The sequence below is a fragment of the Stylophora pistillata genome, chromosome 1 (assembly GCF_964205215.1).
Source record: "Stylophora pistillata chromosome 1, jaStyPist1.2, whole genome shotgun sequence".
NCBI lineage: Eukaryota > Metazoa > Cnidaria > Anthozoa > Scleractinia > Pocilloporidae > Stylophora > Stylophora pistillata.
In genome coordinates this window covers 14,971,662-15,223,358 of record NC_142519.1, presented here as the reverse complement: position 1 = coordinate 15,223,358, position 251,697 = coordinate 14,971,662, and the positions used below count along the sequence as shown (strand labels likewise).

Sequence of the window (251,697 nt, the reverse complement as noted above, 5' to 3'; positions counted from 1 at the left end):
TTTGACGTCACCCCACTGACACAAGGGATTGTCTGTGCTAAGATATGGAAAACCTTACAGTTATCTATGTATCGTACTCTTGCTTATGAATATCTAAACATATGCAAAATAAGATCAAGCAGTTCAGGGTTGGTTTACCTCCTATATAATTAAATATTCACCAGAAGCCGTAACCCCTCCCCTTCCTGCGAGTTAATTTAGAAAGTGACAATTCGTCAATCGAAAGTGAAAATTAAATCTCCGCATACAAGGCTGCTGTGGACAATATGATAGAAAGGCTTGACCTCTCTTGCCTCTATTGATTCATTTTTTTCGTTAACCATGTCTGGCATAAAAGATTTATTATGAATAAATAGATGGCACCGAACTATGAACGGTTAGACCCGGAAACTGAATTAAAATTTCTTTTTCCTTGAAACGATCATCTGTTTGCTTGTTCTTGTCTATTCCTGTTTTTCTTTTTCTGATTTAAGGTTTTCCTTGTTTTTCCAATTGATCGAGATGAAACTACAAAGTTAACTTGAGGCTTTCAACTGATTGAAACGTATTCATGTAGATGGTAGAAGCCACAAAAGGGAAGTCATTCCAGTTCGCCTTCGGATTGCCGCACAGGCTCAACATGAGTTTTTCCTTGAACTTATCCATCAGTTGGCGTGATCAGTGACATAAATGTTATACTTACAAATAAAGAATTGTGATTCCTGTCGAAGAAAGGAAATGGAATCGATATCGGTATCGTTCCAGAGCTCCCATTGTCATTTGTAGGAACCAGCTGGTCGCTCTCACCCTGACCGAAGGGATAAAAATTCGGAAGCACCAGGGCGTCAATGATGAAAAAATGACCGAAAAAAAAAACAGCAAAATTAGTCCGAACTTGATCCGATCCTCCACATATCTGCTGCGGAGACTAAAAGATGCTGAAAGTGTTATGAATAAGTCAGTTTGACGACACGAGTTATATTTAGACGTGATCTTCTTTGGCCAGAAATGGTGCTGATTGGTTGGTAATTACCACATAGAAAGCATTGAGACTCAAAGCCCTCCTACTCAATCGCTTCGAGTTGTTTTAAAACAAATAGGAATTCGTTAGATAACCGGATGGGTTTCAAAGGTAATCCAACCGTTCGTAAATTGTCTTCTAATTAAGGCGCGAAATGGTCGACCACGGTTCTGTCAAGCCATGTTAACTAGCTTCCTGAATTATGATTCGATCATGGTAGAGGGTCCCCAATAGGTTTTTGGGATCCGGGATTTGGCTTATTTGAAGGCCGGGATGGAGATTTTGAAGGGAAAGGGGACGAGATTCGGGATTGTTTTTATAACCGGAACACGGGATTTGGCGATTTTAACAAGCGGGAATCGGGAAATGTCGCTTTAAAGAAACCGAGATTGGGGAATTCCAGATGCTGAAATATGCAAAGAAAATCAAGCTGTCATCTTATCTAGCTCATCTTATTAACGTCGGAAATAGTCGAACAATGACCTAGGCGACATCCACGTTTTCCACAACCCTGTCACGCTGCTATGTGACCCTATAGTGATTTGTGGTTTATTTTGTGAACCTTGGACACCTTAGTCTCCCTCGCAGCCGTTTTTTTTTGGATGTCACGCAACGCTCCCCCAAAAGAACGGCTGCTGACAACCGAACTACATTCCTTTCTCCGAATTGGCCAATCACAGCTCGGGTTCCATTTTCAGGAACCTTTTCGCGCCAGACTCACCTTTTGAGACTCGTCCAATCAGATATCGTTTTCTATCGCGATCCTCATGTGGAAAACACAAGACAAATGGCGGTGCTTGAAGGAGCTTGCAAAGCGTCTTCAAAGTTCAAAATTTTCGAGCTTAATGCTCACCAGAAGCTTGCAATTAGAAAAGTTTTAGTCAAGAAAGAAGATGTTTTTATCAAGTTCATATATTTTGAACTGCGGTATTAAATACGTATGATGCACGATCCTTCGCAGTAGATAGCGCTATTTATGCAATAGCGAAAATCAGACCTGATAAAAATCAGGTCTGTACGTAGATGTTTTTGTTAAGCTGCCTACAGGATCCGGAAAATCGTTAATATATCAAGCACTCCCGCTCGTGTTCGACCATGTTACCGATGAAAGTGGTCATATTATTGTTATTGTTGTTGTGTTGTACCAACGTGCGGAAACACTCGATAATTCGGGCCGATTTCCTGTACCGGTGATAAGAAGCCACGAACATAACTAATCGGGTTCGCTACAGCTAGCAGCGGACTGGCAAATGAAGAAGTACAAATAGTGTAGGAGACGTTGGCCGACCTAAATTGCATTGTTCTCGAAGCCTTCGCCCGGTTTGTTGACGGCAAGCACGCGCCCCAAAAACACCTTCAAAAACCACTTTCTAGCACAGAATTTTATCATATCCTGTGCGAAAATACTTGCGGGTGTTTTGTTGTTCACACTCAAACTAATAACGTGACATGTACTGACAAGGTCTAGTATAAAATAAGTTCCTCTAATGTATTAAGTTGTTTATTTTGTAGTTTATTTTGTAGTTTAATTGACTCAATTAATCACATAGTACAACAACAAACATATGAAACATATGAGTGAACTGCGGTTATGAGACGTATATAAGAACGATCCTTCGCAGTAAAGCACTATTTGAGCAATAGTGGAAATCAGACCTGAAAAAAATCCCGTACAGGCCTGAAATTTTTTTCAGGTCTGATTTCCACTATTGCTCAAATAGTGCTTTACTGCGAAGGATCGTTCTTATATACGTCTCATAACCGCAGTTCACTCATATGTTTCATATGTTTGTTGTTGTTCGATTTATCATCTACGGGTTTATATCGAATTAATTTGATGGCCTGCTCCCAGTTGGCTTGTTAGCTCAATTGGTAGAGCGCTGCACTAGTATCGCAGAGGTCAGTGGTTCGAGTCCCGTACAGGCCTGAAATTTTTTTCAGGTCTGATTTCCACTATTGCTCAAATAGTGCTTTACTGCGAAGGATCGTTCTTATATACGTAATCACATAGTGATGCGCATATTTGTTCGTAATTTTGTCGATACTTATTACAGTAAAAGTAAAATTAGAGTCCAGAGTCCAAGGTCCAGAGTCCAGAGTCCAGAGTACAGAGTACAGTGTCCAGAGACCAGAGTACAGAGTCCAGAGTCCAGAGTCCAGAGTCCAGAGTCCAGAGTCCAGTCCAGTCCAGAGTCCAGTCCAGGTGTTATCCCATGCCCAGTTAATACGCCGCTTATCATGCGAAATAGAACAAAACAAGCAAAATCCTAATAATGGGTGTAAACGTTCTATAACAGTATTTTCAGAGTTTGAGTAGCCAATGAGAGAGCGCCTTCAACGCTTTCCACTGTTTTATTAGGCCCTGTTCGCACTTCATCGAAAAATTTGGTTTAGTATTTGCAAAAAATTTGAAAATTTTGTAATAACGAATTTTCTGTTTTTGTGATAGCGTTCGCACTTGAGACGTGCGAATTATTTGGGTAACCACAAATGTCAATCAATCGAAAAAGATACCGAGATTTCGTGACAGTACGATTTCTTTTACGTCGTTTCTGGTCAAGGACTGATCGCAAAGCAAAATGCCCCCGCGAAATGTTTCAATCGTCCTTCTTTGCTGTTTGCTTGCCACGCAAAACCTAATTGTGGCTAGTCAACAATTACTTTTGGTTTTGATAGGAAGGATTCGGCTTTTACGGATCATGGAGACCTTAACTCAGTTGCTTGACCGGATAAATTCATGAGAAAATTCCAATCAGGAGGAGAATCGAGAGGGTGTAACTGAACAGTTGAGGCAATATTGGCAAAGTGAGAATTGAACAAGTTGGCAATATCAATGCTCTTGTTGTAAGTTATACCACTGTCAATGGCAGTTTAAAGATGACGGCTCCGTCCATTGCTCCTTCTCTCACTGCCATTTTCAATCTCAGCATTTCGCTGAACAGATTTCCAGATATCTGGAAAATGGCCAAAGTTTCTCCTCTTTTTAAAAACGGTTCACTCGTTGATTGTTCAAACTATCGTCCGATCTGAATTCTTCCCATTCTTTCTAAACTTCTTGAGCGCCATGTTCACACTTCTCTTTACGAATTTCTCTTTTCGCATGATCTGCCCTCTGATTCTCAGTTTGGTTTCAGGAAGTCACGCTCTTGTGAATTGGCTCTTACCAACTTAATTGATCGCATCCTCACTAATATGGACCACCGTCTTTTGAGTGGCCTCTTACTTGTTGACCTAAAAAAGGCCTTCGACCTAGTTGATCATTCTGTGCTTCTTTTTAAACTCAACTCCTATGGTTGTTCTCCATCCTCTGTGGAGTGGTTCACCTCGTACCTGTCAAATCGCTCACAACGTACAACCTTCAAGGGAGTCCTATCTGAGTCTTGTCCTATGTCTCTTGGTGTCCCGCAAGGTAGCATCTTGGGTCCTTTGTTCTTTTTGCTCTTCATAAGTGATCTACCTCTCTATGTGTCTTCGGATGTTGAACTTACCATGTTCGCTGATGATACCTCTGCTCTAGGGAAATGTCCTTTTTTCCTTTGCTTAAATAACTGTCTTACCTCCGTTACTACTCAAATTTTTGCTTGGGCTGTCTTTAATAGGATGGCACTTAATTTTATCAAAACTAAAGCTCTTCTCTTGACTACATCTCAGAAATATGCCCATTTATCTGAGCCTCTTTTTGATATTGTTGTTAATGGTAACCTTATTGAGCAAGTCTCGCATGCTAAATTGCTTGGCATAACAATTGATTCCTTTCTTTCCTGGGAAAGCCACATCAGCAATATGTGCTCTCTCATTAGGAGCAGACTTTCGCTTCTGAAACGTATCAAACTATTTCTTACTCATAACTGCTCTTTGAATTACTATAACTCTTGTCTCCACTCTTCTTTGTTGTACTGTTCCGCTGTTTGGGCTACTTGCTCTAAAACTCTTCTTCTCCGTCTACTTCGTCTTCAAAAACAATTAGCTTGCCTTATCCTTGACGCCGACTTGCATCAGTCCTCAGTCAGTCTCTTTGCCAAACTCAAATGGCTACCCATTTTTTTCTTAGTTAACCTTAGAAAGTTTGTCCTCCTCTTTAACATTCTTAATAATCCTGAAGCCCCAAGCTGTCTCAAACAATCTCTCCATTTCTTGTCTTCTAGACGAATAACTGGTGCTATTACTAGAGCTTGTAACCTTGACCCTCAACTTCCTTATACCCGCGCAAACTGCGGTAAACGCACTTTCGCTTTCAGTGTAGCCTCGCTCTTCAGTTGTCTTGACTCCGACCTTAAAGAACTTCTACGCTTCCCAAACTCCTGTACCTCTTTTTCGACTAATCTGTCTGCCTTCAAAGGTAAAGTTCTCTCTCTTTTTCTAACCTTTACCTCTAGTGCTTCTCACCTAGAAACGTTGCTTTGTCCCAATTGTCGCTACAAACTTCGTTGCAGTTGTACATCATAGTCTTTTGTTTTTAGTTTTTTCCAATAGTTAATCTTAATCAACAATGCTCCATGATACTCTGTAAGTTTTTTTTCTATTTTCACTCATATGTATATACATGTTCATTTATTATTTATACTTTGTCCTTATGTATTTTTTCATATTTTATGTCAATCATTTCAGTAGTGTGAGGGCCTCATGTTAGATAACTCCTTGGGTTAATGAGCGTCCCTCCTTAAATAAAGTTTATTGTTGTTGTTGTTGTTGTTATTGTTGTTGTTGTTGTTGTTGCTCAACAAGCGTCGACGCCGCCGTCGACCTGTAGAATCATGGTTTGAAATCGTAACTTCCCTGAAGCCTTCTTCCATTGACATTTGAGAATGGGGAGAGAGTCATTCGACAACTTACTAACGCACCGTTCAATTACGAAATTTGATGACCAGTTGAAGGGTATCTGTCAAGGGACAATAGATTTTCTCGTCCGACAAAAAATTGTAGGCCTCAAAAAAACCAAGTTGACGGCATCGTTCGCACTGAAAATAGTTTCGCGTTGACAGATTTTGTTGCAAAACAAACAAAATTTCGCGTAGTGCGAACAGGCCCTTATATATTATTATTATTTAGATTATCTTTTGAAAAAAAAATTGACCATTTTTAGCTCATTTACTCTAGACCACAGCGTAGTGTGGTGAAGCAGATGTTGACGGAAGTTGTAGACCGCAGACGGAAGTTGTATTCCGTAGACGGAAGTGAACCGAACCGGAAGTGATTTGTACTGTCCTAAACACCCCTCCCCGCTTCGCCGTGCAGATAAACTTCTGTGTTGCTATTAGCAAGTGCAAAGAATGAAATAATGTTTGTATGGTGCAATAAATGAAATAACATCAAGCCATAATTCCGCAACTTCTTAAAATTGTGAAATGGATTGAGAAGCCAAAGATTTCGCAACTAGGAGGACCTTGATCGGATTTTTTGCACACGCCACCACGTTCACCAGACAGATCAAGGAAGCCATATTAGAAGGTGGCTGAGATTTCTTCAGTTCGTGTTGGTAAGTACGTGAATCATCGGTTTATTGTTGTGCTTTTTCTTTGGAGCCCTTCAACACACAACGCACACATTAAGTGGCCAAGATCGTCACATTTTTTGGCTCCTGTTTCGATCAAGACTCGAGGCTCGCTCGTACAGATCGATACGAACCTGTTCTACAATCTGCTTTACAATTTTCTTTACAATGTGCTTTATTAAAACAAACCACGTAACAATCTTTTCGAGATTTCAATATAACGTAAGGCGAAGAAGGAGTAGAGCGGTGTCAAGAATTCTAACAACCCAAATAAAGCGTGTTCTCAAAAAGAGCGGAAAATATCTTATTAAAGTGCAAAATCGTATACGTAACCTTGTTCTACGTTCATCAAAGCTTCATGCAGCAAAGCTTCATGCATACTAAAACAGGAAAAGCAGTGCGAACTATAGGTTAAATAATGAACTCTTTGCAATTTCTGATCATAATGTCAAGTCTTCATAAGCTCTAAGTGTGGATCGGCGATGGATTCTTTGACGGAACTTAAAATTGTCACGCAGTCGCGTTCATGTAACATAAGTCTTTCTTTCACGTTTATAGGTTACTAAATTCACAATTGTCCCCTGAGAGCCCGAGCCGAAGAATGTGAAGTTAAGTTTTCCTTTTTCCCTTGCTTTTTTTGCCAACTGCTCACTTTTTCTTTGGATTTTGTTTAACCCATCGTAAATTAGATTTTCCCGTTTCGCGAAATAACTTTCTCGCGAATTGCAAAGGAGTTCTCTGTCACGAGACTTGCCAAGAGGTTCCTTACATAGACACGCGCTTGAGTTGCGAAAACTACGAATTTCATTGGAGACTGAAGGCTCCAGGTTTGTTTTTACGCGAGTTACCTCTACTTCAACGGTTAATAGGGTATGTAAAATTTTTTGATTTTGATGAAAATTGGCGTGAATGTTCGTCAGATTTTAACGCACTAAAGAGTGTGAGGCTTTTTCGAAATTGGAAGTATTTATCTCATGACGTCCCTAAGCGTGACAACAACCGAAATATTTTATATTGTCCAACTTTAAAATAGAATTTCTCAGGAACCAGGAAGCGTGCGTAGGATTTTCCACAAGGCACTCTATTTTGTTGAGAGTAACCTTAAGCGGTCACCCACAGGGAATGGCGACTGTTCTAAAAAAAGAAAGATATGTGTGACATGCATTTACCAGATTGCATCACAGTTTGAATTTGGTGACATAACGCCGCGTGAATGAAAGATTTATGACGTTACGCGATTGTGTGACAGTTTTGACGTCTATCGTCTATCGTCTATGGTCTCGTGTCTCGCGTCAATAATCTATGGTATATCGTCTACTGTCTATGGTCTCGTTTTCAGTACATGTCATGGTGAACTGCTTGTTCAAAAAGATGAGATGAAACAATAGAGTACTTCTTTATTAGTTTTAACATACACAGATGAGTCGAGTAAACATATTTGCACCGGAGACTACCGCGGTTTGCAACTACAGTCCGACCTCTATTAAGCGGCCACCTATTAAGCTGCCACCCTCCATTGTGCGGCCACTTTTCTAAAGTCCCGCCTCATTTGTCAGTTAACTGCTGTCTTTGATACCTCTTTTCAATGGCCACCTCTATTAAGCGGCCGTGGCCACCTTTTTGCTGTTGCAAGTGTACTATTTACATGGTTTTTTACCTCCATTAAGCGGCCAGCAAATTATCTTTCCAAGCGAAATGGGGACAGATGATATAAGGCGATAACTGATAACAACAAGAAAACAAGAACTGCAAGTTAACCTCCACCATAACAAGTCACAAGCCACATGCACGTGCAAACTTTTCACATCCGGCGCCATACAAACATAACAATAGTTAACAATAGATAGAGCTGAACCACTGTTTTGTTACAACCAAAATCTGTACAGGAAAACTTTATCACAACTGTACTGGAAATCTACAAAAATCCATGCTCCTCAAGTTTTGATTTTAACTATTGAATTGAAAACTCGTCCCCTGTGAAGCAGTACTCGCATGGAATTTCTAAACCATAGCCGGCCCCTCTGTTTACGTGTTTGCCTTTCGCAACAGCTCTTTCTTTCTTTGTTGGCCTCTTGAGAAAGTTTGTAAGCTATAGGGCCATAAGCCCTACGTGCCCTCTGTTTTAGAGCTAGAACTATGCCTGGGCTGGAAATGCACTTGATGTTTTGTTACAAAGAATTTTGGATTTATCTTCATATATGTTCACTTTTTAAAAGCATTTTGCTATAAAGAGTCAATAAAATCATGTTTTATGCCATTCCTATCCAATTTAAATTGTACCTCTATAAAGCGGCCAACCCCTATCAAGCGTCCACTTTTCAAAGTCCCGGGGGTGGCCGCTTAATAGAGGTTGGACTGTAAAAAAATGTCAATTCTCTTGCACTAGGGAATTTAATCTCATTTTTCAGAACTAGGTTATAACAATTCGACAAGAGAACATCAGGTAGCTATCTTGATTTTGGCGACTCGGAGAACAATTTTTGCAAATCGCATTATTGTTTTTAGCTCCAAGTCATATTAAGCCCCATCTCACTCTTCGGTTGATCGAGATCTATAACGTCGTACTACAGACTTTGTTTGGAACAAAATTTATTTCCTCTGGTAAATATTTTGAGTTTATCAACGATAGCAAGTAGTGTAGCGAGTATTTCCCTAAAATTAGACCGAATAACGACGGTTATGTTAAAGAGGATGATTGCAAGAGTTTACTTGGAGTTCTTTTTTTTTTCCTTTTTTTTTTTTACCCTGTCATGTCAAAAAACAGTTTATTTCTTCGTATTCGACTTGTGCTGTTCTTCAATTTCTTTCCACTGTTCGTCAGGTAGATCTGTTGAAAAAGTTTAGTGAAATTATTAGTCATTGTTTACCAGAGTCAGATTATTTCCGTGGTATTTTATTTAGCAAAGTAATGTATATTTTCAACTGGAATCGGAAAGACAAAAACAAACAAATAATTAAATTTTTGAAAGAAAAAATTTGCGGTTGCTTAAAGAGGATTAATTACTTTTTCAGGCAAAGGAACAATGGGATTTCGCATTTTCTGGGAACAAAATGATTACTATCGACTGCAATGAAAAAAAAAACCGTTTAGAGGCAATCTGTTCAAGGAAACTTTTCCAGTCGTTAAAAGAAGAATTAACTACTTTCTCAGGCTGGGCGAACCATGTGATGGCAGAGGATATTTTGAACTGGCCTCCTTTTCCTATGGCCGCATAAAGCATTTCATGTTGCATCTCTAAGATTCATGAGTCATTAAGCAAGGTAAGGAAAGTTTATTTGCAGTGTGACTTTTTGGGAAATTTCCGTCTCCGGCGGCTCGATCATATTTGGTCCAATATGACCTATTCTCAAGCAACCAGTGACTTTATTTAGGACTGGAAATCACATTATTAACTCTCTTGGCTATAATCTGCTGCTTTTTTCTTTAATATCATTTAGTTCAACAAATGTGTGGTCAAAATTTTTAATATAATATTTCATTTTCTTATCTTTCTGTTAGGTATTCTGGTTACATTATGAGGAGAAATGACTGATGAGCCATTCATGGGGGCGAAATTTTGAAATACATAAAAACGGTTGAAGAGAGAGCCGTTAAAAACTTAGGCAATAATATATATGAAGTTTATTAGCAGGTACAAGCCTAGAAAAGTAGGGATGCGTTTTTACCGTGCAGAACTTTAAAGATAATCCCATATCCATGGACTTGTTTCTTTTCGAGAACTGTCAGGTCCAGTATGGTTGATCCCTCACTATATGGTAGGGAGACAACACCTGAGAGGAAAACAGAGTCACCTGAGGTGATTGGCTCCTTGATCTGGATTATTTTCTCCTCTGTTGTCAATGCTGTTTCAAACTGTCAAAAGAGACAAAATGTAGACGTTAGAAAAGACTGATTTATAATTAAGAGGAAATACACTTTAGATGCGTATCTATTGCTATTTGCTGATTTCCTTTTAAGTCTGTTCAACATAGCACAACTCAGTTACAGCGAAAATGAACCATGTGTGGGGTGTATATGGTGTTAATAAACTTGACATATCAAGATCTTCAACTTTATTAAATTAATGATTTGGATATATCAACAAAGTTGAAATGGTAAATTGGCCACCGTAACGATTGCAAAAGCTGACGTTTCGCGCGTTAGCTCTTCGTCGGAGCGAATAGAGGAATTGTAGGTTGTGTGTGCTTTTAAAGCAGAAAATGGAGCTACGTTATTGGTGGGAACATGGCAACGAGAAAAACACGAATAAATTAGTGAAACGAAAAAGCGTTCGTTGATCCCTGTGGGATTTAGACTGCCGGTTTGAAAGATGAGCTTTTGTTAAGAGTTTTACGGCTTTCCGTGCTACCTAAGAGTAAGGAAAGACCGCAGATTGCCATATGTTGCTTAGAATGATTAGGTAAATTAAAATGTCTAGCGACTGGTTTCGATGTGTCCTTGTCATTCCTTTCCACGTCTCGAAGGTGTTCTCGGAATCGGTCACCTATTCTTCTGCCTGTTTTGCCGATGTATATCTTTTTGCAATAAGTGCAAGTTATGCAATAGATTACATTGGCGGAGGTGCACGTGAAGTGATCGGTGATCCTAATGGATCGTTTAGGTCCCGATATTTTATCGGTGTTCTGAATGAAAGGACCTGTTTTGCATCGTGCACGAGCGCATTTAAAAGTGCCTGGTTGGTCATTAGTCTGAAAAGAACTTCTGACTAAAACATTGCCTATGTTTTTGTCCCGTTTGAATGAAATGAGCGGAGGCTGCGAAAAGATAGTGCTTGTCTCTGGATCGTTTTGAAGTAATTGAAAGTTTTTAAGAATGATGGATTTAACTGAGTGGTTGTGAGGGTGAAACGTGAGAGTGAATGGAATGCGGTCGGAATCTTCCTTATGCGACGTTTGTAGTGCTGAATGTCGATCAATAAGTTGGGCGCGGTGGTAACCCGTTTGAACGACAGAAACTGGGTAACCACGTTTATCGAAAAAATGGCACATTGACTCTGATTTGTGGTGGAAATAAGAGTCATCACTACATAAACGACGAAGTCTTAGAAACTGAGAAAAAGGAATGGAATTCGACCAGGACCTCAGAAGCACCGAAGCATTATTAAATTAGAAGCATTATTAAATTAGAAGCATTATTAAATTAATGCAAGCAAGGGGAAATAGAGAGAAACAGATGAAACCACACTAGGATTCAGCAAACATATAGAAAATTATTTCAATGAACAGGATGGACAAGACTAACCAACTAACATGTATGTTTTATTTCGACATGCATATCTTACCCACGAGAGATACTTTTCGACGAGTGCCTTACGCTGTTTTCTACTCTTGCAGGGTAAAAGGACATCCTGGAGTATTTTGTCCAAATTCTGGAAGTCTTCTTTTGTGAAATAATCTGCGTAGGGGGAATAAAATTAAAAAAAAATGATAATAGGAAGAGCGTCGCTTTTACAGCATAGAATTCTGGAGGAAAATATTTTTATCAAAGGGAAAAAAAGAAGGAAAGGAAAAGAGTTTTATGGAAGTGAAGCTGGTTACTTTTTAATTCAGACACAAGAGCTGCATTATTGGAGATATTGACTTAAAGAACGAGAAGCATGAGGTTAGAATTCTGAATAAGGTCCCTTTTTTCAACTTGTTTTAAAAGTCTTGAAGAAACTGTGGTTCTAACCAATCAAATCAGCCTCGTCCGTTTGCCCATAGAGATCCACGAATGAATGGTCACCCTTATCTTCCTCTTCATCAGAGTCCACCTGATTGTAATCTTCTTTTAACTCGTCCTTGACTACAATTTTTTTGATAAACTCTCCTTCGCGGATCTCCAGTCGATTAGTTTCTTTGTTAAATTCGACGTGACAGCACTTGAAGAGAAACGGTGCTTCTGAGGTCCTGGTCGCCAGCTCTGGAGGACGATAGGTCTCGTCTAATTGCGTTAGTTGATTTTGAGGCAAAAAAAACTTTATAAGTGGACACAGATGTTCAATTTCAGCCAGTTCAACTTGACGTTCAGTCTAAAATAAAGCGGGTAGAATCACAATTACCATAAGTTATCGATGTTGATTAAAAAATCTGTAACCAACAAAGAGGCACCATACTAGTCAACTTACAGCCTGAGAATATATGAACGAATACGTGATGAAATGAAGTTAAAGAGTAAATGAGTGGATGAAACAAGAGAAATAAATTAATGATTTGATAAATATATCCACGTAATCCAGGTTGACTCTGAGTTTGAGAGATTTCGCTCAACAGTTCACTGGCGTCCCAGGTTGATTCGACGACGTTTTGCTAACTTGTTACAAGACAAATATTGATTCTATTGGCAGAACTTAATCGACTTCTAATCGACTGAAAGTAGTAAAAAAGTTAGATCGTCTCACTACAAAACGAAATCAGTTCCATACAAGTTGATTCAAGACAAATTGAAATCGATTCTAAAGATCTGAGAAAGATACTCAATTATGGCAAATGATGCCTAACTATACTGAAAGGTGGTTATTAACACTGAATGCTGCTTTATGACAATCAATAGATGCCTTTACACGTATGTTTAAGGTGCAGCAATTTATTTGTCGGTACTTTAAAGAAAACAAAACTTAAAAGAGACAAACGACTACAATTCGGAACGTGGAGACCCTCGTAACGAACACATTCTGTAAAAAAACTAGATATAGACCTGCATGCAAAGCCTGGTCCTGAAATTATTGTTCACAATGGTGGAAGGCGATCGCTGTCTCCACTGGATCATCCCTGTGATTTGTTTACTTCAGCAATGAATGAGCCTTTTTAGGGTCTAATTTTGCACTTTAATCAATTGAAATTGTGTTTATTTGGCATATGCTTCTACAGAACCCGTCATAAGTCTTGATAGGATGAAATTTCAATTACGACATGCGTTTAAGTTAATACCTTCACCAATCTTCTCCCTTTCAGTTCAAATTTCTCGCTGTAAATCACGGAGGTTATGAGAAGCAATACATGCTTGTCAAAATTCATCATCTTGCTAGGGTCAAGGTTAGTCTCTCCCAGTATTTTGCGGAGGTCTACATCTTCAATATAGCGCTGGCGAAGTTTTCCAAGTTTCAAATCTCCCTGTCCATCGCCTAACTCAATGGTTCCCTCCAAGCATCCCTCGACACCTTCATGGAACTCTTCAGCTCTGGATAAAGAGAAAACAAAAAGAATGCAAAAACAGGATTTAGACTCATTTTGAAGACAGGAGCACCAACTGCTGAAGGAAACGGAGACGGTTTTGAGAGTTTTTTCTTATTTTCATTAGATACATTGTAGTTCTTTTTTTTTTTTTTTCACTTTAAGTCGACTTTAATCAGGCATTAATACATGCAGCCCAAATAATGTTTTTCTTTCATATTACACTGTTAAAGGAATTGATGATAGAAATGACCATTCAGTTCATTAAAGTGCCCCTAACCCCTCATTTTCTAAATTTATTTTCCAAAAGAATACTTAATTTAGTGAAGATTGAAAAAGCGAACAGACTTATCCATTACATCCTCGCGGATCTATGAAGGTTTACAGTTACTGTGCATCTGGGACCTAGTGTGCATATGACGTCGGCGGGGGAATCCAATTTCTCAGCATTCGAGACGATCGTGCGATCAGCTACGTTTCATCTGACATTTCTGAACCTAAAGCTGCTTATCTTGAACCTCAGACACCGATTTCATTTCAAATCATCCAAAAAATGGCAGGAGACCACATGGATTCCAATTAATCGATCGAGTCTGAGGACTCTGGTGTCTGTTCTTTCCCAGAGTATTACGTTTAAGTTGAAGTTGGCGATTTGGAAGTTACGACGCCGATTTTTCATCAGTGTGATCAGAAACAGAAGAACTTTCCATACGGCTAAGAAGAGAATTAAGAGTTAGGTGAACTTTAATTTGAACCGAGATTCATACCTGGCCGCCATGACAACCTTGTCCTTGTCGATTTCTTGTTTCAATACAAATACCTCTTCTTTTATCTTAGATTCGAAAGATTCGCCAAAGGCGTTCATTTCTTCTACACGTTTGACATATTTTCCTAGTTCTGCAAGGATTACCATCTCAAGTTTTGCATAGGGTCGCTTCCATACTGATCGATGTTTTTTTACAGCTAGTGTCCCAGGCTGTATTTTCGCCGTTTCGCCGTGAAGCACTGGAAACGTTTTTTCGCTAAAAGTTTGCTTAGAAAACTTACGTAGAGCGTCTGCTATCATCTGGAAAAAAAAATTGGCAACAATTTCACAAAGTGTTAGCCTTCTTTACACAAAGCAGCATTTCATTATACAGATGATTATGGACTGAAAGCATTTTCTATGGGTCTGGAAGCAATCCCTATCGGCAAAGTCGTTTACATTAGGTAGCAGACTAAACTACAGCAAACAGCTCTGAATAACTTTAACGGTGTGACAAAATAAATACAACACAACAGAGCAGCGTTTTTTCAATCAGTGAGGAAAACTCTTTCTGAAAAAAATGGGATTTAAGACTCTTACGCCTCAAGAACTCTGCTATTTCCAAGCAGAAGCAACCAGCTAAATTTTATTTCCATTTTTCGAGAGCGATCGAAGGCAAAAAATACCTTCAAGAATAAACGTGTTGACGGGCGCTTCCACGCTCGACAAAGCACTTTCCAACATCTGAATGTTTCGATTGAGAGGATGGAAATGAAATAAATAAAGCTATGTTTTGTTAGAAGAATCGGTGTTCAAGCAGACTTTAAAAAACGTGAATAAACTATCACAAGATATAGGGTTCAAGACTCACAAAAATAACTGCAATTTGCGCCTTCACTGTAACCGAAACAATCACAAGACATTTGCAATAACTCACTTCTAGCCTTAAGGTGGCTCGTACCAGTTTCCTCGCGCGGGGAACAGGTCACTCTTGCGTGACGCGCGCGAGAGAAACGTGCGAAAGAAGCGCGAGATCAAAAGATGAAAATTCAAAACAAAGATGGCGGCGCGTGGAATTTTTTTTACTTTTGTGAGAAGTTTACCTAAGAGCTTGTATTTGATGTGTTGAGCGGCTACTGTGAATGCAGGAGATAGAAACTAAGATAAAGAAGACGATTTTTGGAGGAGTAAAGGTTGCTTCACTTCACGTTTAAAAGAAATATTCAACCGATATGAATCTTGCGACGACGAAAAAAGAACTCAAGTGAAGGATAATCTATCTGAAGTGGAAGAGGACTTTGAAACTTAAAGGAAAATAATATGATATAGCCAGAAGTCGTGTGTAGGATTTTTAAGATAAGCCCGGGAGGCTATCTTTGACAGCTGTTTAATGATTTTCTTAATTAGCAGTAAACGTCTGTAAACATCAGATCGTAGGCGCGCGCGCGAGCACACGCAATTGTCAGCGGTAGCTATGACAGATCATGAGCAAATGTCGATCTTATAGAATCCAGATTTTTAAATGCGCGAGAACGCGCGCGGAAATTGCTAAACTCACGAAAGCTATTGCATGAAAACAAGTCCGGTGACCCCTTCTTTTATTGTTCCAATATGATAATAACGTCGAAAGGAATCATCAGAAAAAAAAAATAGAAAATTCTACGGAAGGAAATTTGCGATGTTTGAAAATTGCCTTTTTTCTAGATTCTCTGAAATTCCGCTCCGTAGAATTTTTTAAAAATCTTTGTGCATTTTCCTTTTCAAGTGCCAAAACCAATCACTGAAAAAATCATGGGGTCACCGGGTTAGTTTTCGAATTATTTAAGCTACAAGCTAAAAAATGCGTCTGAATAAGCCTATGAAAGCGTTGCCATGGAAACTGCTAGTGACGAAATGACATCTATTTTTGGATAACCAATGATTATATAATTCAACCCCGTAAAAGTGTTTAACTGGCCTTGGTCAGTCTTTCTGTTGTATTCTTTCAAAGTTACAAACCATCAAAAAGACGAACACCGGTACGAGCCACCTTAATCTTCGAAAAAGAGCTCGAGCATATCTAAAACGTGCTCCAAACTAGTGTGCTAATGCTTTTTGGATAATGTGAGACTTGATTATCCGTACTTTTAGTAATAAATATGCGAAAAGTATTTGCATAGGAAAGCATTTTTCTTCTTTCAATTTTGTTTCTTAGGATAATGCACAATGGCTTTTCATCGACGTAAAGACTTCCTTTGAAAACTGAAACATCCCTTCCCTTTTCAGTTGTTTTTCTCCGCATGTAATAATCACCCGGTGATTCGTCTAGAAATATTCTCAGAGTTTCATCATCTCAGCGTCGGTGTACAATTAATTATCATGTCAAGATTCTAATGGCCAACCAACTTAACTTTCTATCGAATGCAGGTGTGCAAACATCTAGAATCTTGGTAAGAGCATGAGTTTGTTGTGAAACGTTTGCAACAGTCTGCTTCTATTTTAGATATTCGTGCGTCATGACTTTTAACACCGCAAAACTAACTGCAGAATCCTGATATTGAACAATAAATAGGAGTAAAAACATAGGAACGATCATCGGTACAGCCCAAGGTTGATCGAAGCCATTTCTTAAGTTAAAGAACTATGTTGTCAATTTGAATCTTTTTTAACCGTAGCTTAAAAAGTTAAGCTCAGAGTTGAGCCATACCCTTGGTCATCTGTCGATTCTTAGCAACACATCCTAAGAGCTATGATAAATCGCCGCACGGAGTAATCACAACAAGGGACCTTTCTTTAGAATACAGTGAGGCGCTGATAATCGGTGAGACTTCATCTCAAATTCCTATTAAATCGCAAATCAAGAGTGCTAATATGTGTGTATTTTAAGAAACGGGGTTATCTTTGAGAATTTGGAGACTATTTTACTGAGTCTCCGCTTGTTTCTCAAATTTATAAGTTCATATTGTCAGGTCACTGCTTATGTTCCCTTAGTTTCAACTGTAGACGTAGTTGAAGATGGATGGGTTAACAACAATAAAGTGTAAAAACACAGCTTATCATACCTTAGAATCGAAGGTCACAGGAATTGTGAAATTTCCTTGCAGAGAACTAAAGTTAAGTTAGATCAGCTCAGTCCAATGCAGATTTTACCTTGCGAAACAGCCAACCGTATATAAATGCAAACAGAATAAAAAAAACTAGGGCGAATAACTCTCTTTCAGTTTCTATGAATTTCATCTGTTGCTAGTTTGGGCCGATTACATAGTTAGAATCACGCTATTCACGGTGGAATAACGAAATAGTATTTTTGTTCACTAAGACGTCATTTTCATGCTGGATATGACATGCGCTTATCTTTATTAATATCCCATGACATTCCCGCCCGTCCGACGTGAGTGCACCAAGGTTCGAAACCAAATCCTATGTTTCGGTATTTTACTCAGATGTTTTTATTACCTAAATAAATTTTTCTCAGGCATCTGGAAAATGCGCGAGCAAATTATTTCTTTTAAGATTTTTTCTTTTATGACTTTAGGGCTATTTCTGTCATTATTAAGATTCTTCCGTTCGAAATTAAGATAACTTTCATAGTGTATATTGGAGGATTATTATAAGGGAAAACCTTTTGTTTTGAAATTCTCGTCGCTGTAGAAGGAAAACAGATGTTGACAAAGTATATTTTTTTTCCGAGAGAGGTTGCTGCATTTTCCAGTTAAAGATCTACACCTGATAATTAGTTTTGCATTTAATGTTTCTTCAAAGGTGCACACTTCGACCTCAAACAAATATTTCATTAGAATTCTCATCATGCGAAGGCGAGTTTTTCCTCCAGAAACACTCTTCATGTTGGAGCCACTATCACTGACTGAGAGCACGAAAATAAGATGCTGGTTCATAACTGTTAGCCTCCTTCCCCTTCCTCCCCAACCCCCCCCCCCCCCCGCCTCCGGCTTGCGCAAACTTGCAACGTGTTCGTAACAGTTGAAAGGTTAAGCACACTCAAGCACTTACCCCCACACACACAGCCATACTTCCAAGTCTTGCTCAGTTGCTGCTTAAATTTCTTCTTCGTCCTCCACTACCACAAGATCTCAACATCCCCCATTACCCCTACTTTGTTATCCTGATTGCACTGGCTAGGTAATGAAATTACAAAAGCCAATCTGTGAAGCATTTGGCGCTACCACCCACTGAAATTATGATAAGTGCATTCCCCTCCAGCTTTGATCATTGCCACTTGTCCGAATCTGTCATAGGAAAAGATTGGAATCCAAAAATGCCAATACTTCACGCATGTCTCTCCATCACAGTGAGATTTAAATCAATTCGAGAAGGAATAGCCAAATAGTCTACCAGTACTAAAGACTATGAGGGATATTTTCTTCATGGTTTCTCTCGTACTCATGGCAAATTGTGTGAGCTACTTTCACTATGGTTATTTCATATCACTATTTCGATTGGTTATTTAACTGAACCAGCTATTCAGAAATGCTACTTTGAACTGCATCTAGAGCCTTCTCAAGTTCTTTAGGCTTCAATGCCTATGGAATGAACACAAATCTTGTTGTCGATGTGGTGTGCTAGCTGGCTTCTCCCTTTTTAGATCGATTATTCAAGGGGCAGACTAGACTAAGAACAGCACCTGCCCCTCTACAAGATGCGAAGGTTGGGACTAAAAAGTTCGTAATTCAACCAAATAGCGATTGTATGGGTTGATCAACCAAAAATTCAGCGAAGTGACAATGCAGGGCCGAGGATAACGCGGAGTGACGCTCGGCAAGGTTTACATTTTAATGCCGGAAAGGTTCGTCTTTCAGGAATGTGGAGATTTTATTTATCTTGTAGCGAAAACAGAATGGTTTGTGAGTCTATGAAAGATAGCATAAAGAAGTGAAAATACTCTTTTATTAAGTTGAAATAACAATATTTTTACTCCTGACAATAAATCCGATAGAATTGATGAAGTAAAGGTTAAAGATTTATAATTAAAAATATAATCACCTTATCAGGTCTCAATCTCTAACTTACTGGCACCTGATACATTCCTACATTCACCAATGTAAAATTTACCTAGCATTTGTTATTTGGTTATTTTGGTTTTATCAACTTAGTTGATATTGTAAATGGCCACCATAAAGAGTCTTTAAGCTGATGCTTTGAGCGTTAGCTCTTCGACTGACGAAGGGCATACACTCAAAACTCGGTGGTGAACTTATCATCACAGTTTCTTCAGAAACTCACCCCCTTTATTCATCAACATTTGGCCAATTTATTTTTATAGTAAGATGATTCTGAGTGTCTGGGTTGTAAAGTTAGGGTGTTTTAACAATTTTGGGGATTAAAGGGAACGACTTTCAGATTTGAATCTAAACAAGTTTTTCCTCAACTATTATTAGTCATGTAGTGATTTCCAGATAATGTCCTGCAAATTTCATTGCAAAATTTTCCTGTAGAGCCTGTGAGTGAAAAACAATTCTTCTAGACCCAACTCTACAGACTAAATGAGATACGTTTTACTCATGAGCAATTATCTTAGTTAACTTTGGAGAATATCCGATTATTATATCTTACCACATTTCCTCCTTAGCAGTGTTCAAACCTATTGATGTCTTCCTTTAAAAGTTGATTTGAGTTTAGAGTGCGTTTGCCAGTAATACAAAGGAAAATACAAACTGTTTTGTTCACAAAGTCCCTCTGAAAAGTTGTCAACGGTGAACTGTTTACAATCGTGATGTTCCGCGCACTTCAGAATAGCTGCTAGGAGATTATATGCAAAGTTACATCCATTTGGCTTCAACATATGTCAACAATAGACTCTTTTCGGCACGAAAATGAATAGAAAATAACTTTTATTTGGTGCAAAAATGTGTTCGAACATTAATTGTTCAGAGTGCGAACCACGAGGAAAACAGCGAGCTTAGAAGATCGAAGTCATGGTTTGCATCGACTCACCCATCCACAAAGCTATTCATTTCACTTAATGTGGATATAAAACTGAATATCTGCAGGTGAAAACGTCTAAAGCTTTTGATGATTAGCAATTCATTTAACCTTATTCAGCATTTAACTCAAAACCGAAAATTATCACAATGGTTCGATTGGCAAGCCTGAAGTTTCTGGTCTTAAATCCTCGCCGCCCTTAACCATTCTCGTTGTTTTCTAGTTTATTCTTAAATATCTGGTGCCTGTTTATATAAGCAAACTACTCTCTTATTCTATTTAAAGTTGATCTCCTCTAGACTTAGTGAGTTAAAACATTGTTAAATATCTCCTTTTACAAGCTTGTCATTCCGTGTGAACGCAACATTTCTCAGTTTTAATTTAATCATGATATAAGGTTCGCGCCATCTTTCTCAATTGCTTCCCACTCTTCGTCAGATAAATCTGTGGAAAAAGTTTGTGTACATGATCATTTTTGAAAAACTTTTTTTTAATTTTTTAATTTTTTAATCATAGACTAGTGAGCAGCACTTCCGCGAACAGTAGTTGTAAAACTTCTTGTATTTTCCTACGCGTTTCGTCTAACTGTCGTAGACTTCTTCAGGGAGTTTTACAAGTGTGAGTAAACGCCTGTATTTATAAGCCAAAGTTACAAGGGCCGATGACCGTAAAGGCTTGGCCGGACTTACGAACAGGAACAGGCGAAGTTGTGAAAAATTTGTGAAAAATTTAACACGTGTAAGGCAAGGTGAGAAAACTATTTTGGGGGCCACGGTTTTAAAACTGGACTCTCAACCAGAATTCTCGTTTGGTTAGTTGTCAACGCTTTTTCGAACTATTGACCAAAAAGTCAAAATGTTAGCAAAGATCAGGCCCCGTTTGTTAGAAGGGTACAGGTATAACACTATCCCCAAAGTAAATATCTATCCGATCGATTACGCTTATCCATTGGATAGCAATTTTTTCTCACCTTGCCTTACGCATGTTAAATTTTCCACAAATTTTTCACAACTTCGCCTGTTCCTGTTCGTAAGTCTGGCCAAGCCTTTACGGTCATCGGCCCTTGTAACTTTGGCTTATAAATACAGGCGTTTACTCACACTTGTAAAACTCCTTGAAGAAGTCTACGACAGTTAGACGAAACGCGTAGGAAAATACAAGAAGTTTTACAACTACTGTTCGCAGAAGTGCTGCTCACTAGTCTATAATTAAAAAATTATTAAAAAATAATTAAAAAATTAATTAAAAAAATACAAAATTTAAAAATTTAAAAATTGCTCGAGACATGATTGAGCATCTGTATAATACAGGGCACGATGAGTTTGCATTATTGCTGGTGATTCATATACAACTGTTATCTTACCGGAAAGATTCCTGAAGACGACAGCATATCCATGAATGTCATCTTTAGTGAGAGCGCTGAGATCCAACCTACTCGATCCCACAGAGCAGGAAATGTAGGCAGTAATTCTGAGAAACTCACAGTCAGCTGGTGTTATTGGACTCTCAACCAGAATTCTCGTCTGGTTAGATGTCAAAGCTTTTTCGAACTATTGACCAAAAAGTCAAAATGTTAGCAAAGATCAGGCTCCGTTTGTTAGAAGGGTACAGGTATAACGCTATCCCCAAAGTAAATATCTATCCGATTAATTACGCTTATCCGTTGGATAGCAATTAATCCGTTGGATAGTGTTGTCCGCTCTTTGAACAACTGGGCCCAGATCAATAATTAGCTTAGGAGAGTGACTGAAATAATAAATCGAAACTTTTCATCGACTTAATGCATAAAAGCTCATTTAGAGCATCGTCTTTACAAAACCACCACCAGAAAACCATGAAACCTACTCGGTAAACTGCTATGTAGCTACAACATAGCGTAGTCTATGTGGTGATGCCAGCATCGATCGGGTACCAAAGAGCAGTTACCAAAGATCAACAGACAGACGAAAGTAGCCAGCTAGGCTGGTTTGCAGACAGAGAATTCTGGGCATCAAAAACGCGGAAAAAAGAATCATAAGCATATTGCAAACAGACAGACCGACATAAGGACAAACCATTTCTTCGAAGTGACATTCAATGTAATGGGTATTCGTAAGGCAATTCATGATCAGAACATTGAACTGAATGTCTAATGTCAGCTTACCCAGGACAGATACTTCTGAACAAGCGCCTTACACTCTCCTCTATTCTTTGTTGGTAGAAGTACTTTGGTGAGGATAGGGTCAAGTTTCTTGAGATCGTCTGGAATAAGGGCAGCATCTGGTTGAAGAAAAAACAATTCTTGAAAATCGGTTACACTCTGTGCTCTGTTAGGATTATCTCGCTCAATAATAAAAATATGGCAGAAAAAAGCGGAGACCTGTAGTTTCCCAGACAAGTACGATTTATGGGTAATTTGGTTTTAGTAACTAAGCTGATAGTGTAAACTGGCTACCATAAAGGGTTTCAAAGCTGACGTTTCGAGCGTTAGCCCTTCGCCAGAACGATATTGGTGGGAACATGGTTACGAGAAAAACAAGAATAAGTTAGTAGAATGAAAAGCGTTCGTTGATGCCTTTAGGATCAAGAGTGCCGATTTGAAAGATTGATTAGGTAGATTAAAGTATCTAGCGATTGGTCTTGATGCGTCCTTGTCATTCCTTTCTACGTCGCGAAGGAGGCGGAGGAAATTTCCGACCGCATTCCATTCACTCTCACACTTCACCCTGACAACCCCGTAGTTAAATCCATTATTCCTAAACACTTAAAATTACTTCAAAACGATCCAAGGGCTGGCGCTAGTTTTTGGAAATTTCCACTTATTCATTGAAACGTGACCAAAAAATAGGTAACATTTTGGTAAGAAGTTCACTTCAAACTAATGACCAACCCGGAACTTCCAAATGCGTTCGCACACGATGCAAAACTTGTCCTTTCATTCACAACGTTGAGAAAATATCGGGACCGAAGCGATCCAATGAGATTACTGATCCATTCACGTGCACCTCCGCCAATGTCATCTATTGCATAACTTGCACTTATTGTAAAAAAGATATATATTGGCGAAACAGGAAGACGACTAAGTGTCCGATTTCAAGAATACCTCGAAACGTCAGCTTTGAAACCCTTAACAGTGGTTAATTTACATCATCAGATCAGTTGATGATGACAATTGGCCATAACCCCCATTATTCATTTGAGTAGGAATTATAGTTCCGAATCTTCCAATGAAGCAGTGAGGGCACGCAAACTTAAGTTATTTTTTTCGAAAAAATGCATTATTCTTTAGCATCATAGATCAAGCCGCTTTTGCAACACAAGGCCTTTTGGCGAAAAAAAAAAACCAGTTAAGCTGAATGAGGGCTCACTTTCGTCCGAGTACAAAAATGCTTTTCTAATACACTTATCCATGGCATTTCGCTAAATACTTAAACTCAACTGTCGCTCTCGATTTTGAACTCGCCTTATACTTATAAGGTCCCTGAACTACTTGTGAAAAGGGCAGAGGTCCTTGTGTCAACCACACTTACCAGGCAGGTCAGTCTCATCTGAATATGTTTCTACGTAGGTGCTATCATAATCCGGGTCCTCTTCGGCAGGATTGCCGCCAAACACGTCCCTGTTAACTGTTTTACCAACATACTCTCCCCTCCGGATTTCCAGTCTATTGTCATGGTAATTAACATGGCAACACTTGAAGAGGATCGGCGCAGTGGAGTTTCTGGATGCCACCTCTGGAAGAGACCACGAACTGCAGTAGCGAGCATGCACTTTTCCAGGTTGAAAAAAATGTTTGAAGAAGGGATTCACTTTTGGCGGCACTTCGCCACTGAATTCGGCCTCGGTCTGAAATAAGATCAATACAAATGTATCTTTCCATGAGTTGGCAAATTTTCTAAACACTCCGTCGGAAATTCAGTAGTTTGGGGTGTGAAGAAAGGGGACATTTCTCCAAAACTGATAACTCTCGATTCTATACCTCTTGCTTTCTCTCTCCTTCAAGTTGAAACTGCTCGCTTGAAATCACGGACGTTATCAGAAACAGTTCATCCCCCTTAAAGCCTTTCATTTTGTTGTCATCTAAAGTAGTTTTTGCAAGTATTCCACGGAGATCTGGATCGTCAATGTATTTTTGGCTGAGTTTACCAAGTTTTAGAACTCCTTGATCACCGCTGATCTTAATGGTTCCCTCCAGATATCCTGAGAAACCCATGCTGTACTCCTTAGCACTGAGGGGATAAACAAAAAGCAAGATCGTGAACTAGTAGATACTTCAGTATTCAATCAATAATCAACATCGGCCTTTGGAGGTTATAGCGTGCGAATGTTGGGGAACGTATAGCTTTATTTGTGTGCTTTTCAAGTATTTCGAACAAAACACCAACAAATGACTAGTAGCTATAGCGGAGGAGCGAAGAGAAAAACAAGTGTTAGGCTCACAAAATGTCTCAATGGAGAAATGACTTTTACGGCTAACGGTTTAAATCTTCGCGTTTTTGCGTCTAACGGCCGATAAATTTTTGGGCTGCTTTACGGCAAACGGGTAACTCCATTGAGACACTCAAAATGGTATGGATTAAAATTGACTTTTGAGTAATGACCTTCAAACTTCTTTGTCAAGTAAATACCTGTTACCCATATCAATGGTCGGTTTGGACTGAAACATTTCCTCTTTGACCTGAGATTTCAAGAATTCACGGAAAATCGTAGCTTCTTTGTCACCTTGAACATATTTCGCCAGTTCTGCAAGGACTATGATTTCATGTGTTCCTCGTGGTCGTTTCCATATTGACCGAGCTCTTCTTACAGCAAGCGCCAGAGGTTGTATTTTCTCAGATTCTCCATGAAGAATGGGATAGTATCTATGGCTGAAGTTCTCCTGAGCAAACTTTCGAAGTCCTTCTTCTAACATCTGGAAACAAATCAAATGAAATCATGTCTCACTTGCGACTTCTCTTTCTACGAACCGACTCTCTTCTTACTTGTCTAGTATTATAATTATATAACTGCATAAAGAACAAACAAACTAGTCTTGTGAATGACAAAGTCCTATATACCTCAACATTAGTTAAGTTTTCTGTGCAGAGTTATCCTTCAAAAAGAAATGAGCGAAATTTATTAATTTTGTTTCTTGTTGAGAGAGCCGAATCTCTAAAAAGCCAGAGTCATTACATTATTAATAGGTTTGCAACTTGAAGGTATAGAAAACAAAAGATCGTCATCTCCTATTCCACTTCCAGGTGACGAATCGGCTGCCAGACTTGCCAACGTCCATAAAACTGTCACAGGCCAAATTTTCTAAAATGACATAAAAGTGGAGAAACCATCACAATAACTGCGTGACTATCTGAAACTGAGAGTGCTATTAATAGTTTTCATAGCATTATTGTTCCGTTTTTGCGAATAGTGTATTTTATGTGATATATTAACTCTACGAAAGCAAATTTAGATAATTACCAATGAGGTACCAATTAATGTTGGTGGTCAATAATGCAGCGCATGCGCTTTAGAAGTAAATGATGTTTATGTAGTCAGAGTCTTATTACATTCGTCGAAACCAAAATGTATAGCCTCTTTTATCGTTTTATGTAGTTTAGACATGTTTACGTGTAGCGGAGGCATTCCAGAAATATCCCAGATGCACAGCAATTTAACGCCGGTGCTGATATTCATACTTCCGTAACAGGGACCATAGGGCAGTCAGGGCGGCAACGCCAAGGAAGACATTGATGAAAAAAATTCATTTCTACCTTTGATTAAAATTTCAAAAATGGCTGCATGTGTTTACCGTCCCTGATGGCGCCACACCCGGCAACTTCAGCATGAAGTATATAAGCAGTGTTGAGTTCCAAATGGAAATTTATGACAAGTAGTCGTTGCATTGTTGTTTTCCAGAGGACATAAAGGAAATCTACAAATTTTTAAAACGTACGTGTTGGCTATTGTTTATTAGTTCTTTTCCTTTGCCACGTCGTCGTTGCCGTCGTGGTTTGCTTAAGTTCTCTGATAATACAATCCCGGCAAAGAAAAAAACATCCGTATTGCTCATTCCTCATTTTGATGATCTACCGTCTGGATAAATGCAAATACATCTTAATCTCCATTTACTTTAAGCACATACCAAGAACGGCACGTTGAATTAAATGGAAATCAAAACACAACTTTATCATTTTCATCCTATAGCTTCGTAGCTCAGTTGGCAGTGGCGCACCACTGGTGTCTAGGGGGCACGGGTTTGAATTAATCGAACCCCTTCCAAAAAAATGACGACAAACACAAATACAATAAAAGGTTAACAGCTTCACTGAAGGAAAAAAGACTACTTTGGTACTTCAGGAACGAAAGCAAAGTTTTGCCAAGAGTCAGCGTAAATGGAGTCCTTGTGGTCTCAATTCCAGCGCGCTTACCAGAAATTCAGCGCCGTTAAATTCCTCACTACTTCCCTACTTTTTGTAAGCACTATAGCTATGACTTTACTAGATCAACCAAGAACTTTAACACATCAGTTTCGTTGTTGAAAATTTTGCGCATGATATAATAAATGGAAATTATAAGAATTTCACATAAGAAAAATAGTTGCATGGTAAAATCAATGTTTGATAAAAAAATGGAAAAGGAGGAAAAACGACCTACCGTTTGGAACAAAAAATAACAGTGTTGAATGTAGTTTTGATAACAATTACACCAACTCAGGTTATGAAGCGTTGATTCATTCTTAAATGGGCTCCCGATTCGCGTATGTATTTTCGATAAGCTGTTTTGATCTTGCAGTATGATTAATTTCGGTTTCTTCGATGACGTTTGCTATGACAGGCCTCCCGATCGTAGTATTTGAAGGGCATTTTTCTTATTTTCTTTCTGGTTATGCTGACATTGTTTGGCTTTGTTTTGTTTTGTTTTGTTTTTTTTTTTTATTCGAGATCTAACATATTTGAAGTTGGGGAATTCATCAGCTTTTCCGTCTGCTCAAGGATCTCTTTTGAGAGGTTTTTGATAGAGAATCGATTTTCTCCCAACCAATTGAGGAAACTCCGCTTTTTCGGTGCGACCGGGTAACTTCATTCGTACACGGACTCAAAATACTTTCAAGCTTAGCGACTGCGACTTCTCGGGCAAGACAACACTTGCAAGGGTGTGGGAGTCCGGTGCGTGGTGTTTTGCATAGAAGCCACTGAAGTGTTCTAGGTTCAATAAACTTGTGACAACTGCGAAAACTAGTCGCATGTATTGATATGGATTATATTCGCTGGAACAATGATCTTTGTCTTTTCTTTCAAATCAAACGATCAATCTAGGTCGGTATTTTTCTCCAGATTTCAGTCATTGTGAGGTTGAAAAGTTCTTCACACAACTATCCGCACAAGAGATCTTTCCAGAATAAGGATTAGTTCGCTTTTAGTAAATTTATCAGCCTTTTCGTCAAAAAACTGAATTTGAAGTTACCAGCCTTTCGCTTAGTTTTCGAGCATGAGGTGTCTGGAAAGAAAAACTCGACGAACTGAAGTCATATGCAAATCCTCTGGAACGAAGGGGAAAGGTGGGAGGGGTGGGTGTTTTAACTTCAACTGCTTATATATAGGATGAGTATCTTGGAGAGGAACCCACCTGGAAGGGGGAGAACTTATTTACTTACGGAACTGCTCAGTGGAAAGGTTTTTATTTCTAAGAGAGTTCATTTCAATGGAGTGTCCTAAAGCCAGAACCAAAGTTATCACAGCAGCCAATCAGAGAAGGAGAAAAAATCCTAAGGAGCTAATCAGGACTCAGAGCTGATAATAGTGATTGAACCGATGGCATTTGGTAATACATTTGGAGTAATCATTAAGTAAAGAGAAAAAAACATTCAGTTGAACTCTAAATGTGAGTCTAAGTAAAGCGAATAGCTGGCTTAAACTTAATGAAATGCAACCTAAAACTAAGTACTTACTCATTGGTACTGCGAAAAAACTTTATCACAGTGAAATAACTACGTTGGAGCTTTTCTTAGACAACGTAAGACTTGAGGAATCAGCTGGAGAAAAAATTCTCGGGGTTGTGATTGATCCCTATCTTTCCTGGGACCTACACATTGATTATCTTATAAAAAAGTTGAACTCTAGGATATTTCTTCTCAAGAGGGCAAAAGTGTATTTAGCTATTGAATATAGAAAAATGTTATATAATGTTCTCATTAAGCCAATTCTTGGGTACTGTTGTACTGTTTGGGGCAATTGTTCGGTTGAAAACCTTTAAAGGTTGTTACAAGTACATAAACGATGCGGGAGATTAATTTTGGACGCCACCATCAACGATAGTTCCGTTGAACTTTTTAATAAATTAGGCTGGTTACCTATTGATGACATTGTACGCGTTAGAAAACTTTGTATGCTACATAAAGTTAGCCAAGGTCATTTTCCTGAATATTTTAGTTCATATGTCAAATATGTCAGATCTACACATAGTTATTGTACTAAATCTGCTATCTGCAATGACGTTCTAACACCATCTTGTAAAAGAAAATCAGGGCTTAGAACTTTCCACTCAAGTGCATATAGGCTATGGAATAAACTAAGTAACTCTTTTGGAAACATAACTTCCCACTCAAATTTTAAGATAACGTTATTGAAAAATTTTATTAAAGAAAATACCTCAATAGAGCATTTTAAGATCAGTAGGACGTTTTAAGTACAATTTTTAGTATTATGAATTTTTTATTAGGTATTTTTGTATTTAGTACGATTTTTTGGGGGTCATTATGTAAACTACCGGGTAACCGGTAATAATGTATTTTACCCTCGGTAAATAAAGTGTTTGTTTGTTTGTTTGTTTGTTGAAAATCAGTGTTAGGTTTATATCATAATTTGCCAATCATTGAAGAAACTGGCCGGCTCTTAAATCATCGCCACCTTTAACCATGTTCGTTCTTTTCCGGTTTATTCATAATTACCTGGCGTGTTTATACTACCAAGCTACTTTCTTAATCTGTTTAAAGCTTATCCTTAACTGAATAATATTTTGCGAAGTAACTCATTAAAGGACCTTCCGATTTAATGTAAAACCAACATTGCTCAATTTCAAGTTAGTCATGGGCTAAGGTTTGCGCCATCCTTCTCAATTCATTCCCACTTTTCATCAGATAAACCTATGGAAAAAAAAAAAGCATACTTGATTATTTTTAAGAAACCTGCATTTGTGATTATGTGGTTGTTACACTATGCTGTACATTGATAGTAATGTTTTAAGCAACGAGCGCAGTTAATACGGGTGCCTGCGTCTGCTGAGTAGAGGTGTCCCGTAAATATGGGAGAAATGTTTGGAGTCTCATAATAACGGGCATGGTAAGATTGCATTCATGCTTGTGGTTCAAATAAAATTGTTTTCTTACTCAGAAGGTTCCTGAAGACAACAGCATATCCATGAATTAATGTCGTCTTTGGTCAGAGCCCCCAGATCCAAAAGGCTGTTCGGTTCCTCCTTACAGGAAATATTGGCAATTCTGAAAAGCTCCCTGTCACCTGGAGTTATTGTCTCTGGAACCACAAATCTGCTTTGGCCTTTTGTTAACGCTTTTTCAAACTAATGACTAAAAAGTCTCAATGTTAACAAAAATCAGACTAACAGTCAACCTAAAAGTGTAAATAACATAGTAACTCGAAACTCTTGATCGACTTGATATATACACGAACCATATACAGCGAATCGACTTTCCAGAGCGATTGCCAGTAAACCATGAATTCAACCTTATTCGATAACGAACAATTATGTGGCTACAACATATGTGGTCGATATGGAAATGCAAGCATCGATCAGGAATCAAATAGCAGTTACTAAAGATTGATAGATAGACGCAAGTAGCGAGCCAGGCTGGTTGGCAGACAGAGAATTCAAGGCATCAGAAATGCAGAAAAATAGAATCACAAGCAAAATGTAGACAGGTTACAGACAGAAAAGCAGTAAGACACAGAACAGACGATCCATTTCAAAGGATCCTTCTTTAATTTAGCGGCTATTCGCAAAGTTATTCGGTGTAATGACATCTAGTGCTAAAGTTAACTCACCCAGCACAGATACTTCCGAACTAGAACCTTACGTTGTTCTCTATCCTTTGTTGGTAGAAGCACTTTGAAAAGTATAGGGTCAAGCTTCTCGTAATCTTCTGCACTGAGAGGATCTGTTTGAGGAAAAATAGCATGCCTGAAATTTTATAATACTCTACCATGCTATGTTAGGTTTTTTCGCTCGATAAGAAAAAAAAGGATGACAGCGAAGACCTTAAGTTTCTCAGACGAGTGCGACTTATAGCTCGAATTCTTCCCGTAAAACAGTGAAACAGGGGCGGAGAGGCACGCAAACTTGCCTAATATTTTACAGGTAAATGAAACATTCTTTAAGACATAGAGCGAAACCTTTGGCAAAGAAAAGGATACAGAGACGTTAGCAGTTCAACATTTCACTTTGGTAAGACCCGAATTTTGTCCGATGACAGTTGAGCAAAGTCTGTAGCTCTCAGAGTACAAAGATACTTCACGGAGAATATATACTTACCTTACGACTTAAACTCAAATCTCGTTCTTGTTGTCGAACTCGTACGTCAGAACGTCCCTGACCTACTTGTAAGAATTATAGAAGTCTGCGTATCAAACACACCTACCTGGATGGTCAGTCTCGTCTGGGCATATTTCTACATAGGTGCTATAATAATCCGGTTCCTCTTCCCCAGGATTGCCGCCAAACACGTCAATGGTAACTGCTTTACCAACAAATTCTCCTTTCCAGATTTCCACTCTGTTTTCTTCCTTCAGGTAAATAACACGGCAACACTTGAAGAGAATCGGCGCAGTGGAGAATCTGGATGCCACCCCTGGAGGACAAAATGAGCTGCAGTACCCAGAATGCACTTTTCCAGGTTGAAAAAAATGTTTGAAGAAGGGACTCACTTTTGGCGGCTCTTCACTATTGACTTTAAGCTCGACCTGCAATAAAATGTCTCTTTCGATGAGTTAGGTTCCGTCCGTAAATCAGTAATTTGGCATGTAGGGTAAAGGAGATCAATTCTCAAAAATTAAATAGTAACTCTATCGAATTAAAACTCTCATAAACCTCTCAGTCACCATGAGGAACCGACTACTGTCTGTACTCGGTCCAATAAATATTGAGGCTCCGGTATTTATTTGGGAGTAGAGAAATTTTGCTTTGTAACGAATCATTTTTCTTTTAGATACATCAACAAAGTTGAAGTGGTAAACTGGCCACCGTAAGGATTACAAAAGCTGACGTTTCGAGCGTTAGCCCTTCGCCCTTTCGCTCCGACGAAGGGCTAACGCTCGAAACGTCAGCTTTTGTACTCCTTACGGTGGCCAATTTACCACTTCAACTTTGTTGATATATCCAAATTATTTCGTTACTCCCACCGACGCAGCCCCAAACAGTATCTTTCGAAACTATCAGCCTTTATTCATTTGTATTTTTCTTTTAGCCTGCTTCCTGCCTAGTCCAATCTGGAAAATTTACAAACGGGGACGGAGGTGCCGGGGCGGGAATTTCCACTGCGACAAATTTCCGCCTGAGATTGAGTCAAGGGAAAAATATTTGTTGCAATACCATGCATGCTTTGCTCGAACATAGATTGACTTCATTTTGGAAGTAAAATAATATATAATGAAAAGTTTACAATCCTTTTTTTAGCGTCCCTTTTTCTTATCAAATATTGATACATACCTCTTGCTTTCTTTCTCCTTCAAGTTGAAATTTCTCGCTTGAAATCACGGACGTTATCAGAAGCAATTCATCCCCCTTAATGCCTTTAATTTTGTTGTAATCTAAAGGAGTATTTGCAAGTATCCCACGGAGATCTAGATCGTCAATGTATTTCTAGCTTAGTGTACCTAATTTTAGTACTTCTTGATCGCCACTGAACCTGATGGTTGCCCCCGAATATCCTAAAACAGTTAAACTGTACTCCTCAGCCCTACTGGAATCAACGAAAAAGTCAGATTCAATCTACAATAAACATCGTCCTCTGAACGTTTGACCAGAATACCAATGTCGGAGAGTATAGTGCTTCATAGCAAGTTTTTCAAGTATTTCGAAACAACACCTACGAAAAAAACTTAAAACCAGCAGAGAAACTTAGAGCCAGGTAAGTTTTTAACATGGTATGGATTTTAGTAATTACCTTCGAACTTCTTCATCAATGAACTATTACCTGTTACCAATATCAATGGTCGGTTTGAACTGAAACATTTCCTCTTTGACATGATTAATTTCGGTTTCTTCAATGTTGTACCACATGAGGTATGGGCTGGGCATGTGTTGGGGAGGAGAGGCCACCAGGGAGGGGATGGGGAGGGGAATTCATTCACAACTAGCTGAGGGACAAGGAAGAACTCATTGGTTTTCTTTCCTCTTTTGACCCAAACTGAATTTAAGTCTTGAATGTATTAGGTTGAAAACCCTCGACATTTAAAACGAATAACAATACAGGTTTTTATTTTGTACTGTAAAGGAGGGTGCAGGGAAGAGCAAAGAGGGAACCACGATAAGAAGGCCACTCGGGTTCGGGATAAAGCGTAGAAATGAGTACGTTTGTTGTCAAATTGCATGTTTAATTTTTTCGAAATTCTAGGCTTACACTTTTCGTTGCGCCCTAGTTTCCAGTTGCATCGCATCTTTTTGGAAGTATTGCATACGAATTTGGTAGGCCATGTTCATTATGTTTGAACGCGAATTACGAAAACTGTGTCGAGTGCATCAAGTTGAGGCCTTTTTGGCAAACTTCCCGCGAAATATGAATAGAAAGGCAGAGAGTTTCATATGGACTTTGAATCAATTCAAGTTAAGCTTTTTTTGTCTTCTAATACGTTTTGATTGGAAATGTTAGAGTTTTAGGGCGAGACTCTGTACAGTAGTTCAAAGAGGCGAGATTTTTTCTCTAACGAAACGTTTCTCGGAATTAAAAAAAACTCCATTTTAGGCACTACACAAAGTTTTTGTGTTCTAAGACACATGTCGCAGTTAACTGTTTTATTGCGCACAGTGAGCACAATGAGTAAGCACAATGAGCGCCAAGCGTTTCCCAGTTAGAAAATTTAAATAATGCGAATTTATTAGTTCTAAGCGGTGGCAGTCGTCCCGCAATTAAGTCTAAGAAAGCTCTCCTGAAAAGAGGCCTTAGAATTAAAAGCACGAGCAAGAATTTGACATTTCAATTTGCCCGATAAGAATTTCTTAATCGACCCAACTCTGTATGAGAAAAGAAATGCGCAGGAGGGTTTCAATAACGCTCATAACAAGAAGGAAATTTTGGTGAGGGATGAGGCATAAGCAAAATGATTGTTTACTCAGTGAATGAAGCTGTTAAATTTTCCAGTTGGGAAGCAAAGGAAGCTTTTAAACATTTCCTTTTATTTTATTTATTTAAAATACTGTTAACACCTACAATATGCCTATTAGCTCCCAAATCTTAAGTTGCTCCATCTATTGATTTGCATTAAGAAATAAAAGATTCATTGACTGCGACACCAAAGAAAACGATTGCTTAAAGAATCAACTCATTTATCTCGAAGATTTTGCTGATGGCTTAATTATTTCTCATTCTTTATCAGAGGCAGATCTCTCTTCAGCTTAATCTGTGAATAAAAAATGTAACTCGGATGCCAAACTGGAGCATGAAAAATTTCCACCTGGGTTTCACTTCACAGAAGGTCTAATACTTAAGCTATTCAGAATTTAAGACGCACTACTTCTGCGCTGTTTATTTTGTTTGCCCTCGTTCTCGTAGCTGTCGCTGTCGCTTTTTGCCTAAAGTAACTTTTTTTCAGTACAACGGCGAGGTAAATGAAAAAATAGTCAAAATGAAAACATAGTCAATATGAAGTTTAGAATTACGCATTGCAATCAATTTTCTTAACTCCTTTTTCGTCTACTACTTATTAACAATCTTAGTTTCCAAAGCCTCTTTTAGGGCAAAAATACAAAATGACTCACTTAAGTCAAGGAGAGGCCAATACAGATACAATTTACTTAATTTTTTTGAACTTATAGCTTATGGAAAACAAACTCTACCGTTTAACTTTGGTTAATTGTCAGGATTCCAATTACTTGGAAAAATTCAAGGGAAAAGAAGAGCTGTCCACATAAAGATCATTTTGCAACGAGACCAGTCATGGTCAGTAAATCGCTTATGCGTTTAAGATCTCGTCAGAAGGCTTTGCAGACGGTAAATAGGCAGGTTAGAATAACGCTTCGTTGTGTATAACTGTCGTATTTAAATTAGATACGAACAGTAAGTGAGGCGTATACTTTCAACGTTCAAAACATTATCTCATGAAAGATTAGACTTTCCATAATCTCTCTTGTAGGTGTCATATCATGAAATTAAATTTAAGCATCAGACGTCTTTCATCTGCAGTTGAAACCCTGGAATAATTCTTCGTTAGACAATAACTAGATGGTAAGATGAAAGGGAATCTCTCACGGGGGTACATGTTAGATGGACACGATTCTGCAACATGGAACCATGGGGGTGGGAGAGGCGTGTTGCTGGCACGAGTTACGGACAGAAATGCGTAGTTTACACACATGCATTGCTATTCACACGAAAATGTAGTATGGTCATTTCTTTTGTAAATGTTGAAGGAACACGTCCTCCCGAGTAAACGGCAAAGTTTTCGCGATACTTTCAGACGGGATGACTTCATTGCTCTGGTCGCTTCCGAGGAGACGGAAGATGGCGAGTCTTGGTTTTGAATCAGTTGGAAAGAAAACCAGGTGGCTGATCTCTCTGAAGATACTGGTCATACATCGTGGAAATTTAGCCAGAATCTTATGCTTATCTCGTTTATCTCTTCTAAGCTTTGACTGATGGATATTTCAAACAGTGGCATTAGAAACAAGAAGCTCCCATTCTGAAAGATGGCTTACATCATTCTTTAAAACATAATTGCACTTTGCATAATGACTCATGATGGATTTAGTCTCTGAGGGAGGTAAAAGAAGATCATCGAGTCTTTTAGCCTTCGATGGGGACCTTACGAAAAGTTGGACAGCGACGAATTGGAGAAATTCTTGAGATAGAGTGGTACAACACTGAGCAGAACATCAAACGTACAAGGGAATTTAGATTTTTTCCAGTTCGTTGCTATCCACTGAAAATAGCAAAGTGATCAAACGACCGATTTCGTCGTCCTCTGAAAAAGGCTGCGGATGACAGGAAATTCCCCATTCCCCCAGTTGGAAATAAAAATATTCTTTGCGCAGAAAGTGAAAAGGTAGCTCTGCCGTCATGCAAAGAAGTATGGATCTTGGTTTTTTCAGAGTTCTCAAGAAAAACAAAGGTAGTAGACGTAGTTCTCAGCACAGCCGTCGTTATTTCGTAAGCTCCCATGTTATCGATAATCATTTTCGAATTTTTTGACAGATCTCTTGCATACTCATTAATTACTCATTGTAACGGGGAAGAGAGGAGGGGGGAGCAAGGAGTATTAGAGAGATCATTAATACTATGCTTACTGGCAAGACTTTTAGATTGGGTGTGGAACGTGCGCCCTGCGATTAGTCATTACTTGGGGAATCCTTGCTCAGTGATTTGAAAGCCAAACTTTCATCCAATCGATTCCAATTACTGCCGTTAAAGAAGATTCGTCGTCTTACTGTAGTTCTCATTGGCTCGCTGCAGAATTTTCTATTATTCTGATTGGTCTATTTTTTGAGGGGTTTGGTTTTGGTTTTGGTCTTGCAACACTCAATCGCAAAGCGATCTTCAGTGGACAGCTTTTCACAAAATGAAATTACTTCAAAAATAAGTGATAAGAGATAAAAGGCGATTAACTACTTCTACCAAACGTGCTTAGCTCAAACCTTAATCGTTTTACATTAGAAAACTTCTATCCCAGTTTCAAAAGTGTATCGGCCATTGTTAACACAGTCGTGGTTAATCATCTTCTGCATTTCTCTGCTCCAATTTTCTCCACTTTTCATCGGTCAAATCTGTTGGAAAAAGGAACACGATTACTTTCAGAAAAAAATAGGCATTGACATTTTATTGTTGAGAAGATTCAGAGTGGCCGCAAGTCCCCTTGCCTATAAGAGTGTGTGGCGTGAACATTTTGCGGATTTTAAAATCGGCAGATCGCCTGTGATCTGCACTTTTAAATAAAATTTAATGTAAAAATGCGCATGCAAATCAAGAGTATCAATTTAAATTCATCTTATTTCCAGTCACTCGAAAGATCGATAAGTCATAATCTATATCGTGAAAAAAATTTTAAAACCCAATTTGAGCACGCCGAATGCGGTATTCACCAAAACTTACCCCTCGGTCACACTCGCGCTTAAAATCACTCTGAAACATGCTTGCTGTCGACGTCAGACAAGTAAACCCAAGCACGTGCTAGAGATTGGAGCAAGTGGGATCTGGTCACATTGAAAGAACAACAGCCTGCTTATTTTTTTCGCGGTTCGATATGGACCAATTCTCAATGCTCTTGTTTTTGTTTACCTTTCTTCGCACTTTCCGCAAACGCGAGAGAAGAAAAAAGGCTTTAAGACGAAGAAGACGCCAACACTTTTTCTTCCAAAACACCAGGTTGGCACATGGTACTTTTTCAAACAGTTTTTTGTTAATGATGACCATTTTCAACGTTCTTCTTGAACGCTATCAAGAGCGACCTTGGGCTCTCCCTCGACCACAATTTGGCATATTCTTGGCCCAATTCTTGACATATTTAACGACGCTCAACACAGAACTTGCTTATGCGCCAAAAAATGCTCGAAAGATCGAGATGTCAAACAATGCTTCACCTGATTGGTCAATTGTTTCTAGCTCAGCTCAAGAGCACTCCGTAGAGCTCTTGGGTTAAGCTGCGGTTCTTTTGAAGTTTAAGCAGCTCCGCCTTCTTTCTTAAGCAAGTAAGCATTGCCAAGTTTGGTCGGTCATATTTATAACAATCTAGGAATTTACTAGATAAACAAAAACTGACCAAGCAAGCTTGATCCTAGCGCAGGTGTGACCGTGGGGTTATAATACTCAGCTCTTGTTTATGTTATTTCAACCTCTGATTTATAGATAAAGCAAGTTATTTTTACACTATTGTTTTTCCTTTCAAACAGGTTTAGTTTTGGTAAGTAACAAAGCCCTTAATAAAAGCAATAACGAAATATCGGATCTCGCAGTCATCATAATGGCATTATAAACTTTACCTAAGAACAATGTAAAAAGTATGATCACCGCGAGTTGTGTGAATTCTATGAAAAAAGCAGATGTTCTGTTATTGGCGTACGTGTAATGAATTGTCATTTACCTAAAAGATGTTTGAAGACAACAGCGTATCCCTGAATATCGTGTTTTGTAAGAGATGACATGTCCAGCAGAGTTGAGCCCTCTGAGGCGGAAAGAAAGGCAAATCTGAGAAGTTCACAGTCATCCTGTGTTACTGAATCGTGAATTAGGAACTTTTCCTGGTCTGATGCCATTGTTGCTTCAAACTATTGAAAAAATATTAGGATGTAACAGCACGACAGAAAAACTCTACTAAACTTTTCTATTGACCTGTTAAAAAGGTTGACCTTGTCGGAGAGTCTAATTTCTCACACAATGGAAGTTCAGAGTAGCCGTGCAGTCACAATATACTAACTAACTTGAGCTTTGGTTTGTTAGATATGACAGCAGAAACTGAAAAAAACGTACAAATTTGGGACCAAAGGGAAACAGGCGCGGAAACAAACTGAACGGACTACATGGCAGAAAGACAGACAGACTGATCCATCGATAGACTCACAGATCGACCGACCTACTGACCGGAAGTTAGACAGACAGACAGACTGTGAGACAGAGCGCATCAGGAAAGAGGGATGGAAGATTCAGTTTTACTTGCAGGCACAAAGGTGAGTTATGTCTTGGATTGACTTACCCAACGAAGATACTTTCCAACATTTTCCTTGCGTTTGTTTAGGCTCTTTACGGGTAGAAAAACATTTTTAAGCATCCAGTCCAGTTTCTTAACATCTTCTGGAGTGAGAGGGACTAACAAAAAAAAAAAAGAGGCAATCTTAGCTGGCGGTTAAATCCAACCAAAGCCTATCAACAATATTTCCCTTTTAAGTGTTAAAAAATGCCCATATTTAAATTTGAAAGGGCTTATAATTAGTTTAATGCAGAGATTTGGAAATTTTAGGAAACGTCATTTCCATTGCTCTTTGTTGTTTTTGTTGTGATCATTAGATACACTGCGCATGCCCAAGAATGCTGAGTGTTCCTGCTGCCTGTGATTACTGCGTTTTTCAATTTATCTAGGTAGTAGATTGGGGGCAGAAAACATTTGATTCGTTTCCCATTGTACATCGAAAATGATTGTTTCGTTTTCAGAGTGTAAACGCTGTTTTCAAATTAGGTAGCATAGTGCGGATGAGTTTCAAAAGTATCCGTTGGTCTCACCTGGTGCATCGGTCTCGTCTGAGAAAATTTCCACCAAAGTATTTTCATAATCTTCGTCATCTCCCTTGACGGGATTCTCGGCTGTTGTGTCCCTGGTAACGACCTTACCAACATATTCACCTTTTTTGATTTCCAGTCGATTTTCCTCCTTAATGTAATCAACATTGCAACACTTGAAGAGGAGTGGTGCACTTGCAGTCCTTGATGCCAGCTCTGCAGGATGGGTTGTCTTGTTGAAGCGAACTTTGGCCATCGTTGACTTAAAATATTGGGAAAACAGACTCATCACAGACGGCCCATCTACCGTGACTTCAGCCGCGGTCTGGAGCAAAGTATATAAAAGTGAGTTTTACAATAAAGTGGCGAACCTATGTTACTTACTTACTTACAGATTAACAAATGGTAAACACTACAGCGTACTCTATTGAGTTAGGGATGCACGCGGGAAGTTGCTAAGCGCGAAAGAAGCATAAGAGTCGCGCGAGCCAGTAGCTGAGTGCGAATCTGGCTTCTTGAGTGCTTAGTAAACCTCCAAAGTGATATCACTGATACGTTGTAATGAAAGAGTTTCCTTTTATTTAACACTGAAAGCATACGTGACCAGAAAAACAAGCGCGCGGAAGCTAGTCTTTGCATTTGCTTACTTGAGCAGCGTACACTCGTGGGAAAATGGTGGATACTGAATTGACCAATCAGAGCACGCGCTTTACCTTGGTTATGTTCTAAAATTAGATAGAAGTGAGGCAGAGAAAATCAACAAAGCATTTGCAAAAATGGGAGAAGCCCTGTGTGACTTCAGTTTTTTGTTCGTAATTCAAATTGGTCTTCAATGTTGTAACAGTGTCATAACTGGACCCTCGTTTCTCTATTGCCGAGTGGAGTTCATAAACTAAAAATTAATCTTTGTAACACTATAATTTTGAAGTAGAGTAATTCGTAGGTTAGCATTATGTACTAATTTCTAAAGTCAAAGAATACAACAATTACTGAATCACAGAAACGCAAAAAAGTTCTTCTAGGTAGATCATATCTCGGATTTCAAATATTGTTACATTCGCTTGATTGTCTAATCAGTTCTGAATAGTCAATAAAGTCAATTTATCCATTCAATGAACGTTCCGTTACTAATCCAAAGGTACAATTAAAGTAAAGAAGAATTTTGAAAAAGCTTTGTTCGCTAATGTTAAATGTGTCTTTTAGACCAGCTTCTAAAAGTTTTCTAGATCTTGGTAAGGAACCCACTCAAATAAGCTCGAACTTAGTAGAAAGCAATGTATATCGAGTGGAAAGGAAGGTGAGGGTAAACTAAATTACAAATGAACTCCGTTATTAATTTTCGTTTTCTTTTTTTTTTTTTTTTTTGAGCTAAAGAAAAGTAGCATGCATATTTAGCAATATAGACATTACCTCTTTTTTTCTCTCCCCAATTAATTCAAACTTCTCACTGTAAACCACAGAAGTGATGAGAAGCAGTTTATCCCCTTCAGCGAAAGTCCTCATCATTTTATGATCCATTTCAATCCCTGCTAAAAGGCCACGGAGATCTGGATCATCAATGTATTTCTGGCTTAGTTTTCCCAGTTTTAGAACGCCTTGATCATCACTTAATCGGATGGTTCCCTCCAAAATTCCTCCAACACCCACACCAAGGTTTCGTTCACTAAAAATTAAAAAAAAAACACATTTTATGTAACTCAAAATGATATAACAACAAACATATGAAACATATGTGTGAACTGCGGTTATGAGACGTATATGAGAACGATCCTTCGCAGTAAAGCACTATTTGAGCAATAGTGGAAATCAGACCTGAAAAAAATTTCAGGCCTGTACGGGATTCGAACCACTGACCTCTGCGATACTAGTGCAGCGCTCTACCAATTGAGCTAACAAGCCAACTGGGAGCAGGCCATCAAATTAATTCGATATAAACCCGTAGATGATCTACGGGTTTATATCGAATTAATTTGATGGCCTGCTCCCAGTTGGCTTGTTAGCTCAATTGGTAGAGCGCTGCACTAGTATCGCAGAGGTCAGTGGTTCGAATCCCGTACAGGCCTGAAATTTTTTTCAGGTCTGATTTCCACTATTGCTCAAATAGTGCTTTACTGCGAAGGATCGTTCTCATATACGTCAAAATGATATGTTATATTAATTTTTTTTCACAAAACTTTAGCTATATGGCTAGCTATGTCGACGGGCAATACAGAAACAGCATGTTTGAGTGGAGGCTCTATAAGCCCATTCCACTCGCTAAGGATTGCCCGTCTTAATTTCACGAGGAAACAGTCTAGTGGGCGGCTTAAATACCTAGTTACCACTGGGTACCAGTTTTTTAAAAAGACGAAAATCCTATAAAGTTTAATTAAGCAACAGATGAGTCACCAAAACGTTTCAAGAAAGTCACGAAAATGATAATCGCAAGTTTCGGGAATTGTAAAGTGGTTTTGGGAATGGCATCAAATCAATGGAAATGACAACGACAACGACAATAACAATAACAACGACATTGATGACGACAGTGACAATGATGGTGACAAATACAATGGCATTGACCTAATCATGGGTAATGACAACGACAACGACAACGACAATAACAGTGCCGATGACAATGATGACGACAGTGACAATGATGGTGACAAATACATTGACATTGACCAAATCATTGGTAATGACAACGACAACGACAATAACAATGAGAACGACAATGAGGATGATAATGACAATGATGATGACAAATATAATGACATTGACCTAATCAGTGGCAATGACAACGACATCGAAAATAACAATAACAACGACAGTGAGGATGATAATGACAACGATGCTGAAAAATACAATGACATTGACCAAATCATTGCTAATGACAACGACATCGAAAATAATAATAACAACGACAGTGAGGATGATAATGACAATGATGGTGACATATACAATGACATTGACCAAATCAATGGCAATGACAACGACAACGAAAATAATGAGAACGACAATAAGGATGATGATGTCGATGACGATGACAAAGACCTTGACAATGATAATGACGACGATAATAGTAACGGCAATGAGGATGGTAATGACAAACATAATGGCATTGACCAAAACAATGGCCATGACAATGACGACGCACTGACAAGGATAATGACGACGATAACAACAATGAAAACGACAGTGATAATGACAGTGACGACAACACTGACAATGAAAATGAGATGACAATTTGCTACAATTTTACCCGCAGTAACTCGAACCTACAGCTTACTTCGTTTCCCTTCAGTTCATTCTCAATATATATTTTTGCCCTCGACAACTCAAGCCACGTTGAACCACGTCTGACAGTACGCGACAAATCAAAACAAAAAGTGCACTACTGTTCAAAAAATTTCAATTATTTTAAATTTTTTGTAGTCTTTGTCTTTTATTTCAACGTGCCAATCCAGTTCAGGTTTCGTTGGTTTCGGGTAGTACATTAAAAATTTAATTCTCCTTACTTTCTGATATCGAAAATAATTTGGTGTTCCATTTTCACTCGACCTGTCTATGATCAAATTTGATTAAAATATATACTTATATGAGAACGATCCTTCGCAGTAAAGCACTATTTGAGCAATAGTGAAAATCAGACCTGAAAACATTTTCAGGCCTGTACGGGACTCGAACCACTGACCTCTGCGATACTAGTGCAGCGCTCTACCAATTGAGCTAACAAGCCAACTGGGAGCAGGCCATCAAATAAATTCGATATAAACCCGTAGATGATAAATCAAACAACAACAAACATATGAAACATATGTGTGAACTGCGGTTATGAGACGTATATGAGAACGATCCTTCGCAGTAAAGCACTATTTGAGCAATAGTGAAAATCAGACCTGAAAACATTTTCAGGCCTGTACGGGACTCGAACCACTGACCTCTGCGATACTAGTGCAGCGCTCTACCAATTGAGCTAACAAGCCAACTGGGAGCAGGCCATCAAATAAATTCGATATAAACCCGTAGATGATAAATCAAACAACAACAAACATATGAAACATATGTGTGAACTGCGGTTATGAGACGTATATGAGAACGATCCTTCGCAGTAAAGCACTATTTGAGCAATAGTGAAAATCAGACCTGAAAAAATTTTCAGGCCTGTACGGGACTCGAACGACTGACCTCTGCGATACTAGTGCAGCGCTCTACCAATTGAGCTAACAATTGGTAGAGCGCTGATTTTCAGGTCTGATTTTCAGGTCTGATTTTCAGGTCTGATTTTCAGGTCTGATTTTCAGGTCTGATTTTCACTATTGCTCAAATAGTGCTTTACTGCGAAGGATCGTTCTCATATACGTCTCATAACCGCAGTTCACACATATGTTTCATATGTTTGTTGTTGTTTGATTTATCATCTACGGGTTTATATCGAATTTATTTGATGGCCTGCTCCCAGTTGGCTTGTTAGCTCAATTGGTAGAGCGCTGCACTAGTATCGCAGAGGTCAGTGGTTCGAGTCCCGTACAGGCCTGAAAATGTTTTCAGGTCTGATTTTCACTATTGCTCAAATAGTGCTTTACTGCGAAGGATCGTTCTCATATACGTCTCATAACCGCAGTTCACACATATGTTTCATATGTTTGTTGTTGTTTAAAATATATACTGTATGAATAGAAAAAACAGTAAACACCTTTTTTTCCTTTGTTCCTGTCTTCCGATAACTCTAACTCTAGATAACCCCAACCTTTTTCAGTTTCTGTTGAATGTTCGAGTTATAGGGAGCCGACTGTATTATCGTTATCATTATTGAAAGAGTGACTGAAAGGCGTTTAAAGAATACACCTTCAGGAACCCCTTTAGAATGTTGAATGGCAGAACACTAGCTGAGGCTTTCCATTACTTGCTTCAACTCTTCTTCCAGTGAAAAAATATTTGAAGGCAGTAACTATGCCAGGCTAAATTGCACATTTGGCTGTTTACTTTCACGATAACCTCGCCATTACATTAGTTTGTTTTATCATTAAACAAACGTTGTTAAAGATGCAACACAATGATATACCAGGCAGCAAAAATTTGGTCAAAGCGTTATCATACCTGGCTTCCAATGTAATGGTTTCGTGCTGATTTGAAAAAAGCATTTCCTCTTTGATCTTAGATGCCAAGCATTTGCGAAACTCCTCAGACTCTTCGTTTTTAACGTATTTCGCCAGTTCTGCAAGGACTATGACTTCCAATTTTGCGAAAGGTCGCTTCCATAGTGGCCGATTCTTTTTAACCACCAGTGTCAGGGGCTGTACTTGTTTGATTTCACCGTGAAGGGCGGGGAAGCATCTCTGGCTGAAATTTTCTGCGGCAAACTTTCTTAGTGACCCTTCCATGATCTGAAAACAAATCGGAAGTAAATCCATAGTCAGCTCACTCTGTATTAACCATTATCTCGATCAGACCCACAGTGGATACTTTCATATCAAAATCATCGGGATCTGTGGAACTCGTTCAGTAAAATCTTTAAGGGAGACTAGTTGGCCATTTTCGATGTATCAATATTCTAACATGGCTTCTAGCTTATGGGAATAAAACAACAGAAATTAATTATTCATCCCTCGACCTGGATGTGATTTCTTTTGTTGTATTCCCCCAAACCTCGGAGCCAAGTGTGAATTTGAATATATCGAAAATGGCCTATTGGGCGTTATCCCGAGCTCCACCTGACAACCAAAGGACATTATTTCGAAACAACAACCGTCAGAGATAGTTCACTGAACCAAAGTGACTCTAATTTCTTAATTTTTACTTTCGCACAGCCTTAAACATACCTAATTTACAATAAAATATTGCCACTGATATTGCCAATGAAAACGCTGAAAGGAACCGTAGTACGTGATATGCACCTGAGACGAGTCCAGGCCCGTAAATGTTATTTGTTAGACCGCAGCCCTTCCTCGATGCTCATGATCTCGGGATAAAAGAAATGATGGGATGTATGTCGATAGAGGGCCTAGTTGCCGAGAGGGGGTTGGGGAGGGGAGAGAAAAAGCTTCAGAAGCCAAGTAGTCCGTGCATGAATGCCGCTGTTCCGAGGTTTCTGCATGAAGAACCTAAGTAGTAAGAAGTACTTTTACTCTTCCTGAATGAGATGTGAATCCATGCAAGGTTACTTCTTCACCATTCTGTCGGACTTACTTGTAACTTTGTTTGTACCATTCACACTTTGTGAGTATTGAGGGGTAGCTGTTACGAGTATTGAGGGGGGATATCCTACACAAGGCAGGAACATAATGACTTGGCAAATGTTTGGATCTACAGCTTATGAATCGGATTCCAGGGCTTGATTGGATCGAGGGGATAATAGGGAAGTAAATCTGCAAATGTCGGTGGTCAATAAAATTCTTTCAACATTATTCATTTAGACTTTGGAACGTTTGACAGTGGCCAGTTAGTTCTAGCAGACCCTCTGACTGATTACCCAACCATGGTTTCAATTCTTCTACAGCAATTAAGCTTTTCCAAACAAAGAAAACTATAGTACCAATAAGTTGCCATTGTTTTTTTTTTTATATCAGTTTTAGATTAGCCGACAAGGTAATTTGACGTTCGTTTAATTATGTCATCTCTTACATTGGCTAAGAATCCCTTACGATACTAGGGGATAATTTTGTATATAGTGCTTCACAGATCGTGACATTTTACGATAATTATGATGCTTTTTTCGATGTTTCTTTAAGTGTCATCATCGCCAGATTTTTCAAAATGCTCATCAAAAATTTTAAAATAAAGGAGAAAAAAGAAAGGAGGGAAGGTATGTTTCGCTTCACAACGGGGGAAACCGTATGCTCACAGCTATTGATGCAGTGCTTCAGATATCATTATCTCAAAATAGATCCCCACAGTCCCACGAGATAAATATCACACGATACAGCTGCAGTTTGAGTAACAGTACGTAGTTCACAACACGGCGGGCTAACACAGGCTAGACATTCTAAAATAAAAAGCTGTTAAAATTTCACACTCCTCCTGAAGGGCGACCATTTAAATTTAATGCACAACGAGAATATCTAATTGGAAGAGAACGAAATGGAACGTCACCTTTTTCATTTTCTTTGATAAAGGAAACAAAATATTGAAAACAAAACAAAACATAAAAATAAAAACAGAAGATAGGGCCAACAGAGAGCGATTGATCTGGAATCAGATGAAGTTCGAACCCTCACACCGAAAAAAAGGGTTCCCCTTTAATTCAAATTAAGACACTTCTCAAAAAACAAATTCTTAGTCTTTCGTAACGTACAACGACTTCCTCTTACTGATTAGAACGTAATATGGAACAGCAATCAAATAAGAACCTACACTGTGTGATATGAGGTAACTCAACAATTAGTTCTCTGTTGCTCATTTGGTAGACTTTTCGACCCGGAAACCGGCATTGACTAGAGCTCTGATCCTCGTGGAGCACTCGCATTTTACTTCGTCCCTATCTCGTGACACGTGTCTTTTTATAACCCCAAAATTCTTCGTGGTCTGACCCTCTATAAGCGACCAAAATCAGAGAAATATCAAACGAAAGTGACTTCTCACTGGCTTTTAGAAATGTAGCCAAACCTAAGGTTAATTTCATCAGTCGGAATTGGAATGCCAAACTGGTCTAGTTGATATTGTATAGGAAATTGTTTCGCCACTTTTCCTGTAAACGTTCCAAACAAAAATGGTAAATTAAGAAAATTTACAAAAATTCTCAGTAGTATGAACATAACTGATTATTGGCGGAATTTTGTGTATGAATAGACGAGTCCGGTAAATCGCTGCTTTTATTATAGTGTGCTGATATATGAGAATGCCGAAAAACTGTCACAAAAGAGAAAATTTTTCTATGCCATGGAATGTTTTGTACCGCCTCGTTACAGTCATAGCTGAAGGTGGAAATGAGGCAGGGAAACGGTTTAACTCTCCTTCAAAAACTTTGTTACATATTACGACAATCAATGATGATTATGTTCAAATTCAACACCTACCTTTTAAAAGTAGGAAAGTTCAACCTTTTTTTTTCTGGATCGCTCCAGCTCTGGTTATCGTGGGTAAACTCATTACTCAATGATGATATCAGCTCAGAACATGCAAAAAAAAACAAGACGAGCTATAAACGGGATATATACACATGATCATCTGACGATCTTTATTTCGGATTCCTTCGAATCACGTCGACTACTGATTTAAGATTCTGATAATATAATGAAGACGATTTTGAAATACCAAAATAAAGTTTTCATCGCTCCTTTGATATCATTTTCGTGGCGATTGCGTTATTGCAGATCGACTTTTATTATTCGCACATCAGCATTTTAGCTCGTAACCGCGCTTTCATTTCACCAATGGACCGGTTTTGTTATGCTTTGTTTTAACTGTTTCAAGCTAAGTATCTGATATTATAACGCCGGCAAAAACAAACGCTAATACAATTGAACCAAGAATAGAACTGAAACAGAAAAAAATCATTATCCAATGATGGTGGGTGTTATTCTCAATGCGCGGGGGTGTGTGAAATATATATTCTTAGACATATGTTTACGACGGTTCGCGGCAAAACCTTCCAAAACTTTTTACAACTTTCGAAAGGATTACAACCGCCGGAAATATTAGAACTACTTCCGAAAGAGTAGCAACGTCAAGATCACCATAGCAATGAAACGAAATATAGATGTCTGACCTTAGAGACAGAATCATGAACCTTTTTTATGAGAATAACTTGATTATGTTGAAAGGAAAATAACTAAGCCAGGAAGTAGTACCTCCAAGAGTAGTGCAGCTATTTCAATCTGATAATTGCACTGATCTATCAAAACTGATCACTTCAGGAGGATAAGGGAAAGCTATTCTTTTCCCAAGCTGGAATAAAATTGAATAAAGATATTGTAACATCTTTTAAGGAGTACGTAGTTCCCTTCTTAGAGGGTTAAAGAAATCACAACATAAATGTCAGTTGAAGAATTAAATGACGACCTGTTCTGAGGCATCCTCGGAGACCCAGGGGCTGTGAGTCGATTTCAAGTTAAGGGCAGAAGAGCCCCTGGGGACATTGTCTTACAAGACTAGTTCCAAACGGTCGCAGTCGTTCTGGCATCTGATTGGTGCCAGAAAATCTTTGTGTTTTTCTGCCCAATCAAAGTGAAGTGTCCTTTGGAGTCCTTTCGTGTGTTTTAACACGCACATAAACAACAAGCTCTGTTGCTCGCTAAGTTTGTTTGGGCCGTGCGACGAAGCTTTGCCCGAGGTGAAAAGTTTCAGTCTCAGCACACAATGTAAGAGAAATCGATCAGATTGTCCGCGAAATCTTACCGGAAATTATACTGAATACTTTCGCAGGTATAACAAGAGAACGTGTTTAAAAGTTTGCGAGGTTCGCGTAAAACATAATGGCTGCAGGCATTGATATGTCGCTTTAAACGTTAGATGACATGTACGCCTAAATATTTCAAGATTGTTTGTACAATTTGTTGTGACTGAAACTTTTCCAATCCCGTGAAGTTATTTCGTCGCACGGGCGACGAAAGCACGCAGGTATGTCAAGCAACTGGATTTTACGCTTACGTAGTTTTCTGTGCGCGCCAAATTCTAATCGTTGCTTTGTAGTAAAGTCTTTCGCAATATGGCCAAGTTGCAGAGAACGTTAAGTACGTGGACGACCTCCAGCAAGCGCTTAAAGAAAGCTTAGCTGTGTTTTCGGTTAGCTAATTAAAATCTGAACAAAACCTAATCATCGAGAACATCGTGGAAAGGAGATATGTTTTCGGACAGTTACCGAAGGGGTTTGGAAAAAGTTTAATCTTTCAACTGCTGTGTAGAGTGTTCAAATTCTTGAGCTCGAAAGGCCACGGATTCTCTTCTAGTCCCTTGGTCATTGTCATTTCACCTCTTTTGTCGATTGTTGAAGACCAAGTTAAATACCTTTGATCATTGGGAATCGATGCTGCTTTCATTGGGGAAAAAAAACCAAAGACCAAGAAATATTGGATGGAAAGGGCGAGCTTCCTTTATTGTAAATGTCAGCTTAGTACAGGGTTATCTGTTACCCACATCTAATAAACAAAAGTTTCCACGTTTATCATTTTTTTTTTTGTCAAGCGAAGATTACAGTAGATTTTGGCCGGGTGTGCACAAAAAGTTGCGTAAGCGCCAGCTGCTCGACATTCCTGCGTGGCCCGTGCGACGAAATAGCTTCACGGGATTGGAAAAGTTTCACTTACAGCAAATTATACAAAAATCTTGAGAGATTTAGGCTTACATCTCATCTAACGTTTAAAGCGACATATCAATGCTTGCAACCATTATGTTTTATACGAACCTCGCAAACTTTTAAACGCGTTCTCTTGTGATATCTGCGAAAGTATTCATAATAATTTCCGGTAAGATTTCGTGGACAATCTGATCGATGTCTCTTACATTGTGTGCTGAGACTGAAACTTTTCACTTCGGGCAAAGCTTCGTCGCACGGCCCAAACAAACTTAGCGAGCAACAGAGCTTGCTGTATATGTGCGTGTTAAAACACGCGAAAGGACACTTCACTCTGATTGGGCAGAAAAACACAAAGATTTTCTGGCACCAATCAGATGCCAGAACGACTGCGACCGTTTGGAACTAGTCTTGTAAGACAATGTCCCCAGGGGCTCTTCTGCCCTTAACTTGAAATCGACTCACAGCCCCTGGGTCTCCGAGGATGGTTCTGAGGTAGAAATCCAAACAGATAAAATCAGCTTATGCAGCCTTCAAATTGTTCCGTTTCTTAATTTCTAAAGCGCAAGGCATGTGGGAATGTAATTAAAATCCTTTCACAGGATATTAGTCCATCATTCTACCTTCGGGTTTCCTAAAAGTTCTCCAGCACCTATTCATACTTATTGGTGAAGAAAGTCAAATCACTGAGAGTGACATGGTGTACTGTTCTACAACGTGAGTGGTCCAGCGGTCAGTGTGCTGGACTCTGGGTCGGATGGCTCGGGTTCAAGTTCTACCTGGGGTACTGAATTGTGTCCATAAACAAGTCGCTTCACTCACATTGCTTCGTCTTCTCGGATAAGACGTAAAGCCGTAGGTCCCGTCTCCTGCAGCGTTAGGGGTAGGAGACGTTAATTTACCACGCACGAGATTTTAACTCTGATTTTTTCATATGACAACCATACTCAGATTCTTTAAAAGCTTTAAAAACATAAAACAAATGACAGTAACAGTAGGAACAAACGCTCGGGGCCAAATCCATATTTTCAAGGTCTGTGTTACCACTATGCGGTTCAACATGCTGAACGCTATAAAAGGGAATAATTTACTGACCAAACTTTGAAAGTAAGAGTAGCTTGCCTTTTCAGATGTTTTAATTTTAAACAACAATCTTTGATGCCCATGTTAACTTTTCCAACTTGTTTTATACTTGTTTTTGTACGCTGCTTTCCTCCAAAAATAGAGGAAAAACACTACTATTGGTGAGAGCAAGTAGCCAATAAGATATTGATGAGTTCCACAAGATATTAAAACATAACTAAAGCGCGCGCTCTGATTGGTTAATTCAGCATCTACTTACTGCCCATGGGTGTATGCTGCTGACGTGTGTGCTAATGTTTCCAAAACAAATATTTCGACAGACATTGTTTCCAAAGTAATGGAACGTCCCTTCTGCCAGCAATGCGAAACTGTCTTCACAGTGATCTGAAGATGAAACAGAGAGTCCATCCTTTGACCTATTTGGGAGCATCCTTCCAGAGCCACCTGCAAAGAGATTCGAAAGTTTAAGCGAAAGCGCACTTGAAGAGCTTGTAAGTGAGCGACACTCAAAAAAGACGAAAGAAGTCACAAACTCGTCTGTGTCACCATTTAGAAGTAAACAAAAAGTTATCAAAGCTTAGTTGAAATTCATTAATTGGCTTTACGAGAAAGAGGAAACGAAATAAATATATATCTCAAGACCTATTAAATATTTAGAGGTTATTCCTGAGTAAACCCAATTAAATGCTAACGCGTAGACAAAGTCGACGAAATTACATTTTCAATTTGCTGTTTCGCGATTTTAAAAAGCGCTTATACTCTGATAACAGATGAAAATAAAAGTTAAGTTCCATTTCAAACCAAATTTTGATAGTCCGTTTCTTTTTGTTATTTTCAGCTTGGTGTGCAGAAAAAAATTCAAACCCCGCTTGATGCGATGAAAATAGGTCAGCTTGATCAAAACCTACGTAGATTTTATGCAGAAGCGAGAACTAAAAAGGGCGAAGATTACAGTAGATCGAACTTGTTGTAATTTCGTCAGTCGATAGAAAGATACCTCAAAGCCCCGCCATTTAGCAGAGGCCTACAAATTTCAACTGACCCAAGATTTGCGAGATTCGGGATTGTTTTTATAACCGGGACACGGAGATTTGGCGATTTTAACAAGCGGGAATCGGAAAATGTCGCTTTAAAGAAACCGAGATTGGGGAATTCCAGAGGCTGAAATATGCAAAGAAAATCAAGCTGTCACCTTAGCTAGCTCATCTTATTAACGTCGGAAATAGTCGATCAATGACCTAGGTGACATCCACGTTTTCCACAACCCTGTCACGCTGCTCTGTGACCCCTATGGCGATCTGTGGTTTATTTTCGTGAACCTTGGACACCTTGGCCGTAATAAGAATCCAATTTTACAATGTCTTTGTGACCTTTTTTATTTGTTGACCGTGATATTTCTAGTATCAAGCTTATACATATCCTGATCGGTGCGCGTGGGATATTCGACGCGGGGGAGACAAGCTAAGTTATCGTTTGCGTAGTTTAACGCGCCCTAGCGATGTCGGTTAACATCGACAATGATGTTGTCGATGATATTAGCTGCGTAGCTTTTATGAGAAGGGGAAGAGCGAAAATTCGTTTCTTGTTTTGTTGCCTCTACTAATTTAGACTTTTGGAACTATTACATTGCGAATGAAGACAATGAATTGCGAGAAGTTCGACAGTGAAAAATGACATGGCGAGTCATAACTAGTAACGACGAGGCCGACGATGATGTTGGTGGAATTCCGTCGTTGGATCGCGAGGCAACTTTTTTGCGTGGAACGGTTTCACGTTTCGGAAGAACTGTTCGCTTCAAGAGCAGAATTATAGTTTAATTGCAGCGAATTGCTAAAGGAGCTCCTAGATGATAGCAATCATAAAATAAACATTTCGCATTAAATTTAGCCGTAGGTGACCAAAGCGTAATATAAGAGTTTTTATGGATTTAAAATTCAAACCATCTCTGTTTTTTCCTTTGAAAGCTACAATACAGTGACGCGTACTCTTTAATTCGCGTCAAAATCGGTCAAATGGCTAACAGAAGCATTTCGGCGACATAAAGAGGACACCACTGAGAGAGGTTCGAACTTTATCGTAGCTTTTCAAAGGAAAACAGAAATAGTTGTCGTTCGAAATTAAAATCCATACAGGCTCTTATTTCAACCTCTTCTAGTACGCTTTGGTTACCGGTGATTACGGCATTTTGGGCCGGAACATGTAGCACTGTTAAACTGGGGTCGAAAAGAATATGTTTCAGTATTTTTTGAGCACAATTGTACTCGATTTTATGGAATTTCCAGATGACCGTTGCCATGGCTGAAAATTGTGAATGAGCAAACTGTCTTCTGAGTTGCGATTGACGGTGACTTATCATATGTGTAGTGAACAGTGAAGATGCCGCGATAAGTCGTGATATGTACCCTTAAAGGGGAACGGAAGCCTAAAATTGGTATATTGTTTGCATTAATTTCTAGTTAGCTTTAGAGGAGTAAGATAAAGTGTCGATATTCATTTTCGTTCACTTCTTGTTTTTTACGAGAAAATTCGATTTGAAGTTGCTTTTTTCCCGCTTTTGGGGGTGTAAGACCGTCGGCTCAAAATAGGTCAGCAGCGGTCGTTTATGATGACAGTGGTGGGGAACCAACTTAAGAAAAACAACTGTTACTATTTCATTTTCGTAGTTAATCCTCATTACAAGTCACGCAACTTCGATAACTCCATAACCAAACCAAATTTCTGTAGGAAGAGTACGGGTTTATTATCTTTCTTCCCCACCAGTGACGTAAGAGCGAGCTAAAATGACCGTTGAAATCGATTTTCTGAGCCGCCGGACTACGAGGCCAGAATACCACTTTAAGCTGCAATTTAAAAATGGTTCACCGTTAGGCTTCCGTTCCTCTTTAATGCTCTTCACTGATCGCTATCATCTCCGAGAGACATTTTTTTCAGGGATCGAAGTGATCCGGAAGGCAGGTGTTATCGAAAAAAAGAGGCAAAACAGAAAAAAAGAAAAACAGAAAAACAAAAAAGAACCAGCTATAAAAACCATGAAAATAAGTCATTGACTGACGAAACTCATTTTAAAACCAGTCATAAAAAACAAGTGAACTAGATCATCGTTTTAGTGCAGAGGGATACAGCTAATTCAATGTAATAGTCAGTGCTTGAGTCTGCTGTGAGAGAATCTGAAACGGAACTTCAAGGATCATTTTTGCTGAAGTAAGGAAATAAGAAAATATGACCGGGATCGGGATTAGCCGGTAGAAACCGTCGAGATTTCGGGATTGAGGGAAAATTCCGGTCGGGAAGGCGGGATTGAAGAACCCTATTGGGGAACCTCACGGTAATGTTTTTTAGAAAATTTATTGGCATTTCGTGCTTTGTTGTATGCGGGGGAATCCCCTCGATATGCTACTGGAGCATTAGACGACCCTTCTCATTAAATACGATCTGCTAAGGATCCCAGTAGATCAAAGAAGAAATGAATGTATCTCTTTGATTACCACAAACTGATGATTTTAACTCATTACAATTTTTCAGGCGCAAATTCCACACACTTTGTTCGGAGGTGAATAGTGAAGTATTTTTCGCGGAAGTGCACTCCGCACACGCTGGTTCAACAAACGAGGACTGTCTTTTTAAGGGCCAACTATTTAACTCTTCAGGGGCGGGGTGGGTGATTTTGAAAAAAAAATTCCTGCAAGCGCTTGTTGGAAGAAAAAAATTGCATGCAGCCCAAATGTAACAGAAAAAAAGAGCATTTAGAACAAAAAAAGTTAAAAGTTCGGCCCCTTAGTTGGCTTTTATTCTTCAGCTCCACTATCTAACTAACTTAGGATTACAAGTGCCACTTTTATTGGCTACAGATATCCACACCCAGATACGTAGGTCCGGTGTGGTCGGATAGGGCTTAGTTGTTTATCAGCTCGTTTCGCTTTCGCAAAAAGTAGTTTTCTATAAGGTTTTGAATTGAAGGTTAAAACCGTGAGCCCCAAAAACACATTCAAAAACCACTTTCTAGCACAGAATTTTATCATATCTTGTGCGAAAATACTTGCGGGTGTTTTGTTGTTCACACCCAAACTAATAACGTGACATGTACTGACAAGGTCTAGTATAAAATAAGTTCCTGTAATGTATTAAGTAGTTTTATTTGTAGTTTATTTTGTAGTTTAATTGACTCAATTAATCGCATAGTGATGCGCATAGTTGTTCGTAATTTTGTCGATACTTATTACAGTAAAAGTAAAATTAGAGTCCAGAGTCCAGGGTCCAGAGTCCAGAGTCCAGAGTACAGAGTACAGTGTCCAGAGTCCAGAGTACAGAGTCCAGAGTCCAGAGTCCAGTCCAGTCCAGTCCAGACTCCAGTCCAGGTGTTATCCTATGCCCAGTTAATACGCCGCTTATCATGCGAAATAGAACAAAACAAGCAAAATCTTAATAATGGGTGTAAACGTTCTATAACAGTATTTTCAGAGTATGAGTACCCAATGAGAGAGCGCCTTCAACGCTTTCCACTATTTTATTAGGCCCTGTTCGCACTTCATCGAAAAATTTGGTTTAGTATTTGCAAAAAATTTGAAAATTTTGTAACAACGAATTTTCTGTTTTTGTAATAGCGTTCGCACTTGAGACGTGCGAATTATTTGGGTAACCACAAATGTCAATCAATCGAAAAAGATACCGAGATTTCGTGACAGTACGATTTCTTTTACGTCGTTTCTGGTCAAGGACTGATCGCAAAGCAAAATGCCCCCGCGAAATGTTTTAATCGTCCTTCTTTGCTGTTTGCTTGCCACGCAAAACCTGATTGTGGCTAGTCAACAATCACTTTTGGTTTTGTTGAGAAGGATTCGGCTTTTACGGATCATGGAGACCTTAACTCAGTTGCTTGACAGGATAAATTCATGAGAAAATTCCAATCAGGAGGAGAATCGAGAGGGTGTAACTGAACAGTTGAGGCAATATTGGCAAAGTGAGAATTGAACAAGTAGGCAATATCAATGCTCTTGTTGTAAGTTATACCACTGTCAATGGCAGTTTAAAGATGACGGCTCCGTCCATTGCTCCTTCTCTCACTACCATTTTCAATCTCAGCATTTCGCTAAACACATTTCCAGATATCTAGAAAATGGCCAAAGTTTCTCCTCTTTTTAAAAACGGTTCACTCGTTGATTGTTCAAACTATCGTCCGATCTCAATTCTTCCCATTCTTTCTAAAATTCTTGAGCGCCATGTGCACACTTCTCTTTACGAATTTCTCTCTTCGCATGATCTGCTCTCTGATTCTCAGTTTGGTTTCAGGAAGTCACGCTCTTGTGAATTGGCTCTTACCAACTTAATTGATCGCATCCTCACTAATATGGACCACCGTCTTTTGAGTGGCCTCTTACTTGTTGACCTAAAAAAGGTCTTTGATCTAGTTGATCATTCTTTGTTTCTTTTTAAACTCAACTCCTATGATTGTTCTCCATCCTCTGTTGAGTGGTTCACCTCGTACCTGTCAAATCGCTCACAACGTACAACCTTCAAGGGAGTCCTATCTGAGTCTTGTCCTATGTCTCTTGGTGTCCCGCAAGGTAGCATCTTGGGTCTTTTGTTCTTTTTGCTCTTCATAAATGATCTATCTCTCTATGTGTCTTCGGATGTTGATCTTACCATGTTCGCTGATGATACCTCTGCTCTAGTGAAAGGTCCTTCTTTCCCTTGCTTAAATAACTTTCTTACCTCCGTTACTACTCAAATTTTTGCTTGGGCTGTCTTTAATAGGATGGCACTTAATTTTACCAAAACTAAGGCTCTTCTCTTGACTACATTTCAGAAATATGCCCATTTATCTGAACCTCTTTTTGATTTTGTTGTTAATGGTAACCTTATTGAGCAATTCTCGCATGCTAAATTGCTTGGCATAACAACTGATTCCTTTTTTTCCTGGGAAAGCCACATCAGCAATATGTGCTCTCTCATTAGGAGCAGACTTTCGCTTCTGAAACGTATCAAACTATTTCTTACTCATACCTGCTCTTTGAATTACTATAACTCTTGTATCCACTCTTCTTTGTTGTACTGTTCCGCTGTTTGGGGTACTTGCTCTAAAACTCTTCTTCTCCGTCTACTTCGTCTTCAAAAACAATCAGCTTGCCTTATCCTTGACGCCGACTGGCATCAGTCCTCAGTCAGTCTCTTTGCCAAACTCAAATGGCTCCCCATTTTTCTCTTAGTTAACCTTAGAAAGTTTGTTCTCCCCTTTAATATTCTTAATAATCCTGAAGCCCCAAACGTTGCTTTGTCCCAATTGTCGCTACAAACTTCGTTGCAGTTGTACATCATAGTCTTTTGTTTTTAGTTTTTTCCAATAGTTAATCTTAATCAACAATGCTCCATGATACTCTGTAAGTTTTTTTTCTATTTTCACTCATATGTATATACATGTTCATTTATTATTTATACTTTGTCATTATGTATTTTTTCATATTTTATGTCAATGTTTCAGTAGTGTGAGGGTCTCATGTTGGATAACTCCTTGGGTTAATGAGCGTCCCTCCTTAAATAAAGTTTATTGTTGTTGTTGTTGTTGTTATTGTTGTTGTTGTTGTTGTTGTTGTTGCTCAACAAGCGTCGACGCTGCCGTCGACCTGTAGAATCATGGTTTGAAATCGTAACTTCCCTGAAGCCTTCTTCCATTGACATTTGAGAATGGGGAGAGAGTCATTCGACAACTTACTAACGCAACGTTCAATTACGAAATTTGATGACCAGTTGAAGGGTATCTGTCAAGGGAAAATAGATTTTCTCGCCCGACAAAAATTGTAGGCCTCAAAAAACCAAGTTGACGGCAGCTTTGAAGTTTGGTGGCTCTTGCAAAAATTTTGGTGGGTCAAAAAACTCGTTCGCACTGAAAATAGTTTCGCGTTGACAGATTTTGTTGCAAAACAAACAAAATTTCGCGTAGTGCGAACAGGCCCTTATATATTAATATTATTTAGATTATCTTTTGAAAAAAAATTGACCATTTTTAGCTCATTTATTCGAGACCACAGTGTATTGTGGTGAAGCAGATGTTGACGGAAGTTGTAGACCGCAGACGGAGGTTGTATTCCGTAGACGGAAGTGAACCGAACCGGAAGTGATTTGTACTGTCCCCAACCACCCCTCCCCGCTTCGCCGTGCAGATAAACTTCTGTGTTGCTATTAGCAAGTGCACAGAATGGATAAATGTTTGTATGATGCAATAAATGAAATAATATCAAGTCATAATTCCGCAACTTCTTAAAATCGTCAAATGGATCGAGAAGCCAAAGATTTCGCAACTAGGAGGACCTCGATCGGATTTTTTGCACACGCCACCACGTTCACCAGACACACCAAGGAAGCCATATTGGAAAGTGGCTGAGCTTTCTTCAGTTCGTGTTGGTAAGTACGTGAATCATCGGTTTATTGTTGTGCTTTTTCTTTGGAGCCCTTCAACACACAACGCACACATCAAGTGGCCAAGATCGTCACATTTTTTGGCTCCTGTTTCGATGAAGACTCGAGGCTCGCTCGTACAGATCGATACAAACCTGTTCTACAATCTGCTTTACAATTTTCTTTACAATGTGCTTTATTAAAACAAACCACGTAACAATCTTTTCGAGATTTCAACATAACGTAAGGCGAAGAAGGAGTAGAGCGGTGTCAAGAATTCAAACAACCGAAACAAAGCGTGTTCTCAAAAAGAGCGGAAAATATCCTTTTAAGGTGGCTCGTTCCAGTTTCCTCGCGCGAGGAACAGGTCACTCTTGCGTGACGCGCGGGAGAGAAACGTGCGAAAGAAGCGCGAGATCAAAAGATGAAAATTCAAAACAAAGATGACGGCACGTGGAATTTTTTCTACTTTTGTGAGAAGTTTACCTAAGAGCTTGTATCTGATGTGTTGAGCGGCCACTATGAATGCAGGAGATAGAAACTAAGATAACGAAGACGATTTTCGGAGAAGTAAAGGTTGCTTCACTTCACATTTAAAAGAAATATTCAACCGATATGAAATCTTGCGACGGCGAAAAAAGAAGAACTCAAATGAAGGATAATCTACCTGAAGTGGAAGAAGACTTTGAAACTTAAAGGAAAATAATATGATATAGCTAGAAGTCATGTGTAGGATTTTTAAGATGAGCTCGGGAGGCTGTTTTTGACGGCTGTTTAATGATTTTCTTAGCAGTAAACGTCTGTAAACATCAGATCGTAGGTGCTCGTGCGAGCACACGCAATCGTCAGCGGTAGCTAAAACAGATCATGAGCAAATGTCGACCTTATAGAATCCAGATTTTTAAAACGCGCGTGGAAATTGCTAAACTCACGAAAGCTATTGGATGAAAACAAGTCCGGTGACCCCTTCTTTTTATTGTTCCAATATGATAATAACGTCGAAAGGAATCATCAGAAAAAAAACTAGAAAATTCTACGGAAGGAAATTTGTGATGTGAAAAAATAGTCCTTTTTGTAGATTTTCTGAAACTCCGCTCCGTAGAATTTTTTAAAAATCTTTGTGCATTTTCCTTTTCAAGTGCCAAAAGCAATCACTGAAAAAAATCAGGGGGTCACCGGGTTAGTTTTCGAATTATTTAAGCCACAAGCTAAAAAATGCGACTTAATAAATAAGCCTATGAAAGCGTTGTCATGGAAACTGCTAGTGACGAAATGACACTTATTTTTGGATAACCAATGATTATGTAATTCAACCCCGTAAAAGTGTTCAACTGGCCTTGCTCAGTCTTTCTGTTGTATTCTTTCAAAGCTACAAACCATCAAAAATATGAAAACCGGTACGAGCCACCTTAAAGTGCAAAATCGTATACATAAAGTTGTTCTACGTTCATCAAAGCTTCATGCAGCAAAGCTTCATGCATACTAAAACAGGAAAAGCAGTGCGAACTATCGGTTTAATAATGAACTCTTTGCAATTTCTGATCATAATATCAAGTCTTAAAGCTCTAAGTGTGGATCGGCGATGGATTCTTTGACGGAACTCAAAATTGTCACGCAGTCGCGTTTATGTAACATAAGTCTTTCTTTCACGTTTATAGGTTACGAAATTCACAACTGTCCAGTGAGAGCCCCAGCCGAAGAATGTGAAGTTAAGTTTTTCTTTTTCCCTTGCCTTTTTTGCCAATTGCTCACTTTTTCTCTGGATTTTGTCTTAATCCATCGTAAATTAGATTTTCCCGTTTCGCGAAATAACTTTCTCGCGAATTGCAAAGGAGTTCTCTGTCACGAGACTTGCCAAGAGGTTCCTAACATAGACACGCGCTTGAGTTGCGAAAACTATGAATTTCATTGGAGACTGAAGGCTCCAGGTTTGTTTTTACGCGAGTTACCTCTACTTCAACGGTTAATAGGGTATGTAGAATATTTTGATTTTGATGAAAATTGGCGTGAATGTTCGTCAGATTTTAACGCACTAAAGAGTGTGAGGCTTTTTCGAAATTCGAAGTATTTATCTCATGACGTCCCTAAGCGTGACAACAACCGAAATATTTTATATTGTCCAACTTTAACATAGAATTTCTCAGGAACCAGGAAGCGTGCGTAGGATTTTCCACAAGGCACTCTATTTTGTTGAGAGTAACCTTAAGCGGTCACCCACAGGGAATGGCGACTGTTCTAAAAAAAGAAAGATATGTGTGACATGCATTTACGAGATTGCATCACAGTTTGAATTTGGTGACATAACGCCGCGTGAATGAAAGATTTATGTGACGTTACGCGATTGTGTGACAGTTTTGACGTCTGTCGTCTATCGTCTCCCGTCTCGCGTCTCGCGTCAATAATCTATGGTATATCGTCTATTGTCTATTGTCTCGTTTTTAGGACATGCCATGGTGAAGTGCTTGTTCAAAAAGATGAGATGAAACAATAGAGTACTTCTTTATTAGTTTTAACATACACAAATGACTCGAGTAAACATATTTGCACCGGAAACTACTGCGGTTTGCAACTACAGTCCGACCTCTATTAAGCGGCCACCTATTAAGCTGCCACCCTCCATTGTGCGGCCACTTTCTAAAGTCCCGCCTTATTTGTCAGTTAACTGCTGTATTTGATACCTCTTTTCAATGGCCACCTCTAATAAGCGGCCGTGGCCACCTTTTTGCCGTCGCAAGTGTACTATTTACATGGTTTTTTACCTCCATTAAGCGGCCAGCAAATTATCTTTCCAAGCGAAATGGGGACAGATGATATAAGGCGATAACTGATAACAACAAGAAAACAAGAACTGCAAGTTAACCTCCACCATAACAAGTCACAAGCCACATGCACGTGCAAACTTTTCACATCCGGCGCTATACAAACATAACAACAGCTAACAATAGATAGAGCTGAACCAATGTTTTGTTACAACCAAAATCTGTACAGGAAAACTTTATCACTACTGTACTGGAAATCTACAAAAATCCATGCTTCTCAAGTTTTGATTTTAACCATTGAATTGAAAACTCGTCCCCTGTGAAGCCGTCCTCGCATGGAATTTCTAAACCATAGCCGGCCCCTGTGTTTACTTGTTTGCCCTTCGCAACAGCTCTTTCTTTCTTTCTTGGCCTCTTGAGAAAGTTTGTAAGCTATAGGGCCATAAGCCCTACGTGCCCTCTGTTTTAGAGCTAGAACTATGCATGGGCTGGAAATGTACTTGATGTTTTGTTACAAAGAATTTTGGATTTATCTTCATATATGTTCACTTTTTAAAAGCATTTTGCTATATAGAGTCAATAAAATCATGTTTTATGCCATTCCTATCCAATTTAAATTGTACCTCTATTAAGCGGCCAACCCCTATCAAGCGTCCACTTTTCAAAGTCCCGAGGGTGGCCGCTTAATAGAGGTTAGACTGTAAAAAAATGTCAATTCTCTTGCACTAGGGAATTTAATCTCATTTTTCATAACCAGCTTATAACAATTGGACAAGAGAACATTAGGTAGCTATCTTGATTTTAGCGACTCGGAGAACAATTTTTGCAAATCGCATTATTGTTTTTAGCTCCAAGTCATAATAAGCCCCATCTCACTCTTCGGTTGATCGAGATCTATAACGTCGTACTACAGACTTTGTTTGGAACAAAATTTATTTCCTCTGGTAAATATTTTGAGTTTATCAACGATAGCAAGTAGTGTAAGGAGTATTTCCCTAAAATTAGACCGAATAACCATGGTTATGTTAAAGACGATGATTGCAAGAGTTTACTTGGAGTTCCTTTTTTTCCTTTCTTTTTTTTTTTTTTTCCACCCTGTCATGTCAAAAAACAGTTTATTTCTTCGTATTCGACTTGTGCTGTTCTTCAATTTCTTTCCACTGTTCGTTAGGTAGATCTGTTGAAAAAGTTTAGTGAAATTATTAGTCAATGTTGACCAGAGTCAGATTATTTCCATGGTATTTTATTTAGCAAAGTAATGTATATTTTCAACTGGAATCGGAAAGACAAAAACAAACAAATAATTAAATTTTTGAAAGAAAAATTTGCAGTTGCTTAAAGAGGATTAATTACTTTTTCAGGCAAGGGGAACAATGGGATTTCGCATTTTTCGGGAACAAAAATGATTACGATCGACTGCAATGAAAAAAAAAAAACGGTTAAGAGGCAATCTGTTCAAGGAAACTTTTCCAGTAGTTAAAAGAAGAATTAACTACTTTTTCAGGCTGGGCGAACCATGTGATGGCAGAGGATATTTTGAACTGGCCTCCTTTTCCTATGGCCGCATAAAGCATTTCATGTTGCATCTCTAAGATTCATGAGTCATTAAACAAGGTAAGGAAAGTTTATTTGCAGTGTGACTTTTTGGGAAATTTCCGTCTCCGGCGGCTCGATCATATTTGGTCCAATATGACCTATTCTCAAGCAACCAGTGACTTTATCTAGGACTGGAAATCACATTATTAACTCTCTTGGCTATAATCTGCTGCTTTTTTCTTTAATTTCAGTTAGTTCAACAAATGTGTGGTCAAAATTTTTAATATAATATTTCATTTTCTTATCTTTCTGTTAGGTATTCTGGTTACATTATAAGGAGAAATGACTGATGAGCCATTCATGGGGCGAAATTTTGAAATACATAAAAACGGTTGAAGCGAGAGCCGTTAAAAACTTAGACAATAATATATATGAGGTTTATTAGCAGGTACAAGCCTAGAAAAGTGGGGATGCGTTTTTACCGTGCAGAACTTTAAAGATAATCCCATATCCATGGACTTGCTTCTTTTCGAGAACTGTCAGGTCCAGTATGGTTGATCCCTCACTATATGGTAGGGAGACAACACCTGAGAGGAAAACAGTCATCTGAGGTGATTGGCTCCTTGATCTGGATTATTTTCTCCTCTGTTGTCAATGCTGTTTCAAACTGTCAAAAGAGACAAAATGTAGACGTTAGAAAAGACTGATTTATAATTAAGAGGAAATACACTTTAGATGCGTATCTATTGGTATTTGCTGATTTCCTTTTAAGTCTATTCAACATAGTACAACTCAGTTACAGCGAAAATGAACCACGTGTGGGGGTGTATATGGTGTTAATAAACTTGACATATCAAGATCTTCAACTTTATTAGATTAATAATTTGGATATATCAACAAAGTTGAAATGGTAAATTGGCCACCGTAACGATTACAAAAGCTGACGTTTCGAGCGTTAGCTCTTCGTCGGAGCGAATAGAGGAATTGTGGGTTGTGTGTGCTTTTAAAGCAGCAAATGGAGCTACGTTATTGGTGGGAACATGGCAACGAGAAAAACATGAATAAATTAGTGAAACGGAAAAGCGTTCGTTGATCCCTGTGGGATTTAGACTGCCGGTTTGAAAGATGAGCTTTTGTTCAAGAGTTTTACGGCTCTCCGTGCTACCTAAGTGTAAGGAAAGACCGCAGATTGCCATATGTTGCTTAGAATGATTAGGTAAATTAAAATGTCTAGCGACTAGTTTCGATGTGTCCTTGTCATTCCTTTCCACGTCTCGAAGGTGTTCTCGGAATCGGTCACCTATTCTTCTGCCTGTTTTGCCGATGTATATCTTTTTGCAATAAGTGCAAGTTATGCAATAGTTTACATTGGCGGAGGTGCACGTGAAGTGATCGGTGATCCGAATGGATCGTTTAGATCCCGATATTTTATCAGTGTTGTGAATGAAAGGACATGTTTTGCGTCGTGCACGAGCGCATTTAAAAGTGCCTGGTTGGTCATTAGTCTGAACAGAACTTCTGACCAAAAAATTGCCTATGTTTTTGTCGCGTTTGAATGAAATGAGCGGAGGCTGCGAAAAGATAGTGCTTGTCTCTGGATCGTTTTGAAGTAATTGAAAGTTTTTAAGAATGATGGATTTAACTGAGTGGTTGTGAGGGTGAAACGTGAGAGTGAATGGAATGCGGTCGGAATCTTCCTTATGCGACGTTTGTAGTGCTGAATGTCGATCAATAAGTTGGGCGCGGTGGTAACCCGTTTGAACGACAGAAACAGGGTAACCACGTTTATCGAAAAACTGGCACATTGACTCTGATTTGTGGTGGAAATAAGAGTTATCACAACATAAACGACGAAGTCTTAGAAACTGAGAAAAAGGAATGGAATTCGACCAGGACCTCAGAAGCACCGAGGCATTATTAAATTAGAAGCATTATTAAATCATAAGCATTATTAAATTAATGCAACCAAGGGGAAATAGAGAGAAACAGATGAAACCACACTAGGATTCAAGCAAACATAAAGAAAATTATTTCAATGAACAGGATGGACAAGACTAACCAACTAACACGTATGTTTTATTTCGACATGCATATCTTACCCAGGAGAGATACTTTTCGACGAGTGCCTTACGCTGTTTTCTACTCTTGCAGGGTAAAAGGACATCCTGGAGTATTTCAAGTGTCCAAATTCTGGAAGTCTTCTTTTGTGAAATAATCTGCGTAGGGGGAATAAAATTTTAAAAAAAATGATAATAGTAAGAGCGTCGCTTTTACCGCATAGAATTCTGGAGGAAAATATTTTTATCAAAGGGAAAAAAAGAGGGAAAGGAAAAGAGTTTTATGGACCTGAAGCTGGTTACTTTTTAATTCAGACACAAGAGCTGCATTATTGGAGATATTGACTTAAAGAACGAGAAGCATGAGGTTAGAATTCTAAATAAGCTCCCTTTTTTTCCACTTGTTTTAAAAGTCTTGAAGAAACTGTGGTTCTAACCAATCAAATCAGCCTCGTCCGTTTGCCCATAGAGATCCACGAATGAATGGTCACCCTTATCTTCCTCTTCATCAGAGTCCACCTGATTGTAATCTTCTTTTAACTCGTCCTTGACTACAATTTTTTTGATAAACTCTCCTTCGCGGATCTCCAGTCGATTAGTTTCTCTGTCAAATTCGACGTGACAGCACTTGAAGAGAAACGGTGCTTCTGAGGTCCTGGTCGCCAGCCCTGGAGGACGATAGGTCTCGTCTAATTGCGTTAGTTGATTTTGAGGCAAAATAAACTTTATAAGTGGACACAGATGTTCAATTTCAGCCAGTTCAACTTGCCGTTCAGTCTAAAATAAAGCGAGTAGAATCACAATTACCATAAGTTATCGATGTTAATTAAAAAATTTGTAACCAACAAAGAGGAACCATACCAGTCAACTTTACAGCCTGAGAATATATAAACAAATACCTGATGAGATGAAGTTAAAGAGTAAATGAATGGATGAAACAAGAGAAATAAATTCATGATTTGATAAATATATCCACGTAATCCAGGTTGACTATGAGTTTGAGAGATTTCGGTCAACAGTTCACTGGCGTCCCAGGTTGATTCGACGACGTTTTGCTCACTTGTTACAAGACAAATATTGATTCTATTGGCAGAACTTAATCGACTTCTAATCGACTGAGAGTACTTTAAAAAGTTAGATCGTCTCACTACAAAACGAAATCAGTTCCATACAAGTTGATTCAAGACAAATTGAAATCGATTCTAAAGATCTGAGAAAGATACTCAATTATGGCAAATGATGCCTAACTATACTGAAAGGTGGTTATTAACAATGAATTCTGCTTTATGACAATCAATAGATGCCTTTACACGTATGTTTAAGGTGCAGGAATTCATTTGTCGGTACTTTAAAGAAAACAAAACTTAAAAAAGACGAACGACTACAATTCGGAACGTGGAGACCCTCGTAACGAACATATTCTGTAAAAAAAAACTAGATCTACACCTGCATGCAAAGCCTGGTCCTGAAATTAATGTTCACAATGGTGGAAGGCGATCGCTGTCTCCACTGGATCATCCCTGTGATTTGTTTACTTCAGCAATGAATGAGCCTTTTTAGGGTCTAATTTTGCACTTTAATCAATTGAAAGTGTGTTTATTTGGCATATGCTTCTACAGAACCCGTCATAAGTCTTGATAGGATGAAATTTCAATTACGACATGCGTTTAAGTTAATACCTTCACCAATCTTCTCCCTTTCAGTTCAAATTTCTCGCTGTAAATCACGGAGGTTATGAGAAGCAATACATGCTTGTCAAAATTCTTCAACTTGCTAGGGTCAAGGTTAGTCTCTCCCAGTATTTTGCGGAGGTCTACATCTTCAATATAGCGCTGGCGAAGTTTTCTAAGTTTCAGATCTCCCTGTCCATCGCCTAACTCAATGGTTCCTTCCAAGCATCCCTCGACACCTTCATGGAACTCTTCAGCTCTCGATAAAGAGAAAAAAAAAGGAATGCAAAAACAGGATTTAGACTCATTTTGAAGACAGGAGCACCAACTGCTCAAGGAAACGGAGACGGTTTTGAGAGTTTTTTCTTATTTTCATTAGATACATTGTAGTTCTTTTTTTTTCACTTTAAGTCGACTTTAATCAGGCATTAATACATGCAAAGACTAGCAAAAACTAACGATAAAAACCGACGTTTCGGTGTCATCATGACGCCGTTGTCAAGGAGAAATAAAAAATGAAGTTTGTGGCAAGGTGTAACACTAAATTAGCATAAATATGTTACGAGCTAATTAAACAAATACTTTTGCGCGAATTGAATCGCTTTGCACGTTCAGAGTGCTAAAACGTTTCAGTAGGTCTTTCGGGACTTCGCTGTGCCGTTCGTGGTAGTGTTTATGTATTGAAGATGCCTTTCGTTTATGTCCATCCACGCGTGTGTGTAAGTGTCCGCGTGTATAGCCCACATAACCCGCATCACACAGGTCACATTGAAATTGATAAACGACGCGTTGTTGGTTGACAATCTGTGGCTTGATTTCTCGTACTTTAAGATCTTTGCCAACTTTGCGGCTAACAAATACTGGCTGGACAGTTGTCTGCACCTTCATGCTAAGATTCTTGAGCTCTTTCTTAACATAATTTGCTGATTCCTGATCTTTGAAAGGTATGACCACACGAACAATGGTCACACGAACGTTTTAGCATTCTGAAAAAGTGTAGTAACAAGTTCGATTGTTTTTGCTTTTCATCAGAGACTTAAAACCCACTCTGAACGTGCAAAGCGATTCAATTCGCGCAAAAGTATTTGTTTAATTAGCTCGTAACATATTTATGCTAATTTAGTGTTACACCTTGCCATAAACTTCATTTTTTATTTCTCCTTGACAATGGCGTCATGATGACACCGAAACGTCGGTTTTTATCGTTAGTTTTTGCTAGTCTTTGCATTTCTAAATCTTTATTGATATTAATACATGCAGCCCAAATAATGTTTTTCTTTCATATTACACTGTTAAAGGAATTGATGATAGAAATGACCATTCAGTTCATTAAAGTGCCCCTAACCCCTCATTTTCTAAATTTATTTTCCAAAAGAATTCTTAATTTAGTGAAGATTAAAAAACCGAATAGACTTATCCATTACATCCTCGCGGATCTATGAAGGTTTACAGTTACGGTGCATCTGGGACCTAGTGTGCATATGACGTCGGCGGGGGAATCCAATTTCTCAGCATTCGAGACGATCGTGCGATCAGCTACGTTTCATCTGACATTTCTGAACCTAAAGCTGCTTATCTTGAACCTCAGACACCGATTTCATTTCAAATCATCAAAACAATAGCAGGAGACCACATGGATTCCAATTACTCGATCGAGTCAGAGGACTCTGGTGTCTGTTCTCCCCCAAAGCATTACATTTAGGTTGAAGTTGGCGATTTGGAAGTTACGACGCCGATTTTTCATCAGTGTGATCAGAAACAGAAGAACTTTCCATACGGCTTAGAAGAGAATTAGGAGTTAGGGGCACTTTAATTTGAACCGAGATTCATACCTGGCCGCCATGACAAGCTTGTCCTTGTCGATTTCTTGTTTCAATACAAATACCTCTTCTTTTATCTTAGATTCGAAAGATTCGCCAAAGGCGTTCATTTCTTCTACACGTTTGACATATTTTCCTAGTTCTGCAAGGATTACCATTTCAAGTTTTGTATAGGGTCGCTTCCATACTGACCGATGTTTTTTTACAGCTAATGTCCCAGGCTGTATTTTCGCCGTTTCGCCGTGAAGCACTGGAAACGTTTTTTCGCTAAAAGTTTGCTTAGAAAACTTCCGTAGAGCGTCTGCTATCATCTAGAAAAAAAAATTGACAACAATTTCACAAAGTGTTAGCCTTCTTTACACAAAGCAGTATTTCATTATACAGATGATTATGGACTGAAAGCATTTTCTATAGGTCTAGAAGCAATCACTATCGGCAAAGTCGTTTGCATTAGACTAAACTACAGCAAACAGCTCTGAACAACTTTAACGGTGTGACAAAATAAATACAACACAACAAAGCAGCGTTTTTTCAATCAGTGAGGAACTCTCTTTCTGAAAAAAAATGGGATTTAAGACTCTTTCGCCTCAAGAACTCTGCTATTTCCAAGCAGAAGCAACCAGCTAACTTTTATTTCCATTTTTCTCGAGCGATCGAAGGCAAAAAATACCTTCAAGGATAAACGTGTTGACGGGCGCTTCCACGCTCGACAAAGCACTTTCCAACATCTGAATGTTTCGATTGAGAGGATGGAAATGAAATAAATAAAGCTATGTTTTGTTAGAAGAATCGGTGTTCAAGCAGACTTTAAAAAACGTGAATAAACTATCACGAGATATAGGGTTCAAGACTCACAAAAATAACTGCAATTTGCGCCTTCACTGTAACCGAAACAAACACAAGACATTTGCAATAACTACTTCTAGCCTTAATCTTCGAAAAAGAGCTGGATCATATCTAAAACGTGCTCCAAACTAGTGTGCTAATGCTTTCTGGATAATGTGAAACTTGATTATTCGTACTTTTAGTAATAAATATGCGAAAAGTATTTGCATAGGAAAGCATTTTTCTTCTTTCAATTTTGTTTCTAAGGATAATGCACAATGGCTTTTCATCGAGGTAAAGACTTCCTTTGAAAACTGAAACATCCCTTCCCTTTTCAGCTGTTTTTCTCCGCATGTAATAATCACTCGGTGATTCGTCTAGAAATATTCTCAGAGTTTCATCATCTCAGCGTCGGTGTACAATAAATTATCATCTCAAGATTCTAATGGCCAACCAACTTAACTTTCTATCGAATGCAGGTGTGCAAACATCTAGAATCTTGATAAGAGCATGAGTTTGTTGTGAAACGTTTGCAACAGTCTGCTTCTATTCTAGATATTCGTGCGTCATGACTTTTACCACCGCAAAACTAACTGGAGAATCCTGATATTGAACAATAAATAAGAGTAAAAACATGGGAACGATCACCGGTACAGCCCAAGGGTGATCGAAGCTATTTCTTAAGTTAAAGAACTATGTTGTCAATTTGAATCTTTTTTAACCGTAGATTAAAAGTTAAGCTCAGAGTTGAGCCATACCCTTGGTCATCTGTCGATTCTTAGCAACACATCCTAAGAGCTATGATAAATCGCTGCACGGAGTAATCACAACAAGGGACCTTTCTTTAGAATACAGTGAGGCGCTGATAATCAGTGAGACTTCATCTCAAATTCCTATTAAATCGCAAACCAAAAGTGCTAATATGTGTGTATTTTAAGAAACGGGGTTATCTTTGAGAATTTGGAGACTATTTTACTGAGTCTCCGCTTGTTTCTCAAATTTATAAGTTCATATGGTCAGGTCGCTGCTTATGTTCCCTTAGTTTCAACTGTAGACGTAGTTGGAGATGGATGGGTTAACAACAATAAAGTGTAAAAACACAGCTTATCATACCTTAGAATCGAAGGTCACAGGAATTGTGAAAATTTACTTGGCAGAGATCTAAAGTTAAGTTAGATCAGCTCGGTCCAATGCAGATTTTACCTTGCGAAACAGCCAACCGTAGATAAATGCAAACAGAATAAAAAAAACTAGGGCAAATAACTTTCTTTCAGTTTCTATGAATTACGTCTGTTGCTAGTTTGGGCCGATTACATAGTTAGAATCACGCTATTCACGGTGGAATAACGAAATAACATTTTTGTTGACTAAGACGTCATTTTCATGCTGGATATGACATGTGCGCTTATCTTTATTAATATCCCATGACATTCCCGCCCGTCTGACGTGAGTGCACCAAGGTTCGAAACCAAATCCTATGTTTCGGTATTTTACTCAGATGTTTTCATTACCTAAACAAATTTTTCTCCGGCATCTGGAAAATGCGCGAGCAGATTATTTCTTTTAAGATTTTTTCTTTTATGACTTTAGGGTTATTTCTGTCATTATTAAGATTCTTCCGTTCGAAATTAAGATAACTTTCATAGTGTATATTGGAGGATTATTATAAGGGAAAACCTTTTGTTTTGAAATTCTCGTCGCTTTAGAAGGAAAACAGATGTTGACAAAGTATATTTTTTTTCCGAGAGAGGTTGCTGCATTTTCCAGTTAAAAATCTACACCTGATAATTAGTTTTGCATTGAATGCTACTTCAAAGGTGCACGCTTCGACGTCAAATAAATATTTCATTAAAATTCTCATCATACGAAGGTGTGTTTTTCCTCCAGAAACACTCTTCATGTTGTAGCCACTATCACTGAGAACACGAGAATAAGATGCTGGTTCATAACTGTCAGCCTCCTTCCCCTCCCCCCCCCCCCGCCTCCGGCTTGCGCAAACTTGCAACGTTTTCGTAACAGTTGAAAGGTTAAGCACACTCATGCACTTACCCCCACACACACACACAGCCATACTTCCAGGTCTTGCTCAGTTGCTGCTTAAATTTCTTCTTCGTCCTCCACTAGCAGAAGATCTCAACATCCCCCGTTACCCCTACTTTGTTTTCCTGATTGCACCGGCTAGGTAATGAAATTACAAAAGCCAATCTGTGAGGCATTTGGCGCTACCACCCACTGAAATCATGATAAGTGCATTCCCCTCCAGCTTTGATCATTGCCACTCATCCGAATCTGTCATAGGAAAAGATTGGACTCCGAAAATGTCAATACGTCACGCATGTCTCTCTATCACAGTGAGATGTAAATCAATTCGAGAAGGAATAGGCAAATAGTCTACCGGTACTAAAAACTATGAGTGATATTTTCTTCATGGTTTCTCTCGTATTCATTGCAAATTGTGTGAGCTACTTTCATTATGCTTATTTCATATCACTATTTCGACTGGTTATTTAACTGAACCAGCTATTCAGAAATGCTACTTTAACCTGCATTTAGAGCCTTCTCAAGTTCTTTTGGCTTCAATGCCTATCGAATGAACACTAATCTTGTGGTCGATGTGGTGTGCTAGCTGGCTTCTCCCTTTTTAGATCGATTATTCAAGGGGAAGACTAGACTAAGAACGGCACCTGCCCACTACAAGATGTGAGGGTTGGGAAAAAAAGTTCGTAATTCAACCAAATAACGATTGTATGAGTTGATCAACCAGAAATTCAGCGAAGTGACAATGCAGGGCCGAGGATAACGCGGAGAACATGACGCCCGGCGAGGTCTATATTTTAATGCCGGAATGGTTCGTCTTTCAGGAATGTGGAGGTTTTATCTATCTTGTAGCGAAAACAGAATGGTTTGTGAGTCTATGAAAGATAGCATAAATACGTGAAAATACTCTTTTATTAAGTTGAAATAACAATATTTTTTACTCCTGAGAATAAATCCGATAGAATTGATGAAGTAAAGGTTAAAGATTTATAATTAAAAACATAATCACCTTATCAGATCTCAATCTCTAACTTACTAGCACCTGATACATTCCTACATTCACTTGTGTAAAATTTACCTAGCATTAATATTTGGTTCTTTTGGTTTTATCAACTTAGTTTATATTGTAAATGGCCACCATAAAGAGTCTTTAAGCTGATGCTTTGAGTGTTAGCCCTTCGACTGAAGAAGGGCATACACTCAAAACTCGGTGGTGAACTTATCATCACAGTTTCTTCAGAAACTCACCCCCTTTATTCATCAACATTTGGCCAATTTCTTTTAAAGTAAGATGATCCTGAGTGCCTGGGCTGCAAAGTTAGGGTTTTAACAATTTAGGGGATTCAAGGGAACGATTTTCAGATTTAGTAATCTAAACAAGTTTGTCCTCGACTATTGTTAGTCATGTAGTGATTTCCAGATAATGTCCTGCAAATTTCATTGCAAAATTTTCCTGTGGAACCTGTGAGTGAAAAGCAATTCTTTTAGACCAAGCTCCACAGACTAAATGAGATACGTTTTACTCGTGAGCAATTATCTTAGTTAACTTTGAAGAATATCCGATTATTATATCATACCACATTTCCTCCTTAGAAGTGTTCAAACCTATAGATGTCTTCCTGTAAAAGTTGATTTGAGTTTAGACCGTTTGCCAGTAATACAGAGGAAAATACAAACTGTTTTGTTCGCAAAGTCCCCCTGAAAAGTTGTCAACGGTGAACTGTTTACAAACGTGATGTTCCGCGCGCTTCAGAATAGCTGCTAGGGGGATTACATGCAAAGTTACCTCCATTTGGCTTGAACATATGTCAATAATACACTCTTTTCGGCACGAAAATGAATAGAAAATACCTTTCATTTGGTGCAAAAATGTGTTCGAAATTTGTTCGCGAACATCAATCGACCAGAGGGCGAAACACGAGGAAAACAGCGAGCTTAGAAGATCGAAGCCATAGTTCGGATCGACTCACCCATCCACAAACCTATTCACTTTCCTCAATGTGGATATAAAACTGAATATCTGCGGGTGAAAACGTCTAAAGCTTTTGATGATTAGCAATTCATTTAACCTTATTCAGCATTTCATTCAAAACCGAAAGTTATCACAACGGAAATTCAGAACGCAGCAAAGGAAAAGATCACAAGCAGTTAGTGAGTACTCAATACAAATGCAAGGAAACTACCCAGACGTGAAAAAGCGCGACTGACCAGGTCGTTAGTGGTTTTAATTTTAAATCTGAGTTACGCGAGTTTTCTGCTCCAATCACAAAGCGAAGTAGAACAAAACCAAAGCAAGCCCGGATCAGTTACTTTCGACATTAAATTGAGAACTGCTCTTCAAGAGTTTATTCCACAGTTCGATTGGCCAGCCTGAAGGTTCTGGTCTTAAATCCTCGCCACTCTCAACCATACTCGCTGTTTTCTAGTTTATTTTTAAATATCTGGTGCCTGTTTATATAAGCAAACTACTCTCTATTCTATTTAAAGTTGATCTCCTTTAAACTTAATGAGTTAAAACATTGTAAATTATCTCCTTTTACAAGCTTGTGATTCCGTGTGAACGCAACATTTCTTAATTTTAATTTAATCATGATATAAGGTTCGCGCCATCTTTCTCAATTGCTTCCCACTCTTCGTCAGATAAATCTGTGGAAAAAGTTTGTGTACATGATCATTTTTGAAAACCCTACATTTGTTGATTACATGGCGCACCGTGCTTGTCAAGTAACAAGCGCAGTGAATTATGGTGTCCACTTCCGCTCAATAAAGGCATCCTTTAAAGACAGACTCTTTTCACCGTAAACATGGGAGAAATTTCTGGAGACATGATTGAGCATCTGTATAATACAGGGCACGATGATTTTGCATTATTGCTGATGATTCATATACAACTGTTATCTTACCGGAAAGATTCCTGAAGACGACAGCATATCCATGAATGTCATCTTTAGTGAGGGCGCTGAGATCCAACGTACTCGATCCCACAGAGCAGGAAAGGTAGGCAGTAATTCTGAGAAACTCACAGTCAGCTGATGTTATTGGACTCTCAACCAAAATTCTCGTCTCGTCTGTTTTCAACGCTTTTTCGAACTATTGACAAAAAGTCAAAATGTTAGCAAAGATGAGGCCGTTTGTTACAAGGGTACAGGTATAACGCTAACGCCAAAGTAAATATCTATCCGATTGATTACGCTCATCAGTTGGATAGCAATTTATCCGTTGGATAGTGTTATCCGCTCTTTGAACAACTGGGCCCAGATCAATAATCAACTTAGGAGAGTGACCGAAAGAACAACTAGCTTTTGAGCGACTTAATGTATAAAAGCTCATTTAGAGCATCGTCTTAACAAAACCAACAACAGAAAACCATGATGCCTACTCGGTAGTCTGCTATGTAGCTACAACATAATGCAGTCTATGTGATGATGCCAGCATCGATCGGGTACCAAAGAGCAGTTACCAATGATCGATAAACAGACGAAAGCAGCCAGCTAAGCTGGTTTGCAGACAGAGAATTCTAGGCATCAGAAACGCGGAAAAAAAAGAATCATACGCATAGTGCAAACAAACAGACCGACATAAGGACAAACCATTTCATAGGATCCCACATTCAGTGTGATGGGTATTCGTAAGGCAATTCAGTACATTGAACTGAATATCTAATATCAACTTACCCAGGACAGATACTTCTGTACAAGCGCCTTACACTCTCCTCTATTCTTTGTTGGTAGAAGGACTTTGGTGAGAATGGGGTCAAGTATCTTGAGATCATCTGGAATAAGGGCAGCATCTGGTTGAAGAAAAAACAATTCATGAAATTCGGTTACACTCCACCGTGCTCTGCTAGGATTATCTCGCTCAATGATAAAAATGATGGTAGAAAGAAAGCGGAGACCTATAGTTTCTCAGACGGGTACGATTTATGGGTAATTTGGTTTTATCAACTAAGTTGATAATGTAAACTGGCCACAGTAAAGAGTTTCAAAGCTGACCTTTCCAGCGTTAGCCCTTCGCCAGAGCAATATTGGTGGGAACATGGTTACGAGAAAAACAAGAATAACTTGCACTTATTTCAAAAAATATATATATGGGTGAAACAGGAAGACGACTAAGTGATCGATTTCAAGAATATCTCGAAACGTCAGCTTTGAAAGCCTTGACGGTGATTAATTTACATCATCAGATCAGTTGATGATGTCAATTGGTCATAACCCCCTTTATTCATTTGAGCAGCAATTATAGTTCCGAATCTTCCAATGAAGCAGTGGGGGTACGGAAACTTAACTTATTTTTTTCGGAAAAATGCATTATTCCTTAGCATCATAGATCAAGCCGTTTTGCAAAGAGAGGCCTTTTGGCGAAAAAAAAAAAAGAAAGAAAACAGTTGGACTGAGTAAGGGCTCACTTTCGTCTGAGTACAAAAATGCTTTTCTAATATACATGTCCATGGTACTTCGCTAAATAATTAACCTCAAATCTCGCTCTCGATTTCGAACTCGCCTAATAGTCATAAGGTCCCTGATCTACTTGTAAAAAGGGCAGAGGTCCTTGTGTCAACCACACTTACCAGGCAGGTCAGTCTCATCTGAATATGTTTCTACGTAGGTGCTATCATAATACGGATCCTCTTCGGCAGGATTGCCGCCAAACACGTCCCTGTTAACTGTTTTACTAACATACTCTCCCTTCCGGATTTCCAATTTTTTGTCATCCTTTAGGTAATTAACATGGCAACACTTGAAGAGGATCGGCGCAGTGGAGTTTCTGGATGCCACCTCTGGAGGAGAACACGAACTGCTGTAGCGAGCATGCCATTTTTCAGGTTGAAAAAAATGTTTGAAGAAGGGATTCACTTTTGACGGTACTTTGCCACTGAATTCTGCCTCGGTCTGAAATAAGATCAATACAAATGTAGTTTTCAATGAGTTGACAAATTTGCTAAACACTCCGTTGGAAATTCAGTAGCTGGGGTGTGAAGAAAGGGGACATTTCTTCAAAACTGATACCTCTCGATACTATACCTCTTGCTTTCTCTCTCCTTCAAGTTGAAATTGCTCGCTTGAAATCACGGACGTTATCAGAAACAGCTCATCCCCCTTAAAGCCTTTCATTTTGTTGTCATCTAAAGGAGTATTTGCAAGTATTCCACGGAGATCTGGATCGTCAATGTATTTTTGGCTGAGTTTACCCAGTTTTAGAACTCCTTCATCACCGCTGATCTTGATAGTTCCCTCCAGATATCCTGAGACACCTATGCTGTACTCCTTAGCACTGACGGGATAAACAAAAAGCAAGATCGTGAACTAGTAGATACTTCAATATTCAATCAGTAATCAACATCTGCCTTTGGAGGTTATACCGTGCGAATGTTCGGGAACGCTTAGCTTTATTTGTATGCTTTTCAATTATTTCGAACAAACACCAACAAATGACTAAGTAGCTATATCGGAGGAACGAAGAGAAAAACAAGTGTTAGGCTCACAAAATGTCTCAATGGAGAAATGACTTTTACGGCTAACGGTTTAAATCTTGGCGTTTTTGCGTCTAACGGCCGATAAATTTTTGGGCCGCTTTACGGCAAACGGGTAACTCCATTGAGACACTCAAACTGGTACGGATTAAAATTGACTTTTGAGTTATGACCTTTAAACTTCTTTATCAAGGAAATACCTGTTACCCATATCAATGGTCGGTTTGGACTGAAACATTTCCTCTTTGACTTGAGATTTCAAGAAATCACGGAAAATCGTAGCTTCTTCGTCACCTTGAACATATTTCGCCATTTCTGCAAGGACTATGATTTCATATTTTCCTCGTGGTCGTTTCCATATTGACCGAGGCCTTCTCACAGCAAGCGCCAGTGGCTGTATTTTCTCAGATTCTCCATGAAGAATGGGATAGTATCTATGGCTAAAGTTCTCCTGAGCAAATTTGCGAAGTCCTTCTTCTAACATCTGGAAACAAATCAAATGAAATCATGTCTCACTTGCGAGTTCTCTTTCTACGAACCGTCTCTTCTTACTTGTCTAGTATTATAATTATATTACTGCATCAGCAACAAACAGACTAGTCTTACGAATGACAAAGTCCTATATACCTCGACATTAGTTAAGTTTTCTGTGCAGAGTTATCCTTCAAAAAGAAAAGAGCGAAATTTATTTCTTTTGTTTCTTGTTTCGGGCGCCGAATCTCTAAAAACCCAGAGTCATTACATTATTAATAGATTTGCAACTTGAAGGTATAGAAAACAAAAGATCGTCATCTCCTACTCCACTTCCAGGTGACGAATCAGCTGCCAGATTTGCCAACGACCATAAACTTGTCAGAGGCCAAATTTTCTAAAATGACATAAAAGTGGAGAAACCATCACAATAACTGCGTTACTATCTGAGACTGAGAGTGCTATTAAAAGTTTTCATAGCATTATTGTTCCGTTTTTGCGAATAGTGTATTTTATGTGATATATTAACTCTACGAAAGCAAATTTAGATAATTACCAATGAGGTACCAATTAATGTTGGTGGTCAATAATGCAGCGCATGCGCTTTAGAAGTAAATGATGTTTATGTAGTCAGAGTCTTATTACATCCGTCGAAACCAAAATGTATTGCCTCTTTTTATCGTTTTATGTAGTTTAGACATGTTTACGCGTAGCGGAGGCATTCCAGAAATATCCCAGGTGCACTGCAACGCCGGTGCTGATATTCATACCTCCGTAACAGGGACCGTAGGGCAGTCAGGGCGGCAACGCTAAGGAAGACATCGATGAAAAAAATTCATTTCTACTTTTGATTAAAATTTCAAAAATGGCTGCATGTGTTTACCGTCCCTTATGGCGCCACACCCGGCAACTTCAGCATGACGTATATAAGCAGTGTTGAATTCCAAATGGAAATTATGACAAGTAGTCATTGCATTGTTGTTTTTCAAAGGACATATAGGAAATGTATAAATTTTTAAAACGCACGTGCTGGCTATTGTTTATTAGATCTTTTGCTTTGCCAATTCGTCGTTGCCGTCGTGGTTTGCTTGAGTTCTCTGATAACATAATCCCGGCAACGAAAAAAACATCCGTATTGCTCATTCCTCATTTTGATGATCTACCATCTGGATAAATGCAAATACATCTTAATCTCCATTTACTTTAAGCACATACCAAGAACGGCACGTTGTATTGAATTAAATTGAAATCAAAACACAACTTTATCATTTTCATCCTGTAGCTTCGTAGCTCAGTTGGTAGTGGCGCACCACTGGTGTCTAGGGGGCACGGGTTTGAATTAATCGAACCCCTTCCAAAAAAATGAAGACAAACACAAAATAAAATAAAAGGTTAACAGCTTCACTGAAGGGAAAAAGACTACTTTGGTATTTCAGGAACGAAAGGAAAGTTTTGCCAAGAGTCAGCGTAAATGGAGTCCTTGTGGTCACAATTCCAGCGCGCTTACCAGAATTTCAGCGCCGTTAGATTCCTCGCTACTTCCCTACTTTTGTAAGCACTAAAGCTATGACTTCACTAGATCAACCAAGAACTTTAACACATCAGTTTCGTTGTTGAAAATATTGCGCATGATATAATAAATGGAAATTATAAAAATTTCACGTAAGAAAAATAGTTGCATGGCTAAATCAATGTTTAATAAAAAATGGAAAAAGGAGGAAAAACGACCTACCGTTTGGAACAAAATAACAGTGTTGAATGTAGTTTTGATAACAATTACACCAACTCAGGTTATGAAGCGTTGATTCATTCTTAAATGGGCTCCCGATTCGCGTATGTATTTTCGATAAGCTGTTTTGATCTTGCAGTATGATTAATTTCGGTTTCTTCGATGACGTTTGGTATGACAGGCCTCCCGATCGTAGTATTTGAAGGGCATTTTTCTTATTTTCTTTCTGGTTATGCTGACATTGTTTGGCTTTGTTTTGTTTTGTTTTGTTTTGTTTTTTTTTATTCGAGATCTAACATATTTGACGTTGGGGAATTCATCAACTTTTCCGTCTGATCAAGGCTCTCTTTTGAGAGGTTTTTGATAGAGAATCGATTTTCTCCCAACCAATTGAGGCAACTCCGCTTTTTCGGTGCGAGCGGGTAACTTCATTCGTACACGGACTCAAAATACTTTCAAGCTTAGCGACTGCGACTTCTCGAGCAAGACAACACTTGTAAGGGTGTGGGAGTCCGGTGCGTGGTGTTTTGCATAGAAGCCGCTGAAGTGTTCTAGGTTCAATAAACTTGTGACACCTGCGAAAACTAGTCGCATGTATTGATATGAATTATATTCGCTGGAACAATGATCTTTGTCTTTTCTTTCAAATCAAACGATCAATCTAGGTCGGTATTTTTCTCCAGATTTCAGTCATTTTGAGGTTGAAGTTCTTCACACAACTATCCGCACAAGAGATCTTTCCAGAATAAGGATTAGTTCGCTTTTAGTAAATTTATCAGCCTTTTCGTCAAAAAACTGAATTCGAAGTTACCAGCCTTTCGCTTAGTTTTCGAGCATGAGGTGTCTGGAAAGAAAAAGTCGACGAACTGAAGTCACATGCAAATCCTCTGGAACGAAGGGGAAAGGTGGGAGGGGTGGGTGTTTTAACTTCAACTGCTTATATATAGGATGAGTATCTTGGAGAGGAACCCACCTGGAAGGGGGAGAACTTATTTACTTACGGAACTGCTCAGTGGAAAGGTTTTTATTTCTAATAGAGCTCATTTCAATGGAGTGTCCTAAAGCCAGAACCAAAGTTATCACAGCAGCCAATCAGAGAAGGAGACAAAATCCTAAGGAGCTAATCAGGACTCAGAGCTGATAATAGTGATTGAACCGATGGCATTTGGTAATACATTTGGAGTAATCATTAAGTAAAGAGAAAAAAACATTCAGTTGAACTTTAAATGTGAGTCTAAGTAAAGCGAATAGCTGGCTTAAACTTAATGAAATGCAACCTAAAACTAAGTACTTACTTATTGGTACTGCGAAAAAACTTTATCACAGTGAAATAACTACTTTGGAGCTTTTCTTAGACAACGTAAGACTTGAGGAATCAGCTGGAGAAAAAATTCAGTTCTCGGTGTTGTGATTGATCCCTATCTTTCCTAGGACCTACACATTGATTATCTTATAAAAAATTTGAACTCTAGGATATTTCTCCTCAAGAGGGCAAAAGTGTATTTAGCTATTAAATATAGAAAAATGTTATATAATGCTCTCATTAAGCCAATTCTTGGATACTGTTGTACTGTTTGGGGCAATTGTTCGGTTGAAAACCTTTAAAGGTTGTTACAAGTACAAAAACGATGCGAGAGATTAATTTTGGACGCCACCATCAACGATAGTTCCGTTGAACTTTTTAATAAATTAGGCTGTTTACCTATTGATGACATTGTACGCGTTAGAAAACTTTGTATGCTACATAAAGTTAGCCAAGGTCATTGTCCTGAATATTTTAGTTCATATTTTAAATATGTCAGATCTACACATGGTTATTGTACTAAATCTGCTATCTGCAATGACGTTCTAACACCATCTTGTAAAAGAAAATCGGGGCTTAGAACTTTCCACTCAAGTGTATATAGGCTATGGAATAAACTAAGTAACTCTTTTAGAAACATAACTTCCCACTCAAATTTTAAGATAGCGTTATTGAAAAATTTTATTAAAGAAAATACCTCGATAGAGCATTTTAAGATCAGTAGGACGTTTTAAGTACAATTTTTAGTATTATGAATTTTTTATTAGGTATTTTTATATTTAGTACGATTTTTTGGGGGCCATTATGTAAACTACCGGGTAACCGGTAATAATGTATTTTACCCTCGGTAAATAAAGTGTTTGTTTGTTTGTTTGTTGAAAATCAGTGTTAGGTTTATATCATAATTTGCCAATCATTGAAGAAACTGGCCGGCTCTTAAATCATCGCCACCTTTAACCATGTTCGTTCTTTTCCGGTTTATTCATAATTACCTGGCGTGTTTATACTACCAAGCTACTTTCTTAATCTGTTTAAAGCTTATCCTTAACTGAATAATATTTTGCGAAGTAACTCATTAAAGGACCTTCCGATTTAATGTAAAACCAACATTGCTCAATTTCAAGTTAGTCATGGGCTAAGGTTTGCGCCATCCTTCTCAATTCATTCCCACTTTTCATCAGATAAACCTGTGGGAAAAAAAAAGCATACTTGATTATTTTTAAGAAACCTGCATTTGTGATTATGTGGTTGTTACACTATGCTGTACATTGATAGTAACGTTTTAAGCAACGAGCGCAGTTAATACGGGTGCCTGCGTCTGCTGAGTAGAGGTGTCCCGTAAATATGGGAGAAATGTTTGGAGTCTCATAATAACGGGCATGGTGAGATTGCATTCATGCTTGTGGTTCAAATAAAATTGTTTTCTTACTCAGAAGGTTCCTGAAGACAACAGCATAACCATGAATTAATGTCGTCTTTGGTCAGAGCCCCCAGATCCAAAAGGCTGTTCGGTTCCTCCTCATACGAAATATTGGCAATTCTGAAAAGCTCCCTGTCACCTGGAGTTATTGTCTCTGGAACCACAAATCTGCTTTGGCCTTTTGTTAACGCTTTTACAAAGTAATGACTAAAAAGTCTCAATGTTAACAAAAATCAGACTAACAGTCAACCTAAAAGTGTAAATAACATAGTAACTCGAAACTTTTGATCGACTTGATATATACACGAACCATATACAGCGAATCGACTTTCCAGAGCGATTGCCAGTAAACCATGAATTCAACCTTATTCGATAACGAACAATTATGTGGCTACAACATATGTGGTCGATATGGAAATGCAAGCATCGATCAGGAATCAAAGAGCAGTTACCAAAGATTGATAGATAGACGCAAGCAGCGAGCCAGGCTGGTTGGCAGACAGAGAATTCAAGGTATCAGAAACGCAGAAAAATAGAATCACAGGCAAAATGTAGACAGATTACAGACAGAGAGGCAGTAAGACACAGGACAGACGATCCATTTCAAAGGATCCTTCTTTAATTTAACGGCTATTCGCAAAGCTATTCGGTGTAATGACATCTAGTGCTAAAGTTAACTTACCCAGCACAGATACTTCCGAACTAGAACCTTACGTTGTTCTCTATTCTTTGTTGGTAGAAGCACTTTGAAAAGTATAGGGTCAAGCTTCTCGTAATCTTCTGCACTAAGAGGATCTGTTTGAGGAAAAATAGCATCCCTGAAATTTGATAATACTCTACCATGCTATGTTAGGTTTTTTCGCTGAATAAGAAAAAAAAGGATGACAGCGAAGACCTTAAGTTTCTCAGACGAGTACGACTCATAGCTCGAAATCTTCCCGTAAAACAGTGAAACAGGGGCGGAGAGGCACGCAAACTTGCCTAATATTTTACAGGTAAATGAAACATTCTTTAAGACATAGAGCGAAACCTTTGGCAAAGAAAAGGATACAGAGACGTTAGCAGTTCAACATTTCACTTTGGTAAGACCCGAATTTTGTCCGATGACAGTTGAGCAAAGTCTGTAGCTCTCAGAGTACAAAGATACTTCACGGAGAATATATACTTACCTTACGACTTAAACTCAAATCTCGTTCTTGTTGTCGAACTCGTACGTCAGAACGTCCCTGATCTACTTGTAAGAATTATAGAAGTCTGCGTATCAAACACACCTACCTGGATGGTCAGTCTCGTCTGGGCATATTTCTACATAGGTGCTATCATAATCCGGGTCCTTTTCCCCAGGATTGCCGCCAAACACGTCAATGGTAACTGTTTTACCAACAAATTCTCCTTTCCAGATTTCCACTCTGTTTTCTTCCTTCAGGTAAATAACACGGCAACACTTGAAGAGAATCGGCGCAGTGGTGTATCTGGATGCCACCCCTGGAGGACAAAATGAGCTGCAGTACCGAGAATGCACTTTTCAGGTTGAAAAAAATGTTTGAAGAAGGGACTCACTTTTGGCGGCTCTTCACTATTGACTTTAAGCTCGACCTGCAATAAAATGTCTCTTTCGATGAGTTAGGTTATCACTCCGTCCTTAAATCAGTAATTTGGCATGTAGGGTAAAGGAGATCAATTCTTAAAAATTAAATAGTAACTCTATCGAATAAAAACTCTCATAAACCTCTCAGTCACCATGAGGAACCGACCACTGTCTGTACTCGGTCCAATAAATATTGAGGCTCCGGTATTTATTTGGGAGTAGAGAAATTTGCTTTGTAACGAAATATTTTTCTATTAGATATATCAAAAAAGTTGAAGTGGTAAATTGGCCACCGTAACGATTACAAAAGCTGACGTTTCGAGCGTTAGCCCTTCGCCCTTTCGCTCCGACGAAGGGCTAACAATCGAAACTTCAGCTTTTGTAATCGTTACGGTGGCCAATTTACCACTTCAACTTTGTTGATATAACCAAATTATTTCGTTACTTCCACCGACGCAGCCCCAAACAGTTTCTTTCGAAACTATCAGCCTTTATTCATTTGTATTTTTCTTTTAGCCTGCTTCCTGCCTTGTCCAATCTAGAAAATTTACAAACGGGGACGGAGGTGCTGGGGCGGGAATTTCCAGTGCGACAAATTTCCGTCTGAGATTGAGTCAAGGGAAAAATATTTGATACAATGAATATATGAAGTTCATATATTTTGAACTGCGGTATTAAATACGTATGATGCACGATCCTTCGCAGTAGCGAAAATCAGACCTGAAAAAAAAAAAAAAAAAAAAAAAAAAAAGAAAGAAAATTGAGTTTGTTAGCTCAATTGATAGAGCGCTGCACTAGTATCGCAGAGGTCAGTGGTTCGAATCCCGTACAGGCCTGATTTTTTTCAGGTCTGATTTTCGCTATTGCATAAATAGCGCTATCTACTGCGAAGGATCGTGCATCATACGGAAAAATATTTGTTGCAATACCATGCATGGTTTGCTCGAACATAGATTGACTTCATTTTCGAAGTAAAATAATATATAATGAAAAGGTTACAATCCTTTTTTTAGCGTCCCTTTTTCTTATCAAATATTGATACATACCTCTTGCTTTTTCTCTCCTTCCAGTTGAAATTTCTCGCTTGAAATCACGGACGTTATCAGAAGCAATTCATCCCCTTTAATGCCTTTCATTTTGTTGTAATCTAAAGAAGTATTTGCAAGTATCCCACGGAGATCTGGAGCGTCAATTTATTTCTGGCTTAGTCTACCTAATTTTAGTACTTCTTGATCGCCACTGAACCTGATGGTTGCCCCCGGATATCCTAAAACAGTTAAACTGTACTCCTCAGCCCTACTGGAATCAGCGGAAAAGTCAGATTCAATCTACAATAAACATCGTCCTCTGAACGTTTGACCAGAATACCAATGTCGGAGAGTATAGTGCTTTATAGCAAGTTTTTCAAGTATTTCGAAACAACACCAACGAAAAAAACTTAAAACCAGCCGAGAAACTTAGAGCCGGGTAAGTTTCTAACATGGTATGGATTTTAGTAATTACCTTCGAACTTCTTTATCAATGAATTATTACCTGTTATCAATGGTCGGTTTGAACTGAAACATTTCCTCTTTGACATGATTAATTTCGGTTTCTTCAATGTTGTACCACATGAGGTATGGGCTGGGCATGTGTTGGGGAGGAGAGTCCACCAGGGAGGGGATGGGGAGGGGAATTTATTCACAAGGAAGAAGGGACAAGGAAGAACTCATTGGTTTTCTTTCCTCTTTTGACCCAAACTGAATTTAAGTCTTGAATGTATTTGGTTGAAAGCCTTCGATATTTAAAACGAATAATAATACAGGTTTTTATTTTCTACTGTAAAGGAGGGTGCAGGGGAGCTTACCAAAGAGGGAACCACGATAAGAAGGCCACTCGGGTTCGGGATAAAGCGTAGAAATGAGTACGTTTATTGTCAAATTGCATGTTTAATTTTTTCGAAATTCTAGGCGTACACTTTTCGTTACGCCCTTGTTTCCAGTTGCATCGCATCTTTTTGGAGGTATTGCATACCAATTTGGTAGGCCATGTTCATTATGTTTGAACGCGAATTACGAAAACTGGGTCGAGTGCATCAAGTTGAGGCCTTTTTGGCAAACTTCCCGCGAAATATAAATAGAAAGGCAGAGAGTTTCATATGGAGTTTGAATCAATTCAAGTTAAGCTTTTTTTGTCTTTTAATACGTTTTGATTGGAAATGTTAGAGTTTTAGGGCGAGACTCTGTACAGTAGTTCAAAGAGGCGAGATTTTTTCTCTAACGAAACGTTTCTCGGAATTATAAAAAATCTCCATTTTAGGCACTACACACAGTTTTTGTGTTCTAAGACACATGTCGCAGTTAACTGTTTTATTGCGCACAGTGAGCACAATGAGTAAGCACAACGAGCGCCAAGCGTTCCCCAGTTAGAAAATTCAAATAATGCGAATTTATTAGTTCTAAGCGGCGGCGGTTGTCCCGCAATTAAGTCTAAGAAAGCTCTCTTGAAAAGAGGCCCTAGAATTAAAAGTACGAGCAAGAAGTTGACATTTCAATTTGCCCGATGAGAATTTTTTAATCGACCCAACTCTGTATGAAAAAAGAAATGCGCTGGAGGGTTTCAATAATGCTCATAACAAGAAAGAAATTTTGGTGAGGGATGAGGGATGAGCAAAATGATTGTTTACTCAGTGAATGAAGCTGTTAATTTTTCCAGTTGGGAAGCAAAGGAAGCTTTTAAACATTTCCTTTTATTTTATTTATTTAAAATACTGTTAACACCTAAAATATGCCTATTAGCTCCCAAATCTTAAGTTGCTCCATCTATTGATTTGCATTAAGAAATAAAAGATTCATTGACTGCGACACCAAAGAAAACGATTGCTTAAAGAATCAACTCATTTATCTCGAAGATTTTGCTGATGGCTTAATTATTTCTCATTCTTTATCGGCGGCAGATCTCTCTTCAGCTTAATCTGTGAATAAAAAATGTAACTCGGATGCCAAACTGGAGCATGAAAAATTTCCACCTGGGTTTCACTTCATGATCACAGAGGGTCTAACTTAAGCTATTCAGAATTTAAGACGCTCTACTTTTTCGCTGTTTATTTTCTTTTCCCCCGTTCTCGTAGCTGTCGCTGTCGCTTTTTGCCTAAAGTAACTTTTTTTAAGTACAACGGCGAGGTAAATGAAAAAATAGTCAATATGAAAACATAGTCAATATGAAGTTTAGAATTACGCATTGTATTCATATTTCTTAACTTATTTTTCGTCCACTACTTATTAACAATCTTAGTTTCCAAAGCCTCTTTTAGGGAAAAAATACAAAATGACACACTTAAGTCAAGGAGAGGCCAATACAGATACAATTTACTTAATTTTTTTGAACTTATAGCTTATGGAAAACAAACTCTACCGTTTAACTTTGGTTCATAGTCAGGATTACAATTACTTGGAAAAATTCAAGGGAAAAGAAGAGCTGTCCACATAAAGATCATTTTGCAACGAGACCAGTCATGGTCAGTAAATCGCTTATGCGTTTAAGATCTCGTCAGAAGGCTTTGCAGACGGTAAATAGGCAGGTTAGAATAACGCTTCGTTGTGTATAACTGTCGTATTTAAATTAGATACGAACAGTAAGTGAGGCGTATACTTTCAACTTTCAAAACATTATCTCATGAAAGATTAGACGTTCCATAATCACTCTTGTAGGTGTCATATCATGAAATTAAATTTAAGCATCAGACGTCTTTCATCTGCAGTTGAAACCCTGGAATAATTCTTCGTTAGACAATAACTAGATGGATACGATTCTGCAACATGGAACCATGTGGGTGGGAGAGGCGTGTTGCTGGCACGATTTACGGACAGAAATGCGTAGTTTACACACATGCATTGCTATTCACACGAAAATGTAGTATAGTCATTTCTTTTGTAAATGTTGAAGGAACACGTCCTCCCGAGTAAACGGCAAAGTTTTCGCGATACTTTCAGAAGGGATGACTTCATTGCTCTGGTCGCTTCCGAGGAGACGGAAGATGGCGAGTCTTGGTTTTGAATCAGTTGGAAAGAAAACCAGGTGCCTGATCTCTCTGAAGATACTGGTCATACATCGTGGAAATTTAGCCAGAATCTTATGCTTATCTCGTTTATCTCTCCTAAGCTTTGACTGATGGATATTTCAAACAGTGGCATTAGAAACAAGAAGATCCCATTCTGAAAGATGGCTTACATCATTCTTTAAAACAAAATTGCACTTTGTATAATGACTCATAAGGGATCTAGTCTCTGAGGGAGGTAAAAGGAGATCATCGAGTCTTTGAGCCTTCGATGGAGACCTTACGAAAAGTTGGACGGCGACGAATTGGAGAAATTCTTGAGATAGAGTGGCACAACACTGAGCAGAACATCAAACGTACAAGGGAATTTAGATTTTTTCCAGTTCATTGCCATCCACTGAAAATAGCAAAGTGATCAAACGACCGATATCGTCGTCCTCTGAAAAAGGCTGCGGATGACAGGAAATTCCACATTTCCCCAGTTGGAAATAAAAATATTCTTTGCGCAGAAACTGGAAATGTAGTTCTGCCGTCATGCAAAGAAGTATGGATCTTGGTTTTTTCAGAGTTCTCAAGGAAAACAAAGGTAGACGTAGTTTTCAGCACAGCCGTCGTTATTTCGTAAGCTCCCATAATATCGATAATCATTTTCGAATTTTTTGACAGATCTCTTGCATACTCATTAATTACTCATTGTAACGGGGGGGGGGGAGAGGAGGGGGGAGCAAGGAGTATTAGAGAGATCATTAATATTATGCTTACTGGCAAGACTTTTAGATTGGGTGTGGAACGTGCGCCCTGCGACTAGCCATTACTTGCGGAATCCTTGCTCAGTGATTTGAAAGCCAAACTTTCATCCAATCCATTCCAATTACTGCCGTTAAAGAAGATTCGTCGTCTTACTGAAGTTCTCATTGACTCGCTGCGGAATTTTCTATTATTCTGATTGGTCTATTTTTTGAGGGGTTTGGTTTTGGTTTTGCAACACTCAATCGCAAAGCGATCTTCAGTGGACAGCTTTTCACAAAAGGAAATTACTTCAAATAATAAGTGGTAAGAGATAAAAGGCGATTAACTACTTCTACCAAACGTGCTTAGCTCAAACCTTAATCGTTTTACATTAGAAAAGTTCTATCCCAGTTTCAAAAGTGTATCGGCCATTGTTAACACAGCCGTGGTTAATCATCTTCTGCATTTTTCAGCTCCAATTTTCTCCACTTTTCATCGGTCAAATCTGTTGGAAAAAGGAACACGATTACTTTCAGAAAAAATAGGCATTGACATTTTATTGTTGAGAAGATTCAGAGTGGCCGCAAGACTCCTTGCCTTTAAGAGCGTGTGGCGTAAAAATTTTGCGGATTTTAAAATCGGCAGATCGCCTATGATCTGCACTTTTAAATAAAATGTAATGTAAAAATGCGCATGCAAATCAAGAGTATCAATTTAAGGTGGCTCGTACCAGTTTTCATCTTTTTGATGGTTTGTAACTTTGAAAGAATACAACAAAAAGACTGACAAATGACAGTTGAACACTTTTACGGGGTTGAATTACATAATCATTGGTTATCCAAAAATAGATGTCATTTCGTCACTAGCAGTTTCCATGGCAACGCTTCCATAGGCTCATTCAGACGCATTTTTTAGCTTGTGGCTTAAATAATTCGAAAACTAATCCGGTTACCCCCTGATTTTTTTCAGTGATTGCTTTTGGCACTTGAAAAGGAAAATGCACAAAGATTTTTAAAAAATTCTACGGAGCGGAATTTCAGAAAATCTACAAAAAGGGCAATTTTCACACATTGCAAATTCCTTCCGTAGAATTTTCTAGTTTTTTTCCTGATGATTCCTTTCGACGTTATTATCATATTGGAACAATAAAAAGAAGGGGTCACCGGACTTGTTTTCATGCAATAGCTTTCGTGAGTTTAGCAATTTCCACGCGCGTTCTCGCGCATTTAAAAATCTGGATTCTATAAGATCGACATTTGCTCATGATCTGTTTTAGCTACCGCTGACAATTGCGTGTGCTCGTGCGAACACCTACGATCTGATGTTCACAGACGTTTACTGCTAAGAAAATCATTAAACAGCCGTCAAAGATAGCCTCCCGAGCTCATCTTAAAGATCCTACACATGACTTCTGGCTACATCATATTATTTTCCTTGAAGTTTCAAAGTGTTCTTCCACTTCAGGTAGATTATCCTTCACTTGAGTTCTTCTTTTTTCGCCGTCGCAAGATTTCATACCGGTTGAATATTTCTTTTAAATGTGAAGTGAAGCAACCTTTACTTCTCCGAAAATCGTCCTCGTCATCTTAATTTCTATCTCCTGCATTCACTGTAGCCGCTCAACACATCAAATACAAGCTCTTAGGTAAACGTCTCACAAAAGTAGAAAAAATTCCACCCGCCGCCATCTTTGTTTTGAATTTTCATCTTTTGATCTCGCGCTTCTTTCGCACGTTTCTCTCGCGCGCGTCACGCAAGAGTGACCTGTTCCCCGCGCGAGGAAACTGGTACGAGCCACCTTAAATTCATCTTATTTCCAGTCACTTGAAAGATCGATAAGTCATAATCTATATCGTGAAAAAAATTTTAAAACTCAATTAGAGCACGCCGAATGCGGTATTCACCAAAACTTACCCCTCGGTCACACTCGCGCTTGAAATCACTATGAAGCATGCTTGCTGTCGACGTCAGACAAGCAAACCCAAGCACATGCTAGAGATTGGAGCAAGGGGGATCTGGTCACATTGAAAGACCAACAGCCTGCTTATTTTTGTCGCGGTTCGATATGGACCAATTCTCAATGAACTTGTTTTTGTTTACCTTTCTTCGCACTTTCCGCAAACGCGAGAGAAGAGGAAAGGCTTTAAGACGAAGAAGACGCCAAGACTTGTTCTTCCAAAACACCAGGTTGGCACATGGTATTTTTTCAAACAATTTTTTGCTAATGATGACCATTTTCAACGTTCTTCTTGAACGCTATCAAGAGCGACCTTGGGCTCTCCCTCGACCACAATTTGGCATATTCTTGGCCCAATTCTTGACATATTTAACGACGCACAACACAGAACTTGCTTATGCGCCAAAAAATCTGCGAAAGATCGAGATGTCAAACAATGCTTCACCTGATTGGTCAATTGTTTATCTAACTCAGCTCAAGAGCACTCCGTAGTGCTCTTGGTTAAGCTGCGGTTCTTTTGAAGTTTAAGCAGCTCCGCCTTCTTTCTTAAGCAAGTAAGCATTGCCAAGTTTGGTCGGTCATATTTATAACAAGCTAGGAATTTGCTAGAGAAACAAAAATTGACCAAGCAAACTTGATCCTAGCGCAAGTGTGACCGAGGGGTTATAATACTCAGCTCTTGTTTATGTTATTTCAACTTCTGATTTATAGATAAAGCAAGTTATTTTTACACTATTGTTTTTCCTTTCAAACAGGTTTAGTTTTGGTAAGTAACAAAGCCCTTCATAAAAGCAATAACGAAATATCGGATCTCGCAGTCATCATAATGGCATTATAAACTTTACCTGTGAACAATGTAAAAAGTATGATCACCGCGAGCTGTGTGAATTCTATGAAAAAAGCAGATGTTCTGTTATTGGCGTACGTGTAATGAATTGTCATTTACCTAAAAGATGTTTGAAGACAACAGCGTATCCCTGAATATCGTGTTTTGTAAGAGATGACATGTCCAGCAGAGATGAACCCTCTGAGGCGGAAAGAAAGGCAAATCTGAGAAGTTCACAGTCATCCTGTGTTACTGAGTCGTGAATTAGGAACTTTTCCTGGTCTGATGCCATTGCTGCTTCAAACTATTGAAAAAATATTAGGATGTAAGAGCACGACAGAAAAACTCTACTAAACTTTACTATTGACCTGTTAAAAAGGTTGACCTTGTCGGAGAGTCTAATTTCTCTCACAATGGAAGTTCAGAGTAGCCGTGCATTCACAATATATATTAACTAACTTGAGCTTTGGTTTGTTAGATATGATAGCCGAAACTGAAAAAAACGAACAAATTTGGGACCAAAGGGAAACAGGCGCGGAAACAAACTGAACGGACTACATGAGAGAAAGACAGATAGACTGATCCATCGATAGACTCAAAGATCGACCGACCTACTGACCGGAAGTCAGACAGACAGACTGTGAGACAGAGCGCATCAGGAAAGAGGGATGGAAGATTCAGTTTTACTTGCAAGCACAAAGGTGAGTTATGTCTTGGATTAACTTACCCAACGAAGATACTTTCCGACATTTTCCTTGCGTTTGTTTAGGCTCTTTACGGGTAGAAGAACATTTTTAAGCATCGAGTCCAGTTTCTTAACATCTTCTGGAGTGAGAGGGGCTAACAAAAAAAAAAGAGGCAATCTTAGCTGGCGGTTAAATCCAACCAAAGCCTATCAACAATATTTCCCTTTTAAATGTTAAAAAATGCCCATATTTAAATTTGAAAGGGCTTATAATTAGCTCAATGCAGAGATTCGGAAATTTTAGGAAACTTCGTTTCCATTGCTCTTTGTTGTTTTTGTTGTGATCATTAGATACACTGCGCATGCCCAAGAATGCTGAGTGTTCCTGCTGCCTGTGATTACTGCGTTTTTCAATTTATCTAGGTAGTAGATCGGGGGCAGAAAACATTTCATTCGTTTCCCATTGTACATCGAAAATGATTTTTGCGTTTTCAGAGTGTAAACGCTGTTTTCAAATTATGTAGCATAGTGCGGATGAGTTTCAAAAGTATCCGTTGGTCTCACCTGGTGCATCGGTCTCGTCTGAGAAAATTTCCACCAAAGTATTTTCATAATCTTCGTCATCTCCCTTGACGGGATTCTCGGCTGTTGTGTCCCTGGTAACGACCTTACCAACATATTCACCTTTTTTGATTTCCAGTCGATTTTCCTCCTTAATGTAATCAACATTGCAACACTTGAAGAGGAGTGGTGCACTTGCAGTCCTTGATGCCAGCTCTGCAGGATGGGTTGTCTTGTTGAAGCGAACTTTGGCCATCGTTGACTTAAAATATTGGGAAAACGGACTCATCACAGACGGCCCATCTACCGTGACTTCAGCCGCGGTCTGGAGCAAAGTATATAAAAGTGAGTTTTACAATAAAGTGGCGAACCTATGTTACTTACTTACTAACAGATTAACAAATGGTAAACACCACAGCGTACTCTATTGAGTTAGGGATGCACGCGCGAAGTTGCTAAGCGCGAAAGAAGCATAAGAGTCGCGCGAGCCAGTAGCTGAGAGCGAATCTGGCTTCTTGAGTGCTTAGTAAACCTCCAAAGTGATATCACTGATACGTTGTAATGAAAGAGTTTCCTTTTATTTAACACTGAAAGCTTACGTGACCAGAAAAACAAGCGCGCGGAAGCTAGTCTTTGCATTTGCTTACTTCAGCAGCGTACACTCGTGGGAAAATGGTGGATACTGAATTGACCAATCAGAGCACGCGCTTTACCTTGGTTATGTTCTAAAATTAGATAGATGTGAGGCAGAGAAAATCAACAAAGCATTTGCAAAAATGGGAGAAGCCCTGTGTGACTTCAGTTTTTTGTTCGTAATTCAAATTGGTCTTCAATGTTGTAACAGTGTCATAACTGGACCCTCGTTTCTCTATTGCCGAGTGGAGTTAATAAACTAAAAATTAATCTTTGTAACACTATAATTTTGAAGTAGAGTAATTCGTAGGTTAGCATTATGTACTAATTTCTAAAGTCAAAGAATACAACAATTACTGAATCACAGAAACGCAAAAAAGTTCTTCTAGGTAGGTCATATCTCGGATTTCAAATATTGTTACATTCGCTTGATTGTCTAATCAGTTCTGAATCGTCAATAAAGTCAATTTATCCATTCAATGAACGTTTCGTTACTAATCCAAAGGTACAATTGAAGTAAAGAAGAATTTTGAAAAAGCTTTGTTCGCTAATGTTAAATGTGTCTTTTAGACCAGCATCTAAAAGTTTTCTAGATCTTGGTAAGGAACCCACTCAAATAAGCTCGAACTTAGTAGAAAGCAATGTATATCGAGTGGAAAGGAAGGTGAGGGTAAACTAAATTACAAATGAACTCCGTTATTAATTTTCGTTTTCTTTTTTTTTTTTTTTTTTGAGCTAAAGAAAAGTAGCATGCATATTTAGCAATATAGACATTACCTCTTTTTTTCTCTCCCCAATTAATTCAAACTTCTCACTGTAAACCACAGAAGTGATGAGAAGCAGTTTATCCCCTTCAGCGAAATTCCTCATCATTTTATGATCCATTTCAATCCCTGCTAAAAGGCCACGGAGATCTGGATCATCAATGTATTTCTGGCTTAGTTTTCCCAGTTTTAGAACGCCTTGATCATCACTTAATCGGATGGTTCCCTCCAAAATTCCTCCAACACCCACACCAAGGTTTCGTTCACTAAAAATGAAAAAAAAAACACATTTTATGTAACTCAAAATGATATGTTATATTAATTTTTTTTCACAAAACTTTAGCTATATGGCTAGCTATGTCGACGGGCAATACAGAAACAGCATGTTTGAGTGGAGGCTCCATAAGCCCATTCCACTCGCTAAGGATTGCCCGTCTTAATTTCACGAGGAAACAGTCTAGTGGGCGGCTTAAATACCTAGTTACCACTGGGTACCAGTTTTTTAAAAAGACGAAAATCCTATAAAGTTTAATTAAGCAACGGATGAGTCACCAAAACGTTTCAAGAAAGTCACGAAAATGATAATCGCAAGTTTCGGGAATTGTAAAATGGTTTTGGGAAAGGCACCAAATCAATGAAAATGACAACGACAACGACAATAACAATAACAACGACATTGATGACGACAGTGACAATGATGGTGACAAATACAATGGCATTGACCTAATCATGGGTAATGACAACGACAACGACAATAACAGTGCCGATGACAATGATGACGACAGTGACAATGATGGTGACAAATACATTGACATTGACCAAATCATTGGTAATGACAACGACAACGACAATAACGATGAGAACGACAATGAGGATGATAATGACAATGATGATGACAAATATAAGGACATCGACCAAATCAATGGCAATGACAACGACAACGAAAATAACAATAACAACGAAAATGAGGATGATAATGACAACAATGCTGAAAAATACAATGACATTGACCAAATCAATGGCAATGACAACGACAACGAAATTAATGAGAACGACAATAAGGATGATGATGTCGATGACGATGACAAAGACCTTGACAATGATAATGACGACGAAAATAGTAGCGGCAATGAGGATGGTAATGACAAACATAATGGCATTGACCAAAACAATGGCCATGACAATGACGACGCATTGACAAGGATAATGACGACGATAACAACAATGAAAACGACAGTGATAATGACAGTGACGACAACACTGACAATGAAAATGATGATGACAATTTGCTACAATTTTACCCGCAGTAACTCGAGCCTACAGCTTACTTCGTTTCCCTTCAGTTCATTCTCAATATATATTTTTGCCCTCGACAACTCAAGCCACGTTGAACCACGTCTGACAGTACGCGACAAATCAAAACAAAAAGTGCACTACTGTTCAAAAAATTTCAATTATTTTAAATTTTTTGTAGTCTTTGTCTTTTATTTCAACGTGCCAATCCAGTTCAGGTTTCGTTGGTTTCGGGTAGTACATGAAAAATTTAATTCTCCTTACTTTCTGATATCGAAAATAATTTGGTGTTCCATTTTCACTCGACCTGTCTATGATCAAATTTGATTAAAATATATACTGTATGAATAGAAAAAACAGTAAACACCTTTTTTTCCTTTGTTCCTGTCTTCCGATAACTCTAGCTCTAGATAACCCCAACCTTTTTCAGTTTCTGTTGAATGTTCGAGTTATAGGGAGCCGACTGTATTATCGTTATCATTATTGAAAGAGTGACTGAAAGGCGTTTAAAGAATGCACCTTCAGGAACCCCTTTAGAATGTTGAATGGCAGAACACTAGCTGAGGCTTTCCATTACTTACTTCAACTCTTCTTCCAGTGAAAAAATATTTGAAGGCAGTAACTATGCAAGTTTCGGGAATTGTATAATGGTTTTGGGAATAAAGTAGTTTTGCCATAAAATATTTTGTTCAGCAAATGGTACAACTGCACCTTTAGCGACAAAAACTGTGAGAGTAACTAAGACACGACAGTTACATTGAAAACAAAAACAACAATGATAGTGACAGCGACATCGAGGATGGCAACGAAAATAATAATGACAAATACAATGATATTAAACAAAACAATGGCACTGACACCGACAACGACTATAGCAATGACAAAGACAATGATGATGACAATGACAATGATGACGACAAATACAATCACATTGACCAAACAAATGGTAATGAGAACGACAATGACAACGATAACGACGATAAGAATGAGAACGACACTGAGGATGATAATGACAATGATGACGACAAATACAATGACATTGACCAAATCAATGGTAATGAGAACGACAATGACAACGATAACGACGATAATAATGAGAACGACACTGAGGATGATAATGACAATGATGACGACAAATACAATGACATTGACCAAATCAATGATAATGACAACGACAACGACAAAAACAATGAGAACGACAATGAGGATAATAATGACAGTGATGATGACAAATACAATGACATTGACCAAATCAATGATAATGACAACGACAACGATAACGACGATAATAATGAGAACGACACTGAGGATTATAATGACAATGATGACGACAAATACAATGACATTGACCAAATCAATGATAATGACAACGACAACGACAAAAACAATGAGAACGACAATGAGGATAATAATGACAGTGATGATGACAAATACAATGACATTGACCAAATCAATGATAATGACAACGACAACGACAACGATAACGACGATAATAATGAGAACGACACTGAGGATGATAACGACAATGATGACGACAAATACAATGACATTGACCAAATCAATGGCACTGACAACGACAACGACAACGATAACGACGATAAGAATGAGAACGACAACGAGGATGATAATGACAATGATGACGACAAATACAATGACACTGACCAAATCAATGGTAATGAGAACGACAATGACAACGATAACGACGATAATAATGAGAACGACACTGAGGATGATAATGACAATGATGACGACAAATACAATGACATTGACCAAATCAATGATAATGACAACGACAACGACAAAAACAATGAGAACGACAATGAGGATAATAATGACAGTGATGATGACAAATAAAATGACAATGACCAAATCAATGGCAATGACAACGAAAACGACAGTAACAGTGACAACGACATGATAATGACGATAATGATAATAACGGTGATGACAAATACAATGACAATAAACAAAATAATGGCAATGACAACGACAACGACAACAACAATAACAGCGACGATGACAATGATGATGACAAATGCATTGACATTGACCTAATAAATGACAACGAAAACGACAACGACAATAACAGTGACAACTACATTGATGACGACAATGACAATGATGATGACAAATACAACGACATTAACCAAATCAGTGGCAATGACAACGACAACGACAGTAACAGTGACAACGACACGATAATGACGATAATGATAATAACGGTGATGACAAATACAATGACAATGAACAAAATAATGGCAATGATAACGACAAAGACAATAACAGCGACGATGACAATGATGATGACAAATACATTGACATTGACCTAATAAATGACAACGAAAACGACAACGACAATAACAGTGACAACGACATTGATGACGACAATGACAATGATGATGACAAATACAACGACATTAATCAAATCAGTGGCAATGACAACGACAACGACAGTAACAGTGACAACGACATGATAATGACGATAATGACGATAATGATAATAACGGTGATGACAAATACAATGACAATGAACAAAATAATGGCAATGACAACGACAACGACAATAACAGCGACAATGACAATGATGAAGACAAATACATTGACATTGACCTAATAAATGACAACGAAAACGACAACGACAATAACAGTGACAACGACATTGATGACGACAATGACAATGATGATGACAAATACAACGACATTAACCAAATCAGTGGCAATGACAACGACAACGACAGTAACAGTGACAACGACATGATAATGACGATAATGATAATAACGGTGATGACAAATACAACGACAATGAACAAAATAATGGCAATGACAACGACAAAGACAATAACAGCGACGATGACAATAATGATGACAAATACATTGACATTGACCTAATAAATGGCAACGAAAACGACAACGACAATAACAGTGACAACGACATTGATGACGACAATGACAATGATGATGACAAATACAACGACATTAATCAAATCAGTGGCAATGACAACGACAACGACAGTAACAGTGACAACGACATGATAATGACGATAATGATAATAACGGTGATGACAAATACAATGACAATGAACAAAATACTGGCAATGACAACGACAACGACAATAACAGCGACGATGATAATGATGATGACAAATACATTGACATTGACCTAATAAATGGCAACGACAACGACAATAACTGTGACAACGATATTGATTAGGACAATGACAATCATGATGACAAATACAATGACAGTGACCAAATCATTGGTAATGACAACGACATCGAAAATAACAATAACAAGGACAATGAGGATGATAATGACAATGATGGTGACAAATACAATGACATTGACCAAATCAATGGAAATGACAACGACAACGACAATAACAATGACAACGACATTGATGACGACAGTGACTATGATGGTGACAAATACATTGACATTGACCTAATCATTGGTAATGACAACGACAATAACATTGAGAACGACAATGAGGATGATAATGACAGTAATGATGACAAATATATTGACATCGACCAAATCAATGGCAATGACAACGACAACGAAATTAATGAGAACGACAATAAGGATGATGATGTCGATGACGATGACAAAGACCTTGACAATGATAATGACGACGAAAGTAGTAGCGACAAGGTGGATGTTAATGACAAACATAATGGCATTGACCAAAACAATGGCCATGACAATGACGACGCATTGACAAGGATAATGACGACGATAATAACAATGAAAACGACAGTGATAATGACAGTGACGACAACACTGACAATGAAAATGATGATGACAATTTGCTACAATTTTACCCGCAGTAAATCGAACCTACTGTTTACTTCGTATCCCTTCAGTTCATTCTCAATATATATTTTTACCCTCGACAACTCAAGCCACGTCGAACCACGTCTGACAGTACGCGACAAATCAAAACAAAAAGTGCACTGCTGTTCAAAAGAATTTCAATTGTTTTAAATTTTTTTGTAGTCTTTGTCTTTTATTTCAACGTGCCAATCCAGTTCAGGTTTCGTCGGTTTCGGGTAGTACATTAAAAATTTAATTCTCATTACTTTCTGATATCGAAAATTATTTGGTGTTCCATTTTCACTCGACCTCTCTATGATCAAATTTGATTCAAATATATACTGTATGAATAGAAGAAACAGTAACACCTTTTTTCTTTTGTTCCTGTCTTCCAATAACTCTAACTCTAGATAACCCCAGCCTTTTTCAGTTTCTCTTAAATGTTCGAGTTATAGGGAGCCGACTGTATTATCGTTATCATTCTTGAAAGAATGACTGAAAGGCGTTTAAAGAATGCACCTTCAGGAACCCCTTAAGAATGTTTAAATGACAGAACACTAGCTGAGACTTTCCATTACTTACTTCAACTCTTCTTCCGGTGATATAATATTTGAAGGCAGTAACTATGCCAAGCTAAATTGCAAATTTGGCTGTTTACTTTCACGATAACCTCGCCAATACATTAGTTTGTTTTATCATTAAACAAAAGTTGTTAAAGATGCAACACACTGATATACCAGGCAGCAAAAATTTGGTCAAAGCCTCATCATACCTGACTTCCAATGCAATGGTTTCGTGCTGATTTGAAATAAACATTTCCTCTTTGATCTTAGATGCCAAGCATTTGCGAAACTCCTCAGACTCTTCGTTTTTAACGTATTTCGCCAGTTCTGCAAGGACTATGACTTCCAATTTTGCGAAAGGTCGCTTCCATAGTGGCCGATTCTTTTTAACCACCAGTGTCAGGGGCTGTACTTGTTTGATTTCACCGTGAAGGGCGGGGAAGTATCTCTGGCTGAAATTTTCTGCGGCAAACTTTCTTAGTGACCCTTCCATGATCTGAAAACAAATCGGAAGTAAATCCATAGTCAGCTCACTCTGTATTAACCATTATCTCGATCAGACCCACAGTGGATACTTTCATATCAAAATCATCGGGATCTGTGGAACTCGTTCAGTAAAATCTTTAAGGGAGACTAGTTGGCCATTTTCGATGTATCAATATTCTAACATGGCTTCTAGCTTATGGGAATAAAACAACAGAAATTTATTATTCATCCCTCGACCTGGATGGGATTTCTTTTGTTGTATTCCCCCAAGCCTCGGAGCCAAGTGTGAATTTGAATATATCGAAAATGGCCTATTGGGCGTTATCCCGAGCTCCACCTGACAACCAAAGGACGTTATTTCGAAACAACAACCGTCAGAGATAGTTCAATGAACCAAAGTGACTCTAATTTCTTAATTTTTACTTTCGCACAGCCTTAAACATACCTAATTTACAATAAAATATTGCCACTGATATTGCCAAATAAAACGCTGAAAGGAACCGTAGTACGTGATATGCACCTGAGACGAGTCCAGGCCCCGTAAATGTTATTTGTTAGACCGCAGCCCTTCCTCGATGCTCATGATCTCGGGATAAAAGAAATGATGGGATGTATGTCGATAGAGGGCCTAGTTGCCGAGAGGGGGTTGGGGAGGGGAGAGAAAAAGCTTCAGAAGCCAAGTAGTCCGTGCATGAATGCCACTGTTCCGAGGTTTCTGCATGAAGAACCTAAGTAGTAAGAAGTACTTTTACTCTTCCTGAATGAGATGTGAATCCATGCAAGGTTACTTCTTCACCATTCTGTCGGACTTACTTGTAACTTTGTTTGTACCATTCACACTTTGTGAGTATTGAGGGGTAGCTGTTACGAGTATTGAGGGGGGATGTCCTACAGAAGGCAGGAACATAATGACTTGGCAAATGTTTGGATCTACAGCTTATGAATCGGATTCCAGGGCTTGATTGGATCGAGGAGATAATAGGGAAGTAAATCTGCAAATGTCGGTGGTCAATAAAATTCTTTCAACATTATTCATTTAGACTTTGGAACGTTTGACAGTGGCCAGTTAGTTCTAGCAGACCCTCTGACTGATTACCCAACCATGGTTTCAATTCTTCTACAGAAATTAAGCTTTTCCAAACAAAGAAAACTATAGTACCAATAAGTTGCCATTGTTTTTTTTTTTCATATCAGTTTTAGATTAGCCGACAAGGTAATTTGACGTTCGTTTAATTATGTCATCTCTTAAATTGGCTAAGAATCCCTTACGATACTAGGGGATAATTTTGTATATAGTGCTTCACAGATCGTGACATTTTGCGATAATTATGATGCTTTTTTCGATGTTTCTTTAAGTGTCATCATCGCCAGATTTTTCAAAATGCTCATCAAAAATTTTAAAATAAAGGAGAAAAAAAACAAAGGAGAGAAGGTATGTTTCGCTTCACAACGGGGGAAACCGTATGCTCACAGCTATTGATGCAGTGCTTCAGATATCATTATCTCAAAATGGATCCCCACAGTCCCACGAGATAAATATCACACGATACAGCTGCAGTTTGAGTAACAGTACGTAGTTCACAACACGGCGGGCTAACACAGGCTAGACATTCTAAAATAAAAAGCTGTTAAAATTTCACACTCCTCCTGAAGGGCGACCATTTAAATTTAATGCACAACGAGAATATCTAATTGGAAAAGAACGAAATAGAACGTCACCTTTTTCATTTTCTTTGATAAAGGAAACAAAATATTGAAAACAAAACAAAACATAAAAATAAAAACAGAAGATAGGGCCAACAGAGAGCGATTGATCTGGAATCAGATGAAGTTCGAACCCTCACACCGAAAAAAAGGGTTCCCCTTTAATTCAAATTAAGATACTTCTTAAAAAACAAATTCTTAGTCTTTCGTAACGTACAACGACTTCCTCTTACTGATTAGAACGGAATATGGAACAGTAATCACATAAGAACCTAGACTGTGTGATATGAGGTATCTCAACAATTAGTTCTCTGTTGTTCATTTGGTAGACTTTTCGACCCGGAAACCGGCATTGACTAGAGCTCTGATCCTCGTGGAGCACTCGCATTTTACTTCGTCCCTATCTCGTGACACGTGTCTTTTTATAACCCCAAAATTCTTCGTGGTCTGACCCTCTGTAAGCGACCAAAATCAGAGAAACATCAAACGAAAGTGACTTCTCACTGGCTTTTAGAAATGTAGCCAAACCTAAGGTTAATTTCATCAGTCGGAATTGGAATGTCAAACTGGTCTAGTTGATATTGTATAGGAAATTGTTTCGCCACTTTTCCTGTAAACTTTCCAAACAAAAATGGTAAATTAAGAAAATATACAAAAATTATCAGTAGTATGAACATAACTGATTATTGGCGGAATTTTGTGTATGAATAGACGAGTCCGGTAAATCGCTGCTTTTATTATAGTGTGCTGATATATGAGAATGCCGAAAAACTGTCACAAAAGAGAAAATTTTTCTATGCCATGGAATGTTTTGTACTGCCTCGTTACAGTCATAGCTGAAGGTGGAAATGAGGCAGGGAAACGGTTTAACTCTCCTTCAAAAACTTTGTTACATATTACGACAATCAATGATGATTATGTTCAAATTCAACACCTACCTTTTAAAGTAGGAAAGTTCAATCTTTTTTTTTCTGGATCGCTCCAGCTCTGGTTATCGTGGGTAAACTCATTACTCAATGATGATATCAGCTCAGAACATGCAAAAAAAAACAAGACGAGCTATAAACGGGATATATACACATGATCATCTGACGATCTTTATTTCGGTTTCCTTCGAATCACGTCGACTACTGATTTAAGATTCTGATAATATAATGAAGACGATTTTGAAATACCAAAACAAAGTTTTCATCACTCCTTTGATATCATTTTCGTGGCGATTGCGTTATTGCAGATCGACTTTTATTATTCGCATATCAGCATTTTAGCTCGTAACCGCGCTTTCATTTCACCAATGGCCCGGTTTTGTTATGCTTTGTTTTAACTGTTTCAAGCTAAGTATCTGATATTATAACGCCGGCAAAAACAAACGCTAATACAATTGAACCAAGAATAGAACTGAAACAGAAAAAAATCATTATCCAATGATGGTGGGTGTTATTCTCAATGCGCGGGGGTGTGTGAAATATATATTCTTAGACATATGTTTACGACAGTTCGCGGCAAAACCTTCCAAAACTTTTTACAACTTCCGAAAGGATTACAACCGCCGGAAATATTAGAACTACTTCCGAAAGAGTAGCAACGTCAAGATCACCATAGCAATGAAACGAAATATAGATGTCTGACCTTAGAGACAGAATCATGAACCTTTTTTATGAGAATAACTTGATTATGTTGAAAGGAAAATAACTAAGCCAGGAAGTAGTACCTCCAAGCGTAGTGCAGCTATTTCAATCTGATAATTACACTGATCTATCAAAACTGATCACTTCAGGAGGATAAGGGAAAGCTATTCTTTTCCCAAGCTGGAATAAAATTGAATAAAGATATTGTCACATCTTTTAAGGAGTACGTAGTTCCCTTCTTAGAGGGTTAAAGAAATCACAACATAAATGTCAGTTGAAGAATTAAATGACGACCTGTTCTGAGGCATCCTCGGAGACCCAGGGGCAGTGAGTCGATTTCATGTTAAGGGCAGAAGATCCCCTGGGGACATTGTCTTACAAGACCAGTTCCAAACGGTCGCAGTCGTTCTGGCATCTGATTGGTGCCAGAAAATCTTTGTGTTTTTCTGCCCAATCAGAGTGAAGTGTCCTTTGGAGTCCTTTCGTGTGTTTTAACACGCACATAAACAACAAGCTCTGTTGCTCGCTAAGTTTGTTTGGGCCGTGCGACGAAGCTTTGCCCGAGGTGAAAAGTTTCAGTCTCAGCACACAATGTAAGAGAAATCGATCAGATTGTCGGCGAAATCTTACCGGAAATTATACTGAATACTTTCGCAGGTATCACAAGAGAACGTGTTTAAAAGTTTGCGAGGTTCGCGTAAAACATAATGGCTGCAGGCATTGATATGTCGCTTTAAACGTTAGATGAGATGTACGCCTAAATATTTCAAGATTGTTTGTACAATTTGTTGTGACTGAAACTTTTCCAATCCCGTGAAGTTATTTCGTCGCACGGGCGACGAAAGCACGCAGGTATGTCAAGCAACTGGCTTTTACGCTTACGTAGCTTTCTGTGCGCGCCAAATTCTAATCGTTGCTTTGTAGTAAAGTCTTTCGCAATATGGCCAAGTTGCAGAGAACGTTAAGTACCTGGACGACCTCCAGCAAGCGCTTAAAGAAAGCTTAGCTGTGTTTTCGGTTAGCTAATTAAAATCTGAACAAAAACTAATCATCGAGAACATCGTGGAAAGGAGATATGTTTTCGGACAGTTACCGAAGGGGTTTGGAAAAAGTTTAATCTTTCAACTGCTGTGTAGAGTGTTCAAATTCTTGAGCTCGAAAGGCCACGGATTCTCTTCTAGTCCCTTGGTCATTGTCATTTCACCTCTTTTGTCGATTGTTGAAGACCAAGTTAAATACCTTTGATCATTGGGAATCGATGCTGCTTTCATTGGGGAAAAAAAGCCAAAGACCAAGAAATATTGGATGGAAAAGGCGAGCTTCCTTTATTGTAAATGTCAGCTTACTACAGGGTTATCTGTTACCCACATCTAATAAACAAAAGTTTCCACGTTTATCAATTTTTTTTTTTCAAGCGAAGATTACAGTAGATTTTGGCCGGGCGTGCACAAAAAGTTGCGTAAGCGCCGGCTGCTCGACATTCCTGCGTGGCCCGTGCGACGAAATAGCTTCACGGGATTGAAAAAGTTTCACTTACAGCAAATTACACAAAAATCTTGAGAGATTTAGGCTTACATCTCATCTAACGTTTAAAGCGACATATCAATGCTTGCAACCATTATGTTTTATACGAACCTCGCAAACTTTTAAACGCGTTCTCTTGTGATATCTGCGAAAGTATTCATAATAATTTCTGGTAAGATTTCGCGGACAATCTGATCGATGTCTCTTACATTGTGTGCTGAGACTGAAACTTTTCACTTCGGGCAAAGCTTCGTCGCACGGCCCAAACAAACTTAGCGAGCAACAGAGCTTGCTGTATATGTGCGTGTTAAAACACGCGAAAGGACACTTCACTCTGATTGGGCAGAAAAACACAAAGATTTTCTGGCACCAATCAGATGCCAGAACGACTGCGACCGTTTGGAACTGGTCTTGTAAGACAATGTCCCCAGGGGCTCTTCTGCCCTTAACTTGAAATCGACTCACAGCCCCTGGGTCTCCGAGGATGGTTCTGAGGTAGAAATCCAAACAGATAAAATCAGCTTATGCAGCCTTCAAATTGTTCCGTTTCTTAATTTCTAAAGCGCAAGGCATGTGGGAATGTAATTAAAATCCTTTCACAGGATATTAGTCCATCATTCTTCCTTCGGGTTTCCTAAAAGTTCTCCAGCACCTATTCATACTTATTAGTAAAGAAAGTCAAATCACTGAGAGTGACATGGTGTACTGTTCTACAACGTGAGTGGTCCAGCGGTCAGTGTGCTGGACTCTGGGTCGGATGGCTCGGGTTCAAGTTCTGGCTGGGGTACTGAGTTGTGTCCTTAAACAAGTCGCTTCACTCACATTGCTTAGTCTTCTCGGATAAGACGTAAAGCCGTAGGTCCCGTCTCCTGCAGCGTTAGGGGTGGGAGACGTTAATTTACCACGCACGAGATTACTGTGTGATAGATATCCTCTCCTGGGGTGGGATGGGTGGGAAGGTGAGATTATTACATGGACTGAAGCGGCTGCCAAAGGCGCCTGATAAAATGCTGACGTCCGATCTCAACAACATGTAAAGCGCTTTAGATCAGCACATGTAAATAAGCGCTATAAAAATTGGTAAATTATTAAATTTTTAAAACTTCGGCTGGAAGATCCGGACCGAAAAAATTCTTTCTAGCAGAGTTTTTCGCACTCCATCATTCTTACTTCTTCAAAAGCCCTTTCTGAAAAGTCTATCATATTAGCTGCGATGTTCAGTTCTACTACAGAAAAACTCTGATTTTTTTCGTTTGACAACCATACTCAGATTCTTTAAAAGCTTTAAAAACATAAAACAAATGATAGTAACAGTAGGAACAAACGCTCGGGGCCAAATCCATATTTTCAAGGTCTGTGTTACCACTATGCGGTTCAACATGCTGAACGCTATAAAAGGGAATAATTTACTGACCGAACTTTGAAAGTAAGAGTAGCTCGCCTTTTTAGATGTTTTGATTTTAAACAACAATCTTTGATGCCCATATTAACTTTTCCAACTTGTTTTATTCTTGTTTTTGTAAGCTGCTTACCTCCAAAAATAGAGGAAAAACACTACTATTGGTGAGAGCAAGTAGCCAATAAGATATTGATGAGTTCCACAAGATATTATAACATAACTAAAGCGCGCGCTCTGATTGGTTAATTCAGCATCTACTTATTGCCTATGGGTGTATGCTGCTGACGTGTGTGCTAATGTTTCCAAAACAAATATTTCGACAGACATTGTTTCCAAAGTAATGGAACGTCCCTTCTGCCAGCAATGCGAAACTGTCTTCACAGTGATCTGAAGATAAAACAGAGAGTCCATCCTTTGACCTATTTGGGAGCATCCTTCCAGAGCCACCTGCAAAGAGATTCGAAAGTTTAAGCGAAAGCGCACTTGAAGAGCTTGTAAGTGAGTGACACTCAAAAAAGACGAAAGAAGTCACAAACTCGTCTGTGTCAACATTTAGAAGTAAACAAAAAGTTATTAAAGCTTAGTTGAAATTCATTAATTGGCTTTACGAGAAAGAGGAAACGAAATGAATATATATCTCAAGACCTATTAAATATTTAGAAGTTATTCCTGTGTAAACCCAATTAAATGCTAACGCGTAGACAAAGTCGACGAAATTACATTTTCAATTTGCTGTTTCGCGATTTTAAAAAGCGCTTATACTCTGATAACAGATGAAAATAAAAGTTAAGTTCCATTTCAAACCAAATTTTGATAGTCCGTTTCTTTTTGTTATTTTCAGCTTGGTGTGCAGAAAAAAAAATTCAAACCCCGCTTGATGCAATGAAAATAGGTCAGCTTGATCAAAACCTACGTAGATTTTATGCAGAAGCGAGAACTAAAAAGGGCGAAGATTACAGTAGATTGACCTTGCTGGGATTTCGTCATTCGATAGAAAGATACCTCAAAGGCCCGCCATTTAGCAGAGGCCTACAAATTTCAACTGACCCAAGATTTGCAAGATCAAACCTCATGCTAGATGCGCAAATAAAAAATCTGAAACGATGCGGTAAAGAAAATGTCTCGCACAAACCTGCTATCGAGGAAGAAGACCTCCAGAAGCTGAAATCAAGCGAAGTGTTTTCCTTGTCGTCAACGCTTTCTTTCCTGAGAAATCGGTTTCATGTCGTCCTGTTTTTCTGTAGACGGGGACTTGAAGGGCAAAGAAGCTTGACAACGAACAGCTTCAAGTTTGAAACCGACGCGGCTGGAAGAAATTACGCAACCATGAGTCACGATGAATTATCAAAGAATCATCCTGGAGGACTAAAGGAAGTTGAAAGCACAGAAAAAGAAGCCAGAATGTATGAGACCGAAGACCAAGGCGACGGCTACAAGGCCCTCAAATTGTATCTCTAGAAAGTACATCTAAAGTGTACTGCGCTTTTCCAGTATCCGAAGAAAAATAACATGGCTCTAGATGCCGTTTGGTACGAAGCACGACCGCTTGGAATAAACAGCCTCGCAAAAATGATGAAGACGATCAGCGAAGAAGCACGATTATCCAAAATCTACACAAACCATTGTGTAAGAGCCACTGCCATCTCTCTCTGCTCCAACGCAGGGATTTCAAACCGCCACTTCTGGACAACGCATTGAGCAGTCTCTTGTAAGCTACCGAATTCGCGGCCTTCGACCTCACAGCTCCATCACTGCAGCAAGTCTTATGGAGAGCCTTTTCTCCTTCTGCTATCAATCACAACCAGCCATCAGAAACTTGTCAGCAATCCACGTCGTTACAGACCAAACAAGTGGCAATGAAATCACTCTTCGACGAATGCACTATTCAAAACGTGCAAATTGTTTTCAACGGTTCATCCTCTGAAATTCAGTCCATTTTTTAAATGATTTTGGATGGTTGTCAAATTTCTCCAGTTTGTTCATAATTCTGCTGAACTCTTTCCCCGGTTGTTGGATACAGACCTTACACTGAAAGACGAATTTGATGGATATTTCAGGAAACATGATTAAACTTTATCGAGTTGCTGGTGTGCAGTCGTATGAAGGTAGATCCTGGACAAAATGTTCGATTCGTCGTTACGTTATGGCGTTTCGTCGTTTCCGCACTCTGTTACTTCTAGTCGAGTGTTGCGGTATTCAGAACCCCAGATGCCCCACCCCCATCCCCTACAAACATTTATTAACCTAAACGCCCGTGATAATAGCAAATAGCGACCCAAATGTTCCCCTTTGGATACAAGTTGATTAAGAGCATTCGAGTACAAAGTATTAAAAATAATTAAGATAAGATTAGAGTAGGCTCAAAATAGATCTCATCCTTAATGGGTTTTTTTTTCCGGTGTACAGGGATTCACTTCATTACTATTTTCCATCCTTTGACGTCACCCCACTGACACAAGGGATTGTCTGTGCTATGATATGGAAAACCTTACAGTTATCTATGTATCGTACTCTTGCTTATGAATATCTAAACATATGCAAAATAAGATCAAGCAGTTCTGGGTTGGTTTACCTCCCATATAATTAAATATTCACCAGAAGCCGTAACCCCTCCCCTTCCTGCGAGTTAATTTAGAAAGTGACAATTCGTCAATCGAAAGTGAAAATTAAATTCCCGCATACAGGGCTGCTGTGGACAATATGATAGAAAGGCTTGACCTCTCTAACCTCTGTTGATTCATTTTTTCGTTCACCATGTCTGGCATAAAAATTTATTATGAATAAATAGATGGCACCGAACTATGAACGGTTAGACCCGGAAACTGAATTCAAATTTCTTTTTCCTTGAAACGATCATCTGTTTGCTTGTTTTTGTGTATTCCTGTTTTTCTTTTTCTGATTTAAGGTTTCCAATTGATCGAGATGAAACTACAAAGTTAACTTGAGGCTTTCAACTGATTGAAACGTATTCATGTAGATGGCAGAAGCCACAAAAGGGAAGTCATTCCAGTTCGCCTTCGGATTGCCGCACAGGCTCAACATGAGTTTTTCCTTGAACTTATCCATCAGTTGGCGTGATCAGTGACAAAAATGTTATACTTACAAATAAAGAATTGTGATTCCTGTCGAAGAAAGGAAATGGAATCGATATCGGTATCGTTCCAGAGCTCCCATTGTCATTTGTAGGAACCAGCTGGTCGCTCTCACCCTGACCAAAGGGATAAAATTCGGAAGCACAAGGGCGTCAATGATGAAAAAATGACCGAAAAAAAAACAGCTAAATTAGTCCGAACTTGATCCGATCCTCCACATATCTGCTGCGGAGACTAAAAGATGCTGAAAGTGTTATGAATAAGTCAGTTTGACGACACGAGTTATATTTAGACGTGATCTTCTTTGGCCAGAAATGGTGCTGATTGGTTGGTAATTACCACATAGAAAGCATTGAGACTCAAAGCCCTCCTACTCAATCGCTTCGAGTTGTTTTAAAACAAATAAGAATTCGTTAGATAACCGGATGGGTTTCAAAGGTAATCCAACCGTTCGTAAATTGTCTTCTAATTAAGGCGCGAAATGGTCGACCACGGTTCTTTCAAGCCATGTTAACTAGCTTCCTGAATTCGATCATGGTAGAGGGTCCCCAATAGGTTTTTGGGATCCGGGATTTGGCTTATTTGAAGGCCGGGATGGAGATTTTGAAGGGAAAGGGGACGAGATTCGGGATTGTTTTTATAACCGGAACACGGGATTTGGCGATTTTAACAAGCGGGAATCGGGAAATGTCGCTTTAAAGAAACCGAGATTGGGGAATTCCAGATGCTGAAATATGCAAAGAAAATCAAGCTGTCATCTTAGCTAGCTCATCTTATTAACGTCGGAAATAGTCGAACAATGACCTAGGTGACATCCACGTTTTCCACAACCCTGTCACGCTGCTATGTGACCCTATGGTGATTTGTGGTTTATTTTCGTGAACCTTAGACACCTTAGTCTCCCTCGCAGCCGTTTTTTTTTTTGGATGTCACGCAACGCTCCCCCAAAAGAACGGCTGCTGACAACCGAACTACATTCCTTTCTCCGAATTGGCCAATCACAGCTCGGGTTCCATTCTCAGGAACCTTTTCGCGCCAGACTCACCTTTTGAGACTCGTCCAATCAGATATCGTTTTCTATCGCGATCCTCATGTGGAAAACACAAGACAAATGGTGGTGCTTGAAGGAGCTTGCAAAGCGTCTTCAAAGTTCAAAATTTTCGAGCTTAATGCTCACCAGAAGCTTGCAATTAGAAAAGTTTTAGTCAAGAAAGAAGATGTTTTTATCAAGTTCATATATTTTGAACTGCGGTATTAAATACGTATGATGCACGATCCTTCGCAGTAGATAGCGCTATTTATGCAATAGCGAAAATCAGACCTAATAAAAATCAGGTCTGTACGTAGATGTTTTTGTTAAGCTGCCTACAGGATCCGGAAAATCGTTAATATATCAAGCACTCCCGCTCGTGTTCGACCATGTTACCGATGAAAGTGGTCATATTATTGTTATTGTTGTTGTGTTGTACCAACGTGCGGAAACACTCGATAATTCGGGCCGATTTCCTGTACCGGTGATAAGAAGCCACGAACATAACTAATCGGGTTCGCTACAGCTAGCAGCGGACTGGCAAATGAAGAAGTACAAATAGTGTAGGAGACGTTGGCCGACCTAAATTGCATTGTTCTCGAAGCCTTCGCCCGGTTTGTTGACGGCAAGCACGCGCTTTTTTCCTCCTGATCTCCATGTGTAGGTCGAAGCAAGCGTTTAGCCCTTGGCCTCGATAGAAAGGCGTCGTGTATTTCGTTTTGATTATTGATGTAATTTAATGTTTCTTATATATTCTGACTTTTATAATCTGTAGTAAACTCTTGAAGTAGTGCGAATAAAGAGTTTCAGTTCAGTTTTTAGCTTCTTCTACTTTCTCAGTTGCTCGCTGAAACTTTAACAACCGCTCAAACAATCTAGCGTTCGTGTCGTTGGCGTAGCTGTTGACGTCTATGTTAAGCGTAGATTCTATAATTTCAACGAAATTGTGAGAATTTTTCCCAAAAATATATACTCTATCTTTACCAGGGTACAACGATGAACATGTGAAACATTTTGAGCTCTCATTGACAAAGTCATTTCAGTGTTTCTCCCGACATGATAGCTAGATCATCTGCCACATCCACATTTTCGCGTGAAACCTTACGTCATTCAGATTTTCTGGTATGTGATTGGTCTGTTCAATAGACCGCGAACAAACCACAAGGACAATGAGAAAGGAATGTAGTTCGGATGTCAGCAGCCGTTCTTTTGGGGGAGCGTTGCGTGACATCCAAAAAAACGGATGCGAGGGAGACTATGGACACCTTGGCCGTAATAAGAATCCAATTTGACAATGTCTTTGTGACCTTTGTTATTTGTTGACCGTGATATTTCTAGTATCAAGCTTATACATATCCTGATCGGTGCGCGTGGGATATTCGACGCGGGGGAGACAAGCTAAGTTATCGTTTGCGTCGTTTAACGCGCCCTAGCGATGTCGGTTAACATCGACATTGATGTTGTCGATGATATTAGCTGCGTAGCTTTTATGAGAAGGGGAAGAGCGAAAACTCGTTTCTTGTTTTGTTGCCTCTACTAATTTAGACTTTTGGAACTATTACATTGCGAATGAAGACAATGAATTGCGAGAAGTTCGACAGTGAAAAATGACATGGCGAGTCATAACTAATAACGACGAGGCCGACGATGATGTTGGTGGAATTCCGTCGTTGGATCGCGAGGCAACTTTTTTGCGTGGAACGGTTTCACGTTTCGGAAGAACTGTTCGCTTCAATAGCAGAATTATAGTTTAATTGCAGCGAATTGCTAAAGGAGCTCCTAGATGATAGCAATCATAAAATAAACATTTCGCATTAAATTTAGCCGTAGGTGACCAAAGCGTAATATAAGAGTTTGTATGGATTTAAAATTCAAACCATCTGTTTTTATCTTTGAAAGCTACAATACAGTGACGCGTACTCTTTAATTCGCGTCAAAATCGGTCAAATGGCTAACAGAAGCATTTCGGCGACATGAAGAGGACACCACTGAGAGAGGTTCGAACTTTATCGTAGCTTTTCAAAGGAAAACAGAAATAGTTTTCGTTCGAAATTGAAATCCATACAGGCTCTTATTTCAACCTCTTATAGTACGCTTTGGTTACCGGTGATTACGGCATTTTGGGCCGGAACATGTAGCACTGTTAAACTGGGGTCGAAAAGAATATGTTTCAGTATTTGTTGAGCACAATTGTACTCGATTTTATGGAATTTCTAGATGATCGTTGCCATGGCTGAAAATTGTGAATGAGCAAACTGTCTTCTGAGTTGCGATTGACGGTGACTTATCATATGTGTAGTGAACAGTGAAGATGCCTTGGTAAGTCGTGATATGTACCCTTAAAGGGGAACGGAAGCCTAAAATTGGTATATTGTTTGCATTAATTTCTAGTTAGCTTTAGAGGAGTAAGATAAAGTGTCGATATTCATTTTCGTTCACTTCTTGTTTTTTACGAGAAAATTCGATTTGAAGTTGCTTTTTTCCCGCTTTTGGGGGTGTAAGACCGTCGGCTCAAAATAGGTCAGCAGCGGTCGTTTATGACGACAGTGGTGGGGAACCAACTTAAGAAAAACAACTGTTACTATTTCATTTTCGTAGTTAATCCTCATTACAAGTCACGCAACTTCGATAACTCCATAACCAAACCAAATTTCTGTAGGAAGAGTGCGGGTTTATTATCTTTCTTCCCCACCAGTGACGTAAGAGCGAGCTAAAATGACCGTTGAAATCGATTTTCTGAGCCGCCGCACTACGAGGCCAAAATACCACTTTAAGCTGCAATTTAAAAATCGTTCAACGTTAGGCTGCAGTTCCTCTTTAATGCTCCTCACTGATCGCTATCATCTCCGAGAGACATTTTTTTCAGGGATCGAGGTGATCCGGAAGGCAGGTGTTATCGAAAAAAAGAGGCAAAACAGAAAAAAAGAAAAACAAAAAAACAAAAAAAAAACAGCTATAAAAACCATGAAAATAACTCATTGACTCACGAAACTCATTTAAAACCAGTCATGAAAAACAAGTGAACTAGATCATCGTTTTAGTGCAGAGGGATACAGCTAATTCAACGTAATAGTCAGTGCTTGAGTCTGCTGTGAGAGAATCTGAAACGGAACTTCAAGGATCATTTTTGCTGAAGTAAGGAATTAAGAAAATATGACCGGGATCGGGATTAGCCGGTAGAAACCGTCGAGATTTCGGGATTGAGGGAAAATTCCGGTCGGGGTGGCGGGATTGAAGAACCCTATTGGGGAACCTCATGGTAATGTTTTTTAGAAAATTTATTGGCATTTCGTGCTCTATGTATATGTGCACGATCCTTCGCAGTAAAGCACTATTTAAGCAATAGTGAAAATCAGACCTGAAAAAAATTCAGGCCTGTACGGGATTCGAACCACTGACCTCTGCGATACTAGTGCAGCGCTCTAGCAATTGAGCTAACAAGCCAACTGGGAGCAGGCCATCAAATTAATTCGACATAAACCCGTAGATGATAAATCAAACAACAAACATATGAAATACATATATATGAACTGCGGTTATGAAACGTATATGTGCACGATCCTTCGCAGTAAAGCACTATTTAAGCAATAGTGAAAATCAGACCTGAAAAAAATTTTTTTTCAGGTCTGATTTTCACTATTGCTTAAATAGTGCTTTACTGCGAAGGATCGTGCACATATACGTTTCATAACCGCAGTTCATATATATGTATTTCATATGTTTGTTGTTTGATTTCGTGCTTTGTTGTATACGGGGGAATCCCCTCGATATGCTATTGGAGCATTAGACGACCCTTCTCATTAAATACGATCTGCTCAGGATCCCAGCAGATCAAAGAAGAAATGAATGTATCTCTTTGATTACCACAAACTGATGATTTTAACTCATTACAATTTTTCGGGCGCAAATTCCACACACTTTGTTCGGAGGTGAATAGTGAAGTATTTTTCGCGGAAGTGCTCTCCGCACACGCTGGTTCAACAAACGAGGACTGTCTTTTTAGGGACCGACCTGATTTAACTCTTTGGGGGCGGGGTGGGTGATTTTGAAAAAAAATTTCCTGCAAGCGCTTGTTGGAAGAAAAAAATTACATGCAGCCCAAATGTAACAGAAAAAAAGAGCATTTAGAACGGAAAAAGTTAAAAGTTCGGCCCCTTAGTTGGCTTTTATTCTTCAGCTCTACTATCTAACTAACTTAGGATTACAAGTGCCACTTTTATTGGCTACAGATATCCACACCCAGATACGTAGGTCCGGTGCAGTCGGATAGGGCTTAGTTGTTTATCAGCTAGTTTCGCTTTCGCAAAAAGTAGTTTTCTACAAGGTTTTGAATTGAAGGTTAAAACCGTGAGCCCCAAAAACACCTTCAAAAACCACTTTCTAGCACAGAATTTTATCATATCCTGTGCGAAAATACTTGCGGGTGTTTTGTTGTTCACACCCAAACTAATAACGTGACATGTACTGACAAGGTCTAGTATAAAATAAGTTCCTCTAATGTATTAAGTTGTTTATTTTGTAGTTTATTTTGTATTTTAATTGACTCAATTAATCGCATAGTGATGCGCATATTTGTTCGTAATTTTGTCGATACTTATTACAGTAAAAGTAAAATTAGAGTCCAGAGTCCAGGGTCCAGAGTCCAGAGTCCAGAGTACAGAGTACAGTGTCCAGAGTCCAGAGTCCAGAGTCCAGAGTCCAGAGTACAGAGTCCAGAGTCCAGAGTCCAGAGTCCAGAGTCCAGTCCAGTCCAGAGTCCAGTCCAGGTGTTATCCTATGCCCAGTTAATACGCCGCTTATCATGCGAAATAGAACAAAACAAGCAAAATCCTAATAATGGGTGTAAACTTTCTATAACAGTATTTTCAGAGTTTGAGTAGCCAATGAGAGAGCGCCTTCAACGCTTTCCACTGTTTTATTAGGCCCTGTTCGCACTTCATCGAAAAATTTGGTTTAGTATTTGCAAAAAATTTGAAAATTTTGTAACAACGAATTTTCTGTTTTTGTGATAGCGTTCGCACTTGAGACGTGCGAATTATTTGGGTAACCACAAATGTCAATCAATCGAAAAAGATACCGAGATTTCGTGACAGTACGATTTCTTTTACGTCGTTTCTGGTCAAGGACTGATCGCAAAGCAAAATGCCCCCGCGAAATGTTTCAATCGTCCTTCTTTGCTGTTTGCTTGCCACGCAAAACCTAATTGTGGCTAGTCAACAATTACTTTTGGTTTTGTTAGGAAGGATTCGGCTTTTACGGATCATGGAGACCTTAACTCAGTTGCTTGACCGGATAAATTCATGAGAAAATTCCAATCAGGAGGAGAATCGAGAGGGTGTAAATGAACAGTTGAGGCAATATTGGCAAAGTGAGAATTGAACAAGTTGGCAATATCAATGCTCTTGTTGTAAGTTATACCACTGTCAATGGCAGTTTAAAGATGACGGCTCCGTCCATTGCTCCTTCTCTCACTGCCATTTTCAATCTCAGCATTTCGCTGAACACATTTCCAGATATCTGGAAAATGGCCAAAGTTTCTCCTCTTTTTAAAAACGGTTCACTCGTTGATTGTTCAAACTATCGTCCGATCTCAATTCTTCCCATTCTTTCTAAAATTCTTGAGTGCCATGTTCACACTTCTCTTTACGAATTTCTCTCTTCGCATGATCTGCCCTCTGATTCTCAGTTTGGTTTCAGGAAGTCACGCTCTTGTGAATTGGCTCTTACCAACTTAATTGATCGCATCCTCACTAATATGGACCACCGTCTTTTGAGTGGCCTCTTACTTGTTGACCTAAAAAAGGCCTTCGACCTAGTTGATCATTCTGTGCTTCTTTTTAAACTCAACTCCTATGGTTGTTCTCCATCCTCTGTTGAGTGGTTCACCTCGTACCTGTCAAATCGCTCACAACGTACAACCTTCAAGGGAGTCCTATCTGAGTCTTGTCCTATGTCTCTTGGTGTCCCGCAAGGTAGCATCTTGGGTCCTTTGTTCTTTTTGCTCTTCATAAGTGATCTACCTCTCTATGTGTCTTCGGATGTTGAACTTACCATGTTCGCTGATGATACCTCTGCTCTAGGGAAATGTCCTTTTTTCCTTTGCTTAAATAACTGTCTTACCTCCGTTACTACTCAAATTTTTGCTTGGGCTGTCTTTAATAGGATGGCACTTAGTTTTATCAAAACTAAGGCTCTTCTCTTGACTACATTTCAGAAATATGCCCATTTATCTGAACCTCTTTTTGATATTGTTGTTAATGGTAACCTTATTGAGCAAGTCTCGCATGCTAAATTGCTTGGCATAACAATTGATTCCTTTCTTTCCTGGGAAAGCCACATCAGCAATATGTGCTCTCTCATTAGGAGCAGACTTTCGCTTCTGAAACGTATCAAACTATTTCTTACTCATAACTGCTCTTTGAATTACTATAACTCTTGTCTCCACTCTTCTTTGTTGTACAGTTCCGCTGTTTGGGCTACTTGCTCTAAAACTCTTCTTCTCCGTCTACTTCGTCTTCAAAAACAATCAGCTTGCCTTATCCTTGACGCCGACTTGCATCAGTCCTCAGTCAGTCTCTTTGCCAAACTCAAATGGCTCCCCATTTTTCTCTTAGTTAACCTTAGAAAGTTTGTCCTCCTCTTTAACATTCTTAATAATCCTGAAGCCCCAAGCTGTCTCAAACAATCTCTCCATTTCTTGTCTTCTAGACGAATAACTGGTGCTATTACTAGAGCTTGTAACCTTGACCCTCAACTTCCTTATACCCGCGCAAACTGCGGTAAACGCACTTTCGCTTTCAGTGTAGCCTCGCTCTTCAGTTGTCTTGACTCCGACCTTAAAGAACTTCTACGCTTCCCAAACCCCTGTACCTCTTTTTCGACTAATCTGTCTGCCTTCAAAGGTAAAGTTCTCTCTCTTTTTCTAACCTTTACCTCTAGTGCTTCTCACCTAGAAACGTTGCTTTGTCCCAATTGTCGCTACAAACTTCGTTGCAGTTGTACATCATAGTCTTTTGTTTTTAGTTTTTTCCAATAGTTAATCTTAATCAACAATGCTCCATGATACTCTGTAAGTTTTTTTTCTATTTTCACTCATATGTATATACATGTTCATTTATTATTTATACTTTGTCCTTATGTATTTTTTCATATTTTATGTCAATCATTTCAGTAGTGTGAGGGCCTCATGTTAGATAACTCCTTGGGTTAATGAGCGTCCCTCCTTAAATAAAGTTTATTGTTGTTGTTGTTGTTGTTGTTATTGTTGTTGTTGTTGTTGTTGTTGTTGCTCAACAAGCGTCGACGCCGCCGTCGACCTGTAGAATCATGGTTTGAAATCGTAACTTCCCTGAAGCCTTCTTCCATTGACATTTGAGAATGGGGAGAGAGTCATTCGACAACTTACTAACGCACCGTTCAATTACGAAATTTGATGACCAGTTGAAGGGTATCTGTCAAGGGACAATAGATTTTCTCGTCCGACAAAAAATTGTAGGCCTCAAAAAAACCAAGTTGACGGCATCGTTCGCACTGAAAATAGTTTCGCGTTGACAGATTTTGTTGCAAAACAAACACAATTTCGCGTAGTGCGAACAGGCCCTTATATATTATTATTATTATTTAGATTATCTTTTGAAAAAGAAATTGACCATTTTTAGCTCATTTACTCTAGACCACAGCGTAGTGTGGTGAAGCAGATGTTGACGGAAGTTGTAGACCGCAGACGGAAGTTGTATTCCGTAGACGGAAGTGAACCGAACCGGAAGTGATTTGTACTGTCCCTAAACACCCCTCCCCGCTTCGCCGTGCAGATAAACTTCTGTGTTGCTATTAGCAAGTGCAAAGAATGAAATAATGTTTGTATGGTGCAATAAATGAAATAACATCAAGCCATAATTCCGCAACTTCTTAAAATTGTGAAATGGATTGAGAAGCCAAAGATTTCGCAACTAGGAGGACCTTGATCGGATTTTTTGCATACGCCACCACGTTCACCAGACAGATCAAGGAAGCCATATTAGAAGGTGGCTGAGATTTCTTCAGTTCGTGTTGGTAAGTACGTGAATCATCGGTTTATTGTTGTGCTTTTTCTTTGGAGCCCTTCAACACACAACGCACACATTAAGTGGCCAAGATCGTCACATTTTTTGGCTCCTGTTTCGATCAAGACTCGAGGCTCGCTCGTACAGATCGATACAAACCTGTTCTACAATCTGCTTTACAATTTTCTTTACAATGTGCTTTATTAAAACAAACCACGTAACAATCTTTTCGAGATTTCAATATAACGTAAGGCGAAGAAGGAGTAGAGCGGTGTCAAGAATTCTAACAACCCAAATAAAGCGTGTTCTCAAAAAGAGCGGAAAATATCTTATTAAAGTGCAAAATCGTATACGTAACCTTGTTCTACGTTCATCAAAGCTTCATGCAGCAAAGCTTCATGCATACTAAAACAGGAAAAGCAGTGCGAACTATAGGTTAAATAATGAACTCTTTGCAATTTCTGATCATAATGTCAAGTCTTCATAAGCTCTAAGTGTGGATCGGCGATGGATTCTTTGACGGAACTTAAAATTGTCACGCAGTCGCGTTCATGTAACATAAGTCTTTCTTTCACGTTTATAGCTTACTAAATTCACAATTGTCCCGTGAGAGCCCGAGCCGAAGAATGTGAAGTTAAGTTTTCCTTTTTCCCTTGCTTTTTTTGCCAACTGCTCACTTTTTCTTTGGATTTTGTTTAATCCATCGTAAATTAGATTTTCCCGTTTCGCGAAATAACTTTCTCGCGAATTGCAAAGGAGTTCACAAAAGACGACAACTCACCAAAAGAAACCAATCCACTAAAAAATCTACAATCTACTACCGCAGCAAATACAACAAACATGCACGAACAGACAAAATAGTACGCCACATCCTATACAAATACCACAACATGCATATCCCCAAACTCACCAAAGCATACAGCAACACCACCAAACTGCACACCATGCTACTCACCAATAAGCTATTACACTCGAAAATTACCAAATAATAATAAATTTTAATGCCATCAAAAATATACTTATATATGTATATATATATATATATTTTTTTCTGTATTTCAATTTTTACAGTTTATGGATTCCAAAACGATCATTACATTCTTATACATTTGTGTACCTTGAGCTATTTTTAAACTACATCGCAATAATTCTCATAAATATAGAGAAGACATCCCTGATGTTCTTTCCTTAACACTTTAATTCCATTTCGAGACTGTAGTTAACCATTAAAGCAACTATGTATATAATTCTTAGGTAGTTTATTAAAGAATCTACCTTATTCTTCCCTCATTATAATCTTTCGACATTTTTCTTTGATAGTCTCAAAGAATTTTGTAATATATCTTAGCTCATTATTGCATTTTAACTCATAATTGTATTTTAACCTTGCTCATTACACTTATTTTTACACATAATTCTTGTCAAAACTCGAATTTGTTATAATCGTTCTATACTTATAGCCTTTCCTTTTTTGCGGGGCTTTCTCCGCACTATCTCCATCAAAAACTGGCTATTTGTTACTAACCTCTATTTTATATTGTAAAAGTATGCAGAACAATTTAATCCACTTAACTCTTGGTATGCTCTATGCTTTATTTATTGTGTCACATCTACTCTAGCTATTGTCTACATTGATAGATTGGATACATCTACTCTAGCTATTCTCTACTTAAATAAATCAATACAATAATTGTTCTCTTTCCGATCTTTAATTTATTTCACTCACCGTTCGACATCATACTTTTCGGCGAACCATTCACAGCAAAGATGGATCGATGCATTCCAACAGTTAATCACTTTCCACAGCCAGATTAGAACGAAAGATCTCAACAATAGGTCCTCGCCCTCTTCCAACAACGTCCGATAACCTTACATCGACGTCTCCATTCAATTCCTTCTGCTAACGCACGCAATTATCTCCTTTATCTCTATAAATAATTCGTTTTCTAGACATCTCGAGGGTCAAAATCCCTTTTACGACGAAGATCGATTGAACACTCTTCATCAATTTCCCAAGAGCAATCGCGCGTTACCCGTACGTCATAAGACTCACGCAATTCGATCACGCCATTCTGACGTGACCGTCCCAGATTAAGATCTCTCAACTCCGCTATTTCGCGACACGGAGCCAGTAGCGAAAATCTTTTTTCGTTATAAATATATTTTTTCCTTTGGATATTAAGGATAAGGCAGCTCCCTCTCATATTTCTCAAGGTATCTATCTTTATTTTCTTCATATAAATAATAATAACACACCTCCCCTCTTAATTCTAATTCCCGTTTCGTGACACTTCCGTTCAGTGTACACACACTTGAAATTATTATTTTTGTTTTTTGTTTTTATTCATTTAATTATTTTCCTTTTAATATACATTGGTATTCTCTTCTGTATTAGCACCGCATTCTGTTTCTCTACATGAGCATTGCATTCTCTTCCGTAATATATCAAAAAAAATTTTTTTCTTTTAATTTGTTTACATAAGTTTTCTCTCCTATCATATCTGAAATTTTTCTTTATTTAGTATACATATTTACCTCCCTCTATATTATAAAAACTGTACTTATATATAAATTTTTTTTTTTTCCCCTTTGGAATGGGTTCCAATCACTTTCTAATTTCTTACTATATTTGTGTAGTTTTTCTTGCTTTCTTCAACAAGGACTCGGCACGAGGATGTCGGGCATTGACCTGGTACCAGGTTAGAAACATCCTCGCTCGGTTGTGCTTTGCCCCTGACGACTCACAACCATAAGGAGTCTTGGTGCCGATGCATCCTTCTCTCCTCACCCGGCCGGTTTGATTTCCATTTCTCTCCATCTTTGGGCAGCTTTTGTAGACACTTCGCATCTTCTTTCACCACTCCTCGATCAACACTGCTCCTCCTCTACCTATATCCTTCCAATTCCTACAGTCTCCTGTCCATAAAAATAATTGTAAAAGGAGAATACTTTATTTCATCAATAATATAAATTTTTTTTTCCTATTTTATAAACCCCCTTTCCCTTCCTACAGCCAAAAACAGACACCCCATTCCACAAACCCTTAGCAAACCCTTACCTATGACTAACCTTTCCCCACTACAACCCTAAACTAGCACTAACCCCAACCCTAACCTAATCTAACACTAACCCTAACACTAACCCTAACCCTAATATAATTCTAATTCAACAAACCCTAAGCAAACCCTTCCCTATTACTAACCTTTACTCCACCCAAACCCTAACCCTAACCCTAACCCAACCCTAATATAACCCTAACCCTAACCCTAACCCTTACTAACACTAACCCTAACCCTAATAAATCTCTAACCCTAACTATAATCAAAACTCTAATAAAAAATAAGCAATTTAACCCTAACCCTAAATACTTCGCCCCCTCTTTCTAATAGTTACTCTTAGATAATATTTTAACTTCATTTTATTTTATTTTATTTTGATTTTATTTACTTATTTATTTATTTATTTATTTTTTTTTTATATTTTAATAATAATATATAACATATATTTTTTACAATTTTAAATTGAGTTTAGGAGCGTGCTGTTGTTACAGAAGTCGCTCCCTCAATTTTAACACCTAACTTTTATGTTCATTTTACACACTCATTCCCACCCTTGCATACGCTTTGTTCCTTTTTTACCCACTGATCACGAGTTTGCTCGTCAGTGGAGTGGGAACCCATTTTCATGGGATCCCATACATCAACACCAAGGGAAGCCACAAAGGTTGCTAGTGAAACTACTGGTTAATATATTTAATACTATACAAACGTAACATAAGTCTTTCTTTCACGTTTATAGCTTACTAAATTCACAATTGTCCCGTGAGAGCCCGAGCCGAAGAATGTGAAGTTAAGTTTTCCTTTTTCCCTTGCTTTTTTTGCCAACTGCTCACTTTTTCTTTGGATTTTGTTTAATCCATCGTAAATTAGATTTTCCCGTTTCGCGAAATAACTTTCTCGCGAATTGCAAAGGAGTTCTCTGTCACGAGACTTGCCAAGAGGTTCGTTACATAGACACGCGCTTGAGTTGCGAAAACTACGAATTTCATTGGAGACTGAAGGCTCCAGGTTTGTTTTTACGCGAGTTACCTCTACTTCAACGGTTAATAGGGTATGTAAAATTTTTTGATTTTGATGAAAATTGGCGTGAATGTTCGTCAGATTTTAACGCACTAAAGAGTGTGAGGCTTTTTCGAAATTCGAAGTATTTATCTCATGACGTCCCTAAGCGTGACAACAACCGAAATATTTTATATTGTCCAACTTTAAAATAGAATTTCTCAGGAACCAGGAAGCGTGCGTAGGATTTTCCACAAGGCACTCTATTTTGTTGAGAGTAACCTTAAGCGGTCACCCACAGGGAATGGCGACTGTTCTAAAAAAAGAAAGATATGTGTGACATGCATTTACCAGATTGCATCACAGTTTGAATTTGGTGACATAACGCCGCGTGAATGAAAGATTTATGTGACGTTACGCGATTGTGTGACAGTTTTGACGTCTATCGTCTATCGTCTATGGTCTCGTGTCTCGCGTCAATAATCTATGGTATGTATATGAGCACGATCCTTCGCAGTAAAGCACTATTTGAGCAATAGTGAAAATCAGACCTGAAAAAAATTTCAGGCCTGCACGGGATTCGAACCACTGACCTCTGCGATACTAGTGCAGCGCTCTACCAATTGAGCTAACAAGCCAACTGGGAGCAGGCCATCAAATTAATTCGATATAAACCCGTAGATGATAAATCAAACAACAACAAACATATGAAACATATGTGTGAACTGCGGTTATGAGACGTATATGAGCACGATCCTTCGCAGTAAAGCACTATTTGAGCAATAGTGAAAATCAGAAAATCAGGTTTATATCGAATTAATTTGATGGCCTGCTCCCAGTTGGCTTGTTAGCTCAATTGGTAGAGCGCTGCACTAGTATCGCAGAGGTCAGTGGTTCGAATCCCGTACAGGCCTGAAATTTTTTTCAGGTCTGATTTTCACTATTGCTCAAATAGTGCTTTACTGCGAAGGATCGTGCTCATATACGTCTCATAACCGCAGTTCACACATATGTTTCATATGTTTGTTGTTGTTTAATCTATGGTATATCGTCTACTGTCTATGGTCTCGTTTTCAGTACATGTCATGGTGAACTGCTTGTTCAAAAAGATGAGATGAAACAATAGAGTACTTCTTTATTAGTTTTAACATACACAGATGAGTCGAGTAAACATATTTGCACCGGAGACTACCGCGGTTTGCAACTACAGTCCGACCTCTATTAAGCGGCCACCTATTAAGCTGCCACCCTCCATTGTGCGGCCACTTTTCTAAAGTCCCGCCTTATTTGTCAGTTAACTGCTGTCTTTGATACCTCTTTTCAATGGCCACCTCTATTAAGCGGCCGTGGCCACCTTTTTGCTGTTGCAAGTGTACTATTTACATGGTTTTTTACCTCCATTAAGCGGCCAGCAAATTATCTTTCCAAGCGAAATGGGGACAGATGATATAAGGCGATAACTGATAACAACAAGAAAACAAGAACTGCAAGTTAACCTCCACCATAACAAGTCACAAGCCACATGCACGTGCAAACTTTTCACATCCGGCGCCATACAAACATAACAATAGCTAACAATAGATAGAGCTGAACCACTGTTTTGTTACAACCAAAATCTGTACAGGAAAACTTTATCACAACTGTACTGGAAATCTACAAAAATCCATGCTCCTCAAGTTTTGATTTTAACTATTGAATTGAAAACTCGTCCCCTGTGAAGCAGTACTCGCATGGAATTTCTAAACCATAGCCGGCCCCTCTGTTTACGTGTTTGCCTTTCGCAACAGCTCTTTCTTTCTTTGTTGGCCTCTTGAGAAAGTTTGTAAGCTATAGGGCCATAAGCCCTACGTGCCCTCTGTTTTAGAGCTAGAACTATGCCTGGGCTGGAAATGCACTTGATGTTTTGTTACAAAGAATTTTGGATTTATCTTCATATATGTTCACTTTTTAAAAGCATTTTGCTATATAGAGTCAATAAAATCATGTTTTATGCCATTCCTATCCAATTTAAATTGTACCTCTATAAAGCGGCCAACCCCTATCAAGCGTCCACTTTTCAAAGTCCCGGGGGTGGCCGCTTAATAGAGGTTGGACTGTAAAAAAATGTCAATTCTCTTGCACTAGGGAATTTAATCTCATTTTTCATAACCAGGTTATAACAATTCGACAAGAGAACATCAGGTAGCTATCTTGATTTTGGCGACTCGGAGAACAATTTTTGCAAATCGCATTATTGTTTTTAGCTCCAAGTCATATTAAGCCCCATCTCACTCTTCGGTTGATCGAGATCTATAACGTCGTACTACAGACTTTGTTTGGAACAAAATTTATTTCCTCTGGTAAATATTTTGAGTTTATCAACGATAGCAAGTAGTGTAGCGAGTATTTCCCTAAAATTAGACCGAATAACCACGGTTATGTTAAAGAGGATGATTGCAAGAGTTTACTTGGAGTTCTTTTTTTTTTCCTTTTTTTTTTTTACCCTGTCATGTCAAAAAACAGTTTATTTCTTCGTATTCGACTTGTGCTGTTCTTCAATTTCTTTCCACTGTTCGTCAGGTAGATCTGTTGAAAAAGTTTAGTGAAATTATTAGTCATTGTTTACCAGAGTCAGATTATTTCCATGGTATTTTATTTAGCAAAGTAATGTATATTTTCAACTGGAATCGGAAAGACAAAAACAAACAAATAAGTAAATTTTTGAAAAAAAAATTTGCGGTTGCTTAAAGAGGATTAATTACTTTTTCAGGCAAAGGAACAATGGGATTTCGCATTTTCTGGGAACAAAATGATTACTATCGACTGCAATGAAAAGAAAAACCGTTTAGAGGCAATCTGTTCAAGGAAACTTTTCCAGTCGTTAAAAGAAGAATTAACTACTTTCTCAGGCTGGGCGAACCATGTGATGGCAGATGATATTTTGAACTGGCCTCCTTTTCCTATGGCCGCAGAAAGCATATAATGTTGCATCTCTAAGATTCATGAGTCATTAAACAAGGTAAGGAAAGTTTATTTGCAGTGTGACTTTTTGGGAAATTTCCGTCTCCGGCGGCTCGATCATATTTGGTCCAATATGACCTATTCTCAAGCAACCAGTGACTTTATTTAGGACTGAAAATCACATTATTAACTCTCTTGGCTATAATCTGCTGCTTTTTTCTTTAATATCATTTAGTTCAACAAATGTGTGGTCAAAATTTTTTATATAATATTTCATTTTCTTATCTTTCTGTTAGGTATTCTGGTTACATTATGAGGAGAAATGACTGATTAGCCATTCATGGGGGCGAAATTTTGAAATACATAAAAACGGTTGAAGAGAGAGCCGTTAAAAACTTAGACAATAATATATATGAAGTTTATTAGCAGGTACAAGCCTAGAAAAGTAGGGATGCGTTTTTACCGTGCAGAACTTTAAAGATAATCCCATATCCATGGACTTGCTTCTTTTCGAGAACTGTCAGGTCCAGTATGGTTGATCCCTCACTATATGGTAGAGAGACAACACCTGAGAGGAAAACAGAGTCACCTGAGGTGATTGGCTCCTTGATCTGGATTATTTTCTCCTCTGTTGTCAATGCTGTTTCAAACTGTCAAAAGAGACAAAATGTAGACGTTAGAAAAGACTGATTTATAATTAAGAGGAAATACACTTTAGATGCGTATCTATTGCTATTTGCTGATTTCCTTTTAAGTCTGTTCAACATAGCACAACTCAGTTACAGCGAAAATGAACCATGTGTGGGGTGTATATGGTGTTAATAAACTTGACATATCAAGATCTTCAACTTTATTAAATTAATGATTTGGATATATCAACAAAGTTGAAATGGTAAATTGGCCACCGTAACGATTACAAAAGCTGACGTTTCGCGCGTTAGCTCTTCGTCGGAGCGAATAGAGGAATTGTAGGTTGTGTGTGCTTTTAAAGCAGAAAATGGAGCTACGTTATTGGTGGGAACATGGCAACGAGAAAAACACGAATAAATTAGTGAAACTGAAAAGCGTTCGTTGATCCCTGTGGGATTTAGACTGCCGGTTTGAAAGATGAGCTTTTGTTAAGAGTTTTACGGCTTTCCGTGCTACCTAAGAGTAAGGAAAGACCGCAGATTGCCATATGTTGCTTAGAATGATTAGGTAAATTAAAATGTCTAGCGACTGGTTTCGATGTGTCCTTGTCATTCCTTTCCACGTCTTGAAGGTGTTCTCGGAATCGGTCACCTATTCTTCTGCCTGTTTTGCCGATGTATATCTTTTTGCAATAAGTGCAAGTTATGCAATAGATTACATTGGCGGAGGTGCACGTGAAGTGATCGGTGATCCGAATGGATCGTTTAGGTCCCGATATTTTATCGGTGTTCTGATTGAAAGGACCTGTTTTGCATCGTGCACGAGCGCATTTAAAAGTGCCTGGTTGGTCATTAGTCTGAAAAGAACTTCTGACCAAAAAATTGCCTATGTTTTTGTCGCGTTTGAATGAAATGAGCGGAGGCTGCGAAAAGATAGTGCTTGTCTCTGGATCGTTTTGAAGTAATTGAAAGTTTTTAAGAATGATGAATTTAACTGAGTGGTGGTGAGGGTGAAACGTGAGAGTGAATGGAATGCGGTCGGAATCTTCCTTATGCGACGTTTGTAGTGCTGAATGTCGATCAATAAGTTGGGCGCGGTGGTAACCCGTTTGAACGACAGAAACTGGGTAACTACGTTTATCGAAAAAATGGCACATTGACTCTGATTTGTGGTGGAAATAAGAGTCATCACTACATAAACGACGAAGTCTTAGAAACTGAGAAAAAGGAATGGAATTCGACCAGGACCTCAGAAGCACCGAAGCATTATTAAATTAGAAGCATTATTAAATTAGAAGTATTATTAAATTAATGCAAGCAAGGGAAACAGAGAGAAACAGATGAAACCACACTAGGATTCAGCAAACATATAGAAAATTATTTCAATGAACAGGATGGACAAGACTAACCAACTAACATGTATGTTTTATTTCGACATGCATATCTTACCCACGAGAGATACTTTTCGACGAGTGCCTTACGCTGTTTTCTACTCTTGCAGGGTAAAAGGACATCCTGGAGTATTTTGTCCAAATTCTGGAAGTCTTCTTTTGTGAAATAATCTGCGTAGGGGGAATAAAATTAAAAAAAAATGATAATAGGAAGAGCGTCGCTTTTACCGCATAGAATTCTGGAGGAAAATATTTTTATCAAAGGAAAAAAAGAAGGAAAGGAAAAGAGTTTTATGGAACTGAAGCTGGTTACTTTTTAATTTAGACACAAGAGCTGCATTATTGGAGATATTGACTTAAAGAACGAGAAGCATGAGGTTAGAATTTTGAATAAGGTCCCTTTTTTCAACATGTTTTAAAAGTCTTGAAGAAACTGTGGTTCTAACCAATCAAATCAGCCTCGTCCGTTTGCCCATAGAGATCCACGAATGAATGGTCACCCTTATCTTCCTCTTCATCAGAGTCCACCTGATTGTAATCTTCTTTTAACTCGTCCTTGACTACAATTTTTTTGATAAACTCTCCTTCGCGGATCTTCAGTCGATTAGTTTCTTTGTCAAATTCGACGTGACAGCACTTGAAGAGAAACGGTGCTTCTGAGGTCCTGGTCGCCAGCTCTGGAGGACGATAGGTCTCGTCTAATTGCGTTAGTTGATTTTGAGGCAAAAAAAACTTTATAAGTGGACACAGATGTTCAATTTCAGCCAGTTCAACTTGACGTTCAGTCTAAAATAAAGCGGGTAGAATCACAATTACCATAAGTTATCGATGTTGATTAAAAAATCTGTAACCAACAAAGAGGCACCATACTAGTCAACTTACAGCCTGATGAACAAATACGTGATGAAATGAAGTTAAAGAGTAAATGAGTGGATGAAACAAGAGAAATAAATTCATGATTTGATAAATATATCCACGTAATCCAGGTTGACTATGAGTTTGAGAGATTTCGCTCAACAGTTCACTGGCGTCCCAGGTTGATTCGACGACGTTTTGCTAACTTTTTACAAGACAAATATTGATTCTATTGGCAGAACTTAATCGACTTCTAATCGACTGAAAGTAGTAAAAACGTTAGATCGTCTCACTACAAAACGAAATCAGTTCCATACAAGTTGATTCAAGACAAATTGAAATCGATTCTAAAGATCTGAGAAAGATACTCAATTATGGCAAATGATGCCTAACTATACTGAAAGGTGGTTATTAACAATGAATGCTGCTTTATGACAATCAATAGATGCCTTTACAGGTATGTTTAAGGTGCAGCAATTTATTTGTCGGTACTTTAAAGAAAACAAAACTTAAAAGAGACGAACGACTACAATTCGGAACGTGGAGACCCTCGTAACGAACACATTCTGTAAAAAAACTAGATCTAGACCTGGATGCAAAGCCTGGTCCTGAAATTATTGTTCACAATGGTAAGAGGCGATCGCTGTCTCCACTGGATCATCCCTGTGATTTGTTTACTTCAGCAATGAATGAGCCTTTTTAGGGTCTAATCTTGCACTTTAATCAATTGAAAGTGTGTTTATTTGGCATATGCTTCTACAGAACCCGTCATAACTCTTGATAGGATGAAATTTCAATTACGACATGCGTTTAAGTTAATACCTTCACCAATCTTCTCCCTTTCAGTTCAAATTTCTCGCTGTAAATCACGGAGGTTATGAGAAGCAATACATGCTTGTCAAAATTCTTCATCTTGCTAGGGTCAAGGTTAGTCTCTCCCAGTATTTTGCGGAGGTCTACATCTTCAATATAGCGCTGGCGAAGTTTTCCAAGTTTCAGATCTCCCTGTCCATCGCCTAACTCAATGGTTCCCTCCAAGCATCCCTCGACACCTTCATGGAACTCTTCAGCTCTGGATAAAGAGAAAACAAAAAGAATGCAAAAACAGGATTTAGACTCATTTTGAAGACAGGAGCACCAACTGCTGAAGGAAACGGAGACGATTTTGAGAGTTTTTTCTTATTTTCATTAGATACAGTGTAGTTCTTTTTTTTTTCTTTTTTTTTTTTCACTTTAAGTTGACTTTAATCAGGCATTAATACATGCAGCCCAAATAATGTTTTTCTTTCATATTACACTGTTAAAGGAATTGATGATAGAAATGACCATTCAGTTCATTAAAGTGCCCCTAGCCCCTCATTTTCTAAATTTATTTTCCAAAAGAATTCTTAATTTAGTTAAGATTGAAAAAGCGAATAGACTTATCCATTACATCCTCGCGGATCTATGAAGGTTTACAGTTACGGTGCATCTGGGACCTAGTGTGCATATGACGTCGGCGGGGGAATCCAATTTCTCAGCATTCGAGACGATCGTGCGATCAGCTACGTTTCATCTGACATTTCTGAACCTAAAGTTGCTTATCTTGAACCTCAGACACCGATTTCATTTCAAATCATCCAAAAAATGGCAGGAGATCACATGGATTCCAATTAATCGATCGAGTCTGAGGACTCTGGTGTCTGTTCTTTCCCAGAGTATTACATTTAAGTTGAAGTTGGCGATTTGGAAGTTACGACGCCGATTTTTTATCAGTGTGATCAGAAACAGAAGAACTTTCCATACGGCTAAGAAGAGAATTAAGAGTTAGGTGCACTTTAATTTGAACCGAGATTCATACCTGGCCGTCATGACAACCTTGTCCTTGTCGATTTCTTGTTTCAATACAAATACCTCTTCTTTTATCTCAGATTCGAAAGATTCGCCAAAGGCGTTCATTTCTTCTACACGTTTGACATATTTTCCTAGTTCTGCAAGGATTACCATTTCAAGTTTTGCATAGGGTCGCTTCCATACTGACCGATGTTTTTTTACAGCTAGTGTCCCAGGCTGTATTTTCGCCGTTTCGCCGTGAAGCACTGGAAACGTTTTTTCGCTAAAAGTTTGCTTAGAAAACTTACGTAGAGCGTCTGCTATCATCTGGAAAAAAAAATTGGCAACAATTTCACAAAGTGTTAGCCTTCTTTACACAAAGCAGCATTTCATTATACAGATGATTATGGACTGAAAGCATTTTCTATAGGTCTGGAAGCAATCCCTATCGGCAAAGTCGTTTGCATTAGGTAGCAGACTAAACTACAGCAAACAGCTCTGAACAACTTTAACGGTGTGACAAAATAAATACAGCACAACAGAGCAGCGTTTTTTCAATCAGTGAGGAAAACTCTTTATGAAAAAAATGGGATTTAAGACTCTTTCGCCTCAAGAACTCTGCTATTTCCAAGCAGAAGCAACCAGCTAACTTTTATTTCCATTTTTCGAGAGCGATCGAAGGCAAAAAATACCTTCAAGAATAAACGTGTTGACGGGCGCTTCCACGCTCGACAAAGCACTTTCCAACATCTGAATGTTTCGATTGAGAGGATGGAAATGAAATAAATAAAGCTATGTTTTGTTAGAAGAATCGGTGTTCAAGCAGACTTTAAAAAACGTGAATAAACTATCACGAGATATAGGGTTCAAGACTCACAAAAATAACTGCAATTTGCGCCTTCACTGTAACCGAAACAAACACAAGACATTTGCAATAACTCACTTCTAGCCTTAAGGTGGCTCGTACCAGTTTCCCCGCGTGGGGAACAGGTCACTCTTGCAAGACGCGCGCGAGAGAAACGTGCGAAAGAAGCGCGAGATCAAAAGATGAAAATTCAAAACAATGATGGCGGCGCGTGGAATTTTTTTTACTTTTGTGAGAAGTTTACCTAAGAGCTTGTATTTGATGTGTTGAACGGCTACTGTGAATGCAGGAGATAGAAACTAAGATAAAGAAGACGATTTTTGGAGGAGTAAAGGTTGCTTCACTTCACGTTTAAAAGAAATATTCAACCGATATGAAATCTTGCGACGACGAAAAAAGAACTCAAGTGAAGGATAATCTACCTGAAGTGGAAGAGAACTTGGAAACTTAAAGGAAAATAATATGATATAGCCAGAAGTCGTGTGTAGGATTTTTAAGATAAGCCCGGGACGCTATCTTTGACAGCTGTTTAATGATTTTCTTAATTAGCAGTAAACGTCTGTAAACATCAGATCGTAGGCGCGCGCGCGAGCACACGCAATTGTCAGCGGTAGCTATAACAGATCATGAGCAAATGTCGATCTTATAGAATCCAGATGTTTAAATGCGCGAGAACGCGCGCGGAAATTGCTAAACTCACGAAAGCTATTGCATGAAAAAAAGTTCGGTGACCCCTTCTTTTATTGTTCCAATATGATAATAACGTCGGAAGGAATCATCAGAAAAAAAAATAGAAAATTCTACGGAAGGAAATTTGCGATGTTTGAAAATTGCCTTTTTTCTAGATTTTCTGAAATTCCGCTCCGTAGAATTTTTTAAAAATCTTTGTGCATTTTCCTTTTCAAGTGCCAAAACCAATCACTGAAAAAAATCATGGGGTCACCGGGTTAGTTTTCGAATTATTTAAGCCACAAGCTAAAATATGCGTCTGAATAAGCCAAGGAAAGCGTTGCCATGGAAACTGCTAGTGACGAAATGACATCTATTTTTGGATAACCAATGATTATATAATTCAACCCCGTAAAAGTGTTTAACTGGCCTTGGTCAGTCTTTCTGTTGTATTCTTTCAAAGTTACAAACCATCAAAAAGACGAAAACCGGTACGAGCCACCTTAATCTTCGAAAAAGAGCTCGAGCATATCTAAAACGTGCTCCAAACTAGTGTGCTAATGCTTTTTGGATAATGTGAGACTTGATTATCCGTACTTTTAGTAATAAATATGCGAAAAGTATTTGCATAGGAAAGCATTTTTCTTCTTTCAATTTTGTTTCTTAGGATAATGCACAATGGCTTTTCATCGACGTAAAGACTTCCTTTGAAAACTGAAACATCCCTTCCCTTTTCAATTGTTTTTCTCCGCATGTAATAATCACCCGGTGATTCGTCTAGAAATATTCTCAGAGTTTCATCATCTCAGCGTCGGTGTACAATTAATTATCATGTCAAGAATCTAATGGCCAACCAACTTAACTTTCTATCGAATGCAGGTGTGCAAACATCTAGAATCTTGGTAAGAGCATGAGTTTGTTGGGAAACGTTTGCAACAGTCTGCTTCTATTTTAGATATTCGTGCGTCATGACTTTTACCACCGCAAAACTAACTGCAGAATCCTGATATTGAACAATAAATAAGAGTAAAAACATAGGAACGATCACCGGTACAGCCCAAGCGTGATCGAAGCCATTTCTTAAGTTAAAGAACTATGTTGTCAATTTGAATCTTTTTTAACCGTAGCTTAAAAGTTAAGCTCAGAGTTGAGCCATACCCTTGGTCATCTGTCGATTCTTAGCAACACATCCTAAGAGCTATGATAAATCGCTGCACGGAGTAATCACAACAAGGGACCTTTCTTTAGAATACAGTGAGGCGCTGATAATCGGTGAGACTTCATCTCAAATTCCTATTAAATCGCAAACCAAAAGTGCTAATATGTGTGTATTTTAAGAAACGGGGTTATCTTTGAGAATTTGGAGACTATTTTACTGAGTCTCCGCTTGTTTCTCAAATTTATAAGTTCATATGGTCAGGTCGCTGCTTATGTTCCCTTAGTTTCACCTGTAGACGTAGTTGGAGATGGATGGGTTAACAGCAATAAAGTGTAAAAACACAGCTTATCATACCTTAGAATCGAAGGTCACCGGAATTGTGAAAATTTACTTGGCAGAGAACTAAAGTTAAGTTAGATCAGCTCGGTCCAATGCAGATTTTACCTTGCGAAACAGCCAACCGTATATAAATGCAAACAGAATAAAAAAAACTAGGGCAAATAACTTTCTTTCAGTTTCTATGAATTACGTCTGTTGCTAGTTTGGGCTGATTACATAGTTAGAATCACGCTATTCAAGGTGGAATAACGAAATAATATTTTTGTTGACTAAGACGTCATTTTCATGCTGGATATGACATGTGCGCTTATCTTTATTAATATCCCATGACATTCCCGCCCGTCTGACGTGAGTGCACCAAGGTTCGAAACCAAATCCTATGTTTCGGTATTTTACTCAGATGTTTTTATTACCTAAACAAATTTTTCTCAGGCATCTGGAAAAGGCGCGAGCAGATTATTTCTTTTAAAATTTTTTCTTTTATGACTTTAGGATTATTTCTGTCATTATTAAGATTCTTCCGTTCGAAATTAAGATAACTTTCATAGTGTATATTGGAGGATTATTATAAGGGAAAACCTTTTGTTTTGAAATTCTCGTCGCTTTAGAAGGAAAACAGATGTTGACAAAGTATATTTTTTTTCCGAGAGAGGTTGCTGCATTTTCCAGTTAAAAATCTACACCTGATAATTAGTTTTGCATTGAATGCTACTTCAAAGGTGCACGCTTCGACGTCAAACAAATATTTCATTAAAATTCTCATCATACGAAGGCGAGTTTTTCCTCCAGAAACACTCTTCATGTTGTAGCCACTATCACTGAGAACACGAGAATAAGATGCTGGTTCATAACTGTCAGCCTCCTTCCCCTCCCCCCCCCCCCCCCGCCTCCGGCTTGCGCAAACTTGCAACGTTTTCGTAACAGTTGAAAGGTTAAGCACACTCAAGCACTTACCCCCACACACACAGCCATACTTCCAGGTCTTGCTCAGTTGCTGCTTAAATTTCTTCTTCGTCCTCCACTAGCACAAGATCTCAACATCCCCCGTTACCCCTACTTTGTTTTCCTGATTGCACTGGCTAGGTAATGAAATTACAAAAGCCAATCTGTGAAGCATTTGGCGCTACCACCCACTGAAATCATGATAAGTGCATTCTCCTCCAGCTTTGATCATTGCCACTCATCCGAATCTGTCATAGGAAAAGGTTGGACTCCGAAAATGTCAATACTTCACGCATGTCTCTCTATCACAGTGAGATGTAAATCAATTCGAGAAGGAATAGGCAAATAGTCTACCGGTACTAAAAACTATGAGTGATATTTTCTTCATGGTTTCTCTCGTACTCATGGCAAATTGTGTGAGCTACTTTCATTATGGTTATTTCATATCACTATTTCGATTGGTTATTTAACTGAACCAGCTATTCAGAAATGCTACTTTAAACTGCAGTTAGAGCCTTCTCAAGTTCTTTAGGCTTCAATGCCTATCGAATGAACACTAATCTTGTGAGCTGACTTCTCCCTTTTTAGATCGATTATTCAAGGGGAAGACTAGACTAAGAACAGCACCTGCCCCTCTACAAGATGTGAGGGTTGGGAAAAAAAAGTTCGTAATTCAACCAAATAACGATTGTATGAGTTGATCAACCAGAAATTCAGCGAAGTGACAATGCAGGGCCGAGGATAACGCGGAGAACATGACGCCCGGCGAGGTCTATATTTTAATGCCGGAATGGTTCGTCTTTCAGGAATGTGGAGATTTTATGTATCTTGTAGCGAAAACAGAATGGTTTGTGAGTCTATAAAAGATAGCATAAATACGTGAAAATACTCTTTTATTAAGTTGAAATAACAATATTTTTTACTCCTGAGAATAAATCCGATAGAATTGATGAAGTAAAGGTTAAAGATTTATAATTAAAAACATAGTCACCTTATCAGATCTCAATCTCTAACTTACTAGCACCTGATACATTCCCACATTCACTTGTGTAAAATTTACCTAGCAATAATATTTGGTTATTTTGGTTTTATCAACTTAGTTGATATTGTAAATGGCCACCATAAAGAGTCTTTAAGCTGATGCTTTGAGTGTTAGCCCTTCGACTGAAGAAGGGCATACACTCAAAACTCGGTGGTGAACTTATCATCACAGTTTCTTCAGAAACTCACCCCCTTTATTCATCAACATTTGGCCAATTTCTTTTAAAGTAAGATGATCCTGAGTGCCTGGGCTGCAAAGTTAGGGTTTTAACAATTTAGGGGATTCAAGGGAACGATTTTCAGATTTAGTGATCTAAACAAGTTTGTCCTCGACTATTGTTAGTCATGTAGTGATTTCCAGATAATGTCCTGCAAATTTCGTTGCAAAATTTTCCTGTAGAGCCTGTGAGTGAAAAGCAATTCTTTTAGACCTAGCTCTACAGACTCAATGAGATACGTTTTACTCGTGAGCAATTATCTTAGTTAACTTTGAAGAATATCCGATTATTATATCATACCACATTTCCTCCTTAGAAGTGTTCAAACCTATAGATGTCTTCCTGTAAAAGTTGATTTGAGTTTAGACTGCGTTTGCCAGTAATACAGAGGAAAATACAAACTGTTTTGTTCGCAAAGTCCCTCTGAAAAGTTGTCAACGGTGAACTGTTTACAAACGTGATGTTCCGCGCGCTTCAGAATAGCTGCTAGGGGGATTATATGCAAAGTTACCTCCATTTGGCTTGAACATATGTCAATAATACACTCTTTTCGGCACGAACATGAATAGAAAATACCTTTCATTTGGTGCAAAAATGTGTTCGAAATTTGTTCGCGAACATCAATCGTTCAGAGGGCGAAACACGAGGAAAACAGCGAGCTTAGAAGATCGAAGCCATAGTTCGGATCGACTCATCCATCCACAAATCTATTCACTTTCCTCAATGTGGATATAAAACTGAATATCTGCAGGTGAAAACGTCTAAAGCTTTTGATGATTAGCAATTCATTTAACCTTATTCAGCATTTCATTCAAAACCGAAAGTTATCACAACGGAAATTCAGAACGCAGCAAAGGAAAACATCACAAGCAGTTAGTGAGTACTCAATACAAATGCAAGGAAACTACCGGACGTGAAAAAACGCGACTGACCCGGTCGTTAGTGGTTTTAATTTTAAATCTGAGTTACGCGAGTTTTCTGCTCCAATCACTAAGCGAAGTAGAACAAAACCAAAGCAATCCTGGATCAGTTACTTTCGACATTAAATTGAGAACTGCTCTTCTAGAGTTTATGCCACAGTTCGACTGGCCAGCCTGAAGGTTCTGGTCTTAAATCCTCGCCACTCTCAACCATACTCGTTGTTTTCTAGTTTATTCTTAAATATCTGGTGCTTGTTTATATAGGCAAACTACTCTCTTATTCTATTTAAAGTTGATCTCCTTTAGACTTAATGAGTTAAAACATTGTAAATTATCTCCTTTTACAAGCTTGTGATTCCGTGTGAACGCAACATTTCTCAATTTTAATTTAATCATGATATAAGGTTCGCGCCATCTTCCTCAATTGCTTCCCACTCTTCGTCAGATAAATCTGTGGAAAAAGTTTGTGTACATGATCATTTTTGAAAAACCTGCATTTGTTGATTACATGGCGCACCTTGCTTGTCAAGTAACAAGCGCAGTGAATTATGGTGTCCAATTCCGCTCAATAAAGGCATCCTTTAAAGACAGACTCCTTTCACCGTAAACATGGGAGAAATTTCTGGAGACATGATTGAGCTTCTGTATAATACAGGGCACGATGAGTTTGCATTATTGCTGATGATTCATATACAACTGTTATCTTACCGGAAAGATTCCTGAAGACGACAGCATATCCATGAATGTCATCTTTAGTGAGGGCGCTGAGATTCAACGTACTCGATCCCACAGAGCAGGAAACGTAGGCAGTAATTCTGAGAAACTCACAGTCAGCTGATGTTATTGGACTCTCAACCACAATTTTCGTTTGGTTTGTTCTCAACGCCTTTTCGAACTATTGACAAAAAGTCAAAATGTTAGCAAAGATGAGGCCGTTTGTTACAAGGGTACAGGTATAACGCTATCCCCATAGTAAATATCTATCCGATTGATTACGCTTATCACTTGGATAGCAATTTATCCGTTGGATAGTGTTATCCGCTCTTTGAAGAACTGGGCCCAGATCAATAATCAACTTAGGAGAGTGACTGAAAGAACAACTCGCTTTTGAGCGACTTAATGTATAAAAGCTCATTTAGAGCATCGTCTTAACAAAACCAACAACAGAAAACGATGATGCCTACTCGGTAGTCTGCTATGTAGCTACAACATAATGCAGTCTATGTGATGATGCCAGCATCGATCGGGTACCAAAGAGCAGTTACCAATGATCGATAAACAGACGAAAGCAGCCACCTAGGCTGGTTTGCAGACAGAGAATTCTGGGCATCAGAAACGCGGAAAAAAAGAATCATAAGCATAGTGCAATAAACAGACCGAGATAAGGACAAACCATTTCATAGAATCCCACATTCAGTGTGATGGGTATTCGTAAGGCAATTCAGTACATTGAACTGAATGTCTAATGTCAACTTACCCAGGACAGATACTTCTGTACAAGCGCCTTACACTCTCCTCTATTCTTTGTTGGTAGAAGCACTTTGGTGAGAATGGGGTCAAGTATCTTGAGATCTTCTGGAATAAGGGCAGCATCTGGTTGAAGAAAAAACAATTCCTGAAATTCGGTTACACTCCACCGTGCTCTGCTAGGATTATCTCGCTCAATGATAAAAATGATGGCAGAAAGAAAGCGGAGAACTATAGTTTCTCAGACGGGTACGATTTATGGGTAATTTGGTTTTATCAACTAAGTTGATAATGTAAATTGGCCACCGTAATGAGTTTCAAAGCTGACCTTTCGAGCGTTAGCCCTTCGCCAGAGCGATATTGGTGGGAACATGGTTACGAGAAAAAACAAGAATAACTTGCACTTATTTCAAAAAATATATATATGGGTGAAACAGGAAGACGACTAAGTGATCGATTTCAAGAATATCTCGAAACGTCAGCTTTGAAACCCTTGACGGTGATTAATTTACATCATCAGATCAGTTGATGATGACAATTGGTCATAACCCCCTTTATTTATTTGAGTAGGAATTATAGTTCCGAATCTTCCAATGAAGCAGTGGGGGCACGCAAACTTAACTTATTTTTTTCGGAAAAATGCATTATTCTTTAGCATCATAGATCAAGCCGTTTTGCAAAACAAGGCCTTTTCGCGAAAAAAAAAAAAAAAAAAAAAAAAAGGAAACAGTTGGGCTGAGTAAGGGCTCACTTTCGTCCGAGTACAAAAATGCTTTTCTTATATACATGTCCATGGTAATTCGCTAAATAATTAACCTCAAATCTCGCTTTCGATTTGGAACTCGCCTTATAGTCATAAGGTCCCTGATCTACTTGTGAAAAGGACAGAGGTCCTTGTGTCAACCACACTTACCGGGCAGGTCAGTCTCATCTGAATATGTCTCTACGTAGGTGCTATCATAATCCGGATCCTCTTCGGCAGGATTGCCGCCAAACACGTCCCTGGTAACTGTTTTACCAACATATTCTCCTTTCCGGATTTCCAGTCTATTGTCATCCTTTAGGTAATTAACATGGCAACACTTGAAGAGGATCGGCGCAGTGGAGTTTCTGGATGCCACCTCTGGAGGAGAACACGAACTGCGGTAGCGAGCATGCCATTTTTCAAGTTGAAAAAAATGTTTGAAGAAGGGACTCACTTTTGGCGGTATTTTGCTACTGAATTCTGCCTCGGTCTGAAATAAGATCAATACAAATGTAGCTTTCGATGAGTTGACAAATTTGCTAAACACTCCGTCAGAAGTTCAGTAGCTGGGGTGTGAAGAAAGGGGACATCTCTCTAAAACTGATAACTCTCGATACTATACCTCTTGCTTTCTCTCTCCTTCAAGTTGAAATTGCTCGCTTGAAATCACGGACGTTATCAGAAACAGCTCATCCCCCTTAAAGCTTTTCATTTTGTTGTAATCTAAAGGAGTATTTGCAAGTATTCCACGGAGATCTGGATCGTCAATGTATTTTTGGCTGAGTTTACCCAGTTTTAGAACTCCTTCATCATCGCTGATCTTTATAGTTCCCTCCAGATATCCTGAGACACCTATGCTGTACTCCTTAGCACTGACGGGATAAACAAAAAGCAGGATCGTGAACTAGTAGATACTTCAATATTCAATCAGTAATCAACATCTGCCTTTGGAGGTTATACCATGCGAATGTTCGGGAACGCTTAGCTTTATTTGTGTGTTTTTTAATTATTTCGATCAAAACACCAACAAATGACTAAGTAGCTATAGCGGAGGAACGAAGAGAAAAACAAGTGTTAGGCTCACAAAATGTCTCAATGGAGAAATGACTTTTACGGCTAACGGTTTAAATCTTGGCGTTTTTGCGTCTAACGGCCGATAAATTTTTGGGCCGCTTTACGGCAAACGGGTAACTCCATTGAGACACTCAGAATGGTATGGATTAAAATTGACTTTTGAGTAATGACCTTCAAACTTCTTTATCAAGTAAATACCTGTTACCCATATCAATGGTCGGTTTGGACTGAAACATTTCCTTTTTGACTTGAGATTTCAAGGAATCACGGAAAATCGTAGCTTCTTCGTCACCTTGAACATATTTCGCCATTTCTGCAAGGACTATGATTTCATATTTTCCTCGTGGTCGTTTCCATATTGACCGAGGCCTTCTCACAGCAAGCGCCAGTGGCTGTATTTTCTCAGATTCTCCATGAAGAATGGGATAGTATCTATGGCTAAAGTTCTCCTGAGCAAATTTGCGAAGTCCTTCTTCTAACATCTGGAAACAAATCAAATGAAATCATGTCTCACTTGCAAGTTCTCTTCTTTCTTGTCTAGTATTATAATTATATTACTGCATCAGCAACAAACAGACTAGTCTTGCGAATGACAAAGTCGTATGTACCTCGACATTAGTTAAGTTTTCTGTGCAGAGTTATCCTTCAAAAAGATAAGAGCGAAATTTATTTCTTTTGTTTCTTGTTGCGAGAGCCGAATCTCTAAAAAGCCGGAGTCATTACATTATTAATAGATTTGCAACTTGAAGGTATAGAAAACAAAAGATCGTCATCTCCTACTCCACTTCCAGGTGACGAATCGGCTGCCAGATTTGCAAACGACCATAAACTTGTCAGAGGCCAAATTTTCCAAAATGACATAAAAGTGCAATAATTGCGTGACTATCTGAAACTGAGAGTGCTATTAATAGTTTTCATACCATTATTGTTCCGTTTTTGCGAATAGCGTATTTTATGTGATATATTAACTCTACGAAAGCAAATTTAGATAATTACCAATGAGGTACCAATTAATGTTAGTGGTCAATAATGCAGCGCATGCGCTTTTGAAGTAAATGATGTTTATGTAGTCAGAGTCTTATTACATCCGTCGAAACCAAAATGTATTGCCTCTTTTTATCGTTTTATGTAGTTTAGACATGTTTACGTGTAGCAGAGGCATTCCAGAAATATCCCAGATGCACAGCAATTTAACGCCGGTGCTGATATTCATACTTCCGTAACAGGGACCTCAGGGCAGTCAGGGCGGCAACGCCAAGGAAGACATCTATGAAAAAAATTCGTCTCTACTTTTGATTAAAATTTCAAAAATGGCTGCAGGTGTTTACCGTCCCTTATGGCGCCACACCCGGCAACTTCAGCATGACGTATATAAGCAGTGTTGAGTTCCAAATGGAAATTATGACAAGTAGTCATTGCATTGTTGTTTTTCAAAGGAAATATAGGAAATGTACAAATTTTTAAAACGCACGTGCTGGCTATTGTTTATTAGATCTTTTGCTTTGCCACGTCGTCGTTGCCGTCGTGGTTTGCTTAAGTTCTCTGATAATATAATCCTGGCAACGACAAAAACATCAGTATTGCTCATTCCTCATTTTGATGATCTACCATCTGGATAAATGCAAATACATCTTAATCTCCATTTACTTTAAGCACATACCAAGAACGGCACGTTGTATTGAATTAAATTGAAATCAAAACACAACTTTATCATTTTCATCCTGTAGCTTCGTAGCTCAGTTGGCAGTGGCGCACCGCTGGTGTCTAGGGGGCACGGGTTTGAATTAATTGAACCCCTTCCAAAAAAATTCACACAAACACAAATAAAATAAAAGGTTAACAGCTTCACTGAAGAGAAAAAGACCACTTTGGTATTTCAGGAACGAAAGGAAAGTTTTGCCAAGAGTCAGCGTAAATGGAGTCCTTGTGGTCACAATTACAGCGCGCTTACCAGAAATTCAGCGCCGTTAAATTCCTCGCTACTTCCCTACTTTTGTAAGCACTATAGCTATGACTTTACTAGATCAACCAAGAACTTTAACACATCAGTTTCGTTGTTGAAAATTTTGCGCATGATATAATAAATGGAAATTATAAAAATTTCACATAAGAAAATTAGTTGCATGGCAAAATCAATGTTTGATAAAAAATGGAAAAAGGAGGAAAAACGACCTACCGTTTGGAACAAAATAACAGTGTTGAATGTAGTTTTGATAACAATTACACCAACTCAGGGTATGAAGCGTTGATTCATTCTTAAATATGCTCCCGATTCGCGTATGTATTTTCGATAAGCTGTTTTGATCTTGCAGTATGATTAATTTCGGTTTCGTCGATGACGTTTGCTATCACAGGCCTCGCGATCGTAGTATTTGAATGGCATTTTTCTTATTTTCTTTCTTGTTATGCTGACATTGTTTGGCTTTGTTTTTGTTTTTTTTGGTTTTTTTTTGCTTCGAGATCTAACAGATTTGAAGTTGGGGAATTCATCAACTTTTCCGTCTGCTCAAGGATCACTTTTGAGAGGGTTTGATAGAGAATCGATTTTCTCCCAACCAATTGAGGCAACTCCGCTTTTTCGGTGCGAGCGGGTAACTTCATTCGTACACGGACTCCAAATACTTTCAAGCTTAGCGACTGCGACTTCTCGAGCAAAACAACACTTGCAAGGGTGTGGGAGTCCGGTAAGTGGCGTTTCGCATAGAAGTCATTGAAGTGTTCTAGGTTCAATAAACTTGCGACGCTTGCGAAAACTAATCGCATGTATTAATATGAATTATATTCGCTAGAACAGTAATCTTTGTAATAATGGTCAGATTGCATTAAGGCTTGTGGTTCAAATAAAATTGTTTTCTTACTCAGAAGGTTTCTGAAGACAACAGCATATCCATGAATGTCGTCTTTGGTCAGAGCCCCCACAGCTTTAACCATGCTCGTTCTTTTCCGGTTTATTCATAATCACCTGGCGTGTTTATACTACCAAGCCACTTTCTTAATCTGTTTAAAGCTCATCCTTAACTGAATAATATTTTGCAAAGTGACTCTTTCACGAACTTTCTGATTTAATATAGAAGCAACATTGCTCAGTTTCAAGTTAGTCATGGGCTAAGGTTTGCGCCATCATTCTCAATTCCTTCCCACTTTTCGTCAGATAAACCTGTGGAAAAGAAAGCGTACTTGATTACTGTAGAAAACCTACATTTGATGATTATGTGGTTGGTACACTATGCTGTTCATTGATAGTAACGTTTCAAGTAACGAGTGCAGTTAACACAGGTGCCTGCGCCTGCTCAGCAGAGGTGTTCCGGTAAATATAGGAGAAGTGTTTCGAGTCTGCATAATAATGGTCAGATTGCATTAAGGCTTGTGGTTCAAATAAAATTGTTTTCTTACTCAGAAGGTTTCTGAAGACAACAGCATATCCATGAATGTCGTCTTTGGTCAGAGCCCCCATATCCAGCCTGTTCGATTCCCCCTTACAGGAAATATTGGCAATTCTGAAAAGTTCCCTGTCACCTGGAGTTATTGTCTCTGGAACCAGAAATATGTTCTGGTCTGTTTCTGACGCTTTTTCAAACTAATGACCAAAAAGTCTCAATGTTAGCAACAATCAGACGAACAATCAATCTAAGGGTGTAAATAACATAATAACTCGGAACTTTTGATCGACTTGATATATACACGAACCATACAGAGAATCGTCAATCTAGAGCGATTCCCAGTAAACCATGAATTCAACCTTTTTCGATAACTAATATGTAGCTACCACATATCTGGTCGATAGAGAAATGCAAGCATCGATCAGGAACCAAAGAGCAGTTACCAAAGATTGATGGATAGACGCAAGCAGTGCACCAGGCTGGTGTGTAGACAGAGAATTCAAGGCATCAGAAATGCAGAAAAATAGAATCACAAGCAAAATGTAGACAGGTTACAGACAGAAAGGCAGTTAGACACAAGACAGACGATCCATTTCAAAGCTAGGCCGGTTTGCAGACAGAGAATTCTGGGCACCAGAAACGCAGAAAAAAAGAATCATAAGCATAGAGCAAACAGACAGACCAACATAAGGACCAACCATTTCAAAAGATCATACACTCAATGTGATCGGTATTCGTAAGGCAATTCAGTACATTAAACTGAATTTCTAATGTCTACTTACCCAGGACAGATACTTCTGTACAAGCGCCTTACACTCTCCTCTATTCTTTGTTGGTAGAAGCACTTTGGTGAGAATAGGGTCAAGTTTCTGGAGATCTTCTGGATTAAGAGCAGCATCTGGTTGGAGGAAAAAACAATTCTTGGAATTCGGTTACACGCCACCGTGCTCTGTTAGGATTATTCCGCTCAATGATAAAAATGATGGCAGAGAAAAAGGGGGGACCTGTAGTTTCTCAGACGAGTACGATTTATGGGTAATTTGACTTTATCAACTGAGTTGATAGTGTAAAATGGCCACCGTAAAGGGTTTTAAAGCTGACGTTTCGAGCGTTAGCCCTTCGTCAGAGCGATATTGGAGGGAACATGGTAACAAGAAAAGTAAATCAAAACAATGAAAGCGTGCGTTGATACCTTTGAGATTAAGGGCCGATTTGAAAGAATGATTACGTACATTATAGTATCTAGCGACTGGTTTCGATGCGTCCTTGTCTTTCCTTTCTACGTCGCGAAGGAGGAGTAGGAAAATTCCAACCGCATTCCTGATTCACTCTCACATTTCACCCTCACAACCACGCAGTTAAATCCATTATTCTTCAGTACTTAAAATTACTTCAAAACGACCAGGGACTGGCACTATCTTTTCGCAATCTCCACTTATTCATTCAAACGTGACAAAAACATAGGCAACTTTTTGGCCAGAAGTTCACTTCAAACTAACGACCAACTCAGAACTTTCAAATGCGCTCGCACAAGATGTAGAACTTGTCCTTTCATTCACAACGTTGAGAAAATATCGGGACCCTGAAATGATCTAATAAGAATACTGATCAGAAAATGTGAGCTTTGAAACCCTTAATGGTGGCCAATTTACATCATCAGATCAGTTGATGAGGTGAATTGGTCCTAACCCCCTTTATTCATTTGAGTACGATTTATAGTTCGGAATCCTCCAATGAAGCAGTGGGGGCATGCAAACTTAAGTTTTTCATTTTTGGAAAAAATGCGTTATTCCTTGGCATCATAGATCAAGCCGTTTTCCAAAAAAAACCTTTTAGCGAAAAAAAAGAAACCAAGTAAGGCAGAGTAAGGGCTCACTTTCGTCCGAGTACAAAGATGCTTTCCTAATATACATGTCCATGGCATTTCGCTAAATAATTAACCTCAAATCTCGCTCTCGATTTCGTACTCGCCTTATAGTCATAGGGTCCCCGATCTACTTGTGAAAAGGGCAGACGTCCTTGTGTCAACCACACTTACCTGGCATGTCAGTCTCATCTGAATATGTTTCTACGTGAGTGCTATCATAATCCGGGTCCTCTTCGGCAGGATTGCCGCCAAACACGTCCCTGTTAACTGTTTTACCGACATATTCCCCTTTCCGAATTTCCAGTCTGTTGTCATCCTTTAGGTAATTAACATGGCAACACTTGAAGAGGATCGGCGCAGTGGAGTTTCTGGATGCCACCTCTGGAGGAGAACACGAACTGCGGTAGCGAGCAAGCCATTTTTCAGGTTGAAAAAAATGTTTGAAGAAGGGACTCACTTTTGGCGGTACTTTGCCGCTGAATTCGGCCTGGGTCTGAAATAAGATCAATACAAATGTATCTTTCGATGAGTTGTCAAATTTGCTAAACACTCCGTCAGAAATTCAGTAGTTTGGGATGTGAAGAAAGGGGACATTTCTCCAAAACTGATACCTATCGATACTATACCTCTTGCTTTCTCTCTCCTTCAAGTTGAAATTTCTCGCTTGAAATCACAGACGTTATCAGAAACAGCTCATCCCCCTTAAAGCCTTTCATTTTGTTGTAATCTAAAGGAGTATTTGCAAGTATTCCACGGAGATCTGGATCGTCAATGTACTTCTGGCTGAGTTTACCCAGTTTTAGAACTCCTTGATCACCGCTGATCTTGATGGTTCCCTCCAGATATCGTGAGGCACCCATGCTGTACTCTCTAGCACTAATGGAATAAGCAAAAAGCAAGATCGTGAACTAGTAGATACTTCAGTATTCAATCAGTAATCAACATCTGCCTTTGAGGGTTATGCCCTACGAATGTTGGGGAACGTATCGCTTTATTTATACGCTTTTCAAGTATTTCGAGCAAAACACCAACAAACGACAAAGTAGCGGAGGAGCGAAGAGAAAAACAAGTGTTAGACTCACAAAATGTCCCAATGGGGTAATGACTTTTTCGGCTAATGGTTAAAATCTTCGCGTTTTTGCGACTAACGGCTGGATAAACTTTTGGGCCGCTTTACGGCAAACGGGTAACTTCATTGAGATACTCAGAATGGCATGAGTTAAAAATGACTTTTGAGTAATGACCTTCAAACTTCTTTATTAAGTAATTACCTGTTACCAAGATCGATGGCCGGTTTGGACTGAAACATTTCCTCTTTGACTTGAGATTTCAAGGAATCACGGAACATCTGAGCTTCTTCGTCACCTTGAACATATTTCGCCAGTTCTGCAAGGACTATGATTTCGGGTATTCCTCGTGGTCGTTTCATATTGACCGAGGTCTTTTTACAGCAAGCGTCAATGGCTTTATTTTCTCAGATTCTCCATGAACAATGGGATAGCATCTATGGCTAAAAGTTCTTCTCAGCAAACTTTCGAAGTCCTTCCTCTAACATCTGGAAACAAATCAAATGGAATCATATCTAAGTAAATAAGTAAGTATGTTTATTTATTCACGTTGAACACAAAAGAGCTTACGACAAAGCTCGTAAGAACGTGCACGTGCTAAATACTCGAAAATATGTTATAACATATAATAAAAAGTATGAAAATCGTAATATTTTACAATTTATGATTTATGACCCGTCCCTTCCAATCCGAAAATGTGCAATAAGAAATCCCCAACTACTATACCTACTATGATGTATAATTCATCATTAATTAATCGTCACTTCTAACCCGATTTATATATGAAATATGTAATACTGAAGAAATCCCTAACTACTATAACTATTATAATGTTCAACTATATATCGGTAGCTCTGTTATCAAACATGCCTCTTAAAAAAGCAATTCTAAGTCGAACTTTTTCAAAGCTGTTTTAAAAGCCTTGATGTTTTCACTTTTTCATACTTCCATAAGTAACTTATTCCATAGCTTACTGGCAGTGAAGGACTGAAAGACTTATGCAGCCACTCAGAATTAAAATGAGGTTGGGCCAGATTACTGCCTTGACCCCTGAGATTTTAGCCTACATGTCTTAAATTTAAAAAGTCAGTAATAGAACCAGGACCAATAGAATTAAGGCATTTATATATCAAGATCAATGTCTGATAATACCTACGTCGTCTTAAAGTACTTGACTTAACTAATCTAAAAGACTTTCATAACTGTTATTTTTAACTTTAAATAACGTTCTTAAAGTGTAACAATTAGCGTTTTCAAGTCTATCGGCCTGCACTTTGCCAAGACCAATAAAAAATATGCTACAATATTCTAAATGTGGGACATTGAATGCTTTATATAATGATATGGTGTTCACCAATATGAATCGGGAAATTCTTTTAAAAGCAGCAGTCTTTGCATAAACTTTTTTAAACTGTTCAGTGATATGCTCATTAAAGGTAAGCCTTCTATCCAAGGTGACGCCCAAGATTTTCAAAAGTGTCTCACTTGCGAGTTCTCTTTCTACGAACCGTCTCTCTTTTTACTTGCCTAGTATTATACTTATATGACTGCATCAAGAACAAACAGACTAGTCTTGTGAATGACGAAGTCCTATATACGTCGACATTAGTGAAATTTTCTGTGCAGAGTTATCCTTCGAAAAGAAAAAAAGCAAACTTTATTAATATTGTTTCTAGTTGCGAGAGCCGAGTCTATTGAAAAGCCAGAGTCACTTCGTTATTAAAAGATTTGCAACATGAAGGTATAGAAAACAAAAGATCGTCATGCATCATTTTCTCTACTTCCTGGTGACCAGATTTGCCATCGACCGTAAACGTGTCAGAGACCATATTTTCTAAAATGACATAAAAGTGGATAAACCATCAGAACAACTGCGTGAATATCTGAAACTGAGATTGCTATTAATAGTTTTCATGGCATTATTGTTACGTATTTGTGAATAGTGTATTTTATGTTACATATTAACTCTACGAAAGCAAATTTAGATCATTACCAATGGGGTACCAATTAATATTTGTGGTCAAGAATGCAGCGCATACGCTTTAGAAGTAAATGATGTTTATTTAATCCGATTCCTAATACATCCGTCGAAACCAAAATGTATTGCCTCTTTTTATCGTGTTATGTAGTTTAGGCATGTTTGCGCGTGGCGAAGGTATTTCCAGAAATATCTCAGATGCACAGCAATTTAACGCCGGTGCTGATATTTAACGGCGCTTCCGTAATAGGGACCATAGGGCAGTCAGGGCGGCAACATCAAGGAAGATGTCGATCACAAGATGAATTTCCACTTTTGATTAAAATTTCGAAAGTGGCTGCGTGTGTTTACCATCTCTTACGGCGCTACACCTCAACCTCAGCATAACCAGGGGCGGATCCAGGGGGAGGGTCCAGGGGGTTCGGACCCCCTAACAGACCTGACGCTTACAACTTTGAAACTGAAATTCTTACATCGACAGGATGGTATATCACTTTTTAGCTGGCTGATCTTTTTAATGAATCCAAGTAAACGGTAATCGGCCAAGGAATTATAACGTGCAACCGCGACTGGTTGGGAGAGGGTGTGAGGGAGAAGTAATTTGCCTCAAAAGAGTCCAACAGTCCTTTCTGAACCAAAGTTTGGACCCCCTCAATCAAAAATTACTGGATCCGCCCCTGATAACGTATATACGCAGTATAATTTGGATATATCAAGAAAGTTGAAATGGTAAATTGGCCACCGTAACGATTACAAAAGCTGACGTTTCGAGCGTTAGCCCTTCGTCGGAGCGAATAGAGGAATTGTGGGTTGTGTGTGCTTTTAAAGGCAGAAAAATGGAGCTACGTTATTGGTGGGAACATGGCAGCGAGAAAAACAAGAATAAATTAGTGGAATGAAAAGCGTTCGTTGATCCCTGTGGGATTTAGACTGCCGGTATGAAAGATGAGCTTTTGTTCAAGATTTTTACGGCTTTCCGTGCTATCTAAGTGTAAGGAAAGACCGCAGATTGCCATATGTTGCTTAGAATGATTAGGTAAATTAAAATGCCTAGCGACTGGTTTCGATGCGTCCTTGTCATTCCTTTCCACGTCTCGAATGTGTTCTCGGAATCGGTCACCTAGTCTTCTGCCTGTTTCGCCGATGTATATCTTTTTGCAATAAGTGCAAGTTATGCAATAGATTACATTGGCGGAGGTGTACGTGTAGTGATCGGTGATCTTAATGTATTGTTTAGGTTCCGATATTTTATCAGTGTTGTGAATGAAAGGACACGTTATGCATCGTGCACGAGCGCATTTAAAAGTGCCTGGTTGGTCATTAGTCTGAAAAGAACTTCTGACCAAAAATTTACCCATGTTTTTGTAGCGTTTGAATGAAATGAGCGGAGGCTGCTAAAAGATAGTGCTTGTCTCTGGATCGTTTTGAAGTAATTTAAAGTTTTTAAGAATGATGGATTTAACTGAGTGGTTGTGAGGGTGAAAAGTGGGAGTGAGTGGAATGCGGTCGGAATCTTCCTTATGCAACGTTTGTAGTGCTGAATGTCGATCAATAAGTTGGGCGCGGTGACAACCCGCTTGAACGACAGAAACAGGGTAACCACGTTTATCGAAAAACTGGCACATTGACTCCGATTTGTGGTGGAAATAAGAGTCATACTACATAAACGACGAAGTCTTAGAAACTGAGAAAAAGGAATGGAATTTTTAACGTGAAATGGATGCGAAGACGAATATAACAAGTAATTATGCGAGTCTGTAGGTTTGTAATACACACTAGTGCATAAACCGTTACCTTCAATTGAAACTTTAATGTCTAAAAAGGATAAGGAATTGTCAGAAATTTCCTAGGTATATTTCAGAGCCGGGTGAAAATAATTGACTGCGGTTATGAATTGAGTGAGCTCCTCTCTGGTAGAGGAGGTAGCGCCGATACAGTCGTCGATGTAGCGACCGTAGAGTTCAGGTTTGGACCCGTTGTATTGGCTGAAAAATTGATGTTCGACAAAACCTACAAAAAGATTGGCATAGCTAGGTCCCATTTTGGTGCCCATGGCTACACCATTGGTTTGTTTGAAGACGTTGTTTCCGAATGAAAAACAATTGAGTGTGAGCACTAGTTCGGCTAAGCGTAGTAGTGTTTCAGATTTAGGTTCCTTATCAGTACGTCGATCAAAAAAATGTTTAAGGGCCAGAAGGCCTTCGCCATAAGGAATGACAGTGTAAAGAGACGTAATATCCGTGGTGTAAAGAAGTTTGTTTTGGCCAAGGAAATTAAAGTCTCCAAAAATTTGAAGAGCGTGTTGGCTGTCTTTAATATATGATGGTAAAGTTTCGACGATGGGAGCCATAATTCTGTCTAGATAGCTGGAGATAAGTTCGGTAGGGCAACTGCAAGGCGAGACAAAGGGCCGACCCGGGTTGTTAGGTTTGTGAATTTTGGGTAAAAAGTAAATACGAGAAGTTCTAGGAGTGGTTATGATGAGGTTTTTTGCTGTGGCCGGCAATTCTTGTTTAGTTATGAGTTGGTTGATCGTATTCTTGATGGAGTTTTGATTGCTGGCAGTGAGGTCTTTGTCGACCTTTTGATAAAAAGAGGTGTCAGAAAGTTGCCGCAAAGCTTCTTTTTGGTAGAGGTCGGTGCGCCAAACAACGACGGAGCCGCTCTTATCGGCCGCTTTAATAACTATGTCTTGTTGAGTACTAAATGGAAATTAAAACAAGTAGTCGTTGCATTGTTGTTTTTCAAAGGGCAGGTAGGAAATATACAAAAATTTATATCGCATGTGCTGGCTAATGTTTATTAGATATTTTACTTTGCCACGTCGCCGTTGCCGTCGCCGTCGTGGTTTGCTTAATTTCTCTGATAATGTAATCCTGGCCACAAAAAAAACATCCGTATTTCTCATTCCTCATTTTGATGATCTACCATCTGGATAAATGCAATTACATCTTCATCTCCATTCACTTTAAGCACATATCAAGAACGGCACATTCTATTTAATTAAATGGAAATCAAAACACAACTTTATCATTTTCATCCTGTAGCTTCGTAGCTCAATTGGCAGTGGCGGACCCTGCTGGTGTCTAGAGGGGCACGGGTTTGAATTAATCGAACCCCTTCAAAAAAAATGAAGACAAGCACAAATACAATAAAAGGTTAACAGCTTCACTAAAGGGAAAAAGACTACTTTGGTATTTCAGGAACGAAAGGAAAGTTTTGCCAAGAGTCAGCGTAAATGGAGTCCTTGTGGCGACGATTTCAGCGCGCTTACCAGAAATTCAGCGCCTTTAAAATTCCTCGCTACTTTCTGACTTTTGTAAGCCCTATAGCTATGACTTTACTAGATAAACCAAGAACTTTAACTCGTCAGTATCGTTGTTGAAAATATTGCGCTTGATATCATAAATGGAAAATATAAGAATTTCATATAAGAAAAAATAGTTGCATGGCTAAATCAATGGTTAATAAAAAAAAAAAATAGAAAAAGGAGGAAAAACGACCTACCGTTTGGAACAAAATAACAGTGTTGAATGTAGTTTTGATAAAAATTACTCCAACTCAGGTTATGAAGCGTTGATTCATTCTTAGATATGCTCCCGATTCGCGTATGTATTTTCGTTAAGCTGTTTTGATCTTGCAGTATGACTAATTTCGGTTTATTCGATGACGTTTGCTACCACAGGCCTCCCGATCGTAGTATTTGAAGGGCATTTTTCTTGTTTTCTTTCTTGTTATGCTGTTGTTGTTGTGTCTTTTGTTGTTGTTGTTTTGGTTTTTTGTGATGAATACAATCTCTTTTTGCGATGAATTCCAAAATTATATTTATTGCACTTTTGGAATTCATCAACTTTTCCGTCTGCTAAAGGATCACTTTTGAGAGGTTTTTGATAGACATTCGATTTTCTCCCAACCAATTGAGGCACCTCCGCTTTTTCGGTGTGCGCGGGTAACTTCATTGGTACACGGATTCAAAATACTTTGAAGCCTAGCGACTGCGACTTCTCGAGCAAAAAGACACTTGCAATGGTGTTGGAGTCCGGTGCGTAGCGTTTTGCACAGAAGCCACTGAAGCGTTCCACGTTGAATAAACTTGTGGCGCCTGTGGCGCCTGCGAAAACTAGTCGCATGTATTAATATGAATTATATTCGCTGGAACAGTGATCTTTGCTATTGCTTTGAAATCAAACGGTCAATCGAGGTTGGTCTTTATCGCCAGATTTAAGTCATTGTGAGGTTGAAAAGTTCTTCTCACAACCATCTGCACAAGAGATTTTTTCAGAGTAAGGATTAGTTCGCTTTCAGTGAATTTATCAGCCTTTTCCGGGAAAAAAGCTGAATTTGAATTTACCAGCCTTTCGTTTAGTTTTGGAGCATAAGGTGTCTGGAAAGAAAAAGTCGACGAACTGAAATCACATGCAAATCCTATGGAACGAAGGGGAAAGGGGGGAGGGGTGGGTGTTTTAACTTCAACTGCATTTATATTGGATTAGTATCTTGGAGGGGAACCCACCAGGAAGGGGGAGAACTTACTTACTAACGGAATTGCTCAGTGGAAAGGTTTTCATTTCTAATAGAGCTCATTTCAATGGACTGCCCTAAAGCCAGAACCAAAGTTATCACAGCAGTCAATCAGAGAAGGAGAAAAAATCCTGAGGGGCTAATCAGGACTCAGAGCTGATAATAGCGATTGAACCAATGGCATTTGGTAATGCATTTGGGCTAATCATTAAGTAAAGAGAAAAAAACCTTCAGCTGAAAATCAGTGTTCGGTTTAATCATAGTTTGCCCATCATTGAAGAAACTGGCCGGCTCTTAAACCATCGCTACCTTTAACCATGTTCGTTCTATTCCGGTTTATTCATAATTACCTGGTGTGTTTATACTACCAAGCTACTTTCTTAATCTGTTTAAAGCTTATCCTTAACTGAATAATATTTTGCGAAGTAACTCATTAAAGAACCTTCCGATTTAATGTAAAAGCAACATTGCTCAATTTTAAGTTAGTCATGGGCTAAGGTTTGCGCCATCCTTCTCAATTCCTTCCCACTTTTCATCAGATAAACCTGTGGAAAAAAAAAAGCATACTTGATTACTTTTAAAAAACCTGCATTTGTGATTATGTGGTTGGTACACTATGCTGAGTAGAGGTGTCCCGTAAATATGGGAGAAATGTTTGGAATCTCATAATAACGGGCATGGTGATAAAAAAGTAAAGGTAAAGGTCAAGGTCTCTATTTCTCTAAACAACATACGTGTTTAGTTACAATTTTAAGGTTGAAATCAGACAGGCGCCTCTGGCAGCCGTGTTTAGTCCGTAGCAATTTCACCTACCCACCCAACCCACCCCAGGGAGGACATCCATCACACAGTAATCTCGTGCGTGGGAAATTAACGTCTCCTACCCCAACCCTGCAGGAGACGGGACCTCCATTTATTCGTCCCTATCCGAGAAGACTAGAATATCCAAACATTTCTTGATGTTAAAGAAAGGCAACAAATTCTTCTCAATAAATTTTAAGACCCTGAGTGTTGGTCTGGCCGGTATTGAACTCTCGACCTCCCGCACAGCAGTCCGGCGCTCTCCCAATTGAGCTAACCAGGCGGCGGTTGATATTGATATTGCATTCATGCTTGTGGTTCAAATAAAATTGTTTTCTTACTCAGAAGGTTCCTGAAGACGACAGCATATCCATGAATATCGTCTTCGGTCAGAGCCCCCAGATCCAAAAGGCTGTTCGGTTCCTCCTCATACGAAATATTGGCAATTCTGAAAAGCTCCCTGTCACCTGGAGTTATTGTCTCTGGAACCACAAATCTGCTTTGGCCTTTTGTTAACGCTTTTTCAAACTAATGACCAAAAAGTCTCAATGTTAACAAAAATCAGACCAACAGTCAATCTAAGAGTGTAAATAACATAATAACTCGAAACGTTTGAACGACTTGATATATACACGAAACATATACAGCGAATCGTCTTTCTAGAGCGATTGCCAATAAACCATGAATTCAACCTTTTTCGATATGTGGCTACAACATATGTGGTCGATATGGAAATGCAAGCATCGATCAAAAACCAAAGAGCAGTTAGCAAAGATTGACAGATAGACGCAAGCAACGAGCCAGGCTGGTTGGCAGACAGAGAATTCAACGCATCAGAAATGCAGAAAAATAGAATCACAAGCAAAATGTAGACAGATTACAGACAGAAAGGCAGTTAGACACAGGACAGACGATCCATTTCAAAGGATCCTTCTTTAATTTAACGGCTATTCGCAAAGCGATTCGATGTAATGACATCTAGTGTCTAAAGTTAACTTACCCAGCACATATACTTCCGAACTAGAACCTTACGTTGTTCTCTATTCTTTGTTGGTAGAAGCACTTTGAAAAGTATAGGGTCAAGTTTCTCGTAATCTTCTGCACTAAGAGCATCTGTTTGAAGAAAAAGAGCATCCCTGAAATTTGATAATACGCTACCATGCTATGTTAGGTTTTTTTGCTCGATAAGAAAAAAAAGGATGACAGCGAAGACCTTAAGCTTCTCAGACGAGTGCGACTTATGGCTCGAAATCTTCCCATAAAACAGTGAAACAGGGGCGGAGAGGCACGTAAACTTGCCTAATATTTTACAGGTAAATGAAACATTCTTTAAGACATAGAGCGAAACCTTTGGCAAAGAAAAGGATACAGAGACGTTAGCAGTTCAACATTTCACTTTGGTAAGACCCGAATTTTGTCCGATAACAACAGTTGAGCAAAGTCTGCAGCTCTCAGAGTACAAGGATACTTCACGAAGAATATATACTTACCTTACAACTTAAACTCAAATCTCGTTCTTGTTGTCGAACTCGTACGTCAGAACGTCCCTGATCTACTTGTAAGAATCATAGAAGTCTGCGTATCAAACACACCTACCTGGATGGTCAGTCTCGTCTGGGCATATTTCTACATAGGTGCTGTCATAATCCGGGTCCTTTTCCCCAGGATTGCCGCCAAACACGTCAATGGTAACTGTTTTACCAACAAATTCTCCTTTCCGGATTTCCAGTCTGTTTTCTTCCTTCAGGTAAATAACGCGGCAACACTTGAAGAGGATCGGCGCAGTGGAGTTTCTGGATGCCACCTCTGGAGGAGAACACGAACTGCGGTAGCGAGCATGCCATTTTTCAGGTTGAAAAAAGTGTTTGAAGAAGGGACTCACTTTTGGCGGTACTTTGCCGCTGAATTCGGCCTCGGTCTGAAATAAGATCAATACAAATGTATCTTTCAATGAGTTGTCAAATTTGCTAAACACTCCGTCGGAAATTCAGTAGTTTGGGATGTGAAGAAAGGGGACATTTCTCTAAAACTGATACCTATCGATACTATACCTCTTGCTTTCTCTCTCCTTCAAGTTGAAATTGCTCGCTTGAAATCACGGACGTTATCAGAAGCAATTCATCCCCCTGAATGCCTTTAATTTTGTTGTAATCTAAAGGAGTATTTGCAAGTATCCCACGGAGATCTGGATCGTCAATGTATTTCTGGCTTAGTCTACCTAGTTTTAGTACTTCTTGATCGCCGCTGAACCTGATGGTTGCCCCCGGATATCCTGAAACAGTTAAACTGTACTCCTCAGCCCTACTGGAATCAACGAAAAAGTCAGATTCAATCTACAATAAACATCGTCCTCTGAACGTTTGACCAGAATACCAATGTCGGGGAGTATAGTGCTTTATAGCAAGTTTTTCAAGTATTTCGAAACAACACCAACAACAAAAAACTTAAAAGCAGAGAAACTTAGGGCCGGGTAAGTTTCTAACATGGTATGGATTTTAGTAATGACCTTCGAACTTCTTTATCAATGAATTTTTACCTGTTACCAATATCAATGGTCGGTTTGAACTGAAACATTTCCTCTTTGACATGAGATTCCAAGGCATCACGCAGCACTTGAGCTTCTTCGTCACCTTGAACATATTTCGCTAGTTCTGCGAAGACTTTGATTTCGTGTCTTCCGCGTGGTCGTTTCCATATTAACCGAGGTCTTTTTACAGCAAGCGCCAGCGGCTGTATTTTCTCAGATTCTCCATGAAGAACGGGATAGTATTTATGGCTAAAGTTCTCCTGAGCAAACTTTCGAAGTACTTCTTCTAACATCTGGAAACAAATCAAATGAAATCATGTCTTACTTGCAAGTTCTCTTTCTACGAACCATCTCTTTTCTTCAGTTCATATAGTATTACGCGATTGCACTAGTAACAAACTGGTAAGTCCACTGAACACCCAAGTCCTGTATACCTCCACGTAAGTTACTTTTTCTGTGTAGAGTTATCCTTCGAACTGAAAAGAGCGAGGTTTATATTCTTTATTTCTCGCTTTGTGAGCCGGATTTTTTTAAAAATCCAGAGTCACTACATTATTCAGCATTAAAAAATTTGTAACTTGAAGATGTAGAAAACAAAATTTCGTCATCTCCTTCTCTACTTCCTTGTAAAAATTTCCCTGTCACAATTGCCATGGATCCCGAACGAGTCGTCACGAGCCAAATCTTAGTAATGTGACATAGGTGCGGATAAAACATCGCATCGGACCGCGTGAATATCTGAAACTGATCGAGACTACTATGGCTTTATGGCATTCTTGTTCCGTATTTGCGAATAGTGCATTTGATTTCTTCTCCAATAGCATTCTCTAAAGGTAAATTCAGATACTTGCGATTCAACCATTTTCAGGGGCTGAGGTACCAATTAATATTAGGGACCTTAAGGAAACCACGACGGCGATGGCAACGAGGACGTGGAAAAACAAAAGATCTAATTGGTAGAACAATAGCTCAGCCCTTGCACTTAAAGACTTAGTACATTTCATAGCCGTCCTTTGCAAAACAACAACGCGAATTTACCAAGATTTGCGTTGTTTGCGAACCGAAACCGCGACGGCAAATTATTCTAATATCCATTTGGAACTCAACGCTACTTTTACACGATATTTTGAGGTTGAGTTGTGGCGCCGCATGAGATGGTAAACACATGCAGCCATTTTCGTAATTCTAATTAAAAGTAGAAATTCAGTTTTTAATCGACGCCTTCCTTGGCGTTGCCGTCCTGACTGCTTAAGGTCCTTAATGTTTATCCTAACGGACGCAGCGCATGCGTATTAAGAAAACTGAATGTTGATGGTCAAAACCTTCTTACATCCGTCGAAAATGAAATGTGTCACCTCTATTCATGCTTTCACGAGGTGTAGGTACACTGAGCACGTGGGAAATATGGCGGTAAAAGCATTTCTAGAAATATCTTAGATGCACAGTAATTTAACGCCAGTGCTGACCTACAGACTTGTTTCGGTAAAAAACAAAAAACAATCTGTGTTGCTCAATTGTCAACTCGATGATGTACCATCTGGACAAATGCTATTACATCTTCAACCTCATTTTCTTCCAATGCATAAAAAAACATCGCGTAGGATTAAATAGAAATGAAAACACAACTTTTTCACTTTCGTCATCGGAATATTTTTCCCTAGAAGAACAAAACTCAGCTCTAACAAATAAGATTCACTTTAATAACGCATGCATGGAATACAAGCAAAATATAAGGAGCAAAAATCTCAAGAGTGAGGTAAAAGACCGCTCAGCTATCTGTGAAATGCACACACGCAAAAAATGGAAAATCCAGAATTGAAAAACATAAGGAAAAATTCGCTAAGAACCAGCGTAAACGACTTGAATTCGAGACGCTCTAATTACAATTCCAGCAAACTAACCATAAATTCATGGCAGCACAATTGAAATTCCTTCTAGTTTTCTAGGCGCTATAACCGTACTGAAAAAACAAGATCTCTGACGCTTTAAGAACTTTGGCACGGCAATTTCGTCATTGAAAATATTACGAACGATGCTGTAAATAGTCATTATTAGACTTCCAAATACAATAAAATAGCTGGATAATTGGAATCAGAAGTATGGTTATTCAAATATGGAAAAGGAATAAAAACTACATACCCTCTGAAACAAAATAGTATTGCTGAATGCTGTTTTGATGCTTACTGACAAAGTTCTGATGCGTTAATTCATTCCAACATAGACTCCCGCTTCGCGTATTTAAATCTGACAAGCTGCATCAGTATGACGGAATGATTAATTTCGGTTTCTTCAATGTTATACCACATGAGGTACGGGCTGGGCATGTGTTGGGGAGGAGAGTCCACCAGGGAGGGGATGGGGAGGGGAATTTGTTCAAAACTAGCTGAGGGACAAGGAATAACTCATTGGTTTTCTTTCCCCTTTTGACCCAAACTGAATTTAAGTCTTGAATGTATTTGGTTGAAAACCTTCGATATTTAAAACGAATAACAATACAGGCTTTTATTATCCAACTACACCTAGACGAGTACAAATAACGCCATAGACGAGCACAAATATCACACGGTATTTGTACTCGTCTATTGTAGTACCGGTTAAACAGGTTTTCTCGCATCGCACAAGCGAAGAATTGGATTGTAGTTACGAAAAAAAAAAAGTGGCGGACAATTTGAATCATATTTCCGACGACGAAGAGTCAGAATGGCTGGCAAATATAGGTCCAAGTTCATTAGGTGAATCCAACGAAGAAAAACAGCTTGACGACCAGAAAATTTCTTCATTTGGTGAAGAAAATAGAAACAGCGACACAACAACGCCCCAATTCCGTTCCGCTTCGCATACTTCTGTCACGCACTCCCCGTAAATAAATATCCGCGAAATTCGCCCGCACTGAAACAACAGTTTGGCGTGTTGGATAATAAATAACTCATTAGATGTTTTGTTGTGTAGTATCGCTGAGTATCTTTACTCGTTATTTGTATTTTGACTCGCCCTACGGGCTCGTCAAAAGACGGCACAACTCGTAAAAATACATATATCTTATTAGACGTTTAGTTGTGTAGTATCGCTGAGTATTTTTACGAGTTGTGCCGTATTTTGATGAGTCCATAAGGCGAGTCAAATCACAAATAACGAGTAAAAATACTCAGCGATACTACACAAAAAAACGTCTAATAAGTTATTTATTATCCAATACGCCAAACTGTTATTTCAATACGGGCGAATTTCGCGGGATATTTATTTACGGGGAGTGCGTGACAGAAGTACGCGAAGCGGAACGAAATTGGCGCGTTGTTGTGTTGCTGTTTCTATTTTCTTCATTAAATGAAGAAATCTTCTGGTCGTCAAGCTGTTTTTCTTCGTTCGATTCATCTAATGAACTTGAATCTATATTTGCCAGCCATTCTGACTCTTCGTCGTCGGAAATATGATTCAAATTTTCCACCATTTGTTTTTTTTTTTTTTTTCGTAACTACAATCCAATTTTTCGCTTGCGCGATGCGAGAAAACCTGTTTAACCGGTACTCTACAATAGACCAGTGCAAATACCGCGTGATATTTGTACTCGTCTATGGCGTTATTTGTACTCGTCTAGGTGTAGTTGGATAATAATCAGCGATACTACACAACAAAACGTCTAGTAAGATATGTTTATTTTGTACTGTAAAGGAGGGTGCAGTGGAACTTAGCAAAGAGGGAACCACGATAAGAAGGCCACTAGCAGGCTTTCCTTAACGGGTGGGAATTCCTCTCGGAATCGGGAGAAAGCGTAGAAATAAGTACGTTTATTGTCAAATTGTTTAATTTTTTCGAAATTTTAGGCTTATACTTTCCGTCGCGCCCTAGCTTCCAGTTGCATCGCATCTTCTTGGAGGTAATGCATACGAATTTGATAGGTCATGTTCACTATGTTTGAACGCGAATTATGAAAACTGGGTCGAGTGCATCAAGTTGAGGCCTTTTTGGCAAACTTCCCGCGAAATATGAATAGAAAGGCAGAGAGAGTTTCATATGGAGTTTGAATCAATTCAAGTTAAGCTTTGTCTTTTTATACGTATTGATTGGAAATGTTAGAGTTTTGTGGCGAGACTCTGTACAGTAGTTCAAAGAGGCGAGATTTGTTCTCTAACAAAACGTTTCCCGGAATAAAAAAAACTCCATTTTATGCACTAGACACAGTTTTTGTGATTTAAGACACATGTCGCAGTTAACTGTTTTACTGCGCACAGTGAAATTTGCACAATGAGCGTCAAGCGTTTCCCAGTCAGAACATTTAATAATGCAAATTTAGTAGTTCTATGCGGTGGCGGTTGTCCCGCAATTAAGTCTAAGAAAGCTCTCTCGAAAAGAGGCCCTAGAATTAAAAGCACGAGCAAGAAGTTGACATTTCACTTTGCCCGATGAGAATTTTTTGATCGACCCAACTCTGTATAGAAAAAAAATGCACAAGAGGGTTCCAATAATGCTCATAACAAGAAGGAAATTTGGCGAGGGACGAGGCATGAGCAAAATGATTGTTTACTCAGTGAATGAAGCAAAGTAAGCTTTTAAACATTTCATTTTACTTTATTTATTTAAAATACTTTTAACGCCTACAATATGCTTGTTAGCTCCCAGATCTTAAGTTGCTCCATCTATTGATTTGCATTAAGAAATAAAAGATTATGACTGCGACGCCAAAGAAAACGATTGCTTAAAAAATCAACTCATTTATCTCGAAGATTTTGCTTGTGGCTTAACTATTTCTCATTCTTTATCGGTGGCAGATCTCTCGTCAGCTTAATCTGTGAATAAAAAATGTAACTCGGATGCCAAACTGGAGCATGAAAAATTTCCACCTGGGTTTCACTTCACAGAAGGTCTAATACTTAAGCTATTCAGAATTTAAGACGCACTACTTCTTCGCTGTTTATTTTGTTTGCCCCCGTTCTCGTAGCTGTCGCTGTCGCTTTTTGCCTAAAGTAACTTTTTTTAAGTACAACGGCGAGGTCAATGAAAAAATGGTCGATATGCGGAAAATATAGTCAATATGAAGTTTAGAATTACGCATTGCAATCAATTTTCTTAACTCGTTTTTCGTCCACTACTTATTAACAATCTTAGTCTCCGAAGCCTCTTTTAGGGAAAAAATACAAAATGACACTCTTAAGTCAAGGAGAGGCCAATACCGATACAATTTACTTAATTCATTTTTAATTTATAGCATATAGAAAACAAACTCTACCGTTTAACTTTGGTTAAATGTCATGATTACAATTACTTGTAAAAGTTCAGGGGAAAAGAAGAGCTGTCCACATAAAGATCGTTTTGCAAAGAGACCAATCATGGTCTCAATCGCTGATGCTTTAAGATATCTCGTCAAAAGGCTTTGCAGAAGTAAATGGGCAGGTTAGAATAATGTTTCGTTGTTTATAACTGTCCTATTCAATTAGATACGAACAGTAAGTGAGGTGTATGCTTTCAACTTTCAAAGCATTAACTCCTGAAAGATTAGACTTTCAGTAATCCCTCTTGTTTTAAAGGTGTCTATCATGAAATTAAATTTAAGCATCAGACGTCTTTGATCTGCTGTTCAAACCCTGGAATAATTCTTCATTGGACAATAACAAGATGGCAGGATGAAAGCGAATCTCTCATGGGGCTAAATGTTGGATGGACACGATTCTGCGACATAGGATCATGAGGGGAGGGGAGGAGCGATTTTATGTGCTGTACGCTTCAAGGGTTATGTGGCAGGGGCGTGTTGCTAGCTCGAGTTAAGGACAGAAATGCGCAGTTCATACACATGCATTGCTATTCACACGAAAATGTAGTATGGTCATTTCTTTTGTAAATGTTGAAGTAACACGTCCTACCTAGTAAACGGCAAAGTTTTCGCGATACTTTCAGAAGGGATGACTTCATTGCTCTGGTCGCTTCCGAGGAGACGGAAGATGGCTAGTCTTGGTTTTGAATCAGTGGGAAAAAAAACCAGTTAACTGATTTCTCCGAAGATACTGGTTATACATCGTGGAAATTTAACTAGAATCTTATGCTTATCTCATTTAAAATAAAAAGTAATGAAAGGGGATAAGCAATTGAAAACACAAAGAAAACACAATCCACCAGGGAAAGCTATGGCATAATTTTTTTGCGCTGCATCAAGTATGCAGAATCTATGATTTAATATTTAGTCTCGCCTCATGTCCCCGCTAAACGTCCCCGCCACATGACACCTCAATGTGTAGTTCACACGATTTTTTCTCGATTACTTAGGGCAGCGAAATTTCCTTACGACCTGTCCTAGCTATTAAGTCCATTACAAAACAAGGAAGCTGGATGCTAAACTAACAATAGCAAGAATTACAACAGAAAGCAAATGACGAAATTTAAAATAAAATTGAACTGAGATTTTGTGACTTAGCTCTTCGACGCTCTGACTGATGGATTTTTCAAACAGTGGCATTAGAAACAAGAAGTTCCTGTAGTTGGATTATCATGTTGAAAGATAAACTGCATCATTCTTTTAAACATAATTGCACTTTGTATAATGACTCATGAGGGATTTGATCTCTGAGGGAGATAAAAGGAGACCATCAAGTCTTAAACCTTCGATAGGGACCTTACGAAAAGTTGGACGGCGATGACTTGAAGAAATTCTTGGGATAAAGTGGCACAACAATAAGCAGAACATCAAATGCACAAGGGAATTTAGATTTTTTTTCCCGTTCCTTGCTATCCACTAAAAATAGCAAAGTGATCGAACGACCGATTTCGTCGTACTCTGAAAAAGGCTTCGGATGACAGGAAATTTCATGTTTCCCCAGTTGGAAATAAAGAAATTCTTTGCGCAGAAATTGGAAATGTAGTTCTGCCGTCGTGCAGAGAAGAAAATGGATCTTGGTTATTTCAGAGTTCTCAAGGGAAACAAAGATAGACGGAGCCCTCAGCGCAGCCGTCGTTATTTCGTAAGCTCCCATGTTATGGATAATCATTTTCGAATTTTCGACAAATCTCTTGCATACTCATTAACTACTCATTGTAATGGGGGTGGGATGCATGGGGGGAGCAAGGAGTATTAGAGGGATCATATATTATGCTTACTGGCAAGACTTAGATTGGATGTCGAACGTGTACCCTGCGATTAGCCTTTACTTGCGTAATCATTGCACGATGATTCGAAAGCCAAACTTTAACACAATCCATTCCAATTACAGCCGTTAAAGAAGATTCGTTGTGTCTTACTATGAGTTCTCATTGGCTCGCTGCGGAATTTTCTATTATTCTGATTGGTCTATTTTTGAGGAGTTTGGACGGTTTTGGTTTTGGTCTTGCAACACTCAATTGCAAAGCGATCTTCAGTGGACAACTTTTCACAGATAGAAATTACTTCAAAAAATAAGTGGTAAGAGATAAAAGGCGATTAACTACTTACAGAAAACGTGCTTAGCTCAAACCTTAATCGTTTTACATCAGAAAACTTCTATCTCGGTTTCAAAAGTGTATCGGCTATTGTTAACACAGTCGTGGTTAATCATCTTCTGCATTCCTCTGCTCCAATTTTCTCCACTTTTCATCGGTCAAATCTGTTGGAAAAAGGAACACGATTACTTTCAGAAAGAATAGGCATTGACATTTTATTGTTGAGAAGATTTAGGGTTGTCACCAGTCTCCTTGCCTATAAGAGTGTGTGGCGTGAAAATTTTGTGGATTTTAATATCGGCAGCTCGCCGATGATCTGCACTTTTCAATCAAATTTAATGTAAAAATGTGCATGCAAATCACGAGTATCAATTTAAATTCATCTTATTTCCAGTCACTTGAAAGATCGATAAGTCACAATCTATACCTTGAAAAAAATTTTAAAACTCAATTTGAGCACGCCGAATGCGATATTCACCAAAACTAATACTCAGCTCTTGTTTATGTTATTTCAACTTCTGATTTATGGATAAAGCAAGTTATTTTTACACTATTGTTTTTCCTTTCAAACAGGTTCAGTTTTGGTAAGTAACAAAGCCCTTCCTAAAAGCAATAACGAAATGTTGGATCTCGCAGTTGTCATAATGACATTATAAACTTCTCCTGAGAAAAATGTAAAAAGTATGATCGCTGCGAGTTGTGTGAATTCTATCTTTTGAAAAAAACAGATGTTCTGTTATTGGCATATGTGTAATGAATTGTCAATTACCAAAAAGATGTTTGAAAACAACAGCGTATCCCTGAATATCTGGTTTTGTGAGAGATGACATGTCCAGCAGAGTTGAGCCCTCTGAGGCGGAAAGAAAGGCAAATCTGAGAAGCTCACAGTCATCCTGCGTTACTGAGTCGTGAATTAGGAACTTCTCCTGGTCTGATGCCATTGCTGCTTCAAACTATTGAAAAAAATATTAGGATGTAAAAGCACGACAGCAAAACTCTATTAAACTTTTCTATTGACCTGTTAAAAAGGTTGACCTTGTCGGAGAGTCTAATTTCTCTCACAATGGAAGTTCAGAGTAGCAGTGCATTCACAATATATTTATGGCATAACTAGTTTGAGCTTTGGTTTGTTAGATATGACAGCAGAAACTAAAAAAACGTACAAATTGGGAACCAAAGGGACACAGGCGCGGAAACAAAGTGAACGGACTACATGGCAGAAAGACAGACAGACTGATCCATCGATAGACTCACAGATCGACCGACCTACTGACCGGAAGTCAGGCAGACAGACTGTGAGACAGCGCGCATCAGGAAAGAGGGATGGAAGATTTGCATTAGTTTTACTGGCAAGCACAAAGGTGAATTATGTCTTGGATTAACTTACCCAACGAAGATACTTTCCAGCGTTTTCCTTACGTTTTTTTAGGCTCTTTACGGGTAGAAGAACATTTTTAAGCATCGAGTCCAGTTTCTTTACATCTTCTGGAGTGAGAGGGGCTAACAAAATAAAGAAAAAGAGGCAATCTTAGCTGGCGGTTAAATCCAACCAAAGCCTATCAGTAATATTTCCCTGCTAAGTGTTGAAGAAACACCATATTTAAATTTGAAAGGGCTTATAATTAGTTCAATGCAGAGATTTGGAAATTTTCGAAAACTTCATTGCCATTGCTCTTTCTTGTTTTTGTTGGGATAATTAGATACACTGCGCATGTCCAAGAATGCTGAGTGTTCTTGCTATCTGTGATTACTGCGTTTTTCAATTTGTCCAGGTGGTGGATCGGGGGCAGAAAACATTTGATTCGTTTTCCACTGTATATCGAAAATGATTATTGCGTTTTCAGAGTGTAAACGCCGTTTGCAAATTATGTAGAATAGTGCGAATGACCTTCAAAAGTATCCGATGATCTCACCTGGTGCATCGGTCTCTTCTGAGGAAATTTCCACCAAAGTGTTCTTATAGTCTTCGTCATCTCCTTTGACGGGATTCTCAACTGTTGTGTCCCTGGTAACGACCTTACCAACATATTCACCTTTTATGATTTCCAGTCGATTTTCTCCCTTGATGTAATCAACATTGCAGCACTTGAAGAGGAGTGGTGCATTGACAGTCCTTGATGCCAGCTCTGAAGGATGGGTTGTCTTCCTGAAGCTAACCTTTGACTTAAAAAATTGGAAAAACGGACTCATCCCATACGACCCATCTACCGTGACTTCAGCTGCGGTCTGGAGTAAAGGAAATAAAAGTGGGTTTATAATAAAGTGGCAAACCCTTTGTTACATACTTACAGATTAACATATGGTAAACGCCACAGCGCAAACTATTGAGTTATGGATGCACGCGGGAAGCTGCTAAGCCCGAAAGAAGCGTAAGAGACGCGCGAGCCGGTAGCTGAGAGCGACTCTGGCTTCTTGAGTGCTTAGTAAACCTCCAAAGTGATAACATTGATACGTTGTAACAAAAGAGTTTCCTTTTCTTTAACACTGAAAGCTTACGTGACCAGAAAAACAAGCGCGCGGAAACTAGTCTTTGCATTTGCTTACTTCAGCAGTGTACATTCATGGGCAAATGGTGGACACTGAATTGACCAATCAGAGTGCGCACTTTGCTTTGGTTATGTTATAAAATTAGATAAGAGTGAGGTAGGGAAGATTTACAAAGTATTTCCAGAAATGAGAGAAGTCCTGTGCAACTTCATTTTTTTGTTCGTAATTCAAATTGGTCTTCAGTGTTGTAACAGTGTCATATCCGGAACCTCGTTTCTACATTGCTGAGTGGAGATAATAAACTAAAAATTAATCTTTGTAACATTTCACTTTTGATGTAGGGTAATTTGTAGTTTAGCATTATGTAGTAATATCTAAAGTCAAAGAATACACCAATTACTGAATCGCAGAGACGCAAAAAAGTCCCTCTAGGTAGCTTATATCCCGGATTTCAAGTACTGTTACATTCGCTTGATTGTCTAATCAGTCCTAAATAAAGTCAATTTATCCATTCAGTGAATGTTCCGTTACTAATCCTATGGTACACTTGAAGTAAAGATGGATTTTTAAAAAGCTTTGTTCGCTAATGTTAAATGTGTCTTTTAGACCAGCTTCTAAAAGGTTTCTTGATCTTAGGAAGGAACCTACTCAAACAAGCTTAAAGCCTAGTAGAAAGCAATGTATATCAAGTGGTAAGGAAGGTGGGGGTAAACTTAATCACAATTGAACTCCATAATTAATTTTGGTTTCTTTTTTTTTGAGCTAAAGAAAAGTAGCATGTATTTTTAGCAAGATAGACATTACCTCTTGTTTTCTCTCCCCAGTTTGCTCAAACTTCTCACTGTAAATCACAGAAGTGATGAGAAGCAGTTTATCCCCTTCAGCGAAACTCTTCATCATTTTATCATCCATATCGGTCCTTGCTAAAAGGCCACGGAGATCTGGATCATCAATGTATTTCTGGCTTAATTTTCCCAGTTTTAGAACTCCCATTTCATTACTTAATCGGATGGTTCCCTCCAAAATTCTTCCAACACCCACATCAAGGTTTCGTTCTCTAAAAATTAATAAAAAAAAAAAACATTTTTATGTAACTTAAAATGATATGAAGCTATGAATTTTTTTTCACAAAAACTTTAGCTAGATGGCTAGCTATGTCGGCGGGCAATACAGAAACAGCATGTTTGAGTGGCGGCTCTATAAGCTCACTCCACACGCTAAGGGTTGCCCGTCTTAATTCCATGAGAAAACAGTCTAGTGGACGGCTTAAATACCTAGTTACCATTGGGTACCAGCTTTTTTCAAGACGGAAATTCTATAAAGTTTAATTAAGCAACAGAAGAGTCACCAAAACGTCTTAAGAAAGTCACGACAAAGATAATCACAAGTTTCGGGAATTGCGTGATAGTTTTGAGGACGGCGTAATAGTTTTGCCATAAAAATCTTTCGTTCAGCAAATGGTACAACCGCACCTTTACTGACAAAGACTGAGAGAGTGACTAAGACACGACAGTTACAATGAAAACAAAAACAACAATAACAGTGATAGCGACGTCGAGGATGACGACGAAAATGATGATGAGAAATACAATGACACTGGACAAAACAATGGCAATGACAAAGGAAACGACAATAACAATGACAACGACAATGATGATGACAATGACAATGATAATGACGATAATGATAATGACGATGATGACAAATACAATGACAATCAACAAAACAATGGCAATGACAACGACAACGACAGTAACAGTGACGATGACAAATACATTGACATTAACCAAAGGAAATGGCAATGACAACGACAACGACATTGATGACGACAATGACAATGATGATGACAAATACAATGACATTGACCAAGTCAATAGCAATGACAACGACAACGAAAATAATAATGAGAACGACAATGGGAATGATGATGTCGATGACGATGACAAAGACCTTGACAATGATAATGGCGACGAAAATAATAGCAACGATGAGGATGGTAATGAAAAACATAAAGGCATTGACCAAAACAATGGCCATGGCAATGACGACGGGTTGACAATGATAATGACGACGACAATAAAAATGAAAACGACAGTGAAATAGACAGTGACGACACTGACAATGACAGTCATGATGACGATTGACTTCCATTTTACCCTCGGTAACTCAAACCCTCAATAACTTGAACCTAATACTTACTTCGTTTCCCTTCAGTTCATTCTCAATATGTATTTTTACCCTTGACAACTCAAACTACGTCGAACCACGTCTGACAGTACGCGACAAATAAAAAAAAAACAGTGCACTGCAGTTCAAAAAATTTAAATTATTTTAAAGCAGCTTTGTGGTCTTTGTCTTTTATTGCAACGTGCCAGTCCAGTTCAGGTTTCGTTGGTTCAGGGTACATTAACAATTTAACTTTCATTACCTTCTGATATCTAAAGTAATTTAGTGTTCCATTTTTACTCGACTTCTCTATGATCAAGTTTGATTAAAATATGTACTGTATGAATAGAACAAACAGTAAACACCGTATTTTCCTTTGTTCCTGTCTTCCTATAACTCTAACGCTAGATAACCCCAACCTTTTTCAGTTTCTCTTGAATGTTCGAGTTATAGGGAGCCGACTGTATTATCGTTATCATTATTGAAAGAATGACTGAAAGGCGTTTAAAGAATGCACCTTCAGGAACCTCGTTAGAATATTAAGTGACAGAATAGTATCTGACGTTTTCCTTTACTTACTTCAACTCTTCTTCCGGTGAAAAAAAATTTGAAGGCAGTAAATATGCTAGGGCTAAATTGCAAATATTGCTGTTTACTTTTACAATAATCTCGCCAATACATTAGCTTGTTTTATCATTAAACAAACGTTGTTAAAGATGCAACACACTGATATACCAGGAAGCAAACATTTCGTCAAAGCGTTATCATACCTGGCTTCCAATGCAATGGTTTCGTGCCGATTTGAAGTAAACATTTCCTCTTTAATCTTAGATTCCAAGCATTTACGAAACTCCTCAGGCTCTTCGTTTTTAACATATTTCGCCAGTTCTGCAAGGATTATGACTTTCGATTTTGCGAAAGGTCGCTTCCATAGTGGCCGATTCCTTTTAACCGCCAGTGCCAGGGGTTGTATTTGTTTGATTTCGCCGTGAAGTGCGGGGAAGTATCTATGGCTGAAATTTTCTTCGGCAAACTTTCTTAGTGACTCTTCCATGATCTAAAAACAAATCGGAAGTAAATCCATAGTCAGCTCACCCTATATTAACCATTATCCTGATCAGACCCACAGTGGATACTTTCACATCAAAATCATCCGTATCTGTGGAACTCTTTCAGTAAAATCTTTAAGGGAGACCAGTAGGCCATTTTCGATGTATTAATATTCTAATATGGCTTCGAGTTTAGGGGAATGAAACAAAATACATTAATTATTCATCCCTCAACCTGGATGTGATTTCTTTTTTTTCATTCCCTCAAGCCTCGGAGCCAAGTATGAATTTGAATATATCGCAAATGGCATTATCCCGAGCTCCACTGACCACCAAAAGACTTTATTTCAAAACATCTACCGTCAGAGCTAGTTCACTGAACCAAAGTGAATCTGAATTCTTAATTTTTACTTTCGTGCAGCCTTAAACATACCTAATTTACAATAAAATATTGCCATTCATATTGCCAATGAACCTCTAAAAGAAACCATAGTACATGATATGCACCTGAGACGAGACTAGGCCACGTAAATGTTACTTGTTAGACCGCAGCCCTTCCTCAATGCTCATGATTTCGGGATAAAAGAAGTTATGGGATGTATGTCGATAGAGGGCCTAGTTGCCGAGAGGGGGTTGGGGAGGGAAGAGAAAAAGCTTCAGAGGCCAAGTAGCCAAGCATGAATGCCACTGTTCCGAGGTTTTTGCATGACGAAGCAATAAGGAGTCCTTTTGCTCTTCCTGAATGAGATGTGAATCCATGCAAGGTTACTTCTTTACCATTCTGTCGGATTTACTTGTTGGTTGGTTGGTACCATTCACACTTCGCGGGTAACGAGAGGTATTCTGTGAGTATTGGGGGGGGAGGGTCTTACAGAAGGCAAGAACATAGTAACTTGGCAAATGTTCGGATCTACAGCTTATGAATCGGATTCCAGGACCTGATTGGATCGAGGGGATAATAGGGAAGTAAATCTGCAAATGTCGGTGGTCAATCAAAATTTTACAACATTATTTATTTAGACTTTGGGACGTTTGACAGTAGTCAGACCCTCTGACTGATTACCCAACCATGGTTTCAATTCTTCTACAAAAATTAAGCTTTTCCAACTAAGAAAACTATAGTATCAATAAGTTTCCATTTTTTTTTTTTTTATATCAGTTTTAGTGTGGATTAGCCGACAAGGCATTTTGACGTTCGGTTAATTATGTCATCTCTTACATCGACTAAGAATCCCGTACGTTCCTACTAAGATAATTTCGTATATAGTGCTTCACACATCATGACATTTCGCAATAATTATGATGATTTTTTCGATGTTTCTTTAAGCGTCATCATCGCCAGATTTTTCAGGATGCTCATCAAAAATTTTAAACTAAAGGAAGTAAAACAAAGTAGAGAAGGTATGTTTCGCTTCATGACGGGGGAAACCGTATGCTCACAGCTATTGATACAGTGCTTCAGATATCATGATCTCAAAATGGATCCCCACAATCCCACGAGACAAATATCACACGATACGGTTGCAGTTTGAGTTGCAGTACTTAGTTCACAACACGGCGGGCTAACACGGGCTAGACATTCTAAAATAATAAGCTTTTAAAAGTCCACACTCCTCCTAAAGGGCGACCATTTAAATTTAATGCAAAACGAGAATATGTAATTGGAAGAGATCGAAATAGAACGTCACCTTTTTCATTTTCTTTGATAAAGAAAACAAAATATTAAAACAAAACAAAACATAAAAAAAAAACAGAAGATAGGGCCAACAGAGAGCGATTGATCTGGAATCAGATGAAGTTCGAACCCTTACACCAAAAAAAAAGAGGTTCAAACTAAGAAAGTTCTCGAAAAACAAATTCTTAGTCTTTCGTAACGTACAACCACTTCCATTTTGCTGATCAGAACGGAATATGGAACAGTAGTCACATAAGAACCTACTCTGTGTGATATGACGTATTTCAACAATTAGTTCTCTGTTGTTCATTTGGTAGACTTTTCGACCCGGAAACCGGCGTCGACTAGAGCTCTAATCCTCGCGGAGCACTCGCATTTTACTTCGTTCCTTTCTCTTGACACGTGTCCCTTTTTAACCCCCAAATTCTTCGTGGTCGGACCTTCTATAAGCGACCAACATCAGAGAAATGTCAAACGAAAGGGACCTCTAACTGGCCTTTAGAAATGTAGCCAAACCTAAGGTTAATTTAATCAGTCGGAATTGGAATGCCAAACTGGTCTAGTTGATAATGTATAAGAATTTGTTTCGCCACTCTTCCAGTAAACGTTCCAAACAAAAATGGTAAATTAAGAAAATTTACAAGAATTCTCAGTAATATGAACATAACTGTTTATTGGCGGAATTTTATGTATTAATAGACGAGTCCGGTAAATCGCTGCTTTTGTTATAGTGTGCTGATATATGAGAATGCCGAAAAACTGTCACAAAAGAGAAAATTTTTCTATGCCATGGAATGTTTTTTACCGTCTCGTTACAGCCATAGCTGAAGGTGGAAATTAGGCAGGGAAATGACCTAACTCTCCTTCAAAAACTTTGTTACATATTACGACAATCGATGATGATTATGTTCAAATTCAACACCTACCTTTTAAAAGTAGGAAAGTTCAATTTTTTTTTTCTGGATCGCTCCAGCTCTTGTTATCGTGGGTAAACTCATTACTCAATGATGATATCAGCTCAGAACATGCAAAAAAGGATGAGCTATAAATGGGATATATACATATGATCATCTGCCGGACAATCTTTATTTCGGTTTCCTTCGAATCACGTCGACTACTGATTTAAGATTCTGATAATATAATGAAGATGATTTTTAAAATAAAGTTTTCATCACTCCTTTGATATCATTTTCGTGGTGATTGCGTTATTGCAGATCGACTTTTATTATTCGCATATCAGCATTTTAGCTCGTAACCGCGCTTTCATTTCACCAATAACCCGGTTTTGTTACGCTTTGTTTAAACTGTTTCAAGCTAAGTATCTGATATTATAACGCCGGCAAAAACAAACGCTAATACAATTGAGGCAAGAATAGAACTGAAACAGAAAAAAATCATTATCCGATTATGGTGGGTGTTTTTTTCAATGCGCGGGGGCTGTGTGACGGATATATTCGCAGACATACGTTTACGACACTTCGCGGTGAAACCTTCCAAAACATTTTACAACTTCCGAAAGGATTACAACCGCCGGAAGTATTAGAACTACATCCGAAAGAGTAACAACGTCAAGATCACCATAGCAATGAAATGAAATCATAGATGTCTGACCTTAAGAGACAGAATCATGAACCTTTTGTATGAGAATAACTTGATTATGTTGAAAGGAAAATAACTAAGTCAGGAAGTAGTGCATCCAAGCGTAGTTTACAGTGCAGTTATTTCAATCTGATAATTGCACTGATCCATCAAAACTGATCACTTCAGGAGGAGAAGGGAAGGCTATTCTTTTCCCAAACTGGAATAAAATTGAATAAAGATATTGTCACATCTTTTAAGGAGTACCTATTTCCCTTCTTAGAGGGTTAAAGAAATCACAACACAAATGTCAGTTGAAGAATTAAATGATGACCTGTTCTGAGGAATTAAAGCCAAACGCATGAAATCAGCTTATTCAACCTTAAAATTGTTCCGTTTTTTATTTTCTAAAGCGCAAGGCATGTGGGAATGTAATTAAACATCCTTTCACAGGATATTAGCCCATCATTCTGCCTTCGGGTTTCCTAAAAGTTCCTCTGCACCTATTCATACTGATTGGTGAAGGAAGTCAAGTCAGTGAGAGTGACATGGTGTACTGTTCTACAACGTGAGTATTCCAGCGGTCAGTGCGCTGAACTCTGGGTCGGATGGCCCGGGTTCTGATAAAATGCTGACGTCCGATCTCAACAACATGTAACGCGTTTTTGATCAGCATATGTAAATATGCGCTATAAAAATTGGTAAATTATTAAATTATTAAAACCTCGGCTCGAAGATCCGGACCGAAAAATTCTTTCTTCCAGAGTTTTTCGCACTCCATCAATATTACTTCTTCAAAAACCCCTTCTGAAAAGTCTATCATATTAGCTGCGATGTTCAGTTCTGCTACAGAAAAACTCTGTATTTTTCATATGACAACCATACTCAGATTCTTTAAAAGCTTCGAAAACATAAAACAAATGACAGTAACAATAGGAACAAACGCTCGGGGCCAATTCCATATTTTCAAGGTCTGTGTTACCACAAAGCGGTTCAACATGCTGAACGTTATAAAAGGGAATAATGTACTGACCGAACTTTGAAAGTAAGAGTAGCTTGCCTTTTTAGATATTTTAATTTTAAACAGCAAGCTTTGACGCCCATATTAACATTTCCAACCTGTTTTATACTTGTTTTTGTACGCTGCTTTCCTCCAAAAATAGAGGAAAAACACTACTATTGGTGAGAGCAAGTAGCCAATATAAGATATTGATGAGTTCCACAAGATATTATAACACAACTAAAGCGCGCGCTCTGATTGGTTAACTCAGCATCTACTATTTGCCCATGGGTGTATGCTGCTGACGTGTGCCGTGAATGTTTTCAAAGCACTGTTTTGACAGACATTGTTTCCAAAGTAATAGCCGACGTCCCTTCTACCAGAAATGAACAAAACAAGTCACCTAATTTAAAAAAATAGTTTATCGCACAGTTTTCGGACCGTCGTTTGCATAATTATTAGTTGAAAATACAATTTCGAAGCAATCTTTTCATAAATTAAAATTTCAACCACGTTTTACGGTTAGCAGGACATCGTTTTTGAGACAGCGACAAAGTTCGGGAATTTTTCGAAGAATCTTCAATATTTGTTGTTGAGTTTGTTCTTTACAGCAATGCTACGCTTACACATGGGTGCCTTCACTGGCCAATTAAGGAGTGCGATGTGTGTAATTCATCTTGTGAATATATTATTATATTCTCATTACTATTTCCAAGCTCGGTGTAATGACTAAACATAGAATTACTTACAAAGGTATTGCCAACATACAGCTTACATACAAACATACAGCTTACAGACAAAGGTATTGCCAACATCCCTACCGAAATAATGTAGTAAGAAACATAACTGTACGGATTGAACTAGTCTCCTTACACCAGACTGTTTGGACTGATTTGAGGAGTTCAAGGATTGACATCACCTTAAATTACAAATTCGTTGTCTCTGAAATCCTCTTATCCTACTTCATAATGACGTACAGGAACCCATACTGTAGAGCTCTTTGAGAACAGGACAAATGTAAAGTCAGATTTGTCTCACATTTGACCTAGAGCCAAATTTGGTCAAATCCATTATTTCATCCAGTGAATATAACCTAATAACAATACACTCCTTACAGTAAAACACACCACAGTATAATTACTTACAACAAACAAATCAAAGATAACAACTGGATTAGATCATGATCTAGACAACAAGACAACATAAAGAATGAACGACACGAGTAAAAGTAGTCTACGGCGCCTTACTGGTCATACCCGCACGGTCTGGGTCCGAGTTTATCGGCCGAGGTTAATTTATTCACATAGCGTAGGTGTACGAGGGGTTTGAATAGGATTTGGTGTACCGTTACTTTTTAAAAACCCTACTCACGAACCTATACGAAATTTAACCCTAACCCTATCCTCGTACACCTACGCTACATGAATAAATTAGTCTCATACCTCTACACCAAATCCTATTCAAACCCCTCGTACACCTACGCTACGTGAATAAATTAACCTCGGTCGATAAACTCGGACCCAGACCGTGCGGGTATGACCAGTAAGGCGCCGTAGACCACTAGTAAATAGACACACAGCTGCTAATATAATATATATATATATGTTTGGGTTCACCTTTATTTTTCGTTGAATTGTTACTTTTTTTATCCTACCTCCACCTGTCCTAGGCCAGTACTTTAAGTAGGTTTCCCATTTCTTAAAATGCTACAAATTCTTCTTATTTCTCTGGAAATTTGGAGCTTAATTATGTAAATATTTCTAGTCTGGGCAATGAAACCTTGAACCGTCTACTTGAAATCATTCTGTGTAGGAAATGTCAGTGAGAATAACGCGATCTAAAAGTAATGATCGGATAAGTATAATGATGTAAGTTTAGAATCGAGAAATGGTCGAGAGTTCTACAGTTTATAACGGTTACCAGAAAGGGTGGGTAACTGCGTGACCAATCAAAGGAGCAGAATCCATCTTCCATCGATTTAGCGTTGAGCTTGAGGTTGCAAGTTTCGCCAAAGTCGAATGACTTGAGTGTTTTTAGTTTTGCGTCGAATACCCTTACAACGGGTATTCTTGAAAAGAAATTCCTAAAGTTATACTCCTTCGCCTGGCTCTCGAATGTTGTAAGAGTGCTTCAAAATCCATTCACTTTTGCTCTGCTGTTCTAAATTCATGATTCTAATGTTTTATTTTCAACTTTGCGTGCTCAGTTTGTGCGTTGCATGAGTATCCATCTTAGAGGTTTGGTAACTAATCAAAAATCATTTTTCTTCAAGCCTGCTCGTATATCTATATTGACTGAAACATTTGCATTTACACTGCTTTGCATAAAACGTACATTTCTAAAAGAATTAATTTACTGGCGGAGGAGGATTTAATTCGCGCTGTAATCAAATGAAACGTTACAGATACCGTTCTTAAGTTGCTTCTATTTTGATGGACCGCAATAGTAACTGTAAAAGTAGGACCAATTTGAAGAATTTAGGAAGACAAATTTCGAATTGTTAACACACCTTTTATAGAACGGAATAGCACATTACTTGGATCGACAAAGTCTTGTTCAATAAATTAGTTGTAACGCTTCTGATGGCAACCGAAAGAAACACAAAAATTAGTTTGCATATTTAATTACTTAAAAACCGAATATTCAAACTTTTGGAAATTTCTAGCGCAAGTTGATGGAACCTTTAACTATTTTTCCTTAAACACATCCATCTAAGGGAGTCTTAAAAAAATTATATATATTCCATTTTTAGGGAGTCTCTATAGATTTACGATGGTCTCAGAAATACGCTCTTAAACAGCTTAATGGCACGAGAAAATATTGGAAGATCACGAACAAACTAAACTTTAACCACTCCATAGCAGAAAGTGTTGTTTGCAGTTACTAATCTTGCAAGAAAATTTGTCGCGATACAGTTTTTGCTATCAATAATTTTATTGTTTTGTGATCCAGTTTTCAATGACACATAATGGAGAGCGCATTCGAGTGCTCTCTCCATGATGTGTCATCATGTGGCAATTCATACAGGCTCTGAACTTGGAGTAATCACATTACTCGAACAAGTACATACCTCAAATATAATACGTGTACAAGTACAAGCTTCAGATCCAGTTTATTGAGACAAAAAGTACATAAACTTTAATCAAACAAGAACTTTTTAAGAATTTTTTAGCAAGAAGCTCAAAATAGCAAACAGAGTGAGACAAACACTACACCAAGCCCGCAAACACTCGGCACAAAACGCAAATAAAATTAAAGTCGAACGGCCAGGCCTGCTGGGGAGATAGACGATCCCATGTGAGAGGGTGTTAAAGGAGTCTACCGTTAATCATAAAACGGCAAGAACATTTAAAAGTTAGGCGTAAAAATTCACAAATTTTAACCGATTGTCGTAAAAAAAGTGAACCATGAAAAATTTTCCTTTAAGCCACAATTCAAAGAAACTAACCGATAGCCGTAAAATGGCCAAAGTTTAAATCGTTAGTCGTAAAAGCCATCACGCTATTGAGACCTTAATGTGATCAAGCCTTGCCGAAAGTGGAATTAGCTTTTGTTGCCATGTAAACAGGCGCTAAAATGCTCAACACAAATTGCTGATATCGAAAGGATAAAAAGCGATAAAACCTTTCTTGACTCTTACCAAAGAAACGGTGCAACTTATACTGCAACATCTTAAAAAACATAAATTCGCGTGCGAGTTTAGTGTTATTAATGTCAAAAAGAACACCTTCCCCCGACCTTTGATGATATACATTTTTTATTAAAGAAATAATTCTGACTGGGTTGACTGAGATTTTCTTACGTAGGAGTCACGATGAAAATTATGTTCTAAAAAAGCGAGAGCAACAACGAAAAAAGGTTTCTAGATGGTCGTACGTAGTTTTGCAACCAAGACGTTGCTTCTTTGCTTCAGGGGAATAACACACTATCAAACGTCCAAAGCTATCGTCTTTGTCTTCAGAATATTTGCATCACTAAAAATTTTCATTAAGCATGCTAATATTAATTTGTTTTTAATCCAATGCAAACACCAAAAATGGAAACATGTAGTATTCATATATTGTAGTTTTTGCTACGATGCATACCATTATAACAGGCGGAACATCCTTATCAGTCGCACTTTTTTTGCATCAGTTTGCTTCTTTTGTTTCTCTGGTTCAACGGAAACGTTCAAAACTACGGAGCGCTTTTACGAAACCATTGTTTTGAGTATACACATTAGTTAGGCGTGAGGTCAAGCTGACTATATGTTGGGCAAGTTCTTTTATGTACGTTTCCATGGACTGAAACGAAGGAATGCTCCTCTTTTAGTGGAAAACGGGCCACGTGTGCATCTTAAGTTACAGGTTTTGGCATTTGCAGGGCATTTAAGAGTGCATATCCCAGGGGCAGGTGGTAGAGTTGGAGATGGTGTTGCTCTCACAGTAGAACACGAGCCACGTGTGCATCTTAAGTTACAGGTTTTGGCGTTCGCAGGGCATTTTAGAGTGCACCTCCCACCATTGCAGCTAGCCTTACAGTGTTCTCCTATGCAGTCCATCACACATCCACCTCTTGTGCATGACAGATCACAAGTTTTAGCAGTGCACAGAATAGGTGTGCAGCTTCCCCCAGTGCAAGAGAACTGGCATTTTTCAGAAGCGTGACATCGTAGAGGACATCTACCACCAGTGCAGATTTGATTACATTGAGTGTAAGAGGAGCTTCGTGGACACGTCAAAGCGCATCCTCCCTGGACACACCTCTGAGTGTGAGGGGCAGGTGGTAGAGTTGGAGATGGTGTTGCTCTCACAGCAGAACACGGGCCACGTGTGCATCTTAAGTTACAGGTTTTGGCGTTCGCAGGGCATTTTAGAGTGCACCTCCCACCAGTGCAGCTAGCCTTACAGTGTTCTCCTCTGCAGTCCATCTCGCATCCACCTCTTGTGCATGACAGATCACAAGTTTTAGCAGTGCACAGAATAGGTTTGCAGCTTCCCCCAGTGCAAGAAAACTGACACTTTTCAGGCGCATGACATGCCAAACTGCAGTTTCCACGGGTGCACATTTGTTTACACGAGTTATAGGTAGGACTCTTTTTACAAGTTAATCTGCAACCACCACGTACACACAATTGAGTGCGTGTAGTACCGCCAATGGAGAAGCTGTGTATCAACACAGAAGTGACCACTAGAAATGTCTGACATGCCCATTTGAAATTCATCGTCGTAATCTAGAAATCACAGAGGGAAAACATATTTAGTTAGTGTGGAAATTTTGATAACGCAGATGTTTAAAGGTATTGGATTTCCCTTAGAAATGGAAACAGCGAATGAGTAGGCAAACACCAGGAGAGGAATGATTAAAGAAAAAAGCTTTGGGGGAGGATTAATAACTGCAATAATTAGTCGTGGCGGTCAGAGGAATGAGTTGATGTCAGTTAAGTCACCAGCAGCTCAAACAACGATGGAATGCTTCGTCACTGTTGCTGGGGAAGTCTTTTAAGAGAAATTTGACATGCTGCGGAATTCCATTGCAGAAGTACTATTTTACTAAAAGAAACGTTACTCTAGTCGGAGTCACGTTTAACGCCGTAATTTAATTGCTTTGTAACATTGTACCGTATCTCCGTAACGCTTTGAAATGGAGAGAGACGAAACAAAACACGAAGAAGAAGAATCTTCAACATTTGTGGTTGTGTTTGTTCTTGATAACAATGCTAGGCCTCCGCTAATATATTGACTGACCAATTAAGGAGCACGATGTCTCTCGTTCATGTTATGAACATGTCAGAGATAAATATTTCCAAACTCGAAGTAATGACTAAATATAAAATAAGCACAATGAGCCGCCTCATCTCACTCGAAAGGCGATTTAGATGCTGTTTTCTGACAAACAGGTTTCAGGCCCTGCTGCATCGTTATTGCCAGAAAGATACAAGAGTAGGCTTAAGCTTATTATCAACATCGTTACTGGAATAATGTAGTAACAAGGAACATACCTATATTGGGCTGAAGGAGTCTCTTTTCACCAGCCAGTATGGACTGAACTGAGGAGCTCAAGTAAGTGATATCAATTTAAACCCCAAAGCCCTTATCTTTGAATCCTCTTATCCTACGTCATGATGACGTGCAGGAAGCTTTAAACAGCTTGATTTGACAAGTATCTCCTACAATCTACAAAGGCACGAAGAAATATTAGATGATCACGAACAAACTAAATTAAATCACCTTTATAGCAGAAAGTTTTATTTGCGGTTACTAATCTTGCACAGATTTTCTTCTTTATGATGAGTTTTTTTCTTGTTACTATTATTTTGATTGTTTTACGATCTAGTTTGGTAATTGGTAATGTCCGTGAGCAGTAACATTCTGATCATGGTACTCGAGCACGTACATAGATCTTTCGCAATGACACATAATGAAGAGCGCATCATGTGACCTCACGGAACATGAAGCAATTGGATCACATTTCGTATAAGCTACCCAAGCACGTATATACCTCAAATTCAGTTGAGTTAGAAAATAGAAATAGTCACGAAAGAAGGAGGCTAAAGCAAACTCATGCAGATCAAGACATGGCATTGACGTGACTCAATCTATACATAGGAGAATTCCCAGAATAATGTATAGATACTGACAAAGAAACCTTTGTTTGACTTTATTTTAAGACGTCTTTTACAAATCAGGCTTCCCTTCCAAAGAAAATCACACGCGCGATAAGACACCGCTCCTTAACGGCAACGCTCTTGTTTTTCATTGACCAAGGGTGCAGAATTCCGGAACATCGAAGTATTACAAGTGCTGTGATACTTTTACACAACAATATGCCGCCAAGATATCCACTGACTAATTAGAGAGCGCGATAAATATTAGAGATAATTATTTCTAAACTGAAAGCAATTACTAAATATAAGATAAGCATAATTTGCCGCCTTATCTCACTCGACAAGCGATTTAGATGGGCGTGAAGGGTAATTCGAATTTATTATCTTGCATCTTATAAGCGCAGGCGTAGAATGAACCCTAGAGCGCAGATGGTTAAGGCCATGGCTTCCTTCGTGGACAGTTCCTTGCTTGATGTACACGAAAGAAATTCGATGGCTATTACGTTCAGTACAGATACAAAGTCACATACCGTTCGCGGTAGACCCGCACTAAAACTTGTAGAGGCCAAGTTTTGGGAACGGGTCGGTCCGCGAACTTTAAGAGAGATCACGAGCAATACTTTGTAAGTGAACCTTCTATCGAGAAAATTATATCTAGCGAAACCTGCTATATCAAACGAGCTATCTCATATTATGTTTACATGTAAACACAACCGTGTATTTAGACGTGATCGAGAGCCCAATAGAATACCAGAAGCTTCTCTGAAACGTCTCAGAAGAAAGGACAGAAAACTGAAGGAATTTGTGTATGAGGGTATTCGTCCAAGCATACCGAAGTCCTCATGGCAAAGTCGTTATGTGAAGGTTAGAAGAGTTACAACGAATGTTTGTAAGCTTAATACGAAGACGGTAAGGTTAAATAAAGTTACACACCATGAGAAGAAGTATTTGTTGAATTCTTCGGTGAGGGTATATCTAAGGATAATTAAATTGAAGACTATAGAGCGAGTCGGTATTTATCAATGTTTTCTTATAATAGACCCATGTATCTTTATGAGTCAGACACACGCATCAAACTATTGTAAATTTCAACTGAGTTCAGATATAGATAAAAACCCTGGTCCTACTCCAATGTACATTGACCCTAGCAAAACAATAAAGCACCATATAGCCAAACTAATGAGTTGGTATTTGGACAAAATGCAGAACAACAATGTGTTGCAATGAGTTTATGCTCTTTGATTTATTATAACAAACAAGGAATCAATTCTGTTAATGATCTCGTGTCAATAATGAATATTGGAAATCAGTTGAATTCAAGTTTGTCTCAGTTAACCAGACAATCAATTTTTAATGCAGATAGAATTAACCACACTTTTGAATGTGTTCGAGACTGACTGAAAAATACAGTGAGAACCACACTGCTACTGTTCATCAAGAAGCTACAATAGAAGGATATCAGTACTGTACCTTCTTAGATAGGGCTTTTCAATCACTTATATCCGAAAATTTCAACAATTTTGACTTAACAATAGGATGCACTGCAGTTGCTACCTATTGTAAAGGAAATGTGGGCTTGAAAATATTCGATTCTCATGCAAGGGACATTTATAGTAGAAGCCATCCTCAAGGTACATTTGTGCTGCTTGAAGTAACATCACTGAATAGCTTAGTACATTATTTTCAGAGTATACATAACAATGATATATTTAAGTTGAAGGGGGTTAAAATTAATAAAGTTCAAAATAGTACCCCTTTTCAGAGTCATGCTTGTGAAACCAGAGAGTTAAAAAATTATGTGAGCTGTGCTGTGGCTGTCTATTCACTCTGCTACTCCATGATAAAATCATGTAGTTATTGGAATTCAAATACCTTATCTAGTGTTATTCAGTATGGCAAAAGATTATATGAATATTCATCTTTAAACAAGTATTTACCATCAGATGATTTGCCATTAACTGTTTATGTTTGTGGAACTGAAGTAAGTTTATATCCTAAAAGTGATTACAGTGAAGGAATATTGTCTGATTCAGTTGACAGCATAGTGGGGTTTTTGATGTGGTTTTCAGTTTTTTGTATGATGTATTTTTAAACCCACAAAAAGGTCAAAATATGTATATTCCCTCTTGGTATTAGATGAAAATCAAATGCTTCTAATTGAATATATTAAAACTCTAAATAGCACTGCTTCTCTTGTGGCCATCAGCAATATTCAATATTTAGAGAATTTTTCTACTAAAAACAATATGAAATATTGAACAGTAATATTGCTTCAATCTACTGATTTCTGACAACTCCCCTTGAGTGAACATTTGGCAACAAACTGTGACTCGGTACCTATAATAGATAAAAGATTCTCTTCTCCTTGCAGTTAAAGGCAAATACGTTACCTACTCATGCAGGGTTCATAAAAGCCTTGAAGATCCTTGAAGATGCTTGAATTTAAAAATAAAATATTCAAGGCCTAGAAAGTACTTGAATTTGAGGATTAGAGCTTGATTTTTGGAATACTTTATCAAGTTGAAAATTACAGTACTTTCATGGAAAAGCTAAGAAATAATTTTAAAATTGCCTGTGCAAACCTTTCCAAAAGTGGTTCTTCAATATTCCAAAACTTGGCCCTCAGTCATTGAAAAGTCCTTGAATTTCAACCGTTGGCATCTGTAGGAACCTACTCCTGCATGGTAATATAGTATTTTGATTATTGTCTAGTACCATAACAACATTGATTACACTCCAGCAGACAAATATAAACACAAGTAGTCTTATTCATGACTGGCAATGACGAAATTGCGTGACAATGGCAATATGGCAGTCCCTTAAAGATAACTCCAGATGTGCGATATTGAAAGCCGAGTTAACGCAGCTATGCGTCTAGTTCATATTTAAATACTGCGTTTACGATCCTCCACTGTTGAGTTATCAGTGTGCCTTTTGAGTCGACTTGTGTGTGCACTATCAGTTGCCTCACGTTTTCCTTAGTGTTATTTTATTATTGGTGGTCCATCGGTCTCGATGATGACGTCTATGTGCGTGGGTGGGTTCGCTGATGACTGAGGAGTCCAAGGCGGGAACGGCAAACACGTCCACAGTGGGAGCAGGGAAACTGGCCTGGAGGTTTGGGTGTCTCTGTTGCTGCCTTCCTTTTAGCGCGAGCCTCAGTGACATTGGCTCGCCGGTGTGCTTCGAAGGCTTTTGTTGCTTCGCGTGTCAGTGCACGCCATCCAGTGCGATCCTGTGCACACTCCTCAAGCTGCTTTGTTGCGATGCCAGTGTAGGCGATGTTGGCCTTGATGCAGTGTTTAAAGCGCTTCAGTGGCCTGCCTTGCTTTGTCTTTCCCTTACTGAGCACTCCGTAGAGGAGTTGCTTTGGGATTCTGTCACTGTCCATTCGGATGATATGCCCCGTCCATCTGAGCTGGGCTTTGAGAATCATAACCTCAATGCTGGTGGTTTCTGCACGGTCCAAGACCTCAAGGTTTGTGATCATGTCCTGGCATTTGATGCCCAGGATTGAGCGCAAGCTCCGCATGTGGAAGCGCTCCAGCAGTTTGATGTGTCTTCTGTATAGGGTCCAGGTCTCACAACCATAGAGGAGACTGGTGAGGACAACTGTCTTGTAGACCCTGAGCTTAGTAGACTGCTGGATGTTGTGTTGGTTCAGCACACGAGCTCGCAGTCTGCCCAGGGATTGGCTTGCCTTACAGATCCTGGCGTTAATCTCTTTGTCAAGGGAGCCGTCGCTGGAAATGACACTGCCGAGGTATTTGAATTCCTCTACAGTCCTCAGTTCTGTTCCCTCGATAGAGATAGATGTGCGGTGGTCTGTTGCGAGGGGACTGGGCTGGAACAGCACTTCAGTTTTTTCCAGGCTAATGGTGAGGCCAAATAGGCGGGATGCTTCAGCAAACTTGTCGACAGTGAGCTGGAGGGTGGATTCTGTATGAGCCATGAGGGCACAGTCGTCGGCAAAGAGGGCCTCTAGGATCAGTTTCTCAATTGTCTTGGTTTTAGCATTGAGGCGTCGAAGGTCAAAGAGAGATCCGTCCAGTCTGTACCTTATATATACTCCGTCCTCGATATCTCTGACAGCATGGCTGAGAACGCAGCCGAAGAAGAGGTTAAACAGTACTGGGGCAAGGACACATCCCTGTTTCACACCGTTGGTAATCTCAAAGGTTTCAGACGCCTCACCTCCAGAAAGCGCTAGACCCGTCATGCTATCATGAAATAGACGGATCAGGGTCACAAACTTCCTGGGGCAACCAAGTTTTTGTAGAACTGTCCACAGTGCAGCTCTGTTGACAGTGTCAAACGCCTTGGTAAGATCGACAAATACTGCATAGAGATCCATATTCTGTTCCCTGCACTTCTCCTGTACTTGCCGGACCGCAAAGATCATGTCAGTTGTGCTGCGGCCTGGACGGAATCCACACTGGGCTTCTGGTAGGTTGTGCTCAGAGATGTTGAAGATCAGGCGATTCAGGATGATGCGCGCCAGGATCTTACCAGCAATAGACAGGAGTGATATGCCCCGGTAGTTGCCACAGTCAGATTTGCTGCCCTTTTTTTTGTACAGGGAGATGATTGTGGCGTCTCTGAACTCCTGGGGAATGTCCTCTTCCTCCCATATGTTGCAGAGGAGGCGTGGAAGGCGTTAAGGGTTACTGGTCCTGCAGCCTTGTAGATTTCTGCAGGAATCCCATCCTTTCCGGGGGTTTTTCCTGAGCTGGTCTGCTTGATGGCCTTCCGGACCTCCTCCAGGCTGGGAGGGAGGTCGAGGCTGTCTATTGTGGGTCTCTGAGGGATCTGGTCTAGTGCTTCATTGCTAACAGTAGAGGATCTGTTGAGAAGGATGTTGAAGTGTTCCCTCCATCTTTCGTTGATGGCGTTCTTCTCCCTCAGTAGAGTGCCATTTGTTGACAGGAGAGGGGTTGTGTTAGGCCGGGACGGTCCGTACACTGCCTTGATGGTGCTGAACAACATCTTCGAGTTTTTCATATCAGCCCATAGTTGAACCTCTTGGGCCTTGTTCTTCCACCATTCATCCTGCATGTGGCGTAAGGTGGTCTGGGTTCGGTGCTGAAGGTGTTTGAAGTGATCACGCTTAGAGATGGAGGAAAGATCATTCTGCCAGGCCACAAATGCCTTCTGCTTCTCGTCTAAGAGCTGGGTGATGGCTTGATCATTCTCATCGAACCAGTCCTGGTGCACCCTCTTCTTTGGACCAAGTATCGACTGCGCTGACTCCGTCTGAATGGTTGAGTTTGGCGATGTTGAATGACGGCCGGTTGAGCTTGGGCTTCTTCTGACGAGTGGGGGCGATGTAGAGCTTGACGACAGATCTGACGAGTCGATGGTCAGTCCAACATTCTGCTCTTCGCATGGCCCTGGTAATCCTGAAGTCTCTAGCATCTCGTCTGCGGCAGATAATGTAATCAATCAGGTGCCACTGTTTGGACCTTGGATGCATCCAAGTTGATTTGTACTTGTCAGCTTGCCGAAACAGGGTGTTGGTGATTGTCAGGTTGTTCTCTGCACATAAGCTCAGAAGTAGCAGGCCGTTGGAGTTCATCTTCCCCATTCCATGTGGTTCCAGCACGCCATTCCAGTTCGTGTAGTCAGAGCCGACTCTTGCGTTAAAGTCGCCCAGCAGTAAGAGTGTATCTCCGCTGGGTACTTCCTTTACGAGGTTATTCAGATCCTCATAGAAGGTTTCCTTTGCTTCATCACTGCTGGTCATTGTTGGTGAGTATGCACTGATGATTGTAATATGTCGGGAGGCGTTTAGTGGAAAACGAAGCTTCATTAGGCGTTCGTTGATGGTAGAAGGGAGGTCTGGCAGCTGCTTTAGAATTGATGTCTTGATTGCCAAACCTATCCCATGGATTCTTTCTTCGGCTTGAGCTTTGCCTTTCCAGAAGAAGGTGTATCCTCCTTTGAGCTCAGCAACAGTTCCTTCATCTGTTAGCCTAGTTTCACTGAGTGCGGCAATGTCGATGCTGTAGCGTGACAGTTCTTTTGCAACAAGGGTTGTTCTCCTCTCTGGCCTTGTTGAAGTTTCCCTGTCCATAAGTGTTCGGACGTTCCATGCTCCGAAAATCATCTGTTTCATTCTCTTTGTGTTTCGACCGCAAAAGGGGTAACACTGCCAGCCGCGGTAGACTGGCCAGTAGGTGATGGGACAAGCAATGTTTGAGACACCTTTTCTAGTCTCCTCCCTCATTGGAGGGTGAGCAGTGCTATCCTAAACAGGGCTGCTCAGTCACCTGAGAAAACGCCGAACTCTTCTGTTGTCCCAGGGTCAGAAGGAGAGCGACTCTTATCTCCAGGCCGCCTACGTGCAGGGTTGGAGCTACAACTGCCAGTGGGTACCTCCACCTGTTGCTTCGCCCTTTCCCCATCGCCGTAGGACTTTGATGATAGCGGGATACAGAAGAAGAGTTGAGATGTTCAGAAAAAGTTGCACATAGAGAACCTGTGCGGGAGGTTGTTTATAGTGGGAGGGTCGTTGCACGCGGGCGATCCCACTCTCTCGGCCTAAAACAGACGGTCACAAACGACCGAAAAAGAACAACCCAACTTTACCGACAGACCGAAACAGACCAATCACGACCGACTTACGTCACTTGAGTCTTACAGCCAATAACATCACGGCAAAACCAACCGATCATTTCACACGAACTGGAATAAGAACATTCTACTGACAACAATCATTCACTTGACTCTGATGATGACTTCCGCACAGGTTGTCGAAACGTCAGTCACTGCCACCGACAACAGTCCTACTCAGGACTACACTCACCCGGACGATCAGACTACACCTTCACTTGTTACCCCCGGTTCAAACCATTTACTGCATTTTGACTGTGGCTCGCATGGCTCGCCCCTTGGCTCGCATGGCTCGCTGGCTCGCAAATTTGTAATACTCAGCTTCGAGGACAAATATGCTAGTTTTCAGAACATCAAATTTCCAAGGGGCAACTATCAGACCGATAGTTCCGAGACATAAACACTCTATTGTCTTTATTGTTCACCACTAAATTTTCTTCCGCGCGCCAGTTTAAAAACAATCAAAACCCACTAAATGCACCAAAGCATATACGGATTATGCGTTTTCGAGGTCTGTGTTTTCGAGACACTCGATTGTACCAAAAATGATTTCATATAGTAAACGTACAAACGTTAAAATTCCACTCAACACAGTACTTACTGACAACCCTAACAAATTAACACAGCACCTACTGACAATCTATAAAGACAAGGAGGAGAAAAAACAGACGTAACATATTTATGAACCACTTTATTAACAATCATGAGGATTTCAATATACTCATCCCCCTTTTCTAATATATTAAATAGCAATTTGCGAAGAGGTCTTTTGAAAGATTTTAGCCGAGGAGTCAGTTCTCACAAGTCTAAGGGCTTCGCCGAAACGACTGTCTATGAACAAATGCATTCAGGGGTCGCACAGTGGCCTTATTGTTTCTATGTCGCGTCATAATTTGCCCTACAAATATGTCGCGACATTTACACCACGGGAGTTATGGAGGTCGCACGTGCGACATAAATGATATTTGAAACCGGACTGTCAACTCTTAATATTTCACGCGTGAAAACCACAGGCGGCCCAAGCTATCTTTGAGAACCACACAAGGAACACAATTTGCATATCGATTTATTAGGATTTGTATGGGATTTTCTACAAGATATCCATAGAGATAGTTAAAAGTGAAATCATTAAATAAAAATGGCTTACCTTATTCCATACGTGTGTTGCTTGCTCCTTGTGTCGTTATTTTACCGATTTCACTTGATTTAAGCGGTTTCTTTTTAATCCTGGTTTTCTACCACATAAAGAGAAGAGAAAACCAGGATTACAAAAAAACCGCTTAAATCAAGTGAAATCGGTAAAATAACGACACCAGGAGCAAGCAACACACATATGGAACAAGGTAAGCCATTTTTATTTAATATTTTCACTTTTAACCATCTCTATGGATATCTTGTAGAAAATCCCATACAAATCCCTATAAATCAATATGCAAATTGTGTTCCTTGTGTGGTTCTCAAAGAGAGCTTGGGCCGCCTGTGGGCTAACGTAACAACCAGAAGATTGACCGGTGACAACCGAGAACTATAGAACCCCTGAGAGCTTAATTGAAGAAAAGAAAACGGTGACCGCAATGTTGACAGGAGCGGAAGTCGGAACTGGTGTCAGCTCAGTGATTGACATTAACGATAACAGCTCATTACAAAGACTCGTCAGAGTGACAGCCTGGGTAAAACGATTCCTTCACAACACACGTGCGAAGGAGAGAAGAACGGGCCGACTGGAAATATACGAACTGAAGGGTGCTGAGAGTGAGTGGCTGAAATCAGTACAAGTTGACCTTAAGAAGCAGGATAACTTTAAGCAGCTTGTTGGCGAGTTTGGCATTAAGGAACACCAGGAAATTCTGAGATGCGAAGGTAGATTGTTAAACTCAAATTTAGATGGTGAAGCCAGGAAACCATTTTTTTTACCCTGACAGCATAGATTCACAAGATTAGTTGTGGAAGAGTGCCACCAGAGAGCGCACCATAGTGGAATTAGATCAACTTTGGCTGAGTTGAGATCCCGATTTTGGGTCCCCAGGGGACGGCAGTCAGTAAAACGAATTTTGGTTGAGTGCGTTACCTGTAAAAAGTTGATCGGGAAACACTTTAGCGCTCCACCGACTGCTATGCTTCCAGACTTTTGAGTTAAAAAGCACCACCATTTTCGAGGGTTGGGATAGATTTTGCTGGCCCACTTTATGTAAAGAAGAGATCGGGACAAATGCGCAAGGCCTATGTTGCAATATTTTCAAGCTGCGTGACACGGGCGGTCCATTTAGAATTGGTGGAGGATCTGTCAGCAGAGGTCTTCAGGCATTGTCTTCGAAAGTTTGCCGCTAGAAGAGGTATGCCAGTCCTGATTGTCTCGGACAATGCCAAAACATTCCAGGCCACGGAGAAAGCGTTAAGAAAATTGTTCGATCATCCCGAAATAAGAGCCGACTTAGAGCGTGACAGAGTAGAATGGAAATTCAATCTAGAACGGGCACCCTGGTGGGGAGGATTTTTCGAACGAATGGTAGCCGAGTTTGACTAATGGTCGTGGGTCGTGGGTCGTGGGTCGTGGATCGTGGGTCGTGGGTACAAGTCGCGGGTCGTGGGTGTGGGTAAAAGTCGTGGGTGTGGGTAATACAGATTAATTAATGGTTAAGAGCTCATATAATAGCACCACTACTAATAATGAATTACTGTTATTTTTGTAGGGGGAAAGGGTTTTTACGTGATCGCGAAGGACCCATTGGCTGGTTTTTTCTCTCGTTAAACGTTATTTAGTTATATTGCCGTGAACGTTCTGAATCACCTTTTCTTCATGGAAATTGCGAAATAACTGGCTTTTTTCACGAAACGTGACTTGAACCGTTGTTATTCTTCTTTTCCAAAAATTTATCCTGTAAGCGCCTCAAAACAAGACGTGAAACATGACTGTCATTGGCTACCATGAAGTAATGCAATACTTCTCGACGAACTATGAAACGTATATTTCTCGAGTACGTCACATTTCCGGCAACTCTGCCGAGTCTGGTTTTTGTCAGATAAGAAATGAATCGTTTGAAATTTGAAACTATTAGAACCTCTTTATTTATTAATTTACTTATCTCAATAATTCTTCATATTTAGTTTATTTTATGATTTAGAAAACGACCTGGCTAGTTCAATGGACGAAGAAAAATATTAAGATTGTACTAGGTTCTTCGTTTAATTTCTTGTCACCGATGCCAGTTGTCGTGACCAATTTAACATTGGCTTGCGATTTCCGGTTTTCGATTATATACCGCACACTGGATACCAGAGGTTTTATGTTTTCGAACCTTGGAAAAACCTTGGAGCCAATATATCCAGACCTGCAACTAACGTTGCAACGTTGCTATATATATATCGGCTTATCTTGCAACAGTTCGCTGCCTTCATTTTTTTTCTTAGTTGCGGGGTAGATGGCACGCGATACAGAGATGACAATTGATGAAGCATTCGATTCTTTGTCTGAATGTCATTGATCAACAAAAGCTTTATTTTCCCTAACCAGCAGAGGGATATACTGTTACTTTTACTTTTGAAACTTCATTTATTTTTAACCGGCACTGAGAGCACAATTTAATTTTGATTAAAAAACACGGCCAATAGCCGTGTTTCTGATCCTCGTTTTATATCGAAGCTTCTTTCATGTTCTGAAAACGTTGCTCTTTTAAGATTAACACTTCTCTCTTTTCAATGTAAGATTATTTTTTGTGTGTTGATCAAGCGTTTGACCTAAACAAAACTCCTCAAACTCTTTGAATGACCCTCATTTTAAGAGATTACATGATCCTGCAGATAATGGCTTTGTCTTTGGTTTAACTTTTCTTTTGGGTGAAATGAATTAATTCTGTAGGATGAAATCAATGAAATATTAGGCTCACTAAACCGAGCTGTTACAATGATAAGGGTTGTATAATATTTATGTATTATTATAAGTAATGTTTTGAATGATTATTGTTATTATTTTGTATTAATCACACCCACGACTTTTACCCACACCCACGACCCACGACTTGTACCCACGACCCACGACCATTAGTCAAACTCATGGTAGCCAGTGTAAAGGGATGTATGAGAAAGATACTGGGGAACGCACGGCTGACATTCGATGAACTGTCGACTCTCCTAACGGAAATAGGATGTACACTCAATTCGAGACCACTGACGTACGAATACAACGAGGTTGGAGAGGAGTCTTGACGCCATCCCACCTGATTTATGGAAGACGTCTCAAAACGCTACCGGACGAAGTTGATGAACCTGATGACGCCATGAATCCTAACAGCCCTTCTGCCAGGTGTACGTACCTTACCACCAGACTTACTCATTTTTGGAACAGGCGGCGGAAGGAATATCTGGCCAGCTTGCGCGAATTTCATAAGTGTAACTCTAAGGGTCAAGAGAGGGTGGTCACAGTGGGAGAAACAGCTGTTGGGTACGAGGATGACAAAAAACGAGGGGAGTGGAAAATGGGCGTTGTAGAGAGTTTGGTGATAGGGAAAGACGGCATAGTCAGAGGAGCTACAGTCAGACTTATTACTAAGTGCAAACCGGTTCACCTCTCCCGGCCAGTGCAAAGACTCTATCCACTGGAGTTTCGGAGCGAAGGGGAGGGAACACGGACACCTTGTAATCGAGAACGGAATACAGAAATTCGCGCAAGAAAGATCCCACCTAGAAATGCAGCACTTGACTCAAGGTGCAAATCAAAATTATGCTTGACTCGTAGATGAGTTAAGGGGAGAGAATGTGTCGGGGAATAAGTTAGTTGCTCATTAATAATAAGTCAAATATTAATTGTAAAAGGAATTAGTTAACTGATTAAGTGATAGATTACATTAATCCTCAGTAAATTGAACTTAGTGCACAGTTTATCAGCTGATGTACTTTGCACGCGCTAATTGAACCAAATAAGGAAGGGATCATGTGAATTAGGCTTGATATATCGTACGATAGTTATATTACTGTGAGCTGTGCATGTGATAGATTATAGTACTGTATTGTGTAAGACAGCAGAAAAACTGAAGCGCGTGTACACGTAAAGAGATCGATAGTAGAACCCTTGAGAGGTAGAAGAATAAACTCCGTGTTAAAATAGAACGTAGAAGTGTGATAGATACAGTCCTCAGTTGAACCAGCGAGCGGAACAAAAGTTCCGCAACAATTGTTGGTGGCTTTCCCTAGGCTTGGTTTCTGACATTTTTTCGTTTTATTTTTGTTTTTTTAGTTTCTGACATAAAGGTATTAGAGTATTTGGAATACATGAATGGTAGTCTTAAAAACAAAGAATTGTGCTTTGAGAAAGGAAACGAAGACGATATCGGAACGATCGAGCTGCTCAGTTAGCTCTGTGCAAAATGATCAAATGAAAAGTAGGCACTTATTATATATAATTGGAGAAAGTGACAAAATGTAAACAGCACTGATAATACTGCTATGAAAATCATTCTCCTTTTAAGTACCGCTGATATTACAATATCCGCACAATTGTAAAGAAGTTTGCGATCAGTCAGCAAAGGACAAGTTAGACAAGATAATGTGTTATATTGACTTCTTCTACCTTCTTTTAATGAGGATCACTGAGCAATTATAACTGACATGCATTTCGTCGACAGATCGGAGGAACTAAACAAACAGAGGGCCGAAATTCGTTTACACTGTACTTGCAAATGAACTTACTAGAAGTCAAAAGACCACATCAGTATTCAGGGATGTCATTGAGAGCCTGCTAGATGGTAATCAGGTTTCACGATATCTCACATACACACATGAAACGTGCCTGTTATATTAGCCAGCTAATGGCACTATCTTTTGCGGCCTGAAGTGGAGGTCAGGGTACAATATCCTCCACAACACATGCATGCTCATTCTATTTCATTCCTGTGATATGAGCCGAAGGTAATGAACCAAATCTTGCCTTTAGTTAAGTTGCATTTCTTCACACAAATTGTTAAATAAAAAACTTTGCAAAGGATTTTTTTGTTATTTTTTATTACATTTTTTCATCAAACTTTAAGTGGATAATTATTTTTGTAACTAAAAAACCAGTCCGACAGCAAAGCCTCAAGCGAGCTACTTTAAAAGAGTATTGAAATAAGCCATTCTCCAAAACATCTTAAATATACCGTCCGTGGTTAACCATTTCTCGGTCAACAGCTTCCACCCTCTACACAACTTCGCAGTACGTGACTCATCAATTTAGAAAAAGGCATTTTTCGGTTTTATATCATGAGGGCCTCGTTTGCAAAACATCACAAAATTTGGATGACTTTTCGAAGAATCTTTTTCTCCAGTGTTGTCGAAGTTCAAAATTTCCGAACCTGTCCCTTTTGCAAAAACTCTGGGTTGGGGTAACCTATACCCTAATCCTAACCTAGTTAGTAAATAAAGAAATAAGTAATACGTGAATAATAAAACAAAACCTAAAGTTTCGATTCGAATATTTTGTTGCTGAGAGCAATCTTCTAAAGCTTTCTTGCAATATTTCAAATATCGGTAGGCAATGGCTCAACACCTGAATATTTATGACCGCAAAGGAGACCCTTGATTTCGCCTAATACCCGCAGAGGCAAGGCTGTTAAGAAAAAATGTAACCGTAGAACCAAAACGCACAACATAGAACTCCTGAGAATTTCAGCAAACGCGAAGATCGGTACAATTGCATTCCATGTGATATTTTCACCCGAAATCATATCACAGGCAGCCCAGGCTTTGTCACAGGCTTTGTCACAGGCGGCCCAGGCTCTGTCACAGGCTCTTTCAAAGTGGATTTTTATAGAGTTTGTACAGTGGTTTAGTTGGACTTGCTTTTGAGCACCGTAAATTTAAAGTTGTGTGAAATAATCAAAGAAATAAAGTCTTACCTTCATACAGAGTAGTCTGTGCTGTTCTTGTCACGATTTGAGGCCGTTTTGCTGTGTTTCAGCTTCACGTCGTAGCACTAACAAATAAGAGGGAAGGTAGGAAAGCTCTGTCTCACACACGTTCGCCAAAATCGCTCGAAAAGTACACATACTTTCCCTTGAATCGAAACTTGGCAGCACGAAAGCTAAATAGCTGCCTTTCAAGTTCACCAAAACAAATCCCACAAAATTTGGGATGTCGAGCAACCAACCTAGCGAAAATCTCAAATTTACCGCCATTTCAATGCCATTAGAATGTGCGTCGGTCAAATCCTGTGCAGTCAAAAGTCCGTTACGACGCGGTCAGCCTGGACACTAGCAAAATTAGGCCCAACGGGTAGTGAAATGTTCAGCAAGCAACCGTGGACGATAATCCTACTCTTGTACGTTGGATCAACAGTGATCTAATCGGCCCAAAATAACGAATATAAATATAGAGGCAAGACCGATACAACGTAGATAAGTTTTAAGACGGAGCACTATATTTCGGCTGGCCCAAACCAGCCTTCAGTCACGCGCAGTGGGAATTGACATAGAATAGGGGTAGCCCCACGATATGAATGATTAGTCAGAAATAAATACCAACCCACACGTGGAAAGAATATTTTGCTAAATGGCTTGCTGTTTTGCTAAACATTGGCCACAGTTGATTTTTCGAGCGATTTTGGCGAGCGTGTGTGAGACAGAGCTTTCCTACCTTCCCTCTTATTTGGTAGTGCTACGACGTGAAGCTGAAACACAGCAAAACGGCCTCAAATCGCGACAAGAACAGCACAGACTACTCTGTATGAAGGTAAGACTTTATTTCTTTGATTATTTCACACAACTTTAAATTTACGGAGCTCAAAAGCAAGTCCAACTAACCCACTATACAAACTCTATAATAATCCACTTTGAAAGAGCCTGTGACAGAGCTTGTGACAGGGCCTGCGCCGCCTGTGATCATATCAATCGTATTTTGTCGGCATGTGATAAGTCTATTCAATACACCTTAACCAAACCACGAAAACGACAGGAAATTAAAGGAGGGTAGCTTGCATGTTGAGACTGATCATCTTGCTCGATCGATAACGCTCAATGATAGGTTGAATGATGGGAAGCAGGAGCAAATGTTTTTTAACAAATTGCTTAACCACTAAACTTCCACCAAAATTTGTAAACCTGTTTGCAAGTTATATATTTTGATACATTAAACACAAATAAAGAGCTCAAACGCGACGATTTTGGGTCTCCACCAAACACAAAGGCTTGCATGGAGGCAAAGCTCTACTTTTCACGAATCGTGACATTTCAAAAATTTTAGAATGAAAAGTACTGCGTTGAAGTTAATTCTAAGCAATGAAGATAAAAGATACCATTGCAAATAAAGGTAAATGCTGAAACAAACAACATTCGATTCGTAACAATCAACTTCTGCCTTTTGTCTGCGTTTATTTTGGCAACTTAGTGTTTCTAACCTATTTTGTCAGTGTTTACGAAGAATGATCTTCAAGTCAATCATTTGTAACTTGTTGCATGCCAACTGGGGTTGTGCTTAGTTCCAAGTGACTCGTGTTCAGTTATACACCCAAGCTGGGTTCCGGTAACTGCAAAGATAGTTCGTCTCATTCCAAGGTACGGCAATGTAAATGAATCCGACGCGGGCACTGCGGTCTTCTTTAGCAAAATAACTATCATTCCACAGAAGTATATTTAATTCTTGGGAGCATACGTTCTCGTTTTCCGTAAGTTTCTCTTAGCAGTTGCCGCAAGAGAACCACTCGCGATTTCCAAGACGTGAGCGACTGAGCGGGTCGGCGTTTCTTCTTGAAACTCATTTTCCTGACTTTCTCTCTCTTTCTCCCGAACAGAGGTATCTTCTTCCTCTGAAGACAAGCATGTTTCGTTTTAAACATAAATGGATGTATCACACCCGTCTCGGCTAGACTAAAATCTAAGTCGAGAATTTAATAAGTTACGCTCTTCTCGCGGCTGTTTTCCTTCTTTACATCCATTTCAGCAGGGATGCATGCTTGACTATTGCTACTTATTATCCAACTACACCTAGACTAGTACAAATAACGCCATAGACGAGTACAAATATCACGCGGTATTTGTACTCGTCTGTTGTAGTACCGGTTAAACAGGTTTCCTCGCATCGCGCAAGCGAAGAATTGGATTGTAGTTACGAAAAAAAAAAAACAAATGGCGGACAATTTGAATCATATTTCCGACAACGAAGAGTCAGAATGGCTGGCAAATATAGATCCAAGTTCATTAGATGTATCGAACGAAGAAAAACAGCTTGACGACCAGAAAATTTCTTCATTTAATGAAGAAAATAGAAACAGCAACACAACAACGCGCCAATTCCGTTGCGCTTCGCGTACTTCTGTCACGCGCTCCCCGTAAATAAACATCCGCGAAATTCGCCCGCACTGAAATAACAGTTTGGCGTGTTGGATAATAAATAACTTATTAGACGTTTTGTTGTGTAGTATCGCTGAGTAATTTTACTCGTTATTTGTATTTTGACGAGCCCGTAGGGCGAGTCAAAATACGGCACAACTCGTAAAATACTCAGCGATACTACACAACAAAACTAATAAGATATAAGTGAGTTTCGTCATAACAAAGATGGCGGATTTCAATTTGAAAATGCCGATTTTTGGAACGTAATTGTTCGCAACTAAAACGCTTTTAGCTCAAATGAGTAGCCAGTTAGGACAATTCAAGCAAGGAATTTTTGATATAAGAAAACTTTTTCTACACCGTACTTTCTCTCTAAAACGTGGCGCAAGTTAAAGAATCAGAAGAACTGACTCTCACATTCGTGTGGTATTTTTAAGTGGTTATATCCCGCAAAAGAAGTTTAATGAGATATTCTATTCATCAAAACGAATAGTACGATCATCTTTTTGTTGGATGTGCGCGCGTGTTATTTTGCGTCTTCTTTACCCTTCCGCTTATAGACGCGCTCAACGTGAATTTAGTCACAATGTCCTCTGAGGAGCACTCAAGAAATTATCCGCAGACGAAAACTGCATGGGAAACTCGCGCAGGTTTTTTTAAAGTGTAACCGGCATATCTACGAATTAATGGCGGTTTAGTCGTTTACTAAACCATTTATTTGCGACCAAGTTTCATGTCAGTTGGTTCCGCGAGACTTACGAAATCTTTCACCCCATTACCATTTACATCAGTGAGCGGAAAACAAAAATTCTTGAAGTCGATCGTAAACATTTTCAGTTAAGAGAGCAAGTTTTACAATTTGTAATTAATTAAATTTCATTTGACTTGTGGATTGAATTCGAATAAAGCCACGAGCTTAGTGGTTGAACTGCAAATCGGCGAATCCCTCAAAATCGATTTAAAAACGCGATGAAGCTTTAAACAATTTATTTGCTGAAGTGTACGTACGTGAAATTTAAAGCAGAAATCCAAAGACTGACACGACCTTCATTCTTAGCCTTACCGATACAAGAAAGATGATAAGCTAGGTAGGCCAAGGTAAAAGGGACTCCCTTGCTTGTGCAGATGAACCAGTTTGATAGTGCGGGTTATTTCATGTTTGAACGTATTTCGTGATGAAAGATCCTGATAAGAATACGAAAAGTACTTTAATTTGATTCCTTCACTTTTCATACCATTAGAGAGACACGCTTTCAAAACCTGAGGTAAAAATTACTTACTCGTAAATTGCAGTCATTCCAAAGGTCCAGTGTGGGACACTTTAACGGGTCACTTTCTATACCTAGTGGTTGAAGGCCTCTTTCAGTTGAGGTAATTGTGGAAGTAAAGTTGTCGCTTTCCTTACGAAATTTTCACACAAAACACCTGATTTTTGCTTATGTTGTGAGCCTTTCACATCCTATTCCATTTACTGTGTTTGATTCAACTCGCTTGCGTAAGGTAGTCTCTTAGACAGATGGATTTTCTAATTTCCATAATCAAAAACGAAGAAGGCAAAGAAAACAAAGTGACTGTGGACTGATTGCAGACTCCATCTGAAAGAGCCACCCAAAGTTGACTACTGATAAATGCATCAACTACGCAGGCAGGCAGTAAAAAAAAAATCACCTCGACGGGCAAGGGCGGGTGAAACAAGGATTAACAAGGACACAAGAATCCAAAACCCGACAGAAGTTAGCTTAAAATAAAGGTGACTTGGATCTGCAGAAGTTTATTTACAACACTGAAAAATGTTTTCTTGATAAATGTGATAGTGCCAGTCAGTAGGCCTTTTGCAGCTAGAGATCACGTGCTTAGATACCGCATGGCAACGCCGTACTGGAGAGCAAGCACTCCAGTGATCTCAGACAGTATAGAGGTCACAGAGGTCTTCATTCAAAGAAAGAATACAGCGGATAACAGGTCAAAAGGTATCCCAATTCGAGAAATCCAGTAAGAAGTAATCAACAGCTTCCCCGGAGTGTATCAGCAGCAAAATCACACCAAAATTCGTTGATTAAAACTTACAAGATTTCTCGAATTAGGATACCTTTTAACTAGTTATCTGCTGTATACTTTTTTTGAATGCAGACCTCTGTGATCTCTATTTTGTCTGAGATCACTGGAGTGCTTGTTCTCCAGTATGGCGTTGCTATGCGGTATCTAAGCGCGTGATCTCTAACTGCAAAAGGCCTATTGGCCAATTCGCGCTATGGATAGGGGCCGATGTTAAACTAAAATTCAGTAAGTAGACGTGACAGATTGGGAAAGGGTTGGAAAAGCCAGCAGACATCTTTGTAATGGGTCATCATGATTAGAGTATCCTTGACCCTTTACGTGCACAACGTTCAATAGTGTATTTTGTTATAAAGAAAAGACGAACAACTGATCTCGTTCAGGGAGCTCCCAGCCCTAATTGCAGCATCGTTCTTCATTGTTTCCATTTCTGTGCTGACCTGCCAAAATCGTCGGCTTTGATCTTATAATGAAGCCAAGCTTTTTGTCCAGTTGATTTCAGGTCACTGCTTGATGCACAAACCGTGTTGTTGCAAGTGACGAGATCCTTCATCTTCTGTTCATTTTGTGAAGCTTCTTGTAATTTTATGATAGACTTGTGACAGAATTGTTACAGAATCTAAGTTTAATATAACGGAAGAACACAATGACCGCTAAAAAAAATACGTTCCCTGCAACTGCACAGGCGAAGACATGCCACAGTTTCCATTTCCCCTTCATACCTAAAGAGCAGAACGACTAAATCAGTTTAACGTTGAAATTTGGAAAAAGTTTTTGATTTATCTTTTTTCGAAAACAAATAAATGATGATGATCGTGCTTTCTTTCTGAGAAGTTAGCATCTGCAGCATTCACAACGTTCTGTGTAGTTCTCCCGTATTAGTATGGTCTACGCCAGAGCTCACCTGAAGGTTCACAGCTTGGTTTAGAACCATTCCATCGTCCTTGGTTACAGTGAATAACTGTAGGGCCTTCGAGACTGAAACCTGTGTCACAATAGAACCTGAATAACACGGCTCCATCTTCATAATCGTTTCTTTGTATTGAACCATGGTGAAGTACTTTCTCAATTGGTACGCAGCCTGCAAGAATTTAAACTCTGTTAGCAACTTAATTAAGCCGTGTCAAGGTAAACTTTAGTTAAAATCCATAACCACGAACGTCTGACTGATCATTTTTTTTAACCACGCATTTTTAAACGGCGGCAATGAGAATTATGTGGTTTCTGGTTCACAATTATCCTTTCATGCATAATACCTCATGCGGGGAAAAGTCAGTTTGTTTTCTCGGTATTCACGTCCGTCTCTCGCCAATAACGTTTTGCTCTCATGTTTTCGCCGGTCACTGGTCGCATGTCGCCATCATACCCACTGCGAGATTATTTAAGCACGACAAAGAGCCGTTTCACAACAAGCCATTGACAATTTTCAGCTGGCAGAACAGTACCAGTGTTTTCTAAATCATCGCTCAATGAAACGGAATCATTTGGTAATTTAATGATCTAAAGACATCGGAAAATCCCAGAAACGATTAAAAAATTTTTAATTTTTACAAAGATGAGAGGTGAAAGTTTCAGGGATACGACTTAAGACATCTGTTTTGAAAATTGAATATGGATGTGAACAAAGGGATTTTGCAGTACTGTGTTGCAAAACGCAGAGTTTGAAAATTTTTATCAAGGGAGGATGCATCTCCTAGTTTTTCAGCAATGCTTTTCAACGACCATTCCTCTTAACATTAACACTTGACAAAAGAAGCCACTAACTTGGGGTCTCCATTTCATTTACGACGGCAATAAACGACTCCAAGGCCTTCTTAGAATTCACCCCAATGCTGATCTTTCCAGTTGTGTAAATGTCAAACAGGCATTGCCTGCTATCACCGCAAACATTTCGAGCCTGCTGACCGAGGGTTACGTCATCAAACACCAAATCCTGATCGAAAAATATCGGTGTGTACCCTTCATCGACATAAGACGTATGATTTTCGCCATAATCGTATGTGAATAATGAGTCCTCTTCAGTCGTAGCCCCTGTGAGGATGATATCACGATTAGGATGACCAACAAGTCTTCCACGCATTTTGATAATTTTGAAGGGGCAGGCCTCAACTGAAGACTAAACTGAGCGCACTTCTTTGTATTTATTTAACATGGTTGCCGTTAGAAGTATCACATAAAACAGCAAAGGTCTAGGTTCACAAATATCTCAAGAAGAGCTTAAAGTGTTTCCAACCCAAATCCTGTGCTAAAAACCAATTTCATGACGAGGAAATACAACCTCTCATCAAACTGAATGACTTCGCCTTCGAGAGATCTCGGATTTTGATAGGCTACAAAGAAGCCATTAAGGCTGCCAAAAGCATGTCAAACAGTGTAATATAAATATCTCCACCTAAAGAGTAATTTTATGTCACCCTCTTAGTTCAATTGGAAAGGAGGTTAATTTACGTTCTAGTTGAAGATCTAAGTGAACAAGGATTATTGTATGTATTTAATACATGACCTCAAGTGTATTAGCTTACATTTTTGTCCAAATTCGTAGTGAATTCGAGACTGGGTTGAATTGGTGTCAAGGAAGGTTCCGTCAGGGAGCAGGAACTCTATTGCTTGGTCCCCGTCCCAGAATCCCAGAAGGCCACTTGTGTTTCCTTGAAAGACATAATGAAGAGAGAAAAGCGAAAGAAATAGACATACTAACACTTGAATTTAACTTCAAAAAATTCAAAACTATCACATTATATCTAATATTTCAAACAGAGGATCGCCTTTTTCTTGGCGTTGAGTAATCAAACGGCACTCTTCCGCCAATTTGCTGCAGCATGCGTTACCCGTCCGTTGCAGCTTGATTTTTTTATTAAAGGTACTTCCCATAAATCAGGACGGCCAGAGGGCATTCCAGCTTATCAAGGAAAGCCAAAGTCATTCAAATAGAGCGCGCTGAATTTAATTTCATCATTGTTTGTTATAACAAAGAGAAACAGCCTCGAGCTGGTGCATGTAATCATTAACTCAGGGTGTCACCGTGGACGGATGTCCAGAATGTGGCATACCTTTATACATCTGTGGTACCAGTAGCATCATTTGTAAAAGGTCATCGGCTTTCTCGATCGTAACTGATACCCCAGAGTTAAATATGATGGAATATTTATAGGAGTTGTTGTATTTTAAAACTGTTACGCCATTTAAGTCCACCATCAGTCGCTGATCAAGTTCCATCACAGCTCCATTCACCAAAACATCAACTTCACTACGACCGTTGATGTGGACCTGATCAGGGGGAAAATTGCTTAAATTCAGTTGAACTCACCGATTGACATTTACATTTTAAATCTGCTTAGTCAGAGTGCAGACAATGGGGTCGACTACTGTTTTTCCTTTTACGGCAAGACATTTTCCTCAGAAAGTAACGGCCGAGCATTTTCCTCTTTGTTATAAATGGACAACTGAGAGAAAAAGTTTTAAGAGCCACTGACCGTAAATATCGAGAATCCGCCGACAGTTGCTAAATTTCGTAATTCATTTTATCTTTTTCTAAAGGACCCTATTAAAGAACCTTTTTCGAAAATTATATCAAACGGTTCTCTCGCGCTTTTTTTCCCCGAAAAATCGAAAAGTTCAAAATACGCCTTAATGGCCGTTGTCCCCCCCCCCCCACCCCCCACGTAACTATGAAAAATTATGCAACTTCGGCAACTTCGTACGCTACAACGCGATGCAATCCCGCTTTTAAATTTTGTGTGCTAGCAGATGGCCCTTTTATCTCTTAGAAAATATTAAATTCTCGTTATGTTGTTACGTTTAAGTCTGAGTAGTGACCCGTTAAAATAAAGTACTACGCATCTCTTTCGCGGAGGTAAAATAGAGGTCAACTTCAGTGGCCTATGAACAGGTCTGCCATAGATGCCTACAAATCACAATGTACATCATCTTAAAGCTTTATCCTTCTATTTTAATTCCTCCAATTCTCTATCCTGGCCCGCTATAAGCGGCACGTCCAGGTTTAAAAGAGTTTGGGATATTTTGTCAAAAAACGCAATGCGAACCCCTGAACAACTGTCACGACCCATTTAAGGGCCTTTAGAAAGGTCTTGTATGATATATCTACAAATCAAAAAATGTAACCTCTTTAAGCTTTATCACTGTAGTTTACTCCTCAAAGTTTCTTTCTTGGCCCGCCATAGGTGGCGCGTCCAGCTTTCAAAGAGTTCAGGCTAAAATGACAAAAAATGTAATGCGATCCGTAGAATGGTTGTCACGTTAGAGGTCATGTATTTTGGTACATTCCTGGCCAAGCTCAGTGGCGCATGTCCCACAGTACCTTTCGGTATCAATTTGCGAAATGGCGGCCGCGTTTTCACACATCTCGGTTTCGCGACCTAAATCTATGTATATCGAAGATTCTAAAGATTTTCATGGCGATTTTGGTATGAAGGTAAGTTATACAATTGACCTATTTTCAATAAAGTGACTATAAAAGTATTGTTTCGCACCTCGTGTAGAGTCATGCCCAAATCTTCGCTTCTCGACTGCTTTACCATTTTCACTCATAATTATTTTGTGTTTTAGTAATCCAAAAGGAAATAATATATCATTTATGGAGTCAACAAACAACCGCTCATGCGTACCTGACGGGAATACTCCAAATAAACTCTGGGCCAAGCTGAAAGATTGGCATTGACCTCTTGCGTGACAGCCGCATTATATTTTTCGTCATTTTTTAGCCAAAACTCTTTGAAAGCTGGACGCGCTGCCTATGGCGGGCCAAGAAAATACTTTGAGGAATTAAACTACAAGGATAAAACTTTAAGATGACATATATTTTGGTTTGCAAATATATCTTACAAGACTTTTCTAAAGGCCTTTAAATGGGTCATGAAAGCTGTTCAGCGGCTCGCATTGCATTTTGACAAAATAGCCCAAACTCTTTTAGACCTGGACGTGCCGCTTATGGCGGGCCAAGATAAAGAATTGGAGGAATTAAAATGAAAGGATAAAGCTTTAAGATGATGTATATAATGATTTTTAAGTATATATGGCAGACCTCTTCATAGGCCACTGAAGTTGACCTTTTTTTTTACGTATGTGAAAGAGACGCGAAGTACTTTATTTCAACAGGTCACTATTAAGACTTTAAACGTAACAACATAACAAATGCAAGAAATTAAGGGTTCATCTGCCAGCACACAAAATTTAAAAGCGGAATTTTAACGCGTTGTGGCGTATGAAGTTTCCGAAGTTGTATAATTTTTCATTGCTTTAAGGGAGGGGACAACGGCCGTTTAGGCGTATTTTGAACTTTTCGATTTTTCGGAGAAAAAAAAGCGTGATAGAACTTTTTGATATAATTTTCGAAAAAGGTTCATTAAAAGGGTCCTTTAGAAAGATAAAACGAATTACGAAATTTTGCAACTGTCGGCAGATTCTCGATATTTACGGTCAGTGGCTCTCGAGGAAAAAAAACAGTTCCGTTTCATAATCATTAGTTAGAGAACTTTCTTCTCTTTCTAATAATCCTTTTCAAATTGCGCCCAGCGAAAGCATACATCACGCTCACACGAAACAGCCCTTTTTTCTAAAGAAATGTAAACGGTTAGTTTCTGGTTGACCAGTGTCTACCTGTATAATGTCCGAGCCATTTTCCTTCATCGCAAATGCCTTGTAAACTGTGCCACGAGTCATTTCTCCGTCACTATTGATTAGAGGCCGCATTCTTCCCTGTAGCTTGAACCCAGAAGGAGCTACCTGGAGAATTTGATACTCGCCATAACCATTAAATGCGAATTCGACTCCGTCAAAGGTAATCATGTGAGGATCGCCGATTCCAGTGGCTAGAGAAAAAAAAATTATAAATGAAAGTGAGTACAATTATTGAATTTTACCCGCAGTTCTAATCTAATATTTAACCACGATTATAAATGAAATTTGCAACGAAAGTTTCGGCAAAATTATCATCATAACATTACATAAAACATGAAAAACAACATGACTGTCAAAAAAGACTTGAAAACTGCATATAAGTAAAATAAAAATGGCGTGAAGATCGAATGTGAAGGAAATATTTGAAATCCGCTTAGTAATTCCTTACTCCTTTAATTCTTCTTAAATTGCCAATACAAAATTTTCCAAGAATCCTAACAGTCAAGGAAGAAAATTTTCTTGAATGATTGAAAAATAACCTAATATCGCCTGCAGTCAGCCACTTTCTCACTCTCCCCATCATTTCACCTTAAAAGTCGCCCTTGTAACATTTTAGAGAAGACCATTTTGACGGACGGTTAACCCCGATAAAGCACTTCAGAGGTTCGCGGTTTTGAGTACGGCTATTTCGAATTAGGAATAGCAAACTTTACTAATTTTCCAGCTAGATTTACCTGCTTTTATTTCACAGTACCACATTTCGAAGTATAATAGACTAGTGGGCTAGTTAGCTTTCGGAATTTCTTTCAAGAATACGTTTATGAACTCACTTCACATGGATACAATGAAAAGCAGTTTTTCGCGCAGGAGACCCATTTAAAACAAAGGTTCGTCATAAATGCAATATCCAACCTGGCCGCGGAGGCTCGTAATTAATGCCGTTATCCGAAGGTCTCTTCTCAAAGTATTTTCCACAGTTCTCAGAGAACAGACAGCAGTCTGAATAAGGCATGAGGTCGTGGAAGAAATGAGAGAAAACTGGCACTCCAGCCCTAATATGAACGCGATCCAGGGATCCTCCATTTTTTGGACCAATCATCAAGTTTCCTTGTTCATTATAGCAACACTGCTGCCCGGCACCTTGTTCACTGCAAATTGAAATAAGCTGGATGTTCTGTTTCAATCGATGGCATTTGCATACTCAGAGATTGATAAAAGAATGTAAATTCTCCCAATAGGAGATTCAAACTGTATTTTGCCCCAGTACTGAATTGTAGGAGAGCCTCGGCCAGTTCATTAAGGTGGTTAATGCACAAACTTTGAATGTAAATCTATCGGACCAAGTGAAAAACACCGTTTGGCTTCTTTGTTTATTATATGAAACTAGTGCGGGATTTTTTTGCCTTACTTAATAAAAAATATCTTCGAGAAAGGGCCGAACGCGATGGCGAGAACAAGGCGGATAAAAGCTTTAAGGCCCCGTGATATGCAAAATGCAACAAAAAAGGAAGAAGGAGAAAGAACAGGGGTTATATGGCAACGTGCTTGTTGACCGTGGTAAGTTGGGACGGACGAGAAATTTTTATCCCTCTGTCATATATCTCGTCGGACCCTCCGCTTAAGCAACAAGTGAGCAATAAGCATCTTAATATCTCAGTAAAACACTGGACTAAAATGATTTTTTCTTTTTCACTACGGAGGAAGCGACTCGGTTTGTAGACGTTTCATATATATTCACCTCGGATTGTTTGTTCGAAAGCAATGCGTTGCCTCCTTATGGTATACAGCACACTGTTGCCTAGCACGTGGATCACATAATTCGTCTGGCATAAATCGACCACGGTCGGCCATTGCTTGAAGAAACGTTTGCGGGCAAGAAAGGAGAGAGGTATCATCTGTGAACAGGCAAAGAAATGGTATCAATTAGGTTTACCTAAATCCATTGTGATGAGAGACCTCTCCTCTAAGATGGGTACTGATGTTTCATTAATTTCGAGTTTTAGTTGATTTGTGTTTGCGCTTACTGATAGCCCTAAACTAAATGTTACCTACTTGGCCTCTCTGTATCCCGTTTGAAATATAAGCTGGGCCATCTTGTGATTTACCTGTGTATATCTTTGGATCAGGCTGCTCGTTATACCAGTGCACACATCTCTCCTCAGCCATCTCGTAGCTCAACCAATGGAATAGATCGCTCCAGATCCACTCGGCCGGGGGATTGCTGAAGTCGCTGGCAATCCTTTTTACTAGAACCAGTGTGACAAAACGATCGTCTCCAACTATAGCTCTAAATGTTTATGAATGGAAAAGGAAAAAAAGGTCTCATTCAGAAGGCTCGTGTACTTTTGTCTACCAGTGTGCTTTTCTGCCGTTGTGACTTCAAAAGAAAGATTTCGTTAGCTTTGATATCAAAGTATCCGATCACACGGCAAAAATAGTTGTTATACATAATCATTTCTCCTCAAACCTAATAATTCCGGAGATTCCGGTTAGAGTAAAAATTCAAGCTTTTTCATCGTTGACGATCTAGCGTAAGCAATGAATTTAATGAGGAGGCCCTCTATAATTCCTCGTCATTTCGATTATTTTGAAGTCGTAACAGACTGTGTTTAAGTCGATTGAAGATCAAAGGCAATAATGACTTCTTACCCTTGACCTTCCCCTTTTAGCACAACGAACTGACTGGTTCCATCGTTTTCCTGCCCTGCCACTAGATTGAATGTGCTGTGAAAAACCACTTGTCCGTTGCCCTTCATGGAAAAACGAGCCAGTTGAACGGTTACTTTCTGATTCTCGCCTCCGAGGTAGGCTGGATCCCATGTAATCCGGACTTGACTTTGTTCGAACCACATCGCGGCCATATGCCTAACGACACGCGGCTTGAATTTGACAATGTTAACTAGGAAGGAACGACAATCATTAAAAAAAAACTATCAACATATACCTCAGTCAGACGAAGTGTTAAGTGAGGTTTAGTGCTAGGTTTCTTAAGGAAACGTCGCTACTTAAAAAAATTCTGATGCACCTGTACTCTGAAACAATGGGGGTGGGATCGTCATACTCCAATTCCTTAGGGTTCTAGCCTCTAGGAGGTACGATTGGTGATATGGCGTCAGGTCAGCCAAAAATCTCCCAAGACGTACTTCATATCCATAAAAGAGATTTTATGCGGCATATACCACGTAAAACCTAGCCTGTCTAATCGAATTTTTGGAAGAAACTTACCCACAGGCTTCACTCGAATGTATTAACCAATAGAGTGAGAGCCTAAGCAAGGTAGTATTTTATGCAGCGTGAAAGGCTAAGCTTTCTCACAACTTTCCAAAGTCTAAACTTACCAATGGTGATGATGCCTTGATAATCGAAACTCCTTCCTCCATTTACTGACATTTTCATTACCAACCTGCCACTCAAATAAAGCATGGGCACAGTGCAAGATGCCTGAATCGGACTAATATAACTTCCGTTGGTTGCTTTGCCGCCAGAAAATTCACATATGATGTGATCTGATGGCTTGTAGCAGGGTCCGGACACGAAAAGGTTGTCACCGCCAAGCATGATTGCGTAGCCCGGTGAAATAACAATGGATCCTATAAAAAAAAAGGTTGTAAAAATAAAAAGAAAAGAACGTATATTATTCGTAGTCATCTTCAGCATCAAAATTATTATCATCGTCTTTGTCACCGTACTTGACGTCTTCGTCATCGTCATGATCTTCGTCACTGTTGCTATCTCATCATCTTGCCTTAAAAAATCCATTTATAATTATGACATAACCAAAGTAAAGCGCGCGCTCTGATTGGTCAATCCATTTATAATGGTAATAGGAGTCCAATTCGGTCTGTAATCGTACGAATGATTAACAAAATCAGACGACCGTGAAGCAGGAGTCTGATTTATCGATCATGAGTGTGATTACAGACTAAATTGGACGACATGAAGTTCTGTTACCAGTGAAGTAGCCTGTTACCATGAAGTTCTGTACATTTGGGGAAAATACCTAAAGTGAAAACAATGTCTACAGCATAATTCTTTTTTTCCTTTACGTTTTTGCTACAAGGCGTGTGGGAGTAGGGCCGGGCGGCTTTTTCCGGACCGGCTCGTATCCACCCGTCTGGCCCTCCGTACGTCAGCTTTCACTGTGGTTTTCTATGAGCTTGCGTGCGCGGGGCCGCACGGGTCATATGATCAAAATGATATTTAATTATTGACGAGTGGGCGGACAGGACGGAAAAATATTGGATTCAAGTTCATGACCTACGAACCTAGCGCAGTGAGGTCCACGCATCATGATCGAGAGCCAAGTAATTTCCTGTCCAGTCCGACCAAAGTCAGTCAATTAGCGCATTTTATCATATGACCTATAAGTGTTAAAAATCTCAACCTAAATGGGACACGATAGACGGGCACACGCAGCCACACGAGCACAAAAAAAACTTGTAATTTTTCTAAGTCAGAGCAAGAAAATCCCAATTCCTTGAACAACGTTACTTTTTTTCTCATGTCTGTCTTCTTTAAAGGTTTTGCAACAAAGCGACGTGAGGGCAGCAGGGCCGGACTGCTTTGCGGACCGGCTCGCGTCAACCCGTCCTGCCCTGCGCACGTCAGCTTTTACTATGGTTTTTTTATGGAATTGCGCGAGCGGGACCGGACGTGGTCATATGACTACCGAATCTTTATAAAGGTTACCAGGATCGCAAAAATTGGTATACACGAAGGTCTTTCTAAAAAAGATTAAAATCTACAAAGCTACTATCATTTATAAATAGGAAAGATAAGAGAAGGAACTAGTGTAAACGCTAAAAGTATATGAACTACAATTAAAGGATTTAAGATTCAAATAGGTGTGATAATCATACAGGCATGAAAACAAATTAACATGTAAAGCTAACCTTTGAAACTTGGCGCCTAAAAAAAAAGTTAGGATGGGGGGCATTCCTTATATCATTATCACGCTGGTTCCATACTTCTACACAAAAGATGATGATTGACCAGTGGCCCCATCCCCAACTATAGCTCATGACTTTCGGTTATTGTTCCTAGAGCCAGTGTTGCAACTATGAAATTCGCTATAAAAAGAAGGCTTAAACGAGTGCTCAAAAAGATCACTAACGGATTTATAAGTAAATACAGCACGATACTCTGCTCTACGGCGGCTGAGGGTTTTAGCTGAGTGGTATCAGTGTTTGGCTGCTTCGACTGTCCGATTACAGGTGTCCGATTTCAGCTAACCGTCCGATTACAACGTGCGATTACAGACCAATTAGTGAAAAATAAATCAGCTTGAGGAAATTGTAGTAGTTATGATTACTAAGAGAATAGAGCTACTACACACAATCGAGGAACTTGAAAACAACCCTCAAGTGCATTTTAAGTCGAGAACATACTTTAGCATTAGAATACAATCGTGAGGTTCACTTGTACACTAACGCCAACTAAAAATTTACGCCTTCGTTTGAGTGAACCAGGTGTGCAGCCTAAACAAACACCAAACTCAAAGGAGGAAAGTTTCTAAAAAAATGTGGTGCTGTGTCGGTGGGGGAGTGAAACAAGATAATTTGATTTTATCAACTAATTTGATGTAAATTGGCCACAATAAATAATTTCAAAGCCACCGTTTCGAGCATTAGCCCTTCGTCCGAGCGAATGACGGAGAGCTAACTCTCGAAACGTTAGCTTTGAAACTCTTTACGGTGGCTAACTCACATGGTCAGCTAAGATGATAAAACCAAATGATTTCATTTTTGAAAAAGTACCCTTCACTTGGCGAATGTTTTGAAAGTCACTTACAGGAGAGAGGGCCTATACCTGACCTTTCGTGTTGCAACCACCTTCCTCGATCTTTGCACTATCAATACGGAATATCCATCGACCGGGTCTCGCTACGTTGGACTTGTCAGAAAGATTAATAACATCATGAGTGCCAGACCCTGGGATATTGTAAAAGCGTTTCCCGTCACCAGCATTGAAGCCTGCCTGCCGAAAAAAAATGAAGCAACGCTTAAAACTTATTTAGGCACACGTGCCTTTAAGAATAACCATTCAAACGATGTATTTCTAAGACGCATCTATCTTACTTGTGCCTGGAAACCTCCAAGCCCGGTCTCGTCTCCTGAGCTTGCTGTGCCAGTAGTCCAAGTGATATTGTCGTAATTGTAGATTACAAAAGAGTGCCGCCCGTTTGTTATCAAAACTGCCTGGAAAGTGTTTCTCTGAAGGAAAATTAAAAATGGCAGGTTAATTAGCACATTGAAGAATTTTTCTTATACCTCCCAACTTAAATATTAAATGCGTTTTCTGATTGTAGGAGAACAATCACGTCACGTGTGAAAACTCACCTTTCCATAAGGTAATAATGACAACTTAAACTTTTGATTCGCTAGTAAAAGGGTCGTGCACCTTGAAACCCGGCAAGGGCATCCGGGGCAAGTTGCAAGATTTCTGCTACATCGATTCTCTTCCTTTTTGCAGGTGTCATGAGTTCTCTCACTTGATTCTAATATCATTTTCCTTCAGGTTTAGGCTAAATAAAACCATACCTTATATGTGTAATTTCTAGCACCAAAGAAAGCGACTTTATACCACGTCGCCACGAAAAGCCAGGTGGCTCTGAACTTTCTGTGATCTACAAAGGTGGCTGCAACCTCAGTAGTTGCTTGTTCAAGCTGTTGCGAATCTGTGGTCTCTCGGTAGAACACTTGTCCTCCATTTCTTGTATCAACATCAGCCCAAAATGGCGCCACGAGTCGACGATCGTTTCCCAGAGGAAATGAATCCGGGGTGTACTGTGAAACTTCCACCAGAAAAGAAATCACCCCATTGGTGTTGACCTGAAATGAACAATTAAACCATAATCTACGGTTAAACTGCTAGAGTCGTCAACTTTCCTGTGATACAACTTTGGTAACCAGCAGTGGAACAGAGCAAGTCTCAAGGTAGCAAAAGATAAAGGACGATAGCGAATCCAACTGTGGCTCGTCCGATAAAGGATAACACCCGTTCACAGCCAATAAGTCAAGATTTTAAGAAACTGTTTTAGAGGTTTGTGTAACTCTGAAACCTGTCCCTCCATAGTATCAGCTTTGCATAACACATTATTCAGCGTTTCACCTTATGCCTTAAACTTAGGGTTCTCTGATAATGCCTTGGATAGGCGAAAGCTTGGAATATCAAAACTTTATTTTTGTGATATATTTGCTGGGTGCCCGTTGTTTTTCCAGCTCGAGATTTTTTTATGCTATCATTAACAAACTCCAATTCGATTGTTGCCAGTTTCTATATCACCGCAGTCTTTTCAACCCTCATCTATCTGTGAATACAAAATTTTCGCAAGAGAAGAGGGGGCGTCCAATAAGATGTCGTCTACATCACATACTTAAGGATCCATTTTGGATTCTTGTTTACTCATTTCAAGCCACGAGACCACATAGGTAGAAAGGTCTATTCAGCTATCATGAAAGGCACAAGAACCATTTGCTGGACCAATTTTTGTTTTCCTCTTTTCCTTTTTAATGCATATAAGTCGTAGCGTGCTTTTGGCCTTTGAGGCTTTGACATGTTATATTACAAGTAAAAAAAAAAATGAAGGCAAGTTTACTTAATTTAAAGAATTATTAAGCTATTTAATTTGAAAATTGAAACTATATAACTTTTATTTCCGTAATTAAAAATATAAGAAAAGTATGTAATGAGTCTCTTGGCCGAGGGACGGAACGTGAGACATTTTTTCACAAGTGCTTGACAAATTTTCATCGTAAAAATAGACCACTTTCATAAATGGCTGCCGGATTAATATTCTTTTGTTTAAATTTAAATTAGCCTTTCTGGCCTCGTTCTCCAGTACAAAATTCAAAAGAATACATTATCTCAAGCGAGGCCAGAAAGGCTAATTTAAATTTAAACAAAAAAATTAATCCGGCAGCCATTTTTGAAAGTGGTCAATACACTCGCAAAAAAATTAGCTTGGTTGTCGAGTTTTTAATATATTGGAGGGCGATATTATAGAAGGGTTAGATTACCCGCCTTTGGAAAGTCAAAACGCTGTCAGGTATATGCTGTTATTTGACACTCTTTGCAGTGCCTATAAAGGAGGAAACAAAAGTTGTATGGCTTCTGGAGCATATACTTCTTAAGGTTTATATGATCTTGTTGTGTGATAAATTCTTTTTTGCTAGTATCATGGCTTTGAAGATTCATGCCCTAAACTAAAAGTAATGATTGATTTTAGAAATAGGCTTTACAGCGTAATCTTTTTACCTCTGTTTCATGAGTCATTCAAAGAATTTCCGGTCCAGTGATCCCTATTTCATCCTTTTGGTTAGGTGGAAAATAAGGAGTGCGGATTGCGGAGTGCGGAAAATGCCGATTGTGGAAAATGAGGAGTGTGGAAAATGCGGAGTGTAGAAAAATGAAAATGCCGAGAAAGAATAACCTTCTTTTTCCATAATATCCTTTGATTGGGTTCAATCCTTAATTACAGACAACAACAAACATATGAAACATATGTGTGAACTGCGGTTATGAGACGTATATGAGCACGATCCTTCGCAGTAAAGCACTATTTGAGCAATAGTGAAAATCAGACCTGAAAAAAATGCGGTCTCATAACCGCAGTTCACACATATGTTTCATATGTTTGTTGTTGTTTGATTTATCATCTACGGGTTTATATCGAATTAATTTGATGGCCTGCTCCCAGTTGGCTTGTTAGCTCAATTGGTAGAGCGCTGCACTAGTATCGCAGAGGTCAGTGGTTCGAATCCCGTACAGGCCTGAAATTTTTTTCAGGTCTGATTTTCACTATTGCTCAAATAGTGCTTTACTGCGAAGGATCGTGCTCATATACGCCTTAATTACAGGTAGGTAAACAATAACTACTGCTTTCAATGCCCCAGAAAAGCAAACAATACAAGTCTTTATAAAACAGTAAAATCACTTTTATTTTGAATGATTATTTCATGCTGATGTTATTATTACAGTTAACACAATAAGCCATTTTAGTCGCTTCCGATTTAAACAATAACGCTATCTGTAGCAGTATCGAACACTCATTTCACACCTACCCGATGTTAGGTGCTCTCCGCGTTTTAGAAGGCCAGTTTGCAATTGTTGAAGGCTGTCATGGCCTTTAAGTAATGCTACGAACCTTGATTTCTTTTATATACTTTTATCACATAGCAGAAAATCGTTTGTGTTCTTTAAAGCTGTAAAAAGTGATGGAAGATTTAGAAATGAAAGGCATTCGTTAGTGTTCCGGCTTTAAAGCTGCGAATAGTAATGCACGATTCAGAAATGAAAACATATTCGTTAGTGTTCTTGAAAGCTTTAAAAGTATGTACGATTTAGAAATGAAAACACATTCGTGAGTATTCTTCAAAGCTGCGATCAAAATTTTCCACACTCCTCATTTTCCACTCTCCTCATTTTCTACACTCCGCAATTTCCTCGCTCCATATTTTCCGCCTAGCAATCCTTTTTCTATTCTCAGTATTTTCGTATTTCAATCTTTTATGAACAAGACCATCTCTTTTGTGGTTTTATTTCTGTTTAACTATGTTATGTTGCGAATTAGGAATCTTTGAACACATGATGGGTTGAACATCGTCACCTAACAACGCGGTATGAACAGAACATGCAATTGTAAACAAAGTCCACCTCGTTCGTTGATGAACTAAACTTCAGCGACCGTTTAAGCCGAAAAATCGCTTTCTGAAATACAGCGTCCTACCAAGTTGGCGAACTGAATCCATTTCAATCTATCTGTGACTTCTTACACCAAACATTCCATCACAGACCTGAACCGTTGTATATTATGATTAACTGTAAGGCGCCAAGCAAGACCCTCAGTCTGGACGCGACGCTTTTGTAACAAACTTATTGTAATGATTTCAGTGTGCTTGTGTCACGTAAGAACATCTTCAGTTTTCTGCCATAAAAAAAACAATGAGCATACTTACAAAAAGCGAATTTTGATTCTTGTCGAAGAAAGGAAACGGAATCGATATCGGTATCGTCCCAGAGCTCCCATCGTCATTTGTCGGAACGAGCTGGTCTCCCTCGATCACACCAAAAGGATAGAAATTTGGAAGCACAATGGCTTCTGATAAAAGAACATTATGGCAAGCTAAAAGCACGACAATTTTCACAACTTCCATAGTCTTCACTCTCTCTTCCGTTTAATGAATGTCAGTGTCATCTGAATTGCATACAATAAGGCTCGGTGACGTAGTCACTTGCTTAATGGTCGTGACTTCAATGGATACTCCAAAATCAGGTTGCCGAGTAAGGACTAGAACCTATTATTATTTTTCATCGACTTATTTGCCTAAAAAATAGTAATGGGCTCCTGGTTCCAGTTGTTACTCGGAAACCCCACGAACCATTCTTAATGCTCTAGGCAAAGGATATCTTAATCCTTCGTTTATGGTAATATTATGCTGCTATCATAAGTATTTCCTCAAGTTTAAGGCCACCTATACAGTAACTTCCGAGTAGCTCCGTCCCTCTCTTTTTTTCTTTTACCTTACAACTTGTGGACAGAACGCACTTATGTGAAAAGCTGAAAATTTCGCGGACATATTTTCTCTACCTAGTCATTGTGCAATTTCCAGATGAATGCCAAACTGTTTCCTGAGAGAGATGCAATACTCGACGCTGGCACTTAAGTTTTTTTTCCTGCAAAATCTTCGTTTTCTTTTTTTTTTTTTTTTTTTTTCTTGAGGAGTTGACGTTTGTCTCCAGAACGATCTGTATATTTTATTAAAAAATATGATGAAGATAAAAAAAGACTGTTTTTTTTTTGCCACAGTCAATTAATGAAAATGAAGCTATTATTCGATTAAAATTTCTTGCTATGAGGTAGGGTGGGAATGGCTCTCTCGTGTCAATAAAAGATGTCAACAGGAGCCTAATGGGCTCCTAATGTCAAGTATAATTTCCTGATATGCCAAATCTGATGACGCAAACCAGTGGAAAACAGTTGAACGAAACTTAACGTGCAGTTGTGATTGCAAGCAATTAAATCTAAATTGTGATTGAGTTCTACTCAAAGTTCTGAAGCGCACATTATATGAATTGATTGAGATGGTTGGAAAAAAATGTCTGTTTAGAAATCTTAAATTTGCAACATATTAAATTGCTGCGAATATAGCATGATACGCCACGAAGCCACGATAAAAAAATGTTCACAGCTCTTCTCCTATTATTTGCATGTTCAAACAACTTTGAAAGTTGAAGTTATTTCTTGTGGGAAGTATTTGGTCACAAGGATGGTGAGAGGTTAAATTTTGAAAATGGACCTTAATGGCGGATCCAGGGAGAGGGATCCAAGGGGTAGGATCGCTACAGAACGGCTAGCTTGGTCTGGTAAAACTGGAAAATTGAAAAATGAAAATTTAATATAGAAATATTGACCACACAAAAGTTATGACTACACAGTGTTAGCAAATTCGATATCTTCAGCACGGGCAGTCAGAGACTCAGTGACGGCCGCTCTACAATGTTGAAGATGCGGTGAATAAGAGACAACTGTCCGAAAAACATTAGGCTGTCTAAGATTGCAGACTGGGATCCTCCTTTCGTGATTTGATTGACAGATGTCAGTTCTACATAATTCACTACAGATTTCTCTACTTGTCCACGCCGCATCGACCATGTGACTGGTACTTTCCCGCGCTCCCGAGTTCCTTCGGTTAAGCTCATTTTTAACTGTTCTCTCATTCATTTCACCGTGTCCGGCACTCTTGCGGGATAGTCTCGAGTTGCTTTGACAGACAATGTCCGTTGGATTCGCACCTTGTCCTGTTTCTGTTGAAATGAAATTCCCTGGATATGGTGGGGGAGGTTCTTCATTGTCCTCCTCGTGAGACGTCTGTAAGCTCGGATGTACGGAGAGGTCCTCCTCTGATGTTCCTCGAGGGACTTCGAGATAGTGAAGGGCGAGTCGAGGACTATGAAGCGACAAACTGAAGATACTTGATCTGGAGCTTCTTCGCGACTCCGAGGCACCAGGAGACATGGGGATCTGTCGGGAAGGCGGGTACAGGTGAGGGGAACGGATTACTAAAAAAAAAAATGGGATTAAATGATTGAAACATCAATAGACGTCGGTATAATGAAAATCAATTCAAGTTGCAAATTTTGTGGTATTCGTGACTCAGTTCGACAAGGAATCTGCACATAAATCTGCATTCCATATTGAAATCAGACATCATTCATTATAGGACAACAAGATCCTCGACCTTATCAATTTATTTTCCAATGTCCCCGCTCTAAAAACTGGAAAGCAGCAAAATCTACGTATTTACGTAAATGCAAATTTTAGATGGGCTCAGAGAAATCTTTCTTTGGATTTAGTAAATCTTCCTATGCTGTTTTCAATTTGCCTTAAAAAGGAATTTTATATTAATTGCTAAGAGTAATTCAAAAATCTATATTATTGTTTGCCCTCGAATTGTCTCCAGAGTACTCGCGCTACACTATCAGCTATTATCAGCTGCATAACTTGAAAATCTGTCTAGTCTACCCTTAAGGCAATTTGCATGTACTTACTTGACTTACTTGGAGTTCTCATGGGATTTATAAGACTGTTATTTTTTGTTTTTGTGAAAAACGAATGCGCTCCTCAAAGTTAGCGTGTCATAACGCGGCCTTTGACTTGAGGAACCAAACAGGTTCCAATTCCCTTTTATAATTGGAGAAGGCATCCGCACGGAATTCAGAGGTTCCTTGAGATCTATCCAATCCGTGATCCAGAATGATTCCCCACAGTCACATGACATATATTGATAAAAGAAATCAGATATCATCATCTTACCTGCGTCATATGAGGGCGGTGCTGCCACATCCAATGGATCACATGATCGATCTTCAGACACATCCCCTGAATGTCCGGCTCTTTGACGGTTCCCTGAAATGCGTCTGCTGTTCGAGCGGAGCTGAAGAACAACTAGTGCACAGGCCACCAGGCAAATACAGCTGAGGCCCATTACAATAACGCCCACCTCAACAGTCTCTTCCTTGCCTGCGATAGAATCTTCCACGGAAAAGTTAAAAAAAAGACGTCTTAAAGGATGAAATAAAGCGATCAAGTTATAAACTTGAGGAAAATGCTCTCCGATCCTCTTTTTTTCGATGGTTTGAAGGTAAAATAAAGAAACAGTTTTTGTTCCTTTCCAGTTTTTTAATGTTGTTGTTGTTGACGACTTTCGGCCATGGAAGTGTGGAATAAGGAGGAAAACCTGTGTCACGAGAAAAACGAAATTTCTCCCCATGCAAGAAGGAGAGATCCCATTAATCAACAGCGTAACTGATTTCTATCGGATAAAAATGCCTCAAATTAGCCTTTATTCGTACTGAACAGACAATCTGTTAAAAGAGAGAATCCTTCCAAGAAGCAAAGGCCCTTCAGTAATTTCAAAACTCCACAGTCTCAAGTTAAACTCAAGCAATACATGTAGAGACATACTGCAAAGATACAACAACATAGTCTCTTGAATTCTGGTCCTAAACTATTACGTCCTCTAAACTTGCAATAAAAGGAGTTTGTCTGACAGAAAAATTCTGTTTTATCCCTCCCCCCTCCCCTTTCTTTAAAACATGTTAAAGGCAGTAGTTGTTAGACATATTTACTTATTAATTTACTTATTGAGAATCTTTTCTTTAATTATTTTCCAATGCTCACCGTTTAAATTTGTCGGGTTCATTATGGTCCCATTGAGTCTGCTATCGTTGCTGTCCATGATGCAATGTGTTTACTACGCAACCATTCGAACGCAATCGGGTCGAGAACAGCTGAAATAAAGCTGGGAAAAAATATTTTCTGAGCTATTTTCTCTAGCCTAAAGAATAAAAATGTTGCATTATAAACTAGCAACTGCGCTGATCTATCTACCAACTGAAAGGAGAGAAATCTTTTTCATAGTTAAATACACTTTGTAAAAGTCACCCCATCGCATTAGCAGCAACTGTCAGCGGGCGGCGCAGCCGATGAGTCCAGGAGGTTGATGCCCTCAGGGGCTTGTCATTCGGTATTAATTGGTTCATTTTCTCCCTGAACTTAATGTAAACTGGGCAAAACTTTAATACGAGTGGGGAAAAATTCCATGATTGATAATAGGTCGCTTTTAAAATTGTCAATTTAAACTGCGCGATCTATATAGCTTAGAAGTCACAGTGAAAAAAGAGGCAAAGCAAGAAAAATTACAACTTTGAGTAGAGGGGTTTTTTCAATTACCACCAATGCAAATAGGAATATTCTGAGTGAGCATAATGTTATATCATTCCGAGCAGATTTTAGCGGAAGCTTTTATCTGACACACCTGCAAGTAGATTCTATCAAAAATGAATTTTTTTTCACAACTCGAACTTACTCGAATTTATTCAAATTAGTAAACGAAACAAAACACAGAATGTTTTAAGACGAACTTCAAAATGACTTCGGGTAACATGTACCTTGCGATTCTTTGTTCTAAGAAAAACAGTACCGGTCAAATCTTGACTTATTCATCTGTTTTAGTTAGAGACGATAGACACTTATCTTAAAGTGTTTGTCGTGTAATCTCCGTCGAGTCTTCATTTTGCCATGCGTGACTTGAGACCACGTTAATTCCGCTTTCGCGCGGCTTTCCATAGTAATCACGCGATCTTTATTTCAAGTTTGCTTCCAAGGAACATTTCAAAGCTTTCTGTATGCAAGCTGCGTTTTAATATCAATATCAAACTCTCGCTGGAGGAGGCAATTTCAAATCCTATTCATCGCCGATACTATTCGAGGACAAAATGGAAATTCACTCGTCGTTTAAACCCACCTGCAATTGGCCGAATAATGAAACAGATATGGTTGAGTTCCATTGATTTTTACTCTCGATCACCTTTGCTTGTTAGGAGCTTTTGATAATTTCAGTGTTTACGCCGTCACGAATCATTAAGAAAACCTTATATGACAAGGTCCATTGCATGGATATTTTTTTCTGAACTATTTTAGACGTACCATGGTCTGACAGTTTTCTCCTGACAACTCAAAGACTCATATGAAGCTGAAACAACTAAAGACATTTTACCAGATGTTTCTCGAGTTCCGGTTCAAGATGAATTTTTTTTGCGAGTAAGAATCCTCTACCAATATTTAAAAGCTCCAACCTAAATTTTCATGACCCGGGTCACGTATTTCCTTTCAGGGAATTGTTTATCATATCTGGACAACGAGTAGGCAGATTTTCCCCAGAATATTAACTTACCAACAATAAATAAACACCACCGTTTCAGAATTAAAATTCTCGGCGCAAACAGAGAGTTCTCAGACTGAAGTAATAAAAGGGTCCATTCTCTTTCTATGGTCATGGACCGGTATATATTTTCATAGCCTTCTGCCCGTATTTTACATCGTTTCGCTCACAAAATGTACTAAACCACTGAAAATCACTAGAAGTTGGCATTGATTGATAGGGTATATTTTGAATCGTTTTTATGAGTGTGACACTCGTACTTTTCTTTTACCTTGATAAGGTTGAAACGTGAGAGAAATCGAAGAAAATCCCGAAGAGATTTTGGATATTCTTTCCAACAAGTACTAAAGCGGGCGAGATATATATATAGAAGAAAAGTTTAGTTTCATTTGAGAAGCACTAGTCTTTTCAACCAAGAAGTCTCCTTCAGACGCTTATGAACGTGAAACGGGTTTAAGTTTTTTATCATAAAACATGCTATTCTAAAACCGTCTTACTATCTTGCATACATTAGATATCATGCTATAAGCGTAGAAGACTCCGCAGGGCTCCTTTTCCAAAAAAATCTTCGTATGTGAACACTCTTAGAAAGAAAGAATTTCAGCAAGAATGATCAAAATTTTCCCACTTACCTAATCGAATATGCGAGTCTCCTTCCCACAAGTTCCTCAAAGGGATCGATAAAATGTTGTTATGAACTACACATGTAAACCACAACCGACCATCATTTGAATCAAGCGTGGAAAAAATATAAACTGAAAATAAATATTCATAAGCAGATACGTCAGATGGTTATTTCAATTTGCATAAAAAAAAGTTATTAGCTTGTTGGTTGTACATCATATATCTTGTTTGAACAAATCATCAATCTCATTTTCACGAGGTTTGAATCCTCAAAAGTCGCGAGTTTCGGCTGAAGTGAAAATGGGCAACACCGCTCATACCATTCTCTAGATTCAAAGGAAGATTATAATGTAATTTTCAACTTTATTCGTTTTCCGGTGTTCGGAATTCATTGTAAACGTAGGATGCAGTGTAAATTGTCTTGTTTAGGCAAGACATGGAAACCATCTGGCAAACTTTACTCGATCTTTTTCAGGGATAAATACTTACCCACTCTATGATATACACTTTTTTCACCATGATTCAAGGAGATGAAAAAATAAATGTTGTTTATTTACTTAATTCGCCAAACTTTCAGAGAGTATTTGATAAAATTGCCGCTGAAAAGCCTTCAAGATGGATCGAACATAATCCTACGCTGGTATCATTCCGTTCAGAATCGGCAGTGCGCCAACTGGTGTTAACCACAAGCAAAGGCGACACACTACTTAGCATAGGTGTTTTTTCCAGTGGGTGGGGAGGTCTTGGATCTCCTACTTTAATTTAATTCAAAAACCTATTTAAAAGGGTTCGAGCCGCCGGACTTCCGTAGCTACTTCCAACTAACGAATTTCTACAATTGCAAATGCTGAACGATTAACAAAACCTTCCTCCTTTTTCATTCTGTGCGACCGTCACAAGCCATTCATTATTTGAAAGCCTAGTACTGACTAAAATTATGAACCACGACGCATCAAGTACCTTAAGGATCAATAACGAACACAAAAAATCTGTTTCCTGAATGTCAGAACATTCTAGTAATGTCTGGTTGGTTTAGGACTAACAAAAAACCTCAGAAACTTGTTTGGGTTCTTTAGCACATCCCAAAAACAGAATTCCTCCTTTGAGAAGAGAAAAATCCAGAATCTTACGGCTTAGGATGGCGCCAGTGAGACTTGGAGAGGTTTCGGAAACGGGGACCTTAGGATTATTTCATTAAGATAATGCGGTAAAGATCGACGGGGCAAATAAAGAAGTAAAGGAAATGGAAAACAAGACGTGCGAATTAAACCAAGCCATCTGGTATCCTTTCCATTTTTTCGGAAATTAATGTATTCTTTTAAGCTATACTAGTCAAGCAAACGGCCAACTCAAACCTTAACCACCACAAGACAGACTCATGCTTTATTATATTTTGGTATTACAACATACTGCTGGGCTACTCACCATCTATCGCGGATTATAAAATAAGCTGATTTATACAGAAATTTTGATTGGTTTTTACAACCTTATTCCCATCGCGTTTTCCCTCACTTGGGGGAGGGGCGGGAAATGGAAAAAGGGCATGGGAACGAGGTTGTCGTTCTTGCTAATGATTCACAGGACAAGCGGAAACGACTGACGCACAGATGACGTCACCATAGGCCACATTATGCTTCTTTATAGATAGATAAACAAACAGATTTCATGTTGCCGTGAGTTTACTCAGTAACCGATCATAGAAAGCGTGAAAAAAATGTGGTAGGAACCGATCAGTGGCACACCCGGCTGCACCTCGTGTACGTGTGCGCTTGTGCCACTTTTTCGTTCTTACCACATTTTGACGTCATCGGTGATCTCTCATTTTACAGGCTCACGGCAGCACAGAAACAATTGGTTCACTATAGATAACGAGTAGCGTATCCAATAAGATTGCGGCATTTGTGATAGAAAGATAGTATACTTAGGCTAATTAATAACTGAACAAGTCAGACGTGAGAACCAGTCTCGAATAAATGAGTCTCACTAGAAATCGTTTATCGAGTGACTATTATATCGTGACGTTAAAAAAACGTCTCGTTTCCCAGGAAGCTTGAGTGATCCGGGAAGTGCTGATGCAGCACTGCTTTAAACGGAGTACCGGAAATCTAATATCAATAAATAGAACATAGTACGTGACGGATTGAACAACATGTCACTGGAAGCCTAAATCGACTTCCATAGAAGAGAAAAACACTCTACAAAGAATCTTTCAAGGCTTTGAGCAGCCCGCAGCTAATAATAGGATTCTGAAGAACAAGTAAAAGGGATTTAGCAGAGACATGATCATAGACGAGAAGATTTTCTTTTTTTTTTTTTTTTTTACTGTCCGGAATAATTGTGTGCCCTTTTGGTACTTATAGACTTCGTTCAAGCACGTGAATCTCCTACAGGAGGCTAACTAGCAAATATTTATTGTTATTTTATCACTTTTTCAGTTTTGATATGTATTTTAAATAAGTTAAAGAAGTTGAAAGGCTCAGGGAAATGATCTTTTTATTTGGCGTGTTTAAATCGAGTCTAATCGTTTTGAAAGCGTATTAAATGAATTAGCTTAGAAACCTTCTGGCTTGACGTTTTAAGGAAGTTTTCCTGATTGTTTATTCTTAATTGGGAGATGAGTTCCTATAGTTAGGATCCGCTATGAGGAAACTAGCTCACATGCCATTTTTCCATAAAATCTAGTCTTTATTCATGTTTAGGAACGGAAGAAAAACTGAAACTCTCGAGTTTCTCTCTAATCTGGCAATAGATTAAGCGATCTGCACCTCTTTTTATGATCTTATTTTTTTATGGAACGTATAATGCTGAACGAGACCGAAAGCGAAACACCTGGATTCGAAAAGAAACTGGTGTAAGCGACATCGTCAGTGCTATCAGGATGGCAAAGCACAGATGGACAGGTCACATAGCACGGCTGTCAGATAATAGATGGACAATTAGAGCAACGGAGTGGACCCGTAGGGACTGGACCAGAAAACAGGGTCGTCCAAAAACACGATGGAGGGATGATCTCACCAGACAGCTGGGACCTGCATGGTCGTGATTGGCTAAAGTCAGATACCTGTGGGATCATTCCAGGGAAGGGTTCCTCCGCCGGGAGTGAATTTAGCCCTGATGATGATGATGATGATGATGATTTCACTCAAATCAAACATTGAGAAACAACAATGTACGTGTAACTGCTTTCCTCGTTTCTGCTTCATCCACAAGCTGAGTGGGTTGTGCAAATTGAAACCGGCACTACGGAAGTGGTCAGTCTTACCTATCTGTAGTTTGAACCTGGCTTTTTACCTATCTGTAGTTTGACCCTGGCTTTCATCGATCGTACAAAATTGTTCCGGCAGACAAGAAATTCAAATGTAAATAATTTTATCACAAACACGACCCCGCCAAATTACCTTATCAAGCACTGAGAACCCTGGATTCTACCCAAATTCCACTTTTGGCTGGCAGTCATAGCATATCAATGTGTTTTAAAACGATGATTTTGCTACATAATGAGGAACAACTAGGAAATTAGCCTGCAATCAATAGCGATGTAACATCACTGGCCTCTTAAACCCTTAACTTTTACTCGTGAACGGTGTTTTGTAATACAATCCGCATTTTTTCAGTTTGTCAAAAAGAGAAGCAATTCTCTTTACAGTGTTCTGAAATTTTCCTTACAGCTCGTGCGAGAAATAGTAAATTGATCAGTTTGCAAATGGTCTCCTGGGTAGAGTATAGAGTGTATGTTTTCTACACGTGGTTTCATTCTAGGGATTGCGTGTTGACAAAACGTCTTGATTTTCAACCTCTGGGTCACGTAAGGGCTTGTTAAGATCAAGGATCTGAGTTTTTCTTTTTTTTTTTTATAGTTCCGCCCCCTTAACTCGTTAATACATTTTCCTTCTAGTCCGAGTTGCAATGTAATGCTGATAGCAAATTTTTGAAACGGCCTTTCCCATAGTGAAATGCCTTCTATTTATGGGTGTTTAGCTCCTGTTTTATCCAACTAAAAGTGAAAAGCAAATTACTCCTGGCATCGCTATACTTCATTTACAGTACAGATTCAGTCAGTGCGAGTATTAGCAGAAAAGGATAGATATAATCGCGAAAAGCGAAGCTAGAAAAAAAAACGTGATCTTATGCTGCCCCAAAACCACAAGGTCCATCACCCCCATGTTGGTTAAGCGGTTCCGTATCCTGCAAGATCATTTCCAGAAACATAGTTTCTAGAAGAAAGAGCAGCTTTTTAAGCTCGTAACATTACTTTTTAATTTTGAGCATTCTTCTCCTCCTTCTTTTTCTTCGTTGTCAGTCCCTTGGGCTTATCAGCTGTTTGATGACAAAAGTTTATACCCTCCCCTCCCTTTTTCTCCCTTTTTTGGCGGCAGTTTCCCCACCCTCTCCCCCACGGTAGCATGTTTTTATTTCACACGCAGCTGACTTCATTCACGTTTAAAGTAAATAAAAAGAGTACTTTGGGTTTAAAGTCTCAACGGTTCGTCGACCAAAATACGCATTTGTTTAAAACCCCACGATTTTACGTGATGCGATTTTTATGTGCCAATCGATTTGATTGACGTCTGTGTCCAGTATTGTTGATACGCTAAATGATGTCTATTGTTTCCTCCAACGCGGGAAAGGAGTCAGTGAATTTCATTGAATCTGTGGACCATCGTAAAGCATACTATGGAGTTTAATCGAGATATTTAATCCTCTTTTTTCGATACTAGAGTGCATGAATTTGATTTTCGTCGAATGTTGCTTTGTGTGGGAAGAGTTTGGATCGGATACCACACGCTCAAGGTTCAGCTTTCTCGGAAGCTAACCAGTATGTTTCACAACCACATTTAAACGACGTTACCACATAGACATTGAAATGCGATACGGTACACTTGATTACGCCCCAACAATAGCTGTGAAATTTTAAGCTGTTGGACGTCGCCACTCGTTTTAGAGGCACGAACGACTATCTCAAACTAAAGAGCATGGGAAATCTTCGATTGCACTTTTGAAGATTCGACGATTTCTACGTTGAAAATGGCTGTGCAATTCGTCAGCATATACCCTTGTTGTTATTGTGTGGCTTTGTTTACGCTTGCTGTGTTTCCATTCGTCGGATTTTGTGAGGGTAAGTGGTTTCTCGCTTTTCGTCTGCATGCATTGTCTGCCCTTAGCAATCGCTTTCTCCTGTTGTGATGTTTACGGTTATTTTTTTTTTATTTATTTAATTGCATTAAAGCATGCAAAGAATAGTCTGAGTTTCGAGGCCAAGTGATGTATGAAAAATCACCCCGTTAAGATCGCATGAATGATTTCTTATGTCCTCTTGATTTATTGTTGTGTTCTAATGTTGACAAATTGCCGATTCGTTGTTTTGGCTCATGTTTTGAACGTTTTCATATTTTTGACTCGGCTACATACTGTGCGTTCGAGACGGTCTGGATCACGAGACAAGGTCAGCTGTATTATCGTACTTGAAACGAATCGATCGCCTTTAGTTTTCGAAACATAAACTGTACGCCTTATAGAAATACCAGTTATTTCTCGATGAAATATAAATTGTCCTGTAAACTTCACTAGCAGCCTTGTATATTTGAACTCAACAAATAAGTGATGTTATTTTTTATCTTGTTTGCCGACAGTTTTTGCATTGCAAGTGTTTTGTTTCGGATATTGCCCTTTGGGAATATTTTGGGAATAGTCAGACAAAACCCTTCAAAAAGAGAACAATCGCTCGTTTGTTGATTCATTAGTGTATTTTGTACGGATGTTTCTACAAAATAGTAAGGGCGTTGTGGCCAGGAGGACGTGAAAAAAATTCTCAAGATACGCGATCATTATTAACAATTTACAATTGGATTTGTTGGGCAATTTTTTAATCTTGCATAATTTGACAAATGTTTTGTTGATATTGCCGGCTTACCATTGTTCACGAGGTCAAATGCCACCAGCAGGTTTCAAAAAATGTAATGTGACTCTCGGAGTGAATGGTGAGGACTTTCAACACGAGTTGACTTTTGTTCCGGTGACCATATAAAATTTATCATTTGTCCACTTCCTTTTTTCCATGGAGCTTGTGTTTTTTTTTTAATGTTAAATCGTCCCTTCTGGTAACTTAAAACTTTAATCAACTACATGAATATTGACTGTAGGAAAGATGATGTTTGTTTGTAATCTAAACTGATATTTGAATAATCACTAATAAGATATTTACATGAACAAATTTTGACGACATAATTACCAAGTGTATCAAAATTTAAAATGAAATAACCGAATAGCGTAAATGTTCACAGGTAAAACATGGATGGAAATTACACTGAGAAAATGAAAATACTGGTAATAAGCTAAATAAGAGCATGAACAAATGACTTAGTTTCGTTGGCTCTCAAGCGAAGCTGAAGAGATAATTAAGATAATATGACATTTATAGGTTGAAGAATTTAATCTTAGTTTTGAATAAAAATAAAATGAAGTTCAGTGCTCCAAGCTCAGATCTCTTCAAATCAAGTGGCCTTTTTTTCAATCTAAAATCATTAGATTGTCTTCACAAATAATTTCTTAATGGTCAGAAACAATTTGCTTCTTAAGGTTCATGTGGAGACCTGTGGCTTAATGTTGGACGTGCCAATTCTTATCTTACTTTGAATTTAGACCTGAAACACATTTTAGTACTAGATGTAGTTGAAGCTTGCTGCATGATCCCTGAAAACAAAGTGTTAAATTAGTGACTTACACTGCAAATTTAGTCTCCACAATTTTTCTCTACCTACCAATTGGCAACTGAAAAAATGCTGCATTACAGCTTGTACACTGAAAAGTGATTTGCATAAATATGTTGAAACATAGGGACTTTTTCAAAGCCACATAATGTTCATTAGGTAGAAAATGGTAGAGAATTCTCCAGTTGCTACACAGAATTCCACAGCAAAATTTTGATAGCCAAATTTCTGTTTTCTTTATTCTATTTTTTTCTGTACATATTCTTCTGCTACTACAGTTTTTCATGAGAACCCTGAAGCAATATTCTCACTATTGAGAGTGTCCCCTTATTTGAAAGATCACTGTTACCGTACACCTCACATCCAACATTGTTACTGCCAACCTATGATTAAATGGCAACATCAGTTTCATTTCAGTATCAAGAATTCTATTTATGCTTTTAGTAATTCCTAAGTCTTTTTTTTTTATATATTCAATTCAGATTTGCTTCCATATCCTGTTGGGTTATATCCTTTTAATAAAGACTATGAAACTGCTGATGCAAGTTGCTATGGTAACCTGAGGGGAAAAGTTCAGAATGTTCACCTTGCAACAGGTCCATTTGAACAGGCAGAAACTGCATATGAGTTTGCAGGAATTGGAACAAGCCACGTTACTATTCCACAAAGTCCTCATTTGGATGTTAAAACATCAATAACAATTTTAGTTTGGATACATCAAACAGGTCATGCTGGTTCTGTCATTCAATATTTGAATGGGGAAGGTGATGTTGGACTTTACACTTCAAGGACCACCTCAGTATCTGCAAAGTTTGCAGATCGGACTAGAAAGTCTTTTTCCTCAGTTAACAATGGTAATCATTCAATTAATCTTCAAAATAAGTGGCAATACATTGGAGTTTCTTATGACCATAACACCGGAATGGCAATCTTGTGGATAAATGGTAAAGATGTCCAGAAAAAATATCTAGGCAAGTTTGAATTAAGCACAGACAATGATATTCGTGTTGGAGGTGGGCAAGGAAAGGGGGACAGTTTCCAAGGACAAATATCATGTTTACAGATCTATGATAGAGCACTAACTGGGGTTGAAGTTGCTGATGTAAAAAACAGATGTGATGTGCACAGTCTTGGTAGGTTTTTATTCTCATCCATTTAGAGGATAATTTTCTCATTATTACATTCTGTATGCAGGGGTGTCATTTATGTTTTCAGCAGGTCAGGGCGATGGGTTTTTGCACAGGCAAGCAAAACTTTTTTAACTGAACTTCATTCTAGGATAAACTTTCCTCTAGATGGTCAAACCTGAGGCGGGCAAATGCGTCCTCACTGAGCCAGTCAATTGTCTGGTGCCTGGCCCGTAATGAAACCCCTGTGTCACAGTGTATGATGAGTTGAATTATTCAGTCAGGCATTTTCATTGGTTTCTACTTACAATCTCTTTGAGGAAACATGTATAGGTGACATCACCATAAACAACATTTTTCTTTTTTTGTAGTAGAAAACAAATAGGTTGAATGTTGGTGCGGGTCTGTTCAGTAGTTAGCTAGATTACAGAAGACCTCAAAATGTGTTAAGAACATAAGTGATACACTGTGCTGCATCTCTTGGGCTACTTTTTTGTTCTTTCCACATTTTGGCGTCATCTGTGATTTATTACTGAACAGGCACATGGCAATATGGGGTCTATTTCTTTATAATCTCATGCATGATAAGTGCACACACTTCACCTTATGGTAGCTTTTGTTCATACTGGCAGAAGATTGCATTAGCAAGCTAGGTAAAATTGTTATATTCTTATGGGGCATTTGAAGGTGACCAAATGCTTTTTTTTTTCTCCTTTTTGGAACTGAGCAATCATTTTAGCTTTTACATGAATCAAACCATTTCCCAGTGCATGGAGGATTGACAAAAAATAAATATTTCCTCTTGTTACTACTTATATTAATACATTCTTAGTAAATAGGTAATAGAAGAAAGAAATTTGGTAATGTTGTTTGACTTATTGGCATCAGAATTTTAAACCTTAAATTGTAAGAAATGTATGGAGCTCTGTGTTTAGAATAGGTATTTTGATTGTGAAAATGGAAGGGTTAGAGAATTTTTGCATTAAGACAAAGCACTTTAAATTTAGTTGTCTACAATTGCAAGACTGCTTTAATGAAAACCAATTGGTAAAGTCTGAGAAAACTCTGTGTCTGGCTGGTTGAATTTCATAAGGACCTCCAATATTTAATGCAATTCATACTTCAGAATTTTTGGGTGTATAAAGGTAAACTAATTGTTGACTTTGTGCTCTATATAGGGCTGTGGTTAAATTGAACTTCACATGTGTGGTCTATACTCATTTTTCAGTTGCATGCTTGGTTGCCAAGCCTTGAACAGGATTGAGGCTAAGCATGACCTTGTTATGACACAGGCATTGCTGCTTTTCAAATGTAATTTACTTTGTTATCATGTTAACGAGATACTGGTCTCTATTACAACAAGTTCACCTACAGCCTCACTCCCAATCAAAGGCTTGGTAACCATGCACATACATAACTGTAAAATTGCCTCTTGTACAATTTAAATATGTGATAACAATAACAATTACTGGGATATCTTTAAAAGTGAAGTAACATTCATTATATTGTTTTCTCAGCAATTCCAGTAAACTGTAAGACAATTGCAGCACCAGGTAGGTTTTTCATTTTTTATTATAATTATTACTTAACTGGATTCCCATTTATTATGAAATAAATTGTGTCAATTAAACTAAGTCATTACTAGAAGAAAAGTACCATTAGTACATAGAAAGAAATTGTAAACCATTCTTTAGTCAGTCCCTTCATCCAACACTGTGTTATTAGTGTGAACAAAATCAACTCCAGGCTGCGAGTCAGTTAGATACAGATAAAAAACCCCCATGCAGTTTGGTTCAGCATTTGATTTGGTTAATTAATTTTAAAAGTTATTTGGGCTTCAGATGTGAGAGTCTGGCAGGTTATACACTAAAATATTCATTTTACAAATAATTGTAAAATTAATATAAAATTTTTTTTGTTTTATATTTGGAAGCAATCTTTGATTAACTTTTGTTGGCATTTTGTACTTTGATTGGCAGCTGGATGTGGTGTTCCCATGACTACACAGTCTGAGACATTCTACTCTCCTGGCTACCCCAAAGGTTATCCGTACAATGCAAAATGTGTGTGGGAAATAGAAGTTCCCAGTGGATATGTGATAAGCTTGCAGTTAAGGTTGGTAAAGTACATGAGTCATAAGCCACATGTATTTTTGGCAGCGAGAGCCAGCAAATTCTAAATAAGTAAGTTTGGTCCCAGTGCTATTTAATGAACGTAACATACCAACCTCACTTCCAATAATGTCCAATATTATTAATAATTATTTCTCCCTACATTATCAAATAGGGAAGTTGTAATGAGAAGAATGGGAAACATCTTTAAGGCAGCACTGCTTGGTTTAGCACCATTTTCTTGGTGCTATGGTTTGAAATTTCGTGTGGCAGAGTGTAGTGGAGAAGTTCAATGTGGGAGGAGTGGGATACAAATGTAGTTCAGAAGCTTAAATGAGTATTTCAACTTGGAAGCACCTGATTTCAAATCTATTGCTCTTATTTTTTTAGTCACATAGCCTCCCTACTACAACCAACCAATTAAATAATCTTATTGATTGTACTTGACCATTAGGAAATTTTCTTTGGAAGTGTCTTACACCAAGTGGCCAAATTGCCCAGATTATGTTATTGTCCGTGATGGCATCAACAGCTGGTGTGACAAACTAAAAGCACTTTGTGGAGGGGCAGAAGACTGGAATGAGGAAATTGTTTCTACTGGAAATGGTATGAGGGTGGAGTTTGAATCCAGCAAGAATGGCTCAGCTTCAGGCTTTATGGCAACATACAAAGCAACTCCAGTTGATGAAGGTAACCAAATCATTTTAAAGTCATCCACCTAGTTCAATTTTGACTTAAAATATGATTATTACTAGTATGATGAGTAAGAGCCAGAGGCAGATATAAACCTGGAACAGAATTTAGTATATGAAAACCAGCCCATCATTTTTACTTCTTCAAAATTTATAATCAATTCAAAACAAAATGGCAGGAGTCACAAAACACCCAAAACAAAATGTATGTACAGACATCAACACAATCAATGAATTTGGTGTCATATGTGGGTTTCTTCAATGACGTTGTGCTATTTTTCTGTGTTAGACAAAAAAAGGTTTTATGTCTCCAGCAATTGGCATACAGAAAGATGTCATCTGAGATGTCTCCTAAATTTTATTTCCTCCAGAAATAAATCGCAATTTTTCAAAACGTAAACAGGCCCTGAGGTAACATTAGGAGGTTAGACGTGACTTTGAAATGATAGAGACTCAGAACTTTAAGTACACGAAGGATTTCAACTTAGTCCATTGAAAAGGGTGTTCTTTCTTCAAAACTTGAAAATGCACTGTTCGTTTGACCATTTTGTGCCTTTTATTGATGCAATGTGATATGGTTATCGTCAAACTAACTTTCTATTGTTTTGTAGTTTTAAAGGAAGAAGATGAGGAAATGATTGACTTTAGTCGTCACTACACTGGAATTGTGATAGGCGTGGCATGTGCTGCAATCTTTGCAATCCTATCAATCATTACATTTAGCCACACCAGGAGGAGATTACAGGAGCGTCGCCATGGCAGCCTGACACAGAGTGGTGGTAGACAGATCTCTTATTCTGATAATGACATCTTTCAACAAAATGCTCCACCCACTTATGACGATGGTAAGAATTTGGCCATTGTCCTTTCTAAGGCTAACATTTATGAACTAAAGAAAACTTTAAAAAGAAAACTTATAGTAAACTTTGCATCTCTCAGCAACAAGATGGTAGGCAATCAATACACAAAATTCCAATTGTATCTGATTTCATGCGTGCAGCCATTGACCCAGGGCAGGGTTTAATGTCTTTATTAGATTTTTTCTGCTCCCCATTTTCACCCCTTAGGCTTGGAAGGTTCTGTTTCAGTTTTACTCTCCACGAGACGAGCCGAAATGAAGCATTTCTTTAGATGAAAGCAGCCTTTCAGGCTACAATGCTCTGCTTCTTAAATTTCGCCCGATGGAAACAGGGCTAGGAGGCCCGTTATCCTAATCAAATAAAGAGGTCCTAATTCGAGTTTATTCTCTTTAGTTATGCGCTACCCAGAGCTGTACCCACCGACACCATGTCAAGGATCATTAGCCAATACTCCGGCAGCGACCCCAAGAAGGGGGTCTCCTGTCTCAACCCCTACGACACCACGCCGCTCTCTCGACAGACATAGATCACCAATGGTTATTCCGAAAATTGGAACACCCGTGGGAATGCCACTTTTTAACCCACGGCCGAGACCATCGAGTTCACTACAAAGTACCCTGAGTGTTTCTATACAGCGGGGTATTTCCCCTTTGGCCCGGGCTGAATTAACTCCGCAGCAGTCCCGTCAAGCAGATCATCTGTCTTCCGATGAACACGATGATGATGATGACGATGACGAGCTGCCGCCATACCCGGGTATTACGGGGCAACCTACAAGGGGAGATTACACTGCTCTCAGCATGGACGTTGATTCTGTTTTGGATCAAGTTAGAGAGACGTTGGAACAAAGAAGGTTCACTCTGCGACGTGGATCAAACCCTTCCTTAAGTGACAATAACTCAGTGCATTCTCGCGTCAGTGGAACAGTAAATGCTCAAAGTGGTTCGCTACCCTTTTCTGGTGTTGTGAACAATTCAGGACCGCTCCAGGAAAGAACTGAACCGAACAGAACTCCAAATACATCATTATCAAGTGTTGATGGTAATGGTTATATTAATCCATGGATATCTTCTAAAACTCCACGCGGGAACAGATATGGAGGTATCTTAAGATCTATTGAATCAGATGTATGAGGTTTAAGTATCGCGCGATGCCTCACAAAGGATGGCTTTACAAGTGGAGGCCCTCGGATTTCAAGGCCCATGTGAGGGGCATTATACTATTAACATATACGTTTTAGATTTTCTTACAGAGCTAAACGATCCAATCTTAAAAAATCCCTTAGTGTTGCCTGTTTTGAGGGACTATATTTATAACCTTGCGGTTCAGATAGTCACAGAATTTGTTGTCTGACTTGACCTCGACAGTATGGTTAGGGAGGACACATGACTCCCTTAAATTGTCCACATAGGGATACCCTGCTAGGAAGGGGGTCTGTTTTAGAGTTACAGCGTAGTGTATTTAAAAGGAAGGGGAGGGAATCTCGTGAGTCGACGTGTAGAGGACGATAACTTTTTCTACGTTCGGCCTGTGTACATTTTAGGCGGGTTACTTGAAAGAAATGGTATTTTGAATTGCTCTATTAATGGTCAAAACAGTTCTTTTGTCTTTCCTCCCTCAGTATGCCCCTCCAAAACCTTCCGTTTTAAGTAATATTGTCATGCCAGGCTCGACAAGCAACGGGTTTTATAGTTGTTTCGTATAGAAATCCATTTATTTCTGGCGTATATTTTTAAGTTGAACTTTTTGTTGAAAGGAAGGTAAATTAAAGCATACCTTTACCCCGGATTAATATAATTAAAAGAGAGTTGTGTCAAACATGGAATAAAGGAAATAGTTATAAGTCCAGTGTACTATTTTTGAACAGTTGTATATCTAAGTCACAGTAACGCTCTACTTTTTCCTCATAACTTAACTGAAAGGCTTACACAGTAGGCAATTCTTTCAGGCTGAAACGCTTACAATATCTTAAACGGAAACCCTCAGTAATTCATTCAGATTAAAATAAATATTGCATTGAACAGTTCCTAACCGTAGTGATAACGACATTACGGTTGTAGGCATACCCGAATAAGCCTCCTTTGTTGGGTATCAAAATTATAAGGCGTAGTTTGTTTTGGATGAAAAACATTCTATCCATTCTTGTCTGGACGGGAAACTTTAGTCAGATTGAAATGTCCGTGTTCGCAGGTGGCTTTGATACAAATTTACTTCCGAGAAACTGTCGTGTACCAGTTGTTATACTTAGTTCTTATTAACCGAGCGGGAAGTCTGTATGAGCGAATCTTGACGGAGGTCGCCAGTATAGACCGAACGCAGTGAGGTCTGTACCAGCGACCGAGGTCAAGATTCTCCTATACAGAAGACAGCAGCGACACGTTAGAACATTCGAAATACAAAACCGTAATCAAGAGAAAGCTATGGAAAACCACTGAAATCATGAATATAGAGGGATTTTTACCAAAAAATCCTAACTACATAAATTGAGGGTTATATTGGTAAACTTCCACTATGGAAGCCGAGATGATGGAATCCTGACATAAATACGCTTTGCTTGGACGCCAGGGTCATTTGTGAAAACCGACCTCCTCTTAGTCGGCCGGTATGTCATGTAAATAGAACTACTAAACCGTCCCTCATTAAAGCTGGTTGAAACACGTTAAAATTCCAAGCTTCATTTCACCGTCACGCATTTTTATCAAGTTAATTTCAATTAATCATTTCAAAGGTGTTTGACAAAATTGATACTGCATGATTCCGGGTTGTAATACCCCTCGAGCTTTCCCTTCCTGACTTGGTGTTGGTTTGCACCATCAGTTCCAGGGGGTAACCCGAAAACACTGACCCCCAGTCCATGAACCCCCTACGGGCCGGGACCACGGATCCCCCTTTACGGAACCCCCTTGAAAAGAGAATAATGACAATGACAACTTATAGAGATTTGACTTACCATTGTTGTTTTTGTTCGCGGTGTCGAAATTTTAAATGTTCATGATATTCCAAGTACTACCGTGGCAATGAAAGGAAAAAGCCCACTAAAAAGTGAAAAAAAAAAAAAAAAAAAAAAAAAAGAAAGAAAGAAAGAAAGGAAAAGACAAATAACCGTGGCTAACTTGTGTATATACTGATCCTTCTGCATTCGCGGCCACTGATTGCCTCCGCCATTTTGTTTGGCTCGAACCCCTGTGTGTTCATTGACTTGACCCAGGCTTCGCAAAAGAGTGCTCCAAAAGAAGACTGATTAGAGATCGATTGGAAGAGACAAAGACTGATTAGAGATCACGATATTTGACAGTTATGTGTTTTGTCTTTTCCTTTCTTTTTTCTTTTTTTTCAGTTTACTTTTTAGTCTGCTTTTTTCCTTTCATTGCCACGGTAATATTTAGAATGTTAACATTCAAAATTTCGCCAATGCGAACAAAAAAACAACGGTAACTCAAATCTCTATAAGTTGTCATCGTTATTATTGTCTTTTCATGGGGGGTCCGTGAAGAGGGGTCCGTAGAGGGTCCGTGGACTAGTCCGTACAGGGGTCCGTGGACCAGGTCCGTAGGGGGTCCATGGACTGGGGGTCAGTGTTTTCGGGTTACCCAGTTCAAGGAGCAGCATTGCGAAAGCGCAGCTTGATCGGTTTACTCCACCGAACGACACGTCTTTCCTACGGGCTGAGAAAGCAACAAACGGAAAGAAGTCAACCAGCCAAAGCGTTCGAAGCATAATAATGGGGGCATCCATGGGAACGAAGCCGGTGACGTATTTTGGCTGTAACCGTTAGCAACAAGGAGAAAGCGCACAAATCTGTGACGAGCGGCTTATTACTTTTTCCGTGATTTATTTACGCCTGATCGTGCTATCAGTTTTCTGTCATCAAACTGCAATGTCTTCCTTCGTTACAGTTGTGTTGAAATCATCCATTGGTGTGCTAATTAGCAAAGGTCGCTCCTTGGCGGCAGAAAAGCTAAAAGATGGCGACGTTGCAGATGTTAAACTACGCCAGTTGATCGTTAAAGACATGGACGACATCAAGTCGAAGTTGGACGGAATATCAGTGAAAGATCTGGCAGCCAGTATAAGCTTTTTTAACGATGGAGTTGTGTATCTTGGCAAGGTTCTGGACAGAGAATTGAGAGAAACGGACGGCAGGGGAGCTTCTGAGAGGAACAAAGTTACAACTGAGGTAGGCGGCGCAACCAAGGAAATCAAAGTTAACGAAAACAGCGTTGTTTCTTTGGCGAAAGAAATCAAAATCTTGCAAGTCGTCGATTTAAACGAAGAAGCAACGAAGGCCATCAAAGAAGCCAAAAGCAGATTCGAAGATGCTCGTAAAAAAGCAATTGAAGCCTTTTCCAACCCAAACCTAAGCACCTCTGATCGCCTTCTTGCCATGGCGATTCGTATTATGGCGACTGTCTTTGAGCAAGTGGACAATCCAGCGAGCGCCATAGACTCATTAAGATATTGTCTTGAGGAGCTTCACTCAATGTCTGCAGTTCAGGAGAACTTCAGCGTAACGCTTAAGAAAGGATTCAAGTCGAAGTTTGGCCAGGATCGACGGAACGAAGTTATTTCTTCGGTTTGTCAATTGAATCGCATCATTTACGATCTAACGCAGGAGTTCGTAGAAGATGGAGGTAAATCCAAACAGCTGTTTATATGGCCATGTATTGAGGTTGAAGGAGAAAAAATCGATCCACTGCGCGACGCAAGAATAGCTGAAGGGCTCCGTGAAATGGGCATGGAACAGTATTGTGTGCAGCCTTGGTCATTTGGTCAGGAAGGAGAAAAAGAAGAGCAGTTAGAAGAGATTAAAAGTATCGCTATAAATACGAAAGGACAGTTTATAGTCAGAGACTGGAGCACAGTTAAAGTGTTTCACAGAAGGGGAAACTTCCTCTATTCCTTTTCTCTCCCAAAATGCGATGCCTTTAGTAGCAGTGTAGCAGTTGATCAAGCTGACAACATGTACATCATGTGTTACCGCCGCAAAGTCGATGACGTACACGTACACGTGTTCGATGGCCAAGCAAAATCGGATCACCTTTTCAAAACCAACGGAAAAGGATATGTAATCCTTTCAATGATGGTGGACTGCAGCGGGAAAGTTTTGATTTTGATGACAGAGGATAGGAGCATGGTGTCGAGAGAAAGATATTTTTCTAGACATGAGGATAGGAAAAAGCAAGAGTTAAGGGTGGACGTATTTGCAAAGAGTGGAAAACTTTTCAGAAAGCTCTATGTTTTATGCAATTCAGCGACCTCTTGTACAACTTGCGAAGGACGTCTTTTCGTTCTGGACAAAACGGATTCCATTCTTCACTCAATTAGCATCGAGAGCTACTCCAACCATGAAAAAAAACCAATAAAATTAAAGGAAAAGGCAAATCTCTTAGGTATGAAGTTTCACCAGCCGAGTGAACATTTCTTCATCCTGTCTAGAGGCCCAGATCCCGTTTTAAGAGTCTCAATGTACAACAAAGATTTCGAATGCGTGCGCACGATTCCACTAATTGTTGACTTTCAGATGTCCATGTATTTCGAATCAATGTTTGCAGTAAACAACGATGGACGCTTTGTCCTTCAGCATAATGACTTTGAAAAGCCACTCGTGATGGTTATATAAATGAAAAGACAATTCAGAAAGTTGAGCTTGCTCAAACAAGTTACCCTTATGAGCGTATTACTATAGGTTTTTTTTTGGATAGCTCATATTGTTTATTTGAGCAAGTGACTGATTATCCAGTTATTTTGCGCATGCGACATTTCACGCATGATATACAAATATCGGTACATCTAGAAGGATAAATTAAGTTGTTGCGCCAATATTTTCTATCATGGCACAACATTTTCTTACAGTTCACGTAATATCTTAGGTCTGTCATACTTCCTCTCCATAGGACCATACTCATCGACCTGAAAAGCGTAGAGCATCACATCAATGTACTTTTGTTAGTACTGATTTTTGCTACCAGTGTTGCTCGTTGAACTATTTAAAAAAAAAACATAGTTTTTGCTTGCTAGAAGAGTTTAAAACTGGGAGGAATTGTACTTTCCAATGTTGTCTGTTACGAATATTTTATCTGTTTTATTTCCTTATAGAAGAATTCTGTGATATCTTAAGTTTGTATTATTTTTTGAACCCCCGAGACCGTTATATCAGGTTGCTCGGTTTATGCCACGGTTCAGGCACAAAAATCAAACACAAAATAAAAGTGATTTGTTGTGATGTACCACTGTTTGCATTGGTTTATGATTTCTTAGTGTTTCATGTTTTTTTCACACACGATTATATGGTGATATGAGGCTTTAACCATCATTAGTTGAATTCCCAATGCTGTGATGTACGAAACTTACCATGTTGAAGTGCTTCGGGTCTACCATAAGAAAAATACTGTCTAAAATTATCTTAAATACATATTTTTTGAATGTATAACTGGAAGAATGGAATATGCCTCGACTTTATGGATAATAAGTGTCTTAGCCTGCAGTGCAGGCGTCTCACGAGGGCAAGTTAACGTTACAAGCTCGTGATCGTTTATCCGACGCCATGTTTGATTCGGAGTCAGAGGGAATGGTGACGGTGGACGGTAGGGAAGGGTGAGAAAAGTCCCCCACCCCAGCCCCTATCCATATTTTTGAACGTCACCCACTCCCTTGGTACAAATTACTTTCTCTCCCCAGCCATCCACTGCTATTAAAATCAAAGATGGCAGCTATTTCTCGCCAAGAGAATACTAAATTAGGCTTACTCTGCAGGCTATAAGTGTCTATTTTGAGCTCTGGTTTGAGGTTTCTCTGCAGATCATCATTGGAATATTTAGTTACTATGTTAAAGGTTATTACAATTCTGATTTCCCAATGCTAACACACACATGTACAAGGACTCTACAACCAATGGGCAGAAGTTACCCAAAGTGAATGTACCCGCTTTCCCATCAGAAACTCCTCTAAAATAACTTAAAAGCAACTACTTGAGCTGAACACTTCTTTGTGTCTGAAAATGTCTCTAGCTGGGTAGAATCATTTTAATTTTGCTTCAATCTTGAAGATAAGGGGTAAGGTGCTTTTCAAGACTCCCACACTGCCCAAGTCGCCAAAATAAAATTCTACTTTTGAGCAGAGTGTGCTCAACTAGATTAACCTTCTTCGGTTTCCTCATTATAAGGAAAATAACCGTACAATCACACCCAGACTGATATCATTCATTCAAACATTACTAAACAGATCGTTTATCTACACACGAAATAACCTTATATATACATTATTTAGCTCACACAAAATATCTTGATCAAATATTGGCCTAACAGTCAATCCATGTTTTCTATAAAAAGTTTTCCTCGGCAAAGAATATCATAGAAGGGGCTCATACATATGTGTTAATCATCAAACTGTTGAGAACGAAATGTACGAAAAGATTATAAAGTTCAAACATTTAGATCTGATCGAATGCGACGGTAGAAGCGGCTAGTTTAGATTTATGAGTCTACGCTGGAGGAATGGCCCACTTTTGTCACCTTTTTACTTTGGGTAAGTAAAGTGTAGTAAAGTATAGTAAAGTAAAGCAAACTTTAGCTTCAGTTCCAGTTTAATTGACTTAATTATGAGATAGAATAAAGATATGAAAATCATATATTTTGAACTGCGGTATTTGATACGTATGATGCACGATCCTCGCAGTAGATAGCGCTATTTAAGCAATAGTGAAAATCAGACCTGAAAAAAATCAGGCCTGTACGGGACTCGAACCACTGACCTCTGCGATACTAGTGCAGCGCTCTACCAATTGAGCTAACAAGCCAACTGAGAGCAGGCCGTTAAGTTGATTCGTAATGAACCCGTGAAAGTGATAAATGAGATAGAATAAATATATGAAAATCATATATTTTGAACTGCGGTATTTGATACGTATGATGCACGATCCTCGCAGTAGATATCACTTTCACGGGTTCATTACGAATCAACTTAACGGCCTGCTCTCAGTTGGCTTGTTAGCTCAATTGGTAGAGCGCTGCACTAGTATCGCAGAGGTCAGTGGTTCGAGTCCCGTACAGGCCTGATTTTTTTTCAGGTCTGATTTTCGCTATTGCTTAAATAGCGCTATCTACTGCGAGGATCGTGCATCATACGTGACTTAATTTTTGTTTCATGTTGATGATCTGGAACTGTAGGTTTGATTTGGTTCAGTAAATAAATAAATCATTACAGCCACACTCATTTCTAATCTCTTTTTCCTATGATCAATTTCATTTTACAGTAAAAATCTGCGATAAAATACTGGAAAACATTACACGACGTTTCCAGAACGTCATTATCAAGTGAGAATGAAATAACAAAACTAAGATCTATATAATTTGGATATATCATCAAAGTTTAAGTGGTAAATTGGCCACCGTAACGATTCCAAGAGCTGACGTTTCGAGCGTTAGCCCTTCGTCGGAGCGAATAGAGGAATTGTGGGTTGTGTGTGCTTTTAAAGGCAGAGAATGGAGGTACGTTATTGGTGGGAACGTGGCAACGAGAAAAACAAGAATAAATTAGTGGAATGAAAAGCGTTCGTTGATCCCTGTGGGATTTAGATTGCCGGTTTGAAAGATGAGCTTTTGTTCAAGATTTTTACGGCTTTTCGTGCTACCTAAGTGTAAAGAAAGACCGCAGATTGCCATATGGTGCTTAGAATGATTAGGTAATGCCATATGTTGCTATGGCATTACCTAAGGCGAAACCTGTTACTTATGAAACTTTGAGAGCCAGCATCTCGTTTAAAGTTCAACTCAGCGAACTCAGTTAAAAGGCAGATGCGGGATCTCAGTTCTAAAATTGGCATTGACGTACGACTAGTATTCACCTGCAAGAAACTTGAGCATGATCTTAAGCTTAAAGAAATCAAGACACATATCGTAAACCAACACAGCGTTGTTTATTGTTATAAATGTGATTTGTGCGATTCAAATTATGTCGGATATACGACACACCATCTCTTTCAACTCATTGCTGATCATCGATATTCTGCCATTGGTCGTCATCTGAAAGATGCTCATGGGAACGTTAACTTACTCAATGAGAGCCAATTTCGGGTGCTTAAAAAATGTAGCACGAAATGGGATTCCCTGGTCAAAGAAATGTTGTACACATGATAAGAACAATAAGACCTAATATAAACACCCACAGCGACCCCATTAAGGCTAAGCTCTTTGTTTGAATTTCAATGACTCTTAATTTATTAATTTTCTCTTCTACATAGATCTTAGTTTTGTTATTTCATTCTCACTTGATAATGACGTTCTGGAAACGTCGAAACGTCGTGTAATGTTTTCCAATATTTTATCGCAGATTTTTAATGTAAAATGTTTTCACAAATCTTTACTTATCAATTATATTATTATATTTATTATTTCCTGATGATAATATACCGTGTCAACCTTTTGATCTACTTGTTAAATATGAAATTCAAGAGAGAGATTTGATTATAACAGATAGCTGCCTGAGGCACTTTGAGAGTAAAGTATCTCGCCTGAGAACACATTGCAGTCATCCTCGCTAGGGACCAAACCTGGACTGCCCAATCTAGAGTCCAGTGCACCAACCCTTCGGCTGTCATCCTTCCCTCTCTGATCCGTATGATTGGAGTCGAGGGAATGGTGTCAATTTTAAAGAGTGGAGCCCTTACACGATTGCATGACCAATAGCGACTTAAGGAAACTTAGGGCGACTTAAGGCAACTTAAGGTGACTTAAAGTAACCTCAAGCAACACAAGGCATTTTAAAGCGGCTTATGGTCCCAGAGAAGGCCCGTCTGTTCCTGCGTGCCTCGGAAAATATTTTAACAAGGTTCACATTGTCTCAGATAAGGTACCGAAGTTTTGCAAGGACATTTCAATTTTCAGCATAGCTGAGTTGCAGGTAGTGAAAAAAGGCATAGCCTGCATAGATGTAAGGTTTTTTTGTTGATAAACGCCTTGCTTCGATGAGAGGTTTACCTCGGACAGAAATTTGTTACTGAATAAGCTCTTGACATATCCTCGGTTGTGTGTGTTCTTAAAATTCATAATGCCTAAACTACAAATAAAACTTGAGGGGTTTGCAATGATGTGAAAAGTTTGTTGATTTTAAATGGTTTGGCAGAAAGTAGGGTGCAAACACCTGTTGAAGGCTTAAGAATTTTCAATAGCTAGGTTTTAAAACTCGCTGTTAGAGTGTGATGAAACGAAACAATAGCACTAACCATAACTTGCAAGGTCATTGTTTCTTAACTCCGCCTCGAGAAGTTAATGAACGAAAGCAGTATTCCCTGTGGGAGAGAGGGAGTAAGATCTCATTTAATCAAAGTCAACCAATATATGCTTCGCTGTTAACATTACAGGTCTATAATTTTTGCTATTGCAAGTGAATGTCGCAACAGCAATAGGCATTCTGCCCAATGGATTATCATTCAGCTACCAAAAGTTGAACTTGTAATTCAGTTAGAATGGCTTGTTTCGAAGACCAATCTAATTAATCAATTAATTAGAACCGGCAGGTGGAAGGGAGAAAATCATAGCCAGCTGACTTCACGTGAAAATTACGAACACAGACTAGGACGTGGGCCCTTTCACAAAAAAAAAATATACATATCAAGTGATCGATATTCAAACGGTAATCTTTCTTTTCTTGTTTCGTCAATTATAGAAGTACCCTGCGAGCAGAGGTCTCTTCGATCTTCCTTTTCTCGACATTTCTAGGAAGATAGAAGGGATCTCCGCTCGCAGGATGTTATAGAAGGCGTTGATCATTTTCCCCCCTCGATAATAAAGCCAGTTATAGCTCGTCTATAGTTACTTACGGGTGAATTATAGTATTTCGATTGCAATTACATGCAGCTGATCTTCTTTCACTCTTTTTGTGTGCATTCTCTTTGACGACACCCGTCAAAATAGAGTGACAAAGTTGTCTTCACATGTGAAAGCAGGAAAAGACTCCAGGTTTAAATTGGGCTTCAGTTGGTGCCTCACAGTGTGATTAAGAGCGTTTTTGGTTAGATCGTTGGTTTTCAGGCTTTCTCTTCCAGATCCCAAAGCATAGGCTATGCCTTGGATTCAACTTTCTCCCCTTCGCTTTATACAGAGCCCAACAATTCAATTTATTATTATATTATTATTATAAAAAGTGAGCAAACATATCTACACTTTCATCTAAGATACTGTAACAAGGAGGTTAGAAGTGACTTTGTCATGATATAGACTCAGAACTATAGGTACATGAAGGGTTTTGGCCCAGCCTGTTGAAGAGGGTGTAGTAACTATAAAATTTGAAAATGCACTGTTCGTTTGACGATTTTCTGCTTTTTATTGATGTAGTGTGATATGGTTTTCTTCAACTTAGCTTTTAGCTTTTTTACTGTTTCTTAGTTTCAAAAGGAGAATACGAGGAAATGATTGACTTTAGTCATCACTACGCTGGAATTATGATAGGCGTGGCATTTGCTGCAATCTTTGCAATCTTGTCAATCATTACATTTAGCCACACTAAGAGATTACAGGAGCGTCGCCATGGCAGCCTGACACAGAGTGGCCGCAGACAGATCTCCTATTCTGACGATGACATCTTTCAACAAAGTGCTCCACCCTTTTATGATGATGGGAAGAATCTGGTCAATGTTCTTTCTGAGGCAAACAGTCATCAATCAAAGAAAAGTTATAAAAGAAAACCTATAAATTCAAGGATGAAAGGAATCCATGAAATACTTGAGCAAGCATGGCATCACTTATGATGATGGAAAGAATCTAGTCAATGTTTTTTCTGAGGCAAACATTCATGAATTAAAGAAAATTTATAACAGAAAACTTGTCAATTCGTGAATGAAAGGAATCCATGAAATACATGAGCAAGCACGGGCATTTGCCTCTCTTAGCAATAAAATGGTTGGCAATCAATCCTCAAAATTTCAGTTTTATCTGATTTTCATATGCACAGCGATTGACCCAGGAAAGGGTTCTGTAATCAGAGGATTGCCCTCACATTCAACTTTAGATGAAGGGCAGTGGTTTATGTCTTTATTAGGATTTTCTGCTCCCCATTTCCACCCCTTTGGCTTGGAAGGTTCTGTCATAGAACTGCTCTCTCACAGATGAGCTGGAATGAAGCAATTCTTCAGATGAAGCCAATCCTTCAAGCTACAGTGCTCTGCTTCTTAGAGTAGAGCCCCGTTAGCCTTACTGCCTAACTGTAGTGATAACGACACCAACACACATTACAATGTGATATCATTTTATTGCCATTGTTTTAGTCTAAGGAAGCTCTATTGTGCGCATGCTCGAAAATGCGGTCAAGCGATTTGTTGCGTTTCCAAATTCTTACGGCACGTATTGTTTTGGATGAAAAACATTTTATCCGTTTTCTTGTCTGAATGGGGAACTCCAATTAGAGTGAAAATGTCAGTGTTTGTTCGTGACTTCAACGCAAAATAACTTCTGAGAAACTATCTTTTACCAGCTGATACAAGTAAATAGTTCTGGTCCAGCAGAATCGACAGCAATGAGTCGCATTAAAATATTCGAAATACAGAACCGTTAAGGTACATCGTTAAGGTAATCAATTTGAAGACAATACCACCGAAATCATAAATAAATAAACAGGGATTTAATCACATAAAATTCTAACTGCACAAAATGAGGGTCGGTATTGCTAAAGTTCCATGCGTAGAACATGATGGAATCCTGTGATGAAAACGATTTTCCTCGACGCCAGTGTTGTTAGTGAATACCGACCTCCTCTTCCCATGCATCTCTTTAAAGCATCTCAGTCGTTCGGTAAGTTACGTAAATTGAATGACCTAACAGTCTCGCATTACAGCTGGCTGAAACATGTTAACATTCCAGGTTTAACATCAACGTTTCTCATTTTACGTTAATTTTAATTATTCATTTGAAAAAGTTAGTATAGTCGAACCTCGATTATCTAGACCTCCATTATCCGGATTTCTCGATTATCCGGACTTCTTTTCTGGTCCCAATTTTGTCATGAATATTTATTAGTCATGATCAAGATCCGTAGTCATATTCTTTTCAGAACTATAGCATTAAAAAGTGAAGTAAAGGTGAGTTTGTTTCGCTTTCAAAAAGCAAAAGCAGCGCTCGCACGCGTCGTAACTGATGAAGAACATTCGAATGAGGTCTGATCGGCTCAGACTTGCTTTGTTGCTAAGTGAGATTTAACGCTCTGTTGGCTCGCTCGGCGTACACGGCGTCACGAATGTTTATTCATGATCATCATGTACTTAAAGCGTAAGCGACCCGTTCTTTTGATAAAAGATAAACAGTCTATAATTTTGCAATGAGAGAAAGGAGAAAAAAAACCAATTTGTCGCTTTCTTGATTTAATCATTTTCTTGTTCCTCATTAATATTCATATTCTCCATTACTATATACACACAGTGATCTTGGCGTTTCAAGCAATCTGATTGGTTCGCTATCTCGGGCTAATCAACAATGTACACCTCCGAGCGAGTGGATAATGTGAAAAACAAAATAGCGGGCGTAAACTCGCGTTTCGCTAAAGTTTCACAAGAGGAAATTGACTTTAAATGGGTTCCTTTTAATTTTGTCGAGATCACTTCGTGTGTATATACTAAAACAATTATGTTTTTCAATCTCGATGAATAGTGGCTTTCGGGAATATTTGCCTCGCCGCTTCGCGGCTCGGTAAATATATAGCCACTTTTCACCTCGATTCCAAAGAATAATTGTTAATTATCCGGACTATTTCGTTTAGTCCCGACGAGTCCGAATAATCAAGGTTCGACTGTAAATAAATTGATAGTGGTTGATTCGGGCATGTAATGCCTCTCTAGCTTTCCTCTCTTCTCTTGAGGTTGGTTTGCACAATCAGTTCTTGGAGCAGAATTGCAAAAACGTGCGTTAGCTTGATCGGTTTGCCCCGCCAAATAAATTTAAGGGTAAGTGCTTCAAAGGTTAACTTTCTTGCGGCCGAGAAAAACAATTACCGGAAAGAAGTCAACCAAGAGACACTTGTCGAAGCATCACGTAGCAGTTTCCATTTTAAGTGGGGTATCCATGGGAACGAAAACGTATTTCGACTGTAACCGTTGGCAAACAGAAGAAATTTTCACAAATCCGTGACGAGGGACTCATCTTTTTCTCTGTTTTATTCCTGCCTGATCGTGCAGTCCGTTTCTGCCATCAAACTGCAATGTCGTCTTCCATCGTTACAGCTGTGATAGACTCATCCATCGGTGCACTGATTAGTATAGGTCGCACCCTAGCAGCAGAAAAACTGAATCATGGCGACGTTGTAGATGCTAAACTACGCCAGTTTATCATTAAAAACACGGGCGACATCAAGTCGAAGTTGGAAGGAATGGCATTGGCACCCCTGAATACCAGTATAACCCATTTCAATGACGGAATTGTTTCCCTCGACAAGGTTCTGGACAAAGAAATAGTCGGCAGAGAAGCTGTTGAGAGGAAAGAAGTAAGACTGCCTGAGGCAGTCGGAACGATCAAGGCCATCAAAGTAAAGGAAAACAGCATTGTTTCGTTGGCGAAAGGAATAAAAAACTTGCACGCCGTCGATTTAAGTGAAGACGCAAAGAAGGACATTGAAAAAGCCCAAAAGAGTTTCAAAGTTGCTCGTAAAAAAGCAATTGAAGCCTTTTCTAACGACAGCCTGAGTACTGATAAACGCCTGGTTGCCATGGCGATTCGTATTATGGCGACTTTCTTAGAGCAAGCGGACAACCCCGCGAGCTCTATAGACTTCCTGAGATCGTGTCTTGAAGACCTTCTCTCAATGCCTGAAGTCCAGAAGAATTTCAAAGCAAAGCTAAATAAAAGTTTCAAGTTCAAGTTTGCCAAGAATGAAATAAATGGAATTGTTGCTTCCGTCTGTCAAATGAATCGCGATATTTACGATCTAACGCGTGAGTTCGTGGAAGACGGAAGTAAGTACGGACAACTGTTGAAATGGCCATGTGTTGAAGTTGATGGAGAAAAAATCGATCTCGTACGCGACGCAAGAATTGCTGTAGAGCTTCATAAGATGGGAAAGGAACAGATTAGTATGAAGCCTTGGTTGTTGGGTCAGGAGGGTGAAGAAGAACAAGGATTGAAATCGATAACAGGTATCGCCGGAAATACGAAAGAAGAATTTATAATTGGAGAAAAATATAAAGTGAAAGTGTTTGACAAAAGTGGCAAGTTTTCCACATCTTTCTCTTTTCCTGATGAATGGAAAAATACTGAGATTAGAGATTTAGCAACTGATCAGGCCAACAACGTGTATCTTCTAACCAGCCGAAACGGCAACGAACCCTCTGGAGGATCTGTTTATATTTTTGATACACAGGCAAAAATGCATCACAGCTTTGAAACCAGGCCAGAAAATGAAGTCCATTCAGTAATGGTTGACAGCAGTGGCAACATTTTGGTGTCATTTATAAAGAAGAAGGACGTTCGCAACTGGTCAATCATATTCAAGAACGCGGGCCCTAACTTCAAACCCACAGATGTAGCGTTCATAGTGGATGTATACGAAAATAGTAAGAAGAATGGTCGCAGTATTACTGTTGCATGCGTCGATCCGAGTTCTTGTCTTTGTACAATTATTGATGGACATGTTATCGTATTACACCCCAAAGATTCCACCCTTCACATATTTGGCATCACAGAATACTATCAGGGTAAAAAGGAACTGGCTCAACTGAAACCACAAGGTGTTGTCCATGGTATGGAATTTCATCAGCCTAGTGAACAGTTGTGTATCCTCTCAGAAGGCAAAGATTCCGCCCTACGTGTCTCGCTCTATAGCAGAGATGGCGAATACCGCCGCACAATTCTTCTAGGTGTTTCCTTTACCTCTGAGCTCCAGGACAAACCGAAATTTGCAGTGACCAACGACGGACACTTTGTCTTAGGGCCTCTAAGAAAGGACGAAGGTTTCAATGCGGTTACATGCGTTATTAAATGAGGAGGTTAATACACGTTACCCAGCATAAGTGTACTGTTTAGCGTTTCATTTCATAGTGTTTGAGGAAATTGCTGATTATTCTTTTCTATATGCAACATTTTACACAAAAGTAAGAGAACTGGTTTGCCGATTTTATCTATGCAACAAGGTTTTCAATGATTCTATGAGGTGATCATTTACTAGAACTTACTAATGTGACAGTTAGCTCAATTGGTTAGAACGCTGAATTGTGTTGTGCGGGAGGTCGAGGGTTACAGCCCCGGCCGGACCAATACTCATGGTCTTAAAGTAACTGGGGAGAATTTGCTACCTTTCTATAATATCAAGAAATGGATAGATATTCTAGTCTTCTCGGATAAGGACGAATAAACCGTAGGCCCCATCTTCTGCAGGGTTAGGGGTAGGAGACGTTAACTTCCCACGCACGAGATAACTGTGTGGTGGATGTCCTCCCCTGGGGTAGGATGGGTGGGACTTGGCCCTGAAAAGCCCCCATGGGGAGTGGTCAATTAACCTATGTAACATATGTAACCTATGTAACCCATGAATTTTCTGAAAAAGTTTTTGGTGTCCCTTCCTCAGTCAATGTAGGCTAACACTGTCGTCTCCAAATGCAGAGCATTAAGAACAGAGCATTAAGGGAATAAAAGGAGAATTGTTAGGCTCACTAGGATCAACCTCTCAAGGACGATGTCGATGAAGTTTATATACCATGCATGCTAATATTGTGTGTTACTTTCTATTTCGTTCATACATTTTTTCCAAATCTATTTAGTAATATCTTCAGCTTGCGTTATATTTTTTGAACCTCCTAGTCCGTTATGTTAGGTTGCTCGGTATATGCCGCGGTTCTGGCACAAAAACAAATACAAAATAACTTTGATTTGTTGTGATACAACACTCGTTGGGGTATTTATTTACATGCTGTGTGCATGATTATGAATCTTCACATGAGCTTCGCCGGAATCAGGCATCTTTAGTTTTATCCCTCCTAACGCCGTAATATAACTGACAACTAACTCTGAAGTGTTAGGCAACTAAAATTGCATGGTACCAAGCAAAGTTAATCAATTCAAGTCATGATTTCACCTAAGCCCAAGTACTTCACACTTAAAAAAAAAATAATGGATCCCGTGTTGCCGTACGTTGGATCTGCCATAGATCATGGATGACGTCAAAATGAAATAAGAACTGAAAACGTGGCACAAGAGGCCCAACAGAGTATAATAGAGCCTCACAAGGAACAAAGAATCCGTTCTTATTCTTGCAGAATCTTCAACTGCGTTAGGAATATCTCCACGCTCGCTGGTTAAACAAACACTTAGGACTGTATCTGTCGTTTTCTTCACTTTATTGCTGTCGTACTTCCGTTCATCACCACCGTACTAATCACTCCTCTTCATGATACAAAGTTCACTAGTTTTATTGTCATCGCACGTAAACGCCCTAGATACGTACGTCCGGCCGCAAACCCAAACTGTCAAACATTCATTATTGTTTCTTTTTGTGACCTGACTTGTGCACGACACTTATTTCCTTAACGTTGACTGTTTTACTTTGTTTCGACATTAAAACAGGGCTCCACGTTGCGACCTGTAGGGTCGCCAATCCGACTACATTTTATTCACTGGCGACTAACTTTTCACACGTGGTCGCCAGGCTGGCCCCAATATTTTTTGATTTAGTTTTAAAATTCCTTATTGAGTTCAATACTGATACTTTCGCGTTCGCGTATGAAGCCGATGAAATCGTGTTCCATTCTCCTTTTGGCTACTTTATTTACTTGCTCAGTAGCAAACGCAAAGTGAAATCTACATGCACGAGTCACAATAGTAAACTTTTTTAATGTTTACTTTTTACAATTGTAATACTTTTTTACAGTAGTAAACTTTTTTGACATTTGCTATTTAAGCAATAGCGAAAATCAGACCTGAAAAAAATCAGGCCTGTACGGGACTCGAACCACTGACCTCTGCGATACTAGTGCAGCGCTCTACCAATTGAGCTAACAAGCCAACTGAGAGCAGGCCGTTAAGTTGATTCGTAATGAACCCGTGAAAGTGATATCTACTGCGAGGATCGTGCATCATACGTATCAAATACCGCAGTTCAAAATATATGATTTTCATATATTTATTCTATCTCATTTATCACTTTCACGGGTTCATTACGAATCAACTTAACGGCCTGCTCTCAGTTGGCTTGTTAGCTCAATTGGTTAGAGCGCTGCACTAGTATCGCAGAGGTCAGTGGTTCGAGTCCCGTACAGGCCTGATTTTTTTCAGGTCTGAATTTCGCTATTGCTCAAATAGCGCTATCTACTGCGAGGATCGTCCATCATACGTGATAAATTATTGTGATGAATTGTACTTTATTGACTTCTAATAAAGTACCGTTGAGGTCACGCTGTTTGTCGAACAGACTTCTCGCCAAATCAACTTTTCCCCAAAAATATTGATGATCTTCTTTCGATCACGTGCTAGGCAACGAACTAGATCATGTTCCACCGATGTTCATTCCTGCAAATGTGGGACGCAAAACAAATGTTTGCAGATTTGTTCTTTAATAGCCTAAATAAGTCTTTTTGTAATTCCAAAAATTTGTTTAACTGCAAGTGTATTTTATTTCCTGAAGCTTGAATAACTCCTTGAGGGAATTTACGAGTCACTATTGACAGCCGCCCACGGGTAAGCGATGTTAATCAATGCAAACGGACATTAGAGGGATTAAGCACCACGTATTTTTTTTCCCGCGAACGGCAGAGAGGGTCAGGTGACCTTACATTTCCCGCGTTTGCCGTTTGCCTGCCGCCGTTTCTACTCGAGGAGGACATTTTTCCCGTTTGAAGGGAACGCGAAAACGTGAGTACTTGCAGCCCATTTTTACCGACTATTTCTACATTTTGATCGCTTGCTTTTATAGCTAAGCTTCGTTTATCATCTTACTTCTATATGAACTGCTCTTAAAACTAATAGAGTTCAAATTCGAGCGGAAAATACATTACTTCTTTGTATCCATTATTTTTAGTCGCAGTGAATGGCGATTCTGCCGTGTCGTCGGGAAGCTTAAACAAACGAACATCGCGGACTGAACGGCAAACGACAAACGGCTAGCCGACGTTCAGCGTTCGCCGTTTTCGCGGTGCTTAATCTAACTATTCACGGGCGAGAACCGTTGGAAAGGAAGCCTTAAAATATCAGTAACAAAACGGAAAACTTAATTTCATAACAAGTGCCATTCTAAAGGCTATGTAGCCCCAGGTATGTAGCCTGTTTTGTAGAAGGTCTTCTCTTGTATTCAGGATTAACTTTCTGTAACTTCTTGACGATTTTCTTGAGGTTTATTAAAAGACCTGTACTGTACTATATTCTATTTTTTCTTGAAGATAACTTTTGGCGACTAGAATGCTTTTCCTGGCGACCAAAAATGAAAACTTGGAGGCCAGGTGGCCCCAAGATTTTTTTCTGAAAGTCGAGCCCTGTAAAATGGCCGAATGTAATCCGATTACAATCTTTAATTACCACTAATGATTCATAACAGGAAGCAAAAGACCACAGCTATTATTCGCCAAGAATGTGGTCGGAACACCCCAATACACGTTTCTGCCCGCAAGCGCACTAAAATTACTCGAAAACGTGTTTGAACCTCAACTAAGAAAAACTGCAGAAAATAATAATTCAGCCGTCACGACACTTATCGTGCCCCTTCATAACAGGCACTTTCATTATTGTCGGAAATCGTGCGTAATATTGTGATCATTAGTCGTTTGTTACCCTTAGCGTGATTTGCGCTATGTTTGATCGTAAACAATGTGACTTGAGAAAGTGTCAAATGACACACCCAAAACCAATGATTGACAGTGATAAACGATGGAGCAGAACACGTGAGCGGGGAGGAGACTTTCAACAGTGACAGCGGGGGGTGTTGTTGTCGATTTCGTTGTTAGCGTTCGGTTATTGATAATAAACGAGAAGAAATTGGGATTTATGTAAGTGTGTTGGTTCAATCTTGGAGGCAATTCCCAACATTATTATGGCCATGTAGAACCTTGTATTAATATCTGACCTATCCGCTACGGTCAAAATCATCCTCGTAAGAGTGTCCCAAGCCACGCTATCACACAAAACGACTTTACAACTAATGGAGACGGTCAAAAGTTACCCAAACTAGTGAATATACCCACTTTCTCATCAGCAACTATCAAGAACTCCTCTAAAACAAACCTTTGGGGTGGAAACTTCTGTGGGGTTTTCAAAAAACGTCTTTTGCTCGGTGAAATTATTCTAATTTTTCTTGAAGCTAAAGGACAAGGGATATCGTACCTCTAGTTTTCGGTCCTTCTCTGACGCTGCCAAAGTTATCGAAACAGAACTCTTCTTTAGGGCAGAATGTGTATAAGTAGAATTGTGATTGTGATACAATCGAACCTGTATTTAGTGGTCACCCCTACGAATGGCGGGGTGGCCACTGAATACAGGTTAACCGCTTATTACAAGTTCTACAGATTACGGGTATAGTATAAAGAACGATGACACAACGCCACTTTATGCTATAATTGACCACTTAATGTACAGAATCTCGCTAAAAAATGCTACTTACTTTTATTTCGGGTGAGAAACATGGATCAAAAATTACTTGAAAGATTATTCTTACTTTAATTTGAGTGGGTCAGCTTTAGGTGACCGTACAATGCAGGTAAAAGACAAAACAAACAGGCCGTTAAGATTTTGTAAAGGGTGACCGTGACCACTAAATAGAAGGTGAAAATTACAGTGATCAAAGGGGAAACAAACTCGGGACTTTGGTAACCGACCGCTCAATACATGCAGGGTCAGGTTCGACTGTACTACGCTCTTCCAGTACTTCGGTTTCGTTTCGCGTGACTGTTTGTTGATGGTTGACCGACGGTTGGTATGGTTCTTACAGCTACCCGTTTGTTATCCTGAGGCACCAGTATAATACCTGAGTTTGTTTTTTAGTTCACATAATCGAACAAACCTTATGAAAATTTAGTCCATCAATTTCTCTCTGAGGTTGAAAAGTTTCTAAGGTGATCATTTAAATTTATAAGCTGTGGTAGAATGAGCTACCGGAATAAGAGCCAGTCTGTTGTAATGAAGTGATCTGACAAAATAATGAAGATTCATATAACCACCCTGAGGAGAATACGAGGTGAGAAGTTCAAGTGAAGAATCATGAGAACGTCTATTTTGAAGTATTTTTTGTTACTAGCTTGTGCCTGTTTGCGAAAGGGAATCAAATATAAGCCTTAGATTACCTCCTAATTGATTATTAGCCAACAAACGCTGAACTTTCAATTCAGTTAGAAAAGCTTGTTTCCACAACGTTATCACTCTCTTTAATTAATTAATCAGAACCTGTAACTGAAGGGGAAGGGAGAAAATCATAACCAGCTGACCTCATAGAGACATTATGAACAAAGACTAGAACTTGGCTCTTGCTCCCCCTCCCCCTCCCCCCTCCCCCTCCATTCATGGGAACCCGACAAGACGCATAATTTGTGCCGTCAGTTCAAGAAGGCGTTGATGGTTAAACGGTACAATTCAATTCGATGTAGTTTTGGCTTTGAGAGTCATGTGCGGGTACTTTTATAAGCACAGTAAGAAAACAAATGGCAAAGTTCCAAAGCAATTACGAGCGCGCACAGACTTATGAAGAAAAATCAAACTGCGTACCAAACTAAATTCACTTTTTAAAGTCAACGATGACTAACGTAAAACTGAAATTGAACAAATCGTTTATTCGTCTGGGAGACCATTTTCATAGAGAGACAGATAACTCCTTTTGCCATAAAATTTGTAATAGCGGTATTGTTATTGCTTCAAACTACTTAGTATTGAACTACAGCCGTTGTTTTAGTGTTTTGCTTTGTAGGAGTTACACTTAGTTTGATCTTGGGTGGATACTCAGAATGTAGCGAAGATGCTTCGAAACTGCGCATGCGAAGAGGTGCATCTGTACTGTGCAGCTGTTCGAGTGAAGCGCAACGCGTCGGATTGGAGGCGTTTATTCGCAAGGTCAAAACAGCCTATTACAAGATGAATCCAAACAATGTGGTCTATGACCCGGATTCGACACCTGAATCAGTCCAACGAGAATTCTTTCCATACAACTCCCATCCCAGTGCAATTCGCAAGCGAACGGACGCTGCGAGAGCTCTTTACCAAGAAGCTAATAACTTCGAGAAAAAAGTGAATAGCTATAAGCTTAAGCCTCGCGAGAGCAAGGCAATCGCTCAAGTTAAACACTTTTTACAGAGCAACTTTGGAGCACCCTACGAAGAGAATTACTACGCTGGAGATTGGATGCTCGGTCCTGGTACGTTCTGTTGGCATCCAATATGCAACATGGGAAACGATCTACAGGCTCATTTCACCTACCAGAGGTGGGGTATACAGCCTAAGACGGAAGATGATGTGAGCTATGTGATAGATCGGCTAAAGCTGGTGAGAGATTCGATAATGCAGTACATTGAAAACATGAAATACGGTATAAAGGTGGGATTTGTACGTTCAGCGGAAGATTGCCAATATGGATTATACTCCATTCAGCGAGCCTACCTAAAAGTCTTCCAACATGGACCCAAGGGTATGTTAAAATTTATTGTCAATAGCAATCTTCAGTTCGGTACATTTCGGAGCTCACTCGGAAGAGAGCGATTACTTTTATATAAACACCTAAAAAATTGCAACGCAACTAGTCTTTTAAAGAAGCCGTGATGCTGCGTCAGTAGGGGGTATCG

The 251,697-nt window shown here is 39.0% G+C and overlaps 17 protein-coding genes and 5 pseudogenes across 33 annotated transcripts in view; 5 read left to right on the top strand and 17 right to left on the bottom strand.

Moving 5' to 3' along the window:
* Positions 1-9,063: 9,063 nt before the first annotated feature.
* On the bottom strand, positions 9,064-27,069 carry LOC148741368 (uncharacterized). The gene is made up of 14 exons (XM_088730874.1): positions 26,920-27,069; positions 24,915-25,198; positions 24,266-24,515; positions 23,817-24,132; positions 22,451-22,566; positions 21,671-21,857; positions 20,713-20,751; positions 15,260-15,285; positions 14,411-14,709; positions 13,401-13,650; positions 12,163-12,502; positions 11,774-11,886; positions 10,158-10,344; positions 9,064-9,318 (listed from the first exon to the last, which is right to left on the bottom strand). The coding sequence occupies exons 2-14, from the start codon at positions 25,196-25,198 to the stop codon at positions 9,257-9,259; spliced, it is 2,469 nt and encodes an 822-aa protein (XP_088587000.1). The 5' UTR covers positions 26,920-27,069; the 3' UTR covers positions 9,064-9,256.
* Positions 27,070-29,087: 2,018 nt separating this feature from the next.
* On the bottom strand, positions 29,088-32,574 carry LOC148741367 (uncharacterized; annotated as a pseudogene).
* Positions 32,575-33,650: 1,076 nt separating this feature from the next.
* Positions 33,651-46,829, bottom strand: LOC148741366 (uncharacterized). The gene is made up of 7 exons (XM_088740033.1): positions 46,687-46,829; positions 43,772-44,058; positions 40,106-40,358; positions 38,699-39,020; positions 38,175-38,287; positions 37,566-37,749; positions 33,651-36,252 (listed from the first exon to the last, which is right to left on the bottom strand). The coding sequence occupies exons 2-7, from the start codon at positions 44,053-44,055 to the stop codon at positions 36,197-36,199; spliced, it is 1,212 nt and encodes a 403-aa protein (XP_088596159.1). The 5' UTR covers positions 44,056-44,058; positions 46,687-46,829; the 3' UTR covers positions 33,651-36,196.
* Positions 46,830-59,854: 13,025 nt separating this feature from the next.
* LOC148741365 (uncharacterized) lies at positions 59,855-69,307 on the bottom strand (annotated as a pseudogene). Its single transcript, XR_015990789.1, has 8 exons — positions 69,155-69,307; positions 67,201-67,527; positions 66,742-66,751; positions 65,406-65,761; positions 64,164-64,503; positions 63,769-63,885; positions 62,152-62,299; positions 59,855-61,310 (listed from the first exon to the last, which is right to left on the bottom strand). The product of XR_015990789.1 is annotated as an uncharacterized LOC148741365 (transcript).
* A 1,665-nt stretch (positions 69,308-70,972) lies between these two features.
* LOC148741364 (uncharacterized) lies at positions 70,973-77,906 on the bottom strand. 4 transcript variants are annotated; one of them, XM_088739969.1, is made up of 8 exons: positions 77,752-77,898; positions 76,348-76,416; positions 75,749-76,032; positions 75,100-75,349; positions 74,646-74,967; positions 73,753-73,868; positions 72,982-73,168; positions 70,973-72,724 (listed from the first exon to the last, which is right to left on the bottom strand). In XM_088739969.1, the coding sequence occupies exons 3-8, from the start codon at positions 76,030-76,032 to the stop codon at positions 72,666-72,668; spliced, it is 1,218 nt and encodes a 405-aa protein (XP_088596095.1). In that variant the 5' UTR covers positions 76,348-76,416; positions 77,752-77,898; the 3' UTR covers positions 70,973-72,665. The 4 variants fall into 4 exon arrangements, with proteins under 4 accessions (XP_088596095.1, XP_088596084.1, XP_088596089.1 ...); XM_088739958.1 differs by lacking the exon at positions 76,348-76,416 and having other exon boundaries at positions 77,752-77,906; XM_088739963.1 differs by lacking the exon at positions 77,752-77,898 and having other exon boundaries at positions 76,348-77,370.
* A 1,138-nt stretch (positions 77,907-79,044) lies between these two features.
* LOC148741363 (uncharacterized) lies at positions 79,045-83,690 on the bottom strand (annotated as a pseudogene). Its single transcript, XR_015990778.1, has 6 exons — positions 83,593-83,690; positions 83,106-83,358; positions 81,747-82,067; positions 81,161-81,266; positions 80,481-80,678; positions 79,045-80,238 (listed from the first exon to the last, which is right to left on the bottom strand). The product of XR_015990778.1 is annotated as an uncharacterized LOC148741363 (transcript).
* Positions 83,691-84,768: 1,078 nt separating this feature from the next.
* Positions 84,769-169,888, bottom strand: LOC148741357 (uncharacterized). 3 transcript variants are annotated; one of them, XM_088740016.1, is made up of 7 exons: positions 169,795-169,888; positions 98,130-98,416; positions 92,264-92,516; positions 90,857-91,178; positions 90,335-90,447; positions 89,728-89,911; positions 84,769-87,329 (listed from the first exon to the last, which is right to left on the bottom strand). In XM_088740016.1, the coding sequence occupies exons 2-7, from the start codon at positions 98,411-98,413 to the stop codon at positions 87,274-87,276; spliced, it is 1,212 nt and encodes a 403-aa protein (XP_088596142.1). In that variant the 5' UTR covers positions 98,414-98,416; positions 169,795-169,888; the 3' UTR covers positions 84,769-87,273. The 3 variants fall into 3 exon arrangements, with proteins under 3 accessions (XP_088596142.1, XP_088596146.1, XP_088596139.1); XM_088740020.1 differs by lacking the exon at positions 169,795-169,888 and adding an exon at positions 118,552-119,887; XM_088740013.1 differs by lacking the exon at positions 169,795-169,888 and adding an exon at positions 101,049-101,176.
* On the top strand, positions 105,544-106,661 carry LOC148741362 (uncharacterized; annotated as a pseudogene).
* Positions 121,994-131,712, bottom strand: LOC148741361 (uncharacterized). Its single transcript, XM_088739917.1, has 7 exons — positions 131,558-131,712; positions 128,539-128,837; positions 127,521-127,770; positions 126,290-126,629; positions 125,902-126,014; positions 124,287-124,473; positions 121,994-123,448 (listed from the first exon to the last, which is right to left on the bottom strand). Exons 2-7 carry the CDS (start codon positions 128,835-128,837, stop codon positions 123,387-123,389), a joined length of 1,251 nt encoding a protein of 416 aa, XP_088596043.1. The 5' UTR covers positions 131,558-131,712; the 3' UTR covers positions 121,994-123,386.
* Positions 133,361-140,277, bottom strand: LOC148741360 (uncharacterized). Of its 2 annotated transcripts, none has more exons than XM_088739944.1 (7): positions 140,126-140,277; positions 138,148-138,431; positions 137,498-137,747; positions 137,044-137,365; positions 136,141-136,256; positions 135,372-135,558; positions 133,361-135,114 (listed from the first exon to the last, which is right to left on the bottom strand). In XM_088739944.1, the coding sequence occupies exons 2-7, from the start codon at positions 138,429-138,431 to the stop codon at positions 135,056-135,058; spliced, it is 1,218 nt and encodes a 405-aa protein (XP_088596070.1). In that variant the 5' UTR covers positions 140,126-140,277; the 3' UTR covers positions 133,361-135,055. The 2 variants fall into 2 exon arrangements, with proteins under 2 accessions (XP_088596070.1, XP_088596067.1); XM_088739941.1 differs by lacking the exon at positions 140,126-140,277 and adding an exon at positions 138,558-138,772.
* On the bottom strand, positions 141,048-144,751 carry LOC148741359 (uncharacterized; annotated as a pseudogene).
* Positions 150,992-156,354, bottom strand: LOC111324347 (uncharacterized). Of its 4 annotated transcripts, none has more exons than XM_088739925.1 (8): positions 156,230-156,347; positions 155,992-156,050; positions 154,100-154,383; positions 153,615-153,867; positions 153,160-153,481; positions 152,564-152,676; positions 151,905-152,091; positions 150,992-151,307 (listed from the first exon to the last, which is right to left on the bottom strand). In XM_088739925.1, the coding sequence occupies exons 2-8, from the start codon at positions 155,992-155,994 to the stop codon at positions 151,249-151,251; spliced, it is 1,221 nt and encodes a 406-aa protein (XP_088596051.1). In that variant the 5' UTR covers positions 155,995-156,050; positions 156,230-156,347; the 3' UTR covers positions 150,992-151,248. The 4 variants fall into 4 exon arrangements, with proteins under 4 accessions (XP_088596051.1, XP_088596063.1, XP_088596054.1 ...); XM_088739937.1 differs by having other exon boundaries at positions 153,615-153,864; XM_088739928.1 differs by lacking the exon at positions 155,992-156,050 and having other exon boundaries at positions 156,230-156,354.
* LOC111324307 (uncharacterized) lies at positions 158,631-169,903 on the bottom strand. Its single transcript, XM_088740041.1, has 7 exons — positions 169,795-169,903; positions 166,915-167,201; positions 164,783-165,035; positions 163,405-163,717; positions 162,879-162,991; positions 162,261-162,444; positions 158,631-161,655 (listed from the first exon to the last, which is right to left on the bottom strand). The coding sequence occupies exons 2-7, from the start codon at positions 167,196-167,198 to the stop codon at positions 161,600-161,602; spliced, it is 1,203 nt and encodes a 400-aa protein (XP_088596167.1). The 5' UTR covers positions 167,199-167,201; positions 169,795-169,903; the 3' UTR covers positions 158,631-161,599.
* On the top strand, positions 165,133-166,081 carry LOC148741358 (uncharacterized). Its single transcript, XM_088733078.1, has 3 exons — positions 165,133-165,266; positions 165,522-165,730; positions 165,771-166,081. The coding sequence occupies exons 1-3, from the start codon at positions 165,133-165,135 to the stop codon at positions 166,079-166,081; spliced, it is 654 nt and encodes a 217-aa protein (XP_088589204.1).
* A 4,638-nt stretch (positions 169,904-174,541) lies between the features above and the next one.
* Positions 174,542-177,587, bottom strand: LOC148741356 (uncharacterized). The gene is made up of 2 exons (XM_088739851.1): positions 177,427-177,587; positions 174,542-176,658 (listed from the first exon to the last, which is right to left on the bottom strand). Exon 2 carries the CDS (start codon positions 176,647-176,649, stop codon positions 175,711-175,713), a length of 939 nt encoding a protein of 312 aa, XP_088595977.1. The 5' UTR covers positions 176,650-176,658; positions 177,427-177,587; the 3' UTR covers positions 174,542-175,710.
* A 3,470-nt stretch (positions 177,588-181,057) lies between these two features.
* Positions 181,058-183,087, bottom strand: LOC111334693 (RNA-directed DNA polymerase from mobile element jockey). Its single transcript, XM_088730566.1, has 2 exons — positions 182,701-183,087; positions 181,058-182,596 (listed from the first exon to the last, which is right to left on the bottom strand). Exons 1-2 carry the CDS (start codon positions 183,085-183,087, stop codon positions 181,058-181,060), a joined length of 1,926 nt encoding a protein of 641 aa, XP_088586692.1.
* Positions 183,088-183,223: 136 nt separating this feature from the next.
* LOC148741355 (protein CFDP2-like) lies at positions 183,224-184,258 on the bottom strand. Its single transcript, XM_088730509.1, has one exon. It carries the CDS (start codon positions 184,256-184,258, stop codon positions 183,224-183,226), a length of 1,035 nt encoding a protein of 344 aa, XP_088586635.1.
* A 12,059-nt stretch (positions 184,259-196,317) lies between these two features.
* LOC111324301 (sushi domain-containing protein 2) lies at positions 196,318-211,806 on the bottom strand. Its single transcript, XM_022927829.2, is given in 16 exon segments — positions 196,318-196,587; positions 196,590-196,717; positions 196,900-197,076; positions 197,760-198,026; positions 198,518-198,643; positions 199,046-199,262; positions 201,612-201,823; positions 202,545-202,780; positions 203,371-203,527; positions 203,738-203,919; positions 204,282-204,531; positions 204,971-205,222; positions 207,446-207,608; positions 207,710-207,844; positions 208,172-208,462; positions 211,589-211,806. Coding segments are annotated over 16 exon segments (3,168 nt in total). The 5' UTR covers positions 211,787-211,806; the 3' UTR covers positions 196,318-196,410.
* Positions 211,807-213,010: 1,204 nt separating this feature from the next.
* LOC111324270 (uncharacterized) lies at positions 213,011-217,637 on the bottom strand. Of its 2 annotated transcripts, XM_022927787.2 has the most exons (4): positions 217,489-217,637; positions 215,314-215,434; positions 214,447-214,665; positions 213,011-213,692 (listed from the first exon to the last, which is right to left on the bottom strand). In XM_022927787.2, exons 2-4 carry the CDS (start codon positions 215,369-215,371, stop codon positions 213,061-213,063), a joined length of 909 nt encoding a protein of 302 aa, XP_022783522.2. In that variant the 5' UTR covers positions 215,372-215,434; positions 217,489-217,637; the 3' UTR covers positions 213,011-213,060. The 2 variants fall into 2 exon arrangements, with proteins under 2 accessions (XP_022783522.2, XP_088596175.1); XM_088740049.1 differs by lacking the exon at positions 217,489-217,637 and having other exon boundaries at positions 214,447-214,945.
* Positions 217,638-221,924: 4,287 nt separating this feature from the next.
* LOC111324362 (uncharacterized) lies at positions 221,925-230,421 on the top strand. 2 transcript variants are annotated; one of them, XM_022927908.2, is made up of 7 exons: positions 221,925-222,596; positions 224,670-225,320; positions 226,832-226,867; positions 227,294-227,429; positions 227,880-228,115; positions 228,729-228,962; positions 229,371-230,421. In XM_022927908.2, the coding sequence occupies exons 1-7, from the start codon at positions 222,506-222,508 to the stop codon at positions 230,108-230,110; spliced, it is 2,124 nt and encodes a 707-aa protein (XP_022783643.2). In that variant the 5' UTR covers positions 221,925-222,505; the 3' UTR covers positions 230,111-230,421. The 2 variants fall into 2 exon arrangements, with proteins under 2 accessions (XP_022783643.2, XP_088595956.1); XM_088739830.1 differs by lacking the exon at positions 221,925-222,596 and adding an exon at positions 222,758-222,923 and having other exon boundaries at positions 229,371-230,258.
* A 2,353-nt stretch (positions 230,422-232,774) lies between these two features.
* On the top strand, positions 232,775-235,288 carry LOC111319059 (uncharacterized). The gene has a single exon (XM_022921891.2). The coding sequence runs from the start codon at positions 232,855-232,857 to the stop codon at positions 234,595-234,597; it is 1,743 nt and encodes a 580-aa protein (XP_022777626.2). The 5' UTR covers positions 232,775-232,854; the 3' UTR covers positions 234,598-235,288.
* A 14,596-nt stretch (positions 235,289-249,884) lies between these two features.
* Positions 249,885-251,697, top strand: part of LOC111324271 (uncharacterized) — a 5,262-nt gene continuing 3,449 nt past the window's right edge. Inside the window, exons 1-2 of one of the 4 annotated variants that reach the window (XM_088739817.1) lie at positions 249,885-250,106; positions 250,815-251,543. In XM_088739817.1, coding sequence (XP_088595943.1) covers positions 250,070-250,106; positions 250,815-251,543 — 766 coding nt within the window. In that variant the 5' untranslated portion in view covers positions 249,885-250,069. The remainder of the gene's footprint in view (positions 250,107-250,814; positions 251,544-251,697) is intronic. The other 3 variants (XM_022927789.2, XM_088739806.1, XM_022927788.2) reach the window with 3 other exon arrangements.

Excerpts from the sequence above, each read along its gene's own strand:
- LOC148741356 (XM_088739851.1), bottom strand. The coding sequence starts at position 176,649 with ATGAATTTCAAATGGGCATGTCAGACATTTCTAGTGGTCACTTCTGTG.
- LOC148741358 (XM_088733078.1), top strand. The coding sequence starts at position 165,133 with ATGTCGGCGGGCAATACAGAAACAGCATGTTTGAGTGGCGGCTCTATA. Across the intron at positions 165,267-165,521 it reads AAATACCTAGTTACCATTGG|TGATAGCGACGTCGAGGATG; the intron begins GTACCAGCTTTT and ends CAACAATAACAG. Across the intron at positions 165,731-165,770 it reads CAATGACAACGACAACGACA|GAAATGGCAATGACAACGAC; the intron begins GTAACAGTGACG and ends CATTAACCAAAG.
- LOC148741360 (XM_088739944.1), bottom strand. The coding sequence starts at position 138,431 with ATGTTAGAAGAAGGACTTCGCAAATTTGCTCAGGAGAACTTTAGCCAT. Across the intron at positions 137,366-137,497 it reads AAGGAGAGAGAAAGCAAGAG|ACCGAGGCAGAATTCAGTAG; the intron begins GTATAGTATCGA and ends ATCTTATTTCAG. Across the intron at positions 136,257-137,043 it reads AGATGAGACTGACCTGCCCG|ATGCTGCCCTTATTCCAGAA; the intron begins GTAAGTGTGGTT and ends TTCTTCAACCAG.
- LOC111334693 (XM_088730566.1), bottom strand. The coding sequence starts at position 183,087 with ATGCAGGATGAATGGTGGAAGAACAAGGCCCAAGAGGTTCAACTATGG. Across the intron at positions 182,597-182,700 it reads TCTACAAGGCTGCAGGACCA|GGCAGCAAATCTGACTGTGG; the intron begins GTAACCCTTAAC and ends TACAAAAAAAAG.
- LOC148741357 (XM_088740016.1), bottom strand. The coding sequence starts at position 98,413 with ATGGAAGGGTCACTAAGAAAGTTTGCCGCAGAAAATTTCAGCCAGAGA. Across the intron at positions 90,448-90,856 it reads AGACGAGACCGATGCACCAG|CCCCTCTCACTCCAGAAGAT; the intron begins GTGAGACCAACG and ends TTTTTTTGTTAG. Across the intron at positions 87,330-89,727 it reads TGTCTTCAAACATCTTTTAG|ATTTGACCGATGAAAAGTGG; the intron begins GTAAATGACAAT and ends TTTTTCCAACAG.
- LOC111319059 (XM_022921891.2), top strand. The coding sequence starts at position 232,855 with ATGTCTTCCTTCGTTACAGTTGTGTTGAAATCATCCATTGGTGTGCTA.
- LOC111324307 (XM_088740041.1), bottom strand. The coding sequence starts at position 167,198 with ATGGAAGAGTCACTAAGAAAGTTTGCCGAAGAAAATTTCAGCCATAGA. Across the intron at positions 163,718-164,782 it reads CTGGGGAGAGAAAACAAGAG|ACCGCAGCTGAAGTCACGGT; the intron begins GTAATGTCTATC and ends CCTTTACTCCAG. Across the intron at positions 162,992-163,404 it reads AGAAGAGACCGATGCACCAG|CCCCTCTCACTCCAGAAGAT; the intron begins GTGAGATCATCG and ends TTATTTTGTTAG.
- LOC148741366 (XM_088740033.1), bottom strand. The coding sequence starts at position 44,055 with ATGGAAGGGTCACTAAGAAAGTTTGCCGCAGAAAATTTCAGCCAGAGA. Across the intron at positions 39,021-40,105 it reads TTGGGGAGAGAAAAAAAGAG|ACCGCGGCTGAAGTCACGGT; the intron begins GTAATGTCTATA and ends ACTTTGCTCCAG. Across the intron at positions 37,750-38,174 it reads TTGGAAAGTATCTTCGTTGG|TTTGAAGCAACAATGGCATC; the intron begins GTAAGTCAATCC and ends TTTTTTCAATAG.
- LOC111324347 (XM_088739925.1), bottom strand. Across the intron at positions 152,677-153,159 it reads AGACGAGACTGACCATCCAG|ATGCTCTTAGTGCAGAAGAT; the intron begins GTAGGTGTGTTT and ends TTCTTCAAACAG. Across the intron at positions 151,308-151,904 it reads CGTCTTCAGGAACCTTCTGA|GTTTATCTGATGAAAAGTGG; the intron begins GTAAGAAAACAA and ends TTTTTTCCACAG.
- LOC148741355 (XM_088730509.1), bottom strand. The coding sequence starts at position 184,258 with ATGAGGGAGGAGACTAGAAAAGGTGTCTCAAACATTGCTTGTCCCATC.
- LOC111324362 (XM_088739830.1), top strand. The coding sequence starts at position 222,773 with ATGAATGATTTCTTATGTCCTCTTGATTTATTGTTGTGTTCTAATGTT. Across the intron at positions 225,321-226,831 it reads ATGTGATGTGCACAGTCTTG|CAATTCCAGTAAACTGTAAG; the intron begins GTAGGTTTTTAT and ends TTGTTTTCTCAG. Across the intron at positions 228,116-228,728 it reads AGCAACTCCAGTTGATGAAG|TTTTAAAGGAAGAAGATGAG; the intron begins GTAACCAAATCA and ends ATTGTTTTGTAG.
- LOC148741364 (XM_088739958.1), bottom strand. The coding sequence starts at position 76,032 with ATGTTAGAAGAAGGACTTCGCAAATTTGCTCAGGAGAACTTTAGCCAT. Across the intron at positions 73,169-73,752 it reads TACAGAAGTATCTGTCCTGG|TTCGAAAAAGCGTTGAAAAC; the intron begins GTAAGTTGATAT and ends TTTTGTCAATAG. Across the intron at positions 72,725-72,981 it reads CGTCTTCAGGAATCTTTCCG|ATTTATCTGACGAAGAGTGG; the intron begins GTAAGATAACAG and ends CTTTTTCCACAG.
- LOC111324270 (XM_088740049.1), bottom strand. The coding sequence starts at position 214,903 with ATGGGGAGAAATTTCGTTTTTCTCGTGACACAGGTTTTCCTCCTTATT. Across the intron at positions 213,693-214,446 it reads ACCGCCCTCATATGACGCAG|TAATCCGTTCCCCTCACCTG; the intron begins GTAAGATGATGA and ends TTTTTTTTTTAG.
- LOC148741368 (XM_088730874.1), bottom strand. The coding sequence starts at position 25,198 with ATGTTAGAAGAAGGACTTCGAAAGTTTGCTCAGGAGAACTTCAGCCAT. Across the intron at positions 22,567-23,816 it reads AGATGAGACTGACCTGCCTG|ATGCTGCCCTTATTCCAGAC; the intron begins GTAAGTGTGGTT and ends TTCTTCAACCAG. Across the intron at positions 14,710-15,259 it reads CGCAAATTGCAGTTATTTTT|ATGATAGCAGACGCTCTACG; the intron begins GTGAGTCTTGAA and ends TTTTTTTTCCAG.
- LOC148741361 (XM_088739917.1), bottom strand. The coding sequence starts at position 128,837 with ATGATAGCAGACGCTCTACGTAAGTTTTCTAAGCAAACTTTTAGCGAA. Across the intron at positions 126,630-127,520 it reads AAGGGAGAAGATTGGTGAAG|ACTGAACGTCAAGTTGAACT; the intron begins GTATTAACTTAA and ends GCTTTATTTTAG. Across the intron at positions 123,449-124,286 it reads TATCTTTAAAGTTCTGCACG|ATCTACCTGACGAACAGTGG; the intron begins GTAAAAACGCAT and ends CTTTTTCAACAG.